General features: G+C 32.8%; 10 protein-coding genes and 1 long non-coding RNA gene across 24 annotated transcripts; 6 read left to right on the forward strand and 5 right to left on the reverse strand.

The window, feature by feature from the left end:
* Positions 1 to 21,079: 21,079 nt before the first annotated feature.
* Positions 21,080 to 37,139, reverse strand: LOC148617197 (uncharacterized). Of its 6 annotated transcripts, none has more exons than XM_088584669.1 (6): positions 36,656 to 37,048; positions 29,455 to 29,502; positions 28,088 to 28,165; positions 27,028 to 27,079; positions 24,114 to 24,135; positions 21,080 to 23,395 (listed from the first exon to the last, which is right to left on the reverse strand). In XM_088584669.1, the coding sequence occupies exons 1-6, from the start codon at positions 36,723 to 36,725 to the stop codon at positions 23,249 to 23,251; spliced, it is 417 nt and encodes a 138-aa protein (XP_088440795.1). In that variant the 5' UTR covers positions 36,726 to 37,048; the 3' UTR covers positions 21,080 to 23,248. The 6 variants fall into 6 exon arrangements, with proteins under 6 accessions (XP_088440795.1, XP_088440797.1, XP_088440796.1 ...); XM_088584673.1 differs by having other exon boundaries at positions 23,174 to 23,395; positions 27,018 to 27,079; positions 36,656 to 37,037; XM_088584671.1 differs by lacking the exon at positions 29,455 to 29,502 and having other exon boundaries at positions 36,656 to 37,139.
* Positions 37,140 to 41,537: 4,398 nt separating this feature from the next.
* On the forward strand, positions 41,538 to 57,688 carry LOC148617198 (uncharacterized). Of its 7 annotated transcripts, XM_088584668.1 has the most exons (9): positions 41,614 to 41,722; positions 42,502 to 44,051; positions 44,632 to 44,784; positions 46,563 to 46,790; positions 48,055 to 48,392; positions 48,745 to 48,901; positions 49,745 to 49,807; positions 50,278 to 50,335; positions 51,240 to 51,424. In XM_088584668.1, exons 1-9 carry the CDS (start codon positions 41,694 to 41,696, stop codon positions 51,274 to 51,276), a joined length of 2,613 nt encoding a protein of 870 aa, XP_088440794.1. In that variant the 5' UTR covers positions 41,614 to 41,693; the 3' UTR covers positions 51,277 to 51,424. The 7 variants fall into 7 exon arrangements, with proteins under 7 accessions (XP_088440789.1, XP_088440790.1, XP_088440794.1 ...); XM_088584663.1 differs by lacking the exons at positions 41,614 to 41,722; positions 50,278 to 50,335 and adding an exon at positions 41,538 to 41,595 and having other exon boundaries at positions 51,240 to 57,688; XM_088584664.1 differs by lacking the exons at positions 41,614 to 41,722; positions 50,278 to 50,335 and adding an exon at positions 41,574 to 41,595 and having other exon boundaries at positions 42,391 to 44,051; positions 51,240 to 57,688.
* Positions 57,689 to 89,285: 31,597 nt separating this feature from the next.
* Positions 89,286 to 154,818, forward strand: LOC148617199 (fibrocystin-L-like). 2 transcript variants are annotated; one of them, XM_088584676.1, is made up of 62 exons: positions 89,286 to 89,368; positions 97,072 to 97,146; positions 97,462 to 97,603; positions 99,332 to 99,425; positions 99,917 to 99,974; positions 101,472 to 101,565; positions 102,077 to 102,139; positions 103,520 to 103,642; positions 103,999 to 104,069; positions 104,633 to 104,743; positions 105,197 to 105,283; positions 105,447 to 105,715; positions 106,142 to 106,233; positions 106,651 to 106,810; positions 107,471 to 107,603; positions 108,214 to 108,360; positions 109,137 to 109,297; positions 109,581 to 109,811; positions 110,482 to 110,600; positions 111,680 to 111,849; positions 112,047 to 112,198; positions 112,466 to 112,556; positions 113,185 to 113,351; positions 114,077 to 114,199; positions 114,815 to 114,920; positions 115,299 to 115,565; positions 116,045 to 116,169; positions 116,633 to 116,771; positions 117,007 to 117,202; positions 117,692 to 117,933; positions 118,446 to 118,625; positions 118,915 to 119,097; positions 119,974 to 120,272; positions 120,776 to 121,937; positions 122,151 to 122,300; positions 122,961 to 123,132; positions 123,418 to 123,574; positions 123,821 to 123,977; positions 124,602 to 124,681; positions 125,232 to 125,518; positions 126,471 to 126,682; positions 127,074 to 128,310; positions 128,950 to 129,244; positions 130,920 to 131,091; positions 133,149 to 133,427; positions 134,213 to 134,473; positions 134,647 to 134,895; positions 135,771 to 135,941; positions 136,422 to 136,655; positions 137,466 to 137,844; positions 138,471 to 138,826; positions 139,993 to 140,152; positions 140,496 to 140,734; positions 141,123 to 141,383; positions 143,454 to 144,082; positions 146,131 to 146,358; positions 146,798 to 147,172; positions 147,781 to 148,165; positions 149,064 to 149,245; positions 150,338 to 150,461; positions 150,979 to 151,053; positions 153,157 to 154,818. In XM_088584676.1, the coding sequence occupies exons 1-62, from the start codon at positions 89,296 to 89,298 to the stop codon at positions 153,327 to 153,329; spliced, it is 13,584 nt and encodes a 4,527-aa protein (XP_088440802.1). In that variant the 5' UTR covers positions 89,286 to 89,295; the 3' UTR covers positions 153,330 to 154,818. The 2 variants fall into 2 exon arrangements, with proteins under 2 accessions (XP_088440802.1, XP_088440803.1); XM_088584677.1 differs by lacking the exon at positions 150,979 to 151,053.
* LOC148617200 (uncharacterized) lies at positions 105,713 to 108,266 on the reverse strand. Its single transcript, XR_015922452.1, has 3 exons — positions 108,192 to 108,266; positions 107,479 to 107,649; positions 105,713 to 105,860 (listed from the first exon to the last, which is right to left on the reverse strand). It is a non-coding gene; the product is annotated as an uncharacterized LOC148617200 (long non-coding RNA).
* A 3,778-nt stretch (positions 154,819 to 158,596) lies between the features above and the next one.
* Positions 158,597 to 163,248, reverse strand: LOC148617201 (uncharacterized). Its single transcript, XM_088584678.1, has 5 exons — positions 163,121 to 163,248; positions 160,741 to 161,157; positions 160,138 to 160,322; positions 159,445 to 159,682; positions 158,597 to 159,040 (listed from the first exon to the last, which is right to left on the reverse strand). The coding sequence occupies exons 1-5, from the start codon at positions 163,161 to 163,163 to the stop codon at positions 158,613 to 158,615; spliced, it is 1,311 nt and encodes a 436-aa protein (XP_088440804.1). The 5' UTR covers positions 163,164 to 163,248; the 3' UTR covers positions 158,597 to 158,612.
* Positions 163,249 to 168,545: 5,297 nt separating this feature from the next.
* LOC148617202 (polycystin-1-like protein 2) lies at positions 168,546 to 195,090 on the forward strand. The gene is made up of 24 exons (XM_088584679.1): positions 168,546 to 168,583; positions 169,879 to 169,983; positions 170,584 to 170,726; positions 172,154 to 172,253; positions 173,499 to 173,569; positions 176,101 to 176,343; positions 176,644 to 177,142; positions 177,962 to 178,015; positions 179,127 to 179,212; positions 180,745 to 180,981; positions 181,286 to 181,456; positions 182,255 to 182,409; positions 183,600 to 184,206; positions 184,861 to 184,972; positions 185,845 to 186,089; positions 187,069 to 187,249; positions 188,530 to 188,625; positions 190,125 to 190,724; positions 191,300 to 191,842; positions 192,265 to 192,308; positions 192,887 to 193,047; positions 193,453 to 193,651; positions 194,078 to 194,188; positions 194,719 to 195,090. The coding sequence occupies exons 1-24, from the start codon at positions 168,556 to 168,558 to the stop codon at positions 195,007 to 195,009; spliced, it is 5,082 nt and encodes a 1,693-aa protein (XP_088440805.1). The 5' UTR covers positions 168,546 to 168,555; the 3' UTR covers positions 195,010 to 195,090.
* Positions 195,091 to 195,253: 163 nt separating this feature from the next.
* On the forward strand, positions 195,254 to 203,015 carry LOC148617203 (uncharacterized). The gene is made up of 6 exons (XM_088584680.1): positions 195,254 to 195,489; positions 196,305 to 196,428; positions 196,854 to 196,899; positions 198,469 to 198,499; positions 200,085 to 200,315; positions 202,345 to 203,015. The coding sequence occupies exons 1-6, from the start codon at positions 195,420 to 195,422 to the stop codon at positions 202,380 to 202,382; spliced, it is 540 nt and encodes a 179-aa protein (XP_088440806.1). The 5' UTR covers positions 195,254 to 195,419; the 3' UTR covers positions 202,383 to 203,015.
* Positions 203,016 to 203,453: 438 nt separating this feature from the next.
* On the reverse strand, positions 203,454 to 207,581 carry LOC148617204 (cilia- and flagella-associated protein 68-like). Its single transcript, XM_088584681.1, has 3 exons — positions 207,260 to 207,581; positions 205,195 to 205,279; positions 203,454 to 204,285 (listed from the first exon to the last, which is right to left on the reverse strand). The coding sequence occupies exons 1-3, from the start codon at positions 207,491 to 207,493 to the stop codon at positions 204,116 to 204,118; spliced, it is 489 nt and encodes a 162-aa protein (XP_088440807.1). The 5' UTR covers positions 207,494 to 207,581; the 3' UTR covers positions 203,454 to 204,115.
* Positions 207,582 to 211,975: 4,394 nt separating this feature from the next.
* LOC148617205 (small ribosomal subunit protein eS25-like) lies at positions 211,976 to 216,271 on the reverse strand. Its single transcript, XM_088584682.1, has 4 exons — positions 216,215 to 216,271; positions 214,255 to 214,347; positions 213,161 to 213,344; positions 211,976 to 212,085 (listed from the first exon to the last, which is right to left on the reverse strand). The coding sequence occupies exons 1-4, from the start codon at positions 216,215 to 216,217 to the stop codon at positions 212,003 to 212,005; spliced, it is 363 nt and encodes a 120-aa protein (XP_088440808.1). The 5' UTR covers positions 216,218 to 216,271; the 3' UTR covers positions 211,976 to 212,002.
* Positions 216,272 to 216,433: 162 nt separating this feature from the next.
* LOC148617206 (etoposide-induced protein 2.4 homolog) lies at positions 216,434 to 228,140 on the forward strand. Of its 2 annotated transcripts, none has more exons than XM_088584683.1 (10): positions 216,434 to 216,537; positions 218,082 to 218,307; positions 218,773 to 218,833; positions 220,414 to 220,480; positions 221,594 to 221,718; positions 222,570 to 222,686; positions 223,116 to 223,227; positions 224,470 to 224,581; positions 225,260 to 225,334; positions 226,130 to 228,140. In XM_088584683.1, exons 2-10 carry the CDS (start codon positions 218,108 to 218,110, stop codon positions 226,293 to 226,295), a joined length of 1,035 nt encoding a protein of 344 aa, XP_088440809.1. In that variant the 5' UTR covers positions 216,434 to 216,537; positions 218,082 to 218,107; the 3' UTR covers positions 226,296 to 228,140. The 2 variants fall into 2 exon arrangements, with proteins under 2 accessions (XP_088440809.1, XP_088440810.1); XM_088584684.1 differs by having other exon boundaries at positions 216,516 to 216,636.
* Positions 228,141 to 229,040: 900 nt separating this feature from the next.
* On the forward strand, positions 229,041 to 240,151 carry LOC148617207 (lariat debranching enzyme B-like). Its single transcript, XM_088584685.1, has 9 exons — positions 229,041 to 229,376; positions 230,909 to 231,129; positions 231,429 to 231,553; positions 232,439 to 232,519; positions 233,576 to 233,661; positions 234,293 to 234,517; positions 235,509 to 235,583; positions 237,021 to 237,163; positions 238,513 to 240,151. Exons 2-9 carry the CDS (start codon positions 230,933 to 230,935, stop codon positions 239,525 to 239,527), a joined length of 1,947 nt encoding a protein of 648 aa, XP_088440811.1. The 5' UTR covers positions 229,041 to 229,376; positions 230,909 to 230,932; the 3' UTR covers positions 239,528 to 240,151.
* The last annotated feature ends 3,642 nt before the right edge of the window (positions 240,152 to 243,793 follow it).

Here is a 243,793-nt window from a genome sequence, read left to right on the forward strand (position 1 = left end):
GATGAAATTTTAGTAAAGCGATCAGTAGTTTAATACTTGGAAAAAAAAGGATTTTAATTAATTTCTTGACAATACATTTTTATCCTCAAATTAACGTTTTTGAACATACAGTTTTTCAAAGCTAAAGCCCCACACTAATGTCGTTAAACATCTAGAAAACGATTTCCTTACGATTAACATTTGTGTTATTTCAATATTATTATACGAAATGCAACATTGTTGAAGGGTACATAATTTTAATTCGTGAGAAAATTCATTACACGAACCATATAAAAGTGACTTGTTACATATATTCTTGAAGGGTATACGTGCATACTTTTAAATCGTTACAAAAATGATCATACCCTATATGTTAACTTAGAAGAGATCCAATATTTTCATTTTGTTACGTAAGAAAAAAAGTAACAACTAAACCAACTAGAGATAGGCAAAAATTTCCGCTAAAACCTTTCGAATATTATAAATTAAAGATCTTTACAAAAGTATTCCTAGGATTTTATTCTGCAACTAAGCTTTCTACTATACAAATAAAGGGTGTAGAAGCTTTATTCCTCACTGTGCGATATTGTCTTCTGGCTACCTTTTCAGTTATGAGCAATATCAAAAACAGGAAACAGGGTACTAGTTTAAGGGTGCCCTCGCCGACCTCCGCGCTTAAAATGTAACTACTGAAAAAAAATTATTTTGGACAAATTTTGCATATTTTACAAATAGAAAAATGTGCGGGATAAAACCAAAATATGAACGTTGCCGAAAATATCAACTTATTTATTTGTACTCGCATCGAAACAGTCAGATTACATGTAGCTAGGGGAACCCTCACGATCTGACTGTTTCCGGCAATATACATGTATTTTATATTTATTTACATTTGATTTACACAGTCCCAAATCGATCCACGTAAAAAAGAAAGATGTTTAGAATAAAAATGGTTTTGTGGTTACCCATACTCATGCCCGATTTTGTTGTTTTCTGAATGTAGTCCACTCAATTATTTGTTAGTTTTATTGTTCTTAAACTAAATATTAATTCAAAAATATATTATACATGTATGATCAAAGGGAGATTACTTCAATTGTTGTTATATGGTTTTTGCTGTTGAAAACTGGATAATCAGTGTCCTACTATAGTAACTGCAGAACTTTGACACTGTTACTTATGTTATGGTATTTTTTCTATTGAAAATTGTGACCCAACTGTTTTTCTCCGGTGACCACTTTTCTCTGGGAGACACACCGTCGTATCTCTCGCCTATTACGAGTAGTAAATGCAAATACTCTTTTCTCCCATTCTTCGACCGCACCCATACCGCACGAGTGAGTGGCTAAAATTATTCAATCTCCCGCCACGTGCTGCGAATTAAAATGTTGCGTGCGATTAATCAAATATAAGAAGACAAAATGGGAAAAATCAGAAACATTAATTTCAAAACCCCACCGATCAATAACATATCACTCAAGGATACTTCCTCTATTTGAAGAGACCATTATTTGATCTCTGCATCACTGGCTTTGGGCAGAAATTTTTCAACAGATTTTTTTCGAAAAATTAAGTTTTAACAGAGTTATCTTCCCTTGAAATGTTCATTTTCAGTTCATTTCAGTGAAATTGTAACTCAACGGTCCAACATGATATTGAAAATCTTGCCTGTTTTCATTGCTTCTGATGGTACAAATAATCAAATTACACTATCAAAATGATGGTTTTTTTTCATACCATGTTTGACCGACTGCTTGTTTCTTACAAGGACTGATACTTTAGGGATCCATATGTGCACATTTTATATTTGTTTTCTTCCTAATTGTCTATATATAGAGAGAGCACTCTTCATTATTTCCGTGAATATGTTATATCCTGTGCAATGATATTTACAATGATATTTTAAAGTGCACTACGAGAATGGATACCATTATAATTAGTTGACATTTATACCCAGACTTTAAAGGTGAAAATGAAATACTATGAACCCTCCCACCAATTCGACATTTCAATGTAGCATTAGAACTAGCGTTAACACATAATAATAGGTACAATGCAATTATATTTAGCTTTCACAATTAAAACAACTCTTAGTAATTGCCTTGAAACAGAATGTTGTCTTTGCGTAGACTGTAGTAGATTTTGACTTTTTGGAACACGGGGTATAGATATAACGGAGAGAACTAAAGAAAATTAACTCATTTGGAGATGTTTAATTTTACAGGGGAATAAATTTCCTTTTTCAATATGCAAGAGACATGTAAGTAGAACTATGGTGTGTAAAATGTGTAAAGTTTCAATTTAGATATTTCTCTAAAACAAAGTCATTACACACTATATCGAAGAATTGTTCATGTAATAAAAAGCGTGATGGTATATTTCACAATGTGTGGTGCTACTGATTCGAAGTACAGGATTACAAATTTTGAAAGGATAATTCTATCATATTACCAGCATCTACATAATACATCGTGTAACTACGAAAGCCCACTGAACTCATTTTTATAGATTAAAAATTACATATATAACGCGAAACTCTGTACTTTCGCTTAAACGAATAAGAATCTTCTCCTCTTTGGAAAAGTAACCATCTAAAACTAACGTCAGTGTTTTGTTGCACATTGATATCATTGTCTCGGTAAACGGAAAAGTCTTTTCGAAATAAACGGTACTGATCACATGTCATGCCCAGGGTTTGAGACTTTACTAAATTCCTGCCTTGCAAAATACATTACATATATTATACCATATACCATATAGTGACAAAAAGAAAAAAAATGTTTTTAGAGCATAATATTGTAAGTCCGTCAAAAAGGAAAATCAGCTTTGGTAAATGTTTTAGAGCAATTCAATTGCAGGAACAGTGACCAGATATGGAAAACAGACACACGACAAAGAACATAGGATAACCACAATAATGCATACAAAATAACGAAAGTTAATGAGCAACTCGGACTCCACTAAAACTTGGAGCATGGACTAGGTGTATCGGTAGGGTAAGCGCCTTCTGCTTTTATAAAAAAAAAAAAAACATCGCCGAGTTGCTCACAAAAGTAAAGTCCAGGGTAGACGAAAGAGGAATGGAAAACTATGACACTTTGAACAAGTCAGTTTTCATGTTGCAGATGGCTACATCATAACGATCCACGAGTTCATGATGACGACCATAAAACTTCTGTAGTATATAACTTGAGTCAGAATTGGTGATATTTTTTTAGTTCATTGGTGTTAATATTCTGTTGCAAGAAACTGAAATTAATTTTAACTGATCTAATTAGGTATTAGTTATCATAAAACATCTTCTTTTAATTTTTTTTTTTTTTTGCTTTATCATCGAAAAAATCAGGTTCGATGTTCTGATGCTGGCACCTCTACTTAAGTTTGTCTTTAATAAGAGATTAATTATCAAGGAAGCGTCTTTTTTTTAGTTTCTACTCAATCATTGATAAAATAAGGTACGATATCATTTTTCTCTGTTTTAACGTCCCACATAAAAGAATATCATGGAGAAACAGTATTACTAATTTTATTTTTAGTTCTTCTTTTTCCATGGACCTGTGTTTTTATTCCTAAAAAGAACCCATGCATAATATTTTCATTTAGATTAAATTTATCTAAAATCAAAATACAATTGAATACGTTATTATAAATGAATGGTAGAAAACAGACCATGACAGTTTAAATTCAAAGAAAAATAATTGCAAATATCAAAATCAATATTAGCTGCATCGTGTCAATGTTTGACAAAATTGGGTTTTTTTTCAAATGTTATAATCTAATTTCGTCGAGCTAGATATATACCTCATCAACGTAGATTTTTTTCCCATCATTCCAACCTACATGTACTCTGAATTCTTCTTATATATTTTAGATTTAGTACTATATCGATGGTTTAACATGAGAAGTATAGGTTAGTGTTGATATAATATAATTCAAGAATACATGTATAATAAACTGGTTTTAACTACTGTCTGGTTTTAAGGTTTTAAGGTTTTATACGTTTGGTGTGCATTTTGACTATGGTGACTGTTTTATAATTTTTTTCTATAAATTTTACCGAGATACCATTTTCAAATTAAAATGGAGACTAGTGGCTCTACGTATAGGTACATCCATACATCAGTGCGCCTGATTCATGTAGTTTGTTGAAAGCAAGTTTCTTCTTTTTTTGTTTTTGTTTTTGATTTTTGATTTGCTAATTTTGATATGTTATTTCTGTCCCTCTACGCGCCTTTTTTGTAATAAGTAATTGTCTAGTTTGATTTAAGGAGGTAGACCTAGGTTAAGGGATATAACTCTTTGAAATCCGTGATATGTTTGTATCATAATCAGCTTCACCAAAGTCTTTCAAGCATTTCTTTGAAACAGAATGAAATCAGTACAAGTTACTTTGATGCTTACATGAGACTGATGTAAAATGGTGAATACAAACGTTCCAATGATTTGTAAAAGTTGTGTCCGACACCCAAGGTCTACCTTCCGTTAAGATGGCGTTGGTAATATAACAAAAAGGTACATATATACGTCATTTATATAAATATGAACAATTATTGTAGTTTTTAGCCCAAGTTTACAATTCAGATTTATTACTGAGTAGGCTCGAAAAATTGACTTTTTGTCGCGTACAATCTTCATCGCAGACAAACTCACCACTAATTCACTACGTATCACTACACTGACAAATTAGTATCTTTTAGGCATGTATGTTGAAGTTTTTAATCATCTTTCATCTTCAATCAGGGATTTATTTTTGCAATGCAATATCCTCTGCATGCCTAACAACCGCTGATTCAAGGCGAATCAATACGCTAATCAATTAGTTTTAAGATGTAATTTAAGTTACATCTCAACTATCATGGAAAATGTTGTTTTAGTTTCATCTTAATCATCGAAAATATTAGATACGATTTCATTATTTCTTTTACAGCTGTGGATCTTGCAGATGAAGGAGACAATGTGGAGAAGCTTATTGCCTCCTTCTTATTTAAATGTTCATGCGATTATAATTTTATTCCTAAAATGAATGAATAAATAATGCAGACTGAGTAATGATTATATTCCAAGTTTGATGGATTTTTTTACGCTCTGGGAAGTTTGCAGTTTAGATTTATTTTTTTAAGTTTTCTGAAAAAAAATGTCTTATTTTTTTTTCGCCCGCACTATTCTCTGCAAACCTGATAACCGCATATTCACTCCGTATCATTCCGCTACGTAGTTAGTTCCAGGGTGGTAAATATTTCACGAGACATGAACACTATTGAAAAGAATGTGAGGCGGGATTTAGTACACTTGTGTTAATGTTCTAGTGCTTGAATTTGCATAAAAGTTTATTTATAATCAGATATCACTGAAAACATTTTAAAAAGTTTTTGCTTAATCATCGAAGAAATTAATTATTAGCACGACTTTCTGTGAAAGTTCTCATTTTCAAAATAAATGGGATAAAACGTATTACATCGTAGCTATTTTAATTTTTTTTTCTTATTGGAAATGTAATTATATAATGTGATATTCAAAAAAAAGAAATCATGAGGAATAGTTGTATCTGGTTCAATAGTTCAATGTCACTGAAACGAAGATGCAATAGGCATGCTCGTACAAGTACATGTATATGACTTAAATATTTTTTTCTGTCACAATATGTCATTTCCTAGTTTTGTCATCGCTTCGAATTTAGTATGTATTAGTCATGTTAAAATAAATGTTGCCGTCAAAATAGGGAAAGTGTCATTTAAAAATCGAATGCAAAATATATGGTAATGACAAAATCTTCAAACTAATAAACTCTGACAAAAAGAACAGTCAAGAAGGAAAGTCTGTATATCAAATGACAGTTGATGTTAAAAACCAGAAAGTTATGGATCTGACTTGGTATAGGAATTTCCGATTGAAATTGTGGGTATAACCGGGTTTTATAGCGCGTTAAACTTGCCACTTCCATTACAGTTAATTACTACCGGTATATTACGAGTCCGCGAATCAGAGCTTTCTTCAACTACTTAAAGCGGCGTAATTGTAAAAGCCTTGAAATAACAAATTTGCTTCTGCACAGCCCCCCAAAAAGGGTCAGTGGTTTTGAGTAAAACCAAAACAGAAATAGTGTACCGGAAATGTCATATTCTATCGGGTTTAGCCTTGTATTTTTGTCCTTCAAAAGTATGTCTCTATAATCAATTTGAGTCTTTAAAAATATCAGACAAAATGGGAAGAAATCAGAAACCCATCGATCTGTTAATTTAATTTCACTCAAGCATGCTTTCTCCATTTAAAAACAAGCATCATGATTATGGAAAATCTTGTCTTTTTTCCTTGATTCTGATGGTGAAATTAGTCAAATTAAACTTTCAAAATGGTAGGCTTTTTTCATACCATGTATCACCCACTGCAAGAGACTGACACTTAATTGCAATGTAGGAACTTCAAGAAGACATTTCTGAATATGGGCTTCATTGCTCTTAGGAACTGTTTGGGCAATTCATTTGAAATCAAGTACAAGATTTTTAAACTGTATTCTTAGGCATATCTTTACACTGCTATATTATGCGTTTAATTACAAATAATATCTGTTTGCTACTGTGAAGAGTCATTTTGAGAATTATATTTTTGCCGAAACTTTTTGTGTTGTCTGACATTGTTGATTTTTTTTCATCAACCGTCCGTATCGCCAATTTTCCTTTCATCTGTGTAGTATCCCCTCAGTGTCTGCGTATGTGGATCCTGAAAAATTCGAGAAGTCTTCTGGAAACCCTGATTTCAAGATTATCATAAAGATACAATAGCATTAAAACCTATAATTTTTCACCTCTTTATACTTCTATTCCCCATACTCGGTAAAAATCCCGACTCAAAAACATTATACATCGCTGTTAGTCAATAAAAAGACGGCACACCTAGATACAAATATGTAGTTCTTGGTAGAGATTCCTTATACTCAGTATAAAAAAAAACGATTCCAAATCATCTTCCAAATACACCGAAGTGACTTTTCATTTCATATTGTCAACTTTTCTTCCATCTGTAGCAACATCTTTTCAGCACCTGCGTATGGAGTTTTCATATCACAACTCATACGTTATACAAGAGATTGCGGAAACAATACAGACTTTTCGTACCACGCTAGACTTCTTACAATAAGGCTTTTGGAACAAGATTATGTTGCTACAAGATTGAAGTCATCGCTACAGAAGTTTTTATAGTCGTCATCATGAACTCGTGAATTTTTACGGTGTATCCATCTGCACCATGAGAACTGATGTGTTCAACTTGTCATAGATTTTCTTTAATCTTTCTTCTACCCTGGTTTTGTTTTTTTATGAGCGGCGTGTGTTTCTAGAAAAGCGGCAGACGCTTATCCTACCGGCTCATCTGGTCCATGCTCCAAGTTTCTAGTGGAGTCCAAGTTGCTCATTTACTTTTGTTACTTTGTATTATTTTGGTTATTTTATGTTCTTTGTGGTGTCTGTTTTCCATGTCTGGTCTTTGTCCTTGACTTACAATCTTTGGATTTCCGTTAAAATCTTGGTTCCCTTGATTACTCTTCAAGTTATAACTCATACGTTATGCCAGACCTTTCCAACATTAAGCAGACCTCTTGTACATGTATCTTGATAACCTTCATACATTTAGCCTTCTGGAATAATGCTATGTTGCTAGAAGATTAAAGTCATCACTTCAAAAATGTGTTGGTCGTTATCATAAATATGGATGGTTATGATGTATCAATCTGCACGATGAGAACCGATTTGTTCACCTTGTCATACCAAGGACGTGATATCTAATGCAGAACTCGGTGGGTGTTTTTAGAAAAGCAGAGGACGGTTATCCTGCTGATTCCCATTGGTAATATTCCCACTTTTTAGTGACCGGGTTGTTGGTTTCCGTTTGCTTCTATGTGTTTGTTGTTTTTTTTATTATACAGACGACAGAAGTAGAATTTCATTTTCAATTTGTTGCGTGTGTCTATTTTAATTGTCAAATCGTTATCCTTGGATGAATACCTTTCTTGATTCCCTTGATTTCCATTTCTGACCTCATTGCATTTCATTCCCCTCAGTTTAAAATTAGTTCTCATGTATACAGATTGGCAACACCTTCATGCAAGTTATTATTCAACAGGGGCAGATCCAGGATTTCAGATTAGGGGGCGCATAGTTAAAATTTCGCCGAGTGGAACGAGGCAAAACATTTTTTGAAGTTATTTTTTTTAAATATTCTTCAAGAGTGGGTGCAATGTAGATATCTTTTGTGGTAAAAGTAGCGAGAAACTAAAGTCTCATCCTAAAACTGCATAAATATACCCTTAATAACCCATGCTTTGCAATTTTTAGGAGGGGGCACGCCCGCCACGCCCCGCCTGAATCCGCCCCTGTTCAACATGAATGGCATGTAAGGTTTGAAAATTGAATATTTTTTGTGGAAAAACTTGTTTGCGTCTAGAGATCATTCTTGGTCCTTTTTTTCTTTATCTATCTAAGTGTTATCAAGGGAACCAAGATTCAAACGGAAATCAAAAGAATATATTTCAATGATAAAGACTTGACAGGAAAACCGTCACAAACAACAAAGATCACGAACTAAACTATCAAATTAACAAAGGAACTAAAGTAAATGAGCAATCTGGACTCCACTAAATAATTGAAGTGGTTCATGGACCAAGTGCACCGGTACATGTAGAACAAAATGTAAGCATGAAATTGTGTTTATAGCTTGTGTACAGGACATATATGAAAGAAATGTAGTTAAATAAAGAACATTTTAATGTAAACAAAACAAATGTATTTATTGAATAGAAGGTTCCCCGTAATAAACAATGATAATTGTGTTTTTGTTCTTTTTATTCGAATTTAGTGTCGTTGTAATAATCTAAATTTCAAACATTAAATCATACCTCATTTTGCTGTCAATTAGTGATGTTTGTAATTCCTTTGAATCTGTTTAAATTTAACATATTGTTTATTTAATGCGCGAAAAGTATCAAATGCCATTATATTTTATAGAAATGTTTATGAAAAACATCGTTGGGAATATATATATATACACTAAGAATATATAATATGGTTGTACCGTTTCTTATCACAATACAAAAGAGTCGAACAGAATTCGAGTTTGAAGACAATTATTTTTCTTACTGAACTGTCAAAAATCAGATTAAGGTTAATATCATTTTGTATTTGCCCTTTCGGCGGGTGTTTCTAGAAAAGCAGAGGACGCTTATCCTACCGGTGCACCTGGTCCATGTTCCCAGTTCCGAGTTGCTCATTTGCTTTTGTTGCTTTGTGTGTATGATTTCAATTACTTTGTGTTCTTTGTTTTGTATGCCTGTTTTCCATGTCTGGTCTTTGTCTTTATTCCTGAATTACATTCTTTTGATTACCGCTATGTCCTTGGTTCCCATGATTACTCTCTAACAAATCGCTCAAATTCAAAACTGTGTATATTTTATTAAATAAATGTCATGATTTGATTAGTCCTTGCCTTTGCCGGGAAACCAACTAAAAATATCGCCTAAGTGTCGCTCAGATGGACTCCAGAATGTGAAAAAGGAGACAGAGTCGCTCGAAGGCCACCTGGAGGCAAACCGTTGAGATAGAAATGAAAGAAGTGGGAATGACCTAGAATGTTTTGAAAAGACAGATAAGGATAAAGAAGGGTGGAAAAGGCAAGTCCTTGCTGTTTGTGCCCCGGTTGCAATAAGGACTAGGTAGGAAGATACTATTTACAGTCAATTTCATTTTTACATTGTATGCTTTTTCAATAAAACTTGAATTCAAGATGACGTACATGTATTACACGTGCATCACTTGTAATTTGAAATCAGAGTAACGCCACAGGATAATTTAAAGCGGATGTGATACTTTTTGTGGGTTGCCATTCGTTTATTATATAATAATATAATAGATTTGTTAAATAGTCATTTTATTTCGGGTTTGAATAAAATACCCAGCTAATCGGTTAATAAATATGTTACATCGTAATATGATTTCAGATGTTAATAAAATACCGAATGACAAACATGTTTCTATGAGGCCTACTGAAGGATTTTCAATTAATAATATAAAAAAAATATAAAAGAATAACTATCTTTTTTCAAGAATCTCCTATAAAAGGATTTGAAATATATATATTTTTACAGGAAAAAATTGTTGGATTTGCTCGTTTGAGTAAGCTTAATATAGCTTTATTTCCTCAAATGGTCGTAAAATATCTATCTATAGAGTGGAATCTTTACCCAAGGGTGTCAGATATTTCCTTGTCTTGAATTTTCTAGCGATGTATGATTCTTTTTCTCATTTTTAAAGTTAGTTTGTGATGGCCCACTGCTTGCCTAATTTGCTTTGAATGAATAGGACGTCATAAAACTATTAATTTTGACGTCTCAACCGTCACATGCCCCGTGCAGGTCCGGGTGTTAAAAGAATAGGCCTGCAGCAGCGCTAAGCTTGTCGTATAAGGCGACTAAATAGTGCTCAGAAACCTAGCCGGGGGATAGGCGCTCTGCCCACAGAGCAACTGGGATGTGTGCCCCGGGTGGTGGAATGGGGTACCCTTGGCGTGTTACATGCTGGTGTTGTCAGGCTGTAATACGGAAAACCATAGTGGTGCACCGTGTTGGGAAAGATGACACGTTCCTCGCACGTTAAAGAACCCTGCTGTTGTATTCCATAGGAGTAAGAACCTTTGCGCTCCGCCACAGGAGGCTAAATTGCCCGACCTTACCTATCCCCCCTTTTTTCAGTGGCAATCAAAATTTGTCGACCCTATTATCCTTGTGTCCCATCCTTTTTTTTTCATTTCATGTTCATTTTATCATCCATTTCATGTTCATCGCCTGAATATAGCTGAAATATTGCTGCTCGGGCGTTAAACCCCAACAATCAATCAATCAACCGTCACATGTTTTATCTCACCTTAGGTGAGATAAGGACAACTCACATGGTTAAATGTAGCAAAATACTTTTCTCCTTGGTGAGAAAAAGGATTCATAATTTACTCCTTTAAACTGTTTTTATATTGAAATACTTTTTAGTACTATTAATTTTTTTCGGGTGTTACAGTTATACACGTCGACAAAAGCATACTTAATGATGTTGAAAACACATGATTAAGAACGCATCGTAAGTTCGTCAAAAACCAAGTTGTGATAGACAAGCGGTCGAAAATATTGCTTATAACATTAAAAATGTTGATCTAAATTCATTTCCGATTTTTCGTGGGAATTCATATTGTAAGTGCACAACGCCATTATGTAATAAAGTATATGTGAAAGTTCCATTCAGACGTTTCTGAGGAGTTAGTGCGGATAAGAAATTGGAACGGACGGACGGACGAATGATAGGTAAATGGACAGACAGCACGAAATATTTTTGACTGGTTATATTATATAAAATTGGTTGGACATTTTGTAGTAGTTCGTAACTACATTTTAATTTCAAGCTCGGACTTTTTCACCGTCAAACCGTCACAAAACAACACAACATGTATATCACTCCGCCGTTCACAAAATTTGAAATTTATGTTAAAAATAACAACAAATACGAAGAAAATCTATATAATAAATATGATAATCAATTGGTTATCGTAAATAATCAAAATATAATCATTCGTGCCAAGAATGCATTAAGATTTAACTCTTTAAATCTAGGTGTTATTCACTCTTTCCAATTAATTATTCTATTATTATTTGGAATGAACTACGGATATTATTTGTTAATCTCACATAGTTTAGTTCCTGTTTTGTTATGTCTACATCGTATGAAGAATAACTGTCTGCAATATAATTAACCAGAGATATGTAATTAAAAAAAAGTTATTACAGGTCTATGGATTAACTTTTTTGCTTTCCACTTGAAATTACATTGAACATATCTTTTCGCGACTTTATCATAATGTGAGAAAGAACGTGCACAAAATACCCTACATATTGATGATAGTGTGAAAACCATTCTAATAAATAGCGAATCATCATGACAATGGACAAAACAAATGATAAGACTTCGTTATGATACCATTGTATATAGAAATATGAACGGAGAAAATTCGTGATATATATTTATTTACACGGATCTTGATATAATCTAAGTAAAATATATTTCTGTATATAAATCATGTAAGTATATAACATTGATCTACCTTTTATATACAGAGATTTTAGCAGAGTAAATATGTCTAGAATTAAGTCAAAGAGCAACCAAGACTCCAGCGGAAATCAGAATAATTTAATCCAGGGACAAAGCTCAGACGGTATCGGGTGGTTTCGCCCTATTTACATGTTCGCCCTGAGTTGTTTCGGCCTGATTGGTGAGTGGTTTCGCCCTTATCAATTAACAGGTAAATGATTGATGTTTTAATAAATAAAAGGTATTGTTATTCCTGATAAACTAATTAGTACTCTAAAAAAAATAAAAGAAATCGTTAATAAAACATGTTTGCAGAACAGAAGTAATTAATCTTAATTAAGGAGCAATTAGGTATTTTATTGAAATTTTTATTGGTTTTTCAATTGTTAGGAAAATTAATATAACGGACATTGTTATTACAGAAATATTCTTTATATTAGCTCAGACACGGAAAACAGACAAACACAACAAAGAACATAAAGTAACCAAAACAATACATACCAAGTATCAAAAGTAAACGAGCATCTCGGACTCCACCAAAAACTAGGAGCATGGACCAGGTGCACCGGAAGGGTAAGCGTCCTCTGTCTTCTAAAAACACCCGCCGAGTTGCACATAAAAAGGCTAGTACAGGGTAGATGAAAGAGGAAAAGAAAACTACGACTCTATGAACAAATCAGTTTTCATGGTGCAGATGGATACCCTGTAACGATCCACGAGTTCATGATGACGACTAAACCGAGAATTATTTATAAAAATTGAGTAGTTCCTAACTGCTTATTGGCATATTACCTAGCCTGTGTTCGTGAAGTTGATTTCACATACTTGACCTATGTAAGTACTACTGAACAATTCTCTTTAATAGTAAAAAAATGTATTAATTTGAAAAAATAATGAATTTGACATTCTCTTGACCGTATGATTTTATGTAGCAGTCTTCATAAAAATCAGGCAGGGGGTGTTGAATTTATTGTTATTATTATTTTGTCTGGTTTTGGTTTATCGCTGTATCTAGGGATGGTTTTACTCTTTCTTAAGACTTCCACAACCATCGTGAAGGGTTTCTTCTTTTCTTAAGGCTATGACAACCTAAAATAAGGCTGTCACTTTCTGAATATTTCTACAATAATTGGAGGTGCACTCAATTTAATTGAATATTTTGCATCCGTAGATGAGCCTTTTTAAGCTTCTGTAGCCATAGATGAGCTTTTAACTTGCCGTATACAAATATTTTTTTTTCTTTCAGCTTTCTATAACCATAGTAGAGGCTTTCACTTTTCCTTTGAGCTTATACTCTAAGTAAGTGGAGGTTTGAATTATATAGGCTTCGACTAACACCCAAGGCTTTCAATTTCCTACAACAATAATTGAGGCTTAAACCTTTTTCAATAAGCTTTTTAAAAGTAAAGTGGAGGTTGTAACACATTCTATCAGTTATTACATCTATAAGGCTGGCTTTTATTTATAATTAGGCTGTTTCAATCACACGAAAGTCTTTCGTTTTTCTTGATATTCCTACAACATAACACATTGTCCGGGTAGTAGACGACAGTAAATATACAATACATGAATATTGCCGGAAAATATTAAATTTATTTGACGAGCGTTAGAAGCAGTCAGATCGCGAGGGTTCCCTGCAACCACATTTTCTAAATAAAACATGCGAAAATTTGTCCAAAATAGTTCTCTTTTTAACAATCTTTTGAGTACCGTGGTCGGCGAGGGCACGTTTAAATTTGTTACCTGCTTCCTGTTTTTGACGTTGCTCATAACTGAAAAGGTAACCAGGAGAAGATATCATGAAGTGGAAGAATATATAAAGCTTTTCGTTTTTCGACTCCCTTTATATGTACAGTCGAAAGCTTAGTTGCAGGATAGACATGCATCTGTCTTCTGTTTGACGTAAAACACATATAATGACGAATTAATCATAACAAAATTTGCATGGCTTTTCTGTTTTGTCTTCTTTATTCTATTATAAAGATTTACTGTTTATTATCATTATCTTTGCTTCTTACTAATTGAAAGTTCATTGAAATACATGCACAAAAGACCTTACATCTTGATAATAGTACAATTAAGCATTATTATGAATTGTTAATTGACTGCATGACAACAGACAAAAGCTCAGTAGCACCATAGTACAACGCCATTATATATAAAAATATATTATAAGGATATTCGTGATAATTTGCATATTTAGACAGATCTTGATATAATCTAAGAAAACATATGCTATTCTGTATGTGTAATACACACATAGTGTATGTCTGACATTTACCTAGTTTTTATGCACATATACTGTATAATAGATGTTACGTCTGTGATTACGTCACGAATTTAGTACTGAAAACCATTTTATGAAGCAGAAGCACTTTTATATGAAAAAAATAATCAATTCCGACTTTAACTGAATTGATTCGTTGTTTTGTAACAGATATTTTGTTTATGAAATTAGTTAAGTGTTTCTGTCGACAGATATATAATTGTACCTTCGTGTTCAATTTTGTTTAGAAAATAATTTTGTTATAATTTTGTTTAAAGAGAAAAAAAAAATCGTTCGTGTTACAGTATATTGGAAAAGTGGAATGGAGGTTTTGAAGTGGGAGAATGAGGAAACGTTTTCAAACATTATTACTAAGTTTAAAGCATTGATTTGGATGAAAAAGATAATGGCCATTGGGTTTGTAAGTCTCGTCATGTGACTCGTGGTTTCACGAGAAAGAGTCCCATTCAAATGCATAGAGATTTGTCTTTTTCAGAGTGTTGGATCAAGTATATAAAAGCAAATGATATTTTCGTATAAAAATACCAATAAAAATGACAAATATCTATTTACGATATATTTATCGTAAATATTTACGACCCTAGAATAAAGACTTTACGGTATTTCTATTGGAAAATTGGCATTTACGATGCTTAGGTGTTGTTTTTAGGTGAGTTGGGTTCAGTATCAGAACAAAACAATAAAAGAGTATAACAATATTGCTAAACTGATTGACCAAAACTCTATGCAGTTTTGAAAGGAACAGTCAAAAGAAGGTAATTTCATAAAACAATTGGCAGAAACAAGTCATAAAAAATTACCAAACACTAATCTGATCCATAATCAAGTAAAGTCCAAAGCAAATTCAATTTGGCAAAGTATATATTACACCACCGGGGCAGCTGGTATCGCAATTGTCCTGACTTGGAACAGGCATTTGAAACGAAATGGTGGCTTAAATAAAGGTTTTACAGCGCGCTACATTCCCATCTTCTATAGCATGATGACTATACCGATGGTGATTAAATAACATGGTGTATGCTATTGTGTCATAATCGGTAAATCAGCGGTGACATCAGCACAAAGAACAATTTACATAAGAAAAAAAAACAATCATTTCTCGTTCTTTTAGAAGAAACTGAGTATTTTTCAACCAAGCACTTGCTCTAGCGTAGCGAATAATTTGTAAAATGTAAACACCATATCATATGCAGGAAATGAAGGTATATTTCTACACTGGTGATATCAAAATCAATGTCGTCACTTTCGATCTAAGGAGATTGGTGACACTGCTTTGGTATATCAACTGCACTATATAAGGCTCCTATAAAGTCAAGTTCAAGGGCATTCCTTATTAAAATGTTTTCATTCGTACTTTATTTTGTCCCTGCATTACATTCTTTTGATTTCCACTAGAACATTGGTTCCCTTGATTACTCTTTAATAATGCATAAATGTAGCTTTTAAACTTTCCTTAATGCATTTTCATATGTATTTAACTCACAAGAACAGGTAAAATTTTGGGCTGGGGAGAATGTTTCATAACTTTTATAGATTTCATATACATTAAAAGTGTAAGAACATATTTTTAAAATATGCATGTACATGTATCTACATCTGTCAAAGCAATATTTAAGTAGCACTCCAGCTAAGGATCATGCAAAATGTGATTCATATTTTTATTTTTGATGTTTTGTATGAATTGCCATAGTAGACAGGAACCCAAGTTCAGTTTTTCATATAACCCGTGTTCTTAGGACATAAAAATTATATAGAATGTACTGTAGATTTGAAAATTAAGGGAGATAACTCAGTAAATGACACTCAAATACAATAGAATCTATTGGATTTTCAATGTTGATTATCTCCCGAGCAGACAGATTTGAAATGAATAATTACACATTTCATAGTATAAAACAACTTAATTACAAAAATAAAAATATGTAGCCTTTTTGGGGTGTATCACATTTTTCTTATTTTGCATGATTCTTACAAAGACAGCTACTTAAGTACCAGTCCATATAAAGTTCAGACACTGCCAATGGTAAAGTGATTCATTGTGTAGAAAAACCCACTGAACAAAAGATTTTTTTTTCAGTCTACATATGCTATACATTCACATAACGATAATCAGTTCTGCCTTCATATTTGCACCTTTTAGAAAACCTCCCACTAAAATCAACCAAATCAAACCAAATCAAGAATGATTACTCTTATAAAATGCCAATATGTACAATTCAAATAATTTTTATCTCAAAAGTACAACTACATGAAAAGCTAAGACTGGTCATGTGGTCTGTAACTGTTTCTAAACAAGAAATAAGACTGAATTCGGTGGGTTTTTTTACATGCATGAATCACCTTCTGTCTGATTTTTATAAAGACTGATACTTAATTTCTGAAATTCTTATAGTCCTATATCTAAAAGTGTTGTGCAGGGAAAGCTAGTATTGATTTGTCATGTCTTTAGATTTTTAAAATAAATCAAGATGTTTTATGTATTGTCCATCTTAATACCAACATCAATAAACATAAAATACTAAATAACTTTCTTGAAAGCCAGTAATTTTGGTACAAATTCGATATAGCTTGCAATGACGTTATTAGTACCAATTGCGATTTCAGTATATGATTTTATTCATTATTTCTTTTCAGTTCGTAGCAACTGCAGAGATTTTTGTTATGTATAGTTAAATGTGTATACGTAGCAAAGAGCCTATTTCAATTATGCATGTTGTGAAATTATTTTAATTTAATTTCAAAATACTACAATTTTAAATGTATTAATTCGATATTTTCAAACTTCAACGCCTTGTCCAACGTGTAGTGTCTAGTCAGAAAATATCGTAATAGTGGATTTGTTTGTCAAAGTTTTGATTAAAACTTATTGCCACTCTGTGGAAAGATACAATGTGCTCTGCTCATTTTCATTTTAAAGCAACATTAACGTTAGTGATAAACAACGGCGTAAATATGTGTTGAATAATGTTATTTGCAAAGAGATGAACAATTAGCAACATTCTAAGACTTATTTCAATATTTTAAATACTATAACTAGAAAATGCAATGACCAAGCGGATCAAAGTTTTCATGTATTAGATCAAAAGTACGTAACATTTTATTGTAAACTAGTTCTGTTAACTGGAAACTTTTATATTGTCTCGTCAGCAACAACTTTAAAAAGCAAATACCAATAAAAAAAATCATACTTATATGTTTGAAAACGCTAAAATCTTGGAAGAGTACAAACATTTTGCGTTCAAAATATCAAATGTAAAAAAAATGTGGTACTTTCAAACACGATTTAAGAAAACCATCATAAAGCGAGAATTTCACAACACTAATAGAAGTTCATACACAGCACTATTTTACATATGATAGTCTACCATTATATGTGATGCCCATTACCGTATATTTAGCAAAGAAAAAACACTACTTGTATGGAAAATCTTTGTAAGCCGCTTCAAATTTTTTGTGTTCAATAAATCATTGACCGCTGCCCCTAATAAAACAACATTCACTCGCATACAATAGAAACATAGATATTTTACAATCTGATGTTTCCACTTTTATTTTTGTCATAACATGTTTCACCACAGAAGGACCCTATGTGGTAGATGGAAAACTTAAGTTAGAGAGGATGAAAATAGATAGGATATAATAATATAGTTAGCTAGGCCTCCAAGGAGCTTGGTTAAGATGGTAAACAATGTTCACTCACTTGGTCAGACATATTGATTTTACCGATCAATTTCAGATCAGTCTATGACATACTACCAACATCATCAAATCTAAACAGATGGAATCTGCCAAATACACCAGTAATGACGTCATAAACTAAAATACCATTGTGACGTCATGATTTACGATCAATTTCAAACTTAAGACTTTTTGTGAAACCGATGCCAGAATGCTCCCTGTGTTGAAACATCCTCACAGCATATCCATCGCTTTAACTCAGGGACGGTACACTTGGAGACTCAATAAGGTACCGAGATTTGACAGGTGTGGTTGAGAAACAGAGGAAGGATGTAAAAACAGAAACAAAAACTGGTACATATACAGTTTGTAAAGCAAAGTGAAACAAAAAATGGAGAAACAAGAGCAAAAGACCTCAGGTATTTGAGATCAGGGTAAAACTTGTCGCTAGCAGTAGTTTTGAACAAGAAGTTGAATATCCCTGAAATAATAAAAACAAATTTTCGACCTTTGGTCGACGAGGACTAAGAAGATCGTAGCCACTGAGTTGACGATTCCATAAGAAAATTAGTATAGTGATGCAAATGAAAGAAACAAGACAAATTATGATAACTTCTGGCAGAGTGTAGGCACAAAGTTATTCATAAATGAAACTTCCTAATGGAAATTGTATGTAGAGGAATTTCTGCACATTCATGTTGGCGGCTGTTTTCTGCAATAGGATTGACTGATCCCCCATCCTGATAGCGTACCGAGCAAGGGATCGAAACATAAGATGATAGATGGCCTCGGGTAATTGATGTAACAATAGTTGTGTAAATTGCTGATTAATTAAGTTCACAAATTAAAATCACATTTTTTTAACATTGTTGATGATTTTTTTTCTCAAAATCGCAAAAATGATTGGATGCAATTAATTACAATAAATTGTTCAGATTGTTGAACTAATTTGCATTAACTAAAGCATTTTGATTTAGTAATGAATGTTATAAGTACTTCTCTGAATAAGAATCAGGCAAACTGTATGAAAAGGAGTGGCACATGAAGAAAGAACAGAGATTTATACCTTATAACTTCCAAAAATACCATCAAAGTGTTTGTACTATTTGCATTTTAAAGACATTGATATGACAAATTTAGTTGAAATGCACTATGAAAAGGGCGGGAACATTTTCCCGCACTTTTTCCCTGTATAACCAGTAAAAAATATCTGCGTCACAGATGCTTCAGGAAAAATTTGAATAGGTTTTCGGTTATTAACAAGATATACTGAATATATCTGAGGCAAAAAAGACCAAATTGAGAAAAAATTATGTCCCACCTATTGCCTGATTTTTACACAGATTGGTACTTATGTATAACTTAATACTCGGTAATTGTTGGTATTATTGTGCTCTACTGGTCATCAACATGTGAAACATCTAACACATTTCTATAATAAATTTGTCTATTTTGTCCCATTTCCTAATATGATAATATATATCCGTGTAAAAGGTGATAATGTAACATCGGACAAATGGGTACAATATCGTTAATTGGTCTTTAATGTAATCCCAAGATATTTTAAAGCGAGCATTTAGCCTTCGTATTCTGAACAACCAACAAAACGTTAAATGTCGATAGCATTGCTCGTGAGTAATGTGGTCGACAAGTTTGGTTTGTAGCATACTGAACATTGCGATGGCGGACCAGTAAAATACTTTTCATATTTTCGATTTAACAGTAGTATATAACAATGGAGAAAAAAATCATTAGACATGCAAACAAAATATAAACAAAAACTTTGATATATGAGGTTGGCACAAACCGATGGAAATGTTCGGCACAGCCTCGCATTTTCCCGTGGTTCTAACCTTTTGCCTCGAAATCACAAAGTTACAAGCAGGTTTGCACGTTGCATGATAAAACGTTCCTCATCCATACTTTGCCGATTAATAGGGAACCAGTTATCTATCTTAATATATACAAATGTATGCCGCGAACTTTCCAGAGTAGCAACTGTTGTCATTTTGAAAGTCGTTATTTTCACCGTTTTTGGAAAAGATAATCGACACTCCCTACAACTGGTCGTACTGCATACGCTTGCCCGGTTTAAATACGTCTGCAGAAGAAAGGTAAACGTCTGCATCATTAATGTTGTGTTTCGGGTGAAAATAATTTTATATCAATTCAGAAAAATGTACTTTATTCAAATAAATTGTACTTTCAGAAAGTTTTTTTTTGTAGATTGGTAGTGGTACTAGCCGGTGTAAATAGCGATCTGGAACACGTTCAACAATCGTGACTGGGCATGCGTACTTGAATATCAGATCGTATTACGAGTGGTTAGCTCTATAGAGATTGGATATGAGTCAAGTCTAAGGGGATCATAAATCTTACTCTGGCGCTGACTAGTCTACGTGTAGGTGAAGAGAGAGCACAGTTTGAAGTCTGTCTTCGCAAAGGAAGATCATGCACTGACCAGATCTCAACACTACGGATTATCTTAAGCATCAGTATTGAAATCACTTTTATTTCTTGTTAAGAAACAGTTACTGATCATGATCATATAACCAGTCTTTATTTTTCATTTGAAAGTTGCGCCTTTGAGATAAAAAATTGTATAAATTGTACATGAAATTGACACCTTGCAAGAGTTATTGTTCTTGACTTTGTTTGATTTAGTTGATTTTAGTTTGAGATAAATGTATGATTTTCTCAAAAGTGCAGGTCTGAATATGGGAAGGACAGTTGTTACATAAAAATATAGCACATGTAGATTGAAAAAAAACACTATTTATTCGGTGGGTTTTTCTTCACCATGAATCACTGTTATACTGGTACTGTCTGAATTTAATATGAACTGGTACTTATAACAATTAAAGCAACTTGAAGTATGGAAATAGAACAGATATGGTAAAACGCAACAAGTGCACCAGCATACAACATAAATACAAAATAATAAATACTTCGCGGTTTACAATGGAAAGATCTCAGCACATGTGATCGTGCATAATTCTGAAAGAATACATCTGACACATTACTTTTATACTCTTTATTAAAACATCAAACGAAATAAAATGACAAAGAACAAACACGATAATACAGCTTGTATTTTTTTCTGGTGCCTAAAACAAATCAATTCGCAGCAAAACATGTGGTATAAGTAGAAATTTGAAATTGCATAGTCAGTTTACAAATATTGGTAAATGTCTTGTAAAAAACGCATTGATTGTGGCGCCCGTATCGCTTTGAGAACTGAAGTAGCTGTCTATAAATAGTTTTTTTTTTAATTATACGAAAATAAACTGACGGTGGTGCTCACGTCGCTTTCAGAACTGTATTATCTACCTTTGTACAGTTTTAATCATCATGTTTGAAAATGAATCGATAAACATTGAAAAGGAGAAATTAAAATAATTAAGAATTATCTAAGAGTGTTGTATTGAATCTTACATTATGGCTTTTCAAGCATTTCTTGTTAAACATGTTCGATATCTATTTTTAATTTATTCAACATTTGTAAATATTACCACCACAAACGTGCTCCCAATATGGAATATGCAATCAAGATCGGACATATTAGTCGGGCTGCATATTTTATTGTGGAAGCAAGCTCCTGTTATAACTACATTTTATAGTATTTTTAAAAATGAACAAGGAACATATATTTTGTCAGTTTTGTACATGTAAATGTTAGAAGAATCAAATTTTTTATGGCTAATTTATGCCTCAAAATCAGGATAGGGAACATATCCCCCAATCCTGCCCAGCAATACTAGATTTTAAGTTAAAAGTGAAATTGCAGTAGAATGATTAATTAGGGGATGGGCAAAATTGTACGTGAAATATATGCAAAATAATCCTTCCACGACACTCATCGAAAATGCAGGGATCTTGCGTAGTCGGGAAAACGTAAATGATTGTAAGCGTCAAACGACGTTGACAAGTTGAGAGGAAACGAAAGTTTGTGGCTGCGTGGAACATACCACTTTATTAAGACATTACGTTATCGCCAAGTATTTTCATTAACATGTTAATATGTTACATGCAGGAAATAAGAACAGTTATGATAAAAATGAGGTGCAAAAATATAATTACAAATAGTATTACATTATTTACAAAACAGTATACGAATACTGATATCACAAACTTGGTGATTAACGCGCTGACTAGAGTACCAATCAAACAAACAAAATTGAAAAACATAAAACATACCCTAAAATAAAAATTAAAAATCCATTTTTTTATACTGTCGGCACGTTTGTAGCAATTTAAAGCAAACTAAGATAATAGCTATAAAAATTATACTTATATCACGTGATTCGTATGAAACATAATGGATAACTCATCAAACATACAAAACATTCATGTATTTTCATCTAACACTATCACGTCTGTGTTTAAATGATCAAATGACCCGTCAAATGGCACAAAAATATAACATGGAAAGTAGCCTGAAATTAAACAATAATATGCCATCACCGCTCATCATGACTTACTGGCTGGTTTAAAATCAATATGCACTTGTCATACATGTACATGCCCGCACATATGAGTAAACTACACAAATATTATGCTATAATCTAATCAAAAGTCAAAATGCTGATTTTTTCCCCCTAAATAATATGTAAATTAACTGTAGTTTGCCATAAATTGATAAAATCACGTTTAAAAAAATTACTGTCGAAAAAAAAATGATTTTGATACTAAATATTGTTTTGCTTAATTTATAAATCTTCTTATTTTTTTTTTCGTTTAAGTTTTTAGATTTTTTTTAAGCAATTCCAGAGTTTAGCAAGTAAAATAAAAGTAAAACCAACATTTTAGAAAATATATACATGCCATAAACATAAATAAACGTTAATTACATAAGATTCATGTTTGTCAATTGATCCTTTCGTGTTATTTATGAGCATGCTCAGTCAGTACTTCCACCTGGTACTAGTAACAGAGTTGAACCTTTTTTTACATGAATGTGTTGCATAAATTATGGAGCATGCTAAAAAATAGGACAAAAGGGTCTATTGAATTTTAAAAAAAACGTGTTTGTTTTGTTGTGTTTCAAAGGGCAAAATCGTCAATCGAATGGTTGGTGATTAAATATAAATATTAACTTCATCATCAAAGACCAGTATTTGAACACTTATATTTCCTTAAAAGGAAAGGTAACAAATACAAAGCAACATTAACTCGACTGTTACAGAAATCAATTAACTACAACTGTTTTGTTTTTGACAGTTATGTCTGCATAATGCGATTTGTCTTCTTTTTGCGGAACGGGTGGCTTCGATTTCTTTTTCTTCGACGGGTTTTTAAATTCAACTTCAACATAATTTAAGACTGGCTGCTGTTCCTGCAAATAAATAAAATTCCTTTTTATCTTTCTTAACAGTCATATTAGCACATGTATGCAATCATAATATATTTTTCGCAGCAACAATGTTTCCTAAAAGACTTGATCGAAATATTTTAAGTTCTACAAATGTTTAACTGAATATATTACCACATGTCAACACACAACAAAATCACAGTCAAAATATTCCATAAATACATTGAATAAAATATAAATAAGACCGATTTAAAATTACTGATAAACAAAAATTAAGGAAAATTTCATGCAATCTCCTGTGTTTTTCAAAGCTTTTACATTTCTGCCACACCCAGAGCTGTCTGTGCTCATGCTTCTTTATGAGAAAATCGCAAAATAGCAAATAAGCTAGCGGGGAGTTTTGTTGGGCAATCAAGAAGCGGTAAGTAGGTCCACAGATTGAGGTGATTTTGTTGAATGGCAAATGATATTTCGGTTAAAAAGAGTACAGTGTATCATGTGGCGAACTGCATACGCTTGTATTAGAAAGTTTCTATCAAAAAAAAGATAGCATTTTTTTCTATAAAACAAACATTTATTTAGATTACAAATCTTTTAAGTATAAAAGAAAAGTCAAGTTACAACGAATTTTTAAGTTTTAAAGCAAAGATTTAGACGAAGTGGAAATACTTATCAGGGTTCTACATGAGCTGTTTTTGGCACTACGGGTCGCCATGGTTAAAGTATTCTCCGCCATGATTACCTTTTTATATACCATTATCGGCCTACAATTTAAGGTAAACCCAACAATTACTGGCTCAGATAATCATGACAATTTACAACTGAAGAAAATTATGACATTGCCGATCAGATTCTTAATTAGTAACCCCACAAATTAATTTTAGAGGCAGTGTCAATTAGGTGAAAACATTTACATGTGAGCTAATCAAAAGTGACTACGGTCAAAGATAAGTCAACCTCGGCCTAGTGCACGCTGCCATTTTTTTAATGCAAAATTTAACTAAGGTTTGATATTAAATTTTTTTCGTTATAAAGAAAATGATTTACCGAATTAAGGAACATATAAAATCCCCAAAACAATGTTTACTTCATCTGATACTTGACAAAACACTTTGAATTGAAAATAAAATGGCTGGCTTTTGTTTACACAGCCATGCTTTCGTCTTGTGTATCTTCCTCTCAATGTCAGGAGAACACATGTTTTGGTGGGGAAATAGACAAGAAAATAGAAATGAAAAAATCCCACGTCTAAATATAGTGCCAATAACAGAATGTAGAAAATGAACGTTTCAACGAAATATATATATAATTATATATGCTTTGACCCATATCAGTCCAGTGTTCATTACTGTAAATGGGGTTTCTGTCAATAATGAACTTCTTATCAAAACCCTCCCACATACGGTCAACATCTCTGATGTATGCACTAACATCAATGTAATTTTGCACCTCAATGTTATAAATGCTGGTTTCATTATATTGACTTCCTGAAAATTGGCAACAATTTCTGGCAACATACGAAGGCCAGAGTAATAGCCAGCCTAAAAATGAAAGTGACAACTAGAAAACTTAAAAAGTTAGAGGAAGAATGCATTTAATGGAATGAATATCATAATTCTATCAGTAACAGTTAGAAACCCAAAATAATAAAATGAACAATTGTGATATCTTGATTGCGTGGCGAGACTTACATACCCTATTTAGCATTACGTCAGTACAAATATGTAAAGAAAAGGCAACATGCTGTTGCATCTTTAATGGAAAAAATGCCTTCGCTAACCTTTAAGGTAGCGCTTTCCTCATTATATCAATAGAACCTACATAAATTTTAAACCGGATGTTTCCGATCAACTATCAATTATCTGGTTAAGATTTTTAACATTCAAACGGAAAGAACATTTTGTTATGATAAATATCAGTTTGTATTTTCCGATCGTGTGGTGAAAAGCATTTACAGTATGAGAGTACTTAAACACAAAAGTATAATATAATTCCGTTTTTCGTAGAAACGAAGTCCATATGCGATTGCAGAAAATATAGACCATGTCTTTAACACACTAATTTATAAGAAGTCGTAGACACCATTCAAATGCTAGGAGGTTTGTCATTAACATAGCGTTGACTTCATTATTAAAACAAATTAATAAAAAAATAGATATATTTTCCTATAAAAATACCGATGAAAATGACAAATACCTAGTTCTTCATTGATAAAAATGATAAGAACAGCCTGAAATAGAAGAAAATGCATTGTAACGCAGCGTTTCAAGATCAAGGAAATCAACAATAAAATGCAGATCAGTCTTCTGATTTTAATAGTGCGGACATTCGAAGAAAAGAAAAAAAACGAATATGAAACTAGAACGAGACTAACAAACCCTATTGAAAAGTACATACAAAAACTAACTAGAGGATCCCGACCCGGTTTTTATGTCATGAAGATAACAAGGGAACGACTGTAGAATTTTCGGAAAATAAAATTTATATATTCATGTATCATGGTAGAGGTCAGAGGTCAAAGGGTCATACGTGTAATTCTATCAATTATTCACTAATTCAAAATTATAAGCAGTAAAATATATATAGTGAATACCGAACGGATTCGATTTCCCAAACTACATTTCCACAAATTAAAAAAATTCCGGACAACTAAAGACGGTTAAAGGGAAATAACTCAAATTATCCAATAAAAAATAATATTCGAAGCTAGTCGGTATCTCATTCAGATCTTACAACAGGCCAAATATTACAACAATGCATTGCAACGTGGGCGTTTTTGTGTATTACATGTTTATTTTTAATTGTAGACACAAAAAGGACGTAAATGAAAACAGGTCTCAAACATCAGGTATGGTAAATGTGGATGGTGCTTTCCATCGATAGACATGTACAATTATTCAAATTCATAAAGACGCTCACAGGTGTAATTCATGCAATCAGTAATTCAGGACCACCAGATTGCTCATGCCGCTATTAATGACAAATGGAAAGCTTCGGGTATTGACAAGTGGACAAGAAGGGGATATATGCAAACGCAAATAACATTTGATTCAAAATGTTTAAGCAAAGAATGGCAGCGTTGACACCTCTTCAAAGGACAAGGATGTGATAGAATGCAGACACCGATACTCAAAAATTCAATCAAATTGAAACTAGACTCATCAGTTTTTCTATTTAGTCACTGCCTGTAGGATCTAACAACATTCCATTCTATTTTCTGTTCAGATGCCCTTCTCGGAATTACCTAGTTTTTCCTTTTTATCATTAAAGATGAAAACTGATTGGCTGGTTATAAAGGACATTAGAACTGACAGTAGATTGAAGTGTTGTAAAATCCTCCATGCAGTAACTGAATGGAAGGTCTAATTTTAATTAGATTGTCGAATGTTATTCCTTAGTCAAAAGTTACTTTAAAAAAAAAAAAAAAGTTAGGCACGAATGCCTGGTTCAAGGTACTAGGCTCAATTTTGAATTTGTAGAGACAATTTGTTTTGTACTTAACTTTACAAACTCAGGAAATAGTTTTCAAGCTTTAGATGGCGATGTAAAGGGTAAAGGTTTGGTTCCATCTGGTAAAGTTTGCTAGGCTATTCACATTGATATCGTAGATATGTTTATATTTAAGCAAACTAAGCATGCAGAGGACCTGTGACAACCTGCTATCTTCCGGTAAAACAACTTCTTCGTATGCCCTTGGTTTCTTCTCAACTGTAAATACATATGAAAAAATTGATATGCGGCGTGTTTAACTTGTAAGTGGGCAAAGTTTTAAGCAATAGTGGCCTTATCAATGACTTATCAATTCTTGTAGAACTAGTAAGGCATTTCTGTGAGTCGATTTGTTCCATATGTACATGTTCAGATACCGAAATTAGCTAACTGTACATTCAATTTGTTCTTCTCATTCGGAACTATTCGGTCGTTTTGCCTGCACTAAATCCATAAATCTCGGAAAGTTCCGCTGAATGTAACTCCTTGTCAGATTGAATCAGACTTTCAGTGCTACTGTTGTAATGAGGACTTCGTCCCTTATTATTGAAAGGAACGAATTACTATTGTAACATTTAACTTTTCATTTTTTGATTCAGATATGTCTATTAGTTTGTTTTTTTTTCATTTTGAATGAAAAAAAAACTTGACATGAATATTTAAACAGGAAGTTTACTACACAAGAACGTTCATTTAAACAAAATTCTGAAATTTATTTTTAGTACTTTTAAAAGCTTTTCTGAGAACAGGAAGAAATTCTATAAATTCATGTATAACCATAACAAATATACCATTTAAGACAGAAATGCAGTTAAATTTGTTGAAAGTAGGAAATAATTCATCAATAGAATGATTTTGTTGAAAATATTTTTAAAGCTTAACGTAAAATTCTGAACTTATCTAACTAAGAATGGAACTAAACGTAGATACTAGCAAATTTAATATCGAAACAAATTTGTATACTAGACAGTGCATATAACTATCATGACTTATCGCATACAGCATTTTAGAATGCAAAAAGCAAGTACCTCCTTGAATGTACTTAAAAATGTTAGTATACAGCAGATGTTCTGTATTTAAACCACTATAAACTGGATACGATGGTCAAAATTAATACGATGCACAAATTGGCTTCAGAATCTGCATTCTACTGGTTTCCGATTTCTAATGGTATCCAGTTACGACTGGTATCAGTTGTATAGGCCCTGAGTAATAAGACTCGCTTACCAGTATAATCTATATCCCCCTTCTCTTCCTTGTCTTCAGGTAACTCTATTTCATCATAGGATCTTGGTGCTTTCTTAACTATAAAATAAAAATTGAGCATTGTATGATGGCCTTTAAAGTTAACTGCATTTCCGATGAGAAACATCTTTAAATAAGGGAAATTCCTTACCAAGTAATAATTATTATTATTATTATTTATGAATTTAAGCTCATTAAATTAAGAAAGGAATTTCATCTCGTTGCTGCTTTACATTATTTTTATGACTACAATTGAATTATCGCTCTCTAGTCATGGCGCTGACCAAAGTAACAATTTGATTCAAACGATTCAAACGATGCATGCAGATGATACTGAAAGAGGTAGTCCTAGCGCATGGGGCACAACTATTGCAAATCATTGGAACGTTTGTATTCAGCATTTGACAGCAATCTGATGTAAGCATCAGAGTAACTTGGATTGATTTCATTCCGTTTCAAATGAAAGCTTGATAGACTATAGTAAAATTTATTATGATACAAGCAAATCACCGATTTCAAGAGTTATGTCCATTACCCTAGGTCTACCACTTTAAATGCATAAACAAGTTAGAGATCGAGACCTAGGGCACCGAAGATACCGGAGTTACCATGCAATGTTCGGTGGTCCGATTTTCTACTTTCCGGTGTGACCAAAATATAAGAAACGAATGTTAAACACTTGAAAACAAAATTTCTTCTTCTTTGTTAAAAAAAAATCGTACTTAGTTATAAGTAATATAAATAGCAGTGTTTAACATCGAACAACGATCATTTTTGTTGCATGTACATGCATACATGTATATTATGTCTAAAAGTGTTGTTGATTGAAAGCAAATACAAGTACTGAAGTTTAAAGGTACAAATAATTTATCATTATCAATTATTCATGCATCATTACATATAGCATGTATCACTCAAAAACTTTAAGTCTTAACGTCTTTGACTACCCTGTCGGGTCCGGCACGAACGATAAACTGTAATTACCAATCAATATAAAAAATGAATGGAAGGTTTTTTATTGCTGAGAAAACCCCACCGAACAAATGGTGCTTTTTGGTCTAAATACGCAATAGTAATATTGTAATTATAATTTGCATGATTCTTACAAAGACTGCTACTTAAGGAGGTAAACCTTGGGTAAGGGACACAACTCTTACAGATCGTTGGAACGTTTTTATTCAGCATTATACATTGATCTCATATAAGCATCAAAGTAACTTGGACTGATTTCATTCTGTTTCAAATGAAAGCTTGATAGGCTTTGGTGAAATTGAATATGATACAAACATATCACTGATTTCAAGAGTTATGTCCCTTACTCTGGGTCTACCTCCTTGAGGTAAAGGTACCTTTGTATTGATCAGGAACGCCGTTTTCATCAGATTTTTTTCCTTTTGCTTAAATAAAAAGTCATAAATTTATACATATAGGCGAACAGCATTTTTCATTTGTTGTTGTTTGTCAAATACTGGTTATTTGTAAACTGGCAAAGTTGTTGTGACAAAATCGCCCGAAACAATGATTCAGAAAATATGCTTAGAAGCTGTTTAGTAAAATAGGCATTAACAACATGTATATACTGAATTTATAAACAGGTAGCAGGGCTAATCCGGAGATTTTAAAAAGAGGATATTCAAAGGGGTTATAGCAAGGGGGTATGGATACTACTTGCTCATATTTGTCCAAATCCTGCATGAAATAAGTTAATAAACTGTTTAACAAAATGGGTTCCAAAACCCGGAACACCCCTGGATCTAACATCCAACACTATCTTGTATGAAATACTTTTCACCGGGAAAAAACCGTATCGAATTTAATCTGGGAATATATTATAATAGTTAATTGTTTTCTATGGCTATTAAATTGTTTTTTACTCAACCTTATGATGATTAAACATACAAGTGTCTGAATGGGCTTTCTTTAGGGGTACTATAAACAAGTAGAGCTTGGTTTTTGTGCGGTAAAAAGAGTTCACAGTGTTTTAAAGCTAGAAACCACTAATTCCACTTCCCATAGGCTTCTATGCTAATTTCACAACATTCAATGGCTTCTCTGGACTTTACCTTAACTTTAACCTGCAGAGGACTATATATCAGCATGATTCTACATTATGTCAGCTCACAATCCTCAGAATGACATGTGGGGTTAGCAGACTTGCAGTGCAGTACTGGTCACCGGAAGTGAAGTGTCTATAAATAGCATGGGAAATCCCAGTGTTTTCACAAGATAGGGGTATATTTAGAAATCATTATGGAGATTAGGCTTCACATCACAAGCAGCAAAATGCACCTATAAAATGTACAGAAATGTTTTTCCTTTCAGAAACTGTTTAAATTTTTTAAATGAGATGAGAACTTCTTTCACAGCACTATGAGGAACAGGGGTAATTTCTGCGTAGGACTATCTTTTGCGGACGTTCCAAATGCTCATTGGTTGAATTGGTGGTCTGTAACCTAAAGTGTTAACGATTTGGATAGTTTTTGATATGACATGTTATCCACGATGCTTTAAGATGTTATTTTCATCCATGATGTTTTCACATATCAATAAGTATCCTGGTTAATATTTCTTGGGATGTGTTACATATAGTTTTTCATCCAGGATATTATTTAATTGATAAATATTATCCATTTTATCAAGAGTGTGAATTCTGTTCGCTCTTCATATGTGAATTATATTCAGGTTATTATTAAATAGTATGAAATAATATCCTGTGTACAATTATAAAAACCTCAAGTTTTTCATAATAAATTATAGAAAATACCATTGTTGAACTAGTATACACAATTTAATAGGTGTGGAAGTTTTTCAAGATGAAATAATATCCGCCGGAAAAAAATAATGTGAAATAATTTACACAGACTAAGATTTCACCCGGACAGTATTATGTCTTACACTGGGTAACCGATAAAAATATCTAGTATTTAAAATCAACTGTACTTTTTCCAGAAATGCTACATTTTTTCAAGAATTTTGAAATGTCCAATTGATTAGATCTTCGATCAGCATCCGGGCAGATGATGACAAAAATCAAAGTACTGATGATAGCAAATGAGAATTTTATCCTATTAGTACTTAAATTTTACAAAAATTATTCAAATTTAAACAGCTGTATATAAAATGCTAGTAAGAACGAGTTGACATAGTGACATCTCTTCCATTTCTTTTCGTGCGTATTATGACGTCCTTATATGTAAATTCCTACTGCGATTTATGAATGAACTAGTTTACTTATTTAGAAGTCAGGCCAGCGTAAGGAAAACGAAAACTAAGGCTCTGTTAAGATCAGAAAGAAAATCCATCTACACATAATTGTATACATGTACGTCCTAGCAAGACTAACAACACAAAGACCTCCATCTAACAAATGTGTATTTAATTCTCGTGTAAAATATCAATAGGCAGTTTAAAAGATCAATACTTATTCCTCGGATTTGATAATTATGGAAACCCATAATAGTCACCTGTTGGTCTCTTCTTAACTCATCTTGACGACAAAAACAAGTGGGAAAGTTGACTTATAACATAACTTATACACATAAACAAGTGTACTTGTTTAGTAAATTATTCAATTTGTCGACTTACGACAAGTTGACTTGTTTATAGTTCATCTGATCAAGTGAACAAGGTTAAAAGTAAACAAAACGTTATTGTGTCCTTGTACACTTTGCATTTTGTGCACTTGTTGCATTTAACTTTTCTTTCTTCATTAAAAAAAAAGTATGCTTTCCAAGTTAATCATGTTCACTTGTGTTGTTTCTCGCCTTTCTAATACTTGATAAACAGTTTTTATTAATTATTTTATTGCACCAATCATGGGACAACAGGGATAATCTACAAGACTACAGTTATGACCTTTGATCGGGATTACATACATCAAATTCTTTGACAATTCTAAGGATGGTCGATGCTCATGTTCAACTTTTTTTAAATCAGATTTTCTTACTCCCCTGGTTTTATCCATTTCATAGCATTGATGTTTGGTGCCCATACAGTGACCCCCACTTTTCCTTTCATAATTTCATAAACAAACCTTTAAATGTTATTTCTTCAGGATTTTTAATAAATAAAACCTACTAAGACAAAATATTTGTAAAATCAAGAGAAATCTTGTTCACGGAATAATTTCAAATGATTATACTTCAAATACCAACCAATCAAATCTTTGTACTTATATTAGCCTGGCACAAATGATCTTAAAAGATTTCACAAGCCTTTGAAAGAATAATCAAGGGAACCAATGTTATAGCGGTAATCAAAAGAATGTAATCCAGGGACAAAGACCAGACATGGAAAACTGATTGATTGATTGATTGATTGATTGATTGATTGATTGATTGTTTGTCGGGGTTTAACGCCCGAGCAGCAATATTTCAGCTATATTCAGGCGATATGGAAAACAGACATATACAACAAAGAACATTAAGTAACTAAAACATACATACAAAGTAACAAAAGCAAATGAGCAACTCGGACTCCACTAAAAACTGGAAGCATGGACCAGGTGCATTGACAGGGTAAGCATCCTCTGCTTTTCTAGAAACACCCACCGAGTTGCTTGTTATTCTTAAACACAACAGCGGACATCCTTAAATGTAGCTGACGTTTAAAGTTCAAGGATCATAACAAACCGAAATTGATAGGTATTAGTCGTACATGATAGAAAGTAAAAACTCTACTGTTGAAACCCTAAGCTTACAGAAGTTGTTTTTCAGAAATTTCGATTATGAAGAACTCAGAAGATATTCACCCAGCTATTTTTAAAATATTAAGGTTAAATTGAATCTCAAATGGTTTAAAGAAATCACATTTCATATATTCATCTGTATATAAGTAACGTTTCATGATATCAAGTTTAAAACAGGAAACTCTAAGATGTTTGGGGGTTTTCACGGTCAATATTTAAAGTCCGTAAACTAATAATCAAATAGTGTTAAGGTTTCAAATGTCAGTGTTTGTAAGAATCAGGCAAAATGAGAAAAATCAGAAACAGAGATGTCACAAATCCACCGATCTGACAGTGTAATATCACCAAAGGATGCTTCCTCTATTTAAAAAAAAGACCATTATTAGATCTCCGCATCTCTGGCTTCATCAGAAATTTTGCAATAGAATGTTAGAAATATGAGGTTTTTGACAGAGTTATCTGCCCTTGAAATGTTAATTTCAGTGCATTTCAATTAATTTATAATTAAATGCACCAACATGATATGGAAAACATTCTCGATTCTGATGGTGCAAATAGTCAAATAAGACTATCAAAATGATGGGTTATTGTCATACCATGTTTCACCCAGTCTGATTCTTACAAGGACTGACACTTCTCTTAATAAAATATTTTTCTTCTTTTTATATTCATACAGAGGAAAGAGGATTCCAGCGTAATATGTACTGGTTGTTCCGACGACAATTTTGTTATTAATACTTCGAATTACTCATTATTTTGTTCTATAAAATGTAATTGTGGTAAGTATAAAACCAGTTACTTCAATCACAATAATTTTACTGTAAAATTTAAAACAATACCGGCATTGTCACTTTATTTGGTTTCCTTTCAAACCCATTGAATAGTCTAGATACTTTCCTGTGTAACTTATACTTGCTACAAGTCTCTCTCATTAAATTTAAGATTAAATGAAAAAAGAATGTATTAAATGCATGTATCTCTCTGATAACAAATCAACTAATTGTTGCGAGAGAGAGAGAGTAGTTAAAGTGTTATAAGAGAGGTTAATTAAATAGATTTTCTGTCATATGTATGATAAAGAAGGACTTGTAGCAAGCCCATGTGAAACTACATGTATACAGTTGATTGCTGGGGTTTAGCGCCCGATCAGCAATGTTTCAGCTATTCCACGCGCAGAACATGAAATGGATGATAAGATAAACATGAAATTGTGATGAAATGACACACGGGATGGGATACTAGGATAAAGGAGTCGACAATTTTTTTATTCCCACTGGAAATAGGCAGAGGTGGGTAGGGTCGGGCAATTTAGCCTCCTGTGGCGGAGCGCAAAGGTTTCTACTCCGATAGAATGCCGCAGCAGGGTTCTTTAACGTGAGAGGAACGTGGCATATTTCACAACACGGTGCACTACTATGGTTTGCGTCCAGGTTTTCCGTATTATGGCCTGACGACCATGTAGCATGCCAGGGGTATCCCCCATTCCACCACCTGGGGCAAACAACCCAGTGAAAATTATTCAAAGACAAATTTAATATATATATATATATTGGTCATTCCATTATAGATGTATAGATTTTTCTTGTTTTGATTTATATTTACAAGGACACATTACATTTCAAGATATTTGGTATACAAATTCACTGAGAGAAAACTTTTTTTCACGCTGTACATTTACCGGTAAAGGTATTACTAAATCTGTTCGGTGTCCATATTATTTTCGAAGTTCTCATGAAGTAAAAACGGACCATTAATTTAACCCATTTAAATAAGGTCCAAATGCATTCAAACTCAATCTGGTAAAATCGACGGCAATCTCGTTAGTTGTGATTTATGATTCGGTTAAAACATGTTTACAGCGAGTAAAATAGTTAACTTGATAAAGTGACCATTACATGTACCTGATCATAAACTATGAGGTATTTAAATGGACAATTGAAAAGTTGGATTAATTAAACGTTTAACTCTTAGTGTCATGTCATCAGGTAATGGAGATGAGAATCTATCAGCTGAAATTTACTACGGTTCATAGTTTTCCTTTCCCGTTTTGTCTACCCCGGACTTGACTTTCATGAGCAACTCGAGAAAAGCAGAGGACGCTTACCCTACCGGTGCACCTGGTCCATGCTCCCAGTTTTTAGTGGCGTCCGAGTTGCTCATTTGCTTTTGTTACTTTGCGTGGTTCCCTTGATTACTCTTTCAACTTAAATATACAGCGTCTACTGCAAACGAAGAACATGACAACTTATTAATGTCATACATTATAATGATAAAGATGTGTTTCACACATTCACCTGAAGCAAATGAATAATTTTGATGTTTTGGTTGGAAAAGTTTCATTTGATGTTTCATAAAAAGGTACAAAATGTATTTTATGGCGTTTATACATGTATATGCACACATGTAGGGATCATTATATCATCAGGGATAATACCGTAATAAAAGAAGCCTTTCAGTCATAAAAATGCATTATTTAACAACTCATAGATTTAATAAATTCAATGACAGAGATGACTTTATGATTACTCTGCATGGAATTTCATCCAGAAATCATCAATGACGGATCCACAGGGGTTCTGGCGTTTGGAACCCCCCTTTTTGTTCGACATCTTTGCCAATATGTATTGATTGGGAAATGGCAAGAATTGACCACTATTTTCCTATCCACCCTTTACCCTCTTTCTAACGTAGTTAAGTTACTGTAAAATATTAACTTTGCAGTTGCTAATTATTGTGCACTCTGTTAGATAATTTTCTGGATCCGCGCCTGCGCTTATCATCTGAAAAAAGAAGCACACTACACTAAAGGAATCCCTTGCCCATGCTTACTGTTATGTATTGTTGACTTTAATATATGTTAAGTAGCACTCCAGCTATGGATCATGCAAAATGTGATTCATGGATAAAAAAACCTACATATTTTTATTTTTGATATTTTGTTTGAAATGTCATAGTAAACAGAAATAAACGTGGTTTTTTTCATATAACCCGTGCTCTTAGGGGATAAAAAATATATAGAATGCACTGTAGATTTCAAAATTAAGGGAGATAACTCTGTAAATGGCACTCAAATACAAAAGAATCTACTGTATTTTAATGTCGATTATCTCCAAACAGCAGCCAGATTTGAATAAACAATTACACATTTTATAGAGTAGACCCATAAAACAACTTAATTACAAAAATAAAAATATGTAGCCTTTTTTGGGGTGTATCCCATTTTTCAGATTTTGCATGATTCTTACAAAAATAGCTACTTAAAATGGTATGTGCTTCATTTTGATTTGTGTGTATTGTTTTTTTTTTTTTTTTTTTTTTTTTTTGTTTATTTGTCTTTATCTTTGTTCCTTTACTTTTTAATGATATTCTTTTGCTTTATCTGTGGATAACCTCGTGTTTACTTAAATAAGTGTCAACCAACGTATTTTGGAAAGCACCACTTAACGATATCCTGTTTTTCCACTAAAAACTTGGAAAATGGACCGAGAGCACCCGTAATGATCTAAGCGTCCTATGCTTTTGTGGAAAACTTGTTGAATTCCACAAGAAAAGTGAAAAAGGGATAGAAGCGGTCAGTTGATATTGTGACTGAAGAATGACGATGAAAGTCGTTTATGCTCCTTTTTTTCTAAACCGAAATAAGATTGCTGGAGGGCTATTTAGAATTTTTCTTATTTCGCAAGTAAAAAGTTCACTTTTACTTAAACCATTTTCTTCCCAAGAGCTTCCTTATCGACCGTCTGTTTTTACTTATAACATTCTTTTCAATTAGATAAAAACTTTAACACTGTTCTACCGATAAATTGATTGAGGAAGTTGACATTTTATAAATCATCTGTATCATGACCAAAATGCATTCTTACCAGATTTGTCCCGGTTGTTAGAATTCCCTCCTTGAAACAGAGCTTTAACTTTACTCCATATACTACTCATTTTAACCACATAAATTGATATGAAAATACTATCTCCGTTTAGATATAAACTCCATTTGACTAAAACAGGAACTGTAATATCGTCGTGTAGAGGATCGATACAGGGGTTTTACTTGTAGTTATCGTATATTTTAAAGTATGTATGTAGCACTTCTATAAGTGGTAACGGTCTCATCAAGGAAGTAATATACGGCGAAATGTTATTATTATAGGTTTAAATAATTCCTTATTAGTACTTGCAATGATTATGTTCAAGGGTCGACCTTACATTTCATCATTGAAAAGTATATTTCTTATCATTTTTTGCCATTTTCAATGACCATAGCTACACAGAAATGTATGTAAATATGCAGATTAATGTCCCTGACCCTTTTTGAAAAGTACCGCGCCTTATGATGTTGAGGCATCAAGGGATTTCTAATTTTTTCCTTTTACAAGTGGTTAAACAACATATATATTTTCTTGTTTACATTTATGAAAAACAGTAGAATAAGTATGTTTTCTATGTCATGCATATAATGTAAACAAAACGACATTTTAATGCAAGCACGTGTGCCAAATCCTCGGGATTAATCGTTTATTGTGTCATAAGTAAACACAAACAGGAACTACACATCATTGTTTATGTTTTCAGATTAAAGTTTGTGTATCAACTTACATGTAAGAGACGTGTCATTATTATAGAGCTAATACAATACTTTGCGTTTAAAATCGAATGGGACTGTGTAGGATTGTCCAGTTTTAAGATACAAAATAAGGGAGATTCGCCAAAATCTGAAAGTTCAACGACAAAAAAAATCTCAAAAGAAATGTTTTGGAAATTAACTTGAATTTGCGTTATCTCTAAAGCCAATTGCGTGAGACTTGACAGCTTGCATTTGTAGCATGACTCGACTCAGTCTAACAATAATTACTTTTATTATTATGCGTCAACTCATAACTAAACAGAAAGGGATGATAAGTTGAACGAGTTGCTCACAAAGTTCGTTTGGGTTTTGTCTGCCTGAACATGTAACTGAGCTTTTCTCATTAAAAGCTTATTCAGATAAAAAAGCGAGCAATTCATTTTCATGACTCCATTCAAGTCGTTCTTTAAAAATAAACACATAATATTTAATATTGTTTATGACTGGAAACGTCGAATTATATTTCCTTGTTAAACAGGTTGCGTTCTTTTTCAGTTTCAATGATTATCATACGGTTTCGGTCAGCAATAAGTGAGTTTAGTTGACCTTAATGTAAATGAATATCTTCGCAATTTCATCCATTCTGTTTACAGTCCTTTTTTTTTTTTTTGTTCTGTTTTCATGTTCTTTGTCAATACAGTAATACAGTATGATCTCTGTTCTCAAGTGTATAGTTCATACACTTGTAAAGTTTTAATCATTTGATTTCCGCACTTGGTGTGCTATCTCCTATGTAGGTAGAAGTACTATGTTCTTATTTGAATTACACCAATCACAGCAAAGAAAAACAAAGTGTAGGGCAAACGGACCCAAGAGGGAAAAACACGCTAGTATACCAGCAGATACTCCTTCGCTGTTAAGTAACACCCTCCTTATTTTCAAATTTTGAAAGAAAAAAATATTTTTTAGCTGACTCAATATAATTCGCCAGATTTACCAATGCGGACTCAGAGGGGGGGGTTCAGGGGATCGAACGCACTCCCCAATTTTTTGGGACAAATGTTGTTATTTTGTCCTAAATTTGGATACAAGTGCGCAAATAACAGTCCTGAACCCCGCTAAAACACCCCTACTCTTTTCAAAATTTCTTGATGCATCCCTGAACATAAAAATAAGCTCAAATATGTACGCTCTATTTATCTTTCAATTCGCTTTACACGTAACATTGTTTGCGAGGGTGAAGTATTCACGCTGCCACGAAATTTCAATTAAAGTATATTCCCCTAGTTGCCCCAAAACGTCAATTAAACTAAATGACTCAATACATGCCTTTATGCATCATGTTGTCACACATATACATGTGTCATATTATCCTTCAGTTACTTTTGTACAACTATAAATACAAGTTAATGTACTTTAACATTCTGGTGTATTCAAATCAAACGTCGTTTGACAATCTAATAATGTCGCGTAAATGATTCGTTTTTTACCGACTTAGCAAGATTCTTGCATTTTCTCAAGCTCCACGCAGCGGCAGACGTTCGTTTTGTCTCTCAATAACTTCTGCAGACCAAACTTTGAAACAGCGACGACGTTGCGATGTAAACTTATAAAGTAAAAGAATCACACTTAGCCAAATAAAGCTTGGAAGACGTCGCAAGGTTCTTGCATATTTTAGAGGGATGGCTGTAGCGTCTAGAGTGAATTTCAAACATCAGGCGCTGTTTGGAGCTTGGCATTTTCTGAGAGGACAGGCTGCAGCGTCTAGGGGGAATTTCGAACGTCAGATGCTGTTTTTGAGCTTGACGTTTTCTCATGGGATATTGACGTCTTGATTTTTTTCGCCAATGTTTCTGTATCAGGTTTTAATATGAGATAAGATTGGCGAGATTTTCTTTTTACTACAATATAGATTGAGTGATTTTTTTATCTGTATATAGACCTTATTCTTACTGTCATATTGAAAACGTACAGAAGATTTGTAAAATAACTTTTTCCACTAGAAACATTTCTACGCCCTAATAACAAATAGAAATTAAATCGTGGCATAAGCATGTACTACCACGGCAACTAAATTTACTCTAATTTCAAAAATCAACGAGGAACAAAAACAAGAGGCTCCCCAGACCTGAATCGTTCACCTGGTCAAAGTTTTGCCGTTCAATGTCAATATTTCTAACAAGGAGTTGTCCGATAATTTTTACTCAATGAAAACTTTGGTATTACTTGTCTTATGGATCATTTCATCAATTGATAGTTTCATTCTATCTTCTGTAGTTTTCAAGATATTGGATGAAAACTGTTAAAAACATCATTTTTTTTTTGCCTTCCAGGGCAACAACTCTAACAAAGAGTCATCCAAAAACTTTCATCCCCACAAACTTTGGTAGGCCTTATCATGAGGATCATTTCAGTAACTGAGAATTTTATTCCAATTTGGTTCCAATTGGTCAAGTAGTGCATTTGGAGAAGATTTTTGAAAAAAAAATAACATCAAAGATAAGATAAAACGTTGAAAAAGGACAATAACTCCAACATGGCTTAACGGATTAAAACGAAAATTTGAACACTTTTATCCTGTCAGAATTTAGCTCAACCTAACGGTTTCGGAGATATATGCGAAAAACTTCTGTCTGACCCTATGTTTTATTTTTAGTAACGGCGGCCATGTTTTTCGACTGATCAAAAACCCCCACATTAATCATATGCAGGATACCCCAAGGAACATTCATACCAAGTTTGATTCTAATTGGTCAAGTAGTGTCAGACCAGGGAAGATTCCCGACTAAGGCCGTACAGGCTATCGAGCTACCGCAGCGGCAGCCTTCCCTGCTCGGGACCCGTAATAGTTTTGAAAAATTGTTAACGACAACGACGACGGACGCCAAGTGATGGCAATAGCTAACATGGCCTTCGGTCAGGTGAGCTAAAAATCGGAACAGAACTACATAAAAAAAACAACCGTTGTAGAACTGCACTGCGGCAGGAAGATCGGCAGACAAATTATCCACTTACGATGAGATAATAAACTGCTGATTACAAGGTTGATTATTGGGAGTTTTTTTTTTCTTGTATTTATGCTAGAAAAATGGCACTTTTTGGGAACAGTACATGTAAGTATTTATTTTCGCTCAGTAAATTATGGAAAACTACTTAAGTTGCATAGACGACAATAAATGCATTCTTAAGTAATTATGGGTTGTCATGGTCCGAAATGTCCTTGCATTGAACTGTCCGGCATAGGTAAACATAATGGTTCCTATAAACTGCGAAATGTATTTCAAGATTTCTTTTATTTTTCTATTTTTTTTATTTTTTTATTTTTTTTTATTTCGTTTTCATTCATTTTGTTTCGAATTGTATCGAATTGTTTCGATTTGATTCTCTTTTTATCGATTATCTTCGTTTCATTTAGTTTCGTTATCGTTTCGCAATATTTAAGTACCTTAGAAGTATGGGTAATACTGATTACGTCATTTTCGTAAACATCTAGGTGCCATACTGCAGACTGTTATGGCCAAACCTATCTTGGAAAAGCTATGATTCGACTTGTATTAAATCATTGAAACTAGCGATTATTTTCCGAGACTGGTTTAGTTCCCATTAACAAAGTCTATGCAAATGAAGCTGCCATGATGCTATTTTTAAGCTCCTGAAACTAGAGGTACAAACCGGATATTGATGCTTTTTTTTGCCATAAATATGCAGAACCCGGTTGAGAATACAACAATGAACACTCCCTTCGCGCAAACATAAGCTCTACTTAATCAAATTTATGTTAAAATCTACATTGTGAAGTATTGGAGGGGAATACTGAATCATATTTTTTTTTCTGTCCATGCATGGTTGAGTAACAAATATTTTTTTTTGGAATTTGGAATATAATTCAAACCCTGCCTCCTCTATTCCAGTGCCTAAGTGCCTAATATCAGTGGCTTATCCAGAGAATTACCTAATTACCTAAGAATTACCTTATTATCTGGGGGGCTGAAAAAAACTCTGATAAACACATTTTAATGCATGTACAATGTATTGTTATTTACACACGAAAATACGCTATTTTCATAAATTTTGCAAATTATGCACACCCCACCCCCGGATTCGCTTATGGAAACGTGTAAATTCACTTTTATCTTGTTTTTAAATATCCTCGGCATATGTATGAGAATTTTCTATTCTAATTATAGAAATGAAACAGGAAGGTATTTTCCCAAACATGATTATAAGTGGTGATCATTGTTGAAAGTAAGTAATTGAGACTTCTGGGTTAGAATGAGTTAAATTTATAAAACACGATACAAGCGCATTTTTTAAATTGAATTTTTGGCATTTTAGAATCCAAAATGAAACTTTGCTTTGAGGTGTTGAGAAGGTAATTACATTTGTAACTGCGTTGAATTTTAAATCTTTCACTTTCGTTTCCACATATAATTTAAGCACGCATGTAAGTTAAAATATACGTATATATATATATACTGTGACAAGTAAGAATATAATTGTGACAATTTGTTTTATTCAAAAAATGGAGGCCTGTAAAATATGAAGGGGAATAAAATACAGATCGATTCAGCATGGAATCTTTTAGCCGGAAAAGTAATCCAAATGGGAAGCTCGCCTTAATTTGCTTGGTTAGTTAGTTCAGTCAGATTTTAAGAAAATGCCTTGAAGCGAACGACTAGGGTCGTCTCTTATAGGTCCTCGACTTCGATTACTACGTACTACTAACCTCAATAAACAACCGATTTTAATCAGATTACCCTGATTTCTGCGTACCGTTCATTGCGTATTCAGTAATCTGAGCCACACAAGCAGATGTAATATTAACATTTTATCGGTTTCCAAACACATTAGTACGAAGAATCCCAATCTTTTGAAATATCGTGATCATGTCCCCGAATTCAACTTGTTGCTTAAAATATCCTCCTTGGTTTTTCCAGTAGTTTCATTTTGAATTGTAATGACGCAATATGGGATTTTCAGAATTCTGTCACAGAAGCCAAGAAAGATATATATGAAGAATATAGTATACTTTTTTTCCAGATAGAAATATCGCAAATATTACACACAATACTCACACGTGAACGCGTATTCGAAGTCAACATTTTATCAATGTAATCAGGATGAATACATTTTGTGTTGTCGATATTACAGATTAACGATGGAAAGACTATCTGTTTGGTCTGGTCTGAAAAACGTAAGGTCATCAAATAAAAATGCCGAACTGTATTTTGACAACGGATTTTCCAGTACCGACGAAGATGAAGAGCATGTTGACAATCTTAGATATGTAACTAGTACATGTATTAAAGATACAACAAAACCATCGAAAGTTTCAACAAGTTCACAAGTTACCCATGTCTATCTAAATTGCACGGATAGTGACGAATATAGCTTTGAACACAGTTCTCCTTCTAGCGATGAAGATATCGAAGCACATCACACAGTTGTTAACAATATTTTAGAAACCAAAACCGGAAGTGGAAAGAGAAATATGAACTTAACGATAGGGCGACGTGGAACAGACGCTTTCGACAATTCAAATGTCACAGGGAATAAAATTTATGTAGATCATTTTAGTAGTCATGGAATCAACAAAGATTCCGCCCCTCCATTATACAAAAATGAAAAAACCGAAGAAACGAGAATGTCTAAAAGCAAGCAAGACGTAGAATATTACTCTTCCAATTCAGAGGAAAATAAGCAGTGTGTGGCAAGTAGGTATACTACGAATAAAATCGACAACCGCTTTATACCGAAGGGTAAAATGTTCAGCCAGCCATGTAAAGCCGTTTTCATTAATGGTTTTGAGGATAGTGATGATGAAAGATTGGTTACTCTGACATTTTCAAATAACTTTTGCGAAACATTATCACCTTCTTGTGACTCTATCAAGAATGATGAAATTGTTTCATTAACATTTGATAACGATTTTTCTAGTGCTACAAATGAATCGTCCAAAGTTAGACTGAAGCAAAACAATAATGTCGATCCACATTTTGACACAAGTCATTCTGACAGCGGAAGTGAACGAGAGGACGACTTGGATGATACTAAGTTAAACGCTATTACTATCAATGATACTTTGAAACCATCTGTGTCTACTATAAATGATACTCCAAATAGTCTGAGGAGCGAATCTACAGCTACTCACAATAGACAGGATCCTGAGTTACTCGTGCCACAATCAGTTATAAATAGTCAGTGTTCAACAAAAACAAAGGAACACAAACATAATAGCAGCGCGTACGTAACCGACAAACAAATGACAGTTAAGGTTGATGAAAAAGGAGAATCAAATTTAATGGAAGACAACGCAGAACACACACATAGTTCTTCCTACAAGGATGTAGTAACTGTATCTAAGGAATTTGAAAGTAGATCTGCACCAGTGGAAACATTCGAGTCGACCAAAGTTACGGCAACAAAAGACGGAGAAACAGAGAAATCCGAAAATGCAAACGATTGTATGACATGTACCATAGAAGCCGAAATCATTCATAGATCAAATACTAATGACCAAGTAAAGTCGGACATCAAAGCGATACCAAAAGATGTTCCTGATGAAGAGATTAACTATAAAACCGGAAATGATGATTTAACAGTAGAGGGAAAGGGTACCACCCAGCAAAGTCAGTGTCTAATTCCGTTCCGGTCGATTCCGTTCCAGTCCACATTTAATTCCGTTGGTATCCAACAGAAAGGTAAAAGTTTTCAATTGGGAAACGCCCTGAGTCACTGAATTAAGGCCCAAAGAAAATAATATGTGTTTCCTTTTACATATATGAAAGCAAATGTAGGAAGGATTTTTTTTTTATTTTAAATAGTCTTTGAGAGCAACAGCAGTGCTTTTTGAAAAACAATCGAACAAAGATCTTAGGATACACTATTTGCAGCAGAAAAAATAGGGTGGGTAGGGTAATAGGAAACACACATCTTATCTAGTTTTGCTATATGCATTTGCTCAAAACCCGTTTACATTGACTGCTCATGCTTTTCATGTACTACTGCGGGATTGTATAATTATCTGCTTCATGATGATTGTCTAATTTTGATAGATTTAAAATCGTCTAAAGTTCAAGTGTTTTAGGTTTTGTCTTACATCGGTATGAAGCTGTCAGTGGAATACAACTTAATCATGTTGACGATTAACAATACTAAGTAGACGTCAGAACTGACAATCACAGTATTGTATGCTTATGTTTGATGATAGTTATAGATTTGTGTGTGTGTGTGTGTCCGTGCGTGTGTGCTTTTTGTTATATTTTGGTATTACAATTTCAGGTCAGACTATATTCCAAACGCATATGCGGAATAGTAATTTTGAGTCTTTGAATGAATCGCTACTAGTCGGAGATGATGATTTAGACATAGACGGTGAGACTTCCCTAAATTTAGATTTGACCGAAAGTTTGGAGATTCCTACTGAACTAACAGGTCGGTTTAAGATGTAGGAATGTTTCGGTGCTTGTCTGGTTTGCCTTTGTCAAGCTATTATTTTTTCCAACTTTAGCTGCTTGGCCGATGCTTTGTATAAAAGTAAATATGCATGCGAGAAAGGTACTAAAGTAGCTTTAGAATTGTCTAAGAATTGAAATGGTATTACATGTCTGTAGGAATATCTTAGTCACTTAATATTATTATAATAAGAATATTGTATTTGTTAAAAAGATAAAAGGTATCAAGTTGCATAAGGAGGAAAAAAAATGACAGATAATTGTGTAACGAGTTTTAAATTCCAGATTATGTCTACTTCCCGCTGAAGGTCGCCATTGAGTGCAGCCGAGGGCAAAGCACCCCCCCCCCCTTCCCACGACCGAAAACGAAAATTGGAATGAGGACATTTGATGATGTTTCCAAAGAGAAAATTTGGATCTGGGCAAATAATATTTTGTTTGGTATCGTCTTATTGGGAAAAGGGATGTGAAAAATTGTCCCTGACAATTTCTGAAAACCCTGAGAATATTTTACTCGGCCCTGAACCCCGCAAGAGGGTCAAACTCCTTGAGGATCAGGGTGAAACCCTGAGCGTTGGCATGTATGCGAAAGTATTCTTTAAGTAGCAGTTTTCCTAAAAATCAGACAGAAGGTGATTCATGCATGTCTAAAACCCACCGAATTCAGTTTTATTTCTTGTTCAGAAAGAGTTACTGATTACATGACCAGTCAGTTTTTCATTTGGTTGTTGCGATTATATAGATTGCACATGGAATTGGTACGTTGCAGGAGTTATCGTTCTTGATTTGGTTTCATTTGGTTGATTTTAGTGGGAGGTGAATGTATGGTTTTCTAAAAAGTGCAGATCCGAATGAAGAAATGAAAGTATAGCATATGTAGACTGAAACAGCATAGTTTGTTTGGTGGGTTTTTCTACACCATGAACCACTTTACCATTGACAGTGTCTGAATTTTATGTGGATAAGTACTTAAATACTCTTCTGAGTTGATATCCCTTTGATGATTAATATCCATGCTTAAATACATGTTTTAAATAAATGGCGCCTTCTGTCTGCCAAAAGAAAAGAGCAGTGAAACAGGCGATTATCATTTACTCTCTAAATCAATTCACTATTACTTTTTTGTTTTGTTTTGTTTTGTTTTTGTTTTGTTTTTGTTGTTTGTTGTTGTTGTTGTTTTTTTTTTTTTTTTTTTTTTTTTTTTTTTTTTTTTTTGGGGGGGGGGGGTTCGTTTTAAGCAACATTAAATTGCCCTTCTTTTGTATACAAAACATGTGTTTGCATAAAATATGCACAATAACCGAAACTACCCAGTCATTCTCTTAACTCTGAAGAAAAACGTAGTATGTACTTGGCGAAATAATCAGTCCAATCCGATTCTCATATTTCTAAAATTATAGTTTAATTATTTAAATTTCGAAATTATTACTTTTCTACTTGTCTGTATTTCGCGTCATAACTTGGGAGAGTTGCTTGCTGACGTTTATTTCTAGTAATATACTAAACAATTAATACCAACTGGTAGATGGAACAACTTTGATTCGCGTATCACAGACATAATTTTAGTAAACTTTCTCTTTTTTCTGCATGAGAAGTATTTTTTTTTTAGCGGAAATGGCGGAGCAGTTCAGATTGATATACACGTGATTTTCATTGCGAATGCATACAACATTGAAATCAATTTTATAGCATATTGTTATTGCACAATAGAATTATTCTTAATTGTCGTCATCTATTTATTCTCATCTATTATTTTAGAAAAACTGAAAAGCCACCAAAACATTGGTGAAAAGTCAATTTACAATGTTCCATCGCAACAACCCAGTTCAGAAAAGGAGAATCCCAGTTCAGGAAAGGAGAATCCCAGTTCAGAAAAGGAAATTCCCAGTTCAGAAAAGGAAATTCCCAGTTCAGAAAAAGAGTCATCATTGAAGACCAGACAACAAGAGGCAACTGATTCTGGAGCATACGTCCACACCTGCTCTGGTTTGTAGATATTTAATGTCAATCGACGACGCAAGCTCTGAAGTGCCAGTCTTTGTAAGAATCGGGTAGTGGGTGAAAATCCCACCACTTTGACAGTGTAATTTGATTTATTAATCAAGGTCAATGGCCGTGTGGAGGGGATACATTCAAAATTCAGAATTGAATGATAGCTGTTTTTGTTTTCTGCTTCCATTTTTTTTTTTTTTTTTTTTTTTGGTTTATTTTTTTTCTATACGACTTTGGTCGTATATTGGTAGGCTCTGTCGTCGTTGGGTAACTTATATATTAGTTGGTTGCTCTTTTTAAAATTGTATGTCCTCAACCGTTTAAGAATTCGGGGCCAAAAAGGGAAAAAACAAGCATTTCTGTAGGCACTTAATTTTCTTGTGATAAATTGAATAATTGGTTGATCTCGATAAAATTTTATAACCAGGTTGTCAGCCTGAAAAGGAAAATTGGTATGGACTTTTAAGGTTATGATCCAAACCGTTTCAGAGTTAAGCGTTTAAAAGTGGCCAAAGACAAATATTGCATAGAATTTACTTATATAACTCCAAGAAAAGCATAGAAATGTCTATGATATTATTTCACAATGTTCTATCCACATCAGTCAGACTGAAATTGATTTTGGGGGTCGAAACTTGATCATTGTAGAAACTAAGGGTCAAAAAGGGTAGCAGAAACAAAAGGAATAAAATGGCCTGAAACTGGCATTTTTTCTAGTGTGTGTGAACAATAACTTTAGTAAAAGTTTATGGATGTCATATAACTTTTACCAAAATGTGGCACATCACAAAAAGGAAGACTGTGATCGATTTTAGGATTGATAAGATGAACCAAATGAGAAAGTAGGGCCACAAATATGGCAAAAACAAGTATTTTATCTGATTTCCGCTTAATAACTTAAAGGAAAATGGGATACATTGTTTAAAGTTATACCAAGGGGTACCATACCCCAAAACAACTTGGAGGCTATGACTGGAATCATTAAGGAACAATTAAAAGGGGCCAAAAAGTGACCACTGCGATTCGAGTCAAATACTTTTCCCGTTTCAAGTATCTAACTGTATCTGTGTCAAGTTTAAATGGTGTGTCCATACTCGGCCCAATTCTTCAGGGTTCAACCTCTGCGGTCGTTGGAAGCTGCACCCCGCGAAGCATTTTATTTTAATTTGTATCCCCCATTGGTCAAATCTTCAAAAGTATCATACGGGAGATTTTTGCGTCTAAATTTAAGTTAACGGCCATTACACCTGATTTGTAGGATGTGGTAGAAAAGACTGCGATGGAAATTTCATGAAATTACTCAGGGCCATGATAAGAACAGGAAAAAGCAAAGGATTTGAGATCAGGAACGTTTTACCGGATGGAAACTGCATGTTTGCTGCTGTAGTAGACCAGTTGGAACTGTTAGGACAGGCAAAAACTAGTCACATGGTGTTGCGACAGTCCTGCACGGAATATCTAAAACATCATCCTGAAAGCGAAGACGGAACGCCCTTTTATATGTTTCTTGATGGGGAGTCTTGGGAGGATTATTTAGAGAAGATGAGCCAGGAAGGGAAGTGGGGAGACCATTTGATACTTCAAGCAATATCAAGTGTATGTGTTATGTCTTAGTTTGTTTGTTGTTTTGCTTTGTTTATTTACTTTTTTGCTTAAATATGTTTATAAGATCACACAAACTTATATTCTAGTATTTTTTTAATAGGGAAGGAAAATGATAAATAGTGCATACCTTGTTACAGGTTTATTTACATGTATTATAGTGTTGACTTGGATATTGAATTATTTTGTCCGGCATTTTGCATGAACTTTCAAATTGTGGTTGTACTCAGTCTTGTGACAACTTTCTGGCATTTTTTTTTATATTTCTAAACCGTTCTACCAAGTTTTCAGTTATTTTTTTAGCTTAAAGTAGGGTTCCCTGAATATTAAAATGATTTTTTTTCAGGTTACAAACAGAAATATAGTAGTTATCAACGGAGATAATGAGAGTAACTGGAATCGAATTCATCCTCAAATAAAGGACTCGGTCAAGTCTGACCCTATATACCTTGGCCACGTGGGAGAGTTACACTACGTCAGCATGCGACCCGTTGGAAAGGCCGGTGAGATATTTTTTTATTTTTTCAACATCTGTAATAGTCTTTTGATATTCCATCTTTCAACCAATAAATGATGAATTATAGTTCACATTAGGACAAAATGACCATTTACAGTATGAAAGTCGAATTTCACAAGTTACTGACTTGAAGAACCCTTGTATTGCTATTGTTGGAAAATTTCGTTTGATTTCGGGCAAAATTAAGCAAAATTAAATAAAAGCCAGAAATCAACCCCCTTCCCTTACTCTGGAACTCCTCTGGACCCCCTTTCAAAGTCTTGGTCAGCCCTGGTATTTGCATCTTATTCTGTAACACTTATCCTAAAAGATTAAGAATAACAAAACTTGTACCTGTCAAGTAATGTTTTACCGAGAGTAAATGAAAAACGCTTAACGCTTCTTTTTTTAAAGTGTAATGAACAGCATCATCAATGTTTAGAAACAATGAAGCAGAATAATTATGTATAGTTAAATATGGCAGTACAACGTTCTTCATTAGACTGATTTTGGGTTAGCTCCCTTGGACCAGTTTAAACTCTGTCAAATTTGGTATCTTGTATATTGTATGGAAGGTAATTTTACGAATCGAAGTTAATTAGATAATTTAAGGAGGTAGACCTAGGGTAGAGGACATAACTCTTGAAATCAGTAGTATGTTTGTATCATATTCAATTCAGCCAAAGCCTATCAAGCTTTCATTTGAAACAGAATAAAGTCTGTCCATGTTACTTTGATGCTTACACGAGATTGATATAAAATGCTGAATAAAAACGTTCCAATGATTTGTCAGAGTTGTGTCCCTTATCTTATGTCTACCTCCTTAAATGATGATGTTTATATATTTTAGGTGAGGAATCAATGTGTTCTCTTGACCTATATTCCATTGAGCCCAGTCTCCCCAATGTTGAAGGTAGTATCGCTAGTGTTATACATATACAAAGTGTAAAAGTATAGTGGATCTTACGCTACCCATAATCCTGAGTAAAAATGTAGATATGCATGCACAAACTTTATCGATATTTGACTAAAAACAATTAATTGTCTGTGTAAAAACACATTAGTGTGAGTTTTATCGAGAATAATATTCATTGAACGTAGTTTCTTAATTCAAAATCGACTCGTATAATTTGCACGACCTTTGAAAATACAAATTCGACTTCGACGAGTGCATTTTTTCTGTCTTAAGAAGTTAGATGCAAGAATGATAAAGATTCCCAAATTAATTTGATTATTTATTTAATTTTAATCGTAATGACGATGTCAAACTTGTTTTTTTTTTATTCTTTTCAACGATAACCTTACAGAGCATAGGCACTCAAGTAAATGTATGACAAGTTTGTTATTTACGGAATATTTACTGACTGTTATATTTTTTTTCAGTCTACGAGGAAATAAAAACCTCCAAAAACTGGGAGCATGGACCAGGTGCACCGGTAAAGTAAGCGTCCTCTGCTTTTCTAGAAACACCCGCCGAATTGCTTATGAAAAGTCAAGTCCGGGGTAGACGAAAGAGAAAAGGAAAGCTATAACAAGTTGTACAAATCAGTTCTCACGGTGCTAATGGATACACCATAAAGATCCACGAGTTAATGATGACGACCATAAAACTTCTGCAGTGATGACTTCAACCTTTGATAACATAACCTTTTTCTTAAAGCTTAATTGCAAGAAGTCTAGCACGATACAAAACTCTGCGTAGTAACGGCAAGCTCTGGCATAACGTACGAGTTGTGATATAAAAATTCCATACGCAGGTGCTGAAATGATGTTGACAGATGGAAGGAAAGTTGACAATACGGATTGAAATGTCATTGAGTTTGTCGTATAGTTTGGTCAGTAATTTTACTTTACCATCGATCTCTAAGTGTAGGTCAAGATATGAGGCTGACTTTACAATGTCTGTAGTATCCTTTATCTCAAGTTCTTTGGAGTAATTGTGATGTATCAAATCCCCAAAACTTGGATTCTTTAACGATAATACTAAAAGATTAAAGGATCTAGCTATGAAATGATGAACACAATTTTTATCCTATCAGAAATCGTGTTACCTTTGAAATTAAATGTTTTACATATGTACATGTATATATAATTATTCTGCATCTGACATATGTTATAACTTTGAAATATCTTGAATTTGAGAATCTCAGCATTTGATATATTAATTTGAACATGAACTTTACATGTTTTATGGGAAAATTACATTTCACTGGGGTTTTGAATGTGGACCATACCCCCTTTTTAATTGCTGGTCCCCCTTAGTACTAACGTTTTGCAAGAAGTAAATGCATCTTACAGTTTTAAGTTTCAAAGGGTATTTAATGTTAATCACTTAATTTTGATAGATCCCTCTCAAGTTACGTTCATGGAGGATTACATTGACCCTTGGTGCAATATACCAACCATACATCTTACATTCTTAATTAAACAGTTCATGCCAATGAGAGGCACTATAAGGACGGCAGACAGCATGTGTCACACTGCTTTCGCTTTAGAGTCTCCAGAGGACGAGAACTCGTCCCATCGAAACACTAGCGAACGACATGCTCAGGTCAAAACATTTGGAAATATTGTCGATGGGCTAGGGTCATCTTTCGATTGCAACACGGAAGATTCGGGACGTGGTTTTTGGGCGGATGTAGACAGTATTTGTTTCAATACTGGAATGATGGCCTACCTTCCTTCAAACGAAAGCGATGCAGTCGATTCCTCTGACGTAATCGTCGACAGATCAGGTTGTCATGCTGGATACGTGCGACTTTCTGCGAAGTATTCGACGTCGTTTACTGCCACCGGGCAAATAAGGGGACAATCAAGGTATTATTTACCAAACTGGAATAGAATTATTGCCGATGAAACAAAACATCAAAAAGATAAATATGCAAGTCGTAATCCATTCGTCATGCAGCTTTTCCGTCGGAATTTCAATGGAGTTTATAGCCCTTTTTGGCCTGAGGAAGCCTCGAACTGGATAACGAGGACAAGGACTACAAAATGGCCACCACAATATTTGATCGAGTCCATTGTTTCTGAAGGTGTCTACTATATCACTATACCTCACCATACCAGTTCCAATCCAAAACATGAATTTCAAATTTGTTTCGGCATAGCGGAAAGACGACTTGCAAACGAATCTTTGACAAAAGAACAGAGGTATTGCTTCATTGTTTTTAGAGCAATTGTTGATCTTAGTATTAAAGAACAACTCATTGATATTTCTCATTTGAAGACCATATTTTTCTATGCATGTGAACAGATTCCTGAACAATACTGGGCTTCAAGGACCGCAGCATGTATTTTGTTTATGTTAGACCATCTCATCAAGCACTTGGAATCACGAAATCTTCCGAACTTTTTCATAGAATCTAATAATATGATCGATCATCTTTCAGATGATCAGGTTCAAAGTTTGATGACCGACTTGCGAAGTACAAGATTGCAGCCGATTGTGGTGCTGTACAGTATAGCCTATCGAATGAAGATTGACAATGCTAATGAGATCTATCAATCCATCATATCGGATATCGAAGATTTTCAACAACATAAGAGCGTACGAAAGTCCGTCATTTTTACATTGGTGCCCACTAAAATAAAACAAGCTGCAAGATATATCGAGTTAAATGCGTTCGAGTCTGCTATAGAAATCATACAAGAAGCTCATGAGGACCGTTTGCTTGTTAGCACATGTGAGGATAACATTCCTTTCGTTGCATTCGTCACAGAAGTAACAAACAGTTTTGGTTTGTTTAAACAGTGGTGGTTGTGTGTATATGCAGATGAAACTCTCGGGACAGCGCTTGCTGCCGAGCTGAGCCTACATCACAGTCCGATACCCCTACAGGAAGTCGTTGGATCTGAGGTTTCCGATCGATTTAGGGACCTTTTGATTCCAAAACCTTTAGTGGAGAAACCTTTAACTTTGTGTCTCTCTTTTTACAACTATTATGTAGGAAAGCATCGAACCAAGAGAGCATTTGCCTATCTCGTAAAAGGGAGGGAAATCTTTCTTCAAATTTCGAAAAACCACTTTGTTCCGAATTACCCTACTACGATTGATCAGGACGACTTTAATGTAGACATAGTATTTCCAATTTACAGATGTCTCGTGAGTACCTACGTCACGACTACGTCATCCGAACCTCTTTGCAATCTTAGGTTAGACCAAATTGTTGGTGAAGTGGAATCAATATGCGAACAGGTCAACACAGAGGAGTCATGTGCTGTTTTGATTTTAATGTACAAATACCTTGGAAACACTGCTAAAGTAAACCAGATTAATGCAAGGCTGGATGCGTTACAACCACCCAGACCATAATTTCATCTTCGAACACGATATGACGGTTTGAAAATTTGAATTAAACAAAGCTTTTATTGATTGTAGAAAAACGTAATATAATGTGTTCATACCGTTATCTATGGACTCGAAAATAACATTGATTACGAAAGTATCCAATATATACAAATGTATTTTTCTTGTTTCTAACGTTGGTGAAAGGACGTCTTATTTTTAAAAAAAAAATGAAACTTTTTATTAAAAAAAACTGTTCGCAGCAGTATCAATTTGCAGTTTTTAACAATTACATTAACCGGTTTCAGTCACTGGAGTTGAAACATCATCTTTTCAAATCTAATTGCTTTGTAAATAACCCGTTTGATTGGTTATTTTTTGGGAGGAAGAAAAGGTTATTTTTTGTATTAAGTTAGTAACTGTACACGTTATAAACATCATCAGTCCGCAGTGTGCGATTCGAAAAATCTCAAATTTCGTCTGCTTGTTTGTCCCTGTCCATTCTATAACTTGTAACATTGACCATTTTTAGAACATTTTACGTTTGTTCAACACTGTTTACTGCATCATATTTGTTTATATCGTATAAATTAGTATAAACTAATCGAAAATCAAAAGAAAAATCCCTATTTAACTTGCTTAATAAGCACTTGCATATCACAGTGGTCGTTCGTCTGCCTTTTTATGTTTTTGTCCCTTCGTGTAACTTGTAACACCAACTCTACTTAAGTTATTCAATGGAGTTTTATGAAGCTTTATGTGAAGGTTAAGCTTCATATGTAGAAGTACTCAAATCAAGATGCATAAGTGCATAACTTAAGATGCTTGCAAAGTTATATAAATCTACTGATAGGTTTTACAAGCCGTTTGGACGGCATTGTTGAGTGAGCTTTCTTGTAGTTCACGTTTTCAAAGTATCTTTTACGATTGTTATTTCTGTGTTCCTCAATTATTAAGTTTCGATTAGTAAAGAAAGTTAATATTATTTTACAAAGCAGAAGGCGTTTTAGAACCATGTTCACTACATGTATCTTTGTATCTGGTATGGTCCATTTGCTTTTTTGTAACTTTTGTAATTGTTGTCACCAGAAAACTGCTACGAAGGTTGAAATCTATATCTCGTAAATAGTGCATTAAACAAAAACATGTTCCCGTATCAATGAAAGAATTATCTAGTCTTATTACGATTGTTCTACTTAGAAGTCAGCAATACGTCTGTTTCCCTTAGAAATTTTAATATCCACAAGTTGTGAATACAGAAATCATAACCACATTATAACTTTCGAAAATTGGGGTAATGGGGAGAAAGAATGTCGACCATGCACGCTCATTAGTATATAACATTTTGTCGCTCTCTTGATATTATGAAAACATATATTGACAGTGTTATAATATAACAGCAAAGCTGACAAAATTCAGATTTGATATATCTAGCGTTGCTTAAAATATTTTGTATTTCATTACCTTACGTACAACTTGAGGTCGCAACTGGATAAATCGACACATTGTAATCTCGACACAGCGCATTTACTGCCTAGTATTGGACTTTTTTAAAATTACAAAAAACTTTGTCAATGCGAAGTTCGATTAAACTATAATGTCCCTGACTGCTTTCAAAGTTTTGTTTTCCTGTGACTAATTCTTGTATCCAAAGAAGTCGGTTTTAATATGTGCGATTCATATCATTACTGATATAATTTTTTGTGCATTAAAATGGCCTGGCGACATTGACGCAATGTTCTAAACTTTTTCGACAAAAGCATTTTTTTTTACAAATTTTCACCCTACCTATATATTAAAATAACTGCTAGCATACTCAGCAGACGTATCCTATAACTGGGACAAGGTGGTCACACATTTAGGTTTTGTAAATTTCACCAGTACATTATACCATAAACTTTAGCCCTCAGTAAATGTTGGTCAGTAAGTGAGTGATCTAAAATACCAAACTGACCCAAGAAACATCAGTCTGATTTTCAAACTTTTAGTTTAAACAAAAACAATGTTTTAATACTGATGTTGTTACAAAGGAAATGTTTTACATTTTAAATAGTGAATTTTAAAGTGGACGAAAAAATGTTTTAGAACATTGCTTTTTTCTCTAGACGCTTAACCTCATCATAATAAATCCACTGTCATAACATTTCTTTTGGGGATATTGGTACTTTTACAACTTAAATGTTTAAGTATTGAACTGTAAGTGAAACCAATGGTACATACGTCTATAGAGCGTACAAGCATTATCACTGTGCTACAACCGATTGTACGCACCGTGTTACTTTTTTCTTAACAATAGAGCCAACGAAAAGATAACGGAGCTACATGAAACATGCTAACGGAGTGATACGTATCTGTAAATTAAGAAGCGGTGAAAGCTCCTCCGGGGAGATTGCATCTTCTGCGGGTTACATACTTCAACAAATAGAAGACAAATTAACCGGTATTTGACAATTTTAATTGCTCGTTGACGAATTTATATCGCCCTACTGCGGTTGCTTTTTTTATTATTCTTTTACTTACTGTAAGTTCAGAAATTATTGCGAAAAGTACAAATTCCTTAAATCGCTTTAATCTTAATTTATATTATGACATTTTTAACCTGCTATAATGTTGATTTTTTTCTCAAAATTTTACTAAAATAACAAAATCGCAACAGTTTCTGATGTTGCAGTTTTTAATTTAGTAATAAGAACTCATTTCATGAACAATGTTGTGCGCCCCTAGCTCGTGCTTTTTTTATCTGAAGTACAAATATTCTACTATCAGAACATGAATCTTGTATTTTACAGAACTGATTTCCCAACATATATGTAACGCCTCTGAGGCCGTTGTTGAACTAACCGATTTCTTTCTTAAAATTGATATGTGTATAGTTCAGTGTTGTTATGTATGTCGCTATTGAATTTTAAGTTTCAACCCTTCATTGATGATCATTGTTATCACACAGGAGATTTTTCTGAATCCTTACTGGAATGTATTGTACATTAATTAATAGCGCTAATGCAATTATATGGTAAATACTGTTCAACCATATGATTATTATATGGTTTCCATATGCAAATGTTGGCTCACTAACATATCATTATCACATGTATGCGAAAAACACTTTTTCATGGGGTAATCATAATTACACTTATGTAAACTAAAACATGTCTTAACCATATCGTACTCAATTAATATGATAATCATATGTTGCACTTCATATGATTCTCATGTGTTGCAATTAAAATGATTCTCATATGTTGTAATTCAAATGATTCTCATGTGTGATACATTTGGCTTTGACGAGAGATGTTTATGGTCTTTTCATTCGATCTGCTGCCTAAATTTGTGCAAAACAACAATGTTCTATACTTGTAGAAGAAATCCAAGATCTTCATCAATGAATCGTGTCCGAACCAACTTTTAGGTATCTGTAATTTTGTATGATTTCCTTTTTTATAACACAACAAAACATGTGGGAGTCTCTGGTGCTTATATGAGGTGTTTCATCAATTAGAAATACCCTTCACTATTGAGTAAAGGTATAATACCACTTTTAAGGGGAACCAGTCGCCTGCACATACCAGAAAGTAGTCTGTAAAAAACAAAGTAGTTCTTAGGATGCATTGTATATTTTTTGTGATTTAGCCAGTATATGCAAACTTGGTATCATCTGAAAGCTTATCATGTCAGGTACACACTGGATACAACAGTTTTGAACTCTGATGTAGAGAATAATTTGTCAGAGTCGAGATCTTAAGCCCATTGCTTTGTCAAATTTCCAAAAGGAAAGTAGTATTTTTAGTACCTGTCTTCTTTCACTTCACCGTTCTTTCTTAGAACCCATTAAAAGTATGCTTCAAATTTTATGAGAGTCTTTAAAGGGTCCCCTCGATGATAAAACCTGTTAAAGTTCATTTTAACCAATTTTAAAAAAGATTTGTTCCTTGAAAATAGCTTAATTCAACATAGAAAGTAATGGGACTTTTAATAGTGGTTTTACACCTAAGGCATTTTCTGGAAAGTTTTTACAGTAATCTCCCACTGAAACATAAAAATGGAATCACAAAGGTTCCACAGCCTTAGTTTGTACGTAATGATTTTAAGAAATGTGCTCTTGACTGCAAAGCCAACTAAGTACTGTACGTAATAACATCCATCATTAGAAAAAACAAATAGAAAGCTTACCCTACTTTTAATGTAAAATGTTTAGCTATTTACGGATAATGACTAACCCTGATTTTAAAGGGGACAAGAACTGGTTGCTGTTTTTAAACTGGTCAGTCTAATTAGCATTTTGGTTAACCAAAATTCGCTGGTTTAATCAAAAATTGCATTAGATTTAGTTTGCAAATATGCCCAAAAGAAATTGTAGACATTGGATGGAGCATTGCACAGTATGCGCGCTACTCTCTTTCTGTGTGTATTTCTTCCGGTTCTTTCGTGTTTTGTGTTTGTTTTTTCCTACGTTGTTCTTTTGTCGTTTCCTCTATTGTTTTGTCTAACTAAAAGCATTTCACCTCATTTTCGCTTTCATTATTATTACTTATTGCTGGTTATTTTTAAGTGTGCACTACGGGCATTGAGGTTATTTCAAATAGACAGAAAAAGTATAACAGACATCCCTTACAATTTAATTTAGGATCAAACTTTAAGGAATAAATCAGCAAAAAAGTTTGATGACGTTACAGTCACATTACAAAGAGTAATCAAGGGAAAAAAGACTCTGGCGGAAATCAAAAGATTGTTATCCAGAGACAAAGACCAGACATGGAAAACAGATATGCACAACAAAGAACAATAAAATAACCAAAATGATACATACAAAGTAAAAAAAGTTAATGAGCAACTCGGACTCAAATAAAAACTGGGGGCATGGACCAGGTGCACCGATAGGGTAAGCGTCCTCTGCTTTTCTAAAGACATCCACCGAATTGCTAATGAAAAGTCAAGTTAAGGATAGACGAAAGAGGAAAGGAAAACTACGACACGATAAATAAATCAGTTTTCACGGTGCAAATGGATACACCGTAAGGATCCATGAGTTCATGATGACAACCATAAAACTTCTGTAGTGATGACTTCAATCTTGTAGCAACATAACCCTGTTCTTGAACTTTAATGTAAGAAGTCTATGGCGATTCAAAACGTCGTGGTTACGGCAAGCCCTGGCAAAACGTATGAGTTACGACATAAACACTCCATGCGCAGTTGCTGAAAGGATGTTGCCACAAATGAAAGGAAAGTTGACTATACAGAATGAGATTACAACCGATTGTGGTGCTGTACAGTATAGCTTATCAAAAGAAGATTGACAATGCTAATGAGATCTATCAATCTGTCTTTTTGAATATCGAAGATTTTCAAAAACATCAGAGCATACAACAATCCGTCATTTTTACATTGCTGCCCATCAAAAGAAAACAAGCTGCAAGATATATCGAGTTAAACGCGTTCCAGACTGCTACCATACAAGAAGCTCACGAGGATGTGAGGACATTTCTTTCGTTGCATTCACCACAGAAGTAACAAACAGTTTTGGTTTGTTTAAACAGTGGTGGTTGTGTGTATATGCAGATGAAACTCTCGAGACAGCGCATGCTGCCGAGCTGAGCCTACGTCACAGTCCGATACCCCTACAGGAAGTCGTTGGATCTGAGTCGATTTAGGGACCTTTTGATTCCAAAACCTTTAGTGGAGAAACCTTTAACTTTTGTCTCTCTTTTTACAACTGTTATGTAGTAAAGCATTGAACCAAGAGAGCATTTGCCTATCTCGTAAAAGGGAGGGAAATCTTTCTTCAAATTTCGAAAAACCACTTTGTTCCGAATTACCCTACTACGATTGATCAGGACGACTTAAAGGTAGAATGAGGAGTCATGTGCTGTTTTGATTTTAATGTACAAATACCTTGGAAACACTGCTAAAGTAAACCAGATTAATGCAAGGCTGGGGGCATTACAACCACCAGACCATAATTTCATCTTCGAACACGATATGACGGTTTAAACATATGAATTAAACAAAGCTTTTATTAATTGTAGAAAAACGTAATATAATGTGTTCATACCCCGATATCATACGGTTGAAACCGTTATCTATGGGCTCGAAAATAACATTTATTAAGAAAGTATCCAATATATACAATTTTATTGTTTCTATCGTTGGTGAAAGGAAGTCTGATTTATTAAAGAAATGAAACTTTAATATAAAAAAAACTGTTCGCAGAAGTATCAATTTGCAGTTTTTTAACAATCGTACTAACCGGTTTCAGTAACTTGAGTTGAAACATCATCTTTTCAAATCCAATTGCTTTGTGAATAAGCCGTTTGATTGGTTGATTTTCTTTGGACAGAAAAGAAAAGGTTATTTTGTGTATTAAACTAGTAACTTCGTACACGTTATAAACATTATCAGTCCGCAGTGTGCGTTTCGAATAATCCCACATTTCGTCTGCTTGTTTGTCTGTGTCCGTTCTATAACTTGTTACAATAACTACCTAAGCTGTTCAATAGATTTGTGATGAAACTTAATGTGATGACTAAGCAACATATGTAGAAGATGCTTGCAAAGTGTTAATTACCTGTTACAAGCCATTTAGGTGATATCATTCAGTGAGGATTCTCATAGTTTCAGTTTTGAAAGTTTCTTTGTCAGGACCATTGGGGTACGAGCTGTTCAGGTGGTGCAATATCTACTTTGTCAGATTTTTTCGGACTTGACTTGATTAGTGATCATATTAGTTTTCGGTAAATTTGTTGTCAGCCTTTTTTCTTACAATTGCTATTTCTGAATTACTCGATTAGTAAAGAAAGCAAATATAGTCTTACAAAGCAGAAAGTATTTTAGAATCATGTTTGCTACATGTATCTTTGTATCAGGTATGAGCCATGTGCTTTTCGTAACTGTTGTAATAGTCGTCACCAAAAGGGTAATGTCGTCAATGTCACTTCTACTACTAAGAGGGTTCAAATCTAGATCTCGTGAATAGTGTATTAAACAAAACTTGATCCCGTAGCAGTGAAAGGATTATCTAGTCATATTATGATTGTTCTTAAAAGTCAGCAATGAGTCTATTTCCCTTACATGTCTAAATGTCCTCAAGCTGTGAATACAGAAACCATAACCACATTATCACTTTCGAAAATTGGGGTAATTGGGAAAATTCTCATTAGTATATAACATTTTGTCACTCTCTAGATATTATGATATTGACAGTGTTATAATATAGCAGCAAAGCTGTCAAAATTCAAATTTGATAAACCTGGCGTTGTTTAAAACGTCATAATGTTTGACGTGAGATCGGAACTGGATAATTCGGCACATTTTAATCTCGACACAGTGCAAATACTGCCTAGTACTGGACCGATTCAAACTTTTTATAGCAATGTTCGATTAAAGAATCGTCGACCGTAAAACTCTTTAGTGTCATGACAAGCACTCATTTTTTTTTCGGTTGTATGGAATTTATTCTTATATCTAGAAGTATGCTGTTAGTTATATTTCGTCTTGTCTTTTTTCTATTGTTTTTAATTCGGCCTTATTCGAGATTTCCCATTCTGCACATGTAAATTTTAAGCGTAAATTACAACTTCCACTCCCCAATATTTTTTTGCAACCAAGGTTCTTCTAAATGCTTTGATTTTCAAAAAAATAAAATAACCAATATGATAAATTTGGGGTGGGCATAAATCACACCATACAAAGAACTGTGTAAGTTTATCGCGTTTAGTCTCAATTCGTTCGTTCATTTTACGGAACGAAACTTATTTTCGTCTTACTTGGAGAGCATAATAGTTTAAAAAATCGTATTAAAATTTGATTGTAATATTGTTACATTTTTTTTTCATTTTATATACACGTCTTTTAATACTGATATTAGGTTTTAATGCTTCGTCTTATACATGTTATGGAGATATTGTTATGAAATAATACTGTCAACATGATATATTATATCCTGCACATACCAGGTGAAGAGGTTAAGATCGGGAGAACAAAAAGAAATTAATTAAAATTGACAGCTACCGCTGATCAAACTTAATATTGAGATTGTTTTTAAACATGAATTGTATCTTGTGACGCAGAAAATAAACATTGCAATGAAATAAGACATAGTTCGTTCATTGATTTGCAATGATACAAAAGTTAGTTGAGGATTTACTTTGGTAGGGGTCAGACAAGTGGAGATATCATGTATTGTTTTATTACTTACAGAGAGAATGTAGGACAAACTTAATATACATTTCAAATATTTGATTTGAAAACTCGACAATCAAAATATTCATTTTAAATCAACCTTTAGATACAGGTCGAATAATACTCAGATCTTTTAAAATGATTAAAAAGTTTCACTTTTGTAATAAGAATTTCATAAATTCTGATAATTGCTAAATATTTACAAAACATTTAAGTTCAAATAAATATTGACCTGTAGTTCTAAATAGTATTGGATACAGAGCTTTAATGAAAGTAAAAATATCAAAACTAATATTGATTGTCAAACCATAACAGTTTGTAAAAGTAAGAATTTAAGTAACTTTGCACTGAATGTGTACTTACACTGACGTAAAGTGCAGCCACATGTCAACAAGCAGGTAAAATAAAATGATTTTTTGTAGATAATAATTTTTTCTAGACCCATACCTTTGCACGTGGTCCATGCTCCCAGTTTTTAGCGGGGTCCGAGTTGTTCGTTTACTTTTGTTAGTTTGTCTGTATTATTTTGGTTATTCTGTGTTATTTGTTGTGTGTGTGTCTGTTTTCCATGTCTGGTCTTTGTCCCTGGATTACATTCTTTTGATTTCCGTTGGAATAATAATTCCGTTGGTTATTCTTAATCTGTATTTAGTTTTTGTCACTTACCGATCAGAAGATAGAATGGATATTATATATAATACATATACACACTATAATTGTTCTTAACTCAGATTTTCTTTTTGCTTTCCTCTCTAAAAAATACACATAAAACACAAATAAAAGCAAAACAAAACAAATTATATGTAACTTTGACCTCCAGGCTGCATATTTTTAAATATATAAATACAAAAATACCAATTTTTCACATGAATATTGCACATTCTGTTATGCTGAACAAGTGCTTCAATGAGTAAGCACCATTTTTTTAAAAAGTTCAAGATCAAATTATGAATTATAAACAGATACTTGAGTACTCAAAACCAAACATTTCGAAACAGGAAGCCAAAACCATCACAGATGAGTTCTACCAAAGTGTGTCATATGACCGGAAGTACAACGACCAAATTAATGGAAGAAAAAGATTTATATTGTTCATGGTGACAAATTTCAATCTCCTTCGTAGAGGTATATTTGCTATTTCAAAGCACACTCAGTACCGAACCCCGACTCTTTATGCAATTAAGTAAAGTACAACGGAAATGCCTTTGCGGATATGTAATGAGTTATCATGCCTTGTGAAATATTACGTAGATCCATAACTGCTTCCTGGTGTATTCCATATCACTCCGTTAGTTTACAGGCTCTGCTGTAAGGATGTGAAAACAAATCACACAGCATGTTCTAAACTTTTTCTGCATTTTTTTCTTACATAATAGTGTACTTGAATCTTCACCTTATCTAAATATTAAGAGAACTGCTAGCATACTCAGCAGACGTATCCGATAACTGGAACAAGGTGGTCACATTTAGGTTTTTTAATATTTCACCTGTATGTTATATTATAAACATTAGCCCTGAGTAAATGTTGGTCAGTAATCTAAAATACCAAACTGACCCAAAGAAAATCAGTCTGATTTTCAAACTTTTAGTTTAAACAAACAAAATGTTTTAATACTGATGTTGTTTCAAAGAAGAGGTTTAAATAGTGAATTACATATTAATTTTAAAAATTGGAAGAAAAATGTTTTAGAAAATTCTTCTTTTTTCTAGACGCTTAATCTTAACATAATAAGTCCGCTGTTATAACATTTCTTTTACGGATATTTGCACTTTTACATCTTGTATGTTGAAGTTTTGAACTGTAAGTGGAACCGACGGCATATATGTTTACAGAGCATACAAGCATTAGCATTGTGCTACTACCAGTCGTATGCACCGTGTGCCGTGTTTTTGAAACAAGAGAAAAAGGAACAACATGAAGCATGCTAGCGGAGAGCTGAATGATACGTACTGTAAAACAGGAAGTGGTGATAGGGCTGTTGAATCTTCTACGGGTTAGATAGTTGAACGAATAGATGACAAATTAACCGGTATTTGACCATTTTAATTGTTTGTTGACGAATTTATCTCGCCCTACTGGAGATCTGTAAATTCAGAAATTATTGCGATGTATCTATTATTACAAAAAAGGAAAATTATTAAAATAAATTTAAACTTAATTACATTATGACATTTCTATAATGTTGATATTTTTCTCAAAATCCCAAAAATTGAAATTGCACTTTATACTAAAAATAACAAAATTGCAATAATTTCTTAATTTGCCATTTTAGAAGTTAGTAATGAGAACTTATTCCATGGTCAATGTTGTACATACCTTGCTCGTGTTCAACTAACAGAACATGAATCATGCTTTTTACAGAATGTGATTTCACAACATACATGTACATGAAAGAGTAACTAAGGGAACCAAGGTTATAGCGGTAATCGAAAGAATGTAATCCAAGGACAAAGACCAGACACGGAAAACAGACATACACAACAAAGAACATAAAGTAACTAAAATCATACATACAAAGTAACAAAAGCAAATGAGCAACTCGGACTCCACTAAAAACTGGGAGCATGGACCAGGTGCACCGGTAGGGTAAGCGTCCTCTGCTTTTCTAGAAACACCCGCCCAGTTGCTCATAAAACGTCCTTGAAGTCGTTGTATAAACCACGGATTTCTTTTACAGTTGGTACGAGGTCTGTATATTTCAGTGTTGTTCGGAGGAAGCAGGTTCTCACGGGATTATAAGTACTTCTCTGTCTAAGAATGAGGCAAAAATTGTTTTAGGCGTTGCAAATGAAGAAAATAAAACGCATAGATTTTATTGAATTATTGAAGTATTTATACCTTATACCCTCCAGAAGTAACCATCTAAGTATTTGCAAAGTTTTCCTTTTTAAGATAGTGTTAGGTCAAATTTAGTACATGTACTATTGAAAAATGACGGGGATATATATATATATATATATATATATATATATATATATATATATATATATATATACTTAATAGGTATCAGATCGTCGAGTCATGACGATGCAGCACAAACAAACAAAATGTATAAGTCTAAAGGATTGTACAACGATACCGATAAAGATGTTAATACACTATAATAAAATATATAAAATAAAAAAAAAATAAAATATATCAATATGGTTGTTATTACGTACAGTACTTAGTAAGCTTTGCTGACCATAGCACATTTCTTAAAATCTTAAAGTACAAACAAAGGCAGTAGAAGGGTCTTAAAAATTCACAACGATGCAAATTTTTGGTCGATCCCACCGCGGGACTCGAACTCGTACCGCTGTGACATCTATGACAACACCGCCTGCACAAAGTCCTCCGCCCTAGACCACTCGGCCAGCTAGGCTGTATAAAATATAGCTGCTGGCCGAGTTGGTGTGTATATATATATAAACACACATGTGATACATATGATGATCATTGTTGTCATACAGAAGATAGATTTGTATAAGGGAAGACGATCTGCTGCACTAATGTGTGCAAATAACGATCTTTCTTATACCTGTAGAAGAAATCCCAGATCTTATTAATGAATCGTGTCGGAACCAACATTTATCTGCTTTTTTGTATGATTTCCTTGTTTATAATGCAACAAACCATGTGGAGGACTCTGATGCTCATATGAAGTGTTTGGCGAAAAGGAAATACCCATATATTATTGAGTAAATCACTTTCTTGGGCGTTTTTACAGTAATCACACACTGACAAACAAAAATGAAATCAGAAAAGTTCCGCTGCCTTTGTTTGTACTTTAAGATTTTAAGAAATGTGCTATGGTCAGCAAAGCTGCAAAGCTTACTAAGTACTGTACGTAATAACAACCATCATTAGAAAAACAAATAGAAAGCTTACCCTACTTTGAATGGAAAATATTTAGCTAAACTTAGACGGTAGGGATAATGACTAACCCTGATTTTAAAGGGGGCAAGAATTCGTTACTGTTTTTAAACTGCTTAGTCTAAGTAGAATTTTGGTTAACCAAAATTGATTGGTTTGATAAAAGATGGTATTAGATTTAATTTATGTGATGCAAATATGCCCCAAAAGAAATAGTAGACATGGGATGGATTATTGTACAGTATTCGTACTACTCTCTTTCTCTGTATATTTCTTCTGGTTCTTTTGTGTTTTGTGTTTATTTTTCGAATGTTATCCTTTTTGTGTTTCCTGTATTGTTTTTTTTTCTAAACATTTCCCCTCCTCTCCGCCGTCATTATTCTTACTTAGTGCATACCAATGATTAATTATATCGTCATATTGGTTTAAAGTTGATCAGCTGATGTATAGATATGCAAAGTATTGAAAGTAATTTAAGGAAACTTCAAAGGAAATGAACATAGGTAGAGCTGTTTTAGGACCTAATAACTGCATGCAATCTAATTAACATTTGCCCAGTCGTGAATTATGATTGGTTGTTCACCTTTTACTACCTCAGCAATGACAGTTTTTACAACAGTGTAAATTCCATACACATATCGTAAAGAACATAGCTACCATTGCTCTGACAAAGCACAGAGCCGTTTAGAGGCATAAAACGATAATATGAGGTAAAACCCTAAACGCTCCCGAAGAAACATTTGGATTCGAACACCAAAGTCCTTTTTTTAATTTTTCCCTGTCCTGTATTATTAATTCCGAAAATTGTAAAATTAGATATGATATACGGTTTTATTGTCTTTATGCATTCTCCTATTGTCTTGGTGTGAACAATGTATGGGCCGAAACGTCCGGCTGTTGTTAAGAATTGTTGGTTGTCATGGTGCGAAATGACTTGTGATCGAATTGTCCTGTATTGATAAGCTGATTACGTCATTTTCGTAAACATTCGGGTGTCATTTTTTACCATCCCTATCTTGGAACATTCCATTTGTATATGATTATCGAAGCTAGCTAATTTTTCCTGGACCGGTGTGGTTCTCAATCGCATTTTTCAAAGTATACGAAAATGAAGCTACCATTATACGGTTTTAAGCTCCCAATTTTACAAGCACAAACCGGATATTGATGTTTTTTTCTGTCTATAAGCATGCAGAACCAGTTGATAATATAGCCATATTTGCTTTATTCTTTTCATTTTCGGCATAGCATATTCAAAACAACATTTTTTTAAAAAGAATACAGTTATCAATAGCCAGCAAATACTTTTTATACTGAAATTGACAACCACGTCACGTTATCGATCGAATACCGCCATTTGCAATGTCAATATCGGGTGTCACCTTCACTGAATGAAAGCCTACATAAAAAAAATAATATATTTCAGATAGTTAGGGATTGGAATTATAAGGATTAAGCACGGTTTCTTCTAGAATTTGTGGATGTGTAAAGTCGGACCATTCGATAAAGTCTGGAAGAGTAATCAAGGGAACCAAGATTCTAGCGGAAATCAAAAGTTTGTAATCCAGAGACAAAGACCATGCAGGAAAACAGACAAACACAAAAATGAACATAAGTAACAAAAATAATACATACAAAGAAACAAAATAAAACGACTCCACTAAACACTGAGAGCATGGACCAGTTGCAACGGTAGGGTAAGCGTCCTCTACTTTTCTAGGAACACCCGTCAAGTTGCTCATAAAAAGTCAAGTCCATGGTAGACGAAATAAGAAAGGAAAACTATAACAGTGTTTTATTCTATAATAAATTGCAATATTTGGCCTCCAAGTTGTTTCCATATAAATTAAGCATGGGGTGATATCTACATCATCTTTGTTGTGCGTGAGAGTTTTTTACACATTCTTTGAAGATATATCATTTAAAAAACTACTAGTTACTGCAGTTCATTTTGATTCACTTTTTGTTTTATTCACATGTTTGGTTTTTTTTTATCTCTGATATGTTAGACCATATCGGCATGCACTACTTCATGTCTCTAATGATTGATGGACATGGCAAGTAAAGATTTAATGTTTTTTATGCAATGATGTTACATTGTATATCTATATTAATGTATCATCTTAATCTCTTTGTCTTCTTGGCCAATTAGTTTTAACAAATAGTTTTCTTCCTCTATACCAATTATTTTGTAATGGTCTACTTAATTGATTGACAGCTTGACTTTATAACTAATTGATAAAAAGGCCAACAAATATAAGCCAGCACAAATATAATGTAGTTGATTAAAGGCATTAAGATATTAGTAGATGTTAAACTGTCGTTACAGTTAACAAACCTAGCAAGTCGGGTAAACGTTCTAACCTATAGAAAACCGATAATGCAAGAACCGTATGTCGGAGATCCAGGACAGAGTATGACCTTGGCTAAAATGCCAATTTTCGTATTTGATAGCAGCCCATTGTGTAACTGTCATATAAGTTAGTATTTTATTAATAGTTAATCGGTCAACATCGGAATAAATGTTTAGATCTTTAAATATCAATTTTTAGAATATAAAATCATGAATGTTCATTTCTCGAATTATTAATAGGATAATTAATTGGAAAAGAGTAAATAACCAAAATATTATCACTCGTAGAACGCCTAGAACGTTTGAGGATTTAACAAGTGCGCGGAACAAGTTCCGCACACTCGTTAAAGCTAAGCGTTCTTCGGCACTCGTGATAATATTTTGGTTATTCACGATAACCAATTGATTATCCTATTCAGTAAAGAGATTTTTACATAAATTATCGATATTTTAAACATCAATTCTAAATTCTTTGATTGGCGGATTGATATCAAAGTTGTAAAGTTTTGGCGGGAGATAGCGCGAGAGTGAAATTACCGAATTTATTTCACAGTGTGCATTAGCGAAATTTATTGCACTAGGAACATTTGTTAAAACACTGCCATCTTTATAATAAACCCGTTTGAATGCATCAATGTGTTATTTACATCAATTAAATATCTACACTTCGTTGACTCTGTCAATTTTATCACGTTATTTTTGTCCAAAAAAAAACGACAATATGACAAAAGTGTTGATGATAAGATTGAAAAGACCACCAATAACTGCCTGGTTTTGACTTACTGTAAACTCTTTATTTACACAACTAACGACAGCTTAATTTGAAAAAAAAGTTTTTGCCAAATTTTAATAAAAATTACGGATCATTTACAGATGGCGCGATAAGGTGTGATTACAAGTGATTATGAAAGACCTGTTAGTGATCTCACTACTTGTTCATTTTTATAAAGATTTTACGTTTGTGCGTTTGTTGCGCTTCTCCATATTTGTTCCCTTTTCTATGGACAGTATAGCCTTAAGCGTAATATAAACGCAATTTTGGTATAATGTTTGTTTTTTTGTTTTGTTTTTTTTTTTCCTTTCTTTCTTTTTTTTTACTTTTTTTTATCAGGGCAAAACTTGATGAACATCATCTTTCCGATATTATGTAGTGCGTTATCTCTCTTTATCTAAATATCACCTAACATATGCCAAAATATGCTTCCACTTTAGCTATTGTAAGCCACTTAAAGAAGAAACGTTCCACTTCAACTAGACGATACGAATTAAAATCTTGTTAAACAATTAATAAACCGTGTAAGTAAATTTAAAAACAATTCTTAAATCTACTCGGTATTAAATGTATTTAAAACAAAACTAATTCTATATTTTATTAAAATTCTGGCTGGAATAGTATCATAGGTTTGATGCCAATATTTTGCCAAAGTACACTAGGACTATGAATATATATTGTACGAACGTTCTATATTGTAACTGTTATTAAAAAACACAGGTTTATAAAAATCAAAAAGTCCTATGCTTAATTAGGCTATTGACAATAAGTAAATGAACATGAGATATCAATCGCTTCATTTAATTAAGGTGCTTTTTGTTCTCCGACATTTTATTTGTCTACTTTGAATATTTATGCGCCACTTCTACATTATTTATTTTATAAAATTCTGTTATATTAAATTTGATATTACACATGTTGTTGCTCGGACGGTTTTCTATTGGGATCTCTTTGTGACTCCGCCTCCACAGAGAGCTAGGGAGCTACATAATTGTAGATAGACTCTTACAGGAATTTACTCATTTACAATAGGATGTCGTTCGGAGCAGGACATGCTTACTTTTTCAGAGCACATAAACTCACATTTTTGCAGGATTTCATATTGCAACTACTTTATTTTATTTTTTAATGTCTTGTTTTCCGCATTTAAGTCTTTACAAATGTAACTGTATTTATTTCTGTTGGCTCCATCGTTAAAGATCTTTTTTTTATTTCTTGTTTCCACAATTTGGCCATGTTCATGGATTTTGATGTCTCTGAGCTGTCTCATTTATGACGCTTCGATATTCATTTATGTTTTGTAAAAATAATGATATTGTTGTGGAAATCTAGGTTTCCACAGATGATTGTAAAATACATAATTTCACATTATCATTCAGAAATTGAAATGTCATGTAAACAATTGTTTCTCTTTAGGACAAACTTATTGTATCAATTGATAAAATGTTATTAAGGTTCCATACATGTTGCGAAGTCAAAGCCTTTAGCCTATAGTTCTTAAAAAAAACAAAAACAAAAAAATACTTACATCATATTAATACATATTTTGCGTATTTCTAGTACTATTGGACTTCATTTGTCAAGTTCTTTACCGAGGTACTTTAGCCTTATATCATCACATTATCAACCGATTACTAATTATAATTGTTCTTAACTTCTTTTAAATTTAATAATTAGACAAGTAAGGAAGTTTTCATTATAAATACGTAGCGACATTTTTGGAAAATATTCATCAATTTATGGTTAACCATATCAATTAAAGTAGCAGTCTTTCTAAAAGTCAGACAGAAGGTGATTCATGCATGTCAAAACCCCACCGAATTCAGTTTTATTTCTTGTTCAGAAACAGTTACTGATCACAAATCTTAGTTTTCATTTGGTTGTGCGCTTTTGTGATAAAATTATATAGATCGTCCATGAAATTTGTACTTTGCAAGAGTTATCGTTCTTGATACAGAATGGTCCTTAAATGATTATTAAAACATTTAATAAAGATTAGTTAATTTCTCCGCGGTCATCAATTTAATACATTATATTTGTCGTTTAAGGGGCTAGAGTTTGGGTTTGATGGCGTTTGTTTATTTGACGTCATATTAGAATAGGTCTTTTCGTCCTTGGTCAATTTCAAAGTTGAAGATAATTATTTGTGTCCTTTTACCATTGATAACCTAATTGAAATAAAGACATGCTCACATAAACACATATTTTTTTTTCAGTTGTGACAGTTTAAAACAAAGTCTTTGAGGCATAGGCATACATATTATTGCTATACTTATGAAATTATAATTTATGATCTGTTTGGATCACATGTTTGACAATGTGATAATAAATCCTACCTAACTATTGATCCCTGCTACGAAACAAAAAAGCTGAATCATATATGTAAGTATTTAAAATTTGGCAGGAGACAAAAAGATCGAACATTGGCACTAGTGAATTTCAAGTTACTTAGCTTTAAACCAACGATTAGCCTGTCGTTTTTTAGATTATTAGTTTAGATACGTTTCACAAAGATGATCGGGAAAAGAAAACTTAGTTAGTGGATCAAAAAACGTAAACAGTTTTAAGTCGACACATGAAATGTAAAAAAAAGTATACTGAATTACTTGTGTAATATATATTCGATTAAGCATTCAATTAACTGTCGTTACTACTTAAGTCATTGACTTACTAATTTTATCACCATTACGAGTGGATAGCAATTAGCGCCCTCAAATGTTGGGACACTTGACGTAAGAAAGCATTTCCATCGATCTTATCCAATTGATTTTTATTTTCATTTTTCATTTATAAAAGAAATATTGTGTCAGGCTTCATGGACTAACATCTAAAATGTCATGAATTCTTGACGGATAATCATTTATTTTAATGCCTGTCATACTTGAAATCAGAGTAATCCGAATGACAATTTTTTCAAAAACTTTCATAAAATAGAATGTTGATATCAAGTATTGAAATATGTTGAACTTGATGGCCTTTTAATGTGTATATAGTTAGGAAAGAGGCATTTTGGAATGTGTTTTTTTTTCTAATAAATGTATATGTTAGGGGTGAATGGGGAATGATGAAATTGAATATTTGCTGTAAAATGTCTTTGGACTGCGTTTTCGAAGCTTTCCCTAATACTTGTCCTATGATCCATCCTGAGACAAATTTTACAAGTTCCAGATTACGATCATGAATGTACATGAATATCGATGGTGCTCTTAAAGAGTAATCAAGGGAACGAGTAATCATTTCAACAAACATTATATTTACAATTTAAAACGTTGTTGAACTGATACTAACCATTTTTTAATATTGAATTGATATGTTAAATATGTATGGTTGCCTATAATATTTAAAAGAAAACATTTCAGTATTGAGAAACAATTTCACTCTATTACTAGAATACAAATATAGTTATATGCTCAAATACAAAATTGGCGCTCATATCATTATTTTATTTAAGGCGTCATTGAAATATTTTAAGACTTGTACGATTTATACAGTAATAATTAATAAAAACATCTCCTTGGAATATATCACAAAAAAGGGTGGAAATAAGCATTTTTTACAGTAAAAAAGCTACTTACAGAATATGACTTTTCTTCAATATCATAGACAGGACTGCATTGCATTTCAACGTAATGATAAGAATAAAATTTGCCAAAATTTGATTGAAATAAAAATCGCAAATATCTGTTAATTTTTGTCGGTTTGAAATTTGAAATTCACGGTCGTTTGATATGCATGACTTTAACATCAGTATTTATCTTTTCTTACTATTCATGAAATCAAAGTTTTCAGTAGCACTTAAGATAAGAATCATGCAAAATGTGATGCAAGGTTGGAAAGCCTACATAATTTTATTTTAGTAATTTTGTTTAAAATGTTACAATAAACAGAAATTATAACCCTTGTTATTAGGAGGTAGAAATCATATAGAAAGTGCAGTAGAATTCACAATTAATGGAAATAATTCTGTAAATGACGCTAAAATACAATAGAAACTAGTGGATTATCATTGTGGATTATGTCCTAAGAGCTGACAGGTTGGAATGAATAAATTCATCATATACACATATAAAACATTATCAAGAAATTAACACGCCTACCCTTTTTGGTGGTGTATCAAATATTGCAGACTTTGCATGATTCTTACAAAGACTACTGCTTAAATGTGTTTAAGAGATTGTACGCTAAAGTTTAATGTTCCATAGCATATAAATTCTGCCTAACAATGGTTGAAATTAATTTCAAAACTCACTATGAAATTACTTTTTTAGATAACTTTTTAATCAAATGGTAACAAACATGTTATTTATAGGAATAATGTCCATTACGTCGACTTTTAATCGATTTTGTGTTTTTATGTAAAAAGGATAAACATTATTTTTCATTTTTTCAATATAGGTAACAAATGAATTCTTAACCATAAAAAGCAATATGATCTAAACAAAAAACAAATCAGTATAAAAAAAAAACATCATTTTAAATTTTTAATGGTAAATGCTTCATCCTCACAATGACTCAGCGTTTTACTATTTAAATAGATCAAAGTATTTTCATCCCTCTTTTGCTATTTTTGACTAATATTTGACGAAATTGATATTTAGTACTTATGTTTTTGTTTAGCATTCATGTTATATTAATGTCTTTATTTGTTTTCGCTACTGCTGATTGAGATACACAGAGTTGTGTAATTAGGGATGTATTACTTTGAAGGTTATGTATATTCATGCTCCATCACATAAAGAAACAAAATAGATAATTACTTATTATAAAGATAACATATCAGTAAATATACGAAAGACCCCAGCATAATAAATTTCAATTATTCACATGTTAGTTTTATTTATTTAAACTCTCGCAAATTTTTTGTGTTACGTTGTACGTTAACTTTATAAGACGTAATTGATGTTTTGGTTTATCAATCCACCGATCACAAATTTATTTATTTAAAAATACTAATATATTTCTCGGTCTATGAAGAAAAAACCTCAATCACATGGCACACACTATGTAACCTGCGTGAAAAAGATTGATGACGTCGCAGTCAATTAACAAAATTTGGTCTATGAGATGATGGACAAAATTTTTCATCCAATCAGAAAGCTCGTTATGTCTGACATTAAAGTCCGGGGTAGACAAACGAGGAAAGGTAAACTATGAACCGTTGAATAAATCAGTTTTCATGGTGCTGATGGATACGCCATAACGAGAAAATATGTAGAAAATCAGAGACTGAAGTCTTTGAAGTCAAAGTCGTTCCCTCCGCGGGACTCGTTGGGAATTTTTCAGACCTTTCTATACGTGTATATATCTTCCCTGTATCAATTTGTTCCGATGGAGCAAATAGAGTCGTCACATTCTGAGACCTTGCAATTTTTTTGCATACAACAGTTTTGATTGAACATATATAATAGCATATAATATCTACAGTTAATTTACAAACTAAATAATTGTCACATTATTTTAGCTTTTACTTGCATTATGACGGAAACTGGGTAAAGTTCAATGCTAACCTATCATTTTGTGTAAACTTGCCTTCTCGTACAACCAGGAAACACACGTAGAACACACGTGTATGATATTTATGACATTTATATTTTTATCTCGTATGAAGCTAGAACTATGACGCTTTGGCGGTAAACACTGCACAGTTCTGCAGCATATACGTGGCGTATAACTATATATTTATGCAAATCATTGGATTATATTCTTTTGTTTTTCGCTAGAATCTTGATTCCCTTGATTACTCTTCCAATTAATTAATATTCACCATGTCATTGTTTTTATTTCCTCTTACGTATATCTCGGACATTTCAGGTGCACCTGGTCCATGATCCCATTATTGGTTAAGTCCGGGTTGCTCAATTGCCTTTATTTATTTTTACCTGTTATTTTGGTTATTTGATGTGTTTTGGTTCGTACATCAATTTCCCCGTGACAGGAATTTATATCAATATGGAAGAGATTAAAACATTTACAATGTAAAATGGAGGTATAACATCATCACGTGATTACAGAAATAAATAATAAGATTCAAATGATACAATTGCCTAAATTTAATGACGTAGACCTTGGGTAAGGGAAATAAATCTTGAAATTAGTATTATGTTTGTATCACATTAATTTCATCAAAGCCTATCAAGCTTCCATTTGAGACAGAACAAAATCAGTCCAAGTTACTTTGATGCTTACACGAGATTGATGTAAAATGCTGAATACAAACGTTCCAATGATTTGTAAGAGTTGTGTCTCTTGCCCTAGGTCTACCTCCTTAACTTAAACTGATTTCATGCCATTCTTGAATTATATTCTTTTTATTTTTGCTCGAAACTTCGTTCACTTGATTACTACTTTGTTGCTTTAAGTTCTGAAATAATGTCTTGAATAAAATTAGAGTTAACAAGCAATCAAAACTATGAACGTAAACTTTTCAATAGGAGGCACAGATTTAAGTATTGGTCTGTTTACAAACCAGGCAAGGCGTTAATCATCATATCTAACATAATCGAATGATCTGTTCAAATACATTTGTTACGTTATGAAAACAACTCTTACTGTGTTCACTTCCTTGGTTCTGCTGTTTATAATGAAATATTATCACTAATCCTGAGCTTCTGGTTGGTTATAAGATTGAAATAATTTCTTACCCATCGACGAATAAGTGATGTCAGATGTAGAATTTCAAGATTATCTAAAGCCTAAATGCAATACGAATACAAAATGTACGAGTGAATTATTTGAATATCACTTTACAAATATTTATTTTGAATGTTGAAAATACGAAAATATGTTTTACAATAAATGATATTAAAGAATTAATGTGTAAGTGATGTCACATGCACAGGATTACATTTCCTGAAGAGTTGATTAAATTGTTAATATGTCGTAAATGTTTTTTAAAGGAAATTTTCTGTAATGTTATTTCGATATGCAAGAATTACCTTTATCCTCATTTGTTTGTGTTCACAATTGTAATTAGCATACGTCTTAATTTTGGCAATAACCTATCTTTGATAATCTTATAATCTTATAAGGTTAGAATGTAGAATTTGAATTACCCAATTTACTAAGAGTACTTGATATAAGTTAGACCTAAATATATATATATGTATATGTATGTATGTATGTATGTATGTATGTATGTATGTATATTTTATCAATTAAAGAACGTAAATTGTGTCATAAGTGGAGATTTAACCCAGAGTGTAACGATTTTCTAATCGTCACGCTATAAAAATGTAATTCAGCCCACTCAGTTTGCAAAATATGGGAAAATGTAAATTAATTAGTTTGTTCCTTTCAAAGAGAGAAAACTTGCGAAAAAAAACATATCATAACTCTATCTGAAAATCTAAATGAGATTTTTTTTTCAAAATATTAATTTTCATTAAGTATGTTTCAATATCCAATAATAAAACATCAAAATGATTTGTCAAGTATATCAATAAAAGTATTGACAGAGGTCATGTTGACATTAATATGTTATTTTCAAGCATAAAATATTTTGATTGCGTTCTGACATATGAACCCGGTTTACGCGTAAGAAAATGACGAAAGCAACTAGAATGTAAAAAGGAATGTCACATCAATCAAATATCTCATAAAGACTGTAGAAAAAAAAGGCTGCTGGGATAAATTTAACAAACACTGAATAAAACCAAGGCAAATGTCAAGCACTCTATGGATCACATAAAAATATTACCACAAAGTCAACTCTTTATTTATGAAAATGAACTTTATGCTGTCAATCAAAATCCGGTCGGTCAATAAGAACTTTGAACAATAGATGTACTTGAAATATATAAATGTAAAAGAGAAGCTGTACATTCCCGTTATACTTTTATATTAACAAACACAATGCTCAGGTATGGTGCAGATCCTTTTTCGACAAAAAATTAAAGATTTGTGAATTCCAATTTCTGATATTTAAAACACACTTATTTTACCTAAAAACATAAAAAGTCGATTTGATTCCCAATCATGAAAATTTGATTTTTTTTTCATTAGTATACTTATGGTTGAAAATTAAACGTATTATCAATGCATACTAAGAGTTTCATTCGTGTGGGCAGTTCTTTCTCTAACGGGTAAATTACGTTGCTGTATGATTCAATTCGATCGCAAAAACCTACATTTATACGGCCCACCAATTTTAAGTCATTTGGCGGCTTCCGAAAAAAAAACGTATTGTGGTAAAACATGACGCTAGCTTAATGCATTAGTCAATCTAAAAATCATGAATACACTTCTATGTTAATCCTTTTTATCTTGATGAATTCACAAAAAATAAACAATAAGTCCATGAGATACAACAAAAAAGTTAGATAGAAGACAATATAACCATCAACTTACAAATTTTCTTGTGCGTGATTATAACTGCCCATGAACAGCATTTCTGCATAATGAGAGAAATTGTTTCACTTGTGAGCTTGTTAATTTACTATATTTTAGCAATGATGTTTAGAAACAAAGAATAGCGAATTATTCCCAGTATGCTCTTGATATTTTGCCTGCTGATCTTCGTTTTACTGGATCTTATAACAGCAGATATTGCTATACTTCTATAAAACAATACTCTTTAAAAATGTTTTATTTATTTATTTATTTATTTATTTATTTATTTATTTGTCCTTACCGTACTGTCCTGATATATAATATAACAACTGCCCCTCTTATAAATCCTGATAAATAATATAGCAATTTCCCCCTTCTTGTAAAGTTTTAAATCATCATCTGATTCTCTTGTTTCTGAACTTAAACCTTAATTTTACTTAGTGCATGCACAGAACGCCTCATGCATCAGCAAAAATGGAACTAAACATGTTAAATCACCGTAGTTCTATAGATACTACTATGGTAGTAATTCAGAAAAACATGAACTTTTAGACTTTAATAAATCACTTGGGAATTTTTTACAGAGTCCATAATATAGCAATATTTAAAAAAATAAATGAGTATATTCTTATATATATTTTAAAAGAGAGTTTTTTTACTTTTAACCCAAAGATTTTTTAGTGTTATAGTTTTCCTTTTTCCTTTCCTCTTTCCTCTACCATGGACTTGGCTTTTTTATGAGCAACTCCGCGGGTGTTTCTAGAAAAAGCAGAGGACGCTTACCTACCGGTGCACCTTCTCCATGCTCCTAGTTTTTAGTGGAGTCCGAGTTGCTCATTTGCTTTTGTTACTTTGTATGTATGATTTTAGCTACTAGTTATGTTCTTTGTTGTGTATGTCTGTTTTCCATGTCTGGTCTTTGTCCCTGGATTACATTCTTTTGATTACTGCTATAACCTTGGTTCCCTTGATTACTCATAGTATATGTAAACTATCGCTTTCCATAAGATATAATTGTTCAACTTTTAGATTAATTAAAAGACTTTCAAGAATATGCTTTTAAAATATAGTATGACCAAGGCTTCCCAGAGTAAATACTTTAAACCAATCATTCAACTCGTCCAAACCTCTGTATCAGTAATCTTAGATAATGTTTTGTTTAAGTTTTTAAATTCACAAGAAAATATTGTTTGAAGACCTTTGAAGCGTTGTGCTATAATCATTGGAATGATATAGCAGTTAATCTGTTAAATCTACCAATTTGTTACAAAGTTGTCTGGACACTTAGTGGCTTAAAGCAATAATCTGTCCTTAATCTGGGTCAGATTTTGTGCAAGTAATTTTCAGTAAAGAATAAAAGTAATTTGATAAATTAAAAGCTGCCTTAGCTGTCATTTTTGTAATTGTTTGTTTCTGATGAAATATGACTTAATTTTGAATTATTTCTACTAAATTGTACTTTTCCTGTATAATTTCATTTGATATCCACAAAAAAATGCATGAAATAAGTCGACCTTGATACAATTTATATGCATGTAACCTTTAGTGCCCTTGATTCGCGAATGTGCAGTATCGGTCGATTCTTGAAATAAATCTGATTGCAAATCTGATTGCAAGGAGAAAGCGGTTAATCAACGGTAAGGGAGACATGTTTCTTTGACGGATTCAAGCCGTAAAAGGAAAAAAGTTATATAACGAATGGATCCTTTTGTAATTTAAGCATAATGATATAATATGGCACAAATGTGGTCTGTAATTGTCCAGGTAGCTCATTTACCTTTAGTTTTCTTTCTGAAGTAATTTGATTTCACGGTATTGCATGTAAGACTTTTTCCTTTTTTTTCTTCTTCTTTTTTTTCTTTATTTTTGTTTGTTTTGCTAATTTTTGTTATCATTTTTTATTTTGTTTTCTATTCAAGTCAATGAATGTTGCTAATTCAGTAAATCTAAGTATATTTCTGCTCTAAGAAAAACATTTAGTTTTTGATGCACGGAAATGAAACAAGCTTCAAACTATGCTAAAATTGTATAACTAAATGAGAAACCAATGTTTTATTTCTCAGTTTTGTAGATAATCATCAAATCCACCTTCCTTTCATTTCTATAATAAAGATTCATTTTAGCTCATTTTAGAATAACTGTCAATTCAGAAATGCTTAAGAAAGGTTTCAGGGTAAACCATAAGGTTTAGACAACAACTGTTGCTACAATGTAACATCAAAATAGTGTAACATAAAGTATGAATACTACATCGTAGGTATTTATAAAAGTCGTTTATATTAAATGTAGACTTTTTCAGTAAAATAGGTAAAATGCCGACTGATAATCAATGTTAGCATGAAATATATTGGAGACCTGAACTTTAAAGGATTATAAAGACGAAAAGTCAAAGAACAAATCATTATTAAGTAAAAAAATATCGCATCCGTAAAAATCACAGGAATGGTAATATAACAATTTTGTTTAATTTACAGTTTTGAATACAGATTAACTAGTTAAGGTTGACTGTTGTACCTAAATGCACTCGGTTTATTTGTATATTTGACTTCTTTGTAAAGTTTGTACGTAACATTCGTTTAAAAATTGAATCTTACAGCAAAAGAAACATGATTTCGGTCCATTATTTTATCCCTTTCAAGAAGTAAACTGTTTATTCCATGTGGTTTATTCATAGGTCACATAACAAAAAAAATGTTTAGCTCAATTTTTTGGAGTTGTTTGTCTTTCATTTTGTAATTGTGTTATTAATAGCGGTTACTTTTTCTAAATCATATGCAGAACATTTTAATTGACAATAAGTCTGTAAAGAACCTTGATATACATATTGAGCTGAAGCTCAAACTAACTCTTGAAATGATTAAATAGTAAATAGGCCAAAGAAGAAAGCACACTCCATTATATAGATTCGTTGTATTCAACAATCAATATTCTGTACTCCAAAGACAAGAAAACATAGTATTATACAAGTATAGAATAATACAAAATAGAGTAAAAGCATGTAACAAATCATATTATTGACCTAATAAAAAACACATGTAATCTAAAAAGTCTTACCTGTCAAATCGTTTACGTCAAACGTAACCGACAAGGTTTGTGATCTAGTTAAAGATAGGGACTTTGAAACGGATTAGACATTTGTAGGTTCTGCAAATTTTTATTGAAGAAAGATTCTATTTTTATGATATACAACAAATTCCTGTATCTGATAAAAAAAAATACCTAAATACTAAATACTATACATAAACCGTCCACAAAAAACCCAGACGGTCAGCTGCGTATTCAGTAATAGATCCATACTATAGTCGACACCATATTTAATAGCGATCAGTTCAAAAGTCGGGTATCTTTGTTCTCTTTCGCAATAAGTTTCACAAATAACGTTTCCGTTAGTATCAACAGCCATCTCAAAGTATATATCTATGTATATAGCCATACAAAAAGTATGTAAAAACATACTTTTTTCACAAACTTCTTGAGCAGATGTAAGGCTTTACGTGCTCGTCGTTTTGTTTCGATGGAGGTAACATGGCAACAATAAGCAAAACCATTGAAAAATTCAAACATTTGTTTCAAAGATTAATTTGGATTTTTTTTTACAAAATAAGATTTCTACCACAATTTGATTGATTTATGATGTGTCTCCGATATTCATTTAATTGATATTTTACCATATACCTAAGCAACCATTAGATATTGAAAACCATCGACTTCGACCTACTGCCATAGAACATCAGGACAGTAAAATATTTGATATTGCTCAAATAATAATTCAGGGTAATAACGAAATTAATGAACTTATTAACTCTAGGAAAAAGTCAAAAAGAATAGTCAAAATGAAAATTTCAAATGGCAAAATCAAAGCAAAAGCCCGAAAGTTAGAAACATCAACAATGGACCTGACGTGGTTGAGGCATTTCTAAAGGGAAGTGGTGGATACAAACAGGTGTTATAATACCGTTACTCTCGATTTAATTATGAATAATTGTTTCTGGTTCGAGCATTAGAAACTTTAACTTTGCATTCTCTTGTTATTTGGCCGTTTTATCTACTTTTATTACAATTATGTTTACTATATTACATTCCGAACAATGACCTATAGCTTCTGAAACAAACCATTCAAAAATTGGATTTGATGGTGTTCTACTTGTACGAGGTTTTGACTGGACGTCAAACTACGTCGCAGTACAATACAATTTGCACATATCAAACATACGGATTATGCTTTTATTTATTTCATCAACAACATTGCAAATAGACACTAAAACTATTACAGCGCTTTGCAACATGTAGAAAGTTAATCATGTTTACATTATGGTACATCTCAATATTCAACAATAGGGACATCTTTATTTATTGCATCTCGATTTTTGTACTTATCAACCTACTTTTTATTTTTAATTGGACAGCTAAGAGTAACAATAAAAATATGTTGGTATGTTGTGTTTCTCTCCATCTTTTTGTTTATTCAATTAATTATTCATAAAAATATTTTTAATATTTCCTTTTTGTTGTTGTTTTAGTGAGACTTCTGTCGAATTTTTTTTTTTTGTTTCTGGTGGGGGGTCATAGAACTCATAGAATTCTGACATTGTCTTTTGATGATGGTGTTTGTTTATATGCGTTTTTGTGCTTTTCTTATTGTTATTTATTTAAGGAATGAAAACTTGTTAAACTATTTATTACTTGTTGCACGTCACAACAAATGTGCATTCATTTGTATCATGATCAAAAACGTTTCTTAACTTGTTGATTAAATAAGTGCATCAAATGAAAAAAAAGCTCGCCAACAAAAGACAAAGAACAATTCAGGAAAAATGTATAGACGCAGTCACGACATTGCATTGAATATTATTCACTGCTAAATAATGTGGTTTTGAAAATGACGATTGAGATTTGTTCGGATTTTTTATTGTAACCTATGTTTACTCATAATACCTGGGCGTTGAAGTCAAAAACGGTGTACATGTACATAAACCCTTTTTTGCAAGTATTATATAACGTTTCGTGGAGTTGTACTAAGGATTATTCACATAGTTCAATGACAAGGGAGAAAATTGAAGGATTTACATTATATTTTGCAGTGCACTCCTCTTTAAAAGAATAGTATCCTTTGTAATCACTTTGTTGATAATCAATGATCTTCAGTGAAAAATCTGTTTAAACAACTTTGTCTACATGACCAATATGTGATATAGAATAATCCCCTGAGATATATGATATTAGACCATGTAACATTAATTTGTTAAGTGACAAAAAAAATTTAATTACTTTATGCAGTCTTGTGATAATACAATGCAAGCAGGTCTTTAAATAGCTATGCTATATAATGTTACTGTTTTTTTTTCTTCTCGTTTGAAAAGTTTCCACATTCACAATTTCTAAGAGACAATGACGTTTGCACGAATTGAAAGCATGAGACGAATGCTGTTACATGTACATATTCTTCAACAATATATCTAAGAGACATTAACATATTTGAAATTTAATTTCAAGGTACTCGTAGTGCTGTACTGCACAAAAAAAACTAGTAATCGTTTATTTTATTGATTGATTGATTTATAGTTGTTTAACGCCCAAGAAGCAATACTTCAGCTATATTCGGGCGATGAACATAAAATTGATGATAAAATAAACATGAAATGACGATGAAATGAAAAAGGAGACTGGACATAAAAATAATAGGGTCAACGAATTCGATTGTCACTAGGAATAGAGAAGGTGGATAGCCTCTGCGAGCGAAGCTGACTCCTTTTGGGGGGGTCTTTGATTGTCATAATTTGACATAATCGATTGTGCTTATCGGTTATTAAATGATTTATTATTTTTTGCAGTACACTCCTTTTCAATTAATAGTGTTCTTTTGAGATCACCTGGTCGATAATTAATGATATTCACTGAACAATCTTTTTTAAACAAACCATTTAGGTGGTTTCCAACTTTCCGGTTTTTACCGTCATATTCAAACAAACTAAATTTAAGATATTTGGTTTTGAATGCTACCAATAGTAAACATTCCGATGTAAAATATATTGGATCGGGCAAAATGGGGGAAAATAAGAAACACGCATGTCAAAAACCAATCGATCTAGCAATATATTTTATTTCTATTTAAAAAAAAACTATTATTTGATCTCTGCATCAATGGATCTGCTTAGAAAGTTTTCAATAAAAAGTAAAAAAAAAGTTATCTGCACTTAAAATGTTCATTTTAATTGCGTTTTGTATGCAATCATAAGTCACTTCGCCAAAGTGATCAGAAAAATCATGTTATTTTTTCTTGATCCTGACGGTACAAATGATCAAATCAAATGTTTTTCTCTTCTTTTTTTCATACCATGTTTCACCAACTGAATGATACTGTCACTGAAATAACATATCTGACAGTTTAAATGTACTGAGACTTTAAGTTTATATTCTAAGTAACCGAATCAAGGGAGACAACACGGTAAAATGAAGCTTTATTAAAGGTGTGATTCGATAATATGGTTTAATTACATTATCGCAGTAACAAGGTTTATCTTTTGTTAAACTTACGCTAGCAAACAAAAATAAGTAGTTCAAATAGGATAAAAATTGAATCGTGTGAAACTTTATATATACTTCAATAATGTCTGAGTGATTACTGATCTTCTTCAATATGTGTTTTATAGGTTTCGTTTTCTCAGCTACTTAAAAAATCTCTGGTCACTGAATAAATGTGTATAAATCGGTGACCATTTCTACATCATCTATTGACTGTCAATATAATTCAAGACCCTATCATCTCGTCCCTAAATCTCGCTCCCTGTAATTTGTTAAAAGAATTTTTGGCTCTTTTTGGTAGCATTTTGACGAAATAAATTGAATGTCCTCTTTGCCTCCATTTAATATTTTTATCACTATACTTTTACACAATTATGTTATAACGGGCGAAGTATACTGCTAACTAATTTTATATTTCCGGTCCCCTAACCAGAAACCATTTGTTTTTACAAAACATTGATATTCTAAATCTTCGTTGGTATCGATCACTTTTTTGCTCATTTACTTTTGTCACTTTGAATTACTTTGGTTATTTTGTGTTCTTTGTTGTGTTAGCCTGTTTTCCATATCTGGTCTTTGTCCCTGGATTACATTCTTTTGATTTCCGCCAGAATCTTGGTTCCCGTGATTACCCTTTGTACAGAATGATTGTTCAGCAGTTATGATAAGAGGCGCAACATAAAAGTACTGAAATTTATTTTATGTTTTACCGGTTTTTTTTTTTTTTGGTTTTTTTTTTTTGGTTTTTTTTTTTTTTTTTTAATTATTTCTGTTAACGTACTAGTACTTTAATTACAAGTCTTTTGAAATGTAGGTTAATATAATTTCGTTGATTTCATATTAAAAATTGTAAAAGTACAACATACTCAGTTTTTGGCTCTAGAAGATATAATGTAAGTTATAATAAGCATGTTCAATACATTCGATAGTCTATGTTAATTTTGGCATTGTAGCGGATGGTCCTAAGTTTTCAGTACGTGTATACAAATTGTTTGTATTAAATATAGACGTCATTATAATTCGGAAATTAAAACGGTTAGAATGTTTCATAGTTCAAAAGTACAGGATTAAATAAATATTTTACTTGCTTAGTTGATGTTTACTAACCGACTGAATACATTGTAAAAAATTTTGACTATGGAAATATTAAAATCTTACTTAGAGTAACTGTTCATCAATACAGTTGATAAATCCGTCGTTTTTCTATGTTTGTTTTATTGACAGTATACAAAGCGTTCTAGCCCGATATTAAATAATGAAACTATAAATTTCTGAATTGACTGAGAGCTCTGTTTAAATCTTAAGAAAATTTTAACTCGTAGATAACCTGCTCGAGTTCTATTAGACACATGAAAGAATTTGGAAGGACAAATATGACAACGGGGATCATTAATCCGAATTCAAAGTGATAATGATTTTACATAATTTAGACCTTGATCGTGATCCCCTTGTATGAATTAGCACATTGTTACGTTTGTAGGTCAGAAAAAAAGGTAAAATGCACTTGTTATAGGTTAAGAATATTCTTATTTTAAACACTTGCATTTAATCACTGGATGATCACGCAATTAAGTTTTTTTGATTTTCGATTTTTAAGAGAAGAAAAAGGTCGATGTATTGTCTGGCTATTACAAAAGAGAAAAGATTTCATATGTCGATATTAAAAATAATCAACATAAAAAATCAAATCATATTTCTTTCTCGACGTACTTCGATGCCAATAAAATCCAACCGCATTGTCTATAGTAAGACAAAACGAATTTTAGCCTTGTAAAGTAGCATAGACAATTTTATCGCATCATATTGAAGCGGTCAAAATATTTTATTTTCCTTCAAACATTCAGCCTGCAATTTATATCTATTTAATGAAAATTTACGGCAAGTATAGTTTAGAAATAATACAATGTAATAAATACAGATATAATCACGCTGATTACCTGGAATTTAATGTAAACCCAATATTCGCCATTTTTATTTCAAAATAATAGAAATAAATAACAAATCTTTGGTCCAATGCTGGTGCAACATCGATGAACTTTGTGCCAAATGCTGAATATTGAGATAATGTACTAGAAATTCAGATTGTAATCGTTTGAGTATGTAATAATTTGTTTTTAAATGATAACCGCGCACCTCAAATGAATATTGGTCACCTCCTGTCGGACAGGTCATAACTCCATAGAAGTTCATAATAAGATATCTCGCTGAAAATAGTAACGCTCTGATGGTATTTAGTTAAGCCTTTTACATTTTAATGGAGGCTAACGGTTGGTAAGAACAAAACCGTTGCAGAGAATAATCACGACTATCTTTAGTTCTACAAATAATTTAAACATAATGATTTCTTTCTATCTAAATTTTATTAGGTCGAACTACTTTATAAATTTGAGTTTAGTCGCTACTACTTATCCCATGCGTATGCTACTTCCACAAATCTGTGCTTTGTTTTAAGTTTCAAAGTTATTTGATTTCTTTTTTCTTGTGCTCATTAAGTATTTAAAATTGTAAATTGTCTATTTTTTATCCAATTTAGTTCTGAAATAACATTTGTTTCCGACAAAGAACACCATTTGTATACAAAAACGATGCTATTGCAGTTCTATCACATACAATGTTTGGCTATTGAGTTCTGCTGATTCAGCAGTATGCTGGAAATTGGTAGGTTTGTTTTAAAATATTGATGCCCATAGTAAAATAATTAATGTTAGATCTGTACAATTAAACCCATCTATCTAATCATATATGCAAATATCAATTAAAGCCAGCAACTGAATTTTTCTGTTGAGTCTTACGTAATAAATAATGACTTTCTAATGATTTCTAAATAGCATTAATTTTGCGTTCTTTATTTCATATTCGGGACAAACCAATGTTCGAATAAAGCATATTCTTAACCAAATAAATCTTTTTATGCTGCATCATATCTACATGAATCTCATTAGAATTATGTAACAAATTTGGATTTGAAAACGATATAACAAAACGGAAGCGACAAAACATTGCATATACTAGTACAATAGTTCTAAATCTAAAGTTAAAAAATTGTAAAAAAAAATAAATTGCATTAACCAAATAAATGTATATTAGGCAACTAAACAAGTCTCTATAACCAAATGCAATTGTTCACCTTTAGATGTTTCTCGTAACGTTTACACTGCAATATTGCACTAATGCATTGCTTCAGTGGTCTTAATTGACCTCAAGGCATGATTCAAGAACAAGCTTAATAGAACATAGTAACCCATGGGTGTATGTTATACAAAACTCAATACAAAATATTCACAAGTGGTCGATTGTAGTTATTGAAGATTCAGTATAATTATAACGATATGAATTAAACATTAAATTCTTTTTTTTTTTTGTAGATTTACAGATAAAATACCCTCATATCCACTTCTTGTTTTGACGGGTGGCATGTATAGTACTTCAGTTTACAAATCCCACAAGGTTTGGAAAATGTACAGACAAAATGAGAATAAAAGACCAAAATCTTAAAATTATAACAAAAGTTCTTTAAATCTTGACAAATCTTAACTTTTCTTCTTGTGAGGAGATTATCGGTAAAGAAACCATGATAATTGATATTCGTTTTGGTATTGTAGTCTTGTAATTATCTGTCTTACATTTAGTTTCCGTAGTTTTTTTTATAACATAACATACAGCGGGAGTCGTATTTGTATTCTCAATAACGTTTGCAAACTTGGTTTTTATGGCTTCTTGACGAAAATGTCAAAGTCACTTAAATAAAATGTGAAAAACTGAATTGAACATCTGAAGGATATCTGATTTTAATGTTTCGTTTAATTTTGCAATATCATTAACGCGTTCCCAGTATTATAGTAATTTGAATAATAGACTGTCCTGAGTAGATAATGGTTAAAAGTATAAGAAAGCTTCGATTGTGATAGAGTTCAAGGAAACGACGTAACTATGATTAAACAAGAATAAAATAATTTTGTCATGAGGGAAACGTTTTAATTCGACTATAGATTTTCATGTGTGAAAAATTGTAACCAAACTTCACATGCGCACAAAAAAACTAATAAATACAGATATTCGCTTGATGTGTTTCATATCATCTAAATTGCATATAAGTATACTGGGTAGAAATTATTCTTTTTAAAACTTTATATGGTGCTAAAACAAATTAAAACGCTCTAATTATTTTATCATACCCTAAATCAGAACAAGCATAACTTTTATCTCCGATGCAGTGACGACTTTTTTACTGGGCACTACATCCGCCAGTAAACTCATGCATGACTGAAACATCGCATGAAATAGATTTATGGTAGGATTTTCTTTTATGTTCTCGTCTTTTCCGCTGATAATACTTCCTGCTAGATTGGTGAAAATTTAATTTGTGAATTGCGACGTAAATTCCATGGATGACGTCGATTTTTTTTTTCAGAAAACAAACGCGTAACAAAGACTTTGGACATTTATTTTATCACATAGGTTTTAACTTAATTGTTCAACTGATTTCGTTTTGTAGTACAAAATAGTATAACATATGAACATTCTCGGGTTAAAAATAGATACATGCTAAGACCTTTGAAACGACAGAAATAATTGACTGATTCGTGACACTTATCCAGTTATTTGCCTTAAAAATGTAATTACTTAAAATTGTAACAAGAAAATTGGACTTTAAAAAGTTTTCGATCACATATTCTGTGGCTATTTTTTTTTATTTTTTGCGTTGAATTTTGTATGACATCATCGTCCGAATCCGCGAAATTCTATCATACCAAATTTTGGAAAATCTGTTAAGTTCTTTTTATTGTTACATAATGTTACAAGTTTACCGGTATTTTTGTTAATAGCTATACAGCTTTTTGTCTGTTATTTTCATGTTTTATATAAAATAATATCGATAATATAATGAGCTGTGGAATGAAATAGTTGATATTTGATATTTTATCATGAAAGAAATTTTCTTTTCCAAAATTATTTTTAACACGAGTGCATTAATCTTCACGAAATAGCACAAATTACAGTTGCCACCAAATTTGTACCCGACGTCCGTGTAATTAGCATCTCTGAGTACAGTGAACCAAACATCTTTACCTATGGCAATTATCAGATGTCCTGAGATAATTCAATCAACACATTAGTAATAATTATCTTAAAGTTTAAGTAGCTCTCCATCTAAGAATCACGCAAAATGTGATTCATGGGTAAACACCCTTCATATTTTTATTTTTGATATTTTGTTTGAATTGCCATAGTAAACAGAAACTAGCATTCGGTTTTTTCATATAACCCGTGTTCTTAAGAGATAAAAAATAATATAGTATGTACTGTAGATTTCAAAATTAAGGGGGATAACTCAGTAAATAACACTCAATTACAATAATATCTATTGGATTTTCTATGTTGTTATTCTCCTAAGAACATGCAGATTTGAATGAATAATTAGACATTTCATGGTATACATCCATAAAACAACTTAATTACCAAAATAAAAATATGTAGCCTTTTATGGGATGTATCACAATTTTCAGATTTTGCATAATTCTTACTAAGACAGGTAATTAAATGAGTGACCTGTGGGCATCAAAACCGTGTGTTGCAAGAAAATCAGATGTATCGTTGATATGTAAATGATTCTTTTTTATATTGTTCCTGTTGAATTGTATGCTAACGATGGTGCCTTGTTTCCAACCGAGAATGCAACTGACCGGTCAGTGGAAAGTATATTCAATCAAGAAAAAATGGAAACCGCAATTAATTAAAATAACACACACCAATTATAAACATGTTGTTTTTCCACTTGCGAAAAACATGCGAGACTTAATTTCTTATTTCAATACCCGGTTGTATTTTCACTTTTAAGCCTTACACAACAATAGAAAATTTTAAGGTCATAACTTATGCAAAAGCATTAAGTTCAAAAGATTCTAGTTGACCGAGTACATTCTAATACAAATACCATAGACAAAAATCTATTAGTGGACATAAAATCCATTAATTCTGAAGACGTCAATTAATAGCAATGATTGGTTTTGATCTGATTACTCGAACGAACGTGTAATACGTCATTTGGTACTATAAAAGGTGATTTAAATCATGATCCGTCATTTTGTAAAATACAGTCCGATATGAATGAAACGCTAGGATTGTTTCTTAGTGTATTTTTAGTAGGAGTCGTTTTGATTGAAGTTTCTGATGGAGGTGAGACAATGATTTGTATTTTCTACACAATAAAACGCATGTTATAATATGTGCATAGATGTAATTCATGTTTCGCACTTTTCGCTGCTTGCGAATTTTTATCTCTAAATATTACGTGACTTAAATATGTTTGCAGTTACTGTATTAGAAATTAACGGAAAAAATAATAAGACTTGTGTGTTTATTGCATTTTTAAGCATTAATATTGTGGTGAGGTGGTAAATGATCTAAAAATACTTTCATTTGTATATTGTAAAGCGTTGTTGTCCAATTTTTATGAAGATATTTTGTAAATTAAATTGTGGTTAAACCGAGTGCATTCGGTAAGATATGAAATATAATTATCAAGAAAACTGTAGCTTCAACAGAAAGCCTATGCACGGTGTTTAATTAGTTCATATACGTCTTGAAAAGAAGCATTCTTATTCAATTTTTAAGATTGCTTTTCTTGTTCAGATCTTGTATGTTCTTCCTTTAGTATTTTATCTTGCAATGTCTTTATTTTTTGGCATATGAGAATTCAAATGTGCAAGAACAATGTTTGCATTTCTAAAATATTTTAGCAGTCGTCTATTACTTTAAGAAAATGAAGTTAATTCAAGACACTAAATCGCGAATCGGTAGCAATGAAATTATATTATAATCTTATTTAAATCATATTTAGTTTTTTAATCCTTTTGTTTGGTCCTCTAGACATAAGTCGTTTTTGTACACAGCTTAAGGTTTTGAAACTTCCGTGAATTTGCCCTGTCTTTTCAAACACATCTCTGCATATTTTCTACTCTAGCAATACACTTCTTCCTTGGAATAAATTGGAGAATGAAAAGGAACTTATTTTCAAATTCTGGTGCAATTGCATAGGCCATATACTTAGTATGTTGAAATACTGAAACCTCCAAAAACAGGTAAAAGTGTGTGTGCATTACACTCAACAACTGGGTAACTTTTCTACGAATTGTTCGTTTTCAACGTGTTTTATCATAACTATTCGTTAGACCTTCAAGTATAACGAGGTTGTCTAAACTTTGGTGCATGTGTTCTTGGAGATAGATTTATGACCTGCACTGTCTAAATCTGCCCGGCGAAAACATATTTATTTCAAACCATGACTATTTTGAATATACAATCATACCACCAATCACTGACAATATGTTGGTCCATGTCATTATAAAAATGATAACTTTTAAAGATGGTATATCATTTTGGCAAAAAATTGATCTTGAGCTAAATCAGATGGTAAATTTAAAGATTTTAAGTAGAACGAGTAATGTCTATCTTGAACAATCAGAGTTTTTTATGGGTTTGGAAACACGATTTGGGTCATAAGATGCATTGACTTATTAGGGTTATTAGGCAAAGTATTACAGCATTTCATTATTCAATGGTAAATGGTCACTTTGTCTTGATTTAATTTAAGGGAAATAATTGATTGTGAAATGAAATGATTAAAGTTAAATAATTAAAGTGAACATGATATGTGTAGATAAGATTTCGTGCTTTGTCTTGTGCTTGGTAAGGGCATTTCATATATTAACAGTTCAAATAGCATTGTTGTTCATTTCATGCCCTTTAGAATTTTACATAATCTGTGAAGTAATATTGATATTGTTTTAAGACAGTAAGAATATTATATGATAATAAAAGACAATATAATTCTTGCTGGGACTTTCGACACATTCGGTGTTTGTTAACTTGCTGGGACTTTCGACACATTCGGTGTTTGTTAACTTGTTTAATTTGTCGGCATTTTGTTATAAAGTCATTGTCTTGTTTTTACAATACGTCCCTTCAAAATGTTTTACCTATAAGCAGATATTCTGCTTGTGAATCCGTCCGTATATTCTTTCGTTGATTAACGCATTAAGCATTTTCATGAAACTTGTTACAAAAGTCAATCAAAGTATTATTAATTGTATATATACATTACTGCAGAATATGTCGCTTTGGCGTAACGTCGCCACAATCTTCCGTATAGAGTAGGGTGTCGGATCGGTGTAGACTGCCAAAAGAACACAAGAAAACGTAATTTTATAATCGTGTGTCGTTACGGCCACTATCTGATACGTAATGAAAATCAATTTTGAGTTTAGAAATAAAAACCACGATGAAATGAAAATCAATTTTGAGCCCAGGAATACAAATCTACGATGTCATGAAAATCAATTTTGAGTCTTGGAAAGAAAAACAGACTAACGAATGTCCTGTTTTTTCTTTCAGTTGTGACTGTTTTTATATGAGTTTTATTTTATTGTTTCTGCTACATTACTTCTAGAATAATTCAAAGTCTCCCCCGATTGTCTTCGTAAATTATTTAAAAAGGGAATATAAAGATCGATATATTCTGATGACAATTGAAAAAAATATATGAAAGTGTTATGCATACATTAATAGTTGACATAGACTTCTATAATATCAATATCTACTTTCAAGTGATTTCTATATGTAACAGAAAGCCATTTGATTAAAAAACAATTACCAGTCGCTATTTCAAAAATAAAGGACTTTTCAAAATCCGTTTGTATAAGACCGCTCATTACGGCAGTTTGCATTCAAAAAATCTTATGTTTCATTAAATGCAGCGTTAGGAGAAAGACAATACCGCGATTGATTGTAGCTGACTCATGTTTTCCACAATTTAGATTTTAATGTGTAACAGCCTAAACAAACATCTTCAATGTCTTGAAGTGGTATTTACGGTTTACAAAGCAGAGAAAAACGGTTGATCGATCAATCAAAGAAAAAAATGCTAACACATTATAATAATTAAGAAATAGATCTGAGTTCAATTTGAACTAAAATATGGTAAAAGGCACTAAAATCATGAAAAATACATAATTCATATTGCAAGGTCTTCGAAGTATTATAGAACGCCACACTATTATCTATGCCCTGAAAAAAGAACCCTTTCTCGTTTGATTTTTGCGGTTTCGTTTTATACCACGATAAATTTGATCAAAAACTGATGAGTCATAAAATAGTGAAAGAAACAATATGACTGTAAGTTGGATTAACGCAAAAATATGACCATAATCCGTACCTATATTTGTATTGATCTGTTCGTTGTGTGACCGAGTATGACATGGCGGGCTTACAAATACGCACATTATGCGTAAAAAGTAAATGCACTGTTTTATTGTTATATTTAGAGTATAATATTGAATGTTGCATATCTCGAGATGCAATCTACATAATGAGTAGTACGTCACGAGTACATGAAAAGAAGTTGCATTCGCATAATCTTTCGGTTTTAAATCGTATATCAAAACTACGGTATACGCGTTTTCGTGACTTTTTGTAACCCTCTTCAATTTTTCAATGATGGCAGATGTTCTGTACTTCAGAAAGGTCGATGGGCTATTTATGTGGGTTATATGTACACTTTGAAATGTTTCATACAGGCGTTAAAGAGAACCGTGAGCTCTAATAACTTATTACATTCAGCATTTTTTTATCTATGAGGGTTTGCGTGTGCCGCTGTATACAATGCGTCTCTTTAAATGATTATAGAGAACTGATGTTATGATACTTGTAATTAAGTCCGGAATCGGAGTGTCGAGATATTTGTTTTGGTATATCTCCATAAAAAATCAACCGAAACAATAATGGATTGACAACTGTTTTAGATACTATGATATTTACGACCCCCTTGTTTACCTTTGGAAATTAGATACAGGCTAGGTATAAATCAAGAGATGGGTTAAAGAAATTTTGAACATAGTCAATAACATTCTATGGGTACAAGCGCACTTTGACTTCTAAACATTATGAGTTTTTCATTCTCAAAACGACAATAACGGTGATCCGCCTTTCAAATGAAGACTTAAAGTTTCTAAATGAGGGTGTATTACATTGGTCTTGTTAAAATGTCGAATAAGCTCAATATTATATATGTATATACAGTTAGCGGATCAAGTCGGACACACCCGATGTTACCCTTTTTTTCTAAATCTCACACACATATATTAACAAAAGTATATACGTGTCTGGCCACGATAGATTAACAAGTATGTTGCCGAATCGACTGTAATGTATCACATTGCGTCTTGTCGTTAAAATAGTGACATTCAATTATATTTTATAGGAAACGGATCATTAATTTTGTTTTGATATCTATATCCACTATAAATTGATATTCTAAAAAAACGTATTATATAATTATATTTTTTTTAAATTTGTCCAGTATGTTGGTGTGTTATGAGATGTTACTATATCAAATGAAGCTATGGGCTCTGTCAGCCAAAATAGATTTTTAAACCCACTCAAGAACTGTTCATTTCTGTTTCGTCCTATGTCGCTATCCTCGCAAATATTTAAGTGCGGGTGATTCGAGTATCTATTGATTAAAACAGTCCTGTTTATTTTAAAATGGTTTTACATAACAGTTTATAGTTCATGCATGTATCAAAACTTTTAAAATTTCATATAATTATTTTTTATGGATCATAACGCCGGTATATGTTACAAAACATTTAACTTTTCTTTCATGGGGAAAAGTTGATCCTCGAGATGAAATAATATTATTATTGTTATCAAATATATAGACCAGATGTAAAAAGGTTTAAAATACATTAATTTAGATATATCTTTCCGTAGGCGACTTGATGAAGTAATATTTATTCAAATCAAGTGAATATATGGCCTTGTAATAAGTATACTTTATGGATTAATTAATATTAAATATCTTAAGTGACGACCATTGTACAAAAGACTACTATTGTATTTCAAATTTCTATTATACTCATTGGGAACACTGATATTTTTGTTCTTCGCAGTTAGAATTTTGTTCCGCGACATAGCCCAAAAGAAACAGTTTTGGCTATCATATGCACCTCCAACAGTAAAAAAAATGTTTCGTGCCCCCTTTTTCTTTTATTGTCTGCTTCAAGATTTGAAACAGATAATCCAAAAGGGTTCGAAAATCTTAAGTGTATTTAAGTTTTTTACCTGGACTTGACTTTTTAAAAGCAGCTCGGCGGGTGTTTCTAGAAAAGCAAAGGACGCTTATCCTACCGGCGTACCCGGTCCATGCTCCTTATTTTTAGTGGAGTTCGAATTACTCATTTTTGGTCTTTGTTCCTGGATTACATTCTTTTGAGTTTTGTTACCAATGATTACTCTTTTACGACTCTAAATCATGTGAATTTCCTCTTAGTTCAGTGAATATGTAGAAGGAAATCGGATAGTAATTAAAATAGTAAGTTTTGTAAAATGACTTAAATCAATAGCATGCAAGATGTAAAAATGGTAAACGTTACCAAACAAACTTTCAATTATTCATGTTTTTTAAGGGTTTGGGAGCCGAATTGATTTAGGTTACAAACCACCAATTCAACCAATGAGCATTTGGAACGTAGGCAAAAATAGTCCTACGCAGAAATTACCCCTGTTCCTCATAGTGCTGTGAAAAAAGTTCTCATCTTATTTAAAAAATTTAAATAGTTTCTGAAAGGAAAAACATTTCTGTACATTTTATAGGTGCATTTTGCTTCTTGTGACGTGAAGCCTAATCTCCATAATAATTTTTAAATATACCCCTATCTTGTGAAAACACTGGGATTTCCCATGCTATTTATAGACCCTTCACTTCCGGTGACCAGTACTGCACTGCAAGTCAGCTAACCCCACATGACATTCTGAGGATTGTGAGCTGACATATGTAGAATCATGCTGATATATAGTCCTCTGCAGGTTAAAGTTAAGGTAAAGTCCAGAGAAGCCATTGAATATTTTGAAATTAGCATAGAAGCCTATGGGAAGTGGAATTAGTGGTTTTTAGCCTTTATAAGAGATTCTTTCCCGGCTTTTTTTGTACTTCTAACTGGGAGTGTATATTATAAATTCAAAGTAATATAAAAGTTTTGTTTTTTGCAATCGACTTGTGAACCCCTTTTTAGTCAGATTTGATATTCTGTTTCATTTAGTTATTTATTTTTATCGAACTTCAAGGATGTTCCTTTCTATATCTTTAATTCATCTTCGAAAATTGTACAGGGGTTGACCAAAAGATATTTTCAAAGGGGGTTCCAAAGAGTTTACAGTTTAATTTTCAGAAAAAAGAGGTTTCTGGCTATTATCTGCTCTTCTTTTTTTTTTTGCCAAAGTTTGGCACGAAATTAACAGAATTTTCCACATAATGAGGGGACTTCCGACCCCCGGAACCCTGTAGGTCTGCCACGGAGGCATTTTTTTAAATCTAATTCATATCGTCGAGAAATGGGCTTGAGTAAGTGATACTATGCAAGCCCAGTCTTGGTCGTTGTTTAAATTATCAGGTGAGACAGATTCATTAATTCTCACAGCATGTACTTCATCGGTTTATTAACGACTCATTGGATTTTTGTTAAGGTACAATTCAGGCTCATCATTTCCTTAATAATTTTGGTGTCAAAAGTTTATTTTTCATCAAAATTTAATTTTTCGGGTTATAATAATTTTGGTGTCAAAAGTTTATTTTTCATCAAAATTTAATTTTTCGGGTAAAAGTGCAAGTCATAGTAGCCATTCATTGTAGAGAACGTAAATGTATTTTTTTTTTTTTAAATGTTGACATAACTAGTCTACTCGGGATCAATTTATGAAATCCTCCGGTAATTTTAAGTTTGAAAATATTCATAAGCTGTGAAATCCTTTTAATGGTTTAGGAGGCAAAATGTTTACTTCGCGGTCAACTGAAACGCATTTTTGATTTTATCATTTTAACGTAACTGTGATAATTAGATATTAGTAAGCATTTGTACACGTACTATATTATTAAATGTAATGTTGTTGTTCGTCCTTGAAAAATTGCCTTTGATTGATTTTTCACAATTAAGAATTATTTATTTTTAAGGATAATAGTTCGGGTTATTCAACCCAATAACCGTTTCGTGAACTTCCAATTTGTTTTAAGGATCTAGTAATCCCCATCCCAAAAAAAAGGGGGAGTGTTCAATGATTTCCTATGTTTTCAATATAATCAACAAATTGTCCAGCATTATGTGGGGAATTTTAAGCGGTCTATGACGACCATTGTCGCAACCAACCTGGGTACATAAAATATTTATAATTTATCAGTTGCAACGACATTATTCTAATTTCATTAATTGCTTATTAAAGTTGTGTATATCATGGATGAAGCAAGGGAATGTATTGGCGACAGCTCAAAATTTTAAAATGAAGTATGTCTTTTTTTTTTTAAATCATTTTGTCTGAGTGGAATCGTGACAATAGACCCTTTAAGAACATTCAATTCTATCAAATTACAGTTGTTTTGTATAAATAAAGTTACAATGCTAGTTACGAAACTTAAGAAGGTGGACCTAGGGTAAGGGACACAACTCTTACAAATCATTGGAATGTTTATATTCAGCATTTTACATCAATCTCGTGTAAGTAACTTGGACTGATTTCATTCTGTTTCAAATGAAAGCTTGATAGGCTTTGGTGAAATTAAATATGGTACAAACATATCACTGATTTCAAGAGTTATGTCCCTTACCCCAGGTATACTTCCTTTATGAGCTACACGTGTTGTTAAGAATTTTTTTACTTATAATTAAAAAACAAAAATTTTGGATTTTAATGTTTCTAGGTTGCAGTGGTCGAAACAATGAGTGCTGGACAAAAATGGTTCGTAGCTTATTTATTTATAAATGCAGCTCGTGTAAAATTTAGGCAATATATAATCACTAAAATTGATACCCATGTATATGCTTCATTTTCAGCAACAACTGTTGACTACATAACGCCGAACGCTGGCAGTTCAAATGGTGGAACTAGAATAACTATTCACGGAAAAGGTACGTTCTAATATTAGTCCTAAGCTTGACGAACTAAAAATATAATCGCTTGCGATTAAGAGCCAAATTAAATAATGATGTGTCGGAATTTTCTTTAGATTTCCTTAATTACATGTAAAATTCAACTAAGAAATGCATTTTGGCAATAACTAGTCTATAGAATAAATGTATACTTCCTTTATCCCTTGCTCTCACTCTTACTTTATTTCTAGTATTAGCTACGAAATACTTGCGGATGTCAAAAAATTTGTCTCAATTCCATAAGTTCCTCCTCAAGTAACAACCGTTGCAACTTAATTCCGGTATTTTTTTCAGGGTTTGCCAAAACGCAATTTAATTATGGCGCTGGGAACGAACATCTTGGTAATTTCGTGGAGCTGGTCTCTGGTACGCACGTGTATGTCTGTGACATCCATGTAGACGGATGTACAAATATTACTGTAACATGTAATACACGGTAGGTGGTGACATTGATATATCTTCTCTGATTCCTCAGATGCATGGGACCCCCTCTTTTTGATGGAAAATTGTGTTAATTTTGTGTAATGATTTGGCAAAAATGAGCCTGGAATCCCCTTCTTTTAAATTCTGATCTGAACGACCTTTTTAATAAATTTCTGTATCAACCCTGTCATTTGATTCAATTTGAGATTCTTTATACCAATTTACACACATAAGAAACAGAACAGTATGCTTATAATTACATGCAGTGCCATAGTAAAATTTAAAAATATGTCTCCGACTTAAGCACAGATGTTACAATGTAAAGTTCTGGTTAAATTTTATTTAACAAAAATATGAACTCGTGTACGGCGATATAAACTGTGAGATAGTCTATATGTAAATAAGCTTGTTCTACAACATAAACACACACACAAACTAAAATTAATCAGTAGCAAACTCAAGCCATGGTTTGCTGAAGCAAAACACTTAATAAAAGGAATAAATTCAATGAATGTTTATTTGTTATTAAGTATTGAATTATTGGATAAAGTGCCGTTTAATTATTTTTTTTTACCCTAAAATAATTCACGCCGTGGCCTGTCGGTATTCCAAGGTACACGGTGCCACAGTATTTTTTGCTGTTGGTTTACATATTGCTTATACTCGGGCATAAGTAAAAAATAAACTGTTATCAGAGATATCAATAATTTGGGCAATAACTGAATAGCTTTGATGATCGTTTGGTAGACTGCTATAAAAATTCTCCGAAAATACTTCTTTAAGGTAAATCAAGGACTTTGTATTCTAATAATTCATCTCCTGCATATGGTGTTTATATTTCACAATTGATTCGCTACGCTAGAGCAAGTACTAACTACTCTGATATCTTTGAACATCATAAATATCTACGTAACAGACTCTTGAATAAGGGTATGAGGAAATGCGTTTTAAAAGTTCTCTTACCAAATTCTTTTTTAAATGTCAGTACTTGGTTGAAAAATAGGAGAGTTCGCCAATCTCATTAGTGATGTCATATTCACTAATTTGCATATCATTAAGTGTCAAATTGGTTGGCAAATAAACAACTAAATAAACAATTAACAATTTGATGATTAGAATACCAATTTTCAAAAATTTATAACTTTGTTATTTTACATCCAATTTTGGTTCTGTAAAATGTTTCATTTACATAAAAGAATTCATATTTTACATGTGAATTTATAACTGTTTTACTTAAAGAATAAATTTGAAGCAATATTTATATGTAAACCTTTATGTTCATATAAAATTATTATTAAAATTTTATGCTCATATAGTCTAATTACTGAATATTGATTTAAAAATTGCATGGATAAAAAGAGTTTGATTGGCAGTTTAGGGAACCAAAAGAATTTTTCAATTATCTTAAAAAACGAAAAGGTTATGACGATTTAAAGTTGATGCCCCATGCCACTCAATGGGTATTTTGCCAACCAAAACCAAATCACAGGTAAGTGATGACATCACGAAGAACTCTCCTATACTCTAGACGCTGCAGACAGCCCTCTCGGAAAATGCAAGGACCTTGCAAAGTCGGGAAAAAATAATGATTTTACGCGACTTTATCCAATTGACTCACGACGTATGATTTGAATTACGCCCGAGAATTTCGAAGGCCTGTCTGCGTTTAGTAAGAGAGGAAACGAACGTCTGTCGCTGCGTGCAGCTTGCCTGGGTATATGCTGTCATTTTATAATTTCAGACCAATGCCAAACGGAGAATATAACATTCGATTAAAAGTTGACGGAGTCTCCGTTCCTGACAGTAACTACAATGTAGATAAAAGTATATTTACGGTAAGTGTATTCGTTTTTGGGGGTTTTGCTTCGTATTTTCGCGCCTTTTTGTAGTTTTAATAATCGACCAATAAAAACGTTAACGTTTCAACACAAAGTTGCCTGTTTCACTTCTCATTGGAGATAGTCCCCTTCTTACTTGGACGACAGGAGATTCAAATATTTTCTAACAAAAATATTGTAATTATATATTTAGAAAGAATAGTTAAGTGAGAGTGTTCGTTGCCAGACTGAATCCGATATCTTGTCGAAAGGTAGAAATTACTCACGTAATTCCACAGACGCTTGTTTGGTATAAAAAACTTACATCATACCTCATATATCCATTCATTTGGTACAGTGTGAAAGGAACCACATTCATATTACATTGAACTTGTACTGCATGATGTATCAAAGGGATTTGAAGTGATTTTTACACTCCCTTGACCAAAAGTTAAAGTTTGAATACCTGACTTCCTGTAATTGGAATTTTATATTGTATATAATTTCAGGTTCGGTCCTGGAATACACCAACCATTAGCAGTGTATCACCCACTTCTGGTGTTCCAGGTTAGTTAAATCTATAGCAATATTAATTTGCAGTGGTAGATCCATAAATAAGTTATTTGCTTTACAATCCTATTCAAAGTCACCAGAGGGTAGGGGGGAATGTCATCTCTGAGCTAAACGTTAATATACAAATGGATCATAATTTCTACAATTCAAAAGTACCAATGTTCAAACTATAGGGGTTCCCTCTTAAATCTGCCTTTGTATTGACCTAAATTGACAACTTTTACATTCATGTTTGTTCCGGAAAAGTTCTTCAGTTAAGGAAGACAACAGGCATAGATCGGGAGACATTGTGATTGGAGCCATGGGAACAGAAACTTTGATTCAAAGAATTTTCAAATGATCCTTATATTATAGAAGCATTTTAGATAATTTTTTGTTTGGAGACTTATTTCCACTTACAAATGTACATGTAACTATAACTGTTTTTGTAGCATACAAATCTTATATCCTTTCTTCATCTAGTATGAAACCATAAAACCAGTTTTCCACCAGATTCAACATAAATCAGGTGAACTTGAAAGTCGTCTGTTGTGAACTTCATGTACATGTAAATACTGTACATCACATGTGAAGAAATCATGTTGTTATTGCATGTTATATACTATTCATTTTTTTAAGGAAACCCTTGATTAACCTTGGGTTTTATAAAACATGCTTACACTTCTTTCTGAACTTTGTTCTGAATTTTTACATTATTTCAACATAGAAGTCATTTAGTATTTGATGAGGCCAAACACCAGAAAGAGACTTTTTGTTTGAATGCCAGTTTCCGTTATTTGCATAACCTTTTAACATTGAAACTTTGTACATACCTTTATTGTATGCAAATTGGAATTGTAAATATTTGTTGCATCAAATAAAAAAGTGTTAAGTGATATTCTATCTTTGCATTAATGCCTCATTAAATGCTAATAGATCTGTTTTAATGATTAAAATTCTTATTATTTTCTTCATCATGACTTTTAACTTCAACTTTTACGACTGTTACATAAACAAATTAAGAAGTCAATAGCTTTAAATCCTCTGTTGAAGCTTTAGAGCTTTTATGTTCTTTATGTACCCATTTAATTAGAATGGATATTGGTTTTTGAAGTCATGATGGTTGGGTCTGGGTGACTGCAAGGTTGATCAAGAAACTCCTTTTTGCTCATTTACATATCAAAGTTGTTTTTTGCCAACAATACTGATCAATTGACTATATGGGTGCTATCTTTGAATTCTATTCAATAAGCAGTGTTACTGTTTATATAAAAAAATGTATTTATAAGACTTTTTAAAACAAATTACAAATGTAGGTTAATGTATTAGAACAATAGGGTATGTAAGTTTTGTCACATGACTCCCGGGTTTCATGAGAATGGGCCCTCATCTACCTTTCAACTGCATGCAGATTTGTCATTAAAATATCATTGGGTTCAATATTAAAAGCAAAATATATCAGTAAAAAAAAATTATTGAATATAATGAAATATGATATTTTCTTTCTGCTAGGAACACTGGTTACTGTTTGTGGTCGTATAATATCTACCCGGTTCGGCAGTAACCTCCCAGAAAGTGAAAATGGTCTCCCAAATAAATTATTACGGTGAGTATTTTTCCGGCTACCAAATACATGTATTTTTTTTTTCAAAGATGATTAAAAATTAGAAAACGTTTTTCTCTGTATTAGCATTTTTTATATGTACAAAATGCTTGTCCAATGTACCTTAGACAAGTTTATATTTTCAAATATTAGAACTGACCTTTATATTTCTAAACGTACATGTATTAATAACCGGTACACATATGCAGTGATGTGAAATAGATGGGGTTGGGGGGGGGTGGGTGGGTGGTGGCATGTGCCAATATCATATTCCAATTGTACATTGTACAGTTAAAATTAGATTTTTTTACAATTGTGTAGACTGTTTATTAGGTGCCCATTAAAATTATGATTGCATTAGAAATTGCCTTTTCTCCAAGTTTGTATCCAAATCACTTTTTAGTATACAAATACGTATTTAGAAATGGAATATCCTTTTTTTTTCAAAAACTTTCTGTAAGTTCAAATAAACAACCTGATTATAAATGTAAATATCAGTTTCATTATATTGCAGTATATACCATAATGGACAGGTGTGTGAGGTTAAAGAAATTACAGACACTGCTAATGAGAAATTGTAAGTTATGTGAATTTTCCCATAGTAATTATAGTTCCATCTAAAAATCAGGCAAGGGTTCATCCATTGCCTTCTTGATGTTCAATCTTAAGTGACCAAGATGTATTTAAATGATCATTGAGGTATTTCCTGCAATATTTGTTTCCCTAGACATGCTTTATTTTATGAGATAATTTTTGACTGAATAATGTAGAATTAAATAAAGTAGGTATACATGTAGATATTTAGTACCCAGTAGAAGTCATTGAAAATCTAGCTGAGAATATCTGCTAAACCCAACTTTCACTTCAGTTTTTATTCTTGCAGAGTGTACAGTCAAAATATTTTGGGGGTTGAACAATATGCATGTATCTAGTAACTATGTATCAGCTTCATGACAATTCTTAGTTGGAGCTATACTTAATTTTAGTTCATCCTGTACATTGTCAGTTTTTTAATTTCTCACAGTACATGTGTATTTAATTTCAGATTACATCTTGAGTAGCAGTCTCACACATATATAGAATAGATAATGTCAAAACCGTATTATTTATATACTGCTCTTTGAACTAGTTCATTTGAGTTAAATTATTCATAACATTATAAAGATGAAACCATTTAAAGTACTGGGTAGTGATAGGTTCCCATCAACTTAATATATTCATGGAAAACTAAATTACCTCACATGGGATTTCTAATCAGAAATAGCATAAATATGTATATACCGATTGTTTTAAGTATATGTATGAAATCAAGATTACAGAAGTAGAATCTTTTAAACCATAATATGATTAGGTATGCTAAATACATTCATCGACTGCAATTTCTCTTACGAAAAAATAACTTAAGAACTTTTCCCTATTCATGCTATATTTCTACAGTGAAACCTGTCTAATATAAACCTCTTTTGAACTGTAGAATTTGTTCAGTTTAACAAGGTAGACCTAGAGCAAGGGACATAACTCTCGAAATCAGTGATATGTTTGTATCATATTCATTATCACCATAGCATTTCAAGTATTCTTTGAAACAGAATGAAATCAGTCCAAGTTACTTTGATGCTTACATGAGATTGATGTAAAATGCTAAATACAAACATTCCAATGATTTGTAAGAGTTGTGTTCCTTACCCAGGACTACCTCCTTAAAATGCTATTCAGTTTATCCAGGTTCAAATTATATTGATACAATATGAACAAAGTGTCCTATTAAGACAGGTTTTCAATTAATTCAAGGTTTGGTTAAGACAGATTTCATAAAATAAAGATGTGTTGTTAGGAGATGTATTTTTTTTATTTTGAAAGGACATGCAGATACTTGCTATCCAATTAAGGCATGCATACTCTGGCAAAGTAAAACTTGAAAATATAACCTGTCAAATTTAATCATAATCTATTATAGTTATGGAATATGGCTAGACAACCCTGACACACTAAATGGGAAAGGTTGTTTCAAGTGTAAGATGTCTGGAACATATGTTGCTAACCAGAACTTCAGCTTTATAGTAGAAGGAGAATTTGGAAGGTAATGTTTTTATGTCCTGCTGGTTTGCATTTAGATTTTAAGTCTGTGTTTTAGTCTGGCATCTGCTTGATATTTACATTGATTTTTTTTTCAATGAAAGTTTTTAATTTTGAAAACAAATAACCATTTTATGGTTCTGATGAAAAAGTTACTAGACGAATTAAAATAAAGCTATTTCATTGACACAGTTTCTTTCATATATAACATATGATTTATAATATTGTACTTCTGAAAGAAAGGGAAAATGACACAATGTTAAATCTAAGTTATAAAGATAATTTTGACACAACAGTTAATATTCAAGAACTAGTTTGTGTACATAATGTAGTGCTGAATTTGATTTCCTCCTTATTTAGATCAAAACCAGATTTGAGTGTCCTTTCTCTGAATGCTAATGGAAAAATCAGCATGTTCCAGACCTATGCAGGTACTATGATATTTCTGATTCCAAGTTTAATATGTTTTGAGGAGGTAGACCTAGGGTAAGGGACATAACTCTTGAAATCAGTGATATGTTTGTATCATATTCAATTTCACCAAAGCCTATCAAGCTTTCATTTGAAACAGAATGATATCAGTCCAAGTTACTTTGGTGCTTGCATGAGATTGATGTAAAATGCTGAAGACAAACGTTCCAATGATTTGTAAGATTTATGTCATTTATCCTAAGTCTACCTCCTCAATTAGATCTTTTGATTAAGAAGTAATTCTCGGAGTGTTATTCAATAAAATTATTCAAGATAAATGAATGTTTATTAATTATGTCTTTCTATTTTAGATTCCTAATGAACATAATACACTGCGCTATATTTAGAATAACATGATTAACATATACATTGTATTACACCCAATGCATTTTCGTGAAACATATTTGGGTATTAATACTCACTTTTTGTATAATGAAAATGTTGATTTTTTTAAAATATTTTCTTTTTCATTTTGCTATTTGACATTTTTTTGTATATAACTTTATCACTTTCTGTCCTGCAGTGATTAAGTCTGTATCCCCAACCAGTGGTAGTGTAGAGGGAGGTACAGTATTGACCATCACAGGAGAAAACTTTGACCAGACTGATGCCCCTGCCAAAGTGTCTATTGGAGGTGGGTATATATAAATTCTCCTTTAGTAGTGAGTGGTTTAAATTGTTCCTCAACTTAAGACAATAAATTAAGATTTTCAGCATGTTAAAATCTTAATGTCACCATAGAGAGTGGGGTAATTATTTAGATTAAGAAAAAGCTGAAAGAGAATTGGTTTCTCCCACGAAATCTTTAAAAATATTAGAAAATGTGAAACAGCAGATAAACTTTGGCAGAAGTTAAATTATTGCCCAGTGGTTAAAAAGTCCTTTGCATTTTTGATGGCATTTTAGTACTTTTCCCTGTTACAATCACTTTTGTAAGAAAAAAATATATTTTAAAAGAAATACATATTTAAATTAAGAAAAAAACTACATATAGATCTTTTTCTTCACATTAAGAAAGACTATTGGGCCATTTTAGAAAAACTTGTATTTTCCATTTTATAGCAACAAATTTGAATTGTTTTTTCAGGTGTCGAGTGTGACGTGACCAGTGTAAAAGATACTGAAATTTTATGTACAACCCCAGTTAAGCCTACAGCAAATTCATCCTACACAGGTCAGTAACAGTTTGTTATCATTAAAATCACAGAATATCAGTTTTGTGAATGACATCAAAATTATAAATGGAAATTAACATATTACTTGCTGATTATTGTATTTTAAGAAATTTACCATCTATTTTTTTCATCTTGAAAACTAATTTGGAATTTTCCTATCAGGTAATCGAGGTTTATTACATGAAAGATGGAGTCAGACATCACTAACTTTTGTTGACCGAGCCAACATTTTAACATTGTCAACATCTGCTGCTGACTACACCTCATCAGTAATTGATACAACTTCATTCTCCGAGGATCTGTATGCCAACAGTGTCAACAAACTGAGTGGATACTTGATACCAAGTATGACTGCCAAGTATAGATTCTACCTTAGAGCTGATGATTATGCTGCATTGAGCTTCAGTGAAACTGGCCCTCCATCTGATATGGTAGGTTTAATGGTGCTTAAGTTGGTAATTTTTGGCTTAAAAAATGTACATGCAAAGTTGTCCCTCTGTCTTGAGGCATCCCAAAATGTCACAATACACAACAAGGAATACGTCTCAGCAACTGGTACTATGTTTACATCTGATCCTAAATAAAAAAATTTTTCTTTATAAATCAGGGATGATTTTCTTCCACTATTTGGTGGATTTCAGTTTTGTAATCCCAATTTTATCGTAATGATTCTTTATTTTAAAATTTATATACTTCTTATTTTGCCAGTTTCCACTTACCTGTTGTTCCGCGTAAATCATCTCTGATAAATAATATGTAAAAGGACAAAATCAAAGTTAAAACTATATATAAACATTATGGGGACTTCTTCTGTAGCTGTGTGTTCTCATGTCATTAGATTATAATTTCTATTGAAGGAAGAGGTAGCTACATGTTCAAAATACTCATCAACGTACTGGAAGGGATCAGAACAGACTTCCAGGGAATTTTCTTTGACAGCTGGAACTCCGTAAGTTAGAAGTTAATGTGTGTACATGTAGTCAAACTAATTGATGTACTTAAGCATGAAAGATGTCATAATAAAACAGTAAAAAATTGAAGATATACTAAACAAATACTGTGAAATGTAAAATTTTCATAAAGTTGTGTTTTTGTGAGGTTCATGTATTGCCAAAAAAGAGCAAATTAGATTTTTTTTTTTACCTTTAAGTCACTTTCAAAATATTCAAGTCTCTGAAGTCAAACAGTAACAGACAGCTAAAGAATAAATGCTTGAAGTTTTTGATTAAATCTCAAAATATTCTTATCTGCAAATATTAAACATTTTTGCTTATCAAAAAATGTATCTGATATTTACAAGTTAAAATTGTGTGCAAAAACATCTGTTAAGATAATTTTAATTGCATATAGCACAATCTTTTTACAGATACTACATTCAAATTGTACAAGGCAATGCCCCAAACACATCCAGTGTATATGTTGCCCTAAGATCTGACAAATCACCAGTAACTGCTTCGATGAGTGGTGATGGTTTAGATGAAATCCAAGAAATAATGGTCAATTCTACAGTATCTCCCGAAGAACAGGTAAATGAATTAGCATTAAGATTGGAATGTTTCTAGATATGCTTTATTGGTACATATACATATATTTATAAATGTGTGTATTATGTAGTTTATTATGTTTGAAAACTCACATTTCTGCATGATATTCATAGACATGTTTTTTTCATTGCTAGAAATCTACTGGTGTTCTTTTCTCTCTTTTTTATGAAATTTAGGAGGTAGACCTAGTGTAAGGGACGTAACTCTTACAAATCATTGGAATGTTTGTGTAAAGCATTTGACATCAAACTCTTCTAAGCATCAAAGTAACTTGGATTGATTTCATTCCATTTCAAAGGAAAGCTTGATAGGTTTTGATGAAATTGAATATGATGCAAATATATCACTGATTTCAAGAGTTATGTCCCTTACCTCAGGTCTACCTCCTTAAGTAAGAATTTCATTTCTTTCCAAGGTTAAAAAAGTAAGGAATCACATTTTCACTTCTTCCATCCATCTATCCGTATTTTCTTCACAAAAATCTCTGTTACCACAGGAAGGATTCATTTCAAATTTTATATATGACTTTATATAGAAGGGCAAAAGTGGTATGCCACTTTGGTTGCTATTCAATGTCAACTTCCTGTATGAGTAGGGGTCTACTTAATACAACAATGTGTGCATTTTATATTCCATTTGAAGGTACTTACTTTGAGTGGATTAGATGCTGCATCAACCTCCTACACGTCTGAAAAACAGACCGTCTCAGTGTCTGAGATTACCGGAGGAAATGTCGATACTTTTTATCGTCTAGGATTGTATGGTGTTTACACAGGTTAGTGCTCATTATCAACTGCAGGAATATTCTAACATATGAAATCCTGAAATTATTTCCCTTTATTCATTTCAGCTCTTTTGTTGTAAGGTTCATTCATTAACTACACAGGATTCACCAAATTTGTTAGTACAAATTTAAAATATAGACTCTCATTTAATAATGAGTGGATAAATTGTTTTAAAACAAGAATAAGCAGAAGAAGAGTTGGTTTCTTCCATAAAATCTATAAAATACAAACTTAGAAATGTAAAATTGTGGGATATTTTACACTGCCCAGCAGTTTAAGAGTCACATGCATTTTTAATTATATTCTTACATGGTGAGAAAAAATATATAACAGCACAGAATGCAATGAAAAATCACAAAAAGCTCTATTTTGTAGTAAGGCTTTAAAAATTTTATACATGTATTACCATTTGACTAAAAACTGGATTTGAACAATCTGTAGTTAGCCCCTCAGAATGAAGGTTAGTACATTTATAATCTCAAATTCTGTAATTTATACAAAAATATCACCAGTATTGTATTACTAACACCTTTGTTGATATATTTCCTTTGAAATATTATTTACTCACCTTCACTCACCTTTACTCACTTTGTCTTTAAGCTCCCATCCCAGCCACAGCTGACAGTACAGCAGTAGAGAAGGCTCTAAACGAGTTGGCTTCATATGCCCCTGACACAGTGTCTGTTGCGCAGTCATCTCCAAGTGCTACATCTGAGGAGTTTGTCATCACTTTCCAATCCGGCAGAGGTATATATAATATATACATAGCAAAAATCTATGTATCTTCTCAGTGAAAAATAACTGCATTTAATTTAAAGGAGAAATGTTTCTTCATACACACTTTTTTTTAAGAAAGATGCAGCAATAACTTATCAGACCTATTCAGCATAGTTTCTACAAATTATGAACCTCTCTATAATACGTTGTTAAAAGGACACAAAGTTCAAGATTTAGAAATCCTTTTTGATAAAATACGACTAAAAATATGCTTTGTCTAAAAGTAGCATAATATCATAATATCCATTGTACATATCAACACCTTTGATAAATTTTATATTATGTACAATATTGAATCTCTCTTCTACTTTCTACAGAGAAACCTGTAGAAACCTAACCCTGAATAAACAGAAGCCTGTCAAAACCAGACATTATCTGAAATACCTTCATAATCAATTCAAGGCATTTTCAAACCTTTGTTAATCAAACACTTGCCTTAAGGAGGGAGACCTAGGGTAAGGGACATAACTCTTGCAAACCATAGGAACATTTGTATTCAGCATATTATATCAACCTCATGTAAGCATCAAAGTAACTAGGATTGATTTTATTCTGTTTCAAATAAAAGCTTGATAGACTTTGATGAAATTAAATATGATACAAACATATCACTGATTTCAAGAGTTATGTCCCTTACCCTAGGTCTACCTCCTTAACATTTCAAACTCTTTAATCCAACTATGGTTCAGTTTAAACATATTTTACTGTTTAGTGAAAGTAAGTTTGAAATCTTTTATTTTTTTTAGGAAATCTCCCTCTTTTGACAACTATGGTTGAGCCTAGAAGTAGTTCTTTGTCAGTGTCTGTATCTGCTAACACTGATGGAAGAGCTTCAAAGGAAAAAGCATATTTACAAATCGATGGAGTTGTTTCCCCTGGTATTGCTGCTGGAGCTACAAAAGATGATGTAATTATTGATATATTTACTTTCTGTTCTGTTGGTCCACATACCACATTTATTTTTAATCATTAAATCTTGTCAAAAAAGTATGATGATACTTACCAACTTCTATTTCCTATTAAGAAATTATAGTTAGGAAAAACCAAAGATGACACAAATTGAGTTTGTTTTTAAAATAACTTGAAATTTTAAGTGAAAACAAAATAAACTGTCAATGAGAAACCATTACATGATCTCATTATGTAAAGAACTTTGATCTCCTATTAAATGATCTGTGAATGATGTTTAGGTTCAAGCAGCTCTGAACTCAATGTTTGGAGTAAGATGTCCCCCAGTTATAGCAAGCCCAGCTGATGGGGCCTCTGCCTACATCCAAGACTTTGAAGGTTCTGTGTCCGGTATGGGAGAGGTTGTTATGGAAGTAGAACCACTGTGTGGCAGAAAATCTTTGAAAAACCCAAAATACATTTACCAGACACCAGACAAACAACTTGGTATCAAAATTGGAGATTTCAGAACAGTGAGTTAATGCAGAAAACAGAGTAAAGCAAACTAATTGGAAGATGTTAAGAACGAACAAATTTAAAGCAATTTGAAGTTAGAGCTCATCTCTCTCTGCTAAAAAATGCCTGCTGCAGTGATGGAATTTAAGGGGGAAATACTTGCTAAATACATGTTAAAATTCAATATTTCTAGTAGAAATTATTTCCCCTTGCCTAAAATTTGTGGAATTCTGTATATATTATATGTTAAGTTAAGAAATAACAAAAAAATAAAAACGCTTAAGATTTTGCTACTATAAATATTCATTACTTGCTAAATGTAGGTAGTGGTAAATTTCTAAAATTTATTCCCTGTGCTGGACCAATGTTTTTTTTTTTATTTTTTTTAACTACTGTAAAATACTTACACATTGTAGAAGAAATTTAAAAGTTGGGATTAACTTGCATTTTATACCATAGTGGTTTTGAAAGCTTCATTCTTGATGTAAAATTAAATCAGAATTTTTTTTTTATTTATGAAGGGTAAGGGATATGGACTGTCTAACTAGTAACTAGTTTACTTTTTGTAGTGTTAGGTGCATTAACTGGCAAACTAGGAAAAAAGTCTACTTTTATCATGTTTGCAGTATCTGATAGGCAATAAAAATTAAAAATATGAAAAAGCAGTTTCATTATTTTTTTTTATAGTTGTGCTTTGGATACCAAGGTGCTGTTTCTCAGCTGAAGGTTCAACATGACTACAAAGGTGCTGAACGACGTTGGGATCAGTGGTTCAACCTTGACCTTGCTCCCACTGCTGATAAAATGTAAGAAATATTGATATACATAATTGGTAGGATAGAATGAATTAAAACTTGTTAAAGTGTAACCTATTGAAACCAAACCTAGAATAGTCTAGAAACCTGTCTTAATCAGATCCTGAATAGTCTAGAAACCTGTCTAAACCAGATCCTGAATAGTCTAGAAACCTGTCTAAACCAGACACTGAGTAGTCTAGTAACCTGTCTAAACCAGATCCTGAATAGTCTAGAAACCTGTCTAAACCAAACCATGGATAGTCTAGAAATCTGTCTAAACCAAACCTGAATAGTCTAGAAACCTGTCTAAACCAGTCCCTGTGTAGTCTAGAAACCTGTTTAAAGCAGACCCTGTGTAGTCTAGAAATCTGTTTGAACCAGACCCTGTGTAGTCTAGAAACATATTTAAACCAGACCCTGAGTAGTCTAGAAACCTGTCTAAACCAGACCATGTGTAGTCTAGAAACCTGTTTAAACTAGACATTGTGTAGTTTCGGAACCTGTTTAAATCAGACCCTGTGTAGTCTATAAACCTGTCTAAACCAGACCCTGAATAGTTTATAAACCTGTCTAAACCAGACACTTTTTAAGCCTTCCACATCAATTCAAATGTATTTTAAACCTTGGTTAACCATACACCTGTCTAAACCAAACCTCCTTTATCTTATGGTTGTCTAGTACTACCATTTTTTAATAAAGCCTTTACAGGAAATTAATAGAAATAATAACCAGGCCAAAAAGATTTTGACAGTTTTTATACCGTGCCACTTGTAGAGGCGAGGTATTATGTGACACTCTCAGTAAAGTTTCATGTCTGTTTGTCTGTGTTTATCCACTGATGGTTTCCAAATGAAATTGTGAGAACAGACCTATGAATTTTTAAAACTTTGTACAAGTGTTAAGTACCATATAATACAGGTCATACAAGTCAAGTCAAATTTCAGTAAAATCCAAAATGTAGTTTTTGAGGTAAGCCCTTTTTTAACATTTTGCCATCCCCCTTTTTCACCATTACTTAATGTTCCATCAATGCCCTATTTTCATTTATGCCAAAACATTCATCTGTGAAAACTTAATTATTTTTCCAGGTGGAACTATACCTGTATGGATATTGGAACAACCATTGTCAGCAAGAATGCAGACAAAACATTACATCGTGTATGGAGGATTGAAATCACCAGGGAAAGTGAAGAAAATGATCTCTATGTTGACACAGTTGCTCTATTGATTCCAGACAAAGCTAGCAGTGATCTTGGAAGTAGGTTAAAGGTCACACATTTGTAGGTTTTATTTTTCATTTTATTTTAAGCTGGAAGCTTAAATTTATTTTATAGATCATTTGTAAGGGCTATTTCAAAATTATGAGTACCATTAGCAGATGTTGGTTAGAATACAGTTATATTTTTACACACATCATGTATACAAATATTGAAATCAATTTCTTACTTTATATAGAGGGAATTAATCTGCAACGTTACAAAGCAGCCAAACCAGGTGGTTACCCAATGAGGGAGATATCTGTCACCGGAACAGGCCCATTCACTGTCACCATGTCACCATTTGACTGTGGAAATGGTTTTGATCTTTTCAAAGTCGCTGACTCACAAGTAAGAGACATGCTTTTTATTGTAATAAGGAACACAGCATTTCAGTCTTTAATAAAAATGTGTTTGAATGATTAATGCGTATATGCCATTATTACCTTAAAAGAATTTAAATGTGATTGAAATGATTCCAATTGATGTCATAAGCACAGAAAGTAAGGAATGCTTGATTGAATATAGGATTTTGAATCTTAAATTGAAAAATGTTTTAATCTGTCAAGTGTAAATTCTTACGAAAATGCTTTCTTTATCAAAATATTTACATTGCAGACAACAGTTTCTGTAGGAGCCTCAAGAAACTCAGAAGCTTCACCACCAGTGACTGGTTCCTTTAATATTGAATTCGGGTCAAGATCTCTTAGTATGTATTTGTTTGCTATGGTAAATTGCTTCCCCATCAACTGCAAAATAAAAAAAAAAAAAACAAGTAAAGCGTTAATTTTGAAATGTTACAATATAGTTGTATAAGGATTCTACTATCAGTATAAAAAAGAAATTTGTTATAAGATAAAACACCAAAATAACATGTGCATGTAACAAGCAAAAAGAAATACATTGAAAACTGAACATAAATTTGTATTTCCTATAACTCCAAAAATTGAAAGCAAAGACTAGTAGTGTATACTGTAAAAGCTTGTTAAAAGCACTTAAATAAGAAATGATGAGGCTTTTACTGTACAGTGTGTAGAAATAAATACAGGGCAATCATATTGTCAACTGAAAGGCAAAACTCAAGGCAGCAGTTAAAAGAGGCAAAAACTCCAGGCAATAGTCAAAAGAGGCAAAAACTCAAGGCAGTAGTCTAAAGAGGCAAAAACTCAAGGCAAAAGAAATAGCCAAAGTAGGCAAAAACATATATATATAACGAAAAAATATGCATTTATAATTTTTGCCTATCAGATGGGTAATTTTATAAAATAAGAGAGGCATAAACATATATTATGTATAAAAAATCTACATAACTGAGGCATATTTAATGTACATTTCAGCAATCCCTGTGACAAACACCATTACTGAAAAAGATGTCCAAGTTCTTATTGAGAATGAATTCAGTGATATTATGGGTAGTGTCTCCGTTGTCCACCAGGGGGATTGTTCTAACTTCGCCTACACTGTCACATTTATTACAAACAGAGGAGATCAAGCTGAGATGACTGTGAGTATTTGGTTAATTTTATGGAAACCTTTTGAAGATTTCAGGGGATGTTAGGCCATTCAAAGTTAATTTCTTGGCTTTCCATCATCTTTTTTTTTGCCATATCAATAAAATAAAAACAAAAAAGGACCTCCCTCATCAACTTCTTTTTTTTTTGCCTTTGAACTATGTTAAAACACCATCATCACTTTTTTGGGGTAATAAGGAGGTAAAATGAAATGGCTCTCTCCCTCATTAGTTTTTGTATAAAATGGCCTGATGAAGTAAATGTTTGCTGTTTTTTTTTAATGGCCTTACAGATAATGTCTTTGATTCTTTAATGGTTTACAGAAATTGTAAATTCAACTGCAAGGCTTGATAAAATATCCTGTAAACCAAAAGTTTTTGTTAGGGTAAATGTTATGCACATAATTTGAACCAATTAAAGAAAAACATTGGCATGAATGCTTGCTGTATTGTTTATGGACATCTACACTAATTAAGTTATCAATTGGAAAATAACTCTGTTACCAGAAACTTTGATGATCTGATCTATGTGTAGAAATGAAGAAGAAAAATTAAATCGAAAAAAATAAATGATTTCAATTTCTTAACCTATTGAGTAAGGAAAACGTTATACGATACTTTTCTGTACAAGATTAACTTGTGGTACTGGTATATCAAATACATCATTAATATTTACATTTCATCAAAAAAATATACTGTAAAATAATTATATTTCAAAGATTCCTTCTTCTAACCTGAGAGGAAATTCTCCTGTTGCAAGTATTAAAACAACAAGAAATGGAGGTGCTTTCTTTGATCCAATCCCAGGAGATATGCTCAGAACATCAGCTGATAAACCACAGGTATACTCTTAATTGCTTTTTATCATTTTTCAGTGTTATTTACAGGCATGAATAAATTTTGGAAAATTACTGAAAATGTACAGGTAGTATTTTAGGCAGTGAACTGTTTTGGGTTAATTTTGATTGTGGACAGTAGTATTGCAAATATAATTTTTTGAACAATGAAATATTTTATCATTTAAGAAGTCAAAGAATGTTTTGACCAAATAAGTAGAAAGTAATAGATTTGAAGACACATGTATTAGTCCTCCTTTTTTTTAAATTCAACAACTTAAAGATTTTCTGTAACAATATCTAGTATCTTTCATTATGTATTTAACCTCATTTTAATCCTTCTCCGTGATTAGATGGTATATTGGAATCATCCTGTCCATCCATCCTTCCAAATTTCATCGCAATTATCTTGGCTCCCAATGTCCAGATTGATTTCAAATTTAGTATGTGGGCTTAATAGAGATAAGGCATACATTGTAATAAGTTTTAGTCACTGCCCGATATCGACTTCCTGTACAAGTGGGGTATATGTGGGGGTCATGTTGCACTTGTTCTTGTTTTTACTTTTTTTTATCTGAGGTTAAAGTTCAAATGGTTAATAACGTTTGTTTACATTAAAAGGTTGTTGCAATGATCAACAATGTCCCTACAGCCTGTGATGGAAGTTGTACATTTGAATGGGATACCTCTAGTACCCCTGCTATCACAGCTACTTCACCAGCATCAGGTTAGTAGATTGTCTATATATCTATGGCATATATTTAAAGAATTGTACAATTAATATATCTTAACCTAACACTTTTTAAACATCCCTTTAAGGAGATCGACCTAAGGTAAGGGAAATAACTCTTGAAATCAGTGATATGTTTGTATCTCATTCAATTTCACCAAAGCCTATCAAGCTTTCATTTGAAACAGAATGAAATCAGTCCAAGTTACTTAGATGCTTTTATGCGATTGATGTAAAATGTTAAATTCAAAGGTTCCAATGATGTGTTAGAGTTGTGTCCCTTACCCTAAGTCTTCCTCCTTAAATCAATTTATCAATTTAAATGCATTTTGAACTCTACAGCGTACATTGTAAATATTTGTTCACTCTTTTCAGGCACTCAAGCTCTTTCAACTGTTCTAACAATTGATGGATCTGGATTCAGCTCAGTAAATGCTGATAACTCAGTGATGATTGGTGGAGTTGCCTGTGTTATTACCGCAGCATCAGCCAATCAAATCACTTGCAGTGTTGGAAATGGACCAATGGGACAGTTTCCTGTTGTTGTCAATATACAAGGCAAAGGTCAAGCCACTGGATCATTCAAGTTTACATACACTGCTAGTGCTGACAGCATTACTCCTACATCAGGCAGTTTTGGAGGTGAATACATGTCTTACACTTCATTAAATGTGTGGTATATTATGACTGTCACTTCAATATGTTAAACACTTCCATTAGATATTTACTGAGACATTTCCCAATCACTATTGAATCTTAATAATTGGAACATTATTAAAATTGTTTTAAGTCTACTTGAGGAAGTTTTTCATTTTCTTATTTCATATTTTGATCTGAGTCTTATTTCAGAATTTTCATTGCGATAAATGGAATCTTGGAAAGTTAGGTATCATGTAAAATGCTGTATCTCATATGAAAGTTTTTTGTTTTGCAGTTCTAGTTTTTGTGTACCAATACATAAATGGACATCAATATTTTGAGCTCTATTGATAAATTCTCTCTTGATGAAAAAATACTTTTCCCTTCAAAATCAATGATATCCTAAATTAGGAATCTATATAATTAATACAAATACTGGTACATGTACATGTATGTGTATCCCTTTAACAAAATATTTTCAGGAGGAACTGTAACAACTGTATCTGGATCTGGTTTTGCCAGTGATGCTGTTGTACAAGTTGATGGGGTTGATGCAACTGTAATTCAGAGTCAGCCAGGGGAGATAACCTTTTATACACCTAAATCTGTAAGTTTTGGTAATAATGGGAGATTACCTTCTGTACACCTAAATCTGTACGTTGTGGTAATAATGTGAGATAACCTTCTGTACACCTAAATCTGTAAGTTGTGGTAATTAGAGGAGATAACTTTCTGTACACCAAAATCTTTAAATTGCAATATTTGACTTCTCTCTCCTGACAAGTCTAGTTACCTTGTGAGAAACTCATATTTCCCAATCATTTGTTAATCCTACTGTTTGTTAAAAAGCTCTACTGAGTCGCTGTGAATTGTTGACGTGTATAACACGTGTCATGTATCTACGATTGTTACTTTTTATGTACTAGTTGATTTGTAAGCTGTCTCACAAAAAATTGAAATTGAAATTCAAGAATTCATTTAAAGATAAAAGATATTGATGTATAAAAAGATGTATAAGAAATCTATTTATGAATTATTTACAATGATAAACCATTGTTGTACTTTTTCAGTCATCTGCTACCACAAGAGCTGTAAGTGTTACAGTACAGCAGTACAGTAATACCCTGACCATACCAACACAGTTCACATATAGCCAGAGCCTGACACCAACTATAACCTCTACCAGTATTACAGAAACCTCTGTCTTTGGTAAGAATGTAGTAAAAGGATTTTACCATTAATTACCATTACATTTTAAAGAACTATACTGTAAGAGGGTTAATTACATTTCAGTAAGTTAGTTAGAAATTTATGGTACTATAATTGGTTTTTCCTGAATTTGGAGATCTGCCTCCATTTTCTTGTACATAAATCAAAAGAAAAAATTCTAGATTATATTCGTACTTTATTATTTTTTTTTATTTTCTTTTTCCTCTTTCAATAGGTGGAGACTCTATCACAATTAGTGGTAGTGGGTTTGGAGGTGCAGCTTCACCGTCAGATGCTTTAAAAATCAATGGAGAAACAGCCACCATTACAGCATACAGCGATACCCAAGTTGTCGCCACTCTACCAGCCAATCCTCCTGGAACATACACTGTGGATTTGACTGTAGGAAGCAAGGGTTATGCCTATGCATCGTAAGTAGCTAAACTGAAATTTCTATCTCATATTTTGGTATGGCTTTCTTGACAAGAGTAAAATGGAGGGAAATGAAAATTCAAGTTTAAATTCTTCATTTTTGGAAACACCTCAAGTTAAAGTTTTTGATATATTTTGTCATGTCCGTTACTAATGCTTATGCTAAGCTTCTTTAAAAGACATGTACTTAAGAAAACAAATCAGTAAAAACTATCTGGCCTAGGTTTCATATAAAAAATCTCAAATTGATATTTTCCTTTAGATGAGGACAGATGAAAATCTCAATTTGAGATTCTTTATGGAACCAGGCCCAGAACCTCCTATAATCTAAAAAATAACCATTTAGTTAATACAGGCTTGAAATGCATACAATGTTCATATTGAAATATTAAAAGGACTTCTGAATTGTTTTGTTTGTTTATAGAGAACTACATGTACATGTACATGTACAAAATGTAAACTGAAATTAAAACTCATTGACATTTCAGCACTGGTGGTAGTTTGACCTATAGACTCAAGGTCACCAAGATGTTCCCTGCCAGAGGATCAATGTATGGAGGTACCCTCGTCACAATTGAAGGTGAAGGTTTTGGAACAGATGACACTAAAGTTAAAGCTGCTTTCGGTGAATTTGATTGCTCTATAAAGAGTATTACCGATACCCAGATTGTCTGTATGACTTCTTCATCAGCAGCCACTCGTGATGTCTCTAACCAAGGAACTCATATCAGTAAGTTTCATGCAGGTGTGATGGGTGTATTGAATGTGATCCCCTCCTAAGGCAGTGGGGAATTAAGTTTTGTTGGCAAGTTTAACAATTTTCTTGAGCCTATTGACTTAAGGCACCCACATAAAAAACTTTTGTTTATTGGATTATGCTGTGTGTGTTCTATTTTCATTACTGAGTAAAGTCCTCCTGTCCTATCATCAATTTTTATTCCCTCTGCTGTGGAAGAAGTATATAATGATATTGTTGTTCGCCCTTCCATTCCTACACCTGCACCTTTTTTCAGTCTCTTTGCAACTTCTTACCACGGCCACTTGCTATTTTGATAGAAACTTTATATATGTATGCTTTGTCATGGGATTTGATTTCAGGGATCAACCTCCTGTTAGGCAACTCTTTGTTTAATTTTGTCCATGTGGTTAGGTAGGAAGTGGGGATATCTGTTTTTTTTGGGGGGTTTTTTTTGGTTTTTTTTTTTTTTCAGTTTTAATAAATTTTTTGTTGGTTTATTGTAGCATACGGAAAAGGATTTGAATGGTCACCAAGATCACTGACTGCCCAGGTCGGTGATACCATTAGCTGGTCCTGGTCCACAGAGACAACCAGTTACCAGTTTGGTGTGTACCAGTCACCAAACATAACAGCCAAGGAAGATAAATCTAGAGGATTTTCATCAGGGGACCAGTCACCATCAGGTAAGTGTCAAAAGTATATTATCAGTGAAAGTAGAATCATGGGTTGCTGTAGAAAGAATTTAGAAAAAAAAGCATGTTTTTTACTTTTTTGTCTAAAATCATTATTATTTTGTATTTAGATCAGTGCATGTTTGTGGCACAAAGGTAGTAAAGGATGAACCGTACTTCTTTAATTTTTTTTACTTAGTTACATTGATTGCCTTTGAGCTACAGGTATATAAACATCCTTTTCATGCTTTTATCTCGTGGAATGTTCTATTTTCAATAAATTTTCCCAATTTTATTACAGGCTCCTTCAAGGTTGTATTATCTACCCCTGGCACTTACACTTACTGGAGTGGGTATGTTGATGGCATTGCCCAGGCGATTAGTCTACATGGTAGTATAACAGTTACAGATAGAGCTGATACCATTGAAAACCTCATCCTAAAAGCTGGAGGATATGAGGCTGAATATGATGTCACAAACAAAGGTAAATACTTTATAATGCCTATTTCACTGAATTTGTATACAGTGAAACATGTATTAACCAAACCCTCTTTGGACTTTGAAATTGGTTTGGTTTAGACCTATGTTTGGTTTACCTAGGTTCCGAATGCACTTAAATTGATATAAAGGGACTTTAAAAAGTGTCTGGTTTGGACAGGTTTTCAAATTATTCAGGTTTTGGTTTAGACAGGTTTCATTGTACTTGTCATTTAAGGAGGTAGACCAAGGGTAAGGGACATAACTCTTGAAATCAGTTATATGATTGTATCATATTTAATTTCAATAAAGCCTGTCAAGCTTTCAATCGAAACAGAATGAAATCAATCCAAGTTACTTTGATGCTTACATGAGATTGATGTAAAATGCTGATACAAACATTCCAATGATTTGTAAGAGTTGTGTCCCTTACCATAGGTCTACCTTCTGAAGTTAGACTCTAGGTGTGGGCAATTTTGCAAGCCCTAAAGACTGCCTTAGGCTGATGTATTTTATCTATTTTTGTTCTTGACAACTTCATAGAATTGTTGTCTAATTGACACATTCCCCATTTCCACTTTATTTTCTGTATTACTTAGAGAGGTTAAGGTGAATGTTTACTGGTCAGAATACTTGTTAAGTTGAAGGTTGAAAAATTAAGTAGGATAATATGGATAAAACTCTTGAGTTTCAGTTGTATGTGATTACAAGTTAACAAACAGTTTGCACTAAGATGACCTTTGTTAAATTAATCTTTCGACCCTTTCTTATTGTCAGGTCCATGGTTAGCAGAACAGCAATGTAATATCAATCCTACAAAAGTTATCTAAACCTGAGAAATTTATTTTCATGATCTTGATCTTTCGTGTAAAATTTTTTTCAGCATCTACCATAGCAGCTACTGGAGCATGCCCAGGGGATACAAGTTCAATCAGTCCATGTTCATCCTTAGCTGGTGATGCCAACAAATTCAACTTTGCCTATCAGGAATGCATGACCCCCACTTGGGACTCTGTTTCAAATAGCCAGGCTACAGGTACTCAGACCATTGATTTAATGGGATCTGGTTTTGCTGCAACAAATTGTCAGAATGAGGTTACACTCGGTGATTACAGCTGTGTTGTTTTGTCATCATCAGGATCAAAGATCACATGTAGTGTAGACACCAAAAATACAATGGAGGTAAATATATTACTAACAAACTTACTTCAGCAAGCGATTTAATTTTTCTAATTTTGCAAGCAAGAAAAAACAATGAAAATATATTACCTTGAGTAAGTCCATTTTCTATGAATGAGAAGTAAGTTGCAAAAAGTGGATGGCAGTATATTTGAATTAAAGGCATAAAATGTGAAAATAAGTGGGTTTACAGTTTTGGAGGATCCCAAAATCATTTTCCATTTTTTATCTAGAAAATGTACAAAAGGGACATCAGTAGTCAAACCACAGAATGGAGGGGGCCTTCAATTTGGAAATTCGAAGGTTAACACTGATTTGAATGATATTTTTTTTATAAAAAATAAATGTTGATGAATTATTAAAATGTTTTTTGCTCCAGTACAAATATATTACAAATACTGAAATGGGCAAAAGTGAAAAATGACCTTATTTTGTTGAATAAAAAAAAATAAGTAAAATTAATAATAAATGAATGTTTCCTTCATGAATGAATTGAACTTTTCTAGGTTGGAGCCTTAGAAGTTTATGATCTTCGTATATCTAACAGAGGATATCCTTTGAGTGGAATTCAGACACAGCAAGGAAAGTCCTTTGTTCTTCTGCCTCATGTTGCCTCATTGTCACCTGCAAAGGGGTCAGTAGAGGGAGGTTTGACCTTGACCATTCAGGGAGGTGGATTTGTTCCTCAGGCGACCACAGTCATGGTAGAATCTTTTGACTGCCCTGTATTGACTGTTGACTATACAACCATAACATGTACATTACCCAGATCCGGTAGAGATGGATTTAAAACCATCAGTGTCAGTGTAACGAGCAATGGACAAACTGGAAATGCTGTATGTACTAATAATGCTGGGTGTGCCTTCCAATATGATGCCACGGTAACAGCATCTGTCACTTCTGTAACACCTGATACTATTTCAGGACCAACTTCTTTGACCATTGTTGGTACCCAGTTTGGATCTTCAGGAGTAACTGTTTCTGTAGGAGGCGAGACCTGTACAGTTTCTTCAGCTACTGACACTCAGATTGTTTGCACTATTACCTCTGCTCCAGTTGGCAGTCGGGATGTTGAAGTTTTTGTTAGCGGTATTGGTAAAGCTTATCCAACTGTTAGTGTATCAAGTGCTGATGATCTCACATCAATAACGCCATCTTCAGGAAGTTTAGAAGGCGGAACCAATGTTGTTATTGCTGGAAATGGTTTTGTTTTTAACAAAACCAGTGTGACAGTTGGTAGCCAAGATTGTGAAGTAACTGGAAGTACATTGACATCTATTGAATGCATAACCCCTGCAGGTACAGCTGGAGACCAAACTGTTACTGTAGTCTCAGATGGCACAACCTATACATCTACCTTGACTTTCACCTATGATGCTGCCAAAACACCATCTGTGGCCAGTGTTTCACCTACATCAGGAAAATCTGGGGATTCCATTAGCATCTCAGGATCAGGATTTTCTAGTACAAATTCTGACAATGTTATAACGCTAGGTGGCGCCATTTGCACTGTGTCATCTGCTACCAGTACTTCAATGGCATGCACACTTGGACCAAAGTCACCTGGACAGTATAATGTTGAAGTTAATGTTGCCTCATCTGGAAATGCACAATCATCTGCCACATTTGGCTATACTGTGACTGCCACTGGTATTACCCCTAATTCAGGTGAGTTTTTATTTAATTTCACAAAAGGTATATATAAAAATTGTTATATCTGGTGATATTAGCCTGGTTAAATTGTTGACAATGTGAAGTTAGAAATGAATATACAAAAAAAACAAAAGTCATGAAAAAAAAAAACAAAAGAATGTAGAATTTTTGTTTGAATCGCTGTCTTGTTGTTCATTTGTTTACAAATTAGGTTTCATATATTCACAGGAAGTCTGGGTGGAGGACAGATTGTGACAATTTCTGGATCTGGATTTGCCCCATCAACAACCAGTGCATCTGTCTGTGGAGAGGAATGTGTTGTAGATGGTGCTGCCAGCTCGCCCACTCAGCTTGTATGTAGTACACCAGCTTCAGCAGGTGAGAATTAATTTAATCTGTTTTTCATGACATAAATTTTCACAGTGTTCTAATTTTTGCTATTTTCATTTTAGACGGTAAACCACAAAAATTTATACCTGTGAAATTGATTTGAACACTATTTAATGCTTACATTTTTTTGAAAACCATGAAAATTTATACCCATGAATATGTTTTCCTGACAGAATCCCTGGAAATTACCAACCATGAAAATTAATACCTTAACAGTAATTTTACTAGACAATGGGCCTTTAAGGAGGTAGACCTAGGGTAAGGGACATACCTCATGAAATCAATGATATGTTTGTAATATATTCAATTCCACCAAAACCTCTCATGCTTTCGTTTGAAACAGCATAAAATGAATCCAATTTAAGTAGACACCTTCATAAGATTGATGTAAAATGCTGAATACAAAAGTTCCAATGATTTTTAAGAGTTGTGTCCCTTACCCTAGGTTTACCTCCTTAAGAACAATGAGAAATTTCCCACACCTATAATCTGTCTGTGACTGGCCCCTGAAAATTAAAAACAAAAACATATTTGTTCTGCAAAAAAGACATCACACTATATTGTAAACATACAATGTATAAACAAAAATAGGATTCAAAGGATATACATGTAAAAATTGGTCATGTTTTCAAACCTAATATTTCACAGGAACAACAACACAGTCCTGTGATGTTGTTGTCAGTGACAATGGCCAAACAGCTTCCCTGACAGGAGCTTATACCTACGATGCTGCTACCTCACCATCAGTCACATCTGTGGCACCAGCTGTTGGATCAACATCAGGGGGAACAACTCTTACTATCACAGGAAGTGGATTTGGGTAAGTTTTTCAACATTTTTTCTACTTTTAGAGAGACTGATTTTTTTCATTTTCTGTTGGACTTCAGTTTCATTTTTATCAAACTGACTCGACAAGTCACCATAATATAAAATTGATTTTGATTTCTTAGAATTTTGTTTTAAAAGTAGCATCCACAGATGTAGGAAATAAATTATGAGAACAAACAGTCATAGTTTCAATAAATTTGCTCCATGAGTGTTGGCAATTTTGAAATATATATTTTCCTAGAAAAAAATATGTGATTTTTTATTATTTCAATTTTAGCACTACTAAGAGTGCTGTTACAGTGACTATTGGGGGTGTTACTTGTGCTATTCAGACTGTGGATGATACACAAGTGGTCTGTCAAACAGGGGCTAGATCAGGATCTGTTGATGCACAGGTTCAACTCCAGGTTAATGGTGGAGGCAATGCCAGACAGGTATGAAAACTTTAATTATCAGAAAGCATCTCCCACCCACCCATTCTACCAACATTTAGCTTAATTTGTTTTAAATGTGATACTGATATCTTGAAATTTTGGAGTGGGGGCTGTTTTAAAAAGGCACAAGCTTTGAAATAAGGTTTATATCAATGTTAGAATGAAAAAAATTAGCTGTGTCATAATAGGATGTAAAATGTTATATCAAATTATTATTTATTGTCTTGCTTTCACTTTTTATTTCAGATTGGAGCCTCTTTCTCCTACATGTATGCCTGGTCATCACCTAACTCATGGAACGGTAATCCAGCACCTGGTGAGGGAGAAATCGTTGTAATACCCAAGGGAATGACCATCTTACTTGACCAAACTACTCCAGTACTGAAAATGCTTGTTATTCAAGGTAATAGTCCAGAATGCTCATCATACTTTCATTTGAATTATGGAGTATATTTTGGCTTTGTTAATTTGTACCGAAGACCTTTGACCTGGTTGACTTGTATATCAAGTACCATTCTGTGTAAGAATCAGGCAATGAGTGGCACAGTGATTTGGTCTTTTTTGCCTCAAGCATATTCAATACATCTATTTTATCCTAAAGTGTCTGTGACCCAGATATTCTTTTGCTGCTTATATATAGGGAAAATGTATGAAAAATTTTCCCTCCATTTTTCCATAGTGCATTTCATCTAAAATTGACCTATCATTTTCTTAAAAAGGCAAATTTTACAAACAATTTGATAGTAATTTCTTGAGGTTATGGGGTATAAATACTTGGACAATGCTATAAAATCTCTGGTTTTTTCTTCACGTGCCATATCGCATACACATTTTGCTTAAGAATACATGTAAGTGGAAGACTGAACTTTGTGTGTATTTTTCAAAATCGACTTCATCATATTTCACACAGACATCATTCAATCCAACATCTTTTTTGAAATTTTCTGAAACAAAGTCATGAAATGGATGAGGTATCTTATAATTATTATATACTACTGCTATTTTTATTTGTTTAAATTAATTTCAGGTGGAAAGGTTGTATTTGATGAAAAGGATATAACATTGAATGCCGAGTACATCTTAATTACGTCCGGTGGAGCTTTACAGGTATGAAATTAATGATTTAGATATAGATTAAATTTGAGTTAAACTTTGAATTCAGTTAAGGTAGGTCATATACATTTCATCATACCTTCCAATTGCTTACACTTAGGCTTAACAACCCTTTTTAACATAATAATATAAGGACAGAAAAAATCCAATTATCTTTTATCTGTCACTAGTCTTTACAAAATTTAATATAATGGTTAATGCAGGACTTTTAAGAATGAAGAAATGTATGTGAAATTGTTAACCATCTTATTTTCATGTTTTGGGATGTTACATGAATTTCGCTGCAATTTATGATGTTTATTTTTGTGAATAACATGTTGGCTAACATTTATTCCATAATTAAGGAACTTAGTTGTGGCAATTTATTTTCTCAACATTTTTTTTTATTTTTTTATTTTTGCTTACAAATTTAGCAAAAATAAATAATCGCATAACAAGATGGTTTATAGTACACACGTTGTCTACTTTAAAATCTTGAATGGAACACATCAATCATGATTTATTCTGATATTCTTTACTTATTACTTGTATCTCACTAATTCAGATTGGAACAGAGGAACAGCCATTCCAGAGTCAGGCCACAATCAAACTCCATGGATTCTACAGATCTGATCAACTTCCTGTCTATGGAAGTAAAGTATTGGCAGTAAGGGAGGGAACTCTTGATCTTCATGGTATACCAACTCCAGTCACTTGGACATTGCTGGACTCAGCTGCTAATGCAGGAGCTACAACAATTACTTTACAACAAGCTGTAAATTGGCCAGTAGGAAGTGAAATTGTTATAGCAACAACTGGACACAGACACTCCCAGTCTGAAACAGAAAAGAGGTATATATACATGGAAGAATTGGGATTGATTTTGTATATGATGGGGACATAACTTTTTGTGTGTTTAAAATGGTCTGGAGCTGGCATGTCAGTTAAATGCTAGTAGTCCTTAGTTTGTACATTTGTGTAATTTATATTCAGTTTCTTTATTTCCGTTGTAACAAAGGACTCAGTCCTTTTTTAACTGATTTATAGGTGTGTAATATTTTTTTCAGTGTTTAGATTTTAAAATGAGAGGGTTGTGATCAAGCCAAAGTACTTTAACCCTGCTGCATTTTTGCACCTGTCCCAAGTCCTCTGTAGGTCTTGTTTCATTTGCACCTTTATTTTTGATGTTACATGAGTATATAGGGGCAACCCTTTTGTTGCACCTGTGTATAATGATGTTTTGGGGCCAGCTGTAGCCTGCCCTGTGGTATGAGGATTTCCTTGTCATTCATTGATGACCAGTGGGTTGCCTAGGGTTGACATGAAGTTGGGGTTGTTGTCTCTATGACATATACACTGTACATATTCTCTTTATATGAACATTTAATTACATATTTTTAATTCTTTTTATTGTATTTTTGCTGAATTTCGTTTACCGACGATTCACTTTTCATTTTGGCATAGCTGACTTTCTACTCGTTGGCTGAGTACAGTTTCTCCTTTTCACTCTGAATTATCTAGGTTAAGCTGTGCGAAAACTAATGTGGTCAGATTAAACTTTCAATTTGTTGTCTGGAAGAAATGCTTTGGGGAAAATGCAAAAGCTGCAAAGTGGTCATTTTGATAAATATCCTGGATAAACCTGATAATTTTGATTAGAAATAGCCCCCTCCCCCAACCAAGAAAAAAAGAAGAAATATTGACAAGTAAAAATTACATTCAATATGTGAAAACAAAGTACACTAAGTATGATAGACGTTTTGTCTCTTCTATATTTAAAGTATTAAAAATATTGTTTTTAAAGGAAAATTACTGCAGTATCTGCCAATGGCTTGACCTTGACCCTGGATTCTCCATTGACATATGACCATGTTGCTGTAACTGAAACATATGGTAGCAAGACTGTAGAACTTAGGGCTGAGGTTGGTCTTTTGACCCACAATGTCAAAGTTCAAGGTTCAAGTGATGACCAATGGGCTGACAAGATTGAAGCTTGCCCTGATGGATTTGACACAGGTATTTTTAACTTACTTTCTGCTAATACCAGTTTATGTCTATATGTATTTTTCAGCAAATTTCTACCAAGATTACCTCTCTTTGCTAACATGGTTAAATTGCCCATTTTAAAGTTTTGGAACTTATTCCATTTGTAGTTACTGTTCCTGAAACATGATATAAATTAAACTTAACTTTAATAAAATGCCACATGTAGAATGATATTATTAAGCTACTTGTATCTACTTTTTTTTTTAAATTCAATACCAATAGGAAAGTTTCTCAGTAAAGTTAGAGTATCATGTTTAAGAAATGTATTTTTCCCCTACAAGCTGTCATATGAATCTGTTTATATCTGGTAATTGGAAGTTTTTTAAATGATAATAAATATATTTTCTTAATTGTCATATAGGTGAGTTCGTCAGTCAAACTTGCTTCCAAGGCAGATTTGGAGATGAAGTTGGCAGTGATCAGTTTGGTTCACAAATCCTTATCCACGCCCCAAGACCAAATGAAAATCTTGTACAGGCCAGGATTGAGTATGTTGAAGTCACACATGCAGGACAAGCTTTCCGACTTGGTCGTTATCCAATCCATTTCCATCTTAACGGTGATATGTCAACATCTTACGTAAGAGGATGTGGTATCCATAGAACCTTCAACAGAGCCGTTAATGTCCACGGTACTCATAACTTAATGGTTGAACGCACCGTCATTTACAATATTATGGGTGGAGCCTTCTTCTTGGAGGATGGAATTGAAACTGGTAATACCTTCCAGTACAATTTGGCCGTGTTTGTCATTGCTAGTACATCTCTTCTCAATGATGACATCACACCAGCCTCATTCTGGGTAACTAACCCTAACAACACCATTCAACATAATCATGCTGCTGGTGGAACTCACTTTGGTTTCTGGTATAGAATGCATGAACATCCTGATGGCCCATCCTTCGATCCTAACATTTGTCCACAGAGAGTACCATTAGGAGTCTTCCAAAACAACACTGCTCATTCCTTTGGATGGTTTGGTATTTGGATCTTCCAGACTTATGCACCACGACAAAATGGGGAGTGTGGTGACTCAGCACCTTATGAAGTTGCTAAATTCCATTCTTTAACAAGTTGGAATTGCGAAAAGGGAGGAGAAATTGTCGATGGTGGAGCCATTCAATTTACTGACATGGTGTTTATTAATAATGAAAAGGCTGGATTTGAAGGAAAGCTTATAATAGAAACACCTCCTTATGATCCAGCAACCAGCTATGCACTTAAAGACTCTGTCATGGTAGGAAGAAGTCCTAATTTAGCCAAAGCTCCAAAAATGTGGGACAATGGTAACGGATGTACTATTGCTGGTGTTGTTATTCCTTATGGTAATGGAGGTATGTTCACTGGTGTCGAGTTTTACAATTTCAACGAAGATCAGTGCCAAGCCTTTACTTTTACTAAGATTGATGGGACTTGCAGCGATAAGTGTGGTGCCTTCACCTATCATCTTAGTGGATTGACCTTTGACACAGAATCAGCCAAGCGTAAATTGAAGTTTGAATGGTTCCATCATGGTGTCCTGATAGATTTGGATGGATCGTTTACTGGACAGACTGCAGGCAGTAGTTTAGTGCCCACTATGAGTCATCTCCCTCCAAGGTAAAATATGATTTATGCCTCTTAACCCCTTGATAAAATTGACATTGTCATCAGGGAAAGACTGTAAAACACCTTATTTTATTGGATATTTATGTTCGGGCTTTAGGGCATCATACTGGTTCACCTTCACACTTTTGGGGAGGATTCCCACAAAATTAATGAAAAATTTAGAATCTCCCACTTAAAATGTAACATTTGTGGGAAGTTTTTTGGTTAAAATTACTACATCATGTGTATTTTCTGTGAAAAATACTGAATAATTGTATTTTTACATCAAAAATTTCCTACATGCGACAGTACATTAACTGTTGCAAAAGTTAACATCTATGGGATATTAATTCAATTTTGTTACAATTTATTTGTGGACTTTCAATATTGAATTCATAAAAGAAGGTTAATATTTGTGGCAATTTATTTTCAGGATTATTTCTTAATTAAGAATTAAATCACACATGAAATTCATATTAATATTAAATGAAATTAACAGAAAAGTCACATGAATTTCATGTTAATTTTATGTGAATTTTATGTGAAGCTCAATTCACATGATCAGTGATTGTTTCACTCTATGTCACAATGCAGCATTGGAGAACATTTGTCTGTAGCAATCTGTTGATTAACCTTTTTTACCCTTTGCAGCTGTTCAGCTGCAGGCAGTGCCTTTAATATGCAGACACCAGCAAGTATATGTCCACCTGCAGTAGAATTCATCAGAATGTCTTTTAACAACATTGTCCCAGATGATTTGAAGGGCAAAGATGCAATGATCACCACCCAATATGGAACACAGAGAGCATACTATGCATTTAAACGTATTACTCATCCAAATGGTTGGGCAGCCCTTCTACCATTAGGAGAGGAGTTTAAATTGGAATTTGAGAATGCCAAGCAGGTCACAAACATCAGTTACTCTGTCAAATACTATGGTCTTACAGTAAGTATATACTGTGCACACAGCCAAAATTGCCACACATGGGAAATCATATGGTTTGAAACGTATGATGATTATCATATGAATGGAGCATGATATGACAATCATATGTTCCAGTCTACATGTGATGATCACATGATTATCATATGTTAATCATGTTTTTTCACTAACATATGTTTCTAATAAAAAAATTAATATAAAAGAACCATATGATAATTATATGTTCCACTTTACATACAATGATCACATGATAATAATATGATAATCATGTTTCTATGCAAAAATTAACATAGGAAAACCATATGATAATCATATGACTATCATATGTAATTTATCGTATGATTATCTTGTGAATTGAGCACCTTATGATTATCATATGTGGCACATTTGGCTGTGTATTTAAGTCTAGTTGAATTATTTTGTTCAGAGCATTTTTGTTGTCAATCTCTCAATTTCATTATTGTATTCTTCTGTTACAATGTTTTAGAATGCAGTTAAGTAGCTCTCTTTGTAAGAATCATGCAAAATCTGAAAAATAAGATACACCCCAAAAAAGGCTACATATTTTTAATTTTGTAATTAAGTTGTTTTATGGGTCTATATTATGAAATGTGTAATTATTCATTCAAATCTGTCTGCTCTTAGAAGATAATCAACATTGAAAATCCAATAGATTCTATTGTATTTGGGTATCATTTACAGAGTTATCTCCCTTAATTTTGAATTCTAGAGTGCGTTCTATACAATTTTTATCTCCTTTGAGCATGGGTTATATGAAATAGCAGATGTTAATTTCTGTTTACTAAAGCATTTTATACAAAATATCAAAAATAAAAATATGTAGGCTTTCCAACCATGTATCACATTTTGCATGATTCTTAGCTGGAGTGCTACATTAAACTTCACTTTCTCTAGATAGTTTGAACACCCAGGATTTCTCAAACACATTTACACTACCAAAAATTTCTCCTATATAATAAATATGATTAACCTTGTTTTTAACTTAACTTTGATTTCTTTAATTGTTGGACTATTTTTGTTACATTTGATATAATATTTTCAGATATTCTAACTTGGATGACCAATTTTTGTTCTAGAGTCCAATAGAGACTTTTTTATATAGTCTTTTTAAGTTGAACTGTGACTCTTATCCTTTGAATTCCATCTTGGCTTTATATGACTCTGATTTTGATATGACTATTTCATTTGAAATCAATGCATTCTTTCTTTTTTTTTCTTAGTTTTCAGACATCTTTCTCTTAACCTCATGATCCTTGAGCAATTCAGTGCTTTTTCCTTTGACCATTTGTTTGATCCCTATACCTCACATCAAAAGACTTTAAAATAGGTAGTCAATGCTTCATAGCCAAGCATGCTGTAAATAAGAGAGATAGACAATTGGTTGAGTCTGAATAATGTGTCTGAGTGGGATGAAATGGCTATCTGCAAGCTTTTGTATCTATTAGCTTCCTTATTTAATCTTGACTCAGGATGTTCGTCCTGCAACATATGACATATCTGCCATGGGACATGTAACCACTATTAATCAGTTAATCTTTGACGATTTTCTAAGATCCACAAAGTACTACATATTCTTTCTTAATTCTAGGATTTATACTCTCTTAATTTTAAGATTTTTACATTCTTGATTCTAGGATTTATACTTTTTTTATTTTAGGATTTAAGTGACTATGTAGTGGTGTGCCAGGCTCTTGACAACAAGCCTGATAGATTCTACTTTGCCTCTGGAGGTACAGGTGTCAATATGTCAACCACAGCTTTGGATATAGGAAACCACAAACATGGAGATTGGACATTTAATAATGTCACTAATCAGATGTGTTACATGGGTAAGTTTTTAGCTCACCTGGCTAAAGACCATGTGAGCTATTACCATCACTTGGCATCGTTGTCGTCATTAACAATTTCTCTTCTTCTCTAACACCACCTGACCAACTGAAGCCAAACTTGTTATGAATATTTCTTGGGGTATCCTGCATAGAACTGTTGTGGGGATATTTGATCCATTACTAAAAATAGAACATAGGAGTCAGACAATAGTTTTTTCACATATATCTCCAAAACTGTTAGGTTTAGCCAAATTTTGATCAGGTTAACATGTTCAGCATGATGAGATCTATCTGTGGTCAAATTGTCAATTTGATATGTTAAACCATTTTGGAGTTATTGCCCTTTTTTCGACATTTTTTTTTGTTATTTTGAATGTTATTTCTTTCCAAAATCTTCTCTGACACAACCTGAACAATTGGAACCAAACTTGGTATGAATGTTCCTTGGGGTATTTTGCATTGAACTGATATGGGGATTTTTGATCCGTCAAAAAACATGGCAGCTGTTACTAAAAATAGAACATAGGGGTCAGACAGTAGATTTATGCATATATATTTCCAAAACTGTTTGGTTTAGCCAATTCTGACATGGGGTTAAATGATCCTTATTATGTTGTCAGACGACTCCTTGTAAGAGTTATTGCCCTTGAAAGGGGAAAACTGATCTTCTCTTTTTTTTTACAGTTTTCAGCTAATATCTTGGAAACTATGATTGATTAAAAGAAACTTTCAATTGTTGAAATGATCATATGATAAGTCCTACCAAAAACTTCTTGAGTCAAAAGTGTTGGACAACTTCATTGTCCATTGTTATTATACCCACCTCCCACTCCCCCCTTCAGGGTGAGTATGAATCACCCTGTCTGTCTGTCTGTCTGTCTGTCTTTTTGTCTGTCTGTCTATCCATCTGTTCACATTTCTTGTAAGCACAACTCCTAAGCCGCTCTAGGGATTTTGATTTTGAAATTTTATGGGCAGATGTGCTTGTAGGACTATAATTTTTGTCGGAGGACTCCCAAGGGAGATACTCCAAAATAAGGGTTTTAAATGTAAAAACATTGTAAGCAAAACTTCTCCTTAACCATTCAATGTATTTTGATGAAATTTTGTAGGAAGGTTGGGTATCATTTGTGAATGTCCTTGAAGTAATATAATTATTGTTAGATGAAGCAGAAAGGAGATAATCCAGCAGGTGTTTTTACATTCAAGGACAATTGAGGTGGGGGTATTTTCTTTGTGAGCTTGCTCACAGTATTTGTTGTTTTAATCAGGTTTTTTTATCCTTCAAAGTTTGTATCAATTACAAGTATATTCAAGGACCAATTATTTATATTTTTTATAATTATTTATATTTTACTGAAATAAACGTCTTCATTGCATACCGTCAGTGATTTAACTTCAATTGTTTCTGTCTCAACTTGGCATAGCCTTTAGCCCAGTGACGGACCCCCTTATAAAACTGCAATTTTTAAAAATTGTTGCACTATTGTTCAAGATACGCTAAGAATACAGTATATGAGGTTTAATATTTCAAAATTTTCTTGGGGGTGGGGGGGCATTCCCCCCTAACCTAAAACTCGGGATCCGCCACTGCTTTAGCCTGTAAGGACCTTGGTTTAGACAATAACATTTTTCACATTCACAAATTCATTATTAGATGCACTAATGTATGCTTAACCAGTTTTCTCTCTCGTCAAACCAGATCATTGTCTCTTCTTATGGTCTTAAAATACCAGGACAAGCTAGCATTCTAAGTACTATTACATTTCATTTCATTTACCGTGAATTTTGAAATTCATGTAGTCATTTTTTTTTCACCACAAAAAAGCTTTAGACTTAAATGCCAATAATCAAAACTCACATTATGGAATATTGAGCATCTCTGATGTTGAGAGTTCTCAAAATTCTCAGATATGGCAAATGATCAATAATAAATTTTTTTGAGGCTAAAATTTGAAATATGATAATTAAAAAAAAAATGAATTCCAGCCCCCACTCACAAATGTTTGATGCTTTGTATGTATTTGACTTCATTATGGTTTCACATTTTTTTATAGTTGCTGGTAAATTGAGCAGGAAGAGATCAACAGCAGGTTTGAAAGCCCAGGAAGGAGATCGAGCAATGGAAGTCAGTTCATACAAATGTTATTTCACCGATTGTACCCCTCCCCCTGACCCAGATACCATTCCACCTGTATGTACTACACCTGCAACTGCAGTTCAGTGGTCCGCATCAGAATGGACATTGGATGCTGATGGATATGTAACAAATGTTGAGACAGGCAGTGGAACTCGTGGTGAACCTGTGGCTGGGGAAAAAGTTAAAATTGCTAAAGGTATAGTAAATTGTATATTACCCTTCAAACTCTGTCCTCCCGCTGTAAAAAAAAATCACAATTTGTAATGCTTTGAAACTGTCTGTCTAATGTGTACATGTATGTTCTTACACTGATTCAAGCAGTAATCAAAAGAATATATTCCAACGGCAAGGGTTAAGACTAGACAGAAAAAAACAATAAAGAACATGAAATAATCAAAAGTGCACTTACAAAGAAACAAAAGTAAATGGGAAACTCAAGCCCCACTAAAATTGGGGAGCATGGACCAGATGCAATGGTAGAATAAGTGTTGAAACTGCCTCAGATGTGATAGACTCATGGCAACATGCTTAGTCATCTGGAGTGGGCAATTCTTTGGATCAATTACTTGCCAAGTAACAGTAACACCGAAAACTGAAATAATGATAATAGTTGCTTAATACATATATACATCACAAATTACCCTCAATAAACGGGGTTCCTAACATCAAATTTATTTTTGTGCAATTTTATTGAGTTGTTCACTTCGATGAAAGAAGGAAAATATGTATATTTTAAGAATTTTAACCTCATGTTTCATGGGAATAATTTCAATTAACATATAATAGCTTCATCAATAAAACTTCTGATCACTAAGAAGCTTTGAGTTTGATATCAGAATATCACAAAATAAAAGGTTTTGCTGATTTTTACAGTTGTTTCCCTTAGGTGTTGTGTAACCCCCCTCCCCTCTGAATACATATACACATCACAAATTACCTCATTCATTTAAGATTATTATATCTGTTCTATTTACTTTGTAGATTCATGGGTTGTTGCTGACAGCACTTTCCCAGCTATGGAGGCTTTGGTACTCGAGGGTGTCCTAGAAATAGATGATGGGCCAACCAATGATAGGGAATTCACCATTGACACAACCTATATGTACATCTTTGGAGGGAAATTGATGGCTGGTTGCCCTGGAGACCCATTCCTTGGAAAACTAAGCATTATACTCAGAGGATCTCATGCCACCCCTGTATGGGCCAGGACTGAAGGACCAAACATAGGATCCAAAGTTATTGGTTAGTTCAGAATGAAGTTTCATTATTTAATCAAATTGGGAAGTTAAGACAAAATAATTTTTATTTACTTTAATTAAACTTTATAGGTAGTTATATGCAATATTTATTTCACTTTTTCTAATTTATTCTGTTAAAAACCCAATTTTCTATATGTCTTTTTTTCAATTTTTCAGCTGTATTTGGTGGCCTTGACCTTCATGGTGTAGATGTAGGAAGGACATGGACCAGGATATCAACAACAGCAGCTGCTGGCTCAAACCAAATAGTTCTTTCTGAAGATGTCACATGGTCTGCTGGTGACGAAATCGTCATAGCAGCAACAGGCTTTAATGCTCATGAATCGGAAGTTGTTACTATTCAAAGTGTGGCTGCTGATAAGAGAACAATTACCCTTACAACAAGCTTGACATACAAACATATAGGTAATACAAGTGTCAGTCTCTGTAAGAATCAGGCAGTGGATGAAACATGGTATGAAATATCCACCATTTTGAAAATTTAATTTGACTATTTGCACCATGAGAATCTAGGAAGAAAGACAAGATTTTCCATATCATTTTGGTGAATTTAGTTATAATTCCATTGAAATGCACTTAAAATTAACATTTCAAGGACAAGATAAATCTGTCAAAAATCTTATTTTCTAACATTCTATTGAAAAATTTCTAAACAAATCCAGTGATGTAGAGATCAAATGGAGAAATCATCTTTGAGTGAAATTGTATTGTCAGGTGTGTGGATTTTTGATATGCATGTTTCCGATTTTTTTTTCATTTTACCTGATTCTTACAAAAACTTACACTTATTGAAAACAGCAGCAGTTTCTGAACCATGCATAATCTATTTTTTTGGAACTGCCTTCCCATTTTGATGTGAATGATAAGACATAATTCTTATAATTACTTCAACACATTTATAGTATTATCTGTTTTAAGCACATTCTTTTAATCTTGAACTTAGCTTATTTTTCCTGAAAAGTTTAAAATCATTAAGTTTTAAGCTTCCAGTGAGAATTGGAATTTGGTTTGTCTGGTAAAGACAGGTTGTGTTAGACTCTCTTCTTGTCATTTATCCCTGGCAAGGGCCATAAGACCCAAAAATTTGGGCCTCACTTTCATTTTTTAAGAATTAAAAAAAAAATTCTTTTATGTCCCTTTTTTCACCTTTTAAATGTCACATTTAAAAGAGGAAAACAAAATAAAAACCACAAAAAATGGTTTTGTATAGATATTTTTTATATTGATTGGAAAAAAATACTCAAGGTTTGCAGCAAAATAATGTTGTTTCCTTTGCACAGCTGCCTCTGAATCTTTTGCCAATGGCAAGAGTTACACCATTGGAGCAGAAGTTGGTCTCCTGACACGTAACATCAAAATCATTGGAGCAGAATACAGTGGTATTGAGACAGAATCATTTGGTGCTCGTGTCCTGGTTGGTGTCACGTCTACCATTGAGAGATCATACACAGGTACTTAACAGTTACAATGAAAAAAAAATTGTTACTTTCTCGCCATATTGAAGGGGACACAGTGTTAAGTATTGATGGGTCTGTCTGTCTCACTTTACTGTAGGCACAAATTGTCGGAAACCCCTTAATGGTTTTTGTTCAAATTTTGTATGATTGTTAGCCACCTCAGAAGGTGATCATATTGCCCATAATTTGGGACTTTTACACATAATCTGAGTTCATGGGATATAATTTTTCACTTTACTGATATTTAACATAAGATTGTATTTATCATTAATCTCTAGCTTCCATATTTTCATCATTAAATTTGATGAATAAAACACTTGACTCGCAAAATGTGTAAAATTGTTACTCGAAGAGTTTTTCTATGATCAATTTAGTTCTTGACTAGTTATTGTTGTTATATATGGTAATTAAATCAGTTTTAATTACATTTACATGTATTTCTAAAATTATTTTTTTATGTACAATTCTAACCAGGTTATGGCAGACTGTCCAATGTAGAGTTTGTACGAGGTGGTCAAGAAGGATTTACAGAGTCGTATGATCCACGATTTGCCCTGTCTTTCTTGGATGCTGGTCAGGTGACAGACATCAAACCATCGTCAGTCTCCAAATGTAGTTTTCATCATGGTTACAATCCAGCTATTGGAATTTTCGGAGTTCATGGTATTGAAATAACTGAAAATGTTATCTACAGAACCGTAGGATCAGGTAATACTTCATATTTTAAGTACCACTCCAACTAAAAATCATGTTAAATATGATACATGGCTAGAAAGCCTACATATCTTTATTTTTGATATTTTATTTAAAATGCTTAAGTTAACAGAAAATATTGTCGCTTTTCATAGAAACCGTGTTCTTAGGAGAAAAAGGTTGTTAAGAATGCCCTGTATAATTCAAAATTAGGTAAAATAACTCTGTAAATGACAGTTAAATTCAATATAGTCTGTTGGGTCTTCCACGTAGGTTATCTCCTAAGAGCATACAGATTGGAATGAAAAATTATACATTTCGTTATAAAGACCTACAAAGTAACTTAATAACAAAAATAAAAATATGTAGCCTTTTATGGGGTGTACCACATATTACAGAATTTGTATGATTCTGACAAAGACTTAAACATTGGATATTATTCTAGTCTTTATTTCATTATTTCCATCTCCATTATTTTAACAGTAACTGCATTTAGTGGACAGCCAATAGTTCAGAGGAAATATTATGTTTTTCACAACTTTCCTATAGTGCTTATATAAAAAGTTAAAACAGTATTATTTCTTGCAGTAGTAATATAAAAAGGGCCATACAGAGTATGTTGCATGATGGGAAGACACGTTGTCAATTACCAAAAAATCATGTCATACAGAAGGCTTCTCAAGCCTATGAAACCAATAAATTTGTCTTGTTGCAAATAATCAAAGAATATGATTGGGAGATAAAGTAAAAATTTAGAAAAATAGAAAAACAGTTTTTTTGTGAGAACAAATTAACAGAATGCCCCTAAATATTTTATTATTTCAGCCATTGAAACGAAGAGTGTTGGAACTAGGCTGATTCGTAATCTTGGTCTCTACAGTATATGGCGAGGAAGTTACAATGGCCGAAAAGAAATCAACAACTTTGTTTACCACGGCACCGTTGATGCTCATGGATCACGAGACCTTGTCATGCAGTACAATGCTTTTGCTGCTTCAGAGAGAGCCCTGTACCATGGACCTCCAGAGGACTGTGCTTCCACTGCTGACCCATGGATTGATAACACACTCCATACTGGTATGATGGGTACACTTATCATGCCATCAGATCGGAATGAGGCTGGGTTCAATGATGCTGACCGTTGTGTCCAGTATGCTAACTTCACTATTTGGAAATGCTGGGATTATGGATTTTACTACAACAGGTATGTAGAATTAAAAACAATAAGTATCAGTCTTTATAAAAATCAGACAGAAGGTGATTCATGCATGTCAAAAACACACCGAATTCAGTTTTATTTCTTGTTCAGAATCAGTTACCGATCACATAACCAGTTTTAGTTTTTCATTAGGGCGTTGTGCTTTTGAGATAAAAATTATATTGATTGTACATGAAATTTGCACTTTGCAAGAGTTATCATTCTTGATTTGGTTTCATTTGGTTGATTTTAGTGGGAGATAAATGTATGATTTTCTAAAAAGTGCAGATCTAAATGCTGAAATGATTATCGTTATGTGAATGTGTAGCATATGTAGACAGAAAAAAGCATTGTTTGTTTGGTGGGTTTTTCTTGACTATGAATCACTTTACCATTGGCAATGTCTGAATTTTATATGGACTGCTACTTAACACATTATTCTAAGACCAATTAATGTCTTTTAGTTTCTGATTTGAAATTCAATCAATTGAAAAAAAGTTGTAGACTTGTGTGTGTAAGATTAAATGTTCGAAAAATATCATTAGGTCTTTGGCATTGACAGTTTTTTTCTCCTTGCTTTCAGGAAGTCATACACACAAATAATTTACCTTCTTTTTTTTTCTTTTTATCAGCATCAATGATGTAGAGCTTTACCATAATACCTTGGTAGACAATGGCCTCGGCATCTTCCTGTTTATATTTGGGCCAGAATCTCTTGAACATCTTTTCCGTGACCATTACATGAAAGTTGAGGATGCATTAGTTGTGGGACAGTCCCCTGCATTTGATTGTACCACTGATACCATTGACGTTGTAAATGATGTCAATTATGCATTGGCAAGTAAAGCTCGTTCCTGGAGGATAGGCAGCAAGGGAAAGATTGGTATCAGTACTCCACAATTTGGTGCTGGCTCTAATGCAGCATCTGACAAACCATTTGCCAACATGATGACATATCAGTCCTTAGGAGGAAGAATGGAAATCAAAGGTGAGATGGTTTATATGATGGGAAAAGGAACAGATACGGTGAAACACAACAAATGCACCATCATGTAGCTTTTATAACAATAGTAAATATTTACAGAGATCACCAAAAGGTCTTCAATAAGTGTAAACACACCTTTAAGTAAGGCCCTGACAACAAATTTAATAAAATCCATGGTAACAGAATGATGACACTTCTTCAAAATAAACTAAAAGGTAAAAATAACAACACAATAACACACTTATGACCAACATCTGATTGTGGACAGGCGCATGTCTGCGGTGGGTTTAAGATCCATTTAGATTTAAATGAGGAATATTCTTTGATGGTACTATATATTAATTCATTGTGTATAACATAGCATTGTTATACCCTCTCACCTTATCATCTGTTGGTCCAACCTTCAATTTATCCATCTGAATTTTATTTGAATTTGCTACTACTTATTAAGGAGGTTGACCGAGGGTAAGGGACACAACTCTAACAAATCATTGGAACGATTGTATTCAGCATTTTACATAAATCCCATGTAAGCATCAAAGTAACTGACTGATTTCATTCTGTTTCAAATGAAAGCTTGATAGGCTTTGGTGAAATTGAATATGATACAAACATATCACTGATCTCATGTCCCTTACCCTAGGTCTGCCTCCTGAAATTGATTTCAATACAAAAGTACCAATCCTATAACACTGCAAATTTTGATGTGCTGTACACATGTTTAGAGGATACCTCTCATCAGCAGCCTTAAAATCAAATACAAAGGAAGATTTTAATTTTTAAAAAAAGCTGTATTCAAGAAGTTCTTAAAACCAAGGGCATTAAAATAGAACACTAAATCTAGCACCTAGAAGTTCTACCATGTGTAATACAAGAAATGAAGCCTAAACACTTTATAATTTTTTAAAATTTGTAGTACTGCTAATAAATCAAGAATATGACTCTGTGGTGGTGTGGGACATACATTTCAGGTGTGAATTCATAGGGGGGTTGACCTAGGGTATGACAAAACATATTATTTTAAAAAAGGTCTGGCTTTTTAATCCATTTTTAAATTTCATGTTTCTTATATTTTATATGATAGTAGATTTTTCATTTGGTCTTGTTTTGATGTTTTTTTTTGTCATGTTTGTAATGTTTTTAAAACGTGAATGCTTTGATTTACACAGGAGTGACATTTGCTAACTTCCAGAGTACCTGTGGCACAGATATTGCAATAACCTCCAATCCAATAAACGATGATGCCATTCATGGCATGATGCTCTCACAGATTACTCTTTATAATGTTGGTACCGACAACAAACTGTTCATACACAGGCCTTTGGTACAGTGAGTAATGCTTAAAATTGACTTACTAGATTATACTATGTTGTAAAAAGATGTTTTTAGAATGTTACCATGTTATATCTCTATTCCAAATTATTATACCCCTTTTTAACTTTAAAATTACATATACTGGTACTAATATACATGTACACTAATGTTACATATACTTTTCTTGTGAAAATATGAAAATTCATCAGGGACTTTTGAATGGAAAACTTTTGCATTTACAAGTATAAATTCTTGGAACCCATGGCGTTCATAGTAAATTTCATTGTGTGTATGATTTGATCAGTAGAATAAAAAAAGTCATAATCAAAAACTCAAAAAAAAAAAATCAAAATTGTAGAATGATCAATCCATCAGACTGTGTTGATATGGAATGTGATGGTCATAAGAAGGTACTTATCAAGGATCTTGATGGATCCTACCTCGGTGTCCAGGGAGATGCATTCTCCAAGTCTGAAATGGCTTGGGATGCTCCAAATGAAAGAAACAGAGGTATTGGAGATTACCGTATCCCTAAACAGATGGTTACCTATCCTGATGGAACTAGACAGCCTTATGAAGTTGTTGCCAAGTACAAAGGTCAAGACTGATCTTATTTAAGCCTGAGAATATTTTCAAATGTCTGTGATGTTATCAAATAATTATATAAGAATTTCCATGAAAGTAAAGAATATTTTCAGATTTAATTACTTTTCATTTTTGTTGCTATTTATTTAAAAGAAAACAACAGCAAACTGATATCTAATTAATTAATCACACATTATCAAACAATTTTAAGTATTACATGGATTTTTATGAGGAAGTATTTAGAATTTTATATGTTCTTTTCCAAGTGCACAAAGTTAACAAAATTTTCCAACACAAGGAATTCTTTCCAACTGCTATCCCCTGATTGTATTGGTAGATAGTTAAAGCTGTTTTATTTGCTTTCAAATTGTTTTACTTTTACTTTTTTTTTAATTTTCAGGTATAATTCGTGAAAGCACATGCAACTATTTGTCTGCATCCAGTGCCTATGTTTGTGACAAATACAACTATGAACAACTTGTCATAGAGAGTATGGATGCAGATACAGAAACCAGACGTTTGTCACCAGTGGCCCTGTTGGGCTGGGATGATGCTGGAAATGGATACATGGACTTGATTAATGGACCTCAGGACCAGGGATGGTGTGCTGGATATACTTGTCAGAAACGCCTCTCAACTTTCCTTTCTGTAATGGCAACAGGTACAGAATGATATGTGAAATAAGTACCTTTCTGTTTAAGCATCAGGCAGTGCGTGTGTTATGAAATGAGTTCAAGAGGTAGTTCTTTCCATAAATAAATTCACTATCACGAACACAGATAACTATATAAAAAGATGATTTACCATACTAAAATTTCAGGTACAAATGAATATCAAACCTGGGATTGTCTAAGTATACCACTTCTTTACACATAAGAAAACGTTATTTACAGCAATTTTACAAAGTTTCCACCTTAAGATTGTTGTCCATTTCGCTTCTGTTTTTCCTTATAAAAGGCAGTTTACGTCATTCTCAATAAAACTTAGGGAAACATAAAAACCTCATTTAGAAAACGTTAACGTTAGGAAAAGCCGAGTCACAAAAGTGGTGGCACATAATTTTTCTCATTTTGGCCTTTTTAGCCTCAAATATATTCAATGTCTTAAAAAGGGCAAACTTTACAAATGCTTTGATGGTTATTTCTTGAGTTTATGTTGTACAGATACTTCAATAATACAATTAAATCGCTGCATTTTTTTTCTTTATGAGCCTCAATAATGCAGTAAAATCACAGCATTTTTTTTGTTCTTTATGAGCCACACTTTATACACATTTTGCGTGATTCTTAGACATATACTGAATATTTCTTTGCTAATGAAGTTGTGAAAGAATATACATGTAGCAGTTTTATATGTCAGCCCATGTTAATTTTTTATTATTGTACTGTGAAACTCTTCTAAACATACCCTGGATAAACCAGAAACCTGTGTAAACCAGATATCTTCCAAAGTCCTTACTGGTGATTGCATCACATGACCACAGAGCAGTCAATATATTTTACAGTTATTGTTATTTTCTTTGTCAGTTTTAAACATATTTACAAAACGTGATAGATTTAAACATCAATTTGTACTTTTATTTTACATTAATTTTTTTTTAACAGATTATTCTTCATTTTACTTAATAAATTTGCGTTCAGACTGGTCACCGGTCATCGGTTATTGATCCATCAGCAATCAATCAGTAACTGGTTATCGATCCGTCAAATCGTTGTTTGAATCAGTTTAAGGACTGTAACTGAAAAAAATCCTGTTCCCATAAGAAGTTCATTTTCATCTCCCCCTTAAGAATCATAATAATTGTATTTTAATGGATTTTTACCAAACTCTGCAGAGACTTAATATTAAAGAAAACTTTTTGAAGTTCAGATGTCATGTTAAGTATCATTTCTTACACAGAGAGGTGTGATTGTATTGCTCTTGTTAAATCTATGTTCTTCAGAGGATGATGCCTCATTTCTTTCATTTTTGGCCTTAAGTGTCAGTCTCAGTAAGAATCAGGCAGTGGATGAAAAACATGGTTTGAAAAATTTAACCATTTTGAAGTTTTATTTGACTATTTTAACCATTAGAATCAAGGAAAAAAGTCATGACTTTCCATATCATTTTGAAAAATTAAGTTAAAATTTGAATGAGATACATTGGAAATGAATAATTCAAGGGCAGATAATTCTGTTGAATATTTTGTAATTATATCGATCAAGTAATGATATTTTCAAATAGAGAAAGCATCCTTGAGTGAAATTATATTGTCAGATCAGTAGGGTTTTGACATGCATGTTTCTGATTTTTCCCATTTGGCCTGATTCTTACAAAACTTACACTTAAGTGTTTTTGATATTTTAGACCCTTGAATAATAACACTTTTGAAAACATGGTATGGAAACATTATTTTAAGGAGGTAGACCTAGGGTAAGGAATACAACTCTTACAAATCATTGGAACATTTGTATTCAGCATTTTACATCAATTTCATGTAAGCATCAAAGGAACTTGAATTAATTTCATTCTGTCTCAAATGAAAGGTTGAAAGGTGTTGGTGAAATTGAATATGATACAAGCATATTACTGATTTCAAGAGTTATGTCCCTTACCCTAGGTCTACCTTCTTAAATATTGGTATAGTGCAGTGTAGCAGAAAATGTTCACACACTTTTCATATTACAAAATTATTCTGAAAATGGACTTTGTTAAAATGCATATATTTAATATTAAATTCATCTCTTCACAGGACGTAATTATAGTGTTTATTTCACGGGTGTATCTCCGCAACATCTTAGGTACAGGATGTTGAATGTTGACGACACTAAATCTGTTGGTTTAGCAACCTATTACAATACTCCAAATCGTCTTGATGTTTATTGTGACGGTGTATATGTATTACCTAACAATGGAAGAAAAGATTCTGAGGGACGTATTTTGCTCGATCCAGCCACAACATGGGGTCAGTACATACCAGATCCAAACTCTGGTGCTTGTGGAGAAAATTATCTTGATTATGATTGGAAACACCAGCACGTCATTGTTAGAGGAACCCATGTTGTAGACATTAAGACCACTCCTGTGATTGTCCTTGGATTCAATGTGCCATCCATGTCAGTAGACCAGTTCTTTGGAGATAATTTAGTCGACAACCTTGCTTTATTCCTGAAAGTACCAGCTAGCAAGATTCGTGTGATGCATGTAGTAAGTGGAGTTGACCGTCGCAGAAAGAAGAGATCTACTGGTGACAACACCATGGTCTATGCTGAAGTCGGTAATCAACCATGCAATGACATCAACTGTACAACTACTACTTTCAACACTTTGTCATTCAGTGACCTTCAACAACTTGCTGTAGTCTTGATCAATAGCTATCAGGTAGTTACTGGTTTCTAAGTGCCTAATTTACTGTGGAAGTATTATTGTTCATGGGGTGTCAATGTTCCTGGTTTTCATGGGTAGGCCAAACAGTGAAATTTGGTTCCCAACAAAACAGAAATTTCCATTGAAGTGTGTACTGAAAACCTTAAAACCATGAATTCAAAAATCCACAAACTTATGTTTCTTTTCTTATCCACGAAAATTGGTATCCATGAATTAAAGTACTTTCACATTAGTGACTGGTTTCTACTTTACTGTGGAAGTATTATTGTTCATGGGGTACCAATTTTCTTTCTTGGTTTAGCAAAACGACGAAATTTGGTTCCTAAGGAAATAGATATTTCCCTTTCATTTGTGAAGTTAAAGTTAAAGTATCTACAAACTTAAGAAGGTAGATTTAGGTTAAGGGATATAACTCTTGAAATCAGTGATATGTTTGTATCATATTCAATATCACCAAAGCCTGTCAAGCTTTTATTTAAAACAGAATGAAATCAGTCCAAGTTACCTGGATGCTTACATGAGGTTGATGTAAAATGCTAAAAACAAACATTCCAATGATTTGCATGAGTTGTGTCCCTTACCTTAGGTCTACCTACTTACCTATTTCCCCTATACCACAAAAAAGTGGTATCCAGGAATAAAATTACTTTCACAATGTAAGTGGTTGTTGAAAAAAGTGGATTAATACAAAACATTTTTATACTCCCACAACTAAAAGCCATATTTTTTCACTCCTGTCCTGTTTTCTCACAAGTGCTTGCACCAATTAAAATGATACATTTATTCATTTAAGTAATACATGTATTCTGTGTGAGAATCTGGCAATGAGTGGCACATCATTTTTCTCAATTTGGTCTTTTTTGCCTCAAACATGTTTAAATATATCTATAAAATATCTATAAAGCTATCTAGATTTATCCTGAAGCATTGATGACGTAGATATTTTTTTTTTACTTTTACATAAGGAAAAAGTTCAGGAAAATTTTCCCACTATTTTCCCATAGTGCATTTCAACTCAATTTGACATGTCAATATCTTAAAAAAGCAAACTTTACAAACACTTTGACAGTAATTTCTTGAGCTTATGAGGTATAAATACTTGGATAATGCAATAAAATCTCGATGTATTTTTTCTTCATGTGCTTCAACCTTATACACATTTTGCTTGATTCTTAGATGGAGAAGTACTTAAAAGTGGGGGGGGGGGGGGGTGTTACACATTAACTCAGAAATGATTGCCATATTGAAATAAAAGTAGGAATATATGTTTATAATGGTAAGTTCCCTGTAAAGGTAAGAAAATCACAATTTTTTTATTTCTCTGTAACACAAATTTATTCATTACAAATGAAGGTGTTTTCCTGCTTTTACATGACAATTGAAAAACCTTTGCAAAAGTTTAAGTAGCACTCCAGCTAAGAATCATGCAAAATGTGATTCATGGTTGGAAACTCTGCACATCATTATTTTTTATTTTTTGTTAAAAATGTTATAGTTATCAAAAATTAAATATGGCTTTCATAAAAAACCTCTGTTCATAGGAGATATAAATTTTAAGGAATGCACTAAAGAATTCCAAATCGAGGGAGACAACTCTGTAAATGACACTGATACATGATAGAAACTGTTGGATTTTCAATGTGGATTATCTCCTAAGAGCAGACTGATTGGATTGAATAAACATACATTTCATCATATAGACCTGTAAAGCAACTCAACAACAAAAATAAAAATGTGTAGCCTTTCTTGGGTGCATCACATATTGCAGAATTTGCATGATTCTCACAAAGACTGCTACTTAAAATGAAACTTTGAACATTATGGTAAGATGTTTGGTTTATTCACATTCAAAACTTTTTGATAGAAATAGGGTCTGGTTTAGACAGGTTTTCAAGTTATTTGGGGTTCAATTTTAACAGGTTTCACTGTATATCCAAAAGTTCTACTTTACAATCAAGGAGATTTAAAAATTGCTCTGTTTGTGTTGTGTATGATATTTATCGTGGTCATGTGATCATTCTTATTGATATTCTAAATTATAGGCTGGAAATCTGTCAGACATCTTGAATATTACAATAAACTCTATGTCTGTCGCTGAGCCAATTCCTCCTGTAACGGACTCGAGCTGGGGCAAGGTTGTTGATGCTGGGGATGAGTACCTCAATGTCCTGAAGGTCCCTAAAACCATGAATATAAAGGAAGATGCTGATGGAGGGCCTGAAGGAAAACCATTCCGTATACAACCTAGGATTAACATGTTAGATATTCTTGTAAGTACTGCTATGCTTTACAATGTTACTAGCTCATTATTAAATTTCTATAGAAAGTTTGACTGTTAAAAACGACATGAAATTCAATTTCATCTCATGTAACTTAATTTTTATTTCATATGTTTGATTTTTTACATTATGTATATAGAAATATAAGATTGAGGTAACTTCATCAGCTTATAAGATTTTAAAAAAATATATATTTAAATTCATTAATAAAAGGTCATTGCAATTCGTTCATTCTTTCATGGGTGTTTGAAACAAATATACAGTTTGTTTTTTTTATTGAAAACTTTCATAGAAATGTTTGATTAAACAAGACGGGTTAATTACAACCAGGTTGTACCCATTTAATCAATAGAAGGCCAACTCTTTTCCCTGAAGTTTACCAGGTATGTTCATCACATCCCTGCATACCTTTTTTTATTGATTTTCCCAGGGTGAGATGATTACTGTCTTGGGAGCCTCTATTGCACCATGGGAGGTCAGTGTGTCCTTGAAAGCAGGAAGTGGCAGTAACTCATTGGCTCAGCTGACAGGAACCACCAATGCCACATTTGCAAATGGATGGGCTAACTTTAGTGACATTGGTATTAGTCATGAAGGATCTGGATATGTTCTGGAATTCACCATTGCTTACCCAACTGAGGTCATTTTCAAGGTTGAGTCAGGACCAATTACCATTATACAGAGACCATTGAAGGCTGGAATCGTGTCAAAGACTGGTGGCGTTTTCCAGAATAATTTGGTCAGTGTTGCACTTGATATTCGTGATGGTGATAGTGATTCTAGAGTCCAGGATATCAACTGGAAGGTAGGTCAAATAACTTTTAATGGTTTTAATTTGGCAGATGCAAAATTAGGCAGTTTTGAGGCAAAAAAGATATTCAATTAATTTTTGGCATTTCTAATTTTTGCTATTGCCAAGTGGTGCACTAAGGTTAATATTTTAAGAAATTTATTTTGGCGTTTTTTGACAGATGGCCAAAATACACCAAAATTAGCACCTCACAAAAATTGCCCTTTATACAGTATATCATAGTAATTTTGGTAGTGAAGTGTCTATTGTTCTCTGTATTTTATCTAGACTTGCATTATGGGATAATAGGTGTCTCCTGATCAAGTAAAATATTTTACTATAAACTATCGTTGATAATCAAGAAATGCTAGTTTACGTTGATAGTGTAAAAAGTTAATACAACTTCCCATTCTTTTTAGTATTGAAAGCTCCTTTAACTGAAAGACTACAGTTTTCATATTTTTATGTTACCATGACATTAAAAGGTCATAAGGAGACAATTCCTTGATCATTGGGAGACAAAATTTTGGCTCAATTCTCAATTGGTGAATTCCTAATCCAACTGTGATTCTTAAACTCTGTATCTCTAAATAAGACATCTGAAATTTTAGTGACATTTTCAGGGTCACCTCTGGACAGTTACAGCCTCTATGTCTTCCCCATCATCATTTGGTTATGGTGGAGTATTGGCTGGCACAACAACAGGAACTTTTGACCCTTCAACTGGTGAGGTGACCTTGAATGACCTTCGATTTGACCAACCAGGTTTTGCTGTGGTCAGGTTTAAAGTAGAGTCAAACCCACCAGGCTATTCTTTTGAAATTGAGGACTTTGTTGAAATCATTTCACCTGAATATAATGATGTAACTGAAGATACTACCAAAGAGATGACCTTAAAGGCTGACCTTGACTTTGCAACTTATGGAAAAGAGGAATTTGGTGCTGCTGTGGTTAACAACTTTATGACTTCTGGGTACATCAGGAAGAAGGGCATGTCACTTCGAGAAGGTATGCTTTATAATTTGGCCAATCTTGCTGTATCTTGACATATTGTTCTACCTGCTCATTGTAAAAGGTACCTTAAAAATATTGGATTTCAATACAATTTCTTTTGTTCCATTTTAAGATAAGTACCTGTTAAATGCTGTATTTTCTGTATTTAAGGTTATTATTCCTTCATACTTAGTACATGTTTTTATACCTGCACTCACGAGTAGAAGATATGTTGAAATTACCTTGTCCATTCGTCCATCCAAATTTTTGTCACAAAATCATGGCTCGCCAAAGATATGATTCATTTTAAATTTGGTATACGGTTTTATAAAGATGGGCCATATGTTGTAAGTGATTTTGTGTGCTGTCTATTATCAACCAACTCTACAAGTGGGGGTATATTAAGTACAAGTACTTTATGTTTTGATCTTGCTACCAAAAGACCAATAGTGAAATCAAATGTGAAGGGAAAAGCTGTAAGTCAACACTGTTTTAATGGTATTTGAAAATGTATCTTTTTAATTCTGCATTTCATACTTTCTCTTCCACAGGGAAATTTTTTATATGACTTACACCTGCATTGAGCAAATAAAATAAGTGATCAAGCTCACATGAATTCATTTGAATCTAGCTTTCACATGAACTTCATGTTATCAACAAGTTCATGCAAATTTATGTGAAGTTCAATGCACGTGAATTTCATGTAAACAATAATTACATGTTTCCTTAAAACAAACATGCAAGTTATTTGTTTGGTCATGTTACATCTTTATGTTAGCTTAGTTTTCTTTATAAAAATATACTGACTCAAATTTGCATGTGATTTACATATTAAAAATATACTGACTTATTTGCATATGATTTACATATTAAATTTAGTGACTCTAATTTCCTTCTGATTTACATATTACAGGAAGTGTCTACATTACTGTCACCATATCTGGTAACACAACAACTGTTCAGCAAGTGATTGATGATACTTGTACCTCCATCTCCTCTGGTGGTTCATTTTCATACAATGGCCAATCGTACGTGCTGTCGTCATACATGACCATTAACAATGTAACCTACTATGGTGTAAGCTGTGGAGAAAAGGTTGGTGTCCTAATCATAAACACATTGTTACAAGCAATGTACTGTGAAAGTATTATTTTTCGTGGGGTACCGAGTTTTGTGGGTATGGTAAACAATGAAATTTGGTTCCCAATGAAAAGGAATTTTCTGTTCAATTATGTGATACACTTGTTAAATTGACCAATCAAGGAACTGATTATTTTTTCCTTAAACAAGAAAATTAATACCCATGAATGAAAGTTTTTTCTCTGTACTCTCATCATAAACATATATTTAAAAAGAAACCTGGAAAAGTTTTGCTTTAGTGAACATGTGATATAAGTTGATGGTCCACACTTGATCAAGATTGTAATGAACGTCACTACTCTTGAATAATACAATACTTGTACATGTAGACTATTAATAGTAATCGCAGGTCAAGTTCGTAAATGACAATATATTACAGAAGAGTACACTGGTGGCAAAACAATCAATATTTCAAAGGCTTGGTACACAAAATTGGAATAATTACAAGCCCAGACAGATGTTTCCAATCACTGTAGCTCTTTATTTCACAAACAACTTAAGTACAGCTCAATATTACACTACTTATTTCTATGCCCTAACCTCCAAACTCTCTTCCAAATGTCAAACATTAAAATGTCATAGACTATTCAAACAAGGGAAACATTTATTAAACACAAAAAATAATTGCGTGTTAAAATAAAATAACAGAGAAATATAGATTGTCCTTCATTGCTTTTAGGGATTACAGGATAACTCCACTCCAGATACATGTAGTTAAATTTCAGATTTCAACCCATAAGCTTCAGAGAGTGTTTTGAATCTAAAATTAAAGAGTTATCAAGAGTGGAGAAATCTTGTAGACCCAAGGCCATTAGAGGAGAATCTGTTTCTCCCATGAAGTCTGTAGAAAACTCAGATATGTAAAATGAAATTTTCATGGATTCTGTCAAGTGAGCATATTCCAGGTATCTATTTTCATGGTTTGAAAGAGTGATAAGTGTTTCAAAATGTGTAAAATCAATTTCCCAGGTACTAGTAATATTTTTCGCAATTTCTGTCAAACAGCAAAAGTAAATACAGTTACAGTATTATCGTTATCATTTTCAGGATGATGAAGGTTCTAAGACAGCGTTGATTGTTGCCTTGGTGATATGCTGCTGTATCATTGTTGCTCTTCTGTGTGGTATATTGTACTGGAGATGTGTGGTCTATCCAAAGACCAAAACTCATAGTAAGTTTTAAAGGTTATAGTTAATGCTATGTGCAAAGCAGGGTCTGTTTAATTAGTCAGTCTTTCTTGTTCTGAAATGCATGAAATATCAGCCATAGGATGTTAAACCAATAATTCTAAATGCTATGAATTAGAATCTTATTGAATATTCATTCAACATCAGACCAACAAAAAGAAATGCTACAATTTTTATTAATTTTGGAATGCATGAAATGAAAGGCAAATTTATAATTTCTTCTTGTACAATTGGCAAAAGTTGGAAAAATGCTATTTAATGGGTCTCAATTTCCATAAGTTGTAAGTGTAAGAATATTCTAAGAAATTACATCTACATGCTATTTTTTTATTGTATCATAACTTACAACAATTAATTTTACACTTCTGTGAAATTTACTACAGAGCAATTATGGAAACTTGTGAATCTGTTTTATCAATGCTAGAAATTGTGTACAAATTTGTATGTTAGGAAAAACTGGAAGATGATATTAAAGCCTATGGCTACTTAATATGTTTTCAGAAGCCAGACATTTCAATATAATGGCAATAAGACAAGGGAAATCTACAAAATGTTATGTTCAGCCATACCATAGAGGTAGTCTTGCTGGATGTCATTTTTTCGTATTCTGATTTTGTGTCAAAAATATTTGATATTTATGCAAAGAGAATAAACTGTTTAGCCTGACATACATGGAGTAAATATAGATTACATGTAATCTGAATATTGCTATTTTGCTTAAATATGAACAGTCAAAAGCTGAGATTCTAAATTCTATTCAAAATATGCTTAAATTCTGGGCTAGGTCTTTCAGTTCTCCCAGGTCCCAGGGTAAGTTACCTCCCTTTGCTTGAAAAAAAATATTTTTGATGCAAAATCAGTTACGTGAAATTTGATTACCGATTCTGCCTTGGGGAAGGAAAAGCACCATTTGACACACTTGCGTTTTTTTATAGGGTAGCATTTCAATAATGTTTCATCCTAGTGTTGTACTTTTATGATGGTTAACTTGAAAATATCGACTTTATAGCACTGTGTCATTTTTTTTAATTTTGAGTTAGTAAATGCGAGGATATTGGTGTTATATATTATATTTGGAGCTTCCCACTCACTAAAATGTTTCTTTGTATTTGGTAGCACCTTTTGTATAAATGATATCATTATGACATTGCATTTATTGACCATGTTGATTGGTTGGGTTAAATATGCTGGATTACCGCTGACCCACTTACTGCCTTTAAAACACAAAACAAAAGTAGCCTAAAAAAATTTAACCCTGATCCATAAGATCCTTTTTAATCCTGTTTATTACTCATTATCAAAATCAAACTAGGGTATTATAGACCTTAAAATACCTGTTATGCCATTACTGACAAATTAATTTGTTGAAGTAGACATCATATTCAGAGATAAAGAAGAAATATTTCAAAAAGAAATTGTAGAATTATTCTCCAACGTATCTATTCTATTTTTCTTGCTGAAAACAGGAAACAAGGGTATTATTATAGTGGTGTAGCTTTAGAAGCCAAGGCTTCAACTTACTCGCATTCGAAACCAACCAAAATAAATCTCTTTCCTCTTTATCTATGCTACAAAAGGCTTCCTCATTGATTTGGCCCTGGCTACGCCACTGTTATAGGTTTGGCCTTTTGCAATACATTGGATTCATGTTAATTGCATAGCCTTTTTGTTTATGAAAATTATGCAGTAAACAGGAATATGCCATTGAAAATTCAATGTTTTCAATGACAGTATTTTAATGAGATGAAGTATTCTCCAATGTTTAAATAGTTGTCTGTGTTCTTTACTATAATATAGTTTAAAATACAAAAAAAAAATGAAAGTTTTTAATTACAAAGTATTGTTGTTTTTCTATTCAGCTACTTTTGGAGTAAATTATTCTTCTAATTTTGTATTTTTTCTTATACAGATAAGAGGAAATATTTTATATGGAAAAGATAGAAAATGAAATTGTGTTTTGAGTTCCTATGCAATTTAAATATTTAGTGTAAGTGTTTGGAAGAATCAGGCAAAATGGGAAAAATCAGAAACATGCATATCAAAACTCCACCAATCTGACAATGTAATATCACTCAAGAATACTTCCTCTATTTGAAAAGACTATTATTTAATCTCTGCATCACTGGCTTTGCACAGAAATATTTCAATAGAATGTTAGAAAAACTAGGTTTTTGACAGAGTTATCTGCCCTTGAAATATTCATTTTCAGTTCATTTCAATGAAATTATGAGTCAATGCACCAACATATAGAAAATATTGTCTTTTTTCTTTGATTCTGATGGTGCAAATAGTCAAATTACACCATCAAAATGATGGGTTTTTTTTCATACCCTGTTTCATCCACTGCCTGATTCTTACAGAGACTGACACTTAAGTCGAATCCACTGTACTAAATTTTTATTAAAAAAATTAGCCTGAAAAATTTAACTTACTTAAGAAGAATAGAATCAAATGCCATGATACATAGAAATGTTGAAAACTGAATGTTAAGTCTTTATTCCCTTTTCAGACTTACGTAGGTTTGGGCGTCGAAAGGATTTTTGAAAATAGCTTAAGATATTTTTACTGTGAATTCAGAATGAGTGATCAACATATATTCCTTTAATTTATTATATATAAACAGGTATTCAGTCATTGACTTATAGTTCACTAACTGTCATGAATGTTTCTCCTCCACAGGACTGAAAGATCCACGCTACCTTGGACAAGGCAAGAATCCGGAAGAGATCTTCTGGAGAGAGAACACTTTCCAAAGTCTCCGAGAAAAGTCCTGGATTCCTGACAGCTTTGTTCCTCCAGTTCAAACTACATACATGGAGAAGAAACAGAATGCTTTTACTGGTCATGCTTAGATGAATATGGATGAATGATAAAATGAAATTGACATTTTTTAAAAAACATACTTAACCTTTCAACTTTAATTTAGGCTTTTTATTGATATTTTGAAGAAAAAAAAATATGACAATAATTATTGTTTTAACTGTGAATATGCTTTCAACTTGTACTTGGAAAAACTTAATCCGTCCATAGATTTATATTTTTGTACTTTTTTACCAGAAAGTATTGTACTGTGTTTGTGTTAATATAATTTAAATATAATTACAACTATAGGGCCAGTTTGAGCTTTTTTTAGAGTTCTTTTAACAATTTAACATGTAAATATATCATAGATTAACTATAGCAAGATTTGCTGCAAAAATATTACTCTTTAGATGGATTCATTTGTACTAGTGCTGTCGTTTTCCCTTTTTCTAAGTGGCATTAAAGATTTGGGATAAGTCCGTGGAAGGATCATGCAAAGAGTTTTTATTCAGTCACATCCCTGTAAAAAAAAACCAAAATCTGAAATTTTAAATTCAACAGCACAAAAAAAATATAGATATTTTGTTCATCACATGCATGATTCTTAACAGGGCTTATACCTAACTTGTTTGTTATACTGTGATAGAGTGAACCCCATCTTCTGTGTTAAAATTACATGTATTTGAACCTCAAATGGGGAAGAAGTTTTCTTTTGTTTTTGACTGTGATATTTTTTTCTTTTATACATATCTTTTTTTCTGTCTCATTATACATTGTTATTGTTGCCTTTTAGCAATGTGAAAAAAAAACTTGTGCGTTTCCTGTGTTGAATTGTAGATTTTGTTTTTGTTTTTACTGTTGCATATTTAACTTTATGTTTATAGATCAGCTTTAGTTGCAGTAAACAAATGTATTATTTAGATAGACTAAACTGAAGCACTGAACACTTTTAAATTCATGTCTGCAGACATTCCAAATGGCAATTACACGAATCTATAAGTTACTTTCAGTGCTGGTATACTTCTTAATTCATGCCTTCAGATATATTGTCAGTACGAATTACACAAATACAACAGAAGCTTCCTAAAGCATGCATATCTGCAGACATTTGCAAAGGCAATTACACAAATCAAAAAGTTACTTTCAATGCTGGTATACTTTTCAACTCGTGCCTTCATATATAGCCAATTGATATTACACAAAAACAATAGTAGCTTCATAAAGCAGGCATACTAAGTACTTTAAATACATGTCTGATGACATTGTCAACAGAAATTACACACACTAAAAAGTGACTAGTGACTTATAAAAGCAGCATACTTAAAAATTCATGCCTTCTGACATTGTCAACTTGAATTACAGAAACCAAAAAAAAACTGACACAGGAATCACACAAGATTTGGTTTTTAATTTTTTACTTCCTGGATCGAACACTGACCTCTTTTTTATTGTTTCAAGAGGATATGATGTTTATGATCTTGTAATCTGTTAACTTTATATTGTTAAAATGGCACTATTAAAGTCTTTTGTTTTCATAGATTTTTTGTGTTTGAATTACATTGACAACTATTTAAACTCATTAGCTAAAGAGGTGTTGATTTTGTCTGGAAGAATATGTGAAAAAAGTAATCAAGGCGACCAAGATTCTTGCAGAAATCAAAAGAATGTAATTCAGGGAAAAACACCAGACATGGAAAACAGACAAACACAACAAAAAACATAAAGTAACTAAAATAATACATACAATTAACAAAGAAACAAAAGTATATGAGCAACTTGGACTCCACTAGAAAGTGGGAGCATGGACCAGGTGCACTGGTAGGGTAAGTGTCCTCTGCTTTTCTAAAAACACTTACCGAGTTGCTCATAAAAAGTCAAGTAGAAGAAAGAGATAAGGAAAACTATGACACGTTGAACAAATCAGTTTTCATGGTGCAGATGGATACACCGTAACGATCCACAAGTTCATGATTTCGACCATAAAACTCCTACAGTGATGACTTCAATCTTGGAGCAGCATAACCCAAAAACACTCAAATGTGGCCACTATGTGTTGTCACTCGGACAATTATTGCCAAGTATGATACTGACTTCTGCTTCAGTCCTCATTATTTTCCCTTTAAGGAAATTAAAATAAGGTTTGCTTATTTATTTAAGGATTGTTTTCAATTTTTGCAAACCAACTTTGTAGCAGTTTATGCTTCTTTGACCATGAAGTGGTGTATGAAGCGTAGAGTCCCGAAGTTAGTTATGCAAGCATAAGTTTGTAAAAAAGCAATCCTTATAATTTAACTTCTAAATCAATCCAGTTAGAAATAAAACTTAGTCCCTCCATCATAGCCTCATTTAGTTTGGAATTATTTAAATTGAGGACTGTGGACCAATCCACGTTAATGACGTCACAATACTTTGTTAGTCTATGGAAAACATCCTATCTTGCTGGGAAGTGAAAAAAAGCAAATTAATTTATGGTAAAATGTTGTTTACCAACAGTGCCTATTACAGAAAAAACATGCATTATAGTAGGGCCCTTATTGAACAGCAGGGCAAATACAAGATAGCTGACAATGAAATTCCATTGTGCACCTGTTTCTTGTCCATGAGCACAACATACTTTGCCATACATGTAAATGCTGATGGAAGGTAGGGGTACATATTTTGTATCAGATACTCCTCCAAAACAGCCAAAGGGTGTAAATGAAAAAAGTAGAATATTTATCAGGTAATGAAAAGACTATAAATAGGATGGGTGCAACCATTTGATTTTTACGGATTTAAACGAAAAATATTAGACTATGATAAATGCTGCATTTTTATTTCTTGAAAACTTCAATCATGCTTTAATCTTATTTCAAATGTCATTATAGTCATCCCTCTAAAAATCAAATGTTAGTTCCCTATAAATTCCCAGTGTAGTGTCATTGTGAACATATTTTTTTAATTTTCAATGTGAATGTGCATTGACGAAAATGAGGCTCTCATTTTGTATATAACCAAAAACAGTAACGTGTGTGCAAATCAGAGCTGCTCAGTTTCCACCCTATATGCAGAATTTAAATATTGTACTCTTTGTCTTCAACGTTCATTCAAGAACTGTACTTTTCTTTACTTAGACAGTGATTGCACAAGTAAAGCATATCTCTTTAATTTGTATTTCACATACAAAATTGTAAAGAAATGCTTCGTGGTTTTTTTTCATGCAATTGTTCAATTGTCCAAAACGTTGAAGTATGCTCTTTTAAGCATGTAATGCTGAGCAAAAAAAAACACGAAACAAGTATATTAGTAAATAATTTGCTTACTATGAGTTATAGGCTTACACTTAAAAAATGTAACCTTAACTCAAACTTAACACTGCCATCCAGGTAAGGCAAATATAATATTACTCAGGCTGTCAGTGAAGGGCCTTGGTTAATCCGGTGTCCCATAACTGGGTGAGTTTTTTTTGTGTTTTTTTTTTTTGTTTTTTTTTGGGGGGGGGGGTGACGTCCTTGACTTCCCTGTCGGTTCTCGTACGGACGGTTAGCATAAGTGGGTCCGGTTGTATTGAGTACTCAAGTAAATGCTACACTTGGTATTCATACAAAAAAGTGTCTGTAAATATTTAGGGGCCTACATGTAGGTGCCTATACGCAAAATACGCACTTAATCAGTAAAAATAAAAAGAAAGTCTTTTGCTGTAGAATACCAGTCTAAGGCGGTACCTTTTGATTTTAAATACTAATTCATCTTCTTGGTTGCCACAACTTGGGTTGTTATTTCTTTGACATAATGATATTTTCTATGACAAAAATTTCCATTCCTGATATATTACAAAAACTCTCAGTCATTTGTAATGTCATCCAATATTAAACCAGAATTCCGCGTTCGTTTCTTACTTTACTTTTTTAAGTTACATGTATATATATTGCACAAAGTTTAAAATGGCAAAAAGAAAAAGAAGGTTTTTCTCCACCTCTTCCAATTGTATAAGTCTGAATCTTTGCACAATGCAGATATAATCAATCAGGAGCGGATTCAGACAGGGGAGTGGCGGGTGTGCCCCCCTAAAATTGGCAAAGCATGGGTTGTCAGGGGTAGATTTAGGCGGTTTTAGGTTGAAACTTTAATTTCTCGCTAATTTCACCACAAAAGATATCTACATTGCACCCTCTCTAAAAGAATATTTCAAAAATTTAACCTAAAAATTTTTTTCGCATCGCTCCGCTCGGCGAAATTTTAATTGTGCGCCCCCTAATCTAAAATCCTGAATTCGCCCCTGTCAATGAGATATAGATAGATATTTATTACAGGAAAGATGTATGCTTGTTTCGCAGGACCTTCGAGTCACGTTCTCGGTTTCGCCGGCGTATGTCTGTCTGCGTGTTAATTGCATTTACTTTTTACATCAGGATTGTCTGCTCCCGCTGTTAGTCAAATTTTTTTTTACATGGACTTCAGTCTCCTTTCAAGTTGCTGATACAGACTGAAAATGCATGTACTAGTATTTCGCTGGGCCTACGTGCAGTGTCGTAAAATAAATGTGGACTCGACCCTAAAATGATTTATTTTGTGTACACATCATTTAGCCTTAGCTACGCCCCTGATATTGGTCTCTGACTCCTTAGAATTACCTCGATGAACCCGCAGCATTAATCAATGTTCATTCTAAGTGTAAACCTATTCAACACTTTTCAAGAGACTAGATTGGCACTCAATGAGAACAATCTGTACCATCCTCTCGCAAATATACGATAGAAACTTTTATTTTTCATGCATTCCATGTAAATTAGAAAAAGTGACAAAAGTTGAAAGAAAACTGTATGTTGACCCATTCCGACTTAAAAATAAAATATCTTCCCGTCTACAATGCATTCTCCTCTGTATTTGTCCCGCTTCTGTTAATTCAGGTACGGAAATCTTCCTTTCCTCTTTTGTCTACCCTTGACTTTTGTGAGCATATCGGTGGATGTTTCTAGAAAAGCAGAGGACGCATACCATACCGGTGCACCTGGTCCATGCTCCCAATTTTTCGTGGAGTCCGAGTTGCTCTTTTATTTTTGTTTCTTCGTACGTGTTATTTTGATTACTTCATATTCTTTGTTTCCCTGCCTTGCTCTTATCACTGGAATGCATTCTTTTGATTTCCGCTAAGATCTTGGTTCCCATGATTACTTTGCTATAAAGTAGACCTACAGATAATATTATAACATAACGTCTTTCCACAGTTGATCTAAAAATTAACCATTTGACTGAGAATGATTACCCTTAGCTATAAATATTTGAAGTATACCCGAGATTTGAAGCCTATGATGGATGATTGATACTCAAAACAAAATGATCAAAAACATGTTTTAATTTGAAAACAAACTATTTCCAGTTATCTGTGAAATCATATAACCGGAAAATGTTGCGTACACTTCAGATGGTCCATTACCTAATGACGTAGTATAGTTACTCATGTCAAGGTAAACTGTGTCATGAACTTTCAGTTCTAGCATTGCAGAGTTACTTCCCCCTGCCCATCCTTTATTTTGGTGACCATACACGGAGTTGATGTAGACATCGTTTTTATAAAGGTCTATGAGCACTTGTTCGTTCTCACCAGCAAGAGCGTGGTAATTAAAGGCGTAAACACCGTGTGTTCTAGCAGTAAATTTTCCCGTCAGCATATTGAAACCTCCGTTCTGATTGGTCCACACTCGGTCAAATAAAACTTGATGAATAGATACGGCAGTGTTATCGAGATCTCTTGTAAGACCAACAGAGAACGATTCTACACCTGCAAATAAAGAAATGTATGAAAAGCGCAAATAATCTTTACAGAAGTCAAAACAGATTTATAGGCAACGGAGTGGGTTAGGTAATTCTTCTTCCTGGATTTATTTGTTATTAATGGAACCGACTTTATTTTTTCACCATATGCCTTTTCGTTGACAATATATATATATATATATTTTAAAGACTTTTGATCTCAAAGTTTATCCTAGCAATACACGATGCATTCGACAAAATGCACTCACTGCGTTGCAAACTGGGATATGAACCAATCAGGAATTTTAAGATGTTCGGAGTGACACAGTCTGCTCCCTGAATTATCCAAAAACCTTCATAACTAGACACTTTTGAAAGTCCCTTTATATCAATTTAAATGTATTTTTAACATTGGTCAAGTGTTAAAGATACCATTATTTCCTTGGGCTGCTGAGGATAAAAGGTAAGCTGAAAACGTTGCATATAGTTGTTCGTCCGCATAATCTCCCTCTATAATTACTGTTGTGCCTGGACGACCGTTGATAGATATTCGATCTCCAGCTTTAAGCTGCAATAGAGCACTGTTGCCATGGCCTGCCCAAGTTGAGGGAGAATTTGCATAGGCAGAATTTATATATTGGTCGTTATGGTAAAGATCCAGCCACAGAATCTTGGAAAGAATGTAAAAAAATATAAAGTAATACAATCCTCAGTGAAATTTTTTCAATGGAAAATTTGAACTATATATTTAGTTTGTATTTTTTTCGGATATTCTAAGACAAAAAAACCGTAGCTTAGTTATTTTTTATCGGAAATCCATTTTTCCATTTTATTTTGACATCATAGTTTGTTTATGTAATGATAGAATTATAGAACGGACATTTAAACCCTCTGCATTTCTTTAAAAAAACTATTATGGACAATATTATTCAGTTTGACTAATTCTGTCCTCCAGTATGAGAGGGTCAATAGCATGCATGTAATCTACATGCCAAAATTCAGAGGGTCTCCTCTGTTTTAAAAGCACGTGGTCAGTTGCGTCGTTCGTATAGTACATTAGACATATTCATAGTATACTCATTCGTCATCCTTTACAAATGAATTGTTATTTATCAAGAAACATACTTCTCCAAATTCAGAAAGTGCATGATAATGAATCATGTAATATCCGTCCACACTGGCAGTGAAGGCTCCTGTGTTGTTATTATATCCTCTCCCTGCATTGGTTATCACTTTATCGAAGACAACAGGAGCCCCCTTTACTGTCATGTTGTAAGTCAGTGAAGCTGAGAAACCAATGCGACCAGAATCTGATATGTATTTAAAAAAAAAGAGTTTTCATGTGTATTTTCGGTCAATCTAGCTCTATGTTCCACAACGTTTCATGTTTCCACTATAAACTACGAAGTATTGCTATATAACTAGTTTAAAACCATTACCATAGGAGACTTGATTAAAGATATTTGAAAAAAAGCATTGGTATATCAAACTACTTTTTTGCTAATTTTTCTTCAAACAAAATTTCCTATTTAAATACTATGTTGGCTTACTTTAATCGTCTTGAAGATCAAATTGAAATAAAAAGGCAGGATAGCCAAAAAGTAAAATAAAAAGGCGGGATTTATTATTGTCCCAATATATATATTTCTTTTGGTTTGTATTATGAAAGATTCAGTGCTCAAAAAGTCCCCCATAAAATCAAATGGTTGCTCCATAATAATAGCATACCAGCTGGAGAAGCCGAATTAACCAGAGCTCCACTGAATGTTGTGTAGATTTCATCGGCAGCTCCATAGACATCGTTTACATAGTTATCGACAGCTTTCACGAAAATAAGGTCACCCTTCGAAAGGTCAAGAACAACACTGTTGCCGGCATCAGCCCAGTCATAATATGTGGAAGCGTAGATAGATACGACATAGTCATTGTTCTTGTAAATATCTAACCAGACTTCTCCGTTCTCTGAGCTCAAAGAATGGACGTGAAACACATATAAACCAGGTATTTGAACTTGAAACTTCTTGTCAAAAGTAAACACAGCATTAATGTTGGTTATGTCCTTATCGAAGTCAATTATCTCTCCTTTTGTCAAGTGCTTGTTTGATGCCAGGCCTTTAGTAAAAGCAACTATGTCAGCTGCTGACACTGAAAATTCAAGGAATTGCCAAATTAGACAGGAAGGCAGTTCAGATTTGTATTGTAGTGTGTATGTGTAAGTGTAATGATTATCAGATAAACCAAAACGTGACAATACAGTGAAACCTGTCCAATCCGAACTTTGAATGACTGAAAACTCGTCTTAACCAAACCCTGAATTATCTAAAAACCTGCATAAACCAGACAATTTAAAGTCTTGTTTAGCGTTCAATGTATTTTGAACCTGTGTAAACCGAACACCTGTCTAAACCGAACCTATTTGAAACTTTTACAGCGGTTCGTTATGAACAATTTTCACTGTATTTGTATCTTTTGTCTATTTGTATGCTATTCATAATGACGTATCATATATAATAGAAACAGCGAAAGCCTTCAAGCTTAATAGCAAAGTACGGCTTTAGATTAAAAAAGTACTATCTTTAAAAAAAAGATAGGCGACGCAGTAAAAGTTTGTTCTTTTTTACTTCTAAGTTTCTACATTTTTTTCAAGAAAATACCACATGGCACGCAATTTTCAAGGTTCCGATAAAGTTTTTTTTTCGAACGCAATTCAAAATTTTCGATACAGATTCTTCGAACGCCACTAAGTTATCAGTATTTAGCCAATCGGGAAAAAGAACTACAATCAGGTGACTCGCCTTTCCATATAAGGGCGTCCTTAAGGTCAAAGGGTAAAAAGCGAAGCTATACCGACTGCGTCGGAATAAAGATGGAGTACCAAAAAGAAAAAATAGACAATTTTGTGCTAACTGAAGGATAGTCGATAAGCATGCGCAGATCATGCGCAATATTCATTTTCACGAGGAAAATTCTTTTGTTCTACCCAAGCCCTACCTCGCGTAAGTGTGTATTGAGCATGCTCATCAACTTCCCACAAAAGGGTCTATTGTTTATCTATTCATATCACAAACGTTAAAAATGTTACTATAGGAATAAAGTGAATTACAGCCGCAATCAAAACATACTTTGCCTGGACGTTTGAATATACCACGAGATCACAGAAATCTCAAAAAAATAAAACCGGTGGTAGAACAATGATAAAATGGAGTTTCCGCGATTTATTTCGATTCTGATAGGACAAGTTTCTTCATATTTTTGAATAGACGCAGCCTATGTGTTGCACTAAATGTTGGTCGTGTGTTTATCTTTTTTACCATGGCTGTGGTCTTAAGAGCTTTGAAGCACGTTATATTAGACTCACTGTTTATATATGTAGTAAGCTTTCGTAATAGAGAATTAAGTAATTCTTGACGCTTTATTATGAGAGAAAACAATTAGAACCATTTTGCCATTGTCGGAAACCTACGGTTGACTACGCTTCGTATTTCCCTCAATCATGCTCTGTTCCGAAAGTTTACCAAATATATAAAAACTGATAATTTTTGTGATCTCTTAGTATATCTTAAGACGTGCAATCAAATTCTGTTGTGTCTTATGTGATTGCGGCTGTAATTACTTTTTTTCGTCAATGATGGAGGGAGAAACGAGGCGTTACGGTAGTCAACCATGGTTTCCGGCGATGCTTTTTGTCAAACCAGTAACAAAACAGATTTTAGTATCAACTTGGATAAACTTGGTATCCATGACATACTTGCGAATGAATTATTGATATGGACATACAATTAAAGTTAATGTAAATATCTATTATAACATGCTATAATTGTGCGAAACTTTATTATCATGTGTATGGAAGGAATAAATACAAGTTACACTTAATAAAAATGGAAGAAATGAAGAATCTTTATTTGGATTTTAAAATTCTGGGCCTTTGACCTTTGTCTTAACTTCGCTACTAACCTCGTCCGGATAATATTAACTGTAAATTTTCATAAATTATCGAATTTCAGTATGTATTGTAAACATTCATATGTGAAAACCTATAAACCTTCCTCAATATTATGAACTAATATTACTTTTTTTTTTTTGTTGACTTTTTGGATAATTATCTTACCACATGATAGAAAAGTCCCAAGACAAATTAAGAAGGACAGCATACTTATGGCAAAGGGTGTTCTATAATGAATTAGATTTAAGACTCTTATCTTTCAGTTGAGTTCTTGCATGTAAGATGAATGAAAATGATAGGTCAAATAATGTCAACGTACTTTGGTCTTATCAAACCTTGACAAAATTGACCTTGACCTGCATGCAACGAGACCGTTACATAGATTCCCTTCTTGTACCACGTTCCAGTCTTATTTATGATATCTAATGAGTTTGTTTTGCTATTTTCTCAAGCTACTAGTACCATCTCCCATTGTTTGTTTGTTTGTTTGTTGTTTTTTTTTTCAGGTACAGCTTTGAGCTTTTTAGAATGTTTATTCTTGTAATGAAAGTATACAGTGAAAAATGATTTTGATTTTCGTAAAATATTTCAAGGTTCATCATTACATTTCGACAAATATGGCATCAATTTCACCAATTTCCCTCTGACTACAGTCAAACCTGTTTATCTAGAAAATTTTTACGACATAGCAACCCCTAGATATGAAAAAAAGTTACATCGAGCTTAAGTAAAATTATATCAAAAACTGGCCTGATTTTTGCTGGTTTATTTTTTTTTTTTCAATTCTGCAGAGAGTGCAAAAATAAACAAGCACCTCAGATTCACTTGATAAGGTCCACCCATTTACACAGTTTAACTCACGCATTGTGTATGGGTGTCTACAGTCCTTCTTTTGACCACCATATCAGTGTGAATAGAGTTTATCTTTAGGTGAATACATAGAGAACATCTCAAAACAATATACCCTCTTTGCAGAATTGATAAAATTAAAACAGAAAAAGTCAGGCCAGTTTTTTTTTTATATAATTTTACATAAAATGAATGCAACATTCTGATATCTAGGGGAATCGATGCTGTGCCTTAGAATTCTCCTAGATACACAGGTTTGTCTCCAGTCAGAGATAAGATAGTGGTAGAATTGAAGGCATATTTGTCGAAAGGTAATGATGAACCTTAAAATTATAGATAGTTGGACTCATCAGTTTCATCGTTCGAAAGTAACACCAACCAATTTCCGACAAATAATCAACATTTTAATCAAGAATATCATTCAATTCTCGCCATTTTGTATTTTTGAGAAAATATACCACTTAACGAAGTTGAACATCCAATCTTTAGTGAAAACTACCGTAAGAAAAGGAATACTGGATACGCAAACTAGGTACTCCCAATATCTTATAGATGCAATAACAATATCAGAACTACAGTAAATCGTTTAAGTCATCATAACAATAACATACATGTGATGTATTTGTTCTGCAACAATCCAAGACAGAGAAGAAGTCATGGCCATTGCCTCTATTTCAAAGACAAACCCATACCGAATATTTCATATTCCTATGCTACGCCAATTGCCTCCAAAATTTTCGAACTACAAAAGCGTATTGCAGGACCTCAAGATTGCGGACTTCAAGGCTAAGTCACCTGATTATACGGATCATTACGGAATATTTAGACGTCTTAGAAAACGAATCTTTTCTTAAAGACCTTGCTAAATATCACAATTACTGTGAACCACACTCCTTAAATTGGAATTGTTTCCAAATTCTTATGGATACTGTGGAGAACTATGCCAGATTACACAGAACAAAAAAATACATTGAGTCGCTGTAAGAGTGGGTGATAGCTGTGAGGTCTTTAATCCTTTTAAAATCATATCAATCGTTGTTACTCTAAAAGAGACGGAACACTTAGGTACAAATACGTAGTATTTGGTATCTCTGATTTTATACCATATATTTGCAATTTGACGATTATACTTTGCTAACTAATTCTACATCATATTTTTGTTACGGAAGAAATGTCAAAATGTTAATAGAAACGCCCCATCCTCCAACAGAATCTACTGTCTAAATAACCATAGATTGTCGTCTGGGAGCTTATAACCTAGTATTTGTCCAGTGTGGTGAACGCGTTTTTTTTTTCAGTAAACGGTCGGCATTCCAAATTGTGCTCCGCTACTTGTTGGCGTCTTCTTATATATTCATTTAACCTGGTTTCAAAGCTGATCTTATCCAAAAGAAGGAACATGTTAAGCCAGATCTTCTGATTTCAGTTTCCACTAGGTGACGTTTTGTCGTTAAACACTCATAGATCCAGTGTATTTCATACATCGCAATTATCCTAATAACTTGAGATAAAAGACGCTACAGACACTGTGAAGTCACTCTCAAACCTGGACCTACTCATAGAGATCGATGGAGGGAAACACATGGCCATACTAATCAACAAACGCGATGACTTACTGTAACGTATCGTCAACTTTCCTTTCATCTGTGGGAACATCCTTTCACCTGCTGGTTTTCATATTACAAATCATATGCTATGCCTGAATTTGCCGAAACTACGCAGACTACCACGATGAAATATGTACATTTATATATTTATGGAACGGGATTATGTTTCTACAATCAAAACTTAAGTCATCACTACATTAGTTTTATGGTCATTATCATAAAGTCGTGAATCGTTATAATGCATCTATCTGCACCATGAGAATCGATTCATTAAAATTGTCATTTCTTTTCTCTTTCGTTTAACGCGGACGTGATATTTTGTGATCCACAACTAGGCGGGTGTTTCTAGAAAAGCAGAGGATGCTTAAGCTACCAATGCGCTCGGTCCATGCCCTCGGTGTTTAGGTGAGTCCTGGCTGCTCACTTACTTTTGTTTCTTTGTACATATTATTTTGATTTTTTCGCGTTCTATGTTGTGTGTTGCTATTTTGCTTGTTTAGTCGTTATATTTGGATAATGCTTTTTATTGGCATCGTTCGTATACTTGATTCCCATGATTTCCACATCAGTATTCGACATGTTTATGTCATATATGGTTCATTTTGTACACATTTATATGCCCTAATTATTAGGTACCATGAAAATTTTTATTTACCGCTAGTGTTATTTTTTTTTGTTTGTTTGTTTGTTTGTTTGGTTTTTGTTTGTTTGTTTGTTTTGATTTTTGTTATGGTTGTTGTTGTAACATCCTATGGCTCTACAGTGCAATTTCACTGAATGCCCTTCAAATGGGCTAAGTTCAGCCACGTGTTTTGAACAATTTTGATACATTGAATATATGTACTTCTGTGTTCTAGGTTTGTTCGAATTTAAATTCAATTATTAAAATCTAATTCCCAACTGAAAATGATGTTCTATTCAACTCGTTTTGATAAATAGATATTGTCAATATCAATTGTCAACCTTTTACGAAAAGCAAAATTCTGAGAAAAAAATAAATGAATTTGAAACCCAGATTTGAATGCCAAAAATAATTACAGCCGTTATTGATTGCATTTTATACATAGTACGACGGTGCTAATACAAACTTCCATTTTATTCAGGATCTGATAATAACATTTTTTTTAAATAATTTATTAGCAAACAAGGTACCTCTTAGAACATACATCAACAGTATTAAATAGAGGCTATTAATACTAATGATTAGTTACCAGATCTAATTGGAAAAATAAATAAAAAAGTAAATTATACTTCATTCAGTTGGAAATATGTTGATGGTAAGAGCTCACTGTTGTTCTTTTTGGTGTACGTTTTCTGTTTTGTTTTAGTGTTGTCTTATTTTGTTGTTGTTTTTGTTGTTGTTGCTGTTGAAATTGTATTATAGTTGCCTTTTGTCTTTGCATTACTGTTAAAATATGCATAATGATTTTGTCGAGAACTAAAAAAATCTGAAAGACTTACGGCATCTTCCATAAACAGACCTAGGCCTAAGGTATATCCCAAGATTATCCTATGATATGACTTTGTCTGATGACACCTTTGTTAAACAGGCCCACGAATGTAGAACAAGGTCGCACTCTATGCGGTGATTGGTCACATGTTATTTCAATGCATTATTCATTTTACTTTCTGCATCTAAAGTTGACAAAAATATATTCTTAAATATACATTTTCAAGACTCCTTGAAAAATATTAGACTTATGTTCAGTTGGTTCATTTGATCTGAACTATTTTTATTTAAATGTATTTTACCCATGAGGACTACACGTGAAACAATTCAGAAAAAAACAAGTTTGACCATTCCAAACATATGATACAAAATGGACTTTCTCCCGATTTTCAAGCTTGTTTGCAACATTTAAAAACATGTATGAAAGCGTCATTGAAATAAGCAAAAGTTTTATGATACGAAAATATAATAAAAAGGTCTATTGAAATATGGGGGACGAGTATGAGGAATGAGGATTTTGTATTAGGGGATGTAGAAATTGAATTTGGACTATAGGCAATTTAAAATGTATCTAATAGAAAACAATAGTTTAACCTACGCAGACTTTTTGTATCGCGCTAGAACTCTAACAAATAGGCTTCTGGAACAGGGTTATGTTGCTACAAGATTGAAGTCATCACAATAAAAGTTTTATGGTCGTCATCATGAACTCGTGGATCGTTATGGTATATCCATCTGCACCATGAAAACTGATTTATTCAACGGGTCGTAGTGTTTTCCTTTCCTGGCTTGTCTACCCCGGACTTGACTTTTTATGAGCAACTCGGTGGGCGTTTCTAGGAAAACCGAGGACGCTTACGCTACCGGTGCACCTGGTCCATGCTCCCAGTTTTAGTGGAGTCCGAGTTGCTCATTTGTTTTTGTACTTTGTATGTATGATTTTAGTTACTTTATATTCTTTGTTGTGTATGTCTGTTTTCCGTGTCTGGTCTTTGTCCCTGAATTATATTCTTTTGATTACCGCTATAACCGTGGTTCCATTGATTACTCTTTTACCCTTGAAACATTTTCGTTAGACATAAATGCATCGGAATCTTAGCTAAGTTACTGAAATGATTTAAAAGCAGCAGTTTGATAGTGAGATCTTTTTACTTTGAAGTCAAAAAGAACAAAAAATCTTCTTTTTTGTTGTAATAATTTTATATACAAAATGCATTTTTATACTCTTTCACACTCAGATGAAAGCAGAATTTCTATAACATAATTGTATACAGCGAAACCTGTCTAAATAACCCGAATCACTATCTACATCTAACATATCAATTCAAATTCAAATGTATTTGAACCTTTGCAAACTAAACATCTGTCTAAACCGATCTGAATCCAAAAGTCTGACTGGTTTACGCAGGATCCACTGTTTTATTAAATGGCCTCAATGCCTATTTAATGACCATAACCGTCCAGTTGTTGTTTTTTTGGGGGGGAGGGGGGCAAACTGACAGATTATCGTTCCTAATGTAAAATATCTCTCAAATTATATATGTATGAAAAATTCTAGAGTGGGTGCGTTATAATTAGCGTGAAATTTTGAATAACATTAGTTTGGTTTGATCGTTCGAAAATGATTTACTAGACAAGCAATGTCCATTCCAATTATCAAAACTTGTTATGTTTTACAGAAGGTGTTTTTCATAATGTGTCTTATGAGACCAGCGGCCCCAGGTATGTACAGTAATAACTTTCCTATCTAGGTGTGCTAATTGTCTAATTTTTATTTAATTTAAAAAAACAATTGCAAGTGTCCGGTACAAATATATTTTTTTCCAATGAAATGCGATGTTCTTTACCTTTAATCGTCTAAAAGAAATTTTGATTGTGTTTATTATTTTGAGAAATTTATAGACTTAGTGCATGCAAGTTTCTTTAAGAAGCGGATCCTACAACGACCAATTTCAAAAAGCCATAAAAATATCATAGTAGGAATCGATAAATTCAACATTAATTCATTTCAGGAAAAATTAAGGAAATCAGGTTTCGAACGGTAATCGGGAAGAACCAAATATTCATGGAAAACGACTAGACAAAGAAAATAGACACTTATAATAAACTACATGAAATAACCATTTTGGCCGTCCTTGCGAAACTCGTATGAGTAATCAAGGACGTTAAAACCCCCGTTTGGGAAGTTAACAAAATAACTGGCACATGGAAACAAAAATGAACAAGGAATTCAGACTCCACTAAAAATTAAAGCATGGTGCACCGGTAGAATAGTTGTCCTCTGCTTTTCTAGAAAAAAAACCAACCGAGTAGCTTATAAAATGCCACAAATGTAATTATAATTACACATTATCCCCACAATTCTTCAACTTTTCTACCTCTGCATATCGAAATTTCCGATGTTAAGACGATTGACACTATTGTATTTATCATCAAATTGGAAAAAAAAGCACTGCACTAAATTCCAAAATTAAGTTGTTATTTTCTATCAAGCGTCTTAAAGAAAATACAACGCAGTGGCAGATACAGGGGAATGATTCAAAGGCTTGGACCCCACTGCATTTGTTGGACAATAATTGTGCAAATGATATAAATTTCTGGTTCCGCCCCAGTAAAGTCGGAAAAACAGTGAAGCCTGTCAAACCCAAAACTTTTTTGATTTTTGAAAAATTGATTAGACAGTTATTCGGACGACCAAGGTTCAAAATGATTTAAATTAATATGTATTGACTTTTAAAAGTGTCTTATTTAGATAGGTTTTTGAATTATACAGGGTTCGCTGTTGACAGGTTTCACTGTATAAATAATAACATACACATCATTAACACATGCCACATATAAATAAGTTTCAGAATAATTCCAGAAACATCATTTGCTATTGTCACGAGTTATCATATTCAATAAAAACAAGCAAACTTCATTGATTTTTTAGGTGCATGAATTTGGTTATTTTGAAACCAGATCTAGCCAGAAATAGATACATGGAATCATCTTATTTACCGATTCTTCCTTTACAGGTAATCCATGTGAAGAATCGTATGGCTGTTTAAACGGTGCACACTGTAATGATGACAGGAAGTGTATTTGTCAACTAGGATTTATGGGATCAACGTGTGAAGGAAGTAAGTTTTTTTTATTTGAAAAGTAAGATCTTGGATAATAGCGGTTTAGTAAATTGAGAAACACGAGTCAAATTTCTAGCAAAAAAAAAACTTATAATATATTTTGATAAAAAAAACATAAAACATAACGTTGATTAGTAACCCTTGCTCCATCACATGACATTAAGAGCTAAGACCATAGGAACCGACAGGGTGGGTTTCCTTTGCATTTTGTTGACACACTGGTAGATATGCTTTTTGTTATAATCGGTGAACGGGTGAAAAACGGCATGTCATATAAGTCTGGTGGGGATGGACATACCATGTAAGTCGCCATTTGTAAGTTTTGCAAGATAAAAGAAAGTCTGTATAACTTCAAAAAAGCTCTAGATTAGCGCATTAGCTGCAAGCTAAAACCAATGGAATATTACCACAGAATAAATGGAAAATTCAACGTTATCTAGTTTATCAGTTGATTTGTTCGTGAATTAGCAAACACATAACATCACAAAACGTTGATTGAATAAAAATGAATGTGCAGCAATTAAATGAATGTAGTAAATACTTCAATACGATTGAATGGCAGATAATAGTTCACTTAATATATGTCCTTGGATGTAGATGCACTACCAGACCTTAACAGTAGAATCGAAAGGAAAATAACAAGTTCTGATCTAAACCAAGCAGCAGCGTTTGCAACTGAAGCACAGACGATGATGGACAACCAATTGAGAGAATCCTACATCGGCATTAAATATTCTGTTGTGAGCAGATTATCAAAATAAAACCCAAAATTTGTTACAGCTTTTGTAGTCATATTGAATCAGAGTCACGAATAAATTTTAATTTTTCAACCCCGGTTAAAGCCGGGGGTATTTAACAGTTGTTTGTAGGTATGCCATATAGTACGATTTCAGACTTGTGTGAAATATAACCTCACGTTTAACAAACTTGTTAATATTCTAAACATGTGCTTTTTTTTCGGAAATGGGGAGTGGGGTATCCTTAAGTGAGGTGTGCTTTCTATTTCTCTACTTTATTGAGAGTAATATTGTGAAAACTATATTATTATTAAGGTACTTACAAGTATTCAATTCCGTCATTATGATTTACATTATGTAAATAGTTAAGTCTGCAATCTACGATCAGAAGAAGTAGGATTCATAAAGGTCTAAGTCCTCATAATGGTAATCAATCTTTGACCTTAGAAGCACTGAGAGCCCTATTTCAGTCTAACAAGAAGTTAACCTGTAATGCCGAGTAAGGAACTTTACTAGTCTCGTATATAACAAAAACAAAATATCTATCTGTTATAGCTCACATCTAGAAACTTTTTTTCAAATGTGAGGAAAGTAGTTGATGTTAAACTGCAAAAAGCATGATTATTTCTAAAATATCAATATGTACAACTTCATCCTCTTACAGGTTACCCCTGACTCATAATAACGAAGTTGAAATATGAAAAAAAATATATATTAAATAGAGTTTCAACGTCTTCGTTTGATAAACATGCTTGTAGCGGATCATGGTAAACGTCCAGCTTATTAGATATAGCATAAAAAGTATTTATCAATGATCTTCAAACACAGTAAGCTGAATATTATACATCGTGTTTAGAAAAAAGGTAAGAGTACAATATGCTGTTAATTTACAGTAAACCCTGTCTAAACCGAACCCTGAATAAACCGAAAAACTGTTTAAACCAGACACTCTTTAAAGTCCCTTTATATCAATTTAGATGTAACTAGGTAAACCGAACACCTAGCTATATTTGAAATCGAGCAAATTTTAAAGTATAAATAGTTGGTTAAGATAGTTATCTCTGTATAATGAACATTCCAGTAGAAAATGAAGAGAGGGTAAAATAAACATAAAAATTCTCAAGCTACAAACTGCGTCTGACGTTTGTAATTCACTCTAGACGCTGCAGCAATCCCTCTCAGAAAATGCAAGAATCTTGCTAAGTCGGCAAAATGAACATGAATGATTTTACGCGACGTTATCCGATTTCCAAGCGACGTTTGATTTGAATAATAATCGAGAATTTCGAAGGGCTTATATGCAGCGGTTAGTAAGAGAGGAAACGAACGTCTGCCGCTGCCTGGAGCTTGAAAAATTCTGACAAAATACAATGTACAAGTATAATAATCCTGTAAAGAATAATGAATTTAATTTTGTGATTTACTTACAGGAAACTATGAACAAAATAACAAAAAATCTTATAAAGCTGATAGAGAATACTGATACGATTGCGGAAAAATTAACAGTTGACTTGATAAGCCTCACTCATGGTTAGTATTGCTAATTCAATATCTACTGCGTTTTTCGGTATGAATTTTGACAACAATTCTTAGTGTAAGTTTTTTTAAATCAGGGAAATTGGGAAAAATCAGAAACAGGCATATAAAAACACCACCAAATTGATATTATTTCACTCAAGCATGCTATTATTTGACACGTGTACAGCATATCGAAATTTACAATATTTAAAACTGGTATGTTTTGTATTTGATCTTTGCATCACTGAATTTGTATACAGAGACTATGATACTAGAAATGTCAAAAAAATGCACACCTTATTTAATATATCGTTTTTACTAAGTCAACTTTAATGCATTGTTTGTTGCGAAGGAATATGTTCGGGTGTCAATGATCTAAAATAGTTCTGAATAAAAGGGGATATTCTGTCTATTTATATGACTACAACAATTAATGCCTTACAATATTTTATATAGACTATATTGTGCATATTTTTCATAGATGATATAAAACTCAAAATTCCTCATGTATTTTTGTGAAAATTTGATGGCAGTATCAGAATTGACAACATAAGGAAATTACTTCAAGCGACAGACAAAACCCTCGATTTTGTCACTTAAAGATTCAGATAACTGTAGGAAAGATGCCCTTTGCTATTGTATCCCTCTGAACAAGATGTTAACCGATTCCTTGAATATATAATTTACAAGAATGATGTCACGAACTATTGCATGTACATGTATACCACGCTTGTTTCCCATTAACTGGTACGCGCTGATGTTCTACTTCCGGTACGTCTGCTTGTCCACTGGGTCAATCTCCTGTGCAGAGGGTTAATTCGCTATTTCAAAGCTTTACACCTCTTCCACGCTAGATGCTAAACACCCCCCTTTAATTTATGCAAATGTGTACAGAACAACAGATACAGCTTCGCGGAATTGTAATGCCCTATGATTTTGTTATCAAATCATGTATAGCAAAGCCTATACGCTAGCGTAATGACACGTAGTAAATTAGAAGGCGGTTATAGGTCTGCGGAGGATACTAAATAGAAAAGTACCCTTGATCAGAGGTAAAACATGGTTGATGTAAAATACTTAATGAACGCTAAGAATATGAAGTTTGTAGTACTACAGTGAATGCATATTGTGCATAAAAACAAAGATTTGTATTCGGTGAATATATTAATGTAATTCTAATACAAAAAAAAGTATTCAGTGTTTTCAATTGTGGTTGCCAATTGCTTCACCGTCTCCAACTGTTTTTCTGCTTAACAGATGTAGCAGAAATGACGACTGATATAATACAAGGGACAAAACTAGTGCGGGACTCCATGACGCAAAACGAGGTTTGTTCGTTTCCTTTTTTTCTCATATTCCTAAAATATATGGACTTAAATTTTCCAGACTGTATCAATGGTGTATTACATGGAAAATTGTGACACTTCGAAAATTGTATGAACTTTACTTTTGTGCACCTCAAAAAAATTAAGAAAACCTAATAAAATGCAGTATCACGCATTTACAAGCCCATAAGATGTTCTTAAGACGATGAGGTAAAATCTGAACCCTCAATCCGATTATGGAACGAAATCCTTACATAAAAAGGTTATCAAAGATGTACAGTGGGAAAATAAAATAGCATCAAGAACTATGCTTTTTCAACCCTTTATACTACTATTTCCAATACTCGGTTGAAATGCCGACACAAATTGTTACTCAAAAAAAAAAAAAAACAAAAACAAAAACAAACAAACGGTAGACCTAGAAACAAATACGTAGCACTTTGTAGAATTTCCTTATACTTTGTAAAACGATTCCACGTCGTATCCCAAATATAGAAGATTTTACCAAAATGCTGGAATTGTTTTCACCAACATATTTGTGCAATGATGTGGATGCGTTTTTCAACAGACGGTCAGCATTCCAATGGAGACAAATTGAACTTAGCTATTCGCTGGCGAGGTTGACTTGATTGCTGATCTGTTCAAAAAGATGGAACATTGTTTAGCCAGATCCCTTTTCTCAGTTTCCGTTATTAAGATATTGTCTTAAAACAAACCTTTTATACACCACATCCAAGTGAATTTGGGAAACTACAGAAATATGAAGTCAGCCTCAAATCTCAACCTACACTTAAAAATGAATTGAAAGGGAAAAGTCATGACCACACTAAACTTCAAACGCGAAAACTTCTCATTCAGTACGGTCAACTTTCCTTTCATCTGTGACAAAATTCCTTCTGCACGTTATACCAGAGCTTGCAGTAACTACGCGGACTTTTTAAACCGTGCTATACTTTTAACAGTTAGGCTATTGGAAAAAAGAATATGTTGCTATAATATTGAAGTCATTATTACAAGCATTTTATGGTCGTCATCAAGTACACTTTTATCGTTATGGTGTATCCATCTGCACCATAAGAATCGATTTGTTCACCGTGTCATAAATTTCCTTTTTCAACTCGGCGGGTGTTCCTAGAAAAACTGAGGACGCTTACCCTACCGGTGCACTTGTTCCATGCTCCAAAGTTTTAGTTGAGCATTTATCTAGTTTCTTTGTAGGTGTTATTTTTCGGTTATTTCATGTCCATTGTTGTGTATGTTCGTTTTCCCTGTATATTCCTGATCTTGAAATGTATTCTTTTGATTTCCACTCTAATCTTGGTTCTGTTGATTACTCTTTAAACAGCATGTTAATTATTGTATGTTATACTTACAGCGTTTCGACTGTTCAAAAATCAATTACGGACAGCTTATCAATTAAAGGCCAGTGTAAACGCTATCTTTAATGGTCATCAAATAAAACGGATCTTGGCCTTTTCCCAGATTATCTTGACAAAATAGAACAAATTTCAATTCTTTCAGCAATATACATTTACTTTTGTCAGTAGGGGTTATATCAAAATTATTAAGTGTCAATCCATATAAAATTCAGACCCTGCGTGTGGTACGGTGATTCATGGTGTATTAAAAACCCATTGATCAGATGATGCCTTTTTGGTCTAAATATGCTATATTTTTATGTGAAAATAGTCCTTTCTGGATTGAGATCTGTACTTTTCAGAAAACTACACTTTAATCTCCCACTAAAATCAACCAATTCAAAGCAACTTAAGAACGATAACTCTTGTAAACTGCTAATTTTATGTAAGATCTATACAAATTTGATCTCAAATGCACGACCCCCAAATAAAAAACTAAGACTGGTTATGTGATCTATAACGGTTTCTGAAAAAGAAATAAAACTAAATTCGGTGGGTTTTTGACATGCCTGAATCACCTCCTGTCAGATTTGTATTACGACTGCTACATAAATTAACGGTAACAGATCATACACATTGTCGATGGCTTTTGGTAGGTTTCTTAGATACATTAATTGATATTATAAAAGTTTATTTTTAGAAGCGATGGTAAGTTTTTTATTGCTCAAATGACGCATGAAATTGAAGAGCGATACACATATCATTAGTTAAGTAACATTTTGGAGTTCTGCAATACTAGAATAATTATTCATTTAACATTATCTAATCACATTTTGTGTTATACAAAAGATAATAACAAAACTCAATATTTTCACCAGTATTACAAGTATTATCAAAATATTCTAGTACTTGCGAATATAGTTTAATTTCAGAATTAACGAACTTAGAAATGTGACTGTGACGTCATCAATCTTTTTAATTTCACTCGTTGAATTTTGATACTAATTTAAATTATAAAGAGTGACTGCTATATTTTGTCTTTCTATTTGAAATAACCTAAATACCCGTGGTGCGCACTTTAAAATAATGGTGCACCACGTGATTGAGGTTATTTATTCATGGACCGAAAAAATATAAAATTTTCATATTTTTTATCATTATATGCTATTATTAAAGTTAAAAAAAGTCTTAGATAAAGCAGAGGAGAATTTGCTGAGTATGGTAAACCTAATGCTTGACAAAAGAAGAACAGACATATCTGATTCAGTAGCCATCGACACGACAGAGATATCAGTCAGAGTAATGAAAGCAAAGGGCGGCAACTTGCCTCTTGAATACTCCGGGAAAGACGGCGGATTTGCACTTCCATACTATGAGACATTTCAGAATAGACAGAAGAAAAAAAATGTTTCAATCAACGTAAGATTGTCTAAACTGTAAAATATCAGCCATTCAATTATGCTACATGTATGTAACTATCGTTGATAGAGATGTTATATCCGTACATATAATGAAACTTAATCGAGCCTGTACATGACGTTTTTCGTTTTTTCTTAAAATATCATATTTATTGTTTTTTTAACACTTCTATTTTGCAGCAATAAATGTTTGTCATTTTTATCGATATACATACACGGAAAAATGTTTGTCCGGTCATATACTTAACATAACGCTATATAAACTAAAAGCCGGTTTGTATTAAATCTCTTTCACCAATAGGTCGTGGGGTACAGGGAAAACCCTTACAGTTACGTGGATAACCCCGAAACAGTTGGGTCATCCATAATCAAGCTTAAAGTTCTAGACAGGAAAGGTCACGAATGGAGAGAAATAGAGGATGGAGATGATCCAATTGACGTATTTATCGAGAGCAGTAAAATGTCCGATGTGTCAAAGTATCAGGATATGATCGAGTCGAAGATCGATACCGGTCTCTATATGTGTTACTTCGACACCGTTGAAAACGCCACTGGACTGGTGGTAGAAATAAAATTGACGTCACCAAAAACGTGTGACGTATATGGTAAATACAATGGTTATCCGGGTCAACTTGATTACGATATATGGATACAGACCAAAGGTAACAGGAGAATTAAGGATAGACAGCCATTAAACCTGCGGGCAACATTTAAAGACCATGTTTTAAAGATAACCTTACAAGAAAATAAGAACGATCCAGAAAGTTTCGAACCTATATATATAACAGCTAGTTGTGAAGGTATATATTGGCTGTATATTTGTGGAGTCAGGTACAAATTTCGACATATACCCGTTTTTTTTTGTTTTTTTTTTGGATTTTTTATTTTGGCTTATAATACATGTATCATGTCCTTCCGAATGGATGCTTAACTATAAAACTGTATTTAGTAATATAACATTGTTTCCAATTAAGTATAAGTTTTTGTAAGAATCAGACAAAATGGGAAAAATAAGAAACATGCATATAAAGAAACCACCGATCTGACAATATAATCTCACTCATGGATGTTTTCTGTATTTGAAAAGACCATTATTAGATCTCTTCCACACTGGATTCGATCAGAAATCTTAAATAGAATGATAATAAATGAGGTTTTTAGATTGAATTATCTGTCCTTGAAATGTTCATTTTCAGTATATTTCAATGAAATTATAACTCGATTCACCAAAATGATATGGAAAATCTGGTCGTTTTTCCTTGATTCTGATGGTGCAAATAGTCAAATTAAACATCCAAAATGGTGTTTCTTACAGATACTGACACTTATTAATTTAAACAAATGTAACCCTGACCAGATGGTAGAACCAAGTATTTGCTTTTTCCATAATTGTACATGTACCAATAAAAAAAACAATCGTATAACGTGTTTTAAGATCAATTTATAACCTTAAATTATGTTTTTGCTTGTAAACAAAGTTGACAAGAATATTTCCATGATTGTTAACTTCAGAGAAAAACCATTTTACTGCAATGTATTTTTCTCATGTTTCTTGACCGTAAGAACATTTATATGAAATATAACTATCAATTTAGTAGGTTAACTATTTTTCTTTATAGACGATACAGCGGATACATTTAATCAACGGAATAAGCGTAGTGAAATTTCACTAGGTATATGTACTGATTTTTAGGTTTTGATTTGGTATTGATTTTACTTATTTATACACCCACTTGTTTTATTATCCCCCCTTAAGGAGGTAGACCTAGGGTGAGGGACACAACTCTTAAAAATCATTGGAACGTTTGTATTCAACATTGTACATCAATCTTATGTAAGCATCTAATTAACTTGGAATCAGTTTATTCTTCAAACGGAAGCTTGAGAGGTTTTGGTGAATTAAATACGATACAAATATATCACTGTTTTCATGAGTTATGTCCTTTACCCTAGGTCTACCTCCTTAACTGTGCTCAAGTAAGGATCATCTAAAGCATACGTTTGAAAGATGTTACGTACTAGTCTTTGTAAGAATCATGCAAATTCTGTAATATGCAATTTTTAGTTGCTTTAAAGGACTGTATTATGAAATGTATTATTATTTTTTTCCAATCTGTCTGCTTTTATGAATTAATCTACATTGAAAATCTAACAGTTTCTCTTGTATTTTAGTGTACTTTACAGTTACTACCCTTTATTCTGATATCTAAAGTACATTGTGTATTATTATATTTTTATATCTTAAAAAACTGGGGTTATATGGAAAGCCACATGTTTACTATAACATTTTAAACAAAATGTCAAACATATAAATGTAGGCTTTCCAAAATTGAATCATATTTTGCATGATACTTATCTGGAGTGCTACTCAAATGTAAACGTTACCGTTAATGCAAAATAAAACAACAGTGAATAGTAATAAAACATTAATTAAGTGTTATATCAAATAATCATGTGTTATTAAGGAGGTAGACTTAGGGTGAGAGAAATGAAATAGGTGATATGTTTGTATTAAATTCAATTTAACCAAAGTCTATGAAGCTTTCATTTGGAACAGAATAAAATCAGTCCAAGTTACTTTGATGCTCACATGAGATTGATGTAAATGCTGAATACATGATTTGTAAGAGTTGTGACCCATACCCATACCTCCTTGAGTCTCCAAATGCATCATCATCAATTTCATTACTTAGGTTACCTACGACATCTCCCGAATCTCTCGTTTGAAACAATTTCCGCTTAAATTAATTTGTTAATTAAGAGAACATGTACTGTAATTTTCAGTAAGACATCAGTGTAGAGCAGGCAGATTGAATGTACAAACCCTCGAAGAAAATGACGACACATGGAAAAGTACTAAACAAATTCAGGTCAATGTAATATACTAACAGACTTATCTTGAGCGAAAATCAAAAGAATAAATTGCAGGCTTAATGTAAAGACTAGACAGGGAAATTGAAACACACAACAAATAACATAAAAAAAACGAAATAGCACGTACAAAGAAAGTTAAAGTTGAAGTTAAAAAGCATCAATGCAAAAATAAACCCCTTTTTGGAAAGAGAGTATACAGATTAATGTGCAAATCTAGTAATATTAGGAAAGGCTGAACGAAAATTCTTCATTTGTCGGACAGAGGAATATTTTTACAATTAATTGTAAGCACATTTTTCAAGAGATGCTTTAATTTCAGTATACATATGGAAGTGCAATGGTAACAGGTCATCGATGATTAGGGGTAATTCGCATGCTGCAATATCAAAATTGTCATGTTTAACTTTAATAAATGAGCAACCTTTAGAGCATCGACCAGGTGCACTGGTAGGGTAGGCATCCTCTGCTTTTCTACAAACACCCACCTAGTGGTAAGTTAACACTCCGTTAAAACTAGTTAATGAATTTCATTTCACTAATACGAAACAAATGTATTATATATATACGACCAACGATAGTTATTGTAAAAAATACATAAAAACATTTGACATCATCACAGGATGGGTTTCCCCCGCTCTTGTACAAGATTAAGAGCCAGTTCTGGTTAGGAACTCAGTGGCGCGATATAATTTGTGAGATGATAAATACTCTCCGTTTAAACAGAATACGGTACATGTTTATTAGTGAGAGTATCTCGAGGTTTTTCCTGTCTGTTTTGGTCAGTTAAAAAAACGCCATAAGAACTCACCCAACTTTGCCAACAATGATAAACAAGAGTTATTCGTCTATAAACATATGATAATCCATTTATGATCATCATGTGATGTAAATAATTTTTCTATACGTAGATACTTGATGAATCGAACTCGATACCTTCGTAATTAACCTGGATGGTGAAACTATTTTTTAATGAGAGTGGATAGCGCTTCAATTTCACAAAGAACATAAAGTAACGAAAATAATACATCCAAAAAAAAACAAAAGTAAATGAGCAACTCAGACTCCACTAAAAACTGGGAGCATGGACCAGGTGCACCGGTAGGGTAAGCGTTATCTGCTTTTCTAGAAACACCTGACGAGTTGCTCTTAAAACTTTCAACAGTTCAATGGCATAGACAGTTGTTAATAATAACTTGCAGTACATGTTTTTCAATCATCTAGATGGAATTCAACAGTATCTACACGAACGAAAGGAGCATTTTGATGTTTTAAAACTATCTTGATTATACCTTAATTCAGCTGGAACTTTTTTTTCACAATTTTGAATTGAATCTCCCCTAAAGCATAATTCTAATGCATATGTGATGTGTTTAACTGTGTATTTACAGCAATTCAGCTGATAATAATATTTATATAAGACAGTTTGCATTGTAATTGCCGGACAACCAGTAATTGTGAAATAATTACTATCGATGTTGTGAATTTATCAACATTACGATCATTAAAGTCTATTTTGTTTATATCTTAGGATGTTGGTGTCGATAGCGAGGAACGAATTCAATTCTCGAGTCACTTCTTTGGGACGTTTTCAGCGGATATTTTATTCATAGGTCCCACTCCTATCGACTTTTCAGCACTGTTTGCCCAATTTACATCATCGTTGGAGGATACTCCACACGCTTTGGCTGCTATCCTAATTATCCTTGTCATCTTTGCTCTAATGTCAATACCACTCTATCGACTAGATAGGAGCGATGAAATAATGGTAATGATAATTGAACTTTAATTTCCATCAAATTGTTGATGCAAAATATATTTAATCTTAATGATAACCTTAGTAAGAAGAGATGTAATGGACAGAAAAAGGGGCAGATTTATATTTTGTTGTAAAGAAATCCTAGTGACAAAATACTTAGGTAGGTGCCAAATACTAAAGGGAAACCGAAATGTTAATCCGATACTGTTCATACTAGACAGGTAATATATACAGAATGCTTATCAAAAACATGAACTTAAATGCTTATCAGAAATGACATTTTACCTATGATAACACTTGTTCTTTTTGACAGTGGCGGTATCTTCCATTAGTTGGTAATAAACCGTCTGATTCTGTCGTGTATTATATTGCTGTTGAAACAGCCGTGACATCATCAAAAGAAATAATATCTTCGGTTTACATGAATATAACTGGGAAAGACGGATCAAGTGGTACCAGAAAATTAGAAGATGGAGAGAGAAAGGTACCAAGCGAAGAACAAAGTCATTGCTCACCCTTAAAAAAAATTGCAAATCCGTGCATATTTCTTAAAAATATAAATTCAAAAGATGTCTTCCCTGCCTTTTTATATGGTCTAGCCTCTTCTTTTGTTCGAGTTTTGGTTGTTCATTATCATTAGTTGTCTATGCTTTTGATTTGGTTTTTGTTTCCTGTGAATTGTTTTCCTTCGGTCTGTTGGAAGTATACTTTTTATCATCACAATTAACTAGAAGTGGTAATGTTAGGATATCGATAATTCTTGTTATGCTTGTGAAAACCGTAAACTCATCTATCTAAAAAACGTTTCCATTGCTTGAGCATAATATTGCCTTTCATAATTATAATTCCTTGAACGTTTTAAAATATATATGTATATATATATTGAATAATGAGAAAACTAAAACATGCTGATGCACGGACAGACAAAACGACAGAACATAACTATACTAAAATATTCACTTGGTCCCACTCCCAGATTAAGAATATTTCGAGAAGAGTCTGTTTTGCTCATTACTTTCGCATTGTTTTTGTTTTTGAATTTGTTAATTTTGTTTATTTGTTTTGGTTATTCGTATTTATCGCAGTATATTATTTATTTATGTGTCTTTGATTCCTAGGTCTGGCAATTATTTCATGATGTTTGAATCCTGGATACCATTTTTAGGTGAAGGCACTCGACTTAGTAGATTTTTTGTGCTTTCGAAGTTTAATGTATTATAAAAAATAATATTGAACATAATTATAATGTCCATAAGATTGCATTATATTTCTTTTTTTGCAGAACTTTAGACGAGGAACATCCTCCCACTTTGAAATGAGAATGTATGAAGATCTTGGTGAATTAAAGACAGTACAGATTTGGCATGATAACGTTGATGGCAAGACATCATGGAACCTAAGGAAAGTAACAGTTATAAAGGCAGAAACAGGAGAAAGGTAAAAGTAATATTTCAGTATGACAAGTAGGTTTTTGTCGTAATGGTGTTTATAGTGACACCATGAGAACAGTTCTATTCACTGTGCCATTGTATTCCTCATGTGTCTATCCCGTACGTGTCATTTTATGAGCTACTCGGCGTTTGTTACTAGTAAACTGGGGACGCTTACCCTACCGGGGCATAAGGTCCATGCTTCCAGTTTTATAGTAGTCGGGGTTGCTCATTTACTTTTATTTCTATGTGCGTGTCTTTTTGTTTGTTTTTTATTACATGCTTCTTGTTGTATGTGTTTTGGTTTAGTCTTAATCACTTGATTATGTTCTTTTTACTGTTCCAATGATTTCCTCCTCTTACAGTTTCATATTTTTCACTTATATAGGGTATGTAAGTCTCGTTATAGTTCCGAAGACCGATCTGCATTTTATTGTTTACATCCCGGAAATCGAAAGGTTACACATAAACCAACATGTAACGTATGCATCCATAATGTTACACATGTATATATTACGTACCATATACAGTAAACACACCTATATATATATATCTATATATATATATATATATATATATATATATATATATATAGGTCTGAAAAATTCCCAACGATGTTAAACTGTCAAATTTGCGATGCAAATTTTTGGTCGTTCCCTCCGCGGGACTCGAACTCGTACTGCTGTGACATTTATGGCAACACCGCCTGCACAAAGTCCAGCGCCCTACACCAATCGGCCAGCTAGGCTATATAAAATATAGCTTTCGCAGCCGGGTCACTCCTCCTCGTAGGATTGATATAGGGCTGTAACTTAGTCCACGATGTATGGTAGTACGGGACAGTTCATTTAGATGTTTTTATGTAGGATAGAGGATCAAATTAATGATGCATGTCACAACAAATCAATATTATACTAACGTCTCAGAATGTGACGACTCTATTGGGTAAACTGCTCCACCGGATCAAATTGATACTTGAGTGATAATTAGAATTTTTTTTTCAAATGGGTAGTTCTTTAATGATGCTCGAGATGTCCATTTTTTTCATTTTAATATTATTTATTTCAAAAAGAGAACAGGCGGTATCTACAAATATGATCCGATCGTTAATAAGCGCTAATGCAGCAACACTATGGTTAGCAACATGATTTTCCTCTAGTAGTATTTTTCACAAGTTAATACTCTTCATAATTTTAGGTATACCTTTCTTTGTGGAAAGTGCTTGTCAATCGACAGTGTTGATGGAAAAACATGGTGTGACCTAGATGTCCTTGATGCAGATTGTGTAGAGACAGATACACTATTCTTCCGCTTAAGTCAGAAGAAAATGTTTGACGATCATTTGTGGATTTCTCTTTTCAAAAGACCGGTATTCAGTAGATTTACGAGAGTACAGCGTCTCTGGTGTTTAGTGTCGTTATTGTTCCTTGCCATGATATCATCAGCGATGTGGTATGACACACCCGACGACGAGAGGATGCAGTCAATTACTGTCGGTCTAATAAAATTTAATTACAAACAGTTTTATGTCGGACTTGTGTCGTCACTAATTGCATTAGGACCGAGTTTTGTCTTAGTTCTTATATTCCGAGGCAGGAAGTTCAAAAACGAAAAAACTACCGATTGCTACTTTCCTTGGTGGAGCGTGTTCTTTGCCTATTTCTTGATATTAGGTTGTGTCGCAGCAAGCGCAACTTTTGTAATTTTCTATTCCTTGCAGTGGAGTAGAGATAAGACATCGGAGTGGATGGTTTCATTCGTATTGACTATTTTTCAGAGTATAATTTTAACAGAACCCGTCAAGGTAATGACTTGTATTGTCTTAAGCTAAAATCTGGTGTAATTAGCAAACGAACATGCGATAGTAGGTTTCTACTTAGCATTTTTATCTAAAAATTTATCAAATATATTTGAGAATTCCATTAACAAACATCCAACAAAGTACTGAGTTCAAACTGTTTGATTGTCTGTTGCAGACTGGCTATTTCTCGGAAGCATATTACTTCAGAAATGTCCGATAAAGAAAGCTATTTGTCAATCAATGTTATATTTTTTAACTCCTGTAAAAGCTGACAGGTTTGGAAAAACAATTATGCAAGTACACTTTATAGTTGAGTACCTATAAAAGTTTAATCCCGAAATTTGTGCGGGCCCAGACAAAGTAATTAAAGTAGACTGAACAAGAGGTGTAGAAGGGGGATCCAAGTTATACCATGCCAAATTTGCCCAACTTTGTACTATGTATAAACAAGTTCAAACTCCCGTGGGCCTCTCATTCTGGATCTGAATCCGCCACTGCAATCCTTGATTCAGACTTAAAAGCGATTTGATATTTTACTGTTCACTTATACTTCGTGCACTTAGTCTATATCTGCTTTAATTTTTTGTTGTTGTTTAAATTGATATGGTAAAAATGAGAAACACTTTATATAAGTCATTAACACTATTTCCAATGCAGGTTATCATATTTGCTACAGTTCTCGCCTGTGTATTCAAAAAGGCAGGAACTAGAGAATTAGCCAGTAAAGGAATGGTCGTTCCAAATTGTCCAGAAAAGCAAGTTGACGTTGGTATGAATATTATGTTAATTTACAGCGTTTATCGTTTATAAACTATATGTTAAGAGAGTAATCAAGGAAACCAAGATTCTAGCGAAAATCAAAAGAATGTAATCGAGGGACAAAGACCAGACACTGAAAACAGGCACACACAACAAAGAACATAAAATAACCAAAATAATATATACAAAGTAAAAATAGTAAATGAGCAACTTGGACTCAACTAAAATCTGGGAGCATGCATCAGGTGCACTGGTAGGGTAAGCATCCAATGCTTTTCCAGAATCACTCGCCGAGTTGCTCATAGAAAGTCAATTCCAGGGTAGACGAAAGAGGAAAGGAAAACTATGACAATCGTAACAAACAGAATATGTATTCGATGTTACAAAACATATTTATGCCAATCAGCTTTTTCAGAAGTTGACAATCAGTAGTAAAGAAAAAGAGCGTCATGATGAAATTTGTTCGTAGCTTGCAAAATAGTGTACAGTAAATACTGTCTAAACCGAACCCTTAATAAACCAAAAACCTGTCTACACCAGACACTAATAAAATGTCTTTGATAAAGTTTAATGTACTTTTATCCTGAATAAACCAAAAACCTGTCTAAAACAGACACTATTCAAAATGCATTTGATAAAATTTAATGTACTTTTATCCTGAGTAAACCAAAACCTGTCTAAACTAAACAAATTCTACAGTCCTGAAGGTTCGAATTTGACAGGTTTCGCTGCACTCTTTTTTCCGATCTTTAAAGTTGAATGTAGGTAAACAACACAACGGGTACAAAATATTTCAGCACTAAAAATAAGTAGACGGTCATGTTTCTTATTGATTGATACTGAGATTAGGGCACATAGACCTTATATGTTAATCTGTCATAGAAAAATCAGTAACAGTTGACACAGAAGTTTATCCAGAATTTCCAGGACTAAAAAAGGAAACGGATGAGGAAATTGTAGCTCGTAGAAAGGCCCAGACAGATAGACGAATGTGGTCCAAAGTTCAGCTGTGTTTGGGAATTCTGGCATATGTAATTTTAGTTGCAGTAATCAGTTTCCAAAGCAACGTTACAAAATCATTCTTGCAGAACAATCACATTCTCCAGACACTTTATACATTAAAGGTCGTAAGTATATGGAAAAAATTGATAATTACTATGTTAATTACACACCAATTGAACTAATTTAATATGATTTGTATCAAGCTTTTTCATAAGTTGGTTCTCCGGACAGGTTTTTTGTATAACATATTACAAGCATTCCTTGTAGATAAATTTCGAGACTGTCCAGAAAATTTCCAGTTTTCGTGTTTTCGCTAGATCAAAGAATAAAACTGTCGGAAAGAATTTTTGTTTAAACTTCAAGATAAATTAATATTTCAGGCATATAAACACAACTTTTAGTTTCACTTATAGAAACAAGGCCTCAAATCTTATAAAAACAATAAAACATAAAAAAATCAAATATTTCAATGTTATGAAAATGATTGACTGTAGTACGCTTAAAATGTCCCGAAATTCGTTCTAATGATAGTGTTTGAATACTGTATAAATGTTTGAATTGATCAAAGGTCATTAACTTGAAATGAAAACCTTTCAGTCCATTCCCAAGTTTTAGTCAGGAAGTTATAAATGGAACAAGGGATGATTTTCCGTCTACTTCTATCATATACCCAAAACAAGTTTGTTTCGAATCTTATGTTCAAATATGTATCGCTACAAATTCTGCTCCTTTAAGGATGTAGACCTAGGGTAAGGGACACAACTCTTAAAAATCATAGGAACGTTTGTATTCAGCATTTTACATCAATCTCATGTAAGCAACAAAGTAATTTGGATTGATTTCATTCTGTTTCATATAAAAGCTCGATAGGCTTTGGTGAAATTGAATATGATACAAGGATATCACTGATTTCAAGAGTTGTTTCCCTTACCTTACTAGGTCAACCTCCATAAATGATATAAAAGCAGTCGACATATATCGTATGTTCATGTACTTAGTATATATCAAGTATTTTGAGAATAAGGTGCCTCTATAATCTAAATAGACGTTGAAATTCGTTAAGCACGTTGCATTAAAAGTAATTTACAACTGCCATTGTTTCAGCCTAATACTACGGATGAGATATATGACTGGATACGGACCACTTTCACAAGGGCAGTATATCCTAAATGGTGGGAAACAGAAGACGATGAGATGTTACGATCAGCTTACACACAAAGATTTACACTAAATGCCTATAATTATCGCATTACAAGAACACGTCTCCGCCAAGTCAGGGTCAAAGGTAAGACTATATACTTTTCCCTAAGCCTTTGACCACTATTAATTTCACCAATGAAATGGGGCTATATGGAAGACCATTCTATTCAAAATGATATGAAATAGTACGCCAAATTACTAGTCACTCCGTCAACTTAATGTCAAAAGGGAGACCTAACCGTATTTATTTCAAAAACATTTTATTTACAGGATATATATTCGTCTATGTCGAGTTCTAGCAGAGGATGGAGCTATTCTACAACTCCATCTTTAATACATGATAGCACACGAAACGAATGCGTCTTCCCAAACTTCAAAATGGGATCCAAAACATTTTACTTTACAATCAAACGCATTACACTGCAACAAATGGGACGCATCCAAGCCGTTTTTATGTCTGAAATATACATTGACTGGCACTTTAAAACATGATACAATATACGCCCACAGGTAATACAAACAAAGTCTAGTTATTGCTGTAAAGAAGTAAAGTTTGTTTTAGCCTACGTGTACTTGTCATTATAGTTATTGCAGTAATTAACTAACTTACCATAAATATACTTGTTTATCTTCTCTATCATACAGACTGCATTTTTAATGACGAGGAACTTTGTTGATTAGTATTTTCATTTTAAGTATTGAAACATAAATTATATAATTTATATCACTACTGGGATTTTTTTAATTGCTGTTATCTTACAACATCAACTGTTAATTTTTAATGTATTTATTTTATTTTTTTTTTGGGCCGCATAATAATTATCAATTATTCAATAACTGGCTGTAAAATTTTACTATAACAATGCAATCAGAAAAATATAGTGTATTATATAATTTGTTGATGCTGTCTTGTCACCAATGCTATTAAGGCTTTAATCATATAACATTCTGTAGGATGCAAAGCTCTTTACATAAAAGTTCCTTGTAATAGGGTATGTAAGTCTCGTCACGTGACTCCGCAAATGAGTCCTCGTCTACTATTCAAATGCATTGAGATTCGTCATAAACATAGCACTGAGTTCAACATAAAAGCAAAATATCTTTCTGTGTAAACATACTGTTAAGAAATGACAAAGTTATACAGGATAAAAATGTTAAGAAGGGTATAAAAATAGAAGATTTTGCATTGTGATGCAGCGCTTCGATTTCCCGGAAGTAAACAATAAAACGCAGATCGGTCTTCGGATTTCAATACGTTCTACATAAAAAATTCCGGAAGTGAAATTGAAACTAGAACGAGACTTACAAATCCTATAAAATTTATGCTTAGTTTACTTGAAAATACCAGAATTTGTTTTGTTGCAGGCGAATGTTTAACTCCTGAGGAGTTACAAAATACAGTTAAAAAATGTAAGCCATCATTCAATCCAGACACAGAGGAAAAAGAACACTTTTGTCCTTGTAAGTCTTAAACGTTTTGGTTGGCAGTATATAAAACTTGTTAAACCGTTAAGCAGTTAAAACAGTTCTAATTTTTAAGCGCATTATTTATGTTATTCCATTAGGGTTTTGGCGTTTAAGATTTTTTGAGAACGTCATTTAAAAAGAGTTATATTCCTACAGAACAGTTGATAATAAAACCTTGTCGAAAGTAGAACTAACCTGAATTTTTGACCGATGGCAATTTTATGCTGCATGTTTATATTGTTATACAACGACACTTATTAACCTTCATAAAAGCGCCGGTTTAGCGTGCTATAAAACCCTTTTTAACACACGCCATGTCCATCAAAAATGCCTGTACCAAATCATGTGTATTTGGTATGGTGTTTAGCTTTATGTTTTATTTTAACATTGACATTGGTTACATGGATTTCCCTTTTTGAATATTACATTATACGTCACTTTTGTTGACGCTTAATCCTTTTAAATTGTTATAGATAGTCAACACTTTTTCTTGAAGAATTGTCTGAATGTAACGTAATGATATCCCCTTACTCAAATACAGGGTGGCATATTGTAATCACCTAGTATAAGCACTTAGATATCTCGACTCCCAGTAGATTGGTTGATTTCAAATACGGTATAAGACTTTTCATAGGTAGGGCGTACGTTTCATTCGATTTTGGTTGCAGTCCGATACCGATATTAGCTTCCTGTACAAGGTGAGGTATACCTTGCACGAAAACGCGCGCAACTGCAAATTTTAAAGATTTTTTCTCAGATAACCTGGAATAGAGTTTATATTTCAAAATATTTCAAACAAAGTCCCGCTTGATGGATCAATTTTTCGCTGAATACATTTCATTGTAAATAATACATTTTGCAAATTAAAGCTTATCTTGAAGAAGGTTATGTTGCTACAAGATTAAGGTCATCACTACAAAGGTTTAATTTGCCTTTGTTATTGTGTATGTATGATTTTAGTTACTTTATGTTCTTTGTTGTGCATGTCTGTTTTCCATGTCGGGTCTTTGTCATGGATTACATTCTTTTGATTACCGCTATAACCTTGGTTAGCTTGATTACTCTTTTCTTTAAGGTCATCACTACAAAGGTTTCACGCTCGTGGATCCTTATGGTGTATCTATGAAAAACGATTTTTTGCCGTGTAATAGTTTTCCCTTTTCGACTATCCCTAAAGTGACATTTCATTAACACTCGCCTGTACAAAAGCAGAAGACGCTTACCCTACCAGTGTACCTGGTCTATTCTGCTAGTTTTTATTAGAGTCCACTTGTTCATTTACTTTTGTTTATTGATGCGTGTTAATAATATTAACATTAATTGTTATCTTGAAAAAAATCGACACCTCGTCGACCGAGAGACCTACCGTGCATAACCCAAACAAACTTTAAGAAAAATTCAGTAAGCAAGTTATTAAACTTTACCACTTTTTGTTGTGAATTAAATAAGTTTTATCTGTTTTCTCTCTTTTTTCTCTCTTTTAAACGCTTTAGATTGGGATGCATTAAATGCAACAGTGTGTTTTGACGAAAATGAGGAGTATCATTATGCGTTCCTACATAATTTTGGAGAAAATAAAAATGGTGGTGATCTGTCTTATATTGGATTGCACGGTACATACGGTCCAGATGGATACTATATAGACTTAGGACCGAAACAAAGTCTAGTCCTGGACTACGTTACTCTTCTTCAGACCTACCGTTGGATTAACGACAGAACCAGGGCTGTGTTTCTTGACGTTGTTACGTATAATGCCAACAGCGGGCTTTTTAGCAGTATCAAAATAGTCTTTGAAATTCCATCCTTTGGGGGTGTCACTATGGCGAAAGTTGTCTGGTCAGCAAATCTGTATCCATATGTCTATGCCAGAGATTATTTAATACTTATGTTGCAGTTGATATATGTTGTTGTGTGGTTAGTGAGATGTGTATTACTGCTTATAAAGCTGTGTAGAAACCGTACAAAAATGTTGGTAACAATTGGATTTTATCTTAGATTACTTGAGTTGATATTGGGCGCCACTGCTATTGTATGTTATATACTAAGGATAGATGCCACTATTTCGTCGATAGCGTCATTGAAAATGACAATTGGTGAGTTTGTAATCGATGGCACGAGTGGCTTTCAGGTATACTCAGCTAAACTGAGCTTTACCCCTTTTGACTTTTCGAAAATCAAAAAAAAACTCGTTAAAGAGGTAGAGTAAGGGACATAACTCTTAAAATCATTGGAACGTTTGTATTCAGCACTTTACATCAATCTTATGTAAGCATCTTACTAACTTGGATTCATTATATTCTGCTTCAAGCGAAAGCTTGAGAGGCTTTGGTGAAATTGAATATGATACAAACATATCACTGATTTCATGAGTTAAGTCCCTTACCCTTGGTCTGCCTCCTTAAAGCGATGTTTTAAATAGTTGATAAATTTATGGTTTTTCAAAACAAAATAAACACAGTATGACAAAGAAGAATAAGATACATGTACCTGTCTGGCTTTCATAATTTGTTTTGTATTTTTAATTTTTTTAATTTAAGAACCCAGATTACCAAATCCAAATATCTGCTGTAGTCATAAACTGTATTATAAATCAAACTTGATTACTCTTATGGTAAAGTTAAACAGACCAACCCCAAAAACTACGTATTAAAATTGTTCTAATTTATAGGAAGGTATTCATCATTTGAGAAGATACGAATATATGAAGCTGCCTACCAGGGATGTCTTGCTGGTGTTTTATTTATTATTATGTTGGATCTACTAAAGCCAGTGGATTTTAATTATCATTTTTTCTTATTTACGTCAGCATTAAAAATAGCTAAGTCAGCCATATTGTCTGTTCTACTCATTATTATAATCGAGTTGATTGCATTTTCGTCATTGTTGTACCTAACTATTGGTCATTCACATGAGTTTTTCAAAAGTATGCAAGAATCTATTAGCACTCTTCTTACTGTTCTCCTAGCAATGATGTCATACACGTCTGAACATTTTAATGACGTGGTCACAAAGTTCTATTTTGGATTGTACACTTTTACAGTAACAATTACTCTTGTAAACGTATTTATAGTTATCTTAACAATATCGTTTAACGATGTCAAATCTGAGCTAGAGAAAGGCAATTTACAATTCGACGAGAAACTTAATACTCATTTTTGGAATAAAGTCCACAATTTTGTGCAGTGGGTTGAGGATCGAGTCAGTTCTCCGTGTAAGTAGGACATGTGACTGTAAGTTTTGGTGTAGATTTTTTCCCTACATTTTAAGCGTAAGCTTTTATAAGTTCTTTCCATAAGAAATGTACATAGAAACTTAAATGTGGATTATTTGTATTGTTTTCCGAAGATAAATCTATGAAATATTTTGATAAAAGTATAAGTCTGTTTCATTTATGAAGCCGTTTTTCCCGTACAATTGTTCATTTAGATTATTATGGTATGAAGTCCTATTATATCAGTAAAACAATGTCCTTGTCACTTCACATTGTAATATAAACAGAGGAAAGCTATGGAAAATACCTTCAAAAAGAGGAAAGAATCATATAACAGTCGAACAAATTTGAATTTTTTATTGATTTCCAGTATTCTAAGAAAGAATCCTTTGGATATCAAGGAACACTTATCATTTTTTCAGTAATGGGAAATGAAAGGACTGAGCTTGGGAAACTGTGGTGTCATGTAAGTATTTTATGCAACAGATACTGATGACTGAACAGATGAATTTACATTATTTAAAAGGGGACTCAAAAATGTTATTACTACAGAGTGGGTTTGATGTGAATTTTACCATAGTGCTTCAGTCACATCCTTTGCGGTTATAAGACATCGATTCATAACCTAATTTACTTAAAAATTCTTCGAAATAACAAAGTGTGTTCTAAATAACAATGTCAATATACCTGTTCTTAATTTTCCTAGAATATGTCTACAACTTTGGCATAGGTGAGAGAATAATAAAACAAATAAATGTATCATTTTCATCTTTTTTTACTTTACAACAAGAACAAAGTTATTACTTGAAAGGTTATGCCGCATGCATAATTAATATATTGAAAGATTCAGATTTATTCAGTCAGTTATAATTTTCTTCTTGAATTCGGCACTGTTTTTTTTTTAAAGAAACAGGACTGCTGACAGTGTTTGTATTGTTTTGTTTATGATGTTTATCATATCACATTTGTCTTAGTTTTTTGGTTTTAACAAGGTGTTTAATTTTATTGTTAATTATGTGTATTGATTCTTAAAACCTGTTGTAGACAAAGCGACTGGCGTGTATTGCACAGAATATTGAACAAAACGAGAGGAAACATCAACAAATGATTGCTAGAACGATGATAAAAATGATGGAAATAGGCCGTAAAATAATTAAGCTGCAATGTTTGAATGTACAGCGGAACCAATTTTCCATTAAATACGTGTAAGAAATAAAATACGCGACTTGTATGTTAACTTCCGGTACAGAAAGGTTTTTCCTCTAAATAGAAGTTAACTTTGGTCAACAGGCGTAAAATAGAAGTCATTGTAATATAGCAACCAAGAGAACAAAAACTTGAATTGATCACTACAAAGACTTTATAAATGACACATAATTATAAGCATTTCAGATACTTTTATGTTCGGAAACGCGAAACAATTTTTACTCTTAACCACGAAATAAATGAAACATTAGTTTTTAACTTTGTTGCATTTGATACCAGACGTATGAAAAGATGAACATGTGTTCTTGTATATAAGGATGTTAATGTACATGTATTTCTGTTCGCTTTATTCTTTATTATTATTATTTTTTTTTTTTGGCATGTCACTTAACGTCTTATTTTAGATATGGTTTTTCAAGAACAGGCGAAACTCTTTTAATTTTGAATGTTCCTACTATGTCATGTGCCTCAGAAATTGAAGTAAAATGTTACTTAGTGCCAAGACTAAGGCGGGAAATAAGACGAAAGTTCAGAACGAGATTGGTACATGAATCTGTCGGAAATGCATTTTCCCTGCATACACAGCAGTTGAATATTCTGAAGGTGAAATGAACTTTTCATGTTTTACTATTTGATATTTTCATACAATATTTCGAATATGAATATTTGGAATTAAAATCGATACATTTTGTTTTTATAGATTTGAACAGGCAGGTAATGAGAATGGTTAAGGTTTTCTTTTCTCTTCAAGTAAATTTCCGGATAACCAAAGTAAAAAAAAAATTTTTTGTATAAAACATGTTTGTGTTTTAAGTAGCACATGCGCAATTTATGCAGTGAAAACTTTCTTCACCGAAACCCTTTTGGACTCTAAAATTGGTTCAGTTAGACAGGTGTTTGGTTTCCCCAAAGTACATCTATTTTTTTTTAATGTCTGGTTAAGACAGTTTTTGTATTACTCAGTGTTCGGTTTTGACAAATTTCAATGTAAACGTACAATAACAATATCACTACACAAATACTTTACAGGGTTCTGTTCAGGTTGAAGTAGTTAATTCTGAAGACAGATATACAACATATAATAATATTGTTATGCAGATGCAAACATCAAGTAGCTGGGAAATACGGAGTACTTGTAAGGTAATTCATTTTGTTTCTACACAGAATATGGATTTATGCCTAGTTACCGCGAATAATTTAGTTAGCTTTAGGGAATCAGAGTGGTCTTCGTTTGATTGAATTAACTTTACCTGATAAAACGGCTTTGGTAGTCAGCTAGACAGTTGACAAATACATTTAAATTTTTATCATTTCATAGGTTTAATAGAAAATATAAATCCCTTTGTCAATATTTCAGTTAACGACCTAAGGAAGTTCCCCCATATGGTTGTCATTTAAATAAGGGAAGAGCAAATATATTTCCTGAAGTTAACTATAAATCAGGCCGTAGAATATAAGAAATACACAATGAAATTCTTATTTTAGAAACAGCATTTGATAATATTTAGAAAAGTACCAAACAAAATTCGTTGAAATATTGAAAAAAAGTTTTGTTATTTTGTTGGGGTTTAACGTCCGAGCAGCAATATTTCAGCTATATTCAGACGATTGAAGTATATATATTCACGTATTGCCCTGTCAAATCTAAATAATTACTTCTTTCCTCCTAGTGTAAATCAGGGGTAGTTTCCTCAGCGCCGACTATACCTTTACACATAGCAACAGTTGAAACAGGAAATGACGTAATTGTGGCTGATGATTGGAATCCAGTTGAAACGTATAACATACCCAGAGAAGGTGGCACTGTATTTTTGTCTTATGATTCAGATGTTAAAATCACTTTTCCTGAAAATTCGTTTGACAACCAGTGTACCGTATCTCTCAAGTTAAGTACTAAAGTTTTATCTTTAATAGTCCTTTTTCAATTTTACGGAAAATCAACCCATTTCAGAAAGATTTAACATAATCCAGATGCAGCATCAAAAGTTTTACAAATTCTATTATTTTGTCATACACAGGCTTTGTTGAAATTTTTAATTGTATTTAATTAACGACTTTTTTAAAGTTGTATGTCTCAGATATTATTTATAATAGAGAGAATAATTAACAATTTAAATGTGCAAAATCCTTTGGTTTACATTGTGTTTTAAATTATTATAGTGGTTTTATGCCCGCATGTACCTGTTTTGTCCAGTTTTTTTTTTCTTTCATTGGTCAGTGTTAGTTTTATTACTGTACAAAGTATTTAAGTGTGTCTGTCATGTGTATCAAGTACCTTGCAAGAATAATTTATAGAATGATGCAATAATTAATGTGAATATTACACATACAGACTAGGGATGGAAATTTTACTTCCGTAGTTAATGTTGAAATGGATGTTCCAACACAGAAACCAATGAATATAGAACTTCCAGTAGCATCCGGTATCTATAAGAAAGAGGGTAGGTAATTTTTATCATTGTATGATATGCATGTTTTTGCAAATATAAGTGCCTAGCGCAGCTTGAACTAAATTGATTATATGCTGAAAAGGGCAGAATTGATTTTAAAGGCATGTAACATCACGTATATTTTAACGAACACAGTGGCTGTGTAACCGATTTTAATATATTAATTTTTATAGCATATATTTTCTCTAATTATATACAAAAATATCTGTTCCTTTAATGTCGTCTTATCGTTTAAATGTGAACACTAATATCCAAAGACTAGTTTTTCATACAAAATTGTACGCTTAATTGCTTATTTCCCTCTTGATATCTGAGCTAATTAGATAATCACAAATGGAAGCAAATTTCCATGATATTTCAAGAACGCATACGCCCTGTGCTGTTAATTTATTTTGCAATTTATTCATGAGCAAGAAAAAAAATCGCAAAAAAACTAATTTGCCGCGAATTTTCAATTTCAAGCAATTTGAGGAATGATTTGAGAAAAATATCAATTTGAGATTTTTTTATGGAACTGCCACCTGGTCTAATGAACTTATTGCATTAAACCAAGAGTTGCCGCGTTTCTCTGGTAAAGTGAATAAAGATTGCAAATAAACATTTATTTAAAGGATGATAACTGTGTTTCAATTAGAAAATTTCTTACATCACATTTTCATCAGATAATATGAGACAAAATGCTGATCTATATAAGTGCAGGGTACTATTTTACAGTGTTGTTGGATTGTTTGGCATTTTACGTGAATATTACAGATATTTTTGTTTTTGTCTTGCAAAAAATATATGCCGTGCTCAATATTTTACAGAAAATCTATCAAACCTAATAATTTCCATGAGAAAGAATCAAAATAAGGATTGTGAAAGACTGAACTCTGTTCTGAAACTAGATGGTGAAAAATTTAATTTCACATATCTTCCAACTGACAATTGGCAAGTATTCGAACATTCATTATGCGTGGCATGAATCATAGTTACTTCTAGCTCCAAAAAAAATCGTTCTAGACATTTTACTATTAAAATCTACGGCACATTCCTCTTATTTCAAAATAAGACTGGAATAGTTATGCAAGATCCGCATTTATTGTAACTATGTATATGTATAAATATTGAAATGATCGTCGACTAGTCTCTTTGTTGGTTATTTTGCATAACGTGGTCGAAATTAAAAAAAAACCCTTCAATATATGTACTGTGATGTATTCACATCGAGCATTCTTTGTAACACGTTCGGAAGTGCAAGACACTTTCTTCTCATTTCGTATCCACCACTGACTTTGTGGTAAAATTGAAAGCAAAAAAAAATATTATATTTTAGTATCAATTTCTACAGTGTACTAAATATATTTCTTTTGCAGCATTGATATGGCCTTTACAATACAGAAATGCAAAATATACGAATTGGTGATTATGTATTAATTATTTGAATTTCATTTCATACAAGAAACAAGTTATATCATGTTTGTGTTGTACGCGGCTACTGTACTGTTCTAATTCTTTGCTGCACTACTCAATTGCATCAATGCAAACTGAAGTTATGCAAAATTATTTCAAATGATTTTCATACGAATTTCATGTAAAACTCGATTAAAATGAATTTCACGTGAAAAATATTTGCCTGTGTATAAATCTCCGTATCTATCTGAAATATGTAACAAGGACCATTTGTGTTTACGTTTACTTATTTCGACCAGGTGAGCTATTGCCACTACTTGGCGTCCGACGTCGTCGTCTGTCGTCGCTGTTAATAATTTTTCAAAACCCTTCTCTTCGGACACCACCTGACCAATTGGAACTATCCTTGGTATGCATGTTCCTTCGAAAATCATGGCGCGCCGTTACTTAAAATAAAACGGAGGGGTCAGACAGTAGTTTTTCGCATATTATATCTCTAAAACCGTTAGGTTCAGCCAATTTTTTTGAATCGCTGAAATGATCCTTATTATAAGGCCTACTAAAGTCTTCAACGGATCAGCGACTCCTTGTAAGAGTTATTGCCCTCGAAAGGTGAAAATGACGTTTTCTTTTACAGTTTTCAGCCAATATATTGAAAACTATGATAGAAAGAAAGAAGCTTACTATTTTCTCGGTAATACAAAACGTATTGGTGGTAATATCTGTTATACATATTTTTAAAATACAGGGAAAAAATTTATTTTGGTTGTCTGAAAATAAGATTTCGAAGTTTCATATTACTTGAAGATTGTACTTGATTTTTGTTTTACATATTTAGATTCCACATTTCATTGGTTTCATCTGAAATACTTGTACCACTCCATGACAATTTGCACCATGTTTAACCAATGCCGCGCTGTAATCTAGTGTTTCGGTCCTATTAAAAATCACTATGGGTATTTTACCACGCTGTATCAAATTTCCACCTGGCTCCCATTTACCAATTCAGGACATTCAACCGTGTTATACCGGTATACAATCAACATTTCCATCTTCAATTCACCTTGAATACCTTGTCACCCATGCCCATTACCACTATTTATGAAATCATATAAATATTGCAGTTCTGTATGCTGTATGTATTTCTTCTTATTAGCATCAATAAAACCAAATCCACTGAAATTTCAAGATCCAAAAATCAATTGCTTACAAGTGCTCAAAGCCAAAACTATCGAAATGGGAACCAATATCCAGCACAAATCAGCAGTTCTACCAAAGAATCAATCGAACTCCTCAGCCTTTCTAGTAACACAAAAGAAAAACCTCGGAGGCACTTGGCGGAAGAATCTGTCCGGAATATGACCGATCCGATTCTAAAATTATATCTAAACTGGTTGAATTTTTTTTTACAATTACTTCAGTTTTTCAGGGATTTCAATTTTTGTGCAACTGCAAATTTCGATTAGTAATCTGTGATATAAATTCAGACAAAGTTTTACTACTTGGACGATGAATACCCTCGCGAACTTATAGGAAATCATTAACAATATGTATGTTCAGATACTTTTCCATTTGCAGAATAACGATTTTAAGAAGAAATCCAAAACAGGTATGTACGTAGTCATATTGGTTTTATCATACAATATAAGTCCTCTAAATGGACTGGGTAAACTGGGTAAAGTTGATTTCTAATTCAAAATAACTAAAGCCGTGGAATCAGTATTTCATACATCTTTGAGGTCTTTTAAACAAATATTCACCTTCTATAAAGAAAATGTTTTATCATAAAGAATGACGACAATCGTCGAATTTTGGAAGAAAAGATAAGTAAAGGTTTTTTTTATGTTTTTTTAATCTTTCAAAAAAATATCTTTAAAGTTTTAAGGATACATCGCATCAGTTGATAATTTGAAAACAAGAAGACTGATTAGAAAATGTAACAGGATATACCGGAGACGAGGACTAGACGAAAGAAAATAGATAATACACAATAAAGAACACAAATCAACAAAAACAATATTACATATAGAATCTCCAGGATAAAGGAGCAACCCGGACAACACTGAAATCTGGGAGTGTATATCGGTTCAGGATATAACTTTTACAAAAACTTCATATGTTAAGTGTCTCTCTCTTTGAGAATCTGGAGGTGGGTAAACATGGTATGAACAAAACACCCTTTGAAAGTTTAATTGGAAACTTTTTTATGATCATATTCAAGGAAAAAAGACAATATTTTCCATATCACTTTTGTAAATTCAGTTATAATTTCATTGAAACGCACTAAAAGTGAACATTTCAAGGGCAAATGACTGTCAAAAACCTCTTTATTAGCTCACTTCGCCTAAGGCCATGCGAGCTATTGCCATCACTTAGCGTCCGTCGTCGTCGTTAACAATTTTTCAAAGCTCTTCTCCTCTGACACTACTTGACCAATTGGCAACAAACTTTGTGTGAATGTTTCATGGGGTATACTTCATAGAACTGGGTGGGAAATTTTGATCCGTCGAAAAAACATGGCCGCCGTTACTAAACATAGGCCTCAGACAGTAGTTTTTCGCATACATCTAAAAACCATCAGGTTTAGTCAAATTATTTCATTTGCTAAAATGATCCTTATTATAAGGCCTTCAAAAGTCTTCAGGGATCAAGGTTGTCAAGCTACTTCTTGTAAGAGTTATTGCCCTTGAAAGATGAAAAATGATATCTTTTTTACAGTTTTCAGCCAATATCTTGAAAACTATAATAGATAGAAAGAAACTTTCTGAAATGTCTGAAATGATCCTTATAATAAGGGGTACCAATGTCTTCTTGAGTCATAATTGTCGGACATCTTGTTAAATGTATTGCCCTTAAAAGACAAACATAAACCAGGTGAGCGATTCAGGCTCAGGGAAGCCTCTTGTCTAAAATCCCATTGACATTTTCTGAGCAAATCCAGTGCTGCAGAGATCAAATAAAGGTCTTTTCAAATAGAGAAGGCAATCTTGGGTGAAATTATTTTGTCAGGTCGGTGGGTTTTGACATGCATGTTTCTGATTTTTTTTCCAATTTTTGACTGGATCTTACAAAAACTTACAATTAAATAAAATAGTCACCTGACGAAACAACAACAAAAGTGAAACTTATTACGAATCTAACTTTTTTAAGATTCGTACATACATGTACATGTATATATAAATGGTGCAATTCAGATTTGACAAAAGCCTTCATAATGGCCAGTAAGGTGAGAGAAATAGCAGCACAGTGGAGAGAACTTGCAGGTACACTAGGAATTCCTGAAAATGAAATAGAGGAACCAAATGAGAATCTGTGTATAGACGAAAAGTGTTTTCTTTTATTCATAAAATGGCAAGAAACAGCAGAGGTTACTTTACCCATGTTAACACTATTTCTTACATCAATGGGATTCGGAGTAACAGCAGGTGAGTTTAGTTGTCATTTATGGAAGCAGGCTTAGGTTCAGGGACATAACTCTTAGGAATGATTGGTAAGTTTTGTGTAAACCTTTTATATAAATGGCATGTAAGCATCTAAGTAACTAAGAATGATTTGATTTCGTTTCAAATAATGCGTGACAGGCTTTGAAAGGGCATCGTCCTTTTACTCCAATTGGAAATTGTAGTTATATTGCGCCAAAAAATATGTTCCGTGTAGTCCTTTTGCGCCAAATACAAATAAGGAAATTAAATAACAAAGAAGCAAAAATCTAAAGTAAAACGATCATAAAATATAGAAAATTAATTAGAAATGAATTAAAGAGAAGAAATATACAAAATACATGTAAAATAACAAAAAAAAAAGAAAGGAGAAATAACTGGATAACGAAAATACTTCTATTTCATAATTGATAAGTATTGCTCGTCCGTCCGTCACTCGCTAACATGTCCCATAGCTGCCATATTCACTGGTTTAAGGATGTAACTTTGTAATGCAGTCATTTAGATTGACTTAAAATACAAGATGAACAACCAATTATAAAGAGATTTAAAACAAAAATGTTGAATAACATACAATAACCATACCACGCATCTAATGTAGCACAAATGTAAATTTACTTGTATTCTGAGGCAAAAATTAATTTATTAGCGCAATTTAACTACGAAAATCGAAAAGTGAACTGACACAAAAGAGTTATGACGCAAAAGGAAAATGTCCCTTTGAAGAAAATGAATATGATATATTCACACATATCACGTGTCCCTTAGCATAGGGCTTCATCCTTGAACGGACTAACCTACAACAACCCCAAGACGGATAGCTTTGTTCTTGGTCATTTCTATTGATATAGTACTTTTTATTTTGTATTTAACATAAACATTTCTACATTTTTGACACTCTATTCTCAAGCATTTATTGCTTTTAACCTTTTAAATATTTTTACTCTATCTTTTTATAATTTATGCTACACTAAAGTCTTTTTATAGGTGTGCTATAAAAACACAGTATTATTGTTCATGGTGTATCCATCTGCAGCATGGGAACAGATTAAATCACCGTGTCGTCGTTTTCCTTTCCTCTTTAGCAAATCGGTTGGCGTTTCTACATAAGCAGAGAACTCTTACCCTACCGGTATACCTGGTCCATACTCTTAGTATTACTGGAGTCCGAGTTTCTCGTTTATTGTTGTTTCTTTGTGCGTTTTATTTTGGTTATTTCGTGTTCTTTGTTGTGTATGTCTATTTTTCTTGTATAGTCTTTATCCTTGGAATACATTCTTTTGATCTTCGCTCGAATCTTTGTTCGCTTGATTACTCTGTATGGTTACTTCTTGCCTTGCATTGTCAAAGGATAAAACAACAGCAATACCACCACCACCACCCCACCCCCCACATCTATATACTACATATCATCCCGCTAGCTTCTAGGTTCTGCTATATAGGATGTGATAAAATTACTGACCACTTCTCATTACAAATCCGCGATACCTTTCTGATTAGCATAAAGGGGTGGGGCTTAGCACTGAAAGTAGTAGAGGTGAAGTGCAAAGCTTTGATTAAGCGAATACGCCATTGCAGAAAATGTGTTTGTTGCATGTAACATATTTTGGTAGCCACTGGCTACTCACCACCCACCCACCCCATCCCAAAACCCTCTCTCTATATTTCTCTCTTTTGATCAGCAGACAACCGGCATATAATTAAGGAATACTAGTACTTAGACTGTTTTCATACGCGTAATACTTAGGTGGACAAATGTATTTTAAATAACGCATATGTGCAATTCGATCATGCATTTTTTTTTAAGACAAACTACAATGTACATGTAAGTTTTGGTATGCACATAACCAAACCTTCATTTGAAAAAAAAAAACTGGCGTATCAAATATTTTACTGTTTCTAACCCGTATTTAGATAAGAGTTCTTTTAGATATGATTCTTCGTACCGAAGTACTCTTTGTTTCTGTGTAATGAGATGTATCAGGTGGCAACTACGTTTACATTTATTTTACAGAATTCATCACGAAAAAGTTTGACAATTCATCGAAGTAGATTCTGCAAGACGGTGACCTTTTAATCAAAAGACTGATTATTACATATTTTTATTATCTGTCCGGCGTCAACATGAAAACGGCATCTATAATATGGTGACAACTTATATAATGTGCAAGTCTGGAGAGATATCAATGAGAGCAAATTCCTGAATTCATAATATCAGGCTAGTATGTATATATAGGTCCGGAAAATATTTTTATCTGTCTCATCATAGTATATGTGACAGTATAATGGATTTAGAAACTTAAACTCTACTGCATTTGCCTTTTTATATGTGTTCATTGAGTTCACAAATACTATTGACATTATGAGCATCATATTTTGAACCCAAAAAAAATGGCAGCTTAGTTTTGTAGATTATTCATTATTCTCCCAAATATTATATTCCTTCTTTACAACTTTAAATCATCTGTATACTTCTTTGATTGTTTTATTTGTTTTGCATGTGTTAAATTCAATTGTATGGGAATATATTCAGTGTTGTGACTGATCTGTACATCTGTAAACCATTGTATCATATATTTAGATTAAAATATAACTACTTTTATATGCATTATAAGTGTTTGTGTAAACTTTATATCATATATCCTACATCGCATACCCTGTATCACACCTCCAGACCTATGTCGCATACCCTATATCACATCCCTAAGCCTGTATAGCATACCTTATATCGTACACCTTCACAGACCATACTTGAAGTATGGTTACAATATATGATATACTGACCATGACATGTTAAAATCTGTATCACATGCAGTATCAACCCTCGACCTATACCACCCCGCGGGTGAAAGCATGTGATACAGATTTTGACATGTAATATTCAGTGTGTATCAGAATAAAGTATGTATAAAAGTTGTTAACTTACTTATTTTGGTTTGGAGAACCCAAATTACTGCGCAACAAAATGGTAAGAATTAGAAAGAGCGGGGTTAGCTTTAGCTCATTATTTTTTTTGGATGTGTGCTCAAGTTAATTTTGAAGATATTTTTTTTCTTTTTTTACACAGTATAATGAGGATATAACTTGGATACCCGTTTTAATCATTCTTGTTGGAAAATAATACTCCATCCCACATTTATTTTTATTTCACACCAGACCTTTCAGCTATAATGTTGAAGTAAATATGAATTTTAGCTTCATTATAATTTAATATCACTTTTATATGGACCAAAAATTTACTATTACCCTAAAATTAACATTCGGATCAAAAAACAAAACAGCAGATGCACAATGTCACTACCTTATAGGCATTCCAAGGAAGTTTAATAAAACCTTTCAGTGGTATAGAAGTTGAGGATACAAAATTGTGATATACGAATTAGTGGACGGACAGGTCAAACGAAAAGATATATATCCCGCTAACAACCTAAACAGACGCAAGTGTATGAAGGCATCTAGAATAAAATGCACAATTCCTTCACAAATCCCTATACATGTACATTTTTATCTTTTTCATAAAACACACAACACATAATTCTTTAATCATTCATAAAATAATTCAATTCCCCCAGGCTATAAATCTTTATGAAGAACACAAAGTGCTAAAACTTAACAAATATTTCTAAAATACTGTTTTAAGTATTATAATACTGTAAGAAAAATACATCTATTATGCATAGTAAACAGGATCCTAATTAAGAAATGCTAAACATTTGAGCCAGGCATTGCAGCAGTTTTTAACAAAAATAACCATAATACTGAAAGGTCCAAATAGCAGTCAAGTTTCAAGATGACTTCTCTGGGCTCTCTGTTGGTGGATTCTGTGTAGGACGTAAACGAACTCTGGGATCTACGTAGGCAGATCGAGAGGTTGTTTCCCAGCTGTTATAAATAGCTTTTGCACTAGCGCTATCACATTCTGGTTGGTGTCCAGGAAATGAATTAGAATGTGGTGCTGCAAAATAAAAGAAAAAAATCATCCAGACTATGTTGAAGACAAACATGCGCACGGTTAGAATCGAAACAAGCTGAGGAAAACCGTCCTTGAAACATTCATGTAAATCAGACATTCATTTAGGAATGAAATTTGTCTACATCAAAGAAAAAGTGCTTCTCAATCTGATACATTATATTTAACTGCAAATAAGTCTTTATTAATGAAAAAAAGTTAAAAATTATTGCACATTGTTATTTAAAGCAATGACATTTAGCTATAATTGTTTGATTGATTGTAATCTGGCGTGCTATGGCAGATATTTTATGCATTTGCGACGAAAATACATCAATCGAACAGATCCTGCTTTGACAGCCGAGTAGGATTGTTAATATGCTAGCTCACAAGGACGATGCAACAGCCCACATGTATAGGCATGTCACCCAACTCAGACATGTAATCGGCCTCCGAGTCCTAAACCTACCTCCTAATCATAAAATAAAATGATCTTTTAAAATGTCCTTTATTCGACAATGTGTCTTCGTGTCGTTATTTGACTTTAAGTTTATTTTGAAGGAGTGTCATCGTTCTGTACTGTTCTTGTACTTTTGTTGTCGGGGCCTTTCAGAGCATACTTGAAAGTGTGTTTACACTTACTGAAGACATTTGGTGATCTCTGTAAGTATTTACCATTTTATAGGGGTTATAAGATGGTGCAATTGTTGCGAATGACAATATCTGTTCCCTTTTCTATCTGTTGCCTGCTTGGTGGACAAACAGTGACTGTTAGTTTTAACGTCTTTCGCACAACTCTGACAGGGGTCCACCATCGAAACCACCTTTTGGATTTGAGGAAAGCATACTATCACGATCAGGATAACCAGAGCGAATAATCTAGCTACGATATAAAATGCATGATTAAAAACCTACCTTTTAAATGCTTCAGTTCCTTTGGTACTTCATATGGTTTGAAATTATAACTTTTGTCGTAGGTTGAATCAAAGTAATGTCCATGCTGTAATATACAATTGTGTATGATCAGTGCTGAATAAAATATTTACAACACATGGTTAAATCAGATTTCTTTTATATTCGATGTAAAGTAAATCCGTATGTTAAAAATACACGTACATTACTATATAGCAATATGAAGTTTATGCTCAGCCTACATTCAGACACCAGATATTTTAAACTATCGGAATAATACAGATATCGATATAACTAATTACTAGTATAGGAATTAATCAACATTACAACTTTTTTACTTGTTTTTTTTTGTGTCGGTCAGCTTTTTTTATTTTTTTTTAATTGTTTGTTGTTGTTTTGGTAGTTATCCCAGTTGGTCGACTTATTAACACCCAAAAACTAAATTACGAGGCTTAATAATGTACTAGACCATAATACGTGCCCGCCCATAACCATGCCAATATTACGTTGCAATATCTCATTATACCGTCCATACGCGTACGATTTTGTTTGTTGCCTTTTTTTGTGTGTGTTCTATCCAGAGGCACATTTTCTGTTCAATTTTGGAAAACAAGAATTTCTCACGAGCCACTTCATTTTGTATGTTATTGTAAAAAAAATTAAAATAAAAGCAGACAAAATGAAAACGGTATTACCCCAAAACAAATTTATTTAAAATTGTTCGGAATTGAGAAATTTAGTTAGCGATTCCTTTTTTGATTTTAACACATGCAATTTTGTCATAATTGTTTTAACATGTGAGAAGAATTTCCTCCCTCTATATCAAGCAAACCATTCATAAATGAGAGAAGTTTTCATATAAGCAAACTGTTCCGCTGAAGATGTTGATATAAAGTGTTTAGTCCTAGTATGGTACAGCAAAGGCCAGGGAGCAAAGGCATCGCTATCGACTAATTAGGGAGCATTTGATTTCTATGGGCTAAGGTCAAGTTTTCCGTCCTGTCATTTTAGTTTGAGAAAATTTATAGGTCCTGCCTTTTTTGTCTTTGGCGCGAAGTGCCGAAAAAAAATGAATATAAAAAAATATTAGGACAATTGATATGTTTACTGTTCCTTATATCATTATTATTATTATTATTATTATTATTATCATTATTATTATTTATTTTATTATTTTTTTTCTTTGTTTTTATATGAGCAAATGAGTCTTTTCAGTCGACATAGGACACAAGGAGGAATGCAATGATTCTAATGAATCATGTATATTTTTGTGCACCCTCCTTGTTGTCCACTGTGGACTGACAATAACCTCACAAAAGTCCTTGGATTAATTAAACAAGAAAAGAAAAAAGAAATTAAACAAATATGACTATCAAAGACAGCTTGAAATTTGTCTTTTGACACTAGACAAATATACTGTTGGAAAAACATCAACTTCGTTCTCCCAACATACAACACCTAATTTTTTCAACTGTAAGACATTACATCTCGCCTGGACTATATATATACAAAAGATACATCTATAGTGCTACGTGAAAACCACATAACGTGTTATGTCTCTATATTGTATTTAAGTGTAGTGCCTAGATTTATGTCATCTGATGGATATTAATGTCGAATGTAAATGCCACTGAAGGACCCTGATTGGATTAATAAAAAGTTTAAAGTTGCATTTGAATACATCCTGCCTTTTTATTTCTTGAAAAATTCAATCCTGCCCATTCATTTCAAATTATCTTACCCCCCTCCCATAAAAATCAGATGTTAGTTCCAAAACAAAAAATAATCATTATACTGGTACCGAAAAGCAATATAAAACAAGCATGTAACATATTAATTCTTTTTGTGCATTATCTAAATCAATAAAAAAAAAGTGTTGCAATCCTATTGTTATTCTTCGGGAATTTCTAAATAGCATTACATAATAATCAATTAACATATGTAGTCATGCGTTCGTATGCCTGTTCTGGACAGTAAAATTCACGTGTACCACACTGTCCTACTACCAGACAGCGACAATTATAAGCTTATATCTTGGGTTAATCACGTATAAAATGAGAACACTCACCTGGGACGGTAAACATTTAGCTTCTTTTGCATATTTGTTGTCGAATCTTTCTTCATTCCAATTTCCAACCAACGTGTCATTTGCATACGAATTCTCTTTATTTGTGCATCTCCAGCCGAATTGTTTGAATTTGGAGTCTTCTATGTCGTGGGTCCAAATCTCTGCAAGGCCGCTAGCACGAACCATGGACTGAAATGGTGGGCCGGGATACGAATCGACACCAGTTTGCATCATTTTGTTTATTTACACCTTCTAATATTGGGTTTACCTGTCCAGCTACCGGATATTTTCACTGTGACGTAGCGTCTTTAGTTGCTTTAGAAACCAGTTGAACCACGTGGTATGTCACATGACTATTAAAAATATCTAGCGCCCAACATGGAATAATTATCATACAAAAAAAATGAAAAACAACGTACCCGACTATATTGAACCCAAAATTATCGTTTATAAGAACAAAATAACAAGCAGAATATAATAATGTATGACAAAGTGAAAAAAAGAAAAAAAACGTTTGGTAAAAAGCTACATTTATGACAAATGATTAATGTGTATTCCCAAATTAGCTGATGTCATTTTTTTCCTTTTTGGTGGTTATTTGTTTGTGCACTACCGAGGGATTCGGTGGTGTACAAAAATGTCAACTGCATCGAATCCCGAAAGTGATTGCCAAATCTGTCGCTACAAATTAAAGTGTTCTAAAATTTTATTGTACAAATGAATCATGGGCCTATTGGGCCAATAGCAGAACATTTACATGTATGTTTTAAAACACAGATACATGTAAAACAAACATGTAAAAAGACATACGAATAAAGGTTGCTTTGTAAAATCATATCATTATTTCATTATAGCAAGTGCATGAAGACAGCGAGACTACTCCAGCAGTGCCAGAGGTTGTCAGGCAATCTATTTTCTGACTTGGCGGAGGAACTGAATTCATCACATCTATTGTGGTATAAAACCTTGTGGAGTTACATAAAATTGTGTCTGACTTTATCCTTATCCTACTTTTGCTATAATTGGGAAATAAAAAGCTGCGCCGCGAACGCATGTTACGTCCGTCGTCTTGTAAAAAATATAATAACTGTTTATGAAAACACACGGGGTTGTGCAATGTGTCATGCTTAGTATATCCTGACTCATTCTTTTTTCCCGTTCAAATAAGAAGTTTTGATAAGAGACCGACAAAAATTGCCAATATGTTTTATATGATACCAAATTGAAGCAATAACTCTTATTAACGGAGCAAATATTTTTGCATCGAAAATTTTGCATGTCAATACATAAATTGAAAATTTTCAAAGTACATGTACAATAAAATAGAAAGTTGATAAAAGAGAGAAACAAAAATTGCTACCCGTTTCAGTGTCCATGGCATGTTTCTCTAAAACGGTTTACAGAGATTGTTTCTTTCTAAGAGCTATTCCATAAATAAATGTATTGGAAGGGCTGGAAGACAGTTTTTTGGTGACCCAATCACTTATACATATTTTTTAAAGAATTAATACACCTCCATGATTCCCCTTAAACGGCGCAAAATGTGAAAAAAAACACCCCCTTTTTACCAAATAGTCAATAAAAAAAATCAATAACGCAAAATAAAATAAAGAATTCTCACCAAAAAGTATACAGATCTTGATATTAATACAAGTAACAAGCAATAATCATAAATCTTTTTTAGATACCGTTCGAAATGTAAAAAAAAAACCTTTATCTAGTTACATAGTCTTGTACCTCGAAAAGTTTTAATCTAATTTTCCCCAAAATGTAGACAGAACGTTTGACCATCACAACTGTTTTGAGTTTCCATAAATTTGGATAAGTTTTTCTCAAGTTACGGTGCGACTTGAGAAAAATAATCATAAATCATGGCCTATTTTAGTTATAAAATCCTGTAACTCGAACAGTTTTAATCTGATATCACCAGAAAGTATACAGACCGTTTGGCCATTGTAAGAAACAACTATGTCAAGTTTCATAAAATATCAATAATTGTTACAATGCGGCATGTTTTCGATAGGCAGACGGACGCCAGATATTCGATTACCATTTACGTCCTAGCTGTCACCTAGCTGTCTTTTTTTTGGGGGGGGGCGTAATAATACACACACCCAGCAAGAAACATAAAAAAAAGTTTTTTTTAAGTAGCTCAACATATACAACCGCTGCAAGGTAACTCCATGAACAGATTGATACAGCTCTGAATTGAGTTTGACATATAAGATTAGAAAATATGCTGGTTTATTGTTCCAGTGACATTAGATCTCCCGGAAACATTATAAACACTCATCAACAAACTATTTCTTTCAGATTTTACTTTCTTTCAACATTTAAATCAGTACATGTCAAATCATTTAACAAATTTTCTTGAATGAAATCTTTAAAAAGCCATTAAGTAAAACAATCCCTTCCGAACTTTTGACAAAGGAAATACCAGCAACTAATTTTTTTGAAAGTAGCACATCTACTGACCGGTGTTCACCAGAATGCCGTTATTGATCAGCTAATTGGATGATACCCTCACCCCACTTAAAGAGCTGTTACTAATAAATGCTTTGCTAGGTGTAACTTGAAACACCCCGAGACACTGAAGCCTGAATATTGACACAGCTCCAAATTGTCATAAGAATTACTAGAATCAAAAATGGCATCATGCAAATGCTTGTTTCTTGCCCTGTTATGTAGATAAACTCATGTGGCGTTTTGGAAAAAGTCCAATCTTTTTTTTGCAAGGAAACTGTCGTTGTAATGTCTTTGTTTGTTAACGGTTCATACTGTAAATTTCACGTGGTTTGATTTTTCAAGTTTCGAACGCTAAAAATTGGCCTCTTTCCTAAATAATAGCAGTGACAAGACCTATACTGCTACCACAGTCTGCAAAGAAGAGATTGTGAAAAACCATAAATCTGTTTCTATCCTCTTTTGGTCTCTCTACCAATGACGATGATGGTGATTTACCGTCTATGTACTAGATTCCTAAATTCCACAAGAATCCATACAAACGTTTCATAGCTGGATCTGCAAAATGTACCACAAAACCTTTCAAAACTTTAAACTTCTATACTCACAGCTGTCAAAAGGATCTGCAGTCCTACCACGACACTTGTTACTCCCGTAATAATATTAATATATTGTGGATCCTGAAAACTTCTTAAGATCTTTTGGAGATAATCAAATCAAGACTATTCTCAGAATATGATAGCATTAAAACCTACGATTTTTAAGCACTGTATACTTCTATTCCCCATACTCAGTTACAATCCCGACTTATTTACAAGATGCTGGAATTTTTAATCGACAACATATTTGTCCAGTGTGGTGGACGCGGTTTTCAACAAACGGACGGCATTCCAATGTGCACAAATTGTGCCCCTCTACTTGCTGACATATTCCTTCACTCTTACGAGGCTGACTTTATAGCGGATTTGACCCGAAAGAAAGAATATATTTTAGCTAGATCATTTAATCTCAGTTTCCGCTATACAGATGACATATCATCTTTAAACAATCCTAAATTCGGGGATTTGATACATCGCATCTATACCCCAAAGGACTTGAGATAAAAGGTACTGCAGACACTATGAAGTCAGCCTCTTATCTTGACCAACGCTTAGAAATCGATGGTAAAGGATAACTATTGACCAAACTTTACGACAAACGTGCCGACTTTTCATTCAGAATTGTCAACCTTCCTTTCATCTGTGGCAACATCCCTTCAGCACCTGCGTATTAATATCAAAACTCATACTTTATGCCAGAGCTTGCCGAAACTATGCAGACATTTTTAATCAAACAAAAATTCTAACAAATAGGCTTTCAGAACAGTTATATTGCTGCAAGATTTAAGTTATCACTATGCTAGTTTTATGGTTATCATGAACTCACGGATCGCAATGGTGTATCCATCTGCCCCATGAAAACTGATTTATTCAATGCGTCATAGTTTTGCTTTCCTCGTTTGTCTATCCCGGACTGGACTTTTATTTGCTCATTTGCTTTTATTTTTTATGTATGATTTTAGTTACTTTATGTTCTTTGTTGTGTATGTCTGTTTTCCATGTCTGATCTTTGTCCCTGGATTACATTCTTTTGATTACAGCTATAATCTTGGTTCCCTTGATTATTCTTATCCCTTATACTTTTAAATCTGTTCCAATCACAATCCTAGCTTTCCTTTTGTTGTATGACACTTTTTGGTACTTTGCTTAAAAGAGATCCATTAACTCTTTTGGAGGTATTGTCCAGACATTATGAAAATACTTGCTTCTGGCCCCTTTCAGTCAACCCCCAAAATCAATACTAGCCTTTGTATTGCATTTAGTAGTTAATTTCATAAAGATTTCACAAACTTATACTCAAGTAACTCTCTAGAAACCAAATGGTCTACACATGTAAGATAACATAATACCACAGACTGCCATTTTTTGCAGTAGTATAAATATAAAGAAAATGTTGGAGAAGTCTGAAATCAAATTCCACAATATGGCATACATGTAGCTATAAAAAGCATGTGCCAAAATATGAAGTGACTGCTGTAAGACGGCAGAGAAAGTATTGTGGAGAAACCATGATCACCATCTGCCACACCCCCCCCACACACACACACATACAAAGCAGTGGTAAAATAATCAGGTGGTGTGTCAGTTAGCTCTATAGGGTGAGAACAAAGTTTTTGATTGTATAAAAAGTGGTCATATCAACATTAACACAGAATCAACATAAAACTAGTATAGTTTTTTTTTATTTTTCGGCCTCTTCTTCTTCTTTAGTAGCTCTGGTGAAGATCCATTGAGAGTGGTGTTTGGATACCAGACGAATTTTACCTGTAAAATGAAAAGAACATCAATGAGAACCAGAAATCAACACTGAGTAAAATAGAAACCCTGTGGCAAAGCTCACATCAGAAAACCCACCACCCCAAATCCCAAAAACCTTTTTAATAAACAGTCATCAAATAGCACTCATTTGAAATTTACAAAAATTTCAAATATCTTAATAGAATGAAATTTACTATGAAGTGATAAGATCATACTGTACCATACAAATATGATTGTCAGTAATGGGTATCCCGTGATTTGCCATTGGTGTAGTTCTCTTTTAAAATGGTTTGGTCATTTGTATCAAAAATACAAGCACATTTTAGAGTCAGTGCACTTTACATTTGGTCAAAACTAGAAAGAGAGATACTCCTGCACTCTAGCTTATGGTATAGGAGGATTTAGCAAGAAAATAAAAGACTGTTTATACACTGCCTGGGGATTTTGTTTTGTGTTCCAGTTTCAATGAATAATTCCCAATTACAAACATGTATACTACAATGTCATTGATCAAAAATAAGGCAAGGGAAAATGGAAAAGTCCAACTATCTTATTATCTCATTTTTGGTATATATTTTTCGAAAATCAAAATCATTTGGTTCTACTCATCTCTATTATGTGCTTAAATATACAAAAAAAAATTCATAGCTGTACTCTTAAATTTGTGGGAAAGGACGACCAGACAAACCATATATCCCCTAACCTGACGGATGAACAATGAACAAAAGTAAATTCTGATCAACTACCCCCACCAAATTTTAGTTGTTGGGGCATAAAATGTGTTTGAAATGTTGGATGAAGATGCATACAGAGCTAATAATAAAAAAAGTTTATAAAAATACTAATAAAACAAAAGGTGCTAGTGCATGTATGATTAATGTATCATTTATACTTATTCCAATATCAGCTGTCCTTGTACACCGGAGCAGAGTTCAGAAATTAAGAGAGACCTACTCACTTAATAGCTCCTTCACCAAAAAACAAGAGCATTAATATCTTTACTATGATATGTATCAAGCACTGCCTCATGAAAGTTCCATTTTTAGCTTCTGAGCCAATAGCAGAAGCCCATTAGTTTTACCTTCTTTGTAGAGATCCCTCAATCCTTTCTTGGCCAGGGAACCTCTGATTTTCAGTCTTTCTGATACAACTGAAGGGGTAATTAGCTTGTAGCTTGGTACTTCTTTTCTAAATTTGTCAAGTGTTGCTTTGTCAAAGAGAACCAAGTTGTTCAATTTATCCCTGACTTTTCCCTTAGACCACTTCTGCAAACAAATAGAAAAGACAAAACTTAAAATAAAAACATTCTGAAAATAACAAAAAAAATATGCATACATGCAAAAAGCAGATTATATGGACAGAAACCACCATATTGCGGTTGAATACCAGTAAATGAATTTTTACTCAAGTTATGTCTCAGGAGGAGCATCATTATTACTACCTTTTCAAAAGACAATTGGTACAATAGTAAAAAATCCAGAAATCAGAAAATTTAGGGAAGTTTGACAATTTGTAAGGATCATAAGGGTGCAAGATGGCCTTACAATTGTGAGACTCACTACAAATTGTACTGGCAGGCAACTCTGAGTTGTATCAAAAAAGTGACAGAGATTGAATTTAATAATTTTTTTACCAATATGACATAGAGAATTCCACTTGCACATTTTATCAAGTGGAAATAATTTCTATTGGCAAAACTGAATTTCAACTTGCATTTAGCAAGTATTTCCCCTTAACTTCAATCACTGGTTGAAGTAACTGAATTCTAAAGTATTACAACAACTAAATTTGAACCAGCTTTACCTTTAGTAATTATTCCTCTCGGAGATGAGACAATAAGTTATACTTCTCTAAGAGATCTCCTGCACTAAGGGTAAATTTTTCTATCGCAAAGCTTTCAACTCTCTGAAATTAGCAGTAGACCTATGGACCGAGTCCATGTAAAATCAAGCAGGTCTATGATGAAATTGGCTCGAGTATTACATGAACATAGTAAAACAGGAAGTGACAAAGGTCTGCAGATGAGATTCTTCTAGTGCTTGCATTTAGCCCGGGGCTAATAAATATTGATTTGGGCTAGTTCAATCCTATACAGTCCTCTATTATTAGGGCTAGTCGTTGAGAAATTTGAAGTAAAGACTTGATTGTTCAAGAAGTTAAATGTTATGTTCATACCTTCTTCTTGGCCTTTCCACCACCACCACCTTCCTTCTTTTTTGCGGGCTGCTTGCCCTTGGATCCTCCTTTGGGATCTGGTTTTTTGGCTCCCTGTCAAATAAACATTTATTTTAATCTCTTCAGTCAGGGTAGGAAACTCACTCAAATTCTAGCCAGTCCTGAATACAATTTTTCACTACATTTATTATATGGCTATATAGATTTTTGCTAAAATTTAGCCAGCCCTGCCAAAAAATAGTCAGCCTCGGGCTGGCGGGCAGGCTACTATTTCCAACTCTGCTTCTGTCAAAATTTGCAATATATTTGATTTGTATTTTTTTGAATTTCTTCATTCTGACTCTTATCACATTCTTATGAATAAAACTTTTTTTCTACAATGAACATCATTCAATGTGCACTTAACTGCGTGGCAATTAATATTTTTTTACTCCCATTTATATATTAGCAAGATCATCGTGACTGGTCAAAAGAAAACCTATCGAGTTGATTTGAGAATTTTTTGCTCTCTAATGATTTAGAAAAGTAATTGACAATAAAGCAAGTTAAAAAAACTAGACATTTGGAATCAAGATTAATGATCTAACTGCAAGCCAAAGTAAATACTATTTTATTAATCTTTCAGTCAAGGAAAATTCATTATGACTGCAAACAAGTGATAATTTTCTGAATAGGCTGTCACAATTTGAAATGTCTATAAATGCTTCATCCAGCATTCACTTTAAGTAGCATCTGCTGTAAGAACTGAAGCACATCCTAAGCAATACAACATGTTCGTGGGCAAGCATTTTTCTTTTTTTTTTTGGACTTTGTGTTATTCAAGCCTGAAGCATCTGCTGGTTTGAAGTCATTGCAATTTCACTTTTACTACAAATGTACTAAAATATTTAATGTTTTACATTATCATAATGGTAATTTTACCTACAGGTACATTTACAAATTTAATTAAGTGAAAAAACTTCTCAACTTCCATCAAATCCAAAGAAAACACACTTTTAGCTGAAACATAATTTTTGTGTAACAAGCATGCTCTTTGCAGGACATTTAGAAGTAAGAGGTAGGGGTATTAATAAAAAGAAAATGCCAACCACTTTGTAGAAAAATTATGCTTAATGTACTAATATAATTTTCAGTACCTAGAATAATTGAAAACCAGGTGTATATATCCGTAGACTTCAACACAATACTTTTTATTGTATAATTGCTTCAATATTTGAATATACATTAAATAAGTTTTTTCTCATGCAAAAAGTTGTTTTTTTATGCATATTTCAACACAATTCCAACTACTACATGAAAGCCTGTTATAATCGTTGGGAAGACAAGTGACTAATTTCAATATACTGATGCCATATTATGACATATTTTCATTGGGTAGCTAAAGTGTTGGAATACTCAAAAAATTTTTCATGAAAAACTTTTTACAAGTGGTAAAATAACATAATAAACAATTATACCACCCAAAAACAGGTTTTATGGAAGTTTTAGAAAATATACACCTGGATTTCTGATATTCTGTCAGCTTTTTGGTTATTCACGCTACCCCATGATTTTAGAGAGTGGCACCAAAGAATTCAATGCAATTTAAAATGCAAGTGGTTGGGAATAGAATTTTGTGAATTAGCCATATATTATAATTATCATGATTTCAAAGGAACCATTCTAAGCATGGATTTTTTTATCTTAAAGGTAATGTGATAATGGTGCATGGCCCTAGCCCTAGGCCCTAGAAATTGACCCTAAGAATTGACATTTTGTATATCATCCGGATTGTTTGCCCTCCCCCTTTTCTGAATGAAATTATCACGTGGCATTATGTTTTGTAAAAAAATATATTGTTAAAAATCATATGTAAATTTAATGGAAACATTACTGAATTATCGTGTGCTGTATGCTCTTGTTATTAAAAGGAAGAAAAGTTGAATTTAATGATTTTCTCAAACTAAGAAAATGTGGCTACCATGCTTTCTGAGAGTTCCGGAAAAGAGGGTTTTTATGGGAGATTTCCCATAATGCAACAAAGGCCAATAAACTCAAAGAAAATAAAGGTCAATTATGAATAAGAAGGGGATACATCTACATCTGTTGCTGCAATATTTTATATTTTAAATAAAAATGTATGCGTTTCTTCAATCGGTCAAAATATCTACCGAGATATGTAGTTCATTTTCATTTTGTTAATATCGCAGGGGACCTGCGCAGTTAAGCTGCGCAATCTTTCTCGAAAGAAAAGACAAAAACAATTCAACGAAATGTACACGATATGAGCGAAGTAATAGAGGAGTAAGTAACGAATAATGATTAAAGTTGCACGTTTTATTGCTAAATGCAGTGGTAATTACCCCTGTTTCAGGTTAGCTCGATTCACCGAACAAAATAAAAGTAAGTTAAACTAAAGTAGACATCCTAGTCTTGATTCCTATGCTCTAATTGAACAATAGAGTAGATCCCTTAATTCCTTTTAGGATTCAGTAACTGAAGCAATATTTCCAGATTTGGTCGCTCATTATCTTCACTCATTGAATAGCGAAATTAAAGGCCCCTTAACGAATCAATTTGACTGAAGAATTAATCTATGCAAGTCAATTAAATGATTATTTGAATCCTCTTCTAACCAAAATGCATGTTGGTCATCCTGTATCACTAGCTAGCCTGTGACTGTAATTTTCTTATATGTGTGCTAAATACCTTGATTTTAGAGCACAATTTACCTCACTAAGTCATACATTTACCTTCAGCCACCAAGGATCGCATCAAAGACCACATTGTGCATACATACATGTACCTGCTAATTCATTTACATTCCCTATGCAGGAGATTTTCTGCTATCTACCAAAGATGGCTGGAAATTTTGTGTTAAAACATTTTGTACTTATATCATAAGGGTTCATTACTAAATATTAATGTACATTGACTTTGTGCATTTACATTTTTTGTGCATTGAACATGTAAACTAAAGAACCAAAACTTTTATAATGTTTCATAAAGAGTCATAGTGGTTATATTATACATTGTAGGATTTATTGGTGAATTAGAAACAGATACATTGTACATTGAATACTCTTTAATTAAAAAAAAAATTGCAGATCATGATATCAGATAAGATGAAAGTTTATATATGTGAAGGCTGACAAGTACAATGTAAGAACTAAGCACAGTCATTTCAGTAATCTATACTTGTTGTAATTGCACAATGTATATTATCACTTGCGTTATATTCAGAACACTGTAGTCTTGGTAATGCAAACTACACAATACATATTGCTGAAGATTACCACTAATGCAGGAGTTTTGTGTTTCCTGTATGGGAGATTGGGATTTTGTTGTTTTGTTATTCCCTAAGCCTTGGTGACTGTCCAGGGATAAAATGATTTAGCTAAATGACAAGTCAGTAATCATGGTACATGTATAAGGCTATTGTAAATCTACTTTCTTCTATAATACAGGTAGGATGTCTTGTCAGACTGCAGGACCATTGTTGAATAAAATACTTCAATGTAAACAAGAAAAATGCCTTTGAGACAAACATACATTTACAAGAAATACTTTTTGTACCCGAGTTTTGCTTAAGTCATACATGAATTTCTTGAATTTTACTGTCACATTTCTTTTTATTATAATACATTATGTATTATGAAAATTGATAAAATCCCTAATTGGAAGTAAACATATATGTCATATATGTTTACTTCCAATTAGGGATTTTATCAATTTCTACTTTTTGTTGATTTTGTTAAAATTATGTCTGTTATTACTGCTGTATTCTACAATTTACTATTATTCTGTATTACTGTATTGCCACATATTTTCTGTTATATACTTTTTAGGTATGTAAACCAAGACGACTGTTGACATGGCAGATTTCACAAAGGATATTTTATATGGAATAATTCATGGGTTTAGAGACAGCATTCTAGGGACTGTTAAAATCTTCAAGCTTGACCACCAGCATGAAGAAGAAGAAAGCAATAAATCATCTGAACCCTTAACTACTTTGGCTAGAAGAAGAGCAGAAAAAAGAAAAGAGAAAACTTCAAGCCAAAAACAGAAAAAGTTTGTATAATATATTTGGACATGCATACTATGATACTGGTGTTTTATATGAACATGTCATACGTACAGGATGTACATTGTAGTGACTAGTATAGCTACATGTATGAAATGTCATAGTTTGTAGTATGTGTAGGATTTTGTGGTTTTAAAATCTATGTGTTAGTCATCAAACTCTTCTTGAATTCTAGTACCTGGTATTTAAATTAATTAACAAGGAATGACTGTTGTATTTTTTCAGTGTATTTGAAATAACCTCAATGCCTACAGTGCACACTTAAAAATAACCAGCTACATAGGTTATTTAGTGTGCACCACATGATTGAGGTTATTTCTTCATAGACTAAAAATATTTAACAGCCATTCCTTAAATTAATCTGTACAAAGTTTGTTATGATTCAATAATTATTAATAATTCTTTTGCTTGAAAAATCGTATTCTAAAAATTATGTGTTCTTTTTCTTGCAGAGAACCCAAAGTGATGCAGAGATTGGTATTGTGTTGTGGCTGGAATGGTGGTATATTTTTGGTAAATCAATATTATTAATTGAAGTTTACATTTTGTAATATACAGCTGGTTCTACGCATAAAATTCCAAGCATTTAGGAATTTAAAGATACAGTCGAACCTCGATGTGTCAAACTCGGATTAGTCGAAATCTTGGATAACTCTAACTAATTACAAAGTCCCAGGGAAACTCCCCTTACTCCAGTACAATTTTACCTCGGATAACTCTGATGAATCGAAACTTCGGATAACTCGAGGTAATCAATAAGTCCCCTCGATAGAACTTTGATGTTAAGTAACCCTGATGTCTCAAAGTCAACTATTTAGTTGGAAAACTGATTGCTTCATTACATACCATGATCGAAGTGTTTTAACAACAATTAGCATGGCTTTTAAAATTAATTTGTTCATACATTTTATGGTTTGATTTGTTTATTAAAATTGTGCGTGTTGTTAAAAGAAACGAATTGTATTAATAACACGTCGGAATTTACTCTAACAGTGATATCGGATATTTTGATATTTTGAAAAAAAATTAAAAAATACAGATGAATTGTAATGGTACCTGACTATTTAATGAAACATCAAACAGATGATAGTAAGGGTATTTCAGCGAGTACATTCGTTTTGCTTGTGAATCTGAAATTTTATCGTAATATTGTAGAGCACATGGTTTAACATACTCCTGATTGTGAGTAAAACAAAGCAGCATGAAATGAATTATGACGTTTCCAATATAGAAAAAATAAAAAGGAAATTTCACTTAAACACTCGGTGCCATTCAGTATTTTGAACATGATATACAACATACCAAAAAAAATCTTCCGATATGAAACACATGACATTATGAAGTACATGTACATGTACAAGCATAACAAATGATGTAAATACAGAAACAATCATGGACCAAACTAATAATATTTCCGGTTTATCCTCTAACTCGGATTACTCGAACCTTGGGTAACTCAAACATTTTTGCATGGTCCCTACGACTTCGACTTAACGAGATTCGACTATAAATGAAAATTTGACTTACATTATGCATGTAGATGGTACCTAGTGATTTTTCATCCAAATGTTAAATAAGTAGTGCCAAACATGTACAAAAAGCTTTTTCTTTCTCTTACTTTTGGTACTATTCATTATGTACATGTATTATACACTGTGATTAATAATTGGTAAAATGGAAGCAGGCTCTTAAATGTGCTAGGAATTCTGTCCTGAGATGCTGGCTTCAGAACTATTACACTGGGTGTAATACACTCCAATCTAAAATTACCATTGCAACATTGTTTTTTTTTTTTTTTCAAGTACAAATGAACATTTCTTGACACACAAAATATACTTTTACCTCACTCATTTCATATATGAAATCCTGTTTGAAACATACGATTACCATACAAATTTCATTTACTTGTTCTTAATGAATTAATGTGTTCGTCAGAAACAATTGTTTTTCATATGGTATCATTTCATGTGTTTTTCATGGTGATCCTAAACGTATTTAAACATATGACAAACATATTTTTCTGTACTTTTCAAAACATATGAAAAACAGATGTTGCAATTTTTCATGTGTATGTTAATTATGTTTTCTTACAGGCTAGTATCTTACTGTTCAACTGGGTACTTATTCCTATATTACAATGGTTTACAGAACTTATTTTCAGTAAGTTAATTTTCCATTCCTGGCCTGGAAGCAACATGTATAATATGTAAGTCTATTATAAGGGTATTATTAACTTCTATGATCTTGTGGAATTTCATGACATATTCTCAGACTCAATAATTTTAAATTATTTGGTAACCTGTATGGAATACGAAAAAAAGTTTTATTCAGTCAAAAACAGGCATTAATCTTAATTTATCTGTAAAAAGATACGTAATAAACAAAGCATTTTTTTGTGTTCTTCTCAAAATATTGATTAAAGGGGACAGAAAAAAAAAGAGTTTCATTTCATACACTCAAATGCAGTGTTACAAATTTCTTAGTACTATAATAAGTCATGTGAGCTAGGTTCATTGTAAAACAAATTTAAAGAAACTATACCTGAAATATGTGTATATATTTATTGGTTAGGTGATATGCATTTTGATGGTCCTTTACATTGATTTCAAAACATTGTTACTTTGTCTTTAAATTGTATTTACAATTTTAATATGACCTGGAAATCTCAGACATCAGATTTCAGTGTTCTCTTACTTGACAAGGCCTTGTTAAGACGTTTGAAATCTTTCTATTGCTTGTCTGAGATTTCTCTTTCTTCTGGAAATGACCCTTCGCAAGTTGAGACAACCTGCATCCATTTTGGTCATGCATGCTCATCTTAAAAAGTTCTATTAACCAATAAAACATCTTAAAAGTGGCAGCGTCATAGCCATATTTGAAACAAAGGCAAGAGAAAATTTTATGTCACTATATACAATGTTTCCAGCAATGGCGATGCTCTCTAGGAGAAGCAAACAAAATTTGTATGTTTTCACTGAAGAAACAGGTACTTATACTTACACAGCTGAAAGTGTAAGACTCATAAGTTCTTACATGAGTGAAGAACAAAGCTAGGGTTGTTTTTCACTCGTTGTAGTAATTCTTGGTCTTTTCACTTGTTTCACTTGTGTAAAAGAATTTTTCAAACTCATGGAAGATAACTTACTCGTGTAAAAACCTATTAGTCTTACACTCATAGCTGTGTATTAAAGTTTGCTTTATTGTTTAGTAGTAGAACTTAATCAGTTAAACGGCATGAACAACAACGTTGAATGTATTTGTTTGCTATTTTAGGTAGCTCAGGAATGGGTGTTACAGTATGGTCATACATGGGTCCTATGTTGATATGGACATTCAGTGCACTGTGGATATTACCTCTCTTTGTACTAAGTAAAATTGTTAACTGCTTCTGGTTCCAGGTAAGAATAATAATAGAAACTTTTTATAGTTGACAACAGCCTTAGTGGTCTTGGAGTGCTAGCCTTGAGTGAGGAAGGTTGTGAGTTTTATCCATAACTGAGTCACACTGAGGATTTTGAAATTTGTAGTCATTGCTTTATGGCTAAGCAGGAGGTATTTAAGGGGATAAAATGGTGACTGGTTGGTTCAGAGTCATAATAATGTGTTTGAGTGGGTTGACATACCTACCTGCAGGCTGTTTCTTCTGTGAGCTAGCACCAAAAAAAATCCAGCTCAGGAAGTCAGACTAGTACAAGGCACTGTCTGTTGGATTGGTCAATCATCCCTTCTTGCCCTGGAATGCACGAAATATCTGATATAGGACATTAAACCATAACCAATCAATGTTATAGTTTATCATTATATTTCTAGAAAAAAAGAAAAATATCTGATTCCATAATATAAGACTTTTTTTAAAGTTACTAGGTAACAAAAACTTTAATTTTTTGCCAACCACTTTTTGCACTTCCTCAAAATTACCTAAAAATTTGAAATTATTGTGGTGTTTTCATGTCTTTTTTACATTTTTACACTTTAAACTTTTTTAGCTGAATAAAATTAGGTCTACATTTGTATTATTAAGAAAAATGTGAAGGAGTTGTAGTAGCTTTTATTTAACTATTAACTCATTTTTTTTCAATTCAATTTAGTAGAAGTTATCTGCATTGCAGCTATAAGTACATGTATGTGCAATGCATTACACAACTTTGGTTAACAAGAAACTTTTCACTCTCTCAAAGTGATAATTGTCATGTCAATAAAGCTGTTGTTCTGTTTAAGAACTACCTGTCAAAATCTATTCCATTTATAGGATATTGCTGATGCTGCATACATCAAATCCCGTGGCAAGCCACAATTACTGTACATAAGTACACTAATTGCAGATATGTCTTTCAGTTTGTTGATACAAGCACTCTTCCTTATTCAGGTAAGAAATAATGTGTGAACCACATATTGACATTAATATTGATTTTAAAGACTTGTTCAAAGTATGATCTTAGTTTTTTTTTTACATTTCATAAGACAAAGGTCTCTCAGTGTCTTTGTGTCTTGTCTTGTCTTTTTACACAAAACAAAAAATGGATAAGATTCTGTGCTTTTGTTTAATCTGAAACATGAGATTTTACTTTTACAGAGGCTAGTTTTCTTTCTATTCCATTGTTGGGTAATCACACTTGTGTTTCTTATATTTACAGTGTTCAGCAGCTAGTTTTCTCCCCATTTCATTTGTAGGGACAGTTATTGATTCATTACACGTGTTTCTTATATTGAAAGAGTACATCAGCTATTTTTCTCCCCGTTTCATTGTAGGGACAGTTTCTGGTTAATTATACGTGTGTTTTGCTTATATTTACAGAGTACAGCAGCTAGTTTTCTCCCCATTCCATTGGTAGGGACAGTTGTTGGTTTATTACACATGTGTATGTTACACTCCTTGTATAGCTTTGAATACAAATGGTTTAATATGGGTAAGTAATTAATCTCCAGTTGTCCAAACCTCTGATAATGAAAAGGGTTTTCCAAAGAAACAGTGTCCCCTAAGTAACCAACAGAGTATATTTCAGTTCAGCAAAATCTTTATTCTGTTAGTCTTATCTACTTAAAACTTGTCAGCAAGTTTAGAGAAATTTGTTAATGTATGAAAATATTGTGCAATATTTTCATATTTTTTTTAATCTGAATACTAAGCAGTTATATTTTATTAAGTGAATCCTTACCATTTTTTCGTACATCCTCTTTGATAGGTCTAACTGAAGCAAATACTGTCTTGAAAGTTCTGCAACTTCCTTCTATATTGATTAGGCCAAAATGAAAAGTAGCCTACAGTCTTTCCAAAGGTTCAGTTTTTTTTTTTCAGGACATTCGTTCCTGTGACGACATACTATTTTCAGGACTGAACCAAGTTTTACCATCCATTTTGACCTGAATCAAGAATGACTAATATTGAAAATTTTTGGACTTTTGGCCTGGCATTCCGGATTTTTTTACCGGTCCTGTCACATTTTTACCGGTAATATCCAACAGTCCGATGATCCTTCGGAAAGACTGGCCTAGATTCTCATCCTCTCCAGACCCAATTTTTTCACCCTCCCCCCAAAATTTTATTTTTTATAGTTTTTTACAATTTAGGTTAATTTCTTTCAAACTGACAGTATTATCACTTAAATTTATGAAGAATAACAAAATAAAACTCACCTGCCTGTCCCTATTTTTGAAAAATGTTGGATGAGAATCATGGAATTTATTTATGATGGCCTTACTGGGACTTTTAAAATAAACAATGAGCATTTTAATGATACCTGAATATCTGAATAGTAAAAGGATTTTAAAAAAATTATGTATTACAAAAAAACTATAAAAAACATGTACTGTCTTTAAAAAAGATAGCCGACGCAGTAAAATTCTGCTCATTTTTACTTTACTAATTTTCCACATTTCATTCAGGGAATAACACATGACACGCGATTTCAATTTTAGATACAGTTTTTTCGAACACTCTTAGTTACCAGTATTTGGCCAATCATAAAACAAAATTGCGATCAGGTGACTTGCGTTTCCATAGAAGAGCGTCTTTAAGGTCAAAGGGTAAAAAGCAAAACTATACTGACTGCATTGAAAAAACAACCATTTACATTAAATAATGTTTTACAAGTACATATTTGTACTTATAACTTCTTGTAAAAATATAATTGAATATTTTTGTTTTTCAGGTTGGGAAGTACACAAAAGATTACAATATATAGAGAATAGATGGCCCTATTTTTGTGGCTTTGGTCTACCTCTAGCTCTAGTCACATCAATCCATCCCTCTGTAGTTATTAGGTAGTTTGATTAATATTACAACAAAACCTACTGTAAACATATTAATTTTCACATTGTACTAATTTTCACTTTTTTCGCGGTGGACAGAAAAGTGTGAAAAATAGTACCAGTGAAATATATTTCTGTGAGCTGTATAACCCTTAATATCTTATAAAACCCCAAATATTGATACTCACAAATATTTTCACTTGACAGAATCATCTGTGAAAATTAATACATTTAGAGTGTCAAAACTGAATCTGCTTGTGACCTTTAAAATTGGTTTGGTTAAGATGGATGTTCAATTTATCAAGTTTCAAAATTCACTTAAATTGGAGGGACTCTAAAAAGGATCTGGTTGGTTTTGACAGGTTTTCAGATTATTCATTGTTCAGTTTTGCATTGCCTCATTTAAAATTTGTTTATGCAATTTTTGTATAAAACATGACCTCTTGAATATTGTGTACATTGTAAAAGCAGTTATCTCTCTTTGTTCAAGTTACCTGTAAATGTACAAATAATAGTATAAAATATTTATCGTTTGTTAATTAAGTAAAAGAGATGAATTACTTCTTAGTAAGTAGTAAGAGATAATCATTTTAAATTTGAAGTAAATTGGAATCCTATAGCTTTAGTATTATTTACGATATTTCAGTGGCTGCATGTTTTCCATACTATTTCTGTATTTTATATTTTCAGTGGCTGCCTATTTTCAATACTTTTTCCGTTATTTATTGTCAGTGCCAATGAAGCTGAGGAACCTCAGCAAAATTTGTAAGTAGATGTATGAAATGTAATACAGGGTCTGACATTAATGGTTGTTATATTGCCCAGAACAACTAAAACTTTGGGGAGGTAAAATTTAAATCATACTTGCCCAAAGGACAACCACATTTTATGTATTTTTCAACATATGCTAACCAAGGGACAGCCTAGTTTTTATTTGGGCAAGACAGTGAAGTAAGTTTTCACCAACTTACCATGTATTGCCCAACATTCAAAGTTGGTCTCAGTAATAATATGCATACTATATAATGAATAAGGTGTATTTTTTTTAAAAGAAAAATGTGTTTTAATAAAAAGTTGTTAATCTGAAGTTCATGGAAGTCTGTTTATGCAAGCGTATATTCAACAAGTGGTACATTTATCGAAGTTATTCAAAAAAAGAGTAATAACAAATTATCAAACTGATAGGCAAAAAACTCCAGACTTAAAGGAATAGTAAATACATGTAGTAAGAAAGTTCATGTAACAAATGATATTATCAAGTCGAAAACTGGAAAGTTTTAAGTTGGAAACAATCTCGGTGGTCCTGTCTTGGTACAGGCATTTCTGATGGAAAAAATTGGTTAAAGCAGGTTTCCTAGTGTGTATAGCTTCCTGATTGCCACAAAAACTATTGACATATTTTTTTTTGCTTGAAATACTTTACTTACTAATTTTTCTATGCAGAAAAGCCCTGTTGTTAATTTAAATCTTACCCTTGAGTAATGAAGCAACTTATTCTTGCAAAAGATTTATATTTTGGTCGTTAATTTCTTACTGTATGTCTTCATAATTATTTTTCAGCGATTTCCCTTTGAAACTTTTTTCTCCAGTGGTTAGTATTACAAACAGTCTGTATAGTTTCTTATTCCGTAAACCAAAGAATACAAACAGAACAACAGATGAGCAAGAACAACAGACCAGGACAAGATCATCACCAAGGATACGACTCAATGAAGGTCAAAGATGACCTAAGTGTTCTTTTTAGTGTTATTTTTGTTTGGAGTCTTCAAGATAATCTACTGTCATGACATATAAATCAATAGAAGAATTTGATCAACATTTAATATTCAGCAATATTCACTGATCAAGAAAATGATCTCAAAGAAAAATGCATTTGTTCTAACTAAAACTATGTATACCAGTACATTGCATGTGTCAGTGATGGGAAATTTTTTTTTAAAAATGAGTGTGATTTTTAGCTATGAAAAATTACTTTTAATGTTTATAACATTGAACTTGTGAATTGTAATTTTCATTAAATTAAGCACATATTAGCTATGCTGTTAATATCTGATTTTTTTTTTTTTTGTGAGCAAAGGAAGGCATTTGAAAAAAAAGTGTCTAAACTCCTATTTCATCCCTCTTTTATAGCCAATCTAATTATTAACGACCCCTTTCCCGAAATACCAAAATATTCCTTATGATTGAACAAATATTGGCTTATAACATACATACTTTAAAAATTTCTTTTTATTATACCATACTCGATAAGTTTGTGGGAATGTATAAATCCGTTAGGCCATGAGTCCATTTTTGGGGGGGTTAAGGAGCTCCTTTACAAAATCTTTTTCAAAATTTAACACCATGTTTTTTTTCTTTAGATACAAATTAGTTTTTACTGGTTATTTTTTAGTCTAAAACCTGAAATAATGAAGGAAATTGATTTCCAAATCAATTTTCTTTCAAAAGGTAGGGGCCAAGTTGTTTAGAAAAGAATTGAATCAGAGTGTCATCAAAGGTACATTCTGATTGTAATATCAATCTCTTTTAACAGTGGAGATGCCTTTTACAGGTAAAGTTTCTCTTACATGTTGTTGATTAACTGAAAAATTTTGCTTACTTTTGTGGTCATGCTCTTAAAATCATTCCTTAAATCACCTGTTTTATCTTCTTGTATTATTTTATCGATTTGGATTGTTTCTGTTTTTACCCTCATCATCATGACGTATTATTTTCCGATCTTGATCAAAAACAATAACATACAGAGTTTGTTGTCAAAGTACTTATTGATCACCATCATGTTAACTGAATTGTTAGCACCTCTAGCTTTTTATTTCATTTGGTACCAAACATTTTTTACATTGGTGGGGGCTCATATATTTTTAAATAAAAAAAATTACTTGGCCATTGATAGAGAACAAATCATGAAACAATATTTCCCCTCTTCCTCATTGCTTAACAGTTGAGATTTTACTATAAAATTTTGATTGGCTGCTACTGAAAAACAAACGTGCTCTTATGTGAAAAAAATTTCTCATACAACAAAACTTGCCATCCCCCCCCTTTCAAGAAGAAGTGTTCTGTGTCTGAACATTAGTATAGTGATATCAAGTTTCTTTAAAGAATGAATTTTTCCATAGTTAGGTTGTCACTGTATTTTATCTGATTGTTGTGAAAATGCAAAAAGAAAAAAAAACTATCGTTTAAGTATTATTGTTTTGTGGAGTATCAAATACATGGTATTAGTGGGCTTGGATTACTATAAAATTCTATTCCTCAAAGAAAAGAAAGCTTACCTTTCATTTGTATGATCAAGTTGACATATCTATGAATCCAAGAATCTGCAGACTTTTTCCTTGACTGTGAAAATTGGTATTTTTGTATAAAAATATTTCGAAGTATTAAATATATTTGTTTACTTCTTAATTTGATTTAGTATGAAGATGAAATTGATGATTTTGAGTAATTGTGTTTATATTTTGAAATCCTTTGTTATAGATTTCACAGTTGTGCTATTTTTGTATGTATTTTAAAAACTAGATATTTGAAATACCATCATTAAATCTTGGTTGAATAAAACAATAGATTTTAATTGTTTTTTCTTCAGTTTTTGTGAAGTCTAGAATTTGCCTACCTGTAAATAAAAGGGAGCAACTATAGCCATTCGACTTTAACAGGGAGTTGGAGGGAGTGTGGCTAGAATTTCAATAAATAGGGACAACAGATAAAAAAAAAAAACATATTGAACAAGCACTTGGTCCCTTTACTCTATGATAGCAGGAAGAATATTATGATCAAAATCTATTTCCCCGAATTACAATCAAATTTCTGCTTCCTTGTGTTTGTTCACTTTTTTAGGAAGCTAATAAATTGTTAGAAACTTGTGTCAAACAAATGAATCATACTGCCAGTGAGACCTTCATATTTTAGCATGCATTCCATCAAAATGATCATTGTCATGTGGAGTTTGAACTTAATCAAAAATTTACACTGCAATCTGTGAAAACTGAACTCCTTTTGCAATGGTGATGAATTATATTTGGTAAGGGCAATGTAGTTTCTGTTAAGAACTAAATATTGGATTTGGTATTCAGATTCTTTCATTTTAAAGAAAGCCAACCCTATAATCCACAGCTGTTTGTTTTAAATTAACCAGTGATGTGGAATATTTCTCAAAAGCTGCAAAAATTAGAGCTACATTTTTAGCTAAAATTTCAAAATTAATTGAATTTCAATACTCTTGAAATTCTAACAAATTTTATGTAGCAATCACTTGTCAGTTTTGTAGGCTTTCAATTAATAGTTGAGGATTCCATAGATAAGACTTGATATGGAATATGCAACTGAGAAGTCAAGGAACAATGCATATGAGGTCAACTTCATGGTCGCTGGCCACAAAGGTCAGTATGACAAGAACTACTCTATGACTATCACTTATAAGCATCAATTTCCGAAACTGCATACATATCCGTCTCCGTATGGTGTAAGGTTTAGACGCGCCATTCAATTTCCGGTTTCTTTTCTGGGGAAATTTAAAAAAACAAAAAATGAAGATCAGTCAAAATCAAGGCATTTTTATTGATTTTACTAGTTTCGAATTGCATTTCAGTAAACAAAGCTAGTTCGTCAAAGTCAGCTGTGGAAACAGGAAGATAATTTCTCGATTTAGACCAAAAACAAGACTTAAGCTGTATTAAATTTGGTAAGAGTACGCTTTCACAACACAGAAGTTTAAGTTATAGATAGACGATAGGAAGATAGTCGGACAGTCTCATTGCCTGACAATCAACAAATCATCTCTAGAACTACATAAGTGCCTGTGACTAGTGTAAGTTAACTGTAGTAAATGCATTGTAGTTTGCTATTTTCTTGAGCTTATCAGAAATACATTGTATCATCATCCACAGTTATTTAACTCAATAACTGTCAGACTTGAACATTTCTGGTGGCATCAAATGTACAAATTGGTAAGGTTACCTCAATGATGGAGATAATTGCATAGGAGACACAAGACTACAGGTGTACAGGGATAGTTCTGGGTAGCGGAATCACGGAATTGACATATAATTCTCTTTTTCCCAGTTTTTAGTGGAGTTCAGGTTGCTCATTTGCTTTTGTTTCTTTGTATGTGTTAGTTTGTTTTTTTTTCATGCTCTTAGTTATGTGTGTCTGTTTTCTCTGTCTAGTCTTTTCCTTGGATTATATTCTTTTGATTGGTTCCTTTAAAAACTCTCAGAGTAGGTCAAAATATTAGGCTGACTTTTTAGTGTATCCTTTATCTCAAGTTCTTATGGGTAGATATGGTGTATATATAAGGTCAGTATGAAGTCAGCCTGATCTGAGAAAGAATAGGTCAACCAGACTTGTAGCATAATTTGTTGGGATGCTAACTGCCCCAGTTGAAATACATTTCCACCAAATTCCAATTTTTTTGACAAAATATTTATACATGTAAATGAATTGTTCTTTTAGAAAGTATGAAGAATCTTTGCCAAGTTTTGCATATTCAAACTGTGCAACTGAAAACCTATATATTGTACATGTTTGCTTACAGTATCATTTTATTTCAAGTTTAAATTTTGATAATTTTTACAGGGGAATCCTTTGTTGATTCTCACCTCTTCAATTGTATGGACATGACCCATTACAGATATGTGTTAGCCCTGCTTTTGACGTACTAGGCATGCAGGAGGATGAAATTTGATACATGTAAAATACAAATAAATAATTTCTCTTTGATAGACACATTGTACCAGTATGTGATTTGTAATAAAGACCTTATATAAAGTATTTAAAGCTGTAGACTCTCAAATATTTCCAGATGGTGTTTGTAATTCCGCATATCTTTGATGCAATATACATTTTTTGTAAGTACAGTGAAACTGATCTAAACCAAACCCCTATTGGACTTAAAAAGTGGTTTGGTTTAGACAAGTGTTATTTTACCATGGTTCAATTAATGTGTAAATTGATATAAAGGGACTTCAAAAGTGTCCAGTTTAGACAGGTTTTCATAGTATTTAGGATTTGGTAAATAGACAGGTTTCACTGTAATTATATTCTTGAAATTTTCACCCTTTTGGGGTACCTGCCGTATAGGTTCCTTGTATGGTGGCCCTGTCTACTAGTACCTGAGAGCATTGGTAAATGTTTATTATTCTGATATTAAACAATAACTTTTTAAATTAACAACAAATTCTGAACTGGTACAAGCTCCTGACTAAACCTTATTCCTGTTCTGATTTGAATTGTACATTTAATAGCATGTAAACGCACATAGGATATCACTTGCATAGAGACATGCTTTAATGGGTTTTCTGTAATATTTGTACATAAATATTAATGTATCTTTTTTTCCAGATTTGTTGATAAAATACTTTGAAGATGAAAATTGCAGTAGAAGGTTGCTGCCATGGAGAGTTAGATAAAATCTATGAAACAATAGAATACCTTGAACAGAAAAACAATGTGAAGGTTGATCTTTTGATAATATGTGGTGATTTCCAGGCAGTAAGAAACAAAAGTGACATGCAGTGTATGGCTGTGCCAGAAAAATACAGAGAGATGAAAACATTTCACAAGTAATTCACATAGATTCAAAAATGAGGGGGAGGGTTTAAACTTGTGCTAGGTTTGCCTGTTATTAATGCAACAATGGCCTGTTCGAGAGTTCAATACAGAACTTAGGATAACCAAGCTTTCCTTTCAACTATTTTCTTAACATAATAAGTTAGAAAACCAAAAGAAAATTTCTTTTATAAAGTATATAAACATCTACCATTGTCTATTAAATGAGAGATAATTGGACAAATTTCAATTTATGCTCATCAGAGCCTCTCGTATAGTGATTTATTTTAATGAACATTGGATTTATTTACAGGTATTATTCTGGTGAGAAGATAGCTCCTATATTAACAGTATTTGTGGGAGGGAACCATGAGGCTTCTAACTATCTTCAGGAACTGCCTTATGGTGGATGGGTTGCTCCAAATATTTACTACATGGGTATGATCTATGACTATGATAACTAAGTCAATTTTTGGAAGTTAAACTATGTCTTACCTTTTTGACTAACATGTATGTCTTCTCAATTGATGATAGCAATTTTACTTTGAAGAAATGGTGAACTATCATTAGCAGAACAAAACCCAAGAAATGGCTTAGATTTTTTTTAAATGTTGTGAATTTTTGCAGTTATATGAATAAATAGAATGACACATTAAAGATAAATCACAATTCAAATTTTGATGGTTTTTTTTTAAATACATTTTGCACTGTAAACCAAGCATCCATCTAGTCTGAAAATCATGGTTCAGTTTACACAGGTTTTACTGTAGATTGTAATTTCATGCCTGCAACCAAATGAAAATTTACAAGATTCTGCTTTAAATGGATGTGGTTTTGATTATTTCATTTTGAGACAGTAAAATTAATTTATCAACGAACAAGTTCAAGCAAATATGTTGAAGTCAAAATTTGACTTTCAAGAGAGGAAAACAACACAGTGTTCTTATTTATAATATTTTTGTAGGACAATCAATTTCTCCATTGAATACAAAATTTTGGTTGAAAACTTTGAAATGCTATATACTGGTAATGCTTTCTGTCTTTTCTGACATGGTAAGTTGATTCAGAAATGCTGATTGAAAGGTGTCTTCCATTCATAATTCATTGATTTAAGATATCAAGGTCAATATCAATTGGTTTATAAATTTTCCTGAAATAGGTGAAGGCCCTGTCACATGCTTAAGCTAAGTTGCTTATTTTTTTTCTTACTGTGTGAAATATATGATAATATTCTGCCAGGAGGGTACAGCTGGATGAGTCAATTTAAGTATTGTTATAGCTTGCTCCATCATGATAAATTTGTATATATTTCTTTAATTTCAGGTTATGCCAATGTGGTACAGGTCGGAGGAGTTAGAATAGCTGGCTGTTCTGGTATATATAAAGGACATAATGTACAAAGAGGTAGGAATAAATCAACACTATCCTTCGGGTTAGTAACTTGTTACCAGTATTAGTGGAAAATAAAAAGAATAAATATTAAAAGAATAGGCATTGTTGAGGTAAAACATTATGAATCTTAGAATACTGAAAAATAAGAAATATTGCATTATGGAATTTTCAACATAATTGATATGAGATTTTGTTTTCCACAAAACAGCAAAAATAAAAATAGCATTCCAAACAAAAAAATTCAAATTTGGTATTAATAAATGCAAACACTAATTTCTGAATGTTAGGAAAAATCAAGGGACTGGGAAATCTAGTGAACAATTCATATAAGCCAAAACGTCAATGATGACCCTCTCAATTATTAAGAAAAGACGGTTGATCTCGTACCTTGTCTAGTTCATTGAAGGAAGCACTTAATTCACAAGCTATGAAAAAAAAAATACTTAAAAATTTAACATTGCTATAGTCTAAGAAAGATAACCCAAAATTACTTCATATAAATGTGGGGTATATTCTTTTTTATCCCTAATTCTTTGTTCCCAAACTGCATTCAGTCTGCCATAATAATAAATGTGTACATTAGGGTTAATTGTATGATTTATAAATAGTCTTAGACATGTTTACAATATAATTCAGAATGATTAATTTCAAGATACTATTATGTAATGTACACATGTAAGAATGATTAATTTCAAGATACTATTATGTAATGTACACATGTAGTAAACTTTAATATCAGCAAATATTTATGAGACTTGGTACTTCAGGATATGATAATAATATCCAACATTTTCTAGCAGATTTGCCAAATTTTCTTCCAATTAAATGGGCTCTGTTTGGCTTACACAAGTTGAAAATGCTTTAAGAATGATGTATATGGACTTCAAAAAAGATGTCTGGTTTTCTCAGGTTTCCAGTTTTTACATGGCATGGTTTGGTTTAGACAGGTTTTGCAGCATGCAATGAAATCTGTGTTCAAGTTATGATTTCATTTAATGCAAGTGCCATCACAAATATATATCGCACACATGTACATATACTTGTATATAATTGTGCTTGTAATTTTAGGACATTTTGAGCACCCACCTTATACAGAAGATGCAAAGAGATCAGCTTATCATGTCAGGGCATTGGAGATATTTAGACTAAAACAGGTAACATTAAATTCTTTGACAAAAATGTGCAGAAGTCTCAACTTTTTTTGTTTTGCACCACATTCTCATATTTTGTTGTGTGTATGATATGCATTTATGTATTGTTATGACTTCTATGTAAAGATATGGTAATTATATGGAATATACTGACTGAAAGTATAGTTTACGAAGGCTTTGTTCATTATTCAGACCAGGACAATTAAATATTTTGAAACTTAAGTTATTTAAATTTTAATCTCGATCAAAGATTTAAAATTGAAATTTGATTGGAATTTTAGTATTAATTTTCTGTACATAATAGTAATCAGACTTTTATGACCATGAAATATACCTGTATATCATATATTTACAGAAGCTTTGCTGTAGCACAGAATTCATAATTCATAAAACACTGAGGCTCCAGTTCTTGTATTAAACATGAGACTACGACAATATAGGTCGGGTAGAACTTATCAGTGCTGGATTGAGTTCCCATTTTGATCATTTTGGTTTTGAGTTACTTTCTAATCTCAAGTTTCCTAAGTATTTGGTTTTAATATCCCTGATGAGAGGTTCCTCTTTGAAACATAAGTACAGCATATCAAAATTTGTTTAGATGATTGTTAGTATTGTACTCATATTACATTTGCAGATTTCACGACCTATTGATATATTTGTGTCACATGACTGGCCAAGGAACATTTGGAAGTACGGTAACGTCCAGGCATTGCTTAAGAGAAAACCAGACTTCCAGAAAGATATGGATGATGATAGATTAGGAAATCCATTACACGAGGAACTGCTGTACCATTTAAAGCCTAAATACTGGTTTGCTGCTCATCTCCATATTAAATTTCCTGCAGCTGTCCAGCATGAGGTGAAGTTCTTTTTTTATTCAAAATTTTTATAATGTTAAAAAAGAGCTTTGGGATCGGGTCATTTTGTTGTGATCTCTGCCACATACTTTATGTGCCTGTCACAATTCAGGAACTAGTAATCAAGTGGTTGTCATTATTTTTTATGGCCATTGTTATTTGTTTTATGTTTTTAAGTCGCTAATATTTTTGCACTTGTAATTTCAGTACTTTATATTTGCATATGATTTGCTTAATTTTTTATTTATACTCCACGTAATGCTACATATCTGTACCATGTTCTAGCTTCATACGAGATAAATATGTACCTCTTACATATCATACACGTGTGTTCTACATGTGTTTCTTGCTTGTATGACAACGGGAAGTTTACATGAAATGATCGGTTAGCATTGAACATTACCCAGTTTCTTTTCAGGCACAGGGGTTCGTTACAAGACTATATAGGTCATATACATTGGCATGGCTCTAATAGCTATGAATTTTCATCGCCAGTTGTTTAATCTGGTTCCTGATCTGGTTCCCTGGGCAATATCATAAGCGACTCAAAGATCGCTACAAAGTACCTCTTTTTAAAAAAAATTAATATTAGACAATTACCAACTTTGAAGACTTCAGTCTTTGATTTTCTACTGATTGTGTTGAATTACGTTTTTTTTTTATCAATACTTTTACTATAATTAATTTTGGGCGTTTTACAGCTTGCTTTATGGTATGGGTTTTGCCCATCATTGAAGATGGTATTGTGACTTGTAGAAATTTAATTGTTTGATGGATAATTATCTCATTGGCAATCTTATCACATATCTTATTTTATATTAATAATGTATATGAACTTGGTAATAAATGGAATTGTTACTTATTCTATTTCTGGTTTTATTGCATGAAGTCCTGTCGATACATGTATTTGATTTTCTCCATTATGCTGTACACGTACAACTAAAAAATTATAGTCACATATTTTTATGTTGTTTAAATATATTTCTATTTCAGTCTAATGGTGAAGAATTACAAGTGACCAAGTTTTTGTCTCTTGATAAATGTCTTCCAAGGAGAAAGTTCTTACAAGTATGTTTATTATTTTATTGTACTAGCCTCCATTTCTGGAGCCTATATATGTTAATGTGATGTGAATTAACAAAAAATTGGGAGAAATGGACATTGAATTAACACAAGTATACTTTTCATTCTTGTCCAATTTTGAAAAAAAATTTAATTATGAAAATCTCTGCCTGCATTTTCAACCAGATTAGGGATATCTCTTTTTTTTCTTTTTTTGGTTTTCAAGTTATTAATTAAATTATTCGATTAATTTTTTTTTTATTAGTTTCCTTATGAAAACTCCTGAGTCCTGACTGCGGTTTTTAATCAGATTTCAAATACAAATCTCTTATGGTATTTGAATTTTTTGGGGGCTGGAGTAGTCACACCAAAAAAAAAAACGGTTTTTATTGGTCCTGCCTGCATTTTTCTATCAGATTTACATCTCTTATGTTTATTTTAGTTTCAAGGATCGAAAGCAAAGGTCTTTGATTAGCACTATTATAGCAGAATTTTTTTCACTTTAAATTGAATTTTAAATTTTGTGCTAAACTTTGTGCTATATTTTGTCCAAACCAGTTGAACTGTAAGTCCCTATGCTTAATTGTATCAAAAACTACTGTTGTGTCAACACTTGCCCAAGTGAGCTGAGTTCAATCATATAGCAGTTATATCTTGCTGTGCTCCAAGAACCTCTTTATAAAACTTGATTCTGTTTTTTTCTTTTATTTATGCTGTTGCAAATCCTTTTAAATTCTGATTTCCATATTAATATGACCACAAAAAAAATGGTTGTATATTTGTATATCGGTATCATCGTTGCTGTAGACACTTGGTTTTCATGTGATAACTTTAGTTGTGGTTGATTAATTGTTATGAAATTTTGGTATGGTTTTACTAATTACTAAAGGAACTTTTCTATACAATTTGGAATTTGTGGCTCCTACTGTTTAAGAATTAGGGGCCAATCAGGGTAAAAATATGTGTTTTATTAAATCCATGTAGAATGTTCGTTTTTCTTCTGATTTTGGTTATTTCTTCTTTTTTTGTGCTCCTCTATATAATCCTGGGAAACTATTGTATCAAAGCAGATTAGATGTATTTTTGACCATTTTTGAGTTGGAAGGGGTCAGAGGGGTCACACCCCAAAAAATTTACTTTTTTATTTTTGGTACGATTTTGAACATTATTTGAATTATAAATTTTGTGTAATATAATGTCCAAACCAGTTGATTTGTCCATAATGAGTTGTAAGTCCCTATGCTTAAGCGTGTCAAAAACTAATATTGTGTCCACACTTGCCACAACTGTTCAGGGTTTGACCATTGTGGTCGTATCATACTGTGCTCCACAAAGCTTTTTATTGTTTGCCTGGTAACATCATGTAAACATTCATTAAAATAGATATGTATATGCACATTGTACTTCGTAATCTATATCAATATTCTTGTTTATTATTTCAAGGTTCTGGATATACCACATGACACTGAAAAAACAATCAAAATACAGCTGGATCCTGAGTGGCTGGCTGTCTTAAAATCGACCAATCATTTACTGAATTTAAAAAGATCTCATAAGTACCTTCCAGGGCCTGGTGGGAAAGAAAGGTAAGCATGTATATAATGAAAGCTATTTTATCTTAACCTGTTTAGGGTCTATTTTGTACATGAAAATAATACTTCAGAACATGGTTGGTTTTAATAGGGTTTTGATGTTTAAAGATTTGGATAGACAGATTTACGTGTTAAGGAGGTAGACCTAGTATAAGGGACATAACTCATGAAATCAGTGATATGTTTGTATCACATTCAATTTCAAGTCTTTCAAGCTTTCATTTGAAACGGAATGAAATTACTTTGATGCTTACATGAGATTGATGTCAAATGCTGAATACAAATGTTGCAATGATTTGTAAGAGTTGTGTCCCTTACCCTAGGTCTACCTCCTTAAATTTAGAGCTGTTTTCCTTACATATCACAACAGTCTAATTGATGTGCAAAACAAATTTATACCAGCAACTTCCAGAGCTTTTTTTAACATTCAACATGACTATCTTTTTTTTACAAAAAGAAGTGATATTAGTTTATCGTATGATTATCACTCAGATTGCTTTCACTTGGATAGTTATTTTACAATTTTATTTTCATGCCATTTGTCCAACAATTCTCTAAATTGTCTTGATTCCCAATGGATGGATTTATTCTATTTTTTTATAACCTGCCATACAAAATAGTGAGGTATAATGTCATACATTCTTAAGAAGTTGTATATTCATCCATCTGTGTGCCCCCGATGGTTTGGTAATGGATTATTGATTTTTTAAAAATGGTTTGGTTGTTTTGTGCCATAAATTACAGGTTATGTTCAATTTTCAGCCAAATCAAAATGTTGTTTTTCAGTTAAGCCTTTTTGAACATTTTGCCATCTCCCATTTTTTACCATTATGTGAAGGAGTTTCACTTAATGTTCAGTTAATGCCCTATTTTAAACTGGCTTTAAATCGATATGTTAAATTTTGTTTCTCTGAATATTTATTCAATGAAATTGAAAAATTTTGATATGTGTAAGTGATCCTCTATGCATGAAATATCCAAGTTTTTAAGGGAATATTATTGAAGCGTTTATGGTAATAATTTGATCACGACTTAAAAAGTGATACCATTATTTTTTCTTTTTCACATGAATACATTAGATTAAACTTGATTTGGATACATGTAGTATAATGTAAGAAATAGTTCATGATACTTTGAGTCAAATGGCAATTTATGGTGTGGTTGGTTGCCCCCAAAAAATTATCTGAACCAAATGGTTCATATATTGCCATATAGCCCTCTGCTGAGCATCATGAAATATTTGCTAAATAGTACACTTATATTTTCAGGGAGGAAATACCTTTTTTTATATCATTACTTCTTTCTACTCAACATGAAAAAAAAACATTTTATGTTTATTTCAGATGGAATTTCAAAGTGAAAAATGAAGAAATGAATGCCATCATAGAAGATTTTGGAGGTGACCTTCAAATTCCTGAGAATTTTGAACAGACTGTTGATCTGTATGATCCTTCAGAAAGAAACGCTCCTGCACCCAAAACCATGGTAAACCCACAGACTTCACTTATATGTGAAATGTTAGAAATCACAGATCCTAATGCAGTTTTCCTCGGTAAAGATACAAAGTTTGAACTTACTGTCGATGACCATGAAGATGATAATGTTGATGGGGAAAACGATGATGATGATGATGTTGGTGATGATACTGAGTCGGACAGCTTTATGTCTTTAAACCAGAGTGACCAAAGTCTTAGTTTTCTCTCTTCGGGTAATGCTGATGATAGTATTGTGTCTCTTGGTATTCCATTGAATGCTTCCATTGATGGAAAGGACAAAATCAGTACTCCAAATAACTCATTTGCTTTTGGAGAGGACACTGATGAAGAGGGCAAGGCATTAATTGAAAAACTTGATGACTCAATTGATAAATCTACCTCCCCATCGAAGAGTTCACTTAGCCAATCTGACATTGATGACATAGATCCAGAACTGCAGGAGATATTAGCAGAACAGAAAGCAAAGAGGCAGTTGAAACTTACTAAGGATAGTGGCCATGTTGAACTTGCACTTACTGAAAGTGATGATGAAGAGTTAGCAAGCATGCTTGCCGAACAGAAAAAAGCACAGTGTGTTCAAGATGAATCTGCCAATGAGCAGATCACTGGGTACTTGTCTGTGAATGATCCTCCTCTGTTAACATCACATGATACCTTACCCTTGTCACAATCTAGTCCTGCAAGTAGTGAGGAACGAAGTGATTCAGAGGTTGTCAAAGCAACTCATGGACTGGTCCTCGAAGAGGACAAGGAAAGTAGAAAGAGAGGTGATGGTTCAGAGAGTGAAGAGAGTCCTCAGTCAAAAAAGTTTCGCAGGAGAAATCAAAGTCTTTATGAATCAGGAAGTGAAATGAGTAGTTAAGTAGCAGTCTTTGTAAGAATCATGCAAAATCTAAAAAATGTGATACACCCCAAAAAAGGCAACATATTTTTATTTTTGTAATCAAGTTGTTTTATGGGTTTATACTATGAAATGTTTATTTTTTCATTTGAATTGGCCTGATCTTAAGAGACAATCAACATTGAAAATCCAATAGATTCTATTGTATTTGAGTGTCATTTACAGAGTTATCTCCCTTAATTTTGAAATCTACAGTGCATTCTATATAACTTTTATCTCCTAAGAACACGGGTTATATGAAAAAATGAATGTTAATTTTTGTTTACTATGGAAATTTAAACAAAATATCAAAAATAAAAATATGTAGGCTTTTTACCCTTGAATCACATTTTGCATGATTCTTAGCTGGAATGCTACTTAAGGTATTATGTCTGAAAACCAAAATAAATTTGAAAATGAATGAAAGGTTGAATTGTTTATATCTGAAAGAGTAAATGGGTATTTCAAATAATAATAAAACAAATATTGATGTACACAGTTCTCAGAAATAATGTGTGAAAAATAATGAGTTCCTTTACTGCTCTGAGTGATATTGATAGGTATCATAAATTCACAAATGAATGTGATATGTTTTTTTCTGCTAAAGTAAGTTCAATCATCCATGGAAAATTTCTTTCTCTTTAGTTCACCATAACAAAAGGCAAATTGTTATCATTTTCGTCTGTCATCCTTGCTTCCAGGTCTTATTACATTCTTTATGGTCCTCTAAATCTGCTCCATCAGTTGTATTCAGATTTGGTCATTAGAATTCTTTTGGTATATACTACAGAAATTGTGTCGATTGTGCTGACCTACATGTTTCCTTCCTAAACATGACTGCCTCTTCTATTTTTAAAAGAGAGCACTAGGCTAGAATTGCATATTCCAATATTTATCTCAAAAGCTATTGGGTACAGGAAAATAAATAAGGCCTTCCTTCTTCAACCCTGTAAAGATCCTGAAATTCAATTGTTATGACAGTTATTAAAGAGAGTTATTGTCCTTGGCAGGCAGAAGTGAATTTCATGTTTTTTTTATTTTTATTTTTTTATTTTTTTGCTTCTAATGTACATTAGTAGATAAGAAGAAATTTTCAATTTATTAACTTATCTTTATATTTTAATACAGAAGCCTACAAAAGTCTGTCTTGGGGCAAACATTTAGCTAAAAGAAGCCAAAAACAGATAAAGGGCCAACTTTCCCGGTATTTTGTTCATTGAAATGTACTAACAAGTAATTTATATTATTAGGCATTTAGATACGTCACGAATCGATAATATATTTTGTTGATTGGGAAACAACTGGAAAATAGGTGTAACAACATGAACTATAAAATATACCAACTTTCATGTGATAAAATATGACTAATCTATTATCGAAAATAAGAAATGGCATTTTAATGATAACATTTTTACCAAAAAATTCAAAACATAAAACATTCGTGGGTCAGACTCGAACTAAAAACCTTCACGTCAATATTAATGCAGAGTACGACTGTCAACCAAATGTGGTCGTAATATGCTACATAACGTTAACTGTTGTATTCATAGCGAAAAAGTTCCCTTTTCCCCTAAAAAAAACACATTACCAACCATCTTGTGCTTATAAAAAAAGAGTTCTTAAATCACACTACGCAAAAAAAAATTCATACCCTGTGATGGTTGCGGATGTGCTTCTATGGGAATTCCAGTCTCAATGTGTTCTATTTATACCAAAATGTTGAAAATGGATTTTCTACGATTTTTATTGCTAATTTTTGTACTTTCCATGTTTCCAAAGTTTCACAACTTTGTATTGTTGGTTTTTTTTCTAAAGACTCCAATGAAAATTCCAGACGTGTGGACACTTTAAAATTAGCCCAACTTATGGTCAGAATCCTGGAGAAAGTGGTCCAGGTCCTTTCTATATTCCATACAATAATTGGATGTACATGTATTTTGATTTGGGATTCTGGACCCATTTTCAAATTGTCATCAAAGATTGATTGATTGTTGGGGTCATCAAAGATGTCAAATGGTCCCATATTAAAACATGAATTCTTGTGGTTCTCCAGTGTTGTATTTAAATCGTTGATTTGTAACTTTATTCACTAGTTGATCCAAGTTGGGGTCCCAGAATTAAACTTTGATTTCATTAAAAATTGAATTCTTTGGTGGGATTTGATCCCCCCCACCATTTTTATCGCTCCACCCCAGGATCAGATGTGTCAAATATAAAACACTTTTTAATTTTTTTTACTACTTTTATTCGTTGACATTAACCTACAAATTTATGCTGGGTCAAAAATTTAAGAGTTGTTTTAGGCTTGAATATAGTGTTCATATGTGTCAAAATTGTTTACATGTATAGTTTGACCTCTGGTTGTTTCAAGCTGCAACAGGCTGATTATTCTAGTATTTGTTTCTGTCTTGAAAACTATAGAAGATGGAGAAATATTAAATTCTTGCAATGATTCTGTTGACAAAGCTTAAACCAGTTTAGTTATTTTGCTTTATATATGAACTGGCATTCTTGACTAGCTAAAAGAATTATTTCCCCTGTTCTATGGTTCTAATTATGGTCTCCCATCAATGGTCTAAAATTTTGCTGTCACTCCTTGTATTTTACCAACGTTTCACACGTGGTTTTTCAAAGTGTAGTATAGAATTAGGTATTTCTGTTCTATCAAGCTGTATATCATGGAGCATTACTATATAATTTAGATTTTGCCACTTCATCTCGATCATGAAAGGCGATAAAAAAGGTGGCTTGCAGATAGTATCTGTAATATTTAGATGTGCACTATTTATATCTGCGTATATAATTGCTGCAATAAATGTGTCTTTTTTTTTTGTTACCCGCCGAATTTGGGAAAAAAAGAATACTCTGGAAGTCTTCACGTAATTTCCTAATTTCATAGAATAATAAGTGAATAGAAAAGTATAAACTGGCTTTGCTGCTACAAGCATCATGGGGCCTCTTGATTTTTACCCGAGGTTATTCGCTTCTGTAAAGAGATTCAGTTAGGCTTAGTTTTGATATTAAAAAAGTCATTAAAATCATATTAGTGAGAATTAGGTTGATTTATGTTTGCAAAAGAAACAGTAAAAATGATGGCCGATTTAGATTTGATAAAATCTGAAAATGATATAATTTGTAATACTCATTTAATGTTCAAAATATATACTATTTTTCGAAACATGTAATCAAATGGAGATAACGTTGGGATTACAGTAGTGGTATAGAGATACTTGATCGTTTCCTACTAATTTGCCGATCTATAGGGAGAAATAAAGTATGATTATATTGTCTTATTCAAGAATTTACAGTATTTTTTTCTAAAATGTTTCATTTTGACTATGTGGTCAAAACATATGGAAACACAACGGATTTTCAAATAGTGTTAAAAGCATAAGATATAAAGGCGTAATGAAAATGGTGAAGATGTTCAGAACAAGAAACTCTACAAGATAAGACAGGGTTTGACACTAACTTCATTTGTTTGGTGGTCAACAGGACTACATCAGAGGTAAAACAGGTAGTCTGCAGACAGTAATGACGGTTCTGGCCTATGGTCTTATATGAAAAATAAGGCAAAATTTAGATAGTCCATAGGACTACCATGATAATTTTTCAGGTAATTCTCTCCAAAAGTAGGATGGCACAAGACTATACCGGACCACTGTTACAAGACGTGTTGATCATTGTAAGTATGGAAGAGTAATCAAGCGAACCAAGATTTCAGCGGAAAACAAAGAAATTAATGCAATCCAGGGACAAAAAAAACAGACATGGCAAACAGACATATACACTACAAACAAAATAATACAAAGTAACTCGCCGAGATGTTTATAAAAAATCAAGTCCAGGTAGATGAAAGGGGAAAGGAAAACCATGACACGTTGAAATCAGTTTTCATGGTGCATATCGGTACACCAAAACGATCCACGAGTTCATGGTGATTGATTGTTGGGGTTTAACGCCTAAGCAGCAATATTTCAGCTATACTCGGCGATGAACATGAAATTGGTGATAAAATGAATATGAAATGAAAAATGGGATGGGACACAAGGACAAAGGGATCGACAATTTCGATTGCCAATGGAAATATTTCATGATGACGACCATTAAACTTCTGTAGTGATTACTTCAAACAATAAGAAAAAGCTCAATTTTGCCACAAGTATTATGCAATTGAGGAGGTTGACCTAGATTAAGGGACATCACTCATGAAGTCAGTGATATGTTTGTATCATATTCAATTTCACC

Source organism: Perna viridis, chromosome 5 (assembly GCF_037379345.1).
Source record: "Perna viridis isolate PV_CMFRI_1.1 ecotype Kerala chromosome 5, ASM3737934v1, whole genome shotgun sequence".
In the NCBI taxonomy this organism is placed as follows: domain Eukaryota; kingdom Metazoa; phylum Mollusca; class Bivalvia; order Mytilida; family Mytilidae; genus Perna; species Perna viridis.

Coding starts and splice junctions, on each gene's coding strand:
- LOC148617197 (XM_088584669.1), bottom strand. CDS start 36,725: ATGAGTAGTATATGGAGTAAAGTTAAAGCTCTGTTTCAAGGAGGGAAT. Junction 29,503..36,655: donor TAACAACCGGGACAAATCTG/GTAAGAATGCAT, acceptor TTTTTATTTAAG/CAAAAGGAAAAAAATCTGAT. Junction 28,166..29,454: donor CGTTCCTGATCAATACAAAG/GTACCTTTACCT, acceptor TTTATTTTATAG/TTAAGAAAGCACCAAGATCC.
- LOC148617198 (XM_088584662.1), top strand. CDS start 41,694: ATGAAACTTTGCTTTGAGGTGTTGAGAAG. Junction 41,723..42,501: donor TGCTTTGAGGTGTTGAGAAG/GTAATTACATTT, acceptor TCGATATTACAG/ATTAACGATGGAAAGACTAT. Junction 48,393..48,744: donor TACTTCAAGCAATATCAAGT/GTATGTGTTATG, acceptor ATTTTTTTTCAG/GTTACAAACAGAAATATAGT.
- LOC148617199 (XM_088584676.1), top strand. CDS start 89,296: ATGAATGAAACGCTAGGATTGTTTCTTAGTGTATTTTTAGTAGGAGTC. Junction 112,199..112,465: donor TCAAAGTCGCTGACTCACAA/GTAAGAGACATG, acceptor TTTACATTGCAG/ACAACAGTTTCTGTAGGAGC. Junction 146,359..146,797: donor TTAACATGTTAGATATTCTT/GTAAGTACTGCT, acceptor TGATTTTCCCAG/GGTGAGATGATTACTGTCTT.
- LOC148617201 (XM_088584678.1), bottom strand. CDS start 163,163: ATGCTGTCCTTCTTAATTTGTCTTGGGACTTTTCTATCATGTG. Junction 161,158..163,120: donor TGGGACTTTTCTATCATGTG/GTAAGATAATTA, acceptor TTGAATTTTCAG/TGTCAGCAGCTGACATAGTT. Junction 159,683..160,137: donor CACTTTCTGAATTTGGAGAA/GTATGTTTCTTG, acceptor ATTCTTTCCAAG/ATTCTGTGGCTGGATCTTTA.
- LOC148617202 (XM_088584679.1), top strand. CDS start 168,556: ATGTGTCTTATGAGACCAGCGGCCCCAG. Junction 181,457..182,254: donor TAGAAGATGGAGAGAGAAAG/GTACCAAGCGAA, acceptor CTTTTTTTGCAG/AACTTTAGACGAGGAACATC. Junction 184,973..185,844: donor AGAAAAGCAAGTTGACGTTG/GTATGAATATTA, acceptor AATCTGTCATAG/AAAAATCAGTAACAGTTGAC.
- LOC148617203 (XM_088584680.1), top strand. CDS start 195,420: ATGGATGTTCCAACACAGAAACCAATGAATATAGAACTTCCAGTAGCA. Junction 196,429..196,853: donor TATCTTCCAACTGACAATTG/GCAAGTATTCGA, acceptor TTTCTTTTGCAG/CATTGATATGGCCTTTACAA. Junction 196,900..198,468: donor AATGCAAAATATACGAATTG/GTGATTATGTAT, acceptor TTCCATTTGCAG/AATAACGATTTTAAGAAGAA.
- LOC148617204 (XM_088584681.1), bottom strand. CDS start 207,493: ATGATGCAAACTGGTGTCGATTCGTATCCCGGCCCACCATTTCAGTCC. Junction 205,280..207,259: donor CTAAATGTTTACCGTCCCAG/GTGAGTGTTCTC, acceptor TGTATATTACAG/CATGGACATTACTTTGATTC. Junction 204,286..205,194: donor GGAACTGAAGCATTTAAAAG/GTAGGTTTTTAA, acceptor TTTATTTTGCAG/CACCACATTCTAATTCATTT.
- LOC148617205 (XM_088584682.1), bottom strand. Junction 213,345..214,254: donor GTGGAAAGGCCAAGAAGAAG/GTATGAACATAA, acceptor ATTTGTTTGCAG/AAGTGGTCTAAGGGAAAAGT. Junction 212,086..213,160: donor GAGGGATCTCTACAAAGAAG/GTAAAACTAATG, acceptor TTCATTTTACAG/GTAAAATTCGTCTGGTATCC.
- LOC148617206 (XM_088584683.1), top strand. CDS start 218,108: ATGGCAGATTTCACAAAGGATATTTTATATGGAATAATTCATGGGTTT. Junction 222,687..223,115: donor AAGCACTCTTCCTTATTCAG/GTAAGAAATAAT, acceptor TTATATTTACAG/AGTACAGCAGCTAGTTTTCT. Junction 225,335..226,129: donor GAGGAACCTCAGCAAAATTT/GTAAGTAGATGT, acceptor ATTATTTTTCAG/CGATTTCCCTTTGAAACTTT.
- LOC148617207 (XM_088584685.1), top strand. CDS start 230,933: ATGAAAATTGCAGTAGAAGGTTGCTGCCATGGAGAGTTAGATAAAATC. Junction 231,554..232,438: donor TCCAAATATTTACTACATGG/GTATGATCTATG, acceptor CTTTAATTTCAG/GTTATGCCAATGTGGTACAG. Junction 232,520..233,575: donor AGGACATAATGTACAAAGAG/GTAGGAATAAAT, acceptor TTGTAATTTTAG/GACATTTTGAGCACCCACCT.